Source organism: Trachypithecus francoisi, unplaced genomic scaffold (genome assembly GCF_009764315.1).
Source record: "Trachypithecus francoisi isolate TF-2019V2 unplaced genomic scaffold, Tfra_2.0 Lachesis_group2, whole genome shotgun sequence".
In the NCBI taxonomy this organism is placed as follows: Eukaryota; Metazoa; Chordata; class Mammalia; order Primates; family Cercopithecidae; genus Trachypithecus; species Trachypithecus francoisi.
This window is the reverse complement of record NW_022681465.1, coordinates 70,020,398-70,247,391: the sequence shown is the minus strand read 5'-3', so window position 1 is coordinate 70,247,391 and position 226,994 is coordinate 70,020,398. Positions and strand designations below refer to the sequence as shown.

General features: G+C 41.0%; 3 protein-coding genes and 1 long non-coding RNA gene across 8 annotated transcripts; 3 read left to right on the top strand and 1 right to left on the bottom strand.

Annotated features, from left to right (window-relative positions):
• The first annotated feature begins 36,932 nt into the window (after positions 1–36,932).
• UGT3A2 (UDP glycosyltransferase family 3 member A2) lies at positions 36,933–71,565 on the top strand. Its single transcript, XM_033179358.1, has 7 exons — positions 36,933–37,157; positions 39,512–39,613; positions 48,520–48,634; positions 51,020–51,551; positions 66,922–67,153; positions 68,616–68,835; positions 70,647–71,565. The coding sequence occupies exons 1-7, from the start codon at positions 37,064–37,066 to the stop codon at positions 70,921–70,923; spliced, it is 1,572 nt and encodes a 523-aa protein (XP_033035249.1). The 5' UTR covers positions 36,933–37,063; the 3' UTR covers positions 70,924–71,565.
• UGT3A1 (UDP glycosyltransferase family 3 member A1) lies at positions 37,259–162,087 on the top strand. 4 transcript variants are annotated; one of them, XR_004429795.1, is made up of 8 exons: positions 113,897–114,370; positions 116,707–116,808; positions 148,240–148,354; positions 150,453–150,984; positions 157,769–158,000; positions 159,331–159,550; positions 160,140–160,308; positions 160,701–160,795. XR_004429795.1 is itself a non-coding variant. In XM_033179357.1 (7 exons), the coding sequence occupies exons 2-7, from the start codon at positions 116,775–116,777 to the stop codon at positions 160,975–160,977; spliced, it is 1,410 nt and encodes a 469-aa protein (XP_033035248.1). In that variant the 5' UTR covers positions 37,259–37,339; positions 116,707–116,774; the 3' UTR covers positions 160,978–162,087. The 4 variants fall into 4 exon arrangements, 3 of the variants coding, with proteins under 3 accessions (XP_033035248.1, XP_033035245.1, XP_033035246.1); XM_033179357.1 differs by lacking the exons at positions 113,897–114,370; positions 160,140–160,308 and adding an exon at positions 37,259–37,339 and having other exon boundaries at positions 160,701–162,087; XM_033179354.1 differs by lacking the exon at positions 160,140–160,308 and having other exon boundaries at positions 160,701–162,087.
• Positions 162,088–175,055: 12,968 nt separating this feature from the next.
• LOC117064462 lies at positions 175,056–176,245 on the bottom strand. The gene is made up of 2 exons (XR_004429472.1): positions 176,122–176,245; positions 175,056–175,324 (listed from the first exon to the last, which is right to left on the bottom strand). It is a non-coding gene; the product is annotated as an uncharacterized LOC117064462 (long non-coding RNA).
• A 164-nt stretch (positions 176,246–176,409) lies between these two features.
• On the top strand, positions 176,410–226,490 carry CAPSL (calcyphosine like). 2 transcript variants are annotated; one of them, XM_033179353.1, is made up of 5 exons: positions 176,410–176,505; positions 201,024–201,160; positions 220,232–220,409; positions 220,704–220,913; positions 226,139–226,490. In XM_033179353.1, exons 2-5 carry the CDS (start codon positions 201,024–201,026, stop codon positions 226,238–226,240), a joined length of 627 nt encoding a protein of 208 aa, XP_033035244.1. In that variant the 5' UTR covers positions 176,410–176,505; the 3' UTR covers positions 226,241–226,490. The 2 variants fall into 2 exon arrangements, with proteins under 2 accessions (XP_033035244.1, XP_033035243.1); XM_033179352.1 differs by lacking the exon at positions 176,410–176,505 and adding an exon at positions 197,721–198,003.
• The last annotated feature ends 504 nt before the right edge of the window (positions 226,491–226,994 follow it).

The following is a 226,994-nucleotide window of genomic DNA, read 5'->3' as shown; positions in this document are numbered from 1 at the left end:
TGGAATTACAGGTGTGAGCCACTGCACCTGGCCAAATTTGATGAAATTTTAACCAGGCTAACCAAGAAGACAGAGTAGGCTGCTTTCCTGTATAACAAGAATGAACAATTGGAATTTGAAATTAAAAACACAACACTATTTACATTGGTCTTAGCTAATAGAGTAAGAGAAGAAAGGGAATAAAAAGTGTACAGATTCTTTTTTGTTCACAGATGACATAATTGTCTGTGTAGAAAGTCCAAAAAATGTCAGAATAACTCCTAGACTAATAAGCAATTATAGGCCAGGTGTGGTGGTTCACGCCTGTAATCCCAGCACTTTGGGAGGCCAAGGCAGGCAGATCACGAGATCAGGAGATCGAGACCATCCTGGCTAACAATGAAACCCCATCTCTACTAAAAATACAAAAAATTAGCCAGCTGTAGTGGTAGGCGCCTGTAGTCCCAGCTACTCGGGAGGCTGAGGCTGGAGAATGGCGTGAACCCAGGAGGCGGAGCTTGCAGTGAGCTGCAATCGCACCACCGCACTCCAGCCTGGGTGACAGAGTGAGACTCTGTCTCAAAAAACAAAAAAATAAGCAAGTATAGCAAGGCTACAAGAAACAAGGTTAATATACAAAAGTCAATCACTTTCCTATATAGCAGCAATGGACAAGTAGAGTTTGAAATTTAAAATACAATAGCATCTATATTGGCATCCGCAAAAATGAAATACTTAGGTATAAATCTAATGAAATTTATATGAGATCTGTATGATGGAAACTACAACTGATGAAATAAATCAAAAAACTAAATGGAGAAATAGCCCATGTTCATGGATAGGAAAACTCAATATGTCAGTTCTTCCCAAATTGATCTATAGGTTCAATGTAATTCCATTTAAAATCTCAGCAAGTTATTTTGTGGATATTGACAAGCTGATTCCAAAATTTATATAGACAGGCAAAAGACCAGAAGAGCCAACACAACACTGAAGAACAAAGTCAGGACTAACACGACTCAATTTTAGGTCTTACTATAAAGCTCCACTCTAGTAGTTAAGGCATTGTGGTGTTGGTGAAAGAATAAACAGATCAGTGGACCAGAATAGAGAGCCCAGAAATAGACCCATATAAATGTAGTCCATTGATCTTCAACAAAGGAACAAAAACAATTCAATGGAGATAGACTTTTTAACAAATGGTCCTGGGACATTCACATTCAAAGAGATAAGTGTAACCTTTCACAAAAATTAATTCAAAGCTGATCGTAGACATAAAAGTAAAACACAAAACTATAAAACTTCTGGAAAATAAGAGAAAATCTAAGTGATCTTGGGTTTGGCAATGAGTTTTTAGATAGAGCACCAAAATCACAATTCGTGAAAGAAAAACTGGAAGTTGGACGTCATTAAAATTAAAACTTCTGCTCCACAAAAGATACTGTTAAAAGAATAAAAAGCCAAGCCACAGACTGAGAACAATATTTGCAAAATATAGTTATCTTATACAATATTTATATCCAAAATATACAAAAGAACCCTTTAAACTCAAAGCATATGTAAAGATGCTTAGTGGACTGCATCATAAGGGCATTGTAAATTAAAACAACAATAAAATACCACTTACTACAATGGCTAAAATCCAAAACACTAAATAACACCAAATGCTGGCAAGGGTGTGGAGCAACAGATACTGTCATTCATTGCCAGCCACTTTGGAAGACAGTTTAACAGTTTCTTACAAAGCCAACATGCTCTTTCCACATGATTCAGCAATCAAGTTCATAGGTATTTACCCAAATGAATGGAAAACTTACGTCCACACAGAAAACTGCACACAAATGTTTATAACAGTTATATTCATAATTGCCCCAAACTGGAAACAACCAAGATGTTCTTCAGCAGGGGAATAAATAAGCAAACTGTTGTACATCCATAAAATGGTATATTATTCAGCCTCATAAAACTATCAAACCATAAGAAGACAAGGAGGAATATTGAATGCTTATTACTAAGTGAAAAAAGCCAGTCTATACACTGTGTGATTCCAACTATATGACATTCTGAAAAAGGCAAAGCAATGGAAGCAATAAAAAGATTAGAGTTCCAGTGGTGGTGGGGTGGGAGAGAAGGGATACATAGGTGGAGCTTGAGATATTTAGGGCAGTGAAATTATTCTCTATTGATACTGTAATGGTAGATGTGTGATGTCACACATTTGTTAAAACCCACAAAATTTTACAAAGCATGAACCCTAATGTAAATTGTGTGCTTTAGTTAGTGTATCAATATCAGCTTATTATCAGCTTATCAATAGTAACAAATATACTAGTGCAAGATGTTAATAGGGAAACAGGTGGGGGTTCTCTGAACTTTCTGCTCAATTTTTTTGTAAACCTAAAACTGGTCTAAAAAATAGCCTGGGCCAGGTGTAGCGGCTCATGCTTGTAATCTCAGCACTTTAGGAAGATGGAGTGGGTGGATTGCTTGAGTTCAGGAGTTCGAGACCAGCCTGGGCCACATAGTGAGCCCCTATCTCTACAAAAAAAAAAAAAAATACAAAGTTACCCAGGCGTGGTGGTGCCCGCCTGTAGTCCCAGCTACTTGGGAGGCTGAGGTGGGAGGATGGCTTGAGTCCGGAAGGCAGAGGTTACAGTGAGCAAAGATTGCACTCTGCACTTCTGCTTAGGTGACAGAGTGGGACCCTGTCTTGAAATTAAAAAGAATAATAATTTAAAAATCTCTTAACTTTTTAAAAAAGTAATTTTAGTAATACCAAAATCCAATATAGGCAAACCAGATATTAACTTCCATATACATCCTTTTACATCTCTTTGAGAATAGTATAAGAAATATATAAAGTTAGTCAAAATTGTTAGATTTTGAAGCCACAAAATTCTTAGGAATTTTTTTTTTGCTCTTGTTGCCCAGAGGCCGGAGTGCAATGGTGTCGTCTAGGCTCACTGCAACCTCTGCCTCCCAGGTTCAAGAGATAATCCTGCCTCAGCCTACCAAGTAGCTGGGGTTACAGGTGCCTGCCACCATGCCTGGCTAATTTTTCTATTTTTAGTAGAGACAAGGTTTCACCATGTTGGCCAGGTTTGTCTCAAACTCCTGATCTCAGGTGATCCACCCACTGCGGCCTCCCAAAGTTCTGGGATCACAGTTGTGAGCCACTGCACCCAGCCTAGAAAACAATTTTTAAGGGGAGGTTACTGTAATTGTTCAGAAAGTCCTGTGGCTGAAGTGGCAAAAATCAGGAGAAAATATGACTACTATTTGACCTTTACCCAACTTTCAAAATGACATTGCTTTTCTGTCTAAAAGAAGTAAGAATAAAGTTATTTTCACAATGAAGATAGCCTACAAAAATTCCTGAAAATGGATGCATCTTTAACACACACTTAAATAGCTGAAGATATTATGTGACCTAATTAACCAAAAATAATTCTAAGAAATTTGAAAAACTATATTCTTCATTCACACTTGTGATTTTCTGACCAGAACAAAAGAAATGTTTGGTCCCTGTCAACCGGTTTCACATATCTTCTCTTGCTAAAGAAAAACACAACTCTGGCTGGTGATAGCTCAGCCAATGCCCAATAGATGTTTGTCAACATCTAATAAATTAAAATAACTTAGTACTTTGAAGTCTAAGGGTTATGAGACAATAAATGTGAATAGGCTAGGTTTGCTAAAGCACAAGCAAGGGCTCAGTCATCTATACATCCCTAGAAACTAACAGTGCCTTTCATGAAGTATATGCTGACCAAAGGATGGTTAAAAGGTTAAAAGTGAACACAGAAGTTACAATAGTGAATATTATGGGAAAAGTCATGTTCAGTCGTATACGTATATCTTGCCACATCATTTTATAAAAGCCATATATTTTGTGTCTTGAAAGGACACAGTGTTTTATCATATGTTGAATTTACAGGGGAACATGATATTTAACATTAATTTTGATCAAGGTGTTTATTGAAACATTTAATATTCAGAATGAATTTGAAGACTGTAGACAAATGTCACAAGTGTGTAACCTAAGACACACATGAACCATAGACACAGTTTTAACCTATTTGAAATGGTCCATAATTGATTATGGAAGTGTTTTTGTTTATTTTAATTCAGTGTATTTTCAGCTACCAAATAATTTTGGTGTTTCATTATGGGTGAGAGTTTTATAAGAATTGTGGTTTATGTCAGTGAAATATGAAATCTATCAAAACAGGCATTTTCAGAGATCTTAACTCTGGCCAATTTCACTCTGGTACCTTATTAATAAAAATAACTGAATAAATCACAAGTCTGTAGATACATCTTAAAGCTCCACTGTTCTACCTCACCTACACCCAGGTGGAGAGGACTATAGTCCTCTTAAATCAACTTGGTAGAAGTCCAAGGGGTTCTTGGACTTCAACAAGGCCTCTCCTAAACTACATCTGAACAGTCAATCAATTTTGTAGAATAATAAGCTACAAAGAAGCATAGATATTACCCATGCTTTGTGTGTGTATGTGTGTACGTATATGTATACATAATACATATACATGCACATTCATAGTCCTTTACATGTGAACTGTTAACATTGAGATAGAACTATACTTCCACATCTTCTGGCTGGCTAGTCTACTGACTGAGCCTAGACAGAGTTTTACTTCTGAGAAACAAAGCAAGAGTTGTCTCTAATGCTGGGATGAGACAAAACCGTTCTTTCTCCCTCAGTCTTGTTATTTTAGGGATAATGAACCTAAGGACTTTTGCCTTTGTACACTTTCTCACCAGATTTAGAAGGTGTAACTCAAGTGATAACACCTTGTTCCCTGGAAGCAGGAGGGAGAAAGGATTAATGTCCTAATAATCAGCCTAATTAGGGAATTGTCTCCCTACCACAGCTGAAAGGTCCTGCAGGTAACTGACTCTGGCTTCTGGCCAGCCTGTTTCATTCTTACAGCGTAAAGACTTGTGGACACCAAGCACCTAGCCTAAAAGACTTTCACAAAGTCCTTGGTTGGTTGGTTATTTCTTGACGATATGGAAATCATCACAACTGATGCTTGGCTTTCCCTTGATGATGCCTTAGCTGGCTTTCTTTTCTCTCCATGAGGTATTGAAACTGACTTGGTACTTTCTTGGCTTTTTCTATTTTCTTCCTCTGCCCACCCATCTCTCCATCCCTGAGATGTGGAAATTCACGTTTCAATTAATTACTTATTTATCTTTTGAACTTCAAAAATGGTTCACAGCCACCAAAAGATTAAACAGTTATGGCTTGCTTCTGTGGTCTCTGGACACCTAGGTTATAGAATACATAAAGTGAAAAGGGAGCAGCCTTTATTATTTACTTCTGATTTGGACACTCAATTCTCTCTCTAAATAAAACATCTCCCCATGGCGCTGGAATACAGAGATATTTCAGTCAAATTTTTTACTTATATATTGAGGATGTGTTCACATCAATACCTTAAGCTTAGAATTTTTCAAGGGTAATGCATCTGGATATGATCAAGAAAACAGAAATGATGCCAGGTTTAACAGAAGTGATTGGTTACATACATGTTAGAATGCTGTAAGAGCAGCAATGGAGCTGTGTATAAACCTAGAAAGAAAATCTGCAGAAAGCAGTCACCCCTATGGTTGGGAAAATAAAAGTGAAGAGGTTGGAGTTAACAGATTGTAGAGCTTGAGGAAGAAACATTATGGAATTGGTGGTCCAACCTCTGAGGAATGAGCACTGCCAGGCTGCTGCTGGTACCTAAGCAATGCTGTACAACCACACAAGCATCTATTTGTTCTGCTTTCTGTTGTTTAGGGCTCAGGAAATACCTACTTTTTATTCTGCAGAGGAAAGTGAACATTCAGTGTGGACTGGGGATTGTATTAGGCCTTTCTTGGATTGCTATAAAGAAATACCTGAGACTGGGTAATTTATACAGAAAAGAGGTTTAATTGGCTCACAGTTCTGCAGGCTTTATAGGAAGCATAATGCTGGCATCTGCTTGGCTTCTGGGAAGACCTCAGGAAGCTTACAGTCATGACAGAAATCACATCATGCAGTGAGAACTGGAGCAAGAAGGGGGAGGACCTCCACACACTTTTAACCCTTTGCCCGTTTGCACTGAGAATACTCAACCTGCAGCACTTGCAGCTGCAGCATGTATGCCAAGATAACTTTGCCACGAAATGTCTCACTTTTATTATTATTTTCTTATCACTCTAGTATATCGATTTTGGAAATAAAAGACATAATTCTATTTAAGGAATTATGTCTGTTTTTAGTAGTGGTATTTCCATTTATAACATATAGTAATTCTTCATCTCTGAAATGTCTAATTTGAGAAAATGTAATGTTTCTATGCATGATGTTAACATCATTCTCAGACAATTGTTGGGCAAAGATTAATTTGATGAATCCAATTTTTCTGAAGTAGACAATTCTGATGATTCTGACAATTCTGATGTTAGTTCTGTTTAGAAATAACTCCAAGAACAGTTTTTATATTTTGTTTTTACATTGAAAGTCAATCATATTTGCTTTAGCCTCAAAGAACATGTTTATGGAAAAGTAAATGAGTGCTGGCAGCAAGCTGCACTTTTTTTTCCTAAACGGTTAAAGGCTTCAACAACCACATCTCTCAAGATCTCACTCACTACTGAAAGGGCAGCACCAAGAAGATAGTGCTAAACCATTCATGATAAAGCCACCCCTAGGATACAATCATCTCCCACCTCCAGCATTGGGGATTATATTTCAATATAAGATTTGAGGGGGGACAAGTATCTAAGCTACGTCAAGGATGATCCTATGCAGGTCAGGAGGCCAAAGCCAATAAGCAGTGATTATCATGGTAGCAAGGTTTCATTATATATGACCAGAAAGAGAATTATATGACAATCTCAGTAAATAAAATCATTGAAATATTTTAATGAAATTCTTTGTGAAATAAAAACTTACAAACTTGGAATATAGGGAAATATTTTTTATTTGTTAGATTATATTATTGTAGTGACTAATAAGTGCTCAAAAATCTCATTTTTTCTTCTTCCTGTGCACCACAGCTAGCTTACATTCCCAGGATCCTTTGTATCTGGTGAAATCATGTGACTAGTTGTTACCAATGTAAAGAAAAAGTGATATGTGTCTCACATCCTACAATATATGAAGAACTCTTAAGAGTCAATATGATAAAAACAAACCAATAGAAAAACAGGCAAGACACTTGAATAGGCCTTACATGAAAGGGGATTCCTAAATATATATGTGCTTGCTTTTCTTAGAATTTTTTTTAATTCTATTTTTTAGAGACAGGGTCCCACTATGTTGCCCGAGCTGGAGTGCAGTGATGCAATCATAGCTGACTGCAACCTCAAACTCCTGGGTGCAAGGGATCCTCTCACCTCAGCCTCCCAAGTAGCTAGGACTACAGGTACACACCACCACACCCAGCTAATTTTTATTTTATTTTTTTATAGAAACACTCTCACTATGTTGCCCAGGACTGGTCTTGAACTCCTGGCCTCAAGTGATCTCATCTTGTCCCTCCAGCACTCTGGGATTGCAGATGTGAGCCACCGCACCTTGGTTAGAATTATTGAAAAGCAAATTAAAGAACAAAATACCTCAGCCACACCTATCAGAATAACTAATTTAAAAATAATAATAATAATGAGTTGACCGAAAAGGAAGAGGCTAAAATATAATTTAAAGAGTTTACTTGAGCCAAAATGAGGACAGCTGCCTGAAAGACTGAGACCCAAGTAAGCTTGAAAATGAGCTCCTTTGGGGGCCAAAAAAGAGGGGACAGAGAGTGAACTGATACAAAGTTGTTCAACAGGAATTCTCAGTGACTTACAGAAATAATATTGATTAGTGATTGGCTATATATTATAAAACTATAGGTGAGGTAGGAGACTGGCAGAACTTGTTTTCTGGTCACAACACTGCTGCTGACCAAAACAGGATCTGGTTCAGACAGGATCAAGTGGAGAAACCAGAAAGAACCAGCAGATGGCAATGAAAGTGATCCCCCAACTGTCCTTTTTGCTCATTAGCAGAAGACACTCCCACCAACACCATGACAGTTTACAAATGCCATGACAATGACTCAGAAGTTACCACTCCTTTCCATGGCAATGACCTGGAAGTTACTGCCTCATTCCAAGAAAGTTCTAAATATACCTGTCCCTTAATTTGCATTGGCCCACTCCTTAATTTGCATGTAATTGAAAGTGGGTATAAGCGAATACAAATACAGTTGCCAAGAACCCATACATTGCTGACTGTGGGTGCATTGCCTATGAGTTTGTCCTTCTCTTGAAGGAGCAGTGCCATTCAATAAAAGATTGCTGTCTAACCAACACTGGCTTGCCCTTGAATTCATTCCTAGGTAAAGCCAAGAACTATCCTGGGCTAAGCAATAAGTTTGGGGCCTACCTGTCCTGCATCATAGGATTTGGTTTATAGTGTCTAGTGGGGCATTATTAGGTTAACTTGTGGCTATTTGTGGCAATAGCAAGCAGTTTCTATGAGATGAGTACATAGCTCAAGGGGAGGATACTGTCCCATTTTAATGTTTCTCTGGGCCTAATAATTTAGAAAGACTCATATTCCTCAGATAAGCACTCTTTTATTTTCTCATAAGTATTGGCAAGAATGTGAAGTAACTGAACACTGGGAGTATAAATTGGTACAACCACATTAAAACTATTTTGGTAATATCTACTAAAGTTGAAGTACTCATAATCAGGAATTTTATTGTGTGTGTGTGTGTGTGTGTATATATCTCCACATGTGTATATATGCACCAAGAGACATGTAAAATAATCTTCATAGTAGCATTATTTATAATAGCCCAATCACAAACAACTCATTCAACAGAATGAATTTACCTAAAAGGATGGATAAATGCATTGAATAAATGGAAATGTATTTGTTACAGCCACACAACAACATGGATAAAACTCACCAACATAATATGGATCAAAAGAGGCAAAACAGGAAAAAACAATAGAATATAATTTACATACAATTCAAAAACAGGCAAAATAAAATTGTAGAGTTAAAACAGGAATGTCTAGTGGTAAAAACATTTAAAAAGTCAAGGAAGAGATTGCCATACATGTCAGGCTATTGCGTACCTTTGAGGGGGACCAAGGAATTAGTGATTGCAATGATGCACAAGAGAAGCTTCTGGATTGCTGGCTATGTTCTATTTGTTGACTTGGGTGGTGGTTTTACAGGTGTTCACTTTGTAGTAAATTATTAAGTAGTACATTCCTTTGTATGTGCTTTGCTGTATGTACATTTTATTTCATCATAAAAGGCAAAACCTATATATAGAGATAATTAAATTACACAACTCACCATATAGATTGAGAGTGGAGGAAAAGGTATTATAGTGTTTTTAGGTTGTAGTAATATCCAGAAAGAGGGTAAAGATATTGCTCAACTTAGACTTTGAGAAGTTAAGGACACTTGTTAGAACCTCTGCAATCATTAAAATAATAGAAATGGGATATAGCTTTAAATTGAAGAAATAATGCTTTAAAAAATATATCCAATATATACAAAACAGAAAAACGGCCAAAACCTAAACTTTATGTTTAGAAATACATACATTACATAGTTGGGCAAATTATAAAGAAAGTCAAGTGAGGGGACTGACTATAAAAGTCATGGTAGTGCTTTTGATTTAGGGATATCACTCAAGAGGCAATGTTTTGTTTCTTCACTTGAATATTTTTTACAAGTGTGTTGCCATTCATGCTTATTCACTATACTGTACATTTATATTTATGCATTTTTTTGAATTTGTGTCATATTTCAAAATTTGAAAGATATTTTTTGTTTGTTTGTTTGTTTGTTTTGAGACAGAGCCTTGCTCTGTTGCCCAGGCTGGAATGCAGTGGTGTAAACTCGGCTCACTGCAATTTCCGCCTCCTTGGTTCAAGCGATTCTCCCACCTCAACCTCCTGAGTAGCTGGGACTACATGCGTGCACCACCACGTTGGCTAATTTTTGTCATTTTAGTAGAGATGAGTTCTGCCACGTTTCCCAGGCTGGTCTCGAACTCCTGAGCTCAAGTGATCCGACCACCTTGGCTTCCAAAGTACTGGGATTACAGGCATGAGCCACCGTGACTGGCCGCAAAATTTAAAAGGTTTTTAAAAAGGAAAATAAATTATTATAAATCACATTAATGGTTAAAAAGAGTAAAGTCACATGACCATTACAAATGGATGCAGGAAACATTTAAATAAAATTCAATATTTATTTATGTGTTTTAAAAGTCCTAGGAAACAAGGAATAAAAGCAAACATTCATTTTTTAATAAATGTTTATCTATTTATCTATCTACCTATAAGTAAATTTGTACTTGTAAACAAGAACACAAAACTACTGCAAATATCCTTAATGCTACACTCTTTCCCTCTGAGATCCAGAGCAAGCCAAGGATCCCTGCCTTCACTACTTCTTCTGTTTTTTTTTTTTTTTTTTTTTTATTATACTTTAAGTTCTAAGGTATATGTGCACAACGTGCAGGTTTGTTACATATGTATACATGTGCCATGTTGGTGTGTTGTGCTCGTTAACTTGTCATTTACATTAGGTATATCTCCTAATGCTACCCCTCCTCCATCCCCCTACCCAACGACACACCCCAGTGTGTGATGTCCCCACCCTATGTCCAAGTGTTCTCATTGTTCAATTCCCACCTATGAGTGAGAACATGAAGTGTTTGGTTTTCTATCCTTGCGATAGTTTGCTCAGAATGATGGTTTCCAGCTTCATCCATGTCCCTACAAAGGACATGAACTCATCCTTTTTTACGGCTGCATAGTATTCCATGGCATATACGTGCCAAATTTTCTTAATCCAGTCTATCATTGATGGACATTTGGGTTGGTTCCAAGTCTTTGCTACTGTGAATAGTGCCGCAATAAACATACGTGTGCATGTGTCTTTATAGCAGCATGATTTATAATCCTTTGGGTATATGCCCAGTAATGGGATGGCTGGGTCAAATGGTATTTCTAGTTCTAGATCCTTGAGGAATCGCTATGCTGTCTTCCACAATGGTTGAACTAGTTTACATTCCCACCAACCGTGTAAAAGTGTTCCTATTTCTCCACATCTTCTCCAGCACCTGTTGTTTCCTGACATTTTAATGACTGACATTCTAACTGGTGTGAGATGGTATCTCATTGTTGTTTTGACTTGCATTTCACTGATGGCCAGTGATGATGAGCATTTTTTCATGTGTCTGTTGGCTGCATAAATGTCTTCTTTTCAGAAGTGTCTGTTCATATCCTTTGCCCACTTTTTGATGGGGTTGTTTGATTGTTTCTTGTAAATTTGTTTAAGTTCTTTGTAAATTCTGGATATTAGCCCTTTGTCAGATGGGTAGATTGCAAAATTTTTCTCCCATTCTGTAAGTTGCCTGTTCACTCTGATGGTAGTTTCTTTTGCTATGCAGAAGCTCTTTAGTTGAATTAGATCCCATTTGTCAATTTTGGCTTTTCTTGCCATTGCTTTGGTGTTTTAGTCATGAAGTCCTTGCCCATGCCTATGGCCTGAATGGTATTGCCTAGGTTTTCTTCTAGGGTTATTGTGGTTTTAGGTCTAACATTTAAGTCTTTAATCCATCTTGAATTAATTTTTGTATAAGATGTAAGGAAGGGATCCAGTTTCAGATTTCTACATATGGCTAGCAAGTTTTGCCAGCACCATTTATTAAACAGGGAATCCTTTTCCCATTTCTTGTTTCTGTCAGGTTTGTCAAAGATCAGATGGCTGTAGATGTGTGGTATTATTTCCAGGGGCTCTATTCTGTTTCATTAGTCTATATCTCTGTTTTGGTACCAGTACCATGCTGTTTTGGTTACTGTAGCCTTGTAGTATAGTTTGAAGTCAGGTAGCGTGACGCCTCCAGCTTTGTCCTTTTGACTTAGGATTGTCTTGGCAATGTGGGCTCTTTTTTGGTTCCATATGAACTTTAAAGTGGTTTTTTCCAATTCTGTGAAGAAGGTCATTGATAACTTGAAGGGTATGGCATTGAATCTATAAATTACCTTGGGCAGTATGGCCATTTTCATGATATTGATTCTTCCTATCCATGAGCATGGAATGTTCTTCCATTTGTTTATGTCCTCCTTTATTTTGTTGAGCAGTGGTTTGTAGTTCTCCTTGAAGAAGTCCTTCACATTCCTTGTAAGTTGGATTCCTAGGTGTTTTATTCTCTTTGAAGCAATTTATTCTCTCTGTTTGTCTGTTATTGATGTATAGGAATGCTTGTGATTTTTGCACGTTGATTTTGTATCCTGAGACTTTGCTGAAGTTGTTTATCAGCTTAAGGAGATTTTGGGCTGAGACGATGGGGTTTTATAAATATACAATCATGTCATCGGCAAACAGGAACAATTTGATTTCCTCTTTTCCTAATTGAATACATTTATTTCTTTTTCTTGCCTGATTGCCCTGGCCAGAACTTCCAATACTATGTTGAATAGGAGTGGTGAGAGAGGGCATCCCTGTCTTGTGCCAGTTTTCAAAGGGAATGCTTCCAGTTTTTGCCCATTCAGTATGATATTGGTTGTGGGTTTGTCATAAATAGCTCTTATTATTTTGAGATACTTCCCATCAATACCTAGTTTTTTGAGAGTTTTTAGCATGAAGCGCTGTTGAATTTTGTCAAAGGACTTTTCTGCATCTATGGAGATAATCATGTAGTTTTTGTCTTTAGTTCTGTTTATATAATTGATTCTGTTAATTCATTTGTGTATGTTGAACCAGCCTTGCATCTCAGGGATGAAGCCAACTTAATCGTGGTGGATAAGCTTTTTGATGTGCTGCTGGATTGTTTGCCAGTATTTTACTGAGGATTTTTGCATTGATGTTCATCAGGGATATTGGTCTAAAATTCTCTTTTTTTGTTGTGTTTCTTCCAGGCTTTGGTATCAGGATGATGTTGGCCTCATAAAATGAATTAGGGAGGATTCTCTCTTTTTCTATTGATTTTAATAGTTACAGAAGGAATCGTACCAGCTCGTCTTTGTACTTCTGGTGGAATTTGGCTGTGAATCCATCTGGTCCTGGACTTTTTTTGGTTGATAGGCTATTAATTATTGCCTCAATTTCAGAACCTATTATTGGTCTATTCAGGGATTCAGCTTCTTCCTGGTTTAGTCTTGGAAGGGTGTATGTGTCCAGGAATTTATCCATTTCTTCTAGGTTTTCTAGTTTATTTGCGTAGAGGTGTTTATAGTATTCTCTGCTGGTAATTTGTATTTCTGTGGGATCAGTGATAATATCCCCTTTATCATTTTTTATTGCGTCTATTTGATTCTTCTCTCTTTTCTTCTATTAGTCTTGCTAGCAGTCTATCAATTATGTTGATCTTTTCAAAAAACCAGCTCCTGGATTCATTGATTTTTTGAAGGGCTTTTTGTGTCTCTATCTCCTTCAGTTCTGCTCTGATCTTAGTTATTTCTTGCCTTCTGCTTGCTTTTGAATGTATTTGCTCTTGCTTCTCTAGTTTTTTTAATTGTGATGTTAAGGTATCAATTTTAGATTTTTCCTGCTTTCTCTTGTGGGCATTTAGTGCTATAAATTTCCCTCTACACACTGTTTTAAATGTTCCCCAGAGATTCTGGTAAGTTGTATCTTTGTTCTCATTGGTTTCAAAGAACATCTTTATTTCTGTCTTCATTTCGTTATGTACCCAGTAATCACTCAGGAGCAGAATGTTCAATTTCCATGTAGTTGAACGATTTTGAGTGAGTTTCTTAATCCTGAGTTCTAGTTTGATTGCACTGTGGTCTGAGAGAGAGTTTGTTATAATTTTTGTTCTTTTACATTTGCTGAGGAGTGCTTTACTTCCAACTAGGTGGTCAATTTTGGAATAGTGTGACGTGGTGCTGAGAAGAATGTATATTCTGTTGATTTGGGGTGGAGAGTTCTGTATATGTCTATTAAGTCCACTTGGTGCAGAGCTTAGTTCAGTTCCTGGATATCCTTGTTAACTTTCTGTCTCGTTGATCTGTCTAATGTTGACGGTGAGGTGTGAAAGTCTCCCATTATTATTGTGTGGGAGTCTAAGTCTCTTTGTGGGTCTCTAGGGACTTGCTTTATGAGTCTGGGTGCTCCTGTATTGGGTGCATATATATTTAGGATAGTTAGCTCTTCTTGTTGAATTGATCCCTTTCCCATTATGTAATGGCCTTCTTTGTCTCTTTTGATCTTTGTTGGTTTAAAATCTGTTTTATCAGAGACTAGGATTGCAACCTCTGCTTTTTTTTTTTTTTTTTTTTTTTTCCCATTTGCTTGGTAGATCTTCCTCCATCCCTTTACTTTGAGCCTATGTGTGTCTGTGCACGTGAGATGGGTCTCCTGAATACAGCACACTGATGTCTTGATTCTTGATCCAGTTTGTCAGTCTGCATCTTTTTTTTTTTTTTTTTTTTTTTGAGACAGAGTCTTGCTCTGTCACCCAGGCTGGAGTGCAGTGGCCGGATCTCAGCTCACTGCAAGCTCCGCCTCCCGGGTTTACGCTATTCTCCTGCCTCAGCCTCCCGAGTAGCTGGGACTACAAGCACCCGCCACCTCGCCCGGCTAGTTTTTTATATTTTTTAGTAGAGACGGGGTTTCACCGGGTTAGCCAGGATGGTCTCGATCTCCTGACCTTGTGATCTGCCCATCTCAGCCTCCCAAAGTGCTGGGATTACAGGCTTGAGCCACCACGCCCGGCCAGTCTGCATCTTTTAATTGGAGCATTTAGCCCATTTACATTTAAGGTTAATATTGTTATGTGTGAATTTGATCCTGTCATTATGATGTCAGCTGGTTATTTTGCTCATTAGTTGATGCAGTTTCTTCCTAACATTGATGGTCTTTACTATTTGGCATGTTTTTGCAGTGGTTGGTACCAGTTTTTCCTTTCCATATTTAGTGCTTCCTTCAGAAGCTCTTGTAAGGCAGGCCTCGTGGTGACAAAAATCTCTCAGCATTTGTTTGTCTGTAAAGGATTTTATTTCTCCTTCACTTATGAAACTTAGTTTGGCTGGCTTTGAAATTCTGGGTTGAAAATTCTTTTCTTTAAGAATGTTGAAATTGGCCCCCACTCTCTTCTGGCTTGTAGAGTTTCTGCCGAGAGATCCGCTGTTAGTCTGATGGGCTTCTCTTTGTGGGTAACCCGACCTTTCTCTGGCTGCCCTTAACATTTTTTCCTTTATTTCAACTTTGTTGAATCTGACAATTATGTGTCTTGGAGTTGCTCTTCTTGAGGAGTATCTTTGTGGCGTTCTCTGTACTTCCTGAATTTGAATTCATGCCTGCCTCGCTATGTTGGGGAAGTTCTCCTGGAAAAATATCCTGAAGAGTGTTTTCCAACCTGGTTCTGTTCCATATTAAGAGACACCACTTTCTTATCAAGTTGATCTTCAATGAACTTGATACCCTTCCTTCTACTTGATCAAATTGGCTACTGAAGCTTGTGCATGCGTCATGTAGTTCTTGTGCTATGGTTTTCAGCTCCATCGGGTGATTTAAAGACTTCTCCACACTGTTTATTCTAGTTAGCAATTCATCTCATCTTTATTCAAGGTTTTTAGCTTCTTTGCGATGGGTTTGAACATCCTCCTTTAGCTCAGAGAAGTTTGTTATTACTGATCATCTGAAGCCTTCTTCTCTCAACTCGTCAAAGTCATTCTCCATCTAGCTTTGTTCCATTGCTGGTGAGGAGCTGCATTCCTTTGGAGGAGAAGAGGTACTCTGATTTTTAGAATTTTCAGCTTTTCTGCTCTGGTTTCTCCCCATCTTTGTGGTTTTATCTACCTTTGGTCTTGGTGATGGTGATGTACAGATGGGGTTTTGGTATGGATGTCATTTCTGTTTGTTAGTTTTCCTTCTAACAGTCAGGACCCTCAGCTGCAGGTCTGTTGGAGTTCACTCGAGGTCCACTCCAGACCCTGTTTGCCTGGGTATCACCAGTGGAAGCTGCAGAACAGCAAATATTGCAGAACAGCAAATGTTGCTGTCTGATCCTTCTTCTGGAAACTTTGTCTCAGAGGGGCATCCACTTGTATGAGGTGTCAGTCGGCCCCTACTGGGAGGTGTCTCCCAGTTAGGCTACTTGGGGGTCAGGGACCCACTTGAGGAGGCAGGCTGTCTGTTCTCAGATCTCAAACTCCTTGCTGAGAGAAGCACTAGTCTCTTCAAAGCTGTCAGACAGGGACATTTAAGTCTGCAGAAGTTTCTGCTGCCTTTTGTTCAGCTATGCCCTGCCCCAAGAGGTGGAGTCTATAGAGGCAGGCAGGCCTCCTTGAGCTGTGGTGGGCTCCACCCAGTTCGAGCTTCCCAGACGCTTTGTTTACCTACTCAAATCTCAGCAATGGTGGACGCCCCTACCCTAGCTTCACTGCCACCTTGCAGTTCGATCTCAGACTCCTGTGCTAGCAGTGAGTGAGGCTCCACGGGTGTGGGACCCTTGGAGCCAAGTGCGGGATATAATCTCTTGGTGTGCTGTTTGCTAAGGCCGTTGGAAAAGCACAGTATTAGCATGGGAGTGTCCCGATTTTCCAGGTACCATCTGTCATGGCTTCCCTTTGCTAGGAAAGGGAATTCCCCGACCCCTTGCACTTCCCAGGTGAGGTGATGCCCCACCCTGCTCCATGGGCTGCACCCACTGTCTGACAAGACCCAGTGAGATGAACCCAGTACCTCAGTTGGAAATACAGAAATCACCTATCTTCTGTGTCGCTAACGCTGGGAGCTGCAGACTGGAGCTGTTCCTATTTGGCCATCTTGGAACTTCTCTCTTTCTTTTCCTTTCTTTCCTTTCTTTTCTTTCCTTCCTTCCTCCCTCCCTCCTTCCCTCCCTCCCTCCCTTCCTTCCTTCTTCCTTCCTTCCTTTCTTTCCTTTCTTTCATTTTGTTCTTTCTTTTCTCTTTTTTTCTTTTCTTTTTTCTTTCCCTTCTTCCCTTCCCTTCCCTTCCTTCTGTCCTTCCTCTGCCTTCACTACTTCTGTTCAACATTGTATGCCCCAAAATAATAATACAAGAAAAGAGAACTAAAAGACCTAAGGATGAGGAAAAAAAAGAAACAAGCATTTATTTCTTATGACATGGTTATGTATGTGAAAAATTTAAAAACTACTAATTATTAAAATTGATAAGAAAGTGGTATCTCTTAATATGGTTTTTGGGAACTTTGGTTAAGTCAGTAAACCTGAACCCCAAACTCATTATTTGTTTAAAAAAAGAGAAAGGGGTGGCTTATAATATAATACTTCTCAGGGTTGCTGTGAAGATTATAATCAGATAATGCCCTTGCAAATGCAAAGCATAATGCTGCCCCATAGCAGGGACTCATTTGTTAAGAAACACCAAACATCTACATGGTTAGCTCACCCTCTTTCTTCATGTCTTTACTGGCTAGTCATTTCTCTGAGGGGCTTTTCCTGCTTTTTTTCTCCCTAACACTGCCTAATATACTATACACTAATGCCCACCTCTCTACTCAAATACAAGCTCCACAAGGGATGATTTTTGTTTGTCTTATTTGCGGAATCACCCCTGCCTGGTTCATAGTAGATGCTCAACAAATTTGTGTTGACTCAACAGATAAATGGGTGCATTTTTTTTTTAACTGGCAGGATCAACCAGGTATAAATGAGGTAATTTAGTCAGTCACCACCCTGCCCTGATCTGGGCTACTGCATTATAATAGGTACAGGTGTATTCATTAGTATACTAGACAGGGAGAACCTTGTGCTGCTTTTTAAACCTCACCACCTCTCTATCTCTTCCCTGTGAGTTGGGGTAAGGTTGGGAGTACAGAATTAGTTAGAATTAGTAAGAAGGGTTATGGGGCACCCAAAAATCGAGAGAAGGTCCAGAAAGGGAGACACGTGAACATTGAAGGTGGACTCTGTGTACCTCACATTGGTGTACTGTGTCAGTGCTGGTCAGGGCATCGCTTGCCCACTTCAACAAAAGGCCTGTCACCTATGTGATTTCCATAGAGACCTGCCAATCCAGGGCTTCTAGGCCAGGTCAAGATGAGAGGTCAGCAGAGCAGAGCAGGAATCAAAAGGTAGAGAAAGGGCATAGAATGATTTATATTCCTCTGCGTATAGACCCAGTAATGGGATTGCTGGGTTGAATGGTAGTTCTGCTTTTAGCTCTTTGAGGGACCATTATACTGCTTTCCACAACGGTTGAACTAATTCATACTCCCATCGACAGTGTATAAGTGTTCCCTTTTCTCTGCAACCTCACCAGCATCAGTTATTTTTTTTTCTTTTTAATGGTAGCCATTCTGACTGGTGTGAGATGGTATCTCATTGTCGCTTTGATTTTCACCTCTCTAACTATCAGTGATATTGAGCTTTTATTTCATATGCTTGTTGGCCGCATGTATGTCTTCTTTTGAAATATCTGTTCATGTCATTTGTCCACTTTTTAATGGAGTTGTTTTTCTCTTGTAAATTTGTTTACTTTCCTTCTAGAAGCTTGATATTAGACCTTTGTCAGATGCATAATTTGCAAATATTTTCTCCCATTATGCAGTTTTTCTGTTTACTCTGTTGATAGTTTCTTTTGCTGTACAGTAGCTCTTTAGTTTAATTATATCCCACTTGCCAATTTTTGCTTTTTTCATGATTGCTTTTGGTGTCTCTGTCATGAAATCTTTGCCCATTCCTATGTCCATGAGGGTATTGCCTAGGTTGTCTTACAGGGTTTTTATAGTTTGGGGTTTTACATTTAAACCTTTAATCCATGAGTTGATATGATTTTGGTTCTTTTGCATTTGCTGAGGATTATTTTATATGCAATTATGTGATTAATTTTAGAGTATGTGCCAGTGGCAATGAGAAGAATGTATATTCTGTTGCTTTTGGGTAGATAGTTCTGTAGAGGTCTATTAGATCCATTTGGTGCAATGTTGGGTTTAGTTCCTGAATATCTTTGTTAATTTTCTGCTTCAATGATCTAATACCGTCAGTGGAATGTTAAAGTTTCCCACTATTATTGTGCGTGAGTCTGTCTCTTTGTAGGTCTCTAAGAACTTGCTTTAAGAATCTGGGTGCTCCTATGTTGTGTGCATATATCGTTAGGATAGGTAGGTCTTCTTGTTGAATTGAACTCTTGACTATTATTATAAAAGGCTCTTTGTCTTTTTTGATCTTTGTTGACTTGAAGCCTGTTTTGTCTGAAATTAGGGTTGCAGCCCATTTTTTTGTTTTCCATTTGCTTGTTTGATTTTCCTCCATCCCTTTATTTTGAGTGTGTGACTGTCATTTCATGTAAGATGGGTCTCTTGAAGACAGCATACCATAGGATTGTGCTTTTTTTTAAATCCAGCTTGCCACTCTGTGCGTTTTAAGTGGGGGCACTTAGCCTGTTTACATTCAATTTTAGTATTGATATGTGTGTATTTGATCTTGTCATTGTGGTGTTAGCTGGCTATTATGTTGGCTTGGATATGTGGTTGTTTTATAGTGTCACTGGTCTGTGTACTTCATGTGTGTTTTTTTGTGGTTGGTAACAGTATTTTCTTCTCATATTTAGTGCTTTCTTCAAGATCTCTTGTAAGGCTTCCTCAACATTTACTTATCTGAAAAGGATGTAATTTCTCCTTCATTTAGGAAGCTTAGTTTGGCTGGCTATGAAATTCTTGGTCAAAGATTTTCTTTGTTTAAGAAGGTTAACTATAGGCCCCCAATCTCTTATGGCTTCAGCTGAGGGATCTGCTGTTAGCTTGATGGCATTCCCATTGTAGGTGAACTGCCCTTTCTCTGTAGCTGCTTTTAACATTCTTTCTTTCATTTTGACCTTGGAAAATCTGACATTTATGTCTTGGGAATGATCTACTTGTAGAATCTTGTAGGAGTTCTCTGTATTTCCTGAATTTGGCTGTTGACTTCTCTAGCAAGGGTGGGGAAGTTTTCATGGATGATATCCTGAAATGTGTTTTCCAAGTTGTTTGCTTCCTGCCCCCCTGCCATTCAGGGATGCCAATGATTCATAGATTTGGCCTCTTTACATAATCCCACACTTCTTGGAAGTTTTGTTCATTCCTTTTCATTCTTTTTTCTTTGTTTTTGTCTGACTGTCTTATTTCAAAGAACCAGAGAACCAGTCTTTAAGTTCTGAGATTCTTTCCTCAGCTTGGTTTATTCTGCTAATACTTGTGATTGCACCGTGAAATTCTTGTACTGTGTTCTTCAGCTCTGTCAGACTCATTAAGTTCTTTTTTATACTGGCTATTTTGTCCTTCAGTTCCTGTATCACTTTATTGTGATTTTTATTTTTTATTTTTGAGATTGGGTTTTTCCATCTTCCTGAATCTCGATTATCTTAATTCCTATCCATAATCTGAATTCTATTTCTGTAATTCCAGCCAGTTCATCCCGGTTAAGAACCGTTGGTGGTGAACTGGTGCAGTTGTCTGGAGGACAAGGTTGACTCCTCAATCTTGTTTCAATCACAATGTCTAGAATTACTAAATTCATACAACACTCTGGCCATTTGGGTAACTGGAGTTCTTGCATTGGTTCTTTCTCATCTCTGCATGTGGGTGTTCCTTTAACTGCAGTGTACGTTGAGTTCTTTTCTGGATGTTTTCACTGGGCCATGGCTTTGTGCATGGTCTTTATTTGTAGTGTCTCTGGTTTCAGGGGGTATGTTAGTGAAATGTTTTTGGTGTTGAAGCTTTAGGGTGTGATCCAATAGGTGGCACTTAGGCTTATTGGTCAGTTGGTACACTCTTACTTGGTTATGTGTCTCCGCTATGTTTCCTCACAGTTGCAACTGTGTACCTTCTCAATGCTCTGAGGGTGTGGGTTTCTCTCTCCCTTGAGTAATTCTGGCTGTAGATCATGGCTTGGCATTCTTGGGCTTTCCACTACAGCTCTGGGGTGATCTCAGTTTTTATGTTCCTTTCCCAACTTGAAAGGAGCAGAAGAAGGGATCTTAGTAGTGGTTGTGGCCAAGGGTCTTCTGCTTGTCTCCTAGGGGTTCCACCCCAGAGAGATGCAGGTGAGCAATTGCTGAGTGCAATCAGCTCAGGATGAAGGTTCTATACTGTGGAGCCAAGCCAGGAGTTCCCTCTCTTAAGATGAGCAGTGAGGGGTGTGTGGGACTCGTGGGAGATGCACTGGCCTCCTCTCCTTAGGTCAACTGCAGCTTATTGGAGGTGTGACTAAAGCACTTAGGATCTTTGCTTGTTTGTTAGTCCAAGGGTAGCAAAGGCAGTTCTACTGCAGAGGCAGTGGCAGAGAGGCTTTCAATTGCCCCTGGAGACTCTGTCCAGAGAGTTGCCAAGTTACTACTGGTTTGATAGCTCTGGGGTTGGGAGCGGTTGCTGGAGGCCGAGGGCTGGAGGACATGTCTGATGAGGAGATATGGGAATGGGCACCCATGTTACAGTCTGGCCACTTTTCCATAGGACTGTTGAAGTATGCTGGGGGCACACTCCAGTCTGTCGTCACCTCAGATTTTCTAGTACCTGGAGGTATCACCACTGAAGGCTGCAAAACAGCAAAGATGGCAGCCTGCCCATCCCTCTGGGAGCTCTGTCCCAGAGAAGTATGGACCTGTTGCTGGCCCACACACACTTGTAGGAGGTGGCTGGAGATCCTGATTGGGAGGCCCTGTCTAGTGAGGAGGAACAGGATCAGGGTCCTGGTTAAAAAACAGTCTGGCCACATTTTCATAGGGCAGCTGTGCTGTGCTGGGGGTCCACTTCAGCCCCTGATCGCCTTGGACTCTCCAAAATCTGAAGGCCAGAACAGCTAAGTCACCCAAACAACAAAGATGGCAGCCACACTGTCCTTCTGGGAGCTCCATCCTAGAGAGGTTTCAAATCTCTGTTGGCCAGAAAGCACTGGCAGGGTGGCTGGAGACCCTGGTTGGGAGGTCCTGCCCATTGAGGAGGAACGGGATTGGGGACCCATTTTGAAAAGCAGTCTACAGGTTTTCACAGGTCAGCTGTCAAATTCTTTTTTTTTTTTCCACTGGATAGAGTCAGCTGTTGAGGATTTCTGTTGAGTTTTTCAGCCAGATATTGTATAGAATTTCTGTTGGCTTATGTTTATGGTTTCTGTCCCTTTGTTGAACTTTCCATTTTGTTCGTGTAGTGTTTTTCTGATATCACTTTGTTGTCTATCTGTTCTCTTGTAACTCACTAAGCTTCTTTAAAATGATTTTTTCTGTTTTTTTTTCCTTTTTGTCAGGCAGTGTGTAGATTTCTCTTTCTTTTGGGTCAGCTACCAGAGCTTTCTATTGTTCCTTTTGTAATACCATAATTCATTGATTCTTTGTGTTCTTTGAAGGGTTCTGTTTCTTTGCATTTGCAAAAGTAGTCACCTATGACAGTCTACTTTCTAGCATTGCAAGAGACAGACCTTCCTCAGTAAGTTCCACTAGAGATTCTGGGGTCTCTCAGACCTTTTCTATGGATGCATCTGCTACACTCCTCTTGTTCCCTCTAAGGGAGAAAGTTTTAGGATTATGTTCTGTCTCTCAATCCTGTAAAACCAGACCTGGTACTGAGAGCTTATCTATTTTACCCAACAATGTCCCAAAGCTTTCAAGGTTGTGTGCTTCTTCTCACATTCCAATGGAGTTGAACCTGCTGCTAAAATCTGCATCTGCTATTCAGATACATGTGCCATTTGCAGGAGTACATAGGCCTTGTGCACAGGGATGCACAGGGCAACATCCATGGATGGACACACAGGATGTTTAAGGCATGCACTAGCTTGTTAAAGGGGGAGTCTGCCAGCAAGTTGTCCTTGTGTGGAGTTTATGGGTGGGCCTTTTGCTAGAATCCTCAAGCCACTTAGCAGAATCCATGTCCAGCTATTAAGAATCACACACCAGTTGCTGTGTACTTCCTCCCCTTCTCACTGCTTCTAGCTGTCCCAGACATTTCAGTTTTCCTGATCCCCTTAATGTTCTGGGTGGGCGGTGTACCACAGGCTGAGAAAACTTGTAATTCACTTTTCATTTTCTCCTTTGGGAGAAACTGTGGGCTAAGAAGGACTCCCTGGGCACTGAGCTGTGCCACCTGCTACTTAATTTCTATTCTCGTTTTTTCTTTGGATGAATTGCAGGTATATTGTTATTACACCACTTTATTTCCTCTATTGACTTTTTAGTTTGTGTGTGGGGGGTGCCGGGGGAGGGTGTATGTGTATGTGTATCTAGTGGTTCCCTTAGGGATTATAACATGCATTTTTAATTTATTGATCTGTAATCAAAAATTGTCTATTTTATAATATAACTAGATATAAAGAAATATTCCTCATCTAATAAAAAGTATTTACAAATCCTAAACTGATGCAGCATTCAATGGTGAAAAGATAACTTTTCTTTTCCCTAAAGTCAGGAACATGACGGGCAAGTCCACTCTCATCATTTCCTTTCAACATTATATGGAAGTCCACGGAGTGCAATTAGGCCAAAAAATAAAATAAAAAAGAAAGAATAAAACTATTTGCAGATTATGCATTTAGGTACATCGAAAAACCAAAGGTATCAGAAATGGTTCAGTAAGCTCTCAGTACCAGCTCTGGTTTTACAGCCCTTACTAAATGAACTCAACCTTGTCATAGGATAAAAGGACAGCTTACAAATATCAATTGTATTTCTATATACCAGAAATACACAATTGAAAATTGACATAAAATGTCATAGTACATTTTATAATAATCATAAAACAAAATCTTTGGAATAAATTAAATGATCTGTACACTGAAAGCTATAAAGTATTGGAAAAAATTGAAGAGGATGCAATTAATTGGAGATGGACTGGAAGAATTAATATTGTGAAGAAATCAATTCACCCAAATTGATCTCTAGATTCAATTAAATATTAAGGAAACTAAAACATTACTATATAATTTTACTATAAACATCTTTGTTAAAATTAACAAGTTGTTTGCAATGTGAAATAGGAGACCTTCAGAAAATTTAGAATTCCAGATTTTAAGATTTACTTTAAAGCTACTGTGATTAAGACAGTATGATATTAGAGTAAGGCTATCAGGTCAATCAATGAAACAGAATAGTAGTATTCAGAAATAATCCCACAAAAAAAAAGATCTTTCATTTTATGACCAAAACCCCAATAAAATGTGGAAATAAAAGTTAAAAAATTTTTCCCAATAAATGTTGCTAAAGCAATTACATATCCATGTGGAAAAAATACCCAGCACTATACATAGAGAATTTGAAATGAATCATAGACCAAAGTATAATAGACAAATCAATAAAGAGTCTTGAAAAGAACAAGTGATATACTTTTGAACTCAGAATGCGCAACGTACTTTTTAATGGACAGTATAAAAAGAACTAATCTAAAAATAAAAAATAACTACCTTAGAATTATGATTAGGAAATTCTATTAATCAGAAGACATCATTAAGCAAATAAAGGGCCAGCCATATATTGGGAGAAGACAGTGCCCAATGTATATTTGACAAAGGACTCTGATCCAGAATATATATAAATTCCTACAAAAAAATTAGACAAAACAAAAAAATTCCACATAATTTTTAAAATGGCAAAATACTTGATTAGGCATTTCATAAGCAAGGCTACCCAAATTGCCAATAATATATTTCAAAAGTATGCAAAATCATTAGTAATCAGGAAAATGCAAATTAAAACAAAGATATTAATAACTAACACTAAAAAGATTGACAATTCCAGAGTTGGGAAGATTGTAGGGCAATCTGAACTCTCATACATTGCTGGTGGTAGTGGCAACTGGTACAATCCTTAGAAGAACTCTTCAGTAATATCTAAGAAAGATTAACCTGCCCTATCTTGTGATTAAGGAATTCCACTCCTAGATTTATACCAAGATAAATGAATACAGATTTCCAGCAAAGGGTATGCATGAGAATGTTCATTGTAGCTTTGTTTATGATGGTAAGAGCTGGTAACAACCAGATTCCCATTAACAATACAATGGGATGAAGAGTGGGGTCCAACTTTCCCTTCCTACATAGAGCAGCGGTGCCCTGGCAACTGAGGACAGACCATGAAGTTTCCTGCCCTGGCTGGGGGAAGAAGTTCTTCCCTGACCCCCTTACTAGTGGTAGCCATCAGAGAGGTCAATCTGTGATGTATAGCCACACAGTGGCCTGAAACCAAAGAACAAAGCCTTTGTAAACAGGTCATGAGCCCTGTGACAGGGGCATGATATGGAAGCAGATCACATTCCTGCCAGCTCAGGACAAGGATCTGGTGCACTTCCTGCTTCACCTTCCCCTGAGACTTCAGCATACTCCAACAGGAACTCTTTCTGCCACCCCCATCAGGGAGGGCATGTACACTGGGCATCAGCCTACCTGGTAGCTCTTACTCTTTATCACCATCTACAGGGTTGCATCTGAACTCCACCACTAAACAATACCTGCTACAACAAAAACATGTGTAAGCAAAGCCCATAGACTCTATATAAAGCAACTACATAATTGAAACTACAAAACAACTAACAACTAGCAACTGGCTAACAATACCACAATAGAAACAAAACCTTACATATCAATATTAACTTTGAATGTAAATGGCCTAAATGTGCCCCTTAAAAGACACAGAATGGCAAAATGGATAAAAAACAGATTTAACCCTCTGCTGCCTTCAACACATGCATCTCACGTGTTCAAAGTAAAAGGATAGGGAAAGACCTATCACTGAAATGGGTAAAAAGGAGCAGGGGTAGCAATTCTTGTATCAGATAAAACGGACTTTAAACCAACAATATTAAAAGAGAACAAAGAAGGGTATTATGTAATGATAAATGGTTCCATTCAACAACATGACTTAACTATCCTAAATATATAGGCATTCAATATTGGAGCACCCAGATTTATAAGACAATTACTTCCAGAAATAAGAAAGGAGATAAACAGCCATATAATAACATAATAACAGCATTAGGCAGATCACAGAGACAGAAAATTAACAAAGAAATTCTGGACTTAAATTTGATACTTGACCAAACAGACCTAATAGACATCTAGTGAATACTCCACCTAACAACCACAGAACATATATTATTCTCATCTGTGCACAGAACTTTCTCAAAGATTGACCACATGCTCAGTCATAAAGCGAATCTCAATACATTTTTAAAAACCTGAAATTATACCAAGCATCATCATGGACCACAGTGGAATAAAATTAGAAATTAATACCAAGAGGAACTCTGAAAACCATACAATTACATGGAAACTAAACAACTTGTTCCGGAAAGACTTTGGGGTACATAATACAATTAAGGGAGAAATAAAAAATTATTTGAAATGAATGAAAATAGAGGTATAATATGCCAAAATATCTGGAATACAGCAAAAGCAGTGGTAAGAGGAAAGTTTGTAGTGCTAAATACCTACATCAAAAAGATAGAAAAATCTTAAAATAACAATTTAATGTTACACCGGAAAGAACAAGAACAAAAGAACAAGAACAAATATACAAAAACAAACTAAACTCAAGCTAGCAGAAGAAAAGAAATAACTAAAATCAGTGCAGAAATAAATGAAATTGAGACCCCCAAAGCCACACAAAGGATCAATGAAATAAAAAGTTAGTTGTTTGAAAGGATAAACAAGATTGATAGACCACTAGCTAGATATAGGGAAAAAGGAGAGAAGATCCAAATAACTACAATCAGAAATAGCAAAGGTGACATTACAACTGATTCCACAGAAATACAGAAGATCCTGAGAGACTGCTATGAACATCTCTATGTGTACAAACTAGAAAATTTAGAGGAAATGCATAAATTCCTGGAAATACCCAACCTCCCAAAGTTGAACCACAAAGAAATTGAAACCATGAACAGACCAATAATGAGTTTTGGAGTTGTATAAGTAATAAACATTTACCCACTATAAAAAATTGGGCCAGGTGCAGTGGCTCATGTCTGTAATCCCAGCAACACTTTGGGAGGCTGAACTGGGTGGAATACTTGAACCCTGGAGTTTGAGACCAGCCTGGGCACCATGGTGAAACCTCATCTCTACAAACACTACAAAAATTAGCCAGGCATGGTGGTGTTTGCCAGTAGTCCCAGCTACTTGGGAGGCTGAGGTGGGAAGATTTCTTGAGCCCAGGGAGTCAAGGCTGCAATGAGCTGTGACCACTCCACTTCACTGCAGCCTGGGTGACAGAGTGAGACCATTTTGTTTTTTTTTAAATTTTGTTTTGTTTTTCAACAAAAACAAAAAGAACAAAAAAACTCCTGGAGCAGATGGATTTATAGCTGAATTCTAGCAGACATACAAAGAAGAGCTGGTGACAATCTTACTGAAATTATTCCAAAAAGTAGAGGAGGAGGGATTCCTTCATAACTCATTCTAAGAAACCAGTGTCATCCTGAAACAAAATCTTGCAAGGACATAACAAAAAAAGGAAACTATAGACCAATATTGCTGGCAAACATAGAGGCAAAAATCCTGAACAAAATACCAGCAAACCAAATCCAGCAGCACATCAAAAAGACAACTCACCGTGATCAACTGGCATTTATTCCTGAAAAGCAATGATGCTTCAAGATGGGCAAATTAATAAATGAGATTCACCACATAAACAGAATTAAAAAGAAATATCATTTGGTTATTTCAATATATATAAGAAAGCTTTTGATAAATCCAACATCCCTTCATGATAAAAACACTCAACAAACTAGGCATTAAAGAAGCATACATAAGAATCATCTATGATAAACCCACACCCAACATCATACTGAATGAACAAAAGTTGGAAGCATTCCTCCTAAGAACTGGAAAAAGGAAAGGATATCCACTCTTACCATTTCTATTCAACATAGCCCTGGAAGTCCTAGCCTGAGCCATCAGGGAAGGGAAAAAAAATAAAAGACATCCAAATTTAGAAAAAGCAAGTAAAATTGTCTCTCTTCAATGATGATATGATTCTATACCTAGAAAACCCTAAAGCTTATTCCAATAGGCTCCTAGACTAGATAAATGCCCAGTAAAGTTTCAGGATACAAAATCAATGTACAAAAATCATTAACATTTTTACACATCAACAGTGTTTAAGTTGAGAGCTAAATCAAAATGCAATCCTGATTATTATGCACTGAATGCCTGTCCAAAATACCTCATGTATCCCATAAATATATACACCTATTATGTACCCACAAAAGTTAAAATTTAAAAATTATAAAAATGCAGTCCTAGGCCGGGCACAGTGGTTCACACCTGTAATCCCAGCACTTTGCGAGGCTGAGTGGGGCAGATCACTTGAGGTCAGGAGTTTAAGACCAGCCTGGCCAACATGGTGAAACCCTGTCTCTACTAAAATACAAAAATTAGTTGGGCATGGTGGTGAGCACCTGTAATCCCAGCTACTCAGGAGGCTGACACAGGAGAATCCCTTGAACCTGGGAGGCGGAGGTTGCAGTGAGCTGAGATCATGCCACTGCACTCCAGCATAAGTCTCAAAAAAAAAAAAAGGCAATTCTATTCACAATCACCAATAGAACCCCACAAAATACCTACGAATACATCTAAACAAGGAGATGAGAGATCTCTACAAGAAGAACTACAAAACACTTCTGAAAAAAAATCATAGACAACACAAAACAAATGGAAAAACATTCCATGCTCATGAATTAGAAGAATCAATATTGTTAAAATGTCCACAGTGCCCAAAGCAGTTTACAGATTCAACATTATGCTTATCAAATTACCAACATCATTTCTCACAGCATTAGAAAAAAACTGTTCTAAAATTCATATGGAACCAAAAAAAAAAAGGAACCCAAACAGCCAAAGCAATCATAAGCAAAACAGCAGCAAAGCCAGGCATCACATTACCTAATTTCAAACTATCCTGCAAGTCTATAGAAACCAAAACAGCATGGGACTAGTACAAAAATAGACACATAGACAAATGAAACAGAACAGAGAATCTAGAAATAATGTCACATACTTACAGCCAACTGATCTTTGACAAGTGGACAAAAACAAGGGAGAAGAACACCCTATTCAATAAATGGTGCTGGAAAATTGGCTAGTTGCTTGCAGAAGAATGAAACTGGGCACCTACTTCTCACTTTGTATAAAAATTAACTAAAGATGGATAAGATGCTCAATATGAGATCTATGACTATAAAAATCCTAGATAAAAACCTAGATAAAACTTCTGGACATTGGCCTAGGCAAAGAATTTACGGCCATGTCCTCAAAATCAAATGCAATATAAACAGAAATGGACACATGTGACCTAATTAAACTAAAGCACTTCTGCACAGCAAAAAACCCAAAACAAAACAACAACAACAAAAACTATCAACAGAGTAAACAAACAACCTCAGAATGGAAGAAAATATTTGTAAATGATTCATCTGACCAAGGGCTAATGTTCACAGTCTACAAAGAATTTAAACAAATCAACAAGAAAAAAAAAAACCTCATTAAAAATTGGGCAAATGACATGAACAGACCTTCTCAAAAGAAAACAAACAAACAGCCAACAAGCATATGAAAAAATTCTCATCATTGATTATCAGAGAAATGCAAATGAAAACTACAATGAGATACTATCTTACACCAGTCAGAATGGCTATTACTAAAAAGTCTAAAAATAACAGATGTTGGTCAGGCTATGGAGAAATGGAAAGCTGTTGTTGAGGATGTAAATTACTTCAGTCCCTGTGGAAAGCAGTTTGTCCTGCCTAGGCACCTAGACTCCACCCTTGACCCATTGCATCACCAGCCAGACACATTCCACAGCCCACTCTGACTCTTACAGGGGACTGGTATATCACCGGGGTGTTGTGAGTCTCCTGGTGACTTAACCCTTAGCTGGGACTAGCCCTAAGGTATAAGGTATGAGGAAATTCCAAAGGCCCCCTTGACGCAAAGGAAATGTGGGCGCAGTGCCGGTAGTTGAAGGATATGTCACCAAAGCTTGGGAGCAGACTCAGAAAATATATCAATTCTTGCCCCTGCCTCTCTTCTGCAGGGCACTGTTGCACATGTACTGCAAAACCAAAGGGGCACCTGGCTGAGGAAGAGCCTATCTGTGGGCCTTACATTAAGTGCCATCTACTGGATTGCGGCTTGAATTACACCACCAAACAATGCAATGCCTCTGAAACCCAGGGCAGGAACCTACAACCTAGGAACTCATTCAGAGCCTCCGCCCTCTGAAAGCACCCAGCAAAGAAGCCAACCAGCTAAACACAACATTAACCGCAGTCAAACCCTTAAGGGAAAAAATAGTATGAAAACAAAAAGGCCCATCCAAATTCAAAAAGAAAATGAAATCCCAGGTCCCTCAGATAATAAGAAACCAGTGCAAGAACTCTGGCAATTCAAAAAGTCTGAGTGTTTCGTTATCTCCCAAGAATTGCACTAGGTCCCTAGCAATGAATCCTAACCAGATTGAAATGTCTGAAAAGATAGGCACAGAATTCAGAATCTGGTTGATAAAAAAGTTCAAAGAGATCCAAAAGAAGGTTGAAATTCAATCCATGGAAGCCAGAAAACCGACCCAATATATGAAAGACATCATAGCTAGAAGAAAGAACCAAACTGAACTTCTGGAATACAGAAAACCACTACAGGAATTTCAAAACATATTTGGAAGCCTTAACAACAGACTAGTTGGAACAGAGGAACTAATTGAAGAGCTCAAAGATGGATCCCTTGAATCAACCGAGTCAGACAAAAATAAAGAAAAAACATTTTCTAATGAACAAAGCAAAAGAATTTATGACTAAGTCTTCAAAATCAACTGTAACAATAACAAAAATTGATAACTGGGACCTAATTAAACCAAAGAGTTTCTGCACGGCAAAAGAAACTATCAACAGAGTAAACAGACAACCTATGGATTGAGAGAAAATATTTGCTAACTATGCTTTTGACAAAGGACTAATATTCAGAAGCTATAAGGAACCCAACAAGATCAAAACAACCCAATTAAAAAGTGGGAAAGGACATGAACAGACCCTTCTCATAAGAAGACATACAAGCAGCCAGCAAACATGACAAAATGCTCAACATCACTAATCATCAGGGAAATCTGAATCAAAACTACAATGAAACACCATCTCACACCAGTCAGAATGGCTATTACTAAAAGCTCTAAACATAATAGATGTCGGCAAGGCTGTAGAGAAATGGGAACACTTATATACTGTTGGTGGTAATGAGAATTACTACAGGTTCTGCGGGAAGCAGTTTGGAGATTTCTCGAAGAACTAAAAATAGAACTACTGTTCAACCCAGTCATCCCATTACTGGGTACATACCCAAAATAAAATGAATCATTCTACCAAAAAGACACAAGTTCTTGCACGTTCATTTTAGCATTATTCACAATAGTAAAGACATGGAGATAGAGACATAGAGATTTATGTATGGAATATCTATATGCACATCTGCTTGTATATATGTCCTAGCTCTATCCACTGAGAGAACTACAAACAGCAGTGCTTCCTTAGCAAGAGCACACATAACAACCATGTAGGTGTCTCTTCGACTAGTAGATCATAAGTTCCATGAAGGCGGGGACTGACTCATGCACATCCTTACCTTTCAGCATTAAGTTCAATTTCATGAACATAGGAATCTTTAGAAAATTGAATGGTTTGTAGGCACCTAGCTAGTAAATTTCAGGGCCAGGCTACAACTGTCTGAAAACCAGCCTTCTGTGTCAAGTCTAAGCTGCTGAGAGCTGTCATTGAATGCTGCTTCCACCCTTCTGTTTCTGCAAACAGGTACAAGTCTGCAGCCCTGGCCACCAGCGTCATCGGGTGCTCCCAAACCCTGAGCCCACCAGCAGCTGGTGGGCTGAATCAACTACATCCTCCAGATGGGGTGGGGACAGGGGGCAGCACACCTCAAACTTTATGCCTTCCTGCAGCCCTGAAATGAGCAGAACCTGCCCAATGTCTTTGTGTTCCTCCTGGGGCTCACTCTAGGCACTATGTAGCTTTGTGGGACGCTGCTGTGCGTGGCATGGCAGTTGGGTGGCTGCCTGGGGCCAGAAAGGTGAAGGAGATGTCAGACCATGTACAGCCTTGGAGGAGTGTGTTTGTTGGGCAGTGTTACATTTTCTTGGGGGCTTCCCACCAGTTCTGGCAAATCTGTTCTCCACATCCTCTCCACTTGCTAATTCTGCTACAAATTCATCCTTACTAGCTCCTGCCTGTTAGCAGAATTCCTTCCAGTCCTCTTGTCCTCCTTTGTTTGCCATCAGCGAGGGCTGTGCTGTGATTCTGTCTCTAAGTGACTTGGACCACTGACCCTCAGATTTCCAGCCTTAAAATCCACCTTCCTTGTCATGCGCCTCTCTGAATCACAGCCTGACCATTCCAGACTTCCTGTCCAGATCTTCTCAGCTTCTTTCAGTCACCATCTGTCACAGAATAACACCTGAGAAAGACATCTTGCATGTTCTTTCCATTTCTGTTCTGTTCTCCTGCATATTCTCTTCAATGCTCAGGAACTCTGTCCTATGCTTGAGAGTTCAGGGCCAGACACACGCTTGCAGGCCTCCACATTGGGTCCCTGTCTCTAGTGCCCACAGAGAGCTCCTTCTTTGCTGATCAGGTATGCAGACTGTAGGTTTCCGGATTTCCTGAAAACTAAAAGTTTACAACATCATCTATCCACAACCTCACTAAACGATTGGCCAAGAGATTTCTGTCCTAGTTGCCCAGAATTCTGTCATCTGGCTACTCACGGCTATCGGGGAATGGGGCAAGTCTGCACTGGCACTGGTCAGGATGAAGGCAGCAGGAAGTGGGTGGAGGGTTAGTCAACCTGTAGGGTCTGAAGAATGGGAAAAGTGGCCCCAAATCCTCCAGAATGCTTGACCTGTTGAACCAGAATGTTTTGTTATTTAGTCTTGACCTATATTCATGCACTTAAGCAGCAAGCAATCATGGGCGGGCTGATAAAGAAACACTTCTGTTTCCTGGTTACAGTCTCTGGCTGGATCTGAGGAACCACTGAGTTTGCCTCAATGACTTTCCTTTTTCTTTCTTTCTTTCTTTCTTTTTTTTTTAAATTGAGATGGAGTCTCACTCTGTTGCCCAGGCTGGAGTGCAAGTGGCATGATGTCGGCTCACTGTAACCTCCACCTCCCAGGTTCAAGCGATTCTCCTGCCTCAGCCTCCTGAGTAGCTGGGATTACAAGTACCCACCACCACGTCTGGCTAATTTTTTTGTATTTTTAGTAGAGACGGGGTTTCATCATGTTGGCCAGGCTGGTCTCCAACTCCTGACCTCAGGTGATCTGCCCACCTCGGCCTCCCAAAGTGTTGGGATTACAGGTATGAGCCACTGCGCCCAGCCTTCAGTGACATTCTAAGTGTGATGGGGACCACAAGACAATCAGCCAGAGCAGATAATTTCAATCATAGATCCCCAGATCCATGTAGATGAGAAGGTGGAATGCAATTGTAGCTGTGGTTCCAAGGACAGCACAGACAGGACTGTGTGTTGCTACAAACCAGTTGGCACTAAACCTTAAGTCGTATAAAAAGGGTGAAACCCACTTTATTTGGGTTCTGTAGAAAATGTAATTTGCAAATGGACTCTCTTTTCAGTCTATATGGTTCTGAAGTTCTCTGGGCAAAGGATTTTGTACTAATGAGTAGGAGGTATGTATCCACATCAAAATGTCTCCACATGTACAGGAGAATGGAGACTTTAGGCTTTACTAATAGGTGCTAGAATTAATCTGGGTATTCCTGTGTACTGTTCCTTTGTGGCACCTGTACCACTCTTTGCTTTTGGCTGGCATTAAAGTTTAGAAAATGCATAGGTTGGTATTGGGATGGAGTAAAGAGAGTACACCATAGGAAGTTTCCCCTTCTGGGGCCTCCACAATCTGCATGTAATTAAATGGTGCATGTAAGAAAAACATAAACAAGAAGATCACATAACACCCACAGAACCCATAGCTTCCCATAAGTAGAAAAGAAGACACCAGATTGTAGCAAAGCTATCTCCTCAACTTCTGCTGCAAGCCTTTATGGAGACCTAATGAGTCTGGAAATATTGTACATAGGAAGCAGGTTCACTGTGAATGGGTTATCAGTTTGTCTGAGTCCAGTGAGATGGAGCAGCACCCCCCGCTCCAAGTTAATTGAAGTGAATTATTGGCCTAAAATAATCAAGTCTTCAAAGAAAGCCAAAAAGTAGAGAAAATGTAACATAATAAATGGGAGAAATAGCAACCTGGTAGATTTAAACACATGCATTCGGACTGAAATACAAGATTGACAGACTTGAATAAAAATTTCAAGCTGATTGCTGTTTCAAGAGACACACCTAAAATATGAGGATACAGGGGTGGTGAACATGAAAGGATAGGAAAAGATAGATCTTTTCACACAGTGGAAAATGAAATCTGAATGGTTAGTAGTAATGGCAAACAAAATAGACTTTAGGTGAAAAGTATTACTAGAGACAAAATAGGTCCTCATTATAAAATGAGGACCGACTGTTTTCCCTGGAAGATATAATACCTGAAACTACAATTGTTCATATATATGCATTTAATGAGTAGCCTTAGGGGTATAGAGGAAAAATTGCTAAAACACCAAGGAAAAATAGAATTATAGTGGAAGAACTATGAAAACATCTTAATGAAAAATTTCAAACATTCACAAAAGTAGAGCTTCTTTATGCCCAGGATTCAGCGTCATTGATTACTAACTCCTGGCAAAAGTCTCTTTTCTTATGCTGCCACCCACATTTAACCTTGTTTACCCCCACAACCTATTATTTTGAAGCAAATCTAAGAAATCATAAGACTGAATCTGTAAATGTTTCAGAATGTACCTTAAGAGCCAATTTCCTTCCTTCCTTCCTTCCTTCCTTCCTTCCTTCCTTCCTTCCTTCCTTCCTTCCTTCCTTTCTTCTCTTCTTTCCCTTCCCTCCCTTCTTTCCCTTCCCTGCCTTCCTTTCCTTCCCTCCCTTCCTTCTTTTTTGACAAAGTCTCACTGTTTCCTGAGCTGGAGTGCAATGGTGCGATCTTGGCTCACTGCAACCTCCAACTCCCAGGTTCAAGCAATTATCCCACCTCAGCCTCCCGGGTAGCTGGGGCCACAGGCATGCACCACCATGCCGGGCTAATTTTTGCAGTTTTAGTAGAGACGGGGTTTCACTATGTTGGCCAGGCTGGCCTTGAACTCCTGACCTCATGTTCTGCCCACCTCACCTACCAAAGTGCTGGGGTTACAGGCGTGAACCACTGCACCTGGCCAGAATTTCTTTATAAGATGTTTATAACCACAATTACATAGAACTCTTCTCCAAAGCAACAATAACTACTTAATACAATCAAAATTTGGGTTCAAATATCTCTGATACTCCTATAATGTTTTAGAGTCCATTGGAATCATGCTATTTAAAACGTTAACAAATCTGATACCTGACTCTTCATATCTCTTTCCATTTGATTTTTCTTAGTAACATTTGCCATTAATGTACTATATATTTTATTTCTTAGTGTGCTTAGTATCAGTTTGCCTGGCAGAACAATGGCTGGCATAATAAATAGCTATCAGCCAGGCGTGGTGGCTCATGCCTGTAACCCCAGCACTTTGGGAGGCCAAGGGGGGGGTGGATCTTGTGAGGTCAGGAGTTCAAGATCAGCCTGGCCAACATGGTGAAACCCCATCGCTACTAAAAAATACAAAAACCAGCTGAGTGTGGTGGTAGGCGCCTGTAATCCCAGCTACCCAGGAGGCTGAGACAGGAGAATTGCTTGAACTTGAGAGGCAGAGATTGCAGTAAGCTGAGATTGCACCACTGGACTCTAGCCTGGGTTACAAGTAAGATTTTGTCTCAAAATAAAATAAGATAAAATTTAAAAAATGCTATCAATATAATTGTTGAATAAATGAAAATCTTGGAGTTTGATAACAAATCCTTTATTTTGCTAATGCATTATGAAAAGTACAAGATTAAGACGAACTGGAGCCTTGTGATGTCTGGTAAACCTGGCCTTCCCACACTTCTCTCTCTCTCTCCTCTCTTCTCTCTTCCTCCACAGTAGGTATGGCTAGGTGAGGGATGCACAAATGCATAGGAATGTAATGCTTTAAATTCCAATGAGAAAAAATAACACCTATAGACTGAAGAAGGCAGGAACAGTACAAGCAGAATTCAAGGACTCACTGCAACCAAGGATTCCTCTGCTTGTTTAGAGTTACACTGAAAGCCTTTCCTAAAGGAAGTCTTAGTTTGAGGATAGAGAGTGTAAAGGGGACTACCGGACCTAGTGATCCCTGCCCTCACTGGGGCTGACGTTGCACGGAGGTAGAATTACAACCTGTCTTCAGCATGTGCTCTTGGAAATTATGGAAAGATTCACCAGTCCTATTTCAGGATACTCATTCGGAATGATAGCCTCAGATTTTGAATTTCAGTCCTCCAGGGACAGACCTGGACTTCCAGAGGTAGGACTCTAGCCTCTCTTCAGGAATGTTACCTTCTAAAGAGACACTAAGAGGTAGATTCCAGGGATGGTAGATTGATTTCCCTTGAGGATCCCCTTCCAGGGAGGTCTTGGGCTTGGAACATCAGCTCAAGATTTTAAGCAAGTCTCTCAGGAAACAGATCACGGGGCTGGCAGTATGAGGTAGTGGAGGCAGTCAGAAGGGAACTAGAGTAGGTAAATTCACACAGCATTGGCAAAAGAGAGATGAGTCCCATGGAGATCGAGCCTTCATCAGAGCGATTTACTGAGGTCCCTGCCATTCCTGGCTTACAGTAAGGATTTTCCAGGCAGGAGGGCTGTGATCACACGGACAGAGCAGGGTTAAGGATGGACTCGCCAGCCCCTCCTACTGACTGCTGGTAGTTCGGTAGAGCAAGGATAGATTATCCAATGGAGCACGAGGGAGGAGGTGCAGAGGGCAAGAGGGGATGGACAGGAGAGAAGACTGGCAGGATCCTCACTTCTACCTCTTCCCACAGCCGGTGCCTTTGGAGCACTGAGGTGCACAGGGTCCCTTAGCCGGGCGCAGGGCGCGCAGCCCAGGCTGAGGTCTGCGGCTTCTGTGAAAGTGAGCATGGCTGGGCAGCGGGTGCTGCTTCTAGTGAGCTTCCTTCTCTCTGGGGTCCTGCTCTCAGAGGCTGCCAAAATCCTGACAATATCTACAGTAGGTGAGTGCTTGGCCGGAGAATTCCCAGACAGGCGCGTCCCGGATACCCGCACTGCAAGGGCTCCAGAGAACGGCGCTTGATCAGAGTCATCCAGGCGATTTTCCAGGCTGGGCTTGCGGACCCGGCTGGAGGAGGGAGAAACCCATCCAGCTGTGGGGCAGAGAGGGGCCTCTATTGCTGAGGTGGGGAAGATAGTTTTGGAGAAAAGAGACTCTCTGTTTCTCTCTCTTCTTCAGGATGCGCTCCCCATCCCGCTGGGCTGGGGCCAGAAATTTGAGACTCATCCCGAAGTTTGAGACCCTGGGCTGCCTTCTCCAGAGCGCAGTGGGACTTTCAGAGGCTCACCCTAAGCTCCATGGGGTGGGGGTGCACAGTAGCTTCCAGTAGAAACGGTGGTGAGCGTTTTCAGCCCTTGGAGACCAGGGAAAGGCGCTCCTGAGGGCAGCACTGCAAATGTTGTGAAGCTGCCTCCGGAGCCAGGGTGGCGCAGGCAGGTATTTCATGGCTGCAAGGCCAGTGGAGTGTTTTCCTCCACGGGAAACCTGGAGAACTGCCCAGGGCTGAGGAGAGGACCCAGGTCATTCGGATCTTTTGGAGCCTCATTCCTTTTACCTGTGCCGCTGACCGTTTCTGAGGGATTCATGGAACTGTTAATTCAGCATTTTGGGTCGCAGTTTTACTTCTTTTACTTTTACCCCAAAGGGAATAGGAGACAAAAGAGAAGCATATATGAACATAAAGGGATCATCCCAGGATCGAGCTTCCCCAAGACTTTATTTCAACCCATAGTGGGTTCTAATGGATTCCTTTTATCGCGGAGAATCAGGGCTCCTAGAACTGGGAGGAACCACAGATCATCTAATTTAGTGCCCATTTTGATTTCCTGAGAGGGCAACTGAGGGATGGGGAGCGAGATGCCTTCCTTAAGAGCACATGTGGCCTCCCTGATGTCCCATGAGGAATTAACTCAGGGTTTTCTTACTGCAGGACCATGCTCACCACAACTTCCATTCTGAAGCCCTTTTCACTGGGGATTTTCAAAAATCACTGTTTAAGAAACAGTCAAGTCCATTCGAAGACTCCCCCCACCCCGTTTCTGAGTGTTAGTCTCAGTGAAGCAACAGAGCTTCTTAGCTTCTTGAAAGTACACCGTCCTCCTTCCTCAGGCTCCAAGAAGGAGTTGGTGTCGTTTCTGAGGTGCTGGAATCCTGATTTTTGCCCCAGAAAGTCACTTGACTCCCCAAGATCCACCACTAACAGCTGTTTCTATGGGGACCCCTTCTTCCTGGCTCCCTGTTCTTATATGGATTAAAATGTGAGCAAGATCTGTTGCAGATTTGTACTTTATACATCACTTGTTGCTCTAGACTATTCAAGTCTGGGTATAAGTAAACTGAGTCATGCAGAGAGCTGCACACTACTTCTCTACTCCCTTCCACCTCCACCCCCAAACTTTTGGTATTTACCATTACATTACCTTCTCTTCTGATCTTCCTTTCTCTGCTGCTGAGAACCTTAGATTCAAGCAAAGGCTGTGTATTAGAACATATACTGAGAAGACATTGATTTCATAGAACTTGTACCTCTTTTGAGGATCAAGCTTCTCTTTCCTTAGGATGGTAGGATTTTTCTGGAATCAGTGATTCTCTAGTCTGTTGGGCAACCAGGATCCAGCAGGCCCACCCCAAGGGCCCCACATTTGTCCTCAAATGTCTTAATTAGAACTTGATCATTGTTTGGCCTAAATTAAGTACATCCTTTCTAAATACATTAGAATCTTAAAGATTTGGATTCTAAGTAGTGGTCCCTCATTCCTTCCCTTCCAGTGATGATTTCTTGGACAGATCTCTTAAGGTTTCTATCTCCTATAGTAAATGGTAAATACCAAAAGTTAATAAATGTCCAAAGAGCAGGATCCCAGAAACAGTTCTCATTGTTTTTTAGGAACTATTCACACTCATATGTACAACACCATACCTGTATTTCCACCAATGCTGTGATTTCTTTTGGACTCTGTGTCTCCATAAGGCCTTAGTTAAAATGTACATGTACCTCAGGATGAGGAACTCCCATGGCCTAAGCACATAGTAACTCATTACACTGACATGGATACTGTGATTCACAAGAGGCAATCTCTCACGGACCAGAGCCACAGGTAAAAATTTGGGTGGTCATGCTCTGGGTGAGTGGGCTGGGTTTTACCCAGAGGGACATGAGGAGACTGGCAAAACTCATCTTCCTCCACTCACTAGCCACTTCCTGTTCCCCTACCTTTCCTCTCCTGGATTGATCACTATCGACTTTAGACATGGTATTCTCATCATTCCAGAACTGAAATTGTGCATTGTTCCTAGGTGGAAGCCATTATCTACTGATGGACCGGGTTTCTCAGATTCTTCAAGATCATGGTCATAATATCACCATGCTTAACCACAAAAGTGGTCCTTTTATGCCAGGTATCTTTTCTCACTTTTCTTGATTTCTTCTACTCCAAGCAAAGAGCAAAAATATTGTTTGCATAGAAAGGCTTAGTAAAAAAAATTTTTTTAATTCTAATTCAATTGGAAAGATGAAAAGCTTGCGTGTGTGTGTGTGTATGTAAAGTGCCAAAAAGCTTCTTAGGCTCTAATTACCAGGACTTGACACTCCATACTCCCATATTTCTTTTCCCCTTACTTGATCCCTACTCCATCCCAAGCAACCATCCACTCATTATTATGGATTATTTTAACAAACACTACTTAATAAGATGGCTTAAAAATATATTAAACAGGGTTGGGCAAGGTGGCTCACACCTGTAATCCCAGCACTTTAGGAGGCTGAGACAGGTGGATCACTCGAGCCCAGTAGTTTGAGACCAGCTTGAGCAACACAGTATTTTTGTCTCTACAAAAAATACAAAAATTAACTTGACATAGTGGCACGCACCTGTAATTCCAGCTACTTGGGAGGCTGAGGGTGGAGGATTGCTTGAGCCAGAAGGCAGAGGTTGCAGTGAGCTGGGAATGCACCACTGCACTAGAGCCTGGGCAACAGAGTGAGGCTCCATCTCAAAGACTCTCTGTATATAGATAGAACAGAAATATTCAGCCTTATTTAACACTTCTTACATGTAAGAATCACTTTTCTTTTTATAGATTACTTTTCCTCTTTTTATGATATTGGAATGTAAGTAAGCTCTCGCAGGGAGCCCCTTATTTATACAGCTAAGTTAGGAGTCTATGGCTGAGATGGTTTTGCATTCTTGAAAAATAAGTGGCTGCCCACAAGTTTGTGCATAGTGATTTCAGATGTTCTTAATGGAGTCATTGAATCCAAAGAATTTTAGCCAAAATGAAGCTCATAAATCTTATGAACTCCTCTGAAACAGAAACCCTGAGAACTTAACAGACTTGCTTGATAACAGAGTTGGGTGGATTAGGAATTTATGCTCTAAATTGCTCAATATGAAAGTGTTGCTCTGGGAAAAGCCCAAACTCCAGCATCATGTAATACACCCAGGTAACACACCTGGACATGTACCTCCTGAAGCTATAATTTAAAAAAAGAAAAAAAAAAATCAAAAGCAAGCATCTTTGAGGAAGAAAATTCTGAGATATTTTCAGCCTTTGAAGGTAACATCAGGCCTTGTTATTGTTCAGATTTCTAAAACCATTTTTTTTTTTTTTGAGACAGAGTCTTGCTCTGTTGGCCAGGCTGCAGTACAGTGGCATGACCTTGGCTCACTGCAACTTCCATCTCTCGGGCTCAAGCAATTCTCCTGCCTCAGCCTCCTAAGTAGCTGAGATTACAGGTGTGTGCCACCATGCCCGGCTAAGTTTTGTATTTCTAGTAGATACGGGGTTTCATCATCTTGACCAGGCTGGTCTCAAACTCCTGACCTTAAGTAATCCTGCTGCTTTGGCCTCCCAAAGTGCTGGGATTACAGGTGTGAACCACTGCGCCCAGCCAAAACCATTTTTTAATCTACATTTTTTCATTTAAATTTTAAAATTTCATTGTGGTGAAATATATATAACATATAATCTACCATTTTAGCCATTTTTTTTTAATTGAGTCAGAGTCTCGCTCTGTCTCCCAGGTTGGAGGGCAGTGACACGATCTTGGCTCACTGCAGCCTCCATCACCTAGGTTCAAGTGATTCTTGTACCTTAGCCTCCTAAGTAACTAGGACTACAGGCAGGCGCCATTAGGTGTGCGGCACCATGCCTGGCTAATTTTTTTGTATTTTTAGTAGAGACAGGGTTTCGCCATGTTCGCCAGGCTGGTCTTGAATACTCCTGACCTCAGGTGATCTGCCTGCCTTGGCCTTCAAAGTGCTAGGATTACAGGAGTGAGCCACCGCACCTGGCCCCATTTTCAAATGTACCGTTTAGAGGCTTTAAGGACATTCACATTGTTGTAGAACCATTATTACCATCCCTTTTCAGAAGTTTGTCATCATCACGAAGTGGAACTCTACTTATTAAACAGTGACTCCCTGTGACTGACAGCCACTCTTACTTCTTGAGACCATCACTATGACAGTTATTACTGTTACTGCTTGAGACCATCATTACGAGACTGAACGAAGGAGGACGAACGTAGAAATGAACACTTAAAAGAAACTGTTATAAAGAAAGTGGCCAGGGGAAGAAGAAAAGAGCTCCCTGCTTCTAGTGAGCAAAGGCAACTGCTGAATTTCCATAACCCTTCTTATTTATCGGGTACAATGAACAGGGAGGAGGAGGTAACGATTGGTCAGCTGCTTGATTGATCACAGGTTCATATTATTACTAACAGGCTTCAGATTTGCCTAATCACAAGAAACACTGTACTTGGGGCGTGACTGCCCTCAGCATTCCTTCTGTGTGGCAGACGCAGTTTGTCAGTTTGACAACATTCTGCGATTATGAGAAACAGTTTGCTGTTTACTCATATAGTCTCCAGTGGTATACTGAGTTGATCTTGACCCTCACTCTTTCAGCCTCCAACAGCTCCCCATTACCCTCTACCTTCAGCCCCTGATAACCATATTCTATTTTATTTCTCTATTAATTTGACTATTCTGGGTACAGCGTATAAGTGAAATAATACAATATTTGTCCTTTTGTGTCTGTCTTGCTTTACTTAGCATAATATCTTCAAGGTTCATTCACATTTAACGTGTGTTAGACCTTTTATATGGCTGGATATTCAATTTTATGGATACATCACATTTTGTTTATCCATTAATCCATTGATGGGCATTTAGGTTTTTTTCCACTTTTTGACTATTGTGAACAATGCTGCTATGAACACTGGTATACAAATATCTTTCAGAGTCCCCACTTAAAACCATTTTAGTATCTTTTACATTTGTTTTCATATTCTTCGCTGCCTTTGTATCTGCCTAAACTGGATATCTGATTAAATAGTTGTAGTAGTTTCATTTTAAGACAATTATTTCTTAATTTCAAAAACTGTAACTAAATTCAATTGATTTAAATTAAAATTTAGATGAAAAATTAATGATGGCATTTCCAATAAACTTTGAGAAACTACTGGCCGGGTGGCTCACATTTGTAATCCCAGCACTTTGGGAGGCTGAGGCAGGAGGATCACTTGAGCCCAGGAGTTAAAACCAGCCTGGGCAACACAGTGAGACTTCATCTCTACTAAAAATAAAAATAAAACATTAGCTGGGCATGGTGGCATGCTCCTGTGGTCCCAGCTACGTGGAAAGCTGAGGCAGGAGGATTGTGTGAGCCCTGGAGGCCAAAGCTGCAATGAGCTATTATCACACCACTGCGTTTCAGCCTGGCCAATAAAGTGAGACCCAGTCTGAGAAAAAAAAAAAGAGAGAGAGAGAGAGAAACTACTGAAAGCTACAGAGCTTTTACTCTTTAACAAATATAAGCACAGCAAAATCTATAAACAATTCAAGGAATGTGTGGATCCTTTCTGTTTTTTCATAAGATTAGGAGTCTAGAGTTTCTTTTAATAATTCCCTCATCATGGATGTCTCTGAAGCTTTGAAATAGAATTCCCATTTTTCATTTCATCCGTAGAGCTTGGCTGAAGGTCTGCAAACAAGGAAACACATGATTGGGTTATTATTTCTGATCAGATGCCCAATTTAATGAATTGAAACATTTGAGCCAATTATTAACTCGTTATTTGGAAACATTTTCCCATACTGTTTATTTATTTGCAACTTTAATAAATGACATCAGAGGCACTGAAGAAGCAAAGGTTTCTAATACTCACATGTACTACTGCTCCAACCCATCAATATCTGGAATCACAATTGGATTATACACAGTGACTAGAAGACTATTCAAGAGCATAAGAGAGAAAGCCTAGATTGCTTTGAACAGACTGTGAGTAGACTGGGAATTCTAAGAACTCTGCTAGTGATGACTCAGAAGGAAGAAAGGAACATGATAGAGAAAATCTGTATTGTCTTAGAGACTATAAATCATCATACACAGACTTTTTGTAGAAATATAGATGTTCAAGTGTTCTTACTGTCTATAGTAAAATGCGAGAGGAAAGATAAATTGAGAAAATAACTATGAGACAGAAAACGAGCACTTTATGGTTTTGGAAATTCTTAGCCTATTAGGATGGAAAATATTTAAAAATTAGGGAATTCAAATGTCAGGAAAGCAGTGTATCCTGTTGTCTTGTAGAGAAAGCCAATTGTATGGCTGGACAGCCTTTTGCTATTGCCTCTGAAGGATTAAATGGTCAGAGTATTCAGTCACACAGAAAGCTCATTGAAGAGATTAGCATGAAGCAGGTTTGATGGCACTGGTTACCAACTTGCCTGAGTCTGCTAAGAAAGAACACCCACATAACGCAACAAATTCCATGAAGTGGATTTACTACTTACATGTGGACAACAACTGAAACCTAAAATTCACTGTGAGCTGGTCCTCCAAGGCTCAGAAAGGTGCCTGGGATGAATGGAGTCTCAACTGTACATGCCCCACTTGCAATGCAGATAAAGGACCATGAAGTGCAGACCACCTTGGGTTTTAGGTGTAAAACCTGGAGAAACATGATGTGCTAAGCTAAGTGTTGAAGGGCATCGTGTTTCTAGTGGAGACTGTAACAAAGCCTGGGCTATTCCACTCAGTGCCTCTCTATCTCAGAGTGTTACATTCCCAGCTCATTCTACAGTTATTCTTGATAACTACAAGTGACAAGCAGAGAGGAAAACAGAGTTAGCCCAAGGCCACCCTGAGAACTGTCCTGCAATTAGGTGTCTGTCTCATGGATTCCTTCACCCATAATGGCAGAAGCCACCAATCAAGATGAAACTATCTCATAATGATATGTGGATGAAACTCTTATAAAGATATGTGGAGACTGGGCATGGTGGCTCATGCCTGTAATCCTAAGATATGAAAGGAAATGAAACAAAGGAAAAGGAAATGAATCAAACAAAGTAAAAGATGGGTAGGACAAGATAATGACTAGTCTACAAATAAAATATCAATTTCTGTAAATAAACATAAATAGAGGCTCATGACTATCTCACAGACCTGGTGAAAAGGAATGAGAAAATGACCCTGGAAGGATATTTATTCTTGTTCAAAAGAAACAGGTTGAAATCAAAAGGAAAAGGAATAGAAGTAAAATATTATTGCTACTTAGATCAGCAAGGTACAGAGGAAGCACACTGAGTTGAGGATAAAGGAAAAGAAGTAAATGAGTAAAATAATTGATGGGGTATTCCTACAAGCCAGCCAGCCAGATAAAAGATTTTAATGGTCCACATTACAGAGGCAACATATTAAAAGGATGATGAGGTGAACATCTAGACACTAGCTGGTGGTCTTGCTGTTCTAAAAGGCAGTGGATCCTAGGCCGGGCATGGTGACTCACACCTATAATCCCAGCACATTGGGAGATCAGGCGGATCACCAGAGGTCAGGAGTTCCAGACCAACCTGGCCAACATGGTGCAACCCTGTCTCTACTAAAATACAAAAATCAACCAGGCATGGTGGCTCGTGCCTGTATTTCCAGCTACAAAGAGAGCCAAGGCACGTGGATTGTTTGAACCTGGGAGGCAGAGGTTGCAGTGAGCCGAGATTGTGCCACTGCACTCCAGCCTGGGTGACAGAACGAGACTCTTGTCTAAAAAACAAAAACAAAAACAAAACAAAACAAATCTGTGGAGCAACTTCTTGTCTAGTGGAATGAATTCCTATGACATACCCAGGATGGTCACAAAGTACCCAAGAATTTTTTTTTTGAGACTAAGTCTCGCTGTTGTCACCCAGGCTGGAGTATCATGGCATGATCTTAGCTCACTGCAACCTCCGCTTCCCGGGTTTAAGCAATTCTCCTGCCTCAGCCTCCCGGTACCCAAGAATTTTACACCTTCAGAATTACTGCCAATTTGGATTAAAAGGTATGAGGAGAATATGACAGGAAGGAGGGCTGTTGAGCTCCCCAATCTGCAAGTAGGAATTAAACTGACAAACCACTCAGCTGTAACCACATGCAATGCTTCATGAAAAACAAAGGATAACTCTGAAGGTGAAGCAATGAGCCCAGATGGCAGAGCTTCTAGCCCAGAAGGCTGAGCCAAACCACAGGATTATTCCCAGTCCTTAAAACCTAATTTTGTTTGCCCAGTTGTAGTCAAATGTCTTGGGACTGGCACCTCATTTTTTTTTTTTTTTACTTCCTTTTTGCCCCCATTAGAATAATGTCTATAACTGGTATCCTATGCCTGTCCCACTCTTGGTTTTGGGGAGCAGGTCATTTTTTCCTAGTTTCATAGATCCACAGAAGGAGAGCAATTTTTCACTGAATGGATTACACCAGACTCTCACCCATACTTGAAGTAGATTATTTGGATGATGTGATTTGGGAATTCTGAGCTGATGAGCTTTAGATGAGGTTTTTCACTTTGAATTGATGATATAATTGTTTGAGACTTTGGGGGATGTTGGGACAGGATGAATACATTTTCATTCCATGGGGGATGTATATGAATGTCTGGGATCTAGAGAACACACTGCGGTGGGCAAATAATGCCACTCCCCCCGCCCCGCAAAGATATATATCTTCAAATTCCTGTAATTAGGAGTGTGCTATTTTACATGGCAAAAGGATCTTTGCAGATATGATTAATATAAGGATTTTGAGACAGGGAGATTATCATGGATTACCCAGGTGAGTCCAATGTAATTACAAGAGTTCTTATAAGGCAAGCTTGTCCAACTGGTGGCCCACCAGCTGCATGTGGCCTAGGACAGCTTTGAATGTGGCCCAACACAAATTCATAAACTTTCTTAAAACATTATGAGATTATTTTTGCAATTTTTTTTTTAAGCTCATTAGCTATCGTTGGTATTAGTGTGTTTTATATGTGGCCCAAGACAATTCTTCTTCTTCCAATGTGTCCCAGGGAAGTCAAAAGATTGGACACCCTTGTTATAAAGGAGAGAAGATCATAGGAGAGTTAAAGAATTAATGATGGAAGAAGAAATTAGAGCGATGTGATTGCCTGTTGGCAGGGGGCCATGAGCCAGGGATGTGGGTAGCCTTCAGAAGCTGGAAAGGGCAAGAAAAAGATTGTTCCCTAGAGCCTTCAGAAGAAATGCAGCTCACCCACACCTTGATTTTATTTTAATAAGATCCATTTTGGACTTCTGATCTCCAGAACTATAGGATAATACCTTGTGTCATTTTAAGCAACTAAGTTTGTTGTAGTTTGTTAAAGCAGCAATAGGAAACTGAAACGGCCATGATAGGTGCTCAGAAGAACTCCAGGAGGCATGAAAGGAGGATGCTAACGCCTTTACATTGCAGGTGTTCCTGGGGGGCACTAATGAGAGAGCCTGCTGTACTGCAACTTAGATTCTGGAGCCTTCTGTTACAGGGGATGCTACGCAATGTGGACTGATTTTCAAGTAATAAACATGAGTGGACCTAAGTAAAATTTATAAATAAAGAATATGTTGTCTTTAAAATGCAAAAAGGCCTAAAAGATGTTTGGCTTCTAACATTATGGGCACAGGGAGGCTCAATAGTTGTTTTTTTAGTAGTATTGGGGATAGAGAGGCCTTCAGCTAACCAATTGATCCTTTGGAATTTAAGTGAGGGACTGGGTCTGCTACTTTGCATGGGACAATGGCTTATCCCCTTTATGAGCTCCTTTTTGAATGTTTCTGTGTCCTAAATAAGTGTGGCGAATGAATTTCCTTAGAGGAGGACACACTCAATGTAATGTTATACCTGTACTCCTGGAGAAAGCTGGAAGCAGTGGCTCTTGCTGGCAAAGATTGTGGGCAATAGTAGGGCTGTTGAAGTACACTGTGGGTAGCCATGCACTGTGTTTCTTCCAAGGTAAAGACACACTGTGGCTGAGAGCCTGTAAAAATCAGCAGGGAAGAGAACATTCTAGCCAAGTCTATGACTGCAAAGTATTTGCCAGTAGATACTTGGATAGAGTCTTTCATTTCAATTAAGTTGAGTATGAGGAGCCTTAATATGTGGGACTATGTGTTAATATACCCCCAATCCTCACACAAAATTTGATTTGGATGTGATGAAGGCACACATGTATTAAGAAGAGATGAGAGGTTTATGACTCATAGGGTGAGGTTTTTTTTTTTCTTTTTTTCAGAATAGCAGGACAGGCTCCCAGGCAAATCTGAAAAATGGCTTTAGAGAGCAGGGAGGGATGACTGGCTTGAGTTTTTACTGTGAGGAGAGGTAGGATGAGCTGAGGATTTCCCTTCATTGTCCTGACTTGCATGGATTGAAACTCCTACCAGGTATAAGAGAGAAGGTATGTGTGGGTTTTCTTACCAATTTGCTCAGATGAAGCATGGGGTTGGGAAGGGGAATTGGGGCTTGACATTTGTCAAGAGACAAACAGTGAAAATAGAGTCAGACTTCTTATTACACATGGGTAATGAAGAAGGGGCCAAGCTGGCAAGTCAGGATGTAGGAGACTACTCTTTTAATGAAATCTTTTAGTACTTTTTAACTGAATTTAAAAATTATTTGTATGTATCACTTTAAATAATAAAAATGATTGTTTTTGTAAAACGGAAAGAACAGCGACTCTGGAATCGAACAAATGTGTACTGTATTTAAATACAAATTATACCAATGGCTCACCCCTGTAATCCCAGTGGTTTGTAAGGGAGCTGAGACTGCAATGAGCTAGGATTGTGCTATTGCACTCCAGCCTGGATGACAGAGCAAGACTTTGTCTCAAAAATAAATAAATGCATACATTAAAAATACTTAAAGAAGCAATCATTCAAATACATACATAATCTTTGAAATAAGTTTCGATATTGTTATGCTAATGTTACTCTTTTGCGTAGCATATTTAACTTTTTTTAAATCTGTTGCTGTTTTCTTAGATTTTAAAAAGGAGGAAAAATCATATCAAGTTATCAGTTGGCTTGCACCTGAAGATCATCAAAGAGAATTTAAGAAGAGTTTTGATTTCTTTCTGGAAGAAACTTTAGGTGGCAGGTAATTTTTTTTTTTTATTCTTTGAACCAAAGGGTCACTATTTTCATCATACAAATGAATGGATGGATGCATGGATACTTGGATTTTATTTTAATGAGATTTTATTTTAATAAGAGAAAGTGACAAATGGATGGATTGATAGATGGAGAGACAGATGATAGGGGGAGTAGATGAGTACTACATACTATATCATCCAGTAAAGTCCCTGGACATTCTTCTTTATACCATCTTTCTTACACTATAAGCATGAGTGCTTTCCTGCAGAAAGTGGGAAATGGTTTCTTCTGGGACTTCCTTGCAACACTTCACCTACAATCATTGCCCGTAATATCCCCAACACAGAAATTGGGATAGGCTCCTCCAGTTTTCATTGTTGGTGGGAAAATTAGAGTCACCTTTTCCCACTTATTGTCTTCCCTTCTTCTCACATATATTCATGAATAAAAGGAAGGCTTATGAACATTGGGTTTGTAGAAGTTGAACATACAGCCATGCAAAGTTCTTTTAAAAAGCAATCAACCTGGTACAAATGAAACATGAAACTGACTCCTTTTGCTTAATCTGGATGGGAAGGAACACATAACTTTTTGATCTCAGACATAAAGAGGAAACACAGAAATCCGTGCCTATCTTGGTTAATCGCAGTGGCCTTACCTACTCTTCTTTCCTTGAAAATTCCACTCAATAGTCAACGTAGTGCTTAAATCTGACTTCTTCCATAAAGCCTTCCTCCTCACCCAAGCTGGAACACCCCTCTATATGTCTGATCTAATCCACCTATTTGACACTTAACCTATATCATCTTGCAGAGTTAGTTATATATTTTAAGCATATGCCTTGTCTCTTCTTTCCCAGTTTAATATTTTTAAGGACAGGTATATTTTAATTTATTAGCTTAATTTTAAATATGATTAATGAACTACAGTCTAAAAATTTTTACTACATTACTGGCTTTCTTTTTTTTTTGAGATGGAGTTTTGCTTTTGTTGCCCCGGCTGGAGTGCAATGGCGCGATCTCGGCTCACTGCAACCTCTGCCTCCAGGGTTCAAGCGATTCTCCTGCCTCAGCCTCCCAAGTAGCTGGGATTACAGGAGTGTGCCACCATGCCCAGCTAAGTTTTGTGTTATTAGTAGTGACGGGGTTTCACCATGTTTGCCAGGCTGGTCCCAAACTCCTAACCTCGGGTGATCCACCCTCCTCAACCTCCCAGAGTGCTGGGATACAGGCGTGAGCCACTGCACCCAGTTCATTACTGAAATTTTCAAAAATGTTTGGCAACTTTTCCTTTGTTATGTGAATCTTTAAAAATATACAACAGAGGATGACTTCAGTCAGTCTGCATATCATTAGTGAGGGACCTTCTCTAACTGGAGGGCAATGGTACAGGTTACAGGTGTGTCAGGAAATTGATTCCCTCAGTCTTCCATACAGCCAATAGGTTTCTGCTATCTAGAGCTCTTGCACTTATTGCAACTGGCCTAGGCATCCTCATCTATTTCCCCCAAATTCTGTAAAATAGGATCATATTCTATGCAGGCATTATTGGGAATACGTTGCAAAAGAATCGTCCCTTTGCATATGTCAGTAAAGCTTTGACATTATCTTACCTGAATACCCCAGCTTGCATTGAGGTGGAAAGAAATAATAATAATAAATAATTAAATAAAGATAATAATATAAATAAGTAAATGAATATGTAAATAAATATATAAAAATATGTAAAATGAAAATAAATAAAAGTAAATAATAAAGAAAGAATAATAAAGAAAAAAGCAATGCGTTTCAAAAACCAGCTTCCTTTTGTTTTTATTTTTTCCATTGCTTAACTCCTAGGGATAGAAAGGTGGAATTCTCATTTTCAGCTGAGATATTCGGTTGTAATAGAATCAAAGAGTAACTTGACTGAGGCAATCTCTCGTATGCAAGCACACAGTGCTAAAACATAGCACATATAATCAATATGGATAAACTCTTTCGTCAAGTTACTTACACAATTTGGTTGGATAAATAAGAAAATCACTCATAAACACTCCGTATGTAAATGAGGGCTAGAGTGTCACCTAATTTATCAAGGAGACGGAACTCTGAGATCTGCTGCTCTGAGAGATGGCTCCCAGAGTAGAAGGACCTTGTGTTGGCATTGATGGTGGTTGGGATTTGGATAAGGGGAGAAAAGGGGAAGGGAGAAGGGTACACTCTAGGGAGTAGAAACATTTAAGCCAGGATAATTACGGCAGAGGGCATTTGTGGGAAACGGGTTGAATTTGTGGGTGACTGCTAGAAAGGTTGTTGCTTCCCTGGGATATTTTCTTTGTATCTCAAGATACTTTTATGTACTGTAAATTTAACACTTCCCATGAATATTTATTATTTTTTTCTTACAGAGGAAATTTTGAAAACTTATTAAAAGTTCTAGAATACTTGGCGTTGCAGTGCAGTCATTTTTTAAGGAGAAAGGATATCATGGATTCCTTAAAGAATGAGAACTTCGACATGGTGATACTTGAAACTTTTGACTACTGTCCTTTCTTGATTGCTGAGAAGCTCAGTAAGCCATTTGTGGCCATTCTTTCCACCTCATTTGGCTCTTTGGAATTTGGGCTACCAATCCCCTTGTCTTATGTTCCGGTATTCCATTCCTTGCTGACTGATCACATGGACTTCTGGGACCGAGTGAAGAATTTTCTGATGTTCTTTAGTTTCTGCAGGAGGCAATGGCACATGCAGTCTGCATTTGACAACACCATCAAGGAGCATTTCACAGAAGGCTCTAGGCCAGTTTTGTCTCTTCTTCTACTGAAAGCAGAGTTGTGGTTCATTAACTCTGACTTCGCCTTTGATTTTGCTCGACCTCTGCTTCCCAACACTGTTTATGTTGGAGGCTTGATGGAAAAACCTATTAAACCAGTACCACAAGTAAGTGACCCTCAGCATTCAGTTTGGGATTCACACAGAGGTCTTCAGTGCATAGTTGATGGCTGCCACCTGCCAGGAGGATTCTGAGGCTGAAGTAGGGATAGGCAAGGGAGGCACCTAGGGCATGCTTTTAAAGGAAGTGATGAGTTTCAGGGTTGTGCAAGTATAATGTTAGGCCTTGCACCATCCTGAGATCAAGGACATCTTTGTGTGGGTTCCTCTGGCTCCTATCTTGCCACACCCTAGTCCTAGCCTTGATAAAATAAGCCCTGTATTAAAGTTTCAATTTTTTGTTTGCATTTTTATTTTGCATGATCATGTGTACAATAAACATGTAGTTAGTGCCCATTACATGCAATAATTGTTAAGGAGATAAGATGCTCACAGTGAAATGACAACACTATGGATTCGGAGTAAGCAGGGTGGGTCTGTACAGGACCAACAGCAAGAACTGCCGGTGGTATCTCCAGTGTTCCCTGCCTGTAGAGCCCTGGCTCCTGGCTCCACCCAGATCTTCTGACTTGATTTCTCTGGGGTGGACCCCTGCTACTGTAATTTGCAAATGCTGCCCAGGTGATTTGAATGCACAGCACAGTTTCACAACTCAGAACCTCTGCTACAGAAATTTTTCAAAGGGAGGAGAGCTAGGATGAGTTGGCTGCCTGTTGCCTCTGAGCACTGGGTTCCCATTTTACAGAAGTCATCATATTTAATATCCTTCTATCTGTATGGAGGTGTGATCATCTTCATTTTTATAAACAGAAGAGGACAGAAGCTCAGGTGATGTAGGTGACCTTCCCACCACCATGTATTTCAGAGGCCCTGAGGGCCTGGGCTTTCCAGCCACCCAAGTGTCCACTCTTCTAACTTGCATTGAGTGAGCAGGAAGAGGTGGGGAATGATCTATAGGTGATATGGGCTTTGCATTGGTGGCAGGAAGTTTTAGGAATGGAGCTGAGAGGGAAAGCACCCCAGGTTGGGGAGCAGGGGTCCCAATATGTGGAGATGTAATTGAGATGGCAATAAGGCTGGGTTCCCTGGGTGGCGCTGGCTACACTAGTGGAGTAGAAGATTCAATTGCATGAGTAAAACTGTGGGGATTTACCAGAAACCTTAGCTAGCAGGTGGGTGGATCAGGTCTCCACCATGGAGTAGGGAGAGGAGGTTGTTAAGAGGATAACAATGGGAATAAGAGTTGTAATGACTGTGAAACAACATACACTAAAAAAAATAATGTTTCTTCTCTGCATTTTCCAATTTTTATATAATGGTCTTATGTTGCCTTGTAATTATAAAAATGATGACAAGGCTGTTTTAAAGAAGTCCTTAGGAATGGTAAGTGGTATGCTGGCTGGAATCCAGTAGAGTCTGAACCACGTAGTAGAATGATGGGTTGGGAGGTGGAGTGAGCCCTTGTAGGGCAGAGAGAATCAGACAGAGTTCAAAGAAATATTTGGAAGTAAGAATTGGCAAAATTGTGCTAAACACAAAATTAAGACATTGGATACTGTGAGCCCAAAATACAGGACGCTGGTCTCACCAATTTAGAAAATTTATTTGCCAAGGTTAACGATGCATCCATGACAGCTTCAGGAGGTCCTGACGACATGTGCCCAAGGTGTCTGGGGCACAGGCTGGTTTTATACATTTTAGGGAGACATGAGACACCAGTCAATATGTGTAAGATAAACATCGGTTTGGTCCAGAAAGGCAGGAGAGGGGGATTCTAGGTCATAGGTAGACAAGAGACAAACAATTGCATTTTTTTGAGTCTCTGATTAGCTTTTCAGAGTGCACAATTTACAGAAACAGTCACTTATACCTTAGTCTGGGTTAGTGAAACAATAGGGCAGAGGAATCAAGCCGACATTTGTCTCAGGCGAGCAGACGGATGCTTTTGAGTTCTGTCTGCTCTTTGTCCACAAGGAATTTTCTTGTGGGCAAATGGTGAGGGGGTATGCAGCTTTTTTTTTTTTTTTAATCTTTGTGGCTGTGGCTATCCTATTTAGGAAAGGAATGGGAGGCAGTTTTGCTCGATGCAGTTCCCAGCTTGACTTTTCTCTTTGGCTTAGATTTGGGGATCCTGAGATTTATTTTCCTTTCACAACACTAACTTTGTTAAGAACTACCTGGGGGACTTTAAGATACAAGCTGCCCAGGCCTGCTTTCGGGACAGAGCATTACTGCTTTTTTTTTTTTTTTTAAATCCACCACATCAAGGCATTGATCACTTCTTTATGTTACAAACATCCCAATTATATTCTTTTAGTTACTTGAAAATGTACTATAAGTTACTGTTGACTGTAGTCACCTTGTTGTGCTATCAAAACTAGACCTTATACATTCTAACTACATTTTTGTACCATTAACTATACCCACTTCCCCATCCCAGCCTCTGGTAACAGTCATTCTACTCTCTGTCTCCATGAGTTTAATTGTTTTAATTTTTAGCTCCCACAAACGAGTGAGAACATGCAGTTTGTCTTTCCGTGTCTGGCTTAGTTCACTTAACATAACGTACTCTAGTTTCATCCATATTGTTGCAAATGACAGGATCCCTTTCTTTTTATGGCTGATGAGTTCTCCATTATGTACACATACTATATTTTCTTTATCCATTCATCTGATGTTGGACATTTATATTGATTCCGTATCTTGGCTGCAGCGAATAGTGCAACAATAAACACAGAAGTGCAGGTATCTCTTCAGTATAGTGACTTCTTTTCTTTGGGGTATATACCTAGCAGTGAGATTGCTGAATCATATGGCAGTTCTAGTTTTAGTTTTCTGATGAACCTCTAAACTGCTTTCCATAGTGGTTGTACTGATTTAAATTCCCACAAACAGTGTGCAAGTTTTCTTTCTCCACATCCTTGTTATTGCCTGTCTTTTGGATGAAAGCCATTTTAACTGGGGTGAGATAATATCTCATTGTAGTTTGGTTTGCATTTCTGTGGTAATCCATGATGTTGAGCAAACCTTTTATATGCCTGTTTGTCATTTGTATGTCTTTTGAAAAATGTCCATTCAGATCTTTTATTTTTTAATCAGGTTATTAGATTTTTTTTTTCTCATAGAGTTGTTTGAGCTTTTATGTATTCTGGTTATTAATCCTTTGTCAGAAGAAGAATTTGCACATATTTTTTCCCATTCCATGGGTTATCTCTTTGCTTTATTGATAGTTTTCCATTGTTGTATAGAAGCCTTCTAACTTGATGTGATCTCATTTGTCCATTTTTCCCTTGGTTGCCTGTATTACGCAAGAAAAACAAGTGCGCCCAGATCAACATCCTGGAGCATTTCCCCAATGTTTTCTTTTAGTAGTTTAATAGCTTGAGGTCTTAGATTTCAGTCTTTTTCTTTTCTTTTCTTTTCCTTTTTTGAGACTGAGTTTTGCTCTTGTTGCCCAGGCTGGAGTGCAATGGTGTGATCTTGGCTCACTGCAACCTCTGCCGCCTGGATTCAAGCAAATATCCTGCCTCAGCCTCCCAAGCAGCCGGGATTACAGGCGCCCACCTAAGTTTTTGTATTTTCAGTAGAGACGGGGTTTCACCAAGTTGGCTGGGCTGGTCTCGAACTCCTGACCTCAGGTGATCCACCTGCCTCAGCCTCCCAAAGTGTTACATTTAAGTCTTTTATTCCATTTTGATTTGATTTTTGTATATGATGAGATATAGGGGTCTAGTTTTATTCTTCTGCATATTCATATCTAGTTTTTTTTTTTAGCACCATTCATTGAAGAGACTGTCCTTATGTTCTTGGCACCCTTGTCAAAAATAAGTTCACCACAGATGTATGGATTCAATGCTGGGTTGTCTATTCTGTTCTGTTGGTCTATGTTTCTTTTTTTATGCCAGTACCATACAGTTTTGGTTACTATAGTCTTGTAGTATAGCTTGAAGTCAGGTAATGTGGTTCTTCCAGTTTTGTTCTTTTTGCTTGGGATGGCATTGGCTGCTATTCTGGGTCTTTTGTGGTTCCATATAAATTTTAGGATTATTTTTCCTCCTTCTGTGAAGAATGTGACTGGTATTTTTATAGAGACTGAATTGAATCTGTAGATTGCTTTGGGTAGTATGGACATTTTAACAATATTGATTCTTCCAGTGCATTAATGTGGAATAGCTTTCCAGTTTTTAAAACGTTTTCTTCAAATAATTGCATCGATGCTTTATAGTTTTCACTGGAGAGATCTTTTACTTCTTTGTTTAACTTTATTGCTAGGTATTTTATTTTGTTTGTGGACATTGTAAATGAAATTACTTTCTTGATTTCTTTTTCAGACTATTCACTGTTGGCATATAGAAATGCCACTGATTTACATATATTGATTTTGTGTCCTGCAACTTTACTAAATTTGTTGATCAGTTCTAATAGTTATTTTGGTAGAGTCTTTAGGTTTTTCCAAATATAAGATTACATAATTTGCAAACTAGCATAATTTAACTTCTCCCTTTCCAATTTAACTGCCCTTTATTTCTTTCTGTTTTCTGATTGCTCTAGCTAGAACTTCCAATACTATGTTGAATAACAGTGGTAAAAGTGGGCATCCTTGTCATGTTAGAGGAATGGTGTTCAGTTTTTCCCCATTCAGTGTGATACTAACTTTGTGTGTGTCATATATGGCTTTTATTGTGTTGAGGTATGTTTCTTCTATACTCAGTTTTTTTAGGGTTTTTATCATGAAGGGCCTTTGAATTTTATTGAATGCTTTTTCAGCATCAATTGATATGATCATATGGTTTTTTTCCTTCGTTCTGTTGATATGATGAATCACATTGATTGATTTGCATATGCTGAACAATCCTTGAATCCCTCAGATAAATCCCCCTTGGTCATGATAAATGATCTTTTTAATGTGTTGTTGATTTTGGTTTGCTATATTTTGTCAAGGATTTTTGCCTTAATGTTCATCAGAGATATTAACCTGTAGTTTACTTTTTCTGATGTGTATTTGTCTGGTTTTGGTATAAAGGTAATATAGGCCTTTTATTCCCTTCTCTTCTATGGTTTTTAGAATAGTTTGAGTAGGATTGGTATTAGTTTTTTAAATGTTTGGTAAAATTCAGCATTGATGCCATTGGGTCCTAGGCTTTTCTTTGCTAGGAGACTTTTTATTATAGCTTCAGTCTCGTTACTTGTTATTGGTCTGTTCAGGTTCAGGATTTCTTCATGGAATAATCTTGGTAAGTTTAATGTGTTTAGGAATGTATTCATTTCTTCTAGGTTTTCCAATTTATTGGCATACAGTTGCTCATAGATGTTTCTAATGATCCTTTGAATTTCTGTAGCATCAGTTGTAATGTCTTTTTTCTTTAGCTCTGATTTTATTTGGGTTTTCTCTCTTTTCTTAGTTTGGCTAAAGGGTTGTCTATTTTCTTATCTTTTCAAAACCAAACTTTTCATTTCATTGATCTTTTATTTTTTAATTTTAAATTTCATTTATTTCTGCTATGATCTTTCTTTCTTCTACTAATTTTGGGTTTGGTTTGCTCTTGATTTTTCAATTCTTTAAGATGCATCCTTAGATGGTTTATTTGAAGTCTCACTCTTTTGATGTAGGCACTTATAGCTATAAAATTTCCTCAGTATTATTTTCACTGTATCTCATAGGTTTTGGTATGTTTTGTTTTCATTATCATTTGTTTCAACAAATTTTTAAATTTCCTTCTTAATTACTTCATTGACCTACTGGTCATTCAGGGGCCTATTGTTTTATTCCATGCATTTGTATAATATCCAGAGTTCCTCTTGTTATTGACTTATAGTTTTATTCCATTGTGGTCTAAGAAGGCAGTTGATATAATTTCAATTTTTTTGAATTTCATAAAAGTTGTTTTATGGCCTAATGTATGGTCTACACTTAAACATGGTCCATGTACCAAGGAGAAGAATGTCTTTTTTGCAGTCATTGGATGAAAATTTCTTTTTTTTTTTTTTTTTTTTATTATACTTTAAGTTCTAGGGTACATGTGCATGACGTTTATATCATGTATAACTCCCCAATGCAATCCCTCCCTCCTCCCCCCTCCCCATGATAGGCCCCAGTGTGTGATGTTCCCCTTCCCGAGTCCAAGTGATCTCATTGTTCAGTTCCCACTATGAGTGAGAACATGCGGTGTTTGGTTTCTCTTCTTGTGATAGTTTGCTAAGAATGATGGTTTCCAGCTGCATCCATGTCCCTACAAAGGATGCAAACTCATCCTTTTTTATGGCTGCATAGTATTCCATGGTGTATATGTGCCACATTTTCTTAATCCAGTCTGTCACAGATGGACATTTGGGTTGATTCCAAGTCTTTGCTATTGTGAATAGTGCCGCAATAAACATACGTGTGCATGTGTCTTTGTAGTAGAGTAATTTATAATCCTTTGGGTATATACCCAGTAGTGGGATGGCTGGGTCATATGGTACATCTAGTTCTAGATCCTTGAGGAATCGCCATACTGTTTTCCATAATGGTTGAACTAGTTTACAATCCCACCAACAGTGTAAAAGTGTTCCTATTTCTCCACATCCTCTCCAACACCTGTTGTTTCCTGACTTCTTAATGATTGCCATTCTAACTGGTGTGAGATGGTATCTCATTGTAGTTTTGATTTGCATTTCTCTGATGGCGAGTGATGATGAGCATTTTTTCATGTGTCTGTTGGCTGTATGGATGTCTTCTTTTGAGAAATGTCTGTTCATATCCTTTCCCCACTTTTTGATGGGGTTGTTTGTTTTTTTCTTGTATATTTGTTTGAGTTCTTTGTAGATTCTGGATATTAGCCCTTTGTCAGATGAGTAGGTTGCAAAAATTTTTTCCCATTCTGTAGGTTGCCTGTTCACTCTGATGGTAGTTTCTTTAGCTGTGCAAAAGCTCTTTAGTTTAATTAGATCCCATGTGTCAATTTTTGCTTTTGCTGCCGTTGCTTTTGGTGTTTTAGACATGAAGTCCTTGCCCATGCCTATGTCCTGAATGGTACTACCTAGATTTTCTTCTAGGGTTTTTATGGTATTAGGTCTAACATTTAAGTCTCTAATCCATCTTGAATTAATTTTCGTATAAGGGGTAAGGAAAGGATCCAGTTTCAGCTTTCTACTTATGGCTAGCCAATTTTCCCAGCACCATTTATTAAATAGGGAATCCTTTCCCCATTTCTTGTTTCTCTCAGGTTTGTCAAAGATCAGATGGCTGTAGATGTGTGGTATTATTTCTGAGGACTCTGTTCTGTTCCATTGGTCTATATCTCTGTTGTGGTACCAGTACCATGCTGTTTTGGTTACTGTAGCCTTGTAGTATAGTTTGAAGTCAGGTAGCGTGACGCCTCCAGCTTTGTCCTTTTGACTTAGGATTGTCTTGGCAATGCGGGCTCTTTTTTGGTTCCATATGAACTTTAAAGCAGTTTTTTCCAATTCTGTGAAGAAACTCATTGGTAGCTTGATGGGGATGGCATTGAATCTATAAATCACCTTGGGCAGTATGGCCATTTTCACGATATTGATTCTTCCTATCCATGAGCATGGTATGTTCTTCCATTTGTTTGTGTCCTCTTTGATTTCACTGAGCAGTGGTTTGTAGTTCTCCTTGAAGAGGTCCTTTACATCCCTTGTAAGCTGGATTCCTAGGTATTTTATTCTCTTTGAAGCAATTGTGAATGGAAGTTCATTCCTGATTTGGCTCTCTGCTTGTCTGTTACTGGTGTATAAGAATGCTTGTGATTTTTGCACATTAATTTTGTATCCTGAGACTTTGCTGAAGTTGCTTATCAGCTTAAGGAGATTTTGGGCTGAGACGATGGGGTTTTCTAAATATACAATCATGTCATCTGCAAACAGGGACAATTTGACTTCTTCTTTTCCTAACTGGATACCCTTGATTTCTTTCTCTTGCCTGATTGCCCTAGCCAGAACTTCCAACACTATGTTGAATAGGAGTGGTGAGAGAGGGCATCCCTGTCTTGTGCCAGTTTTCAAAGGGAATTTTTCCAGTTTTTGCCCATTCAGTATGATATTAGCTGTGGGTTTGTCATAAATAGCTCTTATTATTTTGAGGTACGTTCCATCAATACCAAATTTATTGAGCGTTTTTAGCATAAAGGGCTGTTGAATTTTGTCAAAAGCCTTTTCTGCATCTATTGAGATAATATGTGGTTCTTGTCTTTGGTTCTGTTTATATGCTGGATTACGTTTATTGATTTGCGAATGTTGAACCAGCCTTGCATCCCAGGGATGAAGCCCACTTGATCATGGTGGATAAGCTTTTTGATGTGCTGCTGAATCCGGTTTGCCAGTATTTTATTGAGGATTTTTGCATCGATGTTCATCAGGGATATTGGTCTAAAATTCTCTTTTTTTGTTGTGTCTCTGCCAGGCTTTGGTATCAGGATGATGTTGGCCTCATAAAATGAGTTAGGGAGGATTCCCTCTTTTTCTATTGATTGAAATAGTTTCAGAAGGAATGGTACCAGCTCCTCCTTGTACCTCTGGTAGAATTCAGCTGTGAATCCATCTGGTCCTGGACTTTTTTTGGTGGGTAGGCTATTAATTGTTGCCTCAATTTCAGAGCCTGCTATTGGTCTATTCAGGGATTCAACTTCTTCCTGGTTTAGTCTTGGGAGAGTGTAAGTGTCCAGGAAATTATCCATTTCTTCTAGATTTTCTAGTTGATTTGCGTAGAGGCATTTATAGTATTCTCTGATGGTTGTTTGTATTTCTGTGGGGTCGGTGGTGATATCCCCTTTATCATTTTTTATTGCGTCTATTTGATTCTTCTCTCTTTTCTTCTTTATTAGTCTAGCTAGCGGTCTGTCAATTTTGTTGATCTTTTCAAAAAACCAACTCCTGGATTCATTGATTTTTTGGAGGGTTTTTTGTGTCTCTATCTCCTTCAGTTCTGCTCTGATCTTAGTTATTTCTTGCCTTCTGCTAGCTTTTGAATGTGTTTGCTCTTGCCTCTCTAGTTCTTTTAATTGTGATGTTAGAGTGTCAATTTTAGATCTCTCCTGCTTTCTCTTGTGGGCATTTAGTGCTATAAATTTCCCTCTACACACTGCTTTAAATGTGTCCCAGAGATTCTGGTATGTTGTATCTTTGTTCTCATTGGTTTCAAAGAACATCTTTATTTCTGCTTTCATTTCGTTATGTACCCAGTAGTCATTCAGGAGCAGGTTGTTCAGTTTCCATGTAGTTGAGCGGTTTTGATTGAGTTTCTTAGTCCTGAGTTCTAGTTTGATTGCACTGTGGTCTGAGAGACAGTTTGTTATAATTTCTGTTCTTGTACATTTGCTGAGGAGTGCTTTACTTCCAATTATGTGGTCAATTTTGGAATAAGTGCGATGTGGTGCTGAGAAGAATGTATATTCTGTTGATTTGGGGTGGAGAGTTCTATAGATGTCTATTAGGTCCGCTTGGTGCAGAGATGAGTTCAATTCCTGGATATCCTTGTTAACTTTCTGTCTCGTTGATCTGTCTAATGTTGACAGTGGAGTGTTGAAGTCTCCCATTATTATTGTATGGGAGTCTAAGTCTCTTTGTAGGTCTCTAAGGACTTGCTTTATGAATCTGGGTGCTCCTGTATTGGGTGCATATATATTTAGGAGAGTTAGCTCTTCCTGTTGAATTGATCCCTTTACCATTATGTAATGGCCTTCTTTGTCTCTTTTGATCTTTGATGGTTTAAAGTCTGTTTTATCAGAGACTAGGATTGCAACCCCTGCTTTTTTTTGTTCTCCATTTGCTTGGTAGATCTTCCTCCATCCCTTTATTTTGAGCCTATGTATGTCTCTGCATGTGAGATGGGTCTCCTGAATACAGCAGACTGATGGGTCTTGACTCTTTATCCAGTTTGCCAGTCTGTGTCTTTTAATTGGAGCATTTAGTCCATTGACATTTAAGGTTAATATTGTTATGTGTGAACTTGATCCTGTCATTATGATATTAACTGGTTATTTTGCTCGTTAGTTGATGCAGTTTCTTCCTAGCCTCGATGGTCTTTACATTTTGGCATGTTTTTGCAATGGCTGGTACCGGTTGTTCCTTTCCATGTTTAGGGCTTCCTTCAGGGTCTCTTGTAAGGCAGGCCTGGTGGTGACAAAATCTCTAAGCATTTGCTTATCTGTAAAGGATTTTATTTCTCCTTCACTGATGAAGCTTAGTTTGGCTGGATATGAAATTCTGGGTTGAAAATTCTTTTCTTTAAGAACGTTGAATATTGGCCCCCACTCTCTTCTGGCTTGTAGAGTTTCTGCCGAGAGATCTGCTGTTATTCTGATGGGCTTCCCTTTGTGGGTAACCCGACCTTTCTCTCTGGCTGCCCTTAAGATTTTTTCCTTCATTTCAACTTTGGTGAATCTGGCAATTATGTGTCTTGGAGTTGCTCTTCTGGAGGAGTATCTTTGTGGCGTTCTCTGTATTTCCTGAATTTGAATGTTGGCCTGCCCTACTAGGTTGGGGAAGTTCTCCTGGATGATATCCTGAAGAGTGTTTTCCAACTTGGTTCCATTTTCCCCCTCACTTTCAGGCACCCCAATCAGACGTAGATTTGGTCTTTTTACATAATCCCATACTTCTTGCAGGCTTTGTTCATTTCTTTTTCTTCTTTTTTCTTTTGGTTTCTCTTCTCGCTTCATTTCATTCATTTGATCCTCAATCGCTGATACTCTTTCTTCCAGTTGATCGAGTCGGTTACTGAAGCTTGTGCATTTGTCACGTATTTCTCGTGTCATGGTTTTCATCTCTGTCATTTCGTTTATGATCTTCTCTGCATTAATTAGTCTAGCTGTCAATTCTTCCACTTTTTTTTCAAGATTTTTAGTTTCTTTGCGCTGGGTACGTAATTCCTCCTTTAGCTCTGAGAGGTTTGATGGACTGAAGCCTTCTTCTCTCATCTCGTCAAAGTCATTCTCTGACCAGCTTTGATCCGTTGCTGGCGATGGGCTGCGCTCCTTTGCAGGGGGAGATGCGCTCTTATTTTTTGAATTTCCAGCTTTTCTGCCCTGCTTCTTCCCCATCTTTGTGGTTTTATCTGTCTCTGGTCTTTGATGATGGTGACGTACTGATGGGGTTTTGGTATAGGTGTCCTTCCTGTTTGATAGTTTTCCGTCTGACAGTCAGAAGGACTGTCTGTTGGTCTGTTGGAGATTGCTTGAGGTCCACTCCAGACCCTGTTTGCCTGGGTATCAGCAGCAGAGGTTGCCGAAGATAGAATATTGCTGAACAGCGAGTGTACCTGTCTGATTCTTTCTTTGGAAGTTTCCTCTCAGGGGTGACTCCACCCTGTGAGGTGTGGGGTGTCAGACTGCCCTAGTGGGGGATGTCTCCCAGCTAGGCTACTCAGGGGTCAGGGACCCACCTGAGCAGGCAGTCTGTCCGTTCTCAGATCTCAACCTCCGCGTTAGGAGATCCACGGCTCTCCCCAAAGCTGTCAGACAGAGTCGTTCGGGTCTGCAGCGGCCCCGCTCTTTCCCCTAATGGACTGCAGCTGTGCGCTGTCCGCAGAGGTAGAGTCTACAGAGACAGGCAGGCTTCCTTGAGCTGCTGTGAGCTCCACCCAGTTCGAGCTTCCCAGCGGCTTTGTTTACCTACTTAAGCCTCAGCAATGGCGGGCGCCCCTCCCCCAGCCTCGCTGCTGCCTTGCGGATAGATCGCGGCAGACGCTGTGTTAGCAGTGAGGGAGGCTCCGTGGGCGTGGGACCCTCCCGGCCAGGTGTGGGATATATTCTCCTGGTGTGCCTGTTTCCTTAAAGCGCAGTATTGGGGTGGGAGTTACCCGATTTTCCAGGTGGTGTGTGTCTCAGTTCCCCTGGCTAGGAAAAGGGATTTCCTTCCCCCTTGCGCTTCCAGGTGAGGCGATGCCTCGCCCTGCTTCAGCTCACGCTGGTCAGGCTGCAGCAGCTGACCCACACCGATTGTCCGGCACTCCCTAGAGAGATGACCCCAGTACCTCAGTTGAAAATGCAGAAATCACCGGTCTTCTGTGTCGCTCGCGCTGGGAGTTGGAGACTGGAGCTGTTCCTATTCGGCCATCTTGCTCCGCCCTCCCTGGATGAAAATTTCTACAAATATTATTAGGTTCACTTAATCTGTAGTGCAGATTAAGTTCAATGCTTCTTTGTTGATTTTCTGTCTGGATGCTGTGTCCAATGCTGAAAGTGTTACATTTTCTATCTATTATTGTATTGGGGTCTATCTCTCTCTTTATCTCTAATAATGTTTGCTTTATATGTCTGGGGGCTCCAGTGCCTATATATATAATTGTTATATATGCTTGCTGAATCAACCTTTATTAAATTATATAGTAACCTTCTTTGTCTCTTTTCATGATTTTGTCTTGATATCTCTTTTATCTGATGTGAGTATAGTTACTCCTTCTTTTTTCTTGCTTTCCACTTTCATGGAATATCTTTTCTATCCCTTTATTTTCAGTCTGTGTTTTCATAGGCAGTGTGTTTCTTGGAGGCAACATGTTAAGTCTCTTTTTTTATTTATTCAGTCACTCTTTCTGTTTTGATTGGAGAGTTTAGTTCGTTTACATTCAGTGTTATTATTTGTAAGTAAGGACTTACTCCTGCCATTTTGTTATTTGTTTTCTGGTTGTTTTGTGATCTTCTCTTTCTTCTTTCCTTTCTTCTTGTCTTCCTTTTAGTGAAAATTATTTTCTCTGGTGGTGTGTTTTAATTTCTTGAATTTTATTTTTTGTGTATCTGTTTTAAGTTTTGTGATTTGAGGTTACTACAAGGCTTGCAAGTAACATCTTATAACCCATTATTTTAAACTGATGACAACTTAACTTTGATTGCAAAAGGAAACAAACAATTAAGCAAAAAAGAACAGTAAAGAAATTCTACACTTTATCTCCCAGTCCACTAAGTTTTTGTTGTTTCTATTTATATCTTATTATATTGTCTAAGTTCACTTATTCTTTCTTCTGCATGATCAGTTCTTCTGTTAAGAGACTCTGAGGCATTCTTCAATACGTCAATTGCGTTTTCAACTCCAGAATTTCTACTTTTTTATTTTTAATTCTTTCAATCTCTTTGCTAAATTTAGTTGATAGGATTCTGAATTTCTTCTCTGTGTTATCTTGAATGTCACTGAGCTTCCTCAAAACGGTTATTTTGATTTCCCTGTCTGAAAGGTCACATTTTTCTGTGTCTCCAGGATTAGTTGCTGGTGCCTTATTTGGTTCATTGGGTGAAGACATGTTTTCCTGGATGGTCTTGATGCTTGTAACTTGTTCATCAATGTCTGGGCATTGAAAAGTTAAGTATTTATTCTAATGTTTGCAGTCTGAGCTTGTTTGTACCTATCCTTCTTGAGAAAGCTTTCCATGTGTTCAAAGGGAATTGAACTGCACCTGTGTCTTTGGTCACTGCACCTGTGTCTGTATTAGGGGGCACTCCAAGCCCAGTCATGCTGACTCTTGCAGCCTTGTAGAAATACCCCCTTGGTGGTCTTAGGTAAGAGCCAGGAGAATTTCTTGGATTACCAGGCCGAGTCTCTGATTCTCTTCTCTTACTTTCCTATATACCAACAGAGGTTCTCTCTCTCCCTGTGCTAAGCTGGCTGGAGTTGGGGGAGGGGTGACACAAACACTCTCATGACCACCTCCACTGAAATTGTGCTGGATTATGCTTGAAACCAAACAGAGCACTGGACCTCGTCCAAGACCTATGATAACTATTGCCTGGTTACTGCTGATGTTTATTCAAGGCTCTAGAGCTCTTTAGTCAACAGGTGGTGAATTCTTCCAAGCCTATACCTTTCCCTTTAAGGCAGCAGGTTCCCTTCTGTCCCAGGTTGGGTCTAAGAATTCTGTCTGGGAACTGGGTCCTGGAATTGGGAATTGTAGGGATCTACTTACTCTCTTCCCTCCCTTCCTAAAGCAGAAGTCTCACCTGTGGCCACCCCACCCCAGGCCTGTGAGAAGTACTGCCTGGCTACTGCTGATGTTTATTTTAGGCCCAAGGGCTTTTGAATTAGCAGGTGGTGAATCCTGCCAGGCTTAGGTCTCTCCCTTCAGGGCAGTAGGTTCTCTTCTGACCCAGGGCATGTCTAGCAATGTTGTCCAGGAGCTAAGGCCTAGATGTGGAGATGTTAGGATTCTCCTTGGTGCTTAATTTTACTGTAGCTAAACTAGTACCCAAATTGCAAGATAAAGACTTTTTAACTCTTCTCTCTCCTCTCCTCAAGGAAGGAGTCTCTCCTGGAGCTGTGGGCTGCCCTGCCTGGAGTTGGCGGAGGGGTGACACAAGCACTCCTTTGGTTGCCCTGGCTGGTGTCTCACCAGGTCATGTGCACCAAGGAATTTTAGTTCCTGTGGCCTAGATTGCCTTTCAAGTTTATTTAGAACCCCAGAGCACTTTAGCCTGCAGTGGTTGGTCTAACCAGCACTGAGGTCCCTACTGCTGAGGTGGATGATTCCCTTCTAGCAAGGGCTCATCTGAATGCTCCATGCATGGGTGCCAGCTAAATTCTTCCCTGTGTTGCTTTGCTCTGTGACTGCAGAGCACTGACTTCCAGTGCAAAGTCTATAGCCTCTGTGTTCTGCCTCCCCTAAGCACACAGATTCTCTCTCTGCACCACATGGTAATTGAAGACTGTCGTTCCTACCTTCTCAGTGCCACTTTCCTTGGTATGATGTTAAAACCAGGAATGGTGATTGCTCACCTGATTTTTTTTTTGTTGTTGTTCTTTTGAAGGTGTTTTCTTGTGGATAGTTGTTAATTTGGTATTCCTTTGGGGGGCACAATCACTTCAGGGTTCTCTTCTGCCATCTGGCTCCACCTCCCTATGGCATTGCTGCTTTTAAAGAATCTTTCTCTGTGGTTATAATCTGCAGTCCTGTGGGTGAACTACTGAGGTAGAGGATGAAGTATGTACAAAAAGATCAGTGACCTAGACTATCATAAAACATTAGAGGAAAACACACTAAAATGGTACATTTTGTGTAGATGGAGAGGAGCCTTACCCTATTCTGCCACCGTTTCTGCCTGCAACGGAGGTGTTCTCCCAGCTTCTCTATTCCAGCCTCCAGAAATCCCACTCCTCATGTTGGACCCTGGCCACCTACTAGTACTCTTCCAGATACTATTACCTCGAGTCTGACCTTGGAAAACTCCTGTGAGTCCCTGAGCCTATAATGGGTGGAAGGTCAAGAAAGGCCCTGATAGTAGGGTCAGAATTTCAAGAAGAAAGATGTTCTCACCAACACAAAGGACATGACCACAGTGTAGCTAGTATTGCGCTATCTTAGGAGCTATAATAATAGCTTTGGGACAGTGAGGACAGGGCACTGTGTTAGTAAATAGTCTGGCTTTCATTTTCTGGTCAACTAGGCTTTCACCAATAATTTTGTCACCTCTTTACCTTGGTAATCTTTCTCCAGGACTTAGAGAACTTCATTGCCAAGTTTGGGGACTCTGGTTTTGTCCTTGTGACCTTGGGCTCCATGGTGAACACCTGTCAGAATCCGGAAATCTTCAAGGAGATGAACAATGCCTTTGCCTACCTACCCCAAGGGGTGATATGGAAGTGCCAGTGTTCTCACTGGCCCAAAGATGTCCACCTGGCCGCAAATGTGAAAATTGTGGACTGGCTTCCTCAGAGTGATCTCCTGGGTAAGGGCTGCCCAGGACTGCTCCTCTCCTTCCACTGACTTGTCTTTGGGGCTCATCTGGGCTCTGACCTTTAGCTGGACATTTGTACCCACTGTTGAATGGCACAGGTAAGGCTCAGTGGACAGAAAAGTAGCAGCCAGTTGGAGTTCTTGGGAAACAAGGCTATACTTCCAATGGGATCAGATGTCAAAGCAGCCATCTTTCCTTCATTCTTTTCTATCCCAGACCTGATGTCTGCAGTCCTATGTGATATTCCTGTCAAGTCTCTTTGACCCTACTGCATTTGGTCTTGGACAAGGTCACCCAAATAAGATTAAAGACAACCTATCAACTCTGAATGTATATACCAGGGATTGGGAGAGTTGCCACTCGCTTTAGTGACTTTGTGAGCACCAGTTTGGCCACATGGACTTACACAAACACACATCCACACATAAATATGGACGCATTCTCTTAATTTACTAAGGGTCTGAGCAATTTCTACCATCACAAGATTAATGCCAATGATGTTTTTAGGATGTGCCAACATACCTGTGTGCCAGGCTTAGCAACTTCACAGTTGGTGATTTGGTCTACCGAATTGTCTGGGACTAGAGAGCTGCCTCACCCCCAACAGGTATTCTCCATGCCAAGTGCTGCCATAGACACTGACTAGAGCAGAGATTCATAACCAAGATTATGGCTCAAAAGAATCTGGGCAATTTAAGAAGTAGATTCCTGGTCCTACTTCTGTAAATATATATTTTAAAATTCTGGGGTAGGGCATATGCCTCCCATTTCAAAGAAGAGACAAGGAGTCTGATGCACATTGCAGTTGAGTGACCCAGGTTGAGATGTGCTTGTCATTATCAACAATCACTTTAGTTAGTTCTAAGTAATGCTGGCATGGAAAGACAGGAACTGGAAATACAGAGGTGAAAGATCTAGTCTACTTTCAAGGGGCTTCTCTTATAATTGAGGACACCATACAGTCAATACAAGTTTTATGAGTGACACATGAGTTGTGCTGTCAACAAATATGTCAGGAATACAAGAAAAGGGAAATTAGCTGTCAGTGGATAAAAGAGGGCTCAATATAGACAGACAGAGGAGGTAGAAACAGAGAGACACACAGAATACAGATGAGAGAAGCAAAGAGAGGCACAGGGAAGACAGAGAGAAGGAAGAATGGATGGAAAGATAGAGATGGATGCCTTGCTTAGCACTCTTCTCTACAGAAGTCACTCAATTCTAAGCCTTAGCTGAGTTTCTGCCTGAGGGAAGATGTTTCCATTTAATAACAATGCTTGGAATCTTGTATCTTGGAACTGTAACCTTGGATGTGTCCCAAGCACAGTCATTAGATACAATGTCTCCAACGCACTGCTAGATCCGCTTGGCACCTTCTTATCCCCTTCATCTCTGCCTGATATCTTGAATTTTTCATCCTGAAGTGTCCCACTCTCTTTCTTATTTACAACAGCTCACCCCAGCATCCGTCTGTTTGTCACCCATGGTGGGCAGAATAGCATAATGGAGGCCATTCAGCATGGTGTGCCCATGGTGGGGATCCCTCTCTTTGGAGACCAGCCTGAAAACATGGTCCGAGTAGAAGCCAAAAACTTTGGTGTCTCTATTCAGTTAAAGAAGCTCAAGGCAGAGACATTGGCTCTTAAGATGAAACAAATCATGGAAGACAAGAGGTATGCAGCTCTCTGGGGTTGTGGTCATAATGATGAATGAAGGCAAAAACACTAAGGGTACTGTGGGAGTCTGTTTCTTTGGTTTTGCTTTGTTTTGCTTTAGATTAAAACTGTATTTTCTGGGACATGGGATAATATGTGTGTGATGCCAACAGCTGACCTGTGTCCTCTGAGAGCAAGACTAGAGCATTTAAGTTAGATGCTAAGAATCATTTCCTACTTTTTCATTTTGGAGAACCTGGACTATGTACACAGGGTCTCTGTGAGCTGTATTTCAGGTCAATTGGAATTCAGGTCAGCGGGATTCCAACTGAGGCAGGTGATTGCCTTTCTGTTCCCCAAATACTCCACACTCTTCTCCCCCTTGGCCTTTTGTTTGTGGTGCTGCCTCTTCACATACTGGCTCCTTCGTCACATTCCGGTCTCATCTCCAACCCATTTCTTCTTGGAGTTCACCTCCGACAGTCCTAAGTAACCTCTTCTCTCACCCACCCCCATTATATCATTTCCTTCTTAACACTTCTTAAGGTCTGTAATTACCTCAGTTATTTATGTGTTTGTTTACAGAGTCTCTTTATGTTGCCCAGGCTGGTCTCAAACTCCTGGGCTCAAATGATCCTCCCGCTTCAGCCTCCTGAGTAGCTGGGATCACATAAGCCACCATGCCTGGCTTATGTTTTCATTTATTATTTGTCCCCCTCACCTTCCAACCAGAGAGTGGAGAGTTAGCTTAATGAGGACAGCAGCATGTGTCTCTTGTTTTCTGCTGTCTTCTTAGTGCCTAGCACATGGTGTGCCACAAAGGAAATGGTTAATGAGTTTTAGTTAAGTGAGGCAATAGAAGGGGCCCAGTGACCTCCAAGGTAACTAACTACATATCCAGCACAGTGATCTCATGTGAAGAGAAAAATACACCTCATGTAATAAGTGAATAATTTATTGGAGTTTCAAAGGCACAAACCAAAATCAGACCTCAAAGCTTAACATGTATTAGGACACACTCAGCAATTCTCACTAGGTGACTTAAAACAACCACATAGCTCGTGGGTCTTAGCCCTAGAAGAGTCATTAAATTCCATGGGTTGGTTAACTTCAGATCAGTTGTATATATTTGCAATTTTATGTATTGCTCATGGTCATTTTCTGAAAAATGTGTTTGTAACTTTCATTGGATTTTTCAATGACCTAGACCCAAAATGACCATTCTGAGCTGGGATAGTCCTTAGACATTGTACGTAACTAGGGCCAGCTTCACAATTTGTGGGACATGGTGTAAAATAAAAATGTGGAGCCTCCTATTATAAAGTTTGAGAACTTCGACATGGTGAAACCAAGTACAGGGTGCTACTAAGTATGTGGTACAAATATGCAGCCTGCAGCCCAGGAAGTCAGCCCTGGTCAACATGACGTTCTGATGCTGCAGGAATGTGTAGGCTTTAGCCTGTGCCTGACATTCCCTACAGTGAGATTTGTTACCCCATCTAGAGACTGGCACAATGGAGGTGCTACATGTATATATATAATAATTACATCATATATAATTTTCCTAGGGTACATCATAAACCTCCTTGGAGTAGGGACTAGTCTTTGTGGACTTAGTCACTTTTTTGAAGTTTAAGACTTTCAGCACTATGCATGGATCTTTGCATGTAGGTGTCATGATTAAACTTCAAGGGGACCCAGATAAATGACGTCAAAGCCAACAAAATTTCCTTGAAACTTAGTCTTTCGTGCATCATATAGAATGGATCACACAGTCTAACTCTTGTGAGGTCACATTAGTAATGCCCGCTCTCTGTCTCTCTCAACAGGTACAAGTCTGCAGCAGTGGCTGCCAGTGTCATCCTGCGCTCCCACCCGCTCAGCCCCACACAGCGGCTGGTGGGTTGGATTGACCACGTCCTCCAGACAGGGGGGGCGACTCACCTCAAGCCCTATGTCTTCCAGCAGCCGTGGCATGAGCAGTACCTGCTTGATGTTTTTGTGTTTCTGTTGGGGCTCACTCTGGGCACTCTATGGCTTTGTGGGAAGCTGCTGGGTATAGCTGTCTGGTGGCTGTGTGGGGCCAGAAAGGTGAAGGAGACATAAGGCCAGGTGTGGCCTTGGTGGAGTCTGTTTGGTGGGTGATGTCACCATTTCTAGGGGGCTTCCCACTAGTTCTGGCAACCCTGTTCTCCAGTCCTTCTAGTTATCTCCTGTTTTCTTGAAGAACAGGAAAAATGGCCAAAAATCATCCTCTCCACTTGCTAATTCTGCTACAAATTCATCCTTACCAGCTCCTGCCTGTTAGCAGAATTCTTTCCAGTCCTCTTGTCCTCCTTTGTTTGCCATCAGCGAGGGCTGTGCTGTGATTCTGTCTCTAAGTGACTTGGACCACTGACCCTCAGATTTCCAGCCTTAAAATCCACCTTCCTTGTCATGCGCCTCTCTGAATCACAGCCTGACCATTCCAGACTTCCTGTCCAGATCTTCTCAGCCTCTTTCAGTCACCATGTGTCATGGAATAACACCGAGAAAGACAACTCGCATATTCTTTCCGTTTCTGTTCTGTTCTCCTGCATATTCTCTTCAATGCTCAGGAACCCTGCCCTGTGCTTGCAGGTCTCCACATTGGGTCCCTGTCTCTGGTGCCCACAGAGAGCTCCTTCTTTGCTGATCAGGCATGCAGACTGTAGGTTTCCAGATTTCCTGAAAAGTAAAAGTTCACAGAATTATCTCCTTGCAGCCTCACTAAACATTTGACCAAGATATTACTGTTCTAGTTGCCCATAATTCTGTCATCTGGCTACTCAAGCTATTGGGGAATGAGGCACGTCTGTACACTGGCACTGGCCAGGATGAAGGCAGCAGGAAGTGGGTGGAGGGTTAGCCAATCTGTAGGGGCTGAAGAATGGGAAAAGTGGCCTACAATCCTCCAGAATGCTTGACCTGTTGAACCAGATTGTTTTGCTGTTTAGTCTTGGCCTATATTCATGCACATAAGCAGCAAGCAATCATGGGCGGGCTGATAAAGAAACACTTCTGTTTCCTGGTTACAGTCTCTGGCTGGACTTGAGGAATCACTGAATTGGCTTTAATGACTTTCTAAGTGTGATAGGGATGCCGAGGCAGGCAGCCAGAGCAGATGATTTCAATCATGGAGCCCCAGGTCCATGTAGATAAGAAGGGGGAATGCAATTGTAGCTGTGGTTCCAAGGACAGGACTGTGTGTTGTTCCTTGAGGGACCATTACCACAAACCAATGGGCACTAAACCTTAAGTAATATAAGAAGAGTAACAGATACCCTATTTAGTGTTCTGTAGAAAATGTGATTTGCAAATTGACTCTTTTCAGCCAGTGTGGCTCTGAAGTCCTCAGTGCAAAGGATTTTTTTTTTTTTTTTTTTTTTAGATGGAGTTTTGCTCTTGTCCAGGCTGGAGTAGAGTGCAATGGCATGATCTCGGCTCACCACAACTTCTGCCTCTGGGGTTCAAGCTATTCTCCTGCCTCAGCCTCCCGAGTAGCTGGGATTATAAGCATGCACCACGACCCCCAGCTAATGTTGTAGTTTTAGTAGAGACGGGGTTTCTCCATGTTGGTCAGGCTGGTCTCAAACTTCCTACCTCTGGTGATCCGCTTGCCTCGGCCTCCCAAAGTACTGGGATTACAGACGTGAGCCACTGTAACTGGCTGGTGCAAAGGATTTTGTACTAATGAGTAGGAGGTATGTATCCACATCAAAATGTCCCCACATGTATGGGAGAATGGAGGCTTTAGGCTTACTAATAGGTGCTAGAATTAATCTTAGCATTCATGTTTACTGTTTCCATGTGAAGCCTTCCCACTCTTCGCTAACCTCCTCCCTTTTGACTGACATTAAGGTTTAGAAAATGTGTAGGTTGGTATCAGGATGGAGGAAGGAGCACACCATGGGGACTTTTCCCTTCTGGGGCCTCCACAATCTGCATGTAATGAAATGCTGTATGTGTGATAAACAAGAAGAGCACATAACACCCACAGAACCCTAACTTCCCAAGAGATGAAACACCAGATTGCAGCGGAGCTCTCTCCCGAAATCCTGCTGCCAGCTTTTATGAGCACTAATGAGTCTGTAAATATTGTGCCTGTGAAGCAGGCTCACTATGTACTGGTTCCCAGTTTTTCTAAGTATAGTGAAACAGATCATTTCTCCACACGCGAGTTAGATGAAGTGCACCTGTTATTATAGATCGCCAGCAAGGGACAACAGAAGTCCAGGATTCATTGCCAGCTGATCCCCCAAGGCTCAGGGACTTCCCCAGGGTGGATGGCATCTCATCTGCCTGTGCCCCACTTGCACCACAACTGAGGCACACAGGGAAGCAGCCCGCCCTGGTTTTATACCTCAGGGACAGCATGACATACTGGGCTACAGTGTGGAAAGACCTCCTGTTTTGGGGGGACTGGAACAGAGCCCTGGCTGTTTCAGCCAGACCCTCCCTATATCCAGATGTAGCTGATCCAGCACATTCTGCATTATTCTTGTGACCTGCAAACCATAGCTACAATACTTTTCACCACGCCCGAGGGGACTATACCACAAGGAGGACGAGCAGGCCTGCCCGGGCAGTAACAGCCTGGGATCCCAGCGTCGAGGTTAGAAGTTGCTAAAGGGCTCAGAGAAACTTCTTTCAGTGGCCCCACTGTCTGCAATCAGATCTTCTCTATCTGCATTTCAGCAGTACCTGAGTTGTTTATCCAGGTACAGCAGGAGGTGTTGGCAGTTGCATACACTCTTCCCAGTTGGGCTAAAAAGTGGTCTAGAGCAATTCTGTTGTCTAAAATAATCTTCCCAAGAGAGTTGAAGGATGTCTGCTGAGCTACCAAAACAGTGGCAGGAAAGGAAGCAATATCTGCCATGGTCAGGGACAGGCTTATGATCATTTATTTAGGAGTGCTGACTCCTATGCATGCTATTAAAGATCTCATAATGTAAACCCAGAGTCACTTATACCTTCTGATATATCTCTAGTTGGCCAGGTGTACAGCTTGAGTCTGCCGGCCCAGTGATGAATCTCATTCCCAGGAGTGGTATATAGGGGCACCCCCAGCATGCAGGACCTCACCATCCACTAGATTTCCAGGCACAGACATTGCTCATCCCATTCTTGGGTCACCTTCAGACTGCCCATATAGAAATATGTAGCTCTCAGGTGTACATAGCACCCTTTATCCCATTTTATTGTTCAGTGGCCTACTCAAGGGTATGGAGGCACAGCCATTTGCAGTTAAGTCATAGTTGCATGAGCTCAGTTTCACCCCTACACTATTGTTTATAAGGTCCCTTCAGAAAGGGCTAGCATTATTGCAGTCCTTGTTTTCATCAATGCCACTGGGACACTTATCTTTCGTGTAATCAAATAAAAGTAGTGTGTCAGGCCGGGCACGGTGGCTCATGCCTGTAATCTCAGCGCTTTGGGAGGCTGAGGTGTGTGGACCACCAGAGGTCAGGGGTTCAAAACCAGCCTGGCCAACATGGCGAAACCCTATCTCTACTAAAAATACAGGTGGGCGCCTGTAATCTCAGCTACTTGGGAGGCCTAGGCAGGAGAATTGCCTGAACCCAGGAGGCAGAGGTTGCAGTGAGTGGAGATCATGCCACTGCACTCCAGCCTGGGTGACAGAGCAAGATCCGTCTAAAAAAAAAAAAAGAAAAAGAAAAAAAGAAAGTAGTGTATTAAATTATTAGCCCACCAAGGTTTTACTAATTGTGGTCATGACATTTTGCCACTTTAGGCCAATTAAGTTAAAACAGGGCACCTCTGGTTCCTTTTCATGGCAGGATGAGAGGGCCTCTGTGGTCTGTGAGAGAATAAGTTACAGTGTGGCTGATCCAACAGTTCATCAGTTGACCCATTGTATTAGGCCATTCCTGCATCACTATGAAGGAATACCTGAGACTGGGTAACTTACAAGAAAAAATTGTAATTGGCTCATGATTCTGCAGGTTTCACAGGAAACATGGCATCAACATCTGCTTCTGGGGAGGCCTCAGGAAATTTTCACTCAGGGCAGAAGTTGAAGCGGGAGCAGACACTTTACATGGCAAAAGCAGGAGTGAGAGGGTGGAGGGAGGTGCCACACTCGACAACAACCAGATCTTATGAGAACTCACTCACTATCGTGAGGCCAGCACCAAGCCTTGAGGGATCATCCCCTAACACCCAAACACCTCCCACTGGGTGGCACCTTGAACACTGGGGATTGCATTTCAACATAAGATTTGATGGGGACACAGATCCAACCCATATCACCCATGGTGACCACAGCTTGGGAGGACCTAAAGAAGGCATTGTGCTTCCAGGCCTCTGCTGCCATGTCCTTGTGGAGAAAATAGAATGACAGGTTGGTGCTCCACCCCCACCCCTTCTGGAGTATCTCATGTTCTCTACCTATTGGATAGGAGTTGGTCTCAGTTGGTGCAGCACCCAGTCCAGAGGCTACTATCTCTTTGGCACCCACTGCCCTTGTTGCTTAATCCAGACCTGTCAGCCTCTGTTTTCCAGTCCAGAAAGGGAGGAAACACTCTGTAAAAACTTGACATGTCTGAGAACACCACTCACCTGACTAGAAAGATCAGATGTCCCTGGAGCCAATAGAGGGACCTGTGAACGGTGGTATTCCTTGGTCCTATCCATTACTCTATGAGACTCCATATAGGGGAGTTAACAGGGGGAGCATCAGCTCCAGGTGAGATTTTGTGAGCCCTGTCTGGGGTACTATGGAGGCCCAAACCACAATCCACCCCTGGGAGGTGCATTCTAAAGGGAGTAAAGGGAGAAAGGAAAAAGAATGGTTGAGAATATTGTGACTGGAATTTCACAGGTGCAGCCTAATCAAGCAGCTGCCTGATCCACCTCTACCCTCACCAAGCCCAGTGTCTCCCAACATGCGCCCAGGTCTGTGGTTCCCTGGCACTGGAAAGCAGTGTTTGGTGTCCTTACTGCCCTACTCGGATGGGGTGCTATCCCACTATCAGACTGTTCCCTGGTCAGAGTGAAGTCCTGCAGTGTATTCAAAAAGATGATATAAATTCTTTTCATGGGTGGCCATGATAGTCCCAGCATCCACACAAGTGACAGATATTTCTCCCTTTTAGGCAGCGAACTGGTTGTACTCTTTGTTCCCACGCAGAGGTCCTTTAATAGTTCAGTCACTCAGTTGCCGTTTTCCTGACCTGGTAGTGAACAGCCCATCGGTCAAAAAGTATGTATTAAGATATGGTAGCAGGGGTGACTGGCATGGCCATCACCATTGTGTGAGGTTGGCCTGGGCAGAACATCTATGTCCTATATAAGTCAAGAGATGGCCATTCACTGGCTGGCCATCTGTAAATTACATCTGGGAAACCACAAGAGACCCCGTCTGCTTGTAGTTTTCCAGAGCCATCTGTAAACCAAGAAATGCCAAGTAGCCTTGGCATTCAGCCTGCGACAGTCCACTGTTAGTCTTCATGTCCTGAGGCCTTTTTGACCAGTCAAATTGGGCTGTTACACTGCAATAGAATGTTTTGTATCGAATCCAGAATTAACAAAGCAATGTGCAATTCTGCACTCACTATGCAGTACGGCTTTTGTTGAATAACACACTGGGACTTGGGTAGCTTAGGTGACAGGCAGGAGTGGATATGTCCCATTGTTATGGCTTAAATTCTTGGCTGTGAGGGGCAGAGCCTCTCAGGCAGCAGTGATGTTCTGTACCAGAGCAGCCAACATGTCAATGCCTATAATAATGCACTCAGGGGTAGGAACCGCAGTTGTTGCCACACAAAATGGCACAAAAAGCCTCATCCAAAGCAGATAAGCACCTTCAGTCACTGTGTTCATCCTAAAACTCCCTCATGTCATCAGTTTAATTTTTTCTTTCTTTCCTCCTTTTATGCTTGGCAGCAGTATAGGACCACTGGTGTCTGGTGGGTACCCGGAGACCTTAACCTTACCCCTAATTGCACCATCCAGCCAGACATTTGGGTCTGCATTATCCCTTTATCAAACAACCACACTAACCACGCTGCGTGAGACTTCCCTGGACTTTCTCCGTATCTGCCTTTTGAAAAGAAAGTCTCCCTCTTGGTCAGGTCCCACATCTCATGTGCGTTCTCACTCAGAGACCTCAGGGATCATTTGAGATTCTTTCCTGTTCCCTCTCAAGTGCCTCAGGCTGCTGCTGAGTTCCCACTCCTGGAAGTTGCTGGCCCCAGTAATGAGTGATTACATAAGTGTCCCCAAACCAGAGGATTATGAGCTGCAGTCATGTTTCCACATCTCTTTCTGCTGCCTGTGTTCATGCAGCCAGCTCATTCACATCTTTGTGGGTGACTTTTGTTCCGCTTCTCACTGTTCCGTCCTCAGAAAACTTCCAGATGCATGTTCAGACCCTGCAACCCGGATTGGCCTTTCCACCATGTGTTAGAAACTGTGGGGTATCACCCCTCCTGTTTCACTAATAAGCCATGCTTCTGTCAGACTGAACCATGCTTGCTGTGCCAACTTTGTTAAATAGGTTCACTGTGCACGGGTTAGTAACTTATCTGAGTCCAGCGAGACAGAATCCAGCCTTCACCTCTAGCAAGTGACATGAAGTGGGTTTATTACTTACAGATAGGCAGCAAGGAGGCCTAGATTCACTGGGAGCTGATTCCCCATAGCTCAGGAAAGCTGCCCATTGTTGACGGAATCTCCATTTAGTGTGCCACACTTGCACAGCAGATGAGAGACCCCAGAAAGCAGCCCAGCCTGGGTTTCATACCTGAAAGCAACGTGACATACTGGGCTAAAGACTGAAGGACATCCTGTTCTAGAGGTGGGGGCATGGGAACAGAGCCTGGGCTGTCCCAACCAGCTCCTCCCTGTCTCAAGATGTTGCATTCCCAGTATACTATGCTACAATTATTCTTGAGATCTACAGGAGAGACATGATAGAAGAACTGAATCAGCCCAAGGCCATCTAGAGAACTGTTCTGCAGTGTAGGGAAAGAGAAAAGGACTATGGATGGCCTACAGATGAGTTAAATGTATGCCCAGGAAGAGACGGTCTACATTGCATATGAAAATTCTGAGAAAAAGTCCTTGAAGATTAAAACTTTGATGACAGGAAAAGGACACGAAAGCATTAGGGACCCTTGGTGACAGTCTTGAGAAGTCTTCATTTCCAAGGGAGGAGAGGGTGAAAGAAAAAAGGGGGCCATTCTTTGGATACGGGATGATGAAGAAAAAATATGCAATAGGAGGCAATGTGTGGTTCTGCAGAGGACAGACAAGTAGGAAGTTGGACAATGCAACCTCCTAATCCCTATCACCCCACAACAAAATCCATGCATTTAGGAGATCGCAACTCACCATACTCCACCCTACCATGTAGAAGTCTTAAAATTGAGGGAAAAGCTTCAGCGAAAATCCCAAATGAAAAATGGGCAAGGAGTCAGGCTCCTTGCCACCATGTCTCAGCTGGAGCAGTCACCAGAGCTTTGTGAGTCCCCGAGGCCACAGGAATGCCCACCTCTGCACCCGCCATGTCCCAGAGCCTGCTGGAGCCACTAGGTGCTCCCAGGGCCTCAGGCCTGGCTTAGTGCAGGCCTCCTCCTTTCTTTGCCACCCCAGGCTGGAATGGATGCCTTCCCTCCTTCAGGATGGTAGGCAAGGGTGACTGGTGGTCGCCTCATTCCTCTGAGGGGGATGGGGAGTCAGGAATGTGAGGGTCACAGGGAGCTCCCCGGGCTTCCTGCTAACTTCTCCATAAAAGTTGTTGGTGTTGAGCAAGACAAAATAACTAAACACTGGTGGGTCTGCTCTATTCCATTCTCTTCTGTTCTGTTTTAGGGGTGTGTAAGGGTGGGAGAGGTGTGATCTTGCTGTGGTGTGACTCTGACAAGGAAGCAGCCTACCAGACCTCGTTTCAGAATCTTACTGGATTTTTGCTTCCTCAGGTTGGACACTGAACTCTGCTGTGCTTTATGATTGAGCTGAAGTAGGTGTTTGGATGGTCCAATCAAGTCTGCTTTCCACAGCTTCCAAGCTCACTGAGCACAGAGACCATCTGTTTTCTGGACACTCTGTTTATCTAACTGCAATTGTACTCTCCTTTGAGGATTCTTGACACTAGTGTTATTCAAATATCCCAATAGACTAACAAATGAGAAGAAACTTGAAAAAAATGGGCAAATTCTAAGAGCATAAAATTTACACACACACATGTCTGTGTACACACATGCATCATGTAAGTGACCCTTAAACACATGAAAAGATGCTTGCCTTTGCTCGCTTTCAGAAGAAGGCAAGTTAAAACTATGTTATGATACTGTTTCTCATTAGATTGGCAAACATTACAAAGATTTAGTAACACTCTGTGGTAAGGCTGTGAGGATACAGGCTCTGTCAGCAATGCTGGTGGGGAAACAAAATGGTAGAACCTTATGGAGGAGAATTTGGCAATATTTAACAAAACTACACAACACATGCATTTATCTTTTGACCCAGGATTCTCACATCTAGGAATTTTCCTTGAAGATTATCTCCAACAAGATCCAAATACGTCTGCTTATTGCAGCATTATTTACCATACATTGAAAAATATTAGGAACATCCTAAATGCCCATATGTAGGAGATTAGTTGAAGAAACCATGGTACAGTCATACAATGGAATACTATACAACCATGTAAATGAATTAGAAAGCTTTCTATAGAGTGAAATGTTGTGGGTTCTAGGAGACGATTTCTTCTTTGAAAGAATTTATAATACCTTTTGTGTATCTGCTTAGTTTTGCAAAAAGAAATAAAGAAGGATAAATTAGAAAAGAATGAGACTGGCTATCTCCAGGGGCTGGGTGGAAACAAGGAAGGGATTGGGGAGGAGGTGACTTTTCCTTTCTAGATAGGTTTGACATCTAGAATTATGCTATTATTTTACACAGTTTTAAACCTAAATTAAAGGATGGAGACTAAATGGAATCAACATAAAAATAAATTGGCTATATTTCAATAAATAAGATAACCATACTTAAAAAGAAGGTAAGTAATATATATAGATTTTGAATCTATTTATTATCTATCTATCTATCTATCTATCTATCTATCTATCTATATCTCCCCAGTCTAAAGACAAAAACAAGTACAAATAAGTCTTGAAGTCTAACCAGTATTGTAGTGTTGTTTAAATCATGATGAGATACAGATTACATAGAATTTACTACTTCAACCATTGAAAAGTGCACAATTCGGTGGCATTTCATAGAGTCTTATTGTTGTGCAGCCATCACCACTATCTATCTTCAGAACTGTTTCATCATCCCAAACTGAAATGCCTTACCTATTAAAGAATAACTCCCTTATTTCTTCCCCCTAGCCCCTGGTAGTCTGCATTCTACTTTCTGCCTCCATGAGTTGACTATTCTCCATACCTCATTAAGTGGAAGTAGGTTTGATTTTACCAGTGGTATGAGTTAGAAAATTTGGCATTGTGTTCTGATTGTAGGATTGAGCAAATGTGTAAATATATTGAAGATGTCAGGAGTCAGGTTGCTCACTGTCAGAAAGAAGACCCAATATAGAAAGGAAGAAAACTGGCAGAAACCCTGTGGTATTGAACTGAAATAATGGAACTTGAGTTATTAGTATGAACTCATGGTTTTTAATAAATATGTATAAATAGATGTAAATATATTTGTATATCTGTACACTTCAGGGCATAGACCTTCTTTTCTGGCTAAAAAGTAAGAACGTGCTTAAAAACAGAAGGAGGATGTAAACAAACCTAACAAAAAAACACACAGGCCCATTTTGTGAGGCTACAACAACTCAAACCTGGGACAATTTTAGCATTAAAATAAATATGATAGTTCTTGCAGTGCTGGCTTAGTAGTGGCGAATTCTCTCAGCATGTATTTGTCTAAAAAAGACTTTATCTTTTCTTCATTTATTAAGTGTAGTTACTCTGGATACAGAATTCTTGGTTGAAAATTGTTTTGTTTCAGGAGGCTAAACATAGGACTCCAATTCCTTCAATTATCTTGCAGGGTTTCTGCTGAGAAATCTGCTATTAATCTGACAGGCTTTCCTTTATAGGTTACCTGATGCTTTATCCTCAAAGCTCTTAAGATTCTTTCCATCATCTTGACTTTAGATAACATGATGACTATGTGCCTAGGTGATGATCTTTTTGTGGTATATTTCCCAGGTGTTTTTTAAGGTTCTGGTGTTTGGATGTCTAGATCTCTGGCAAGGCTGGGGATGTTTTCCTCAATTATTCCCTCAAATATATTTTTCAAACCTTTAGATTTCGCTTCTTCCTGGGGAACAGTAATTATTCTTAGGTTCAGTCGTTTAACATAATCCAAAAGTTCTTGTAGGCTTTGTTCATCTTTTTAGGTTCTTTTTCTTTTATCTTTGTTGAATTGGGTTAATTTGAAAGTCTTGTCTTCGAGGTCTGAAGTTCTTTCTTCTACTTGTTTGATTCTATTGCTGAGACTTTCCAGTGCATTTTGCAATTATCTGTGCCCTTCATTTCCAGAAGTTGTGATTGCTTTTATTTATGCTCTCTATTTCACTGGAGATTTTTCCATTCATATCCTGAATCATTTTTTGATTGCCTTGAGTTCAGTTTCACTTTTCTCCGGTGTCTCCTTGATTGGCTTAATAGTCAACCTTCTGAGTTCTTTTTCTGGTAATTCAGAGATTTCATCTTGGTTTGGATACATTGCCCGTGAGCTAGTGTGATCTTTTGAGGGTGTAAAAGAACCTTGTTTTGTCATAATACCAGAATTGTTTTTCTGATTCTTCCTCATTTGGGTAAACTATGTCAGAGGGAAGATCTAGGACTCAAGGGCTGCTGTTCAGGTTCTTTTGTCCCAGAGGGTGCTCCCTTGATATGGTACTCTCCCCTTTCCCCTAGGGATGGGGCTTCCTGAGAGCCAAACTGCAGTGATTGTTATCTCTCTTCTGGATCTAGCCACTGAAGAAAGCTACCAGCCTCCAGACTGGTACTGGGGAGTGTCTTCAGAGTCTTGTAATGTGATCTGTCTTCAGGTGTCTCAGTCGTGGATACCAGCACTTGCTCCAGTGAAAACAGCAGGGTAGTGAAGTGGACTCTGTGAGGGTCCTTGGTTGTATTTTTGTTAAATGCATTGGTTTTGTGTTGGTTGCCCTCCAATCAGGAGGTGGCACTTTCAAGAGAATATCAGCTGTGGTAAAATAGGAGGAATCCGGTGGTGGGCAGGGCCATAGAAGTCTCAAGAGATTATGTCCCTTGTATTCTAAAAGAAGCTCTAAATACTGAAACAAATCTTTGAAACATACCAAAATAGAATCTTCTTAAACAACACAATGAAAAAAAGAAGCCAAGGCATACAGGCAACAAATAATGTGATGAATAGAATAGTATCTCACATCTCAATACTAATGTTGAATGCAAGTGGCCTAAATGCTTCACTCAAAAGAAAAAGAATGGCAGAATGGATAATAATTCACCAACCAAGTATCTGCTGGATTCAAGAAACTCACCTGACACATAAGGATTCACAGAAACTTAAGGCAAAGGAGTAGAAAAAGATATTCTATGCAAATGGACACCAAAAGTGAGCAGGAGTAGCTATACTTATATATATAGACAAAACAGACTTTAAAACAACAGCAGTTAAAAAAAAAGACAAATAGGCACATTACATAATCATAAAAGGACTAGTCCAACAGGAAAATATCACAATCCTAAATATATATGCACCTAACACTGGAGCTCCCAAATTTATAAAACAACTACTATTAGATCTAAGAAATAAGATATATGGCAACACAATAATAGTGGAGGACTTCAATACTCCACTGAATCAGCATTAGACAGGTCATCAAGACAGAAAGTCAACAAAGAAACAATGGACTTAAAGTATACCCTAGAACAAATAAACTTAACAGATATTTACAGAATGTTTTACCCAACAACTGCAGAATATACGTTCTATTCATCAGCACATGGAATGTTCTCCAAGACAGACCATTTGATAGGCCACAAAACAAGTCTCAACACATTTTAAAAAATTGAAATTACAGCATGTACTCTCTCAGACCACAGTGAAGAAAACTGGAAGTCCACTCCAAAAGGAACCCTCAAAATCATGCAAAAACATAGAAATTAAATAACCTGCTTCTGAGTGATCATTGGGTCAACAATGAAATCAAGATCTAAGTTAAAATATTATTTGAACTGAATGATAATAGTGACACAACCTATCAACATCTCTGGGATACAGCAAAGGCAGGTGCTAAGAGGAAAGTTCATAGCATTAAATGCCTACCTCAAAAAGTCCGAAAGAGCACAAATAGATAACCTAAGGTCACACCTCATGGAGCTAGAGAAACAAAAACAAACCAAACCCAAACCCAGCAGAAGAAAAATAACAAGATCAGAGCAGAACTAAATGAAATTGAAACAAAAAAAAAAATACAAAAGATAAAGCAAAAAGCTGGTTCTTTGAAAAGATAAATACAATTTATAGACCATTAGCAAGATTAAGCAAGAAAAGATGAGCGAAGAACCAAATAAGCTCAATCAGAAACAAAACTGTTGGGCAAAAGCTGAGTGTTGGAAAGAAAACTGAGGCAGGGCATGCATGTCTGACATAATGTTCTCTGGAATGTGTCTAGACTTGCTGGCTCCTTGCTTCTAGCCCTCCTAGGCTTCTAGATAGATTGTATTCACATTATCTCAAGTAGCAGAACATGTTCCTTATAAATGCTAAACCATCACAGCTGTAGCTCATGCTCCTGCCCTTTTGGCCCCCACATTCTCACCACCTGTTTCTTTGTTGGATTACCAATAAATAGCATGGGCTCCCAGAGCTCAGGGCCTTCTCAGCCTCCATGATTGTGATGGCCCCCCTAGTGCCCACATTTCTGTCTCAAACTGTCTTTTCTCAATCCTTTGACTCCGCTGGACTTTGTCACCCCCAGGACCTTGTGTTGGATCTGATCACCCAAACACTAAACAGCAGATATTACAATAGATACCACAGAAATACAAAAGATCATTCAAGGCTACTATGAACAGCTTTACACACATAAAGTACAAAACCTAGAGGAGGTGGGTAAGTTCCTAAAAATATACAACCCTCCTAGAGTGAACCAGAAAAACATAGCAATTCTGAACATACCAGTAACACTCAGTAAAATTGAAATGATGATTAAGAAATTACAAAAAAAAAAAAAAAAAAAAAAGCCAGGACCGGACAGATTCACAGCTGAATTTTATCAGACATTTGAAGGATTGGTACCAATCTTATAGACACTATTTCAAAAGATAGAGAAAGAGGGAATCCTTCCTAAATCATTCTGTGAAGCTGGTATTACCCTAATACCAAAGGACAGAACATAGCAAAGAAAAGAAAACTACACATCAGTATCTCTGATGAACATAGAGATGCAAAAATCCTCAACAAAACACTAGCTAACTGAATACAACAGCACTCAAAAAGATAATCCACCATCATCAAGTAGGATTCATACCAGGGATGCAGGGATGTTTTAACACCTGCAAGTCAATAAATGTGATACATTACATAAACAGAGCAAAAATCACATGATCATCTCAGTAGATGCAGAAAAAGCATTTGACAAAATCCAGCCTTCTTTATGATTAAACCCTCAGCAAAATTGGCGTAGAAGGGACATACTTTAAGCTAATAAAAACCATCTATGACAAACCCACATTCGACATTATAATAAACAGAGAAAAATTGAAAGCATTCCCCCTGAGTACTAGACTAAGACAAGGATGTCCACTTTCACCACTTCTATGCAACATATTACTGGAAGTCCTAGCCAGAGCAATGAGACAAGAGAAAGAAATAAAGGGCATCCAAATCAGTAAAAAGGAAGTCAAATTGTCTCTATTTACTGATGACATAATTGTTTATCTAGAAAACCCTAAAGACTCATCCAAAAAGCTCCTAGAACTGGTAAATGAATTCAGCAAAGTTTCAGGATACAAAATTCAAGTACACAAATCAGTAGCCCTGCTATACATCAATAGCAAACAAGCCGAGAATAAAATCAATAACCCAATCCATTTTATAACAGTTGCAAAAAAAAAAAAAAGTACTTAGGAATATATTCAACCAAGCAGGTGAAAGTCCTCTACAAGGAAAACCAGGCAACACTGCTGAAAGAAATCATGGATGACACAAAAAAATGGAAACACATTTCATGCTCATGGATGAGTCGAATCATTGTGAAAATGACCGTTCTGCCAAAAACAATCTGCAAATTCAATGCAATTTCCATCAAAATACCACCAGCATTTTTCATAAACTAGAAAAAAAAATTCTAAAATGTATATGGAATCAAAAAAGAACCCACATAGCCAAAGCAGGACTAAGCAAAAAGAAGAAATCTGGAGACATTAAATTACCTGACTTTAAACTATACTATAAGGCCATAGTCCCCAAAACAACATGACACTGGTGTAAAAATAGACATATAGACCAATGGAACACAATAGAGAACTCAGAAATGAATCCAAATACTTACAGTCAACTGGTAGTCAACAAAACAATCAAAAACAAAATGTGGGGAAAGGATGCCCTATTCAACAACTGGTGCTGGCATAATTGGCAAGCCACAGGAAGAAGAATGAAACTGGATCCTTATCTCTTACCTTATACAAAAATCAACTCAAGATGGATCAAGGACTTAAATCAAGACATGAAACCATAAACATTCTAGAAGATAATGTTGGAAAAACCCTTCTGGACATTGGCTTAGGTGAAGACTTCATGACCAAGAACCCAAAAGCAGATGCAACAAAAGCAAAGATTAATAGATGGGACCCAATTAAACAAAAAACCTTTTGCACAGCAAAAGAAACAATCAGCAGATTAAACAGACAACCCACAGAGTGGGAGAAAATCTTTGCAATCTATACATCTGACAAAGGGCTAATATCCAGAATCTACAAGGAACTCAAATTAATTAACAAGAAAAAAACCAAACAATACCATCAAAGTGGGCTAAGGACACAAATAGAAAATTCTCAAAAGAAGAAATACAAATGACCAACAAACATGGAAAAATGCTCAATATCATTAATGATCAGGGAAATGTAAATCAAAACCATAGTGTGATACCACCTCACTTCTGCAAGAATGGCCATAATCAAAAAAAAAAAAAAAAGGATAGGCCAGGCATGGTGGCTCACTCCTGTAACCCCAGCACTTTGGAGGCCAAGGCAGGCAGATTGCCTGAGGTCAGGAGTTTGAGACCAGCCTGGCCAACATTGCAAAACCCTGTTTCTACTAAAAATACAAAAATTAGCTGGGCGTGGTAGTATATGCCTATAATCCCAGCTCCTTTGGAGGCTGAGGCAGGAGACTCGCTTGAACCTGGGAGGCAGAGGTTGCAGTGAGCTGAGATTGCACCACTGCACTCCAGCCTGGGAGACAGAGCAAGACACCATCTCAAAGTAAGTAAGTAAATAGATAAATGAATGAATGAATGAATAAATAAATAAATAAAATATGTTGGCATGAATGTGATAGATGTGGTGAAAGGGAACACTTTTTTTTTCTTTTTCTTTTTCTGTTTTGAGACGGAGTCTCACTCTGTCACGAGGTTGGAGTGCAGTGGCGTGATCTTGGCTCACTGCCACCTCCACCTCCTGGGTTCAAGCGATTCTCCTGTCTCAGCCTTGTGAGTAGCTGGGACTACAGGCACATGCTCAGCTAATTTTTGTATTTGTAGTAGAGACGGGGTTTCACCATGTTGTCCAGGATGGTCTCGATCTCCTGACCTCATGATCTGCCCTCCTCAGCCTCCCAAAGTGCTGGGATTACAGGTGTGAGCCACCACACCCAGTCAAAAAGGGAACACTTTTACACTGTTGGTGGGAATATAAACTAGTACAACCACCATGGAAAACAGTGTGGAGATTCCTTAAAGAACTAAAAGTAGATCTAACACTTGACCCAGCAATCAATCCCTCTCCTGGGTATGTACCCCAAGGAAAAAAGTCATTATACAAAAAAGATACTTGCACATACATGTTTACAGCAGCACAATTCACAATTGCAAAAATATGGAACCAGTCCAAATGTCCATCAATTGACAAGTGTATAAAGAAAATGTGATATATATATACACACCACAGAATACTACTCAGCCATAACAAGGAACAAAATAATGGCATTTGCAGCAATCTGGATGGAATTAGAGACCATTATTCAAAGTGAAGTAACTCAAGAATGGAAAACGAAATATTGTACGTTCTCACTCATAAGTGGGAACTCAGCTATAAGGACACAAAGGCATAAGAATGATACAATGAAATTTGGGGACTCAGGGGAAAGGTTGGGAAGGGTGTGAGGAATAAAAGCTCACACATTGGGTACAGTGTACATCGCTTGGGTGATGGGTGCACCAAAATCTCAGAAATCACCACTAAAGAATCTGTTGATATAACCAAACAACACCTGTTCCCCCATAAACCTATTGAAAGAAAAAAAAATGATAGTAATATATTATACCTCATTCAGTGAATTTAATATCCATGATTTGCTACTGATATGAAATAGATAGGTAAATAGATGAATTGATAGACAGATAGATAAGAGATAAGGGAAAGTTCTTCCTTACAGCTGAATGCTAATCTAATAAATACTGAAGGAATAATGGGTTTAGAAAAATCACCATTTTGCAACCATCATCCTAACAGCTAACTTTGCAAGAATTATTCATGGATGCTAACAGTAGTGGATACAAATTTGATGATATTTCACAATTTCAAAATATCGCTTCACTCAGTAATTATAAGAGGGAAAATAATAACTACCAATAAATGGACTTAATGAATGTAACCAGTTCAACAGTATCGCCAGCCTCAGAACAGACAGACATTACGTGACTGGGCTGTTGAGTGAGGTCTCTTCACTGTGACTCATTGGAACTTCCCTGTTTTTAGCACTGAGGTTCATAGAATTTCAAATCTTCCAGGGCAGTTATTGTAGAAATATTCATACACACAGGTTTCAGATTATTTGCTATAGAGTTTATAGATATAGATAGATATCTCTATTTTATAGATATAGACAGATATCTATATCTGTCTCTTACTGGATAGCGATATTATTCACTATGACAGGGAACATGAATGAAATTGTGACTCTTTTCCCACAATTTGAAAACTTCAATTAGCAATACATGTACAGACTCGTATGTCTTCTAAGCTTCATAACTGTCAAAAATTAACAACTATAGAATATTTTGACTATGCTTATAATTTGTTTTTGATAAAAATCCCACCCTGCACTTTTGCAATCCATGATTTGGTTTAAACTTTAAGGAGACCTGCATACGTGTTTATGCATGCATGGCAGTTTTCTCACTGGTATACTGCCCAGCAGTCCTGGACTTTGATATCTGATTTCCCAGTTCTTCAAGTTTACCGCACCCTGCCTGGGTTCCTCCTCTCTGCACAGCAGTTCAAAAAGAACCTCCGGGGAGAAAATAAGAGCCATTGGGAGGCTATCCTCAAGTATTTCCTTCCTTTCAGGCATCACAGTTCTGCACCACTTGCTGTCTGACATTTGAAAACAATTGTCTCCTAGGTACCTGACTGGTTTTGTAGGCAGCGATGGTAGGAAGAACAATCTGGTTATAATAAGTACTCTGTTGTGAATGAAAGGAGGAATCTACTTGTTTGAGTTTTAACTAAAACTTTAATACTTTCTTAAGGTTCTAAGTGAGGCTTCATGGGTAAAACAAAAGAAGACTGTACTAGTTTTCTCCTTCTGTGTGATAAATTATCACTAACTTAGGAACTTAAAGCAATGCAAATTTATTATCTCATGTTTATAAACTTAGATTTCAGTTTGCGTGGGTCTAGAGTCTGGAAATGGTTCAGTTAGGTCATCTGTTCAGGGTCTCACCAGGTGAAATCAAGATTTTGGTTAGCTGTATCCTTATTTAAAGGTTTAATTAGGGAAATGTTCAGTTCCACGCTCCCTTAGATTGTTGGCAGAACTTAGTTATTTACTGTTGTAGGACCGAGGCCTTCAGCTCTCTAGAGGATGATAGCTGTTTCCGTCCACATGGTCCACTCTACAACATGGTAGGGTGCTGCCTCAAAGCCAGCAGGAGAGTGTCTGCTGCTGCTTTCAATCTATATTAAGGACTCACCTGATTAGTTCAGGCATACCCAAGATAATCTCCCTTGTTATTAAATTAAACTCAACTGATTAATGACCTTAATTTCATATGAAAAATTCTTTTGACATATAAAGTGACATAATAACAGGAGTAATGTCCCATTATATTCACAGATTCTACTTACATTTAGGTGAAGGCTGTATAAGCCCACTCCTACATTACTACACAGAAGTATTTGAGACTAAATAATTTATAAAGAAAAGAGGTTCAATTGATACTGGTTCACAGTTCTTCAGGACATATGGGAACCAAGATTCTGGCATCCGCGTAAATTATGAGGAAGTCTGAGGAAACTTACAATAATGGTGGAAGCCAAGGGGGAAGCAAGGCATCTTCATGTAGTGGAAGCAGGAGCAGGAGAGAGACTGGGGAAGTGTTACACACTTTTAAACAACCAGATCTCATGAGAACTCACTGTCACAATGATAGCACCAAGAGAGATGGGGTTAAACCATGACAAACCACCCCCATGATCCAATAATCTTCCACTAGGCCTCCAACATTAGAAAATACAATTCAATATGAGATTTAGGAGAGATCACAGATCCAAACCATATCATTCCATCCCTGGTGCCTTCAAATATTGTGTCCTTCTCACATTGCAAAATACAATCCTGACTTCCTCATGGTCCCCCAAAGTCTTAACTCATTCTAGCATTAACTGAAGTCCAAAGTCTCAACTGAGACAAGGCTAGTCCCTTCTGCCTATGACCCTGCAAAATAAAAAACCTTAGTTACTTTCAAGATACAATGGGGGTATAGGTATTAGGTAAATACTCCTATCCCCCATGGAAGAAATCTGCCAAAAAAAAGGGGGCTACAGGCCCCATAAAAATCTGAAACCCAGCAGGGCAGTTATTACATCTTAATGTTCCAAAATAATATCCTTTAACCCCACATCATACATCCAGGGGATCCCAAAGCCTTGGGCAACTCCAGGGATGTGACTTTGCAGCATTCAGCCCACAAGACTACTCTCACAGGCTGGTGTTGAGGGCCTGTGGCATTTCCAAGTACAGGGTGCTAGATGCTGGTGGATCTAGCATTCTGGGGCCTGGAGGACAGTGGTCCTCTTCTCACAGTCCCACAATGCAGTACCCCATTGGGGACTCTGTGTGGGGAATACAATCCCACATTTATCCTCTGCTTTACCCTAGTAGTGGTTTACACTACTCCCTCCCATGAGAGCTCCACCCTTTCAGCAGGCTTCTGCCTGGACATCTGGGCTTTTCCATACATTCTCTGAAATTTACACAGAAGCTCCTAAGTATCACCTGTTGCACTCTGTACACCTGCAAGCTTAATACCACATAGAAGCTGCCAAAGATTATGCTTGCATGCTCTGAAGCAGTGGCTTGAGGCCCACAGTACCTGGGCCTGTTTTAGCCATAGCTGGAGCTGGAGCAGCTGGGATGCAGGTACCAGCATCCCATTCGTCCCAAGGCTTCACAGGGCAGTGGGGCCCTGGGCCTGGCCCACAAAATCATTTAGTCCTCTTAGGAGTCTGGGTCTGTGATGTGAGGGGCTGCTGCAAATGTCTCTGAAATGCCTTAGAGGCCTTTCCTTGTTGTCTTGGCTATGAGCACTTGCCTTCATTTTAGTTACGTAAACTTGTGTAGTCTGCTTGAATTTCTCCCGAGAAAATGGGCTTTTCTTCTTTCCCACATGGCCAGGCTGCAAATTTTTCAAACTTTTATACTCTGCTTCTCTTTTAAATACAAGTTCCAGTTTTAGGTAATTTATTTGCTCATGCATATGAACATAGGTTGCTAGAAGCAGCCAGATCACATCTTGAGTTCTTTGTTCCTTAGAAATTTCTTCTGCCAGTAACCCCAAATCATCACTCTCAAGTTCAAAGTTCCACAGATCCCTAAAGCAGGGGCACAATGTAGCCAGACTCTTTGCTAAAGCATAGTAAAAGTAAACTTTACTCCATTTTTCAGTAAGTTCCTCATTTTGATCTGAGAGCTCCTCAGCCTGGACTTCATTGTTCATATCACTACCTGAATTTTGGTCACAATAATTTAACAAGTCTCTAGGAAGTCCTGTATCAGCCCATTTCTCACTGCTGTAAAGAAATACCTGGGCTGGGAATAGTGGCTCATGCCTGTAATTCCAGCACTTTGGGAGGCCAAGGTGGGTGGATAACCTGAGGTTAGGAGTTCAAGGCCAGCTTGGCCAACATGGTGAAACCCTATCTCTACTAAAAAAAATCAAAAATTAACTGTGAATGGTGGTGGATGCCTGCAATCCCAGCTACTTGAGAGGCTGAGGCAAGGGAATCACTTGAACTGGGGAGTGGAGGTTGCAGTGATCCGACATCACACCACTACACTCCAGCCTGGGTGACAGAGGGAGACTCTGTCTCAAAGAAAAAAAAAAAAAAGAAAAGAAAAAAAAAGAAAGAAAGAAATACCTGAGACTGGCTAGTTTATAAAGGAAAGAGATCTAATCAACTCACAGTTCTACATGGCTGGGTAGGCCTCAGGAAACTTACAATGATGGCGGAAGGTTAACAAGAAGCAAGGACCTTCTTTACTTGATGGCAGAAGAGAGCAATGCAAGCAGGGGAAATACTGGATGCTTATAAAACCATTAGATCTCATGAGAACTCATTCACTACCACGAGAACAGGATGGGGGAACTGCCCCCATGATCCAATTACTTCCCTCCCTTGACACATGGGGATTACAAGTTCCTCCTTGACACATGGGGATTACAATTTGAGATAAGATTTGACTGAGGCCAAAGAGCAAAACCATATTATTCTGCCCTGGCCTCTCCCAAATCTCATGTTCTTTATACATTTCAAAACCAAGCCTGTCTTCCCAACAGTTCCCCAAAGTCTTAACTCATTCCAGCATTAACTCAGAAGTCAAACTCCAAAGTCTCATCTGAGACAAGGCAAGTTCCTTCCACCTATGAACCTGTAAAATCAAAAGCAAGTTAGTTACTTCCAAGATACAATGGGAGTATAGGCATTGGATAAATACTTTTATACCAAATGGGAGAAATTGGCCAAAACATAGGAGCTACAGGCCCCATGCAAGTTCAAAACCCAGAAAGGCAATCATTAAATCTCAAAACTTCTAAATAATCTTTGACTCCCTGTCTCACATCCTGGTCATGCTGACAAAAGAAGAGGGCTCTCACAGTCCTGGGCAGCTATGCCCCTGTGACTTTGCAGGGTAAAGCCTCTCTCCCGGCTGCTTTCATGGGCTGGTGATGAGTGTCTAGAGTTTTTCCACATGCACAATGCAAGATGTTGGTAGATCTATAGTACTGGGATCTGGAGGATGCTGGCCCTCTTCTTACAGCTCCGCTAGGCAGTGCCCCTGTGGGGCTGCTGTTTGAGGGCTCCAGCCCACATTTCCCTTCTGCACTGCCCTAGCAGAGGTTGTCCATGAGGGAACCACCCCTACAGCAGGCTTCTACCTGGACATTCAGCTGTTTTCATACATCCTCTGAAATCTAGGTGGAGGTTCCCTAAGCTTAATTTTTGTCTTCTGTGTACCTGCAGGTCCAACATCATGTGGATGCCTCCCTCCCTTGACATGTGGGGATTACAGGTCCCTCTCTTGAAATGTGGGGATTAGAAATCAAAATGAGATTTAAGTGGGGACACAGAGACAAACCATATCAAGTCCCAAATGTTCCCTCATCTTCCTATCTATTTCTGAGCCCTCCACACTTTTTCAACCTCTGACTGTTACCCAGGCTCAAAGTTACTTCCACATTTCAGTTGTAATGCCCTACTCCTTGGGACCAATTTTCTGTATTAGTCTGTTTTTGCATTGCTATAAAGAAATTCCTGAGACTGGGTAATTTATAAAGAAAAGAGGTTTAATTTGCTCATGGTTCTGCAGACTATACAGAAAGCATGATTCTGTCATCTTCTTAGCTTCTGGGGATGCCTCAGGAAACTTACAATCACTTTGTACGAGGCAAAGGGGAGCAAGGCATTTCACATGGTGAGATCAGGAGCAAGAGAGAGTGGGGAGGAGCTACACACTTTTGAATAACCAGATCTCATGAGAACTCACTATCATTATACAGCACCAAGGAGGAATGTGGTAAATCACAAGAAACTGCCCCCATGACCCAGTCACCTCCCACCAGGCCCCACCTCCAACATTGGAATTACCATTTGAGTGAGATTTGTGCAGGGATGCAGATTCAAACCATAACAGAGGGCGTAATACAGGATGTGGGCACCAGGGAATGGTAATCTCCAGAGCCATTTTTATACTTCTTCCTACTAGAAATATGAAAAAAAAATCACAACTATAAAAACTGTTACCGTAAAAACACACACACAAGTTTCAGATTATTTGCTATAGAATTCTGTATATCATTAGATACCTATATCTGCCTATCACTTATTTTGTTCTCATTCTGCTATGAAGAAATAACTGAGGATAGGTAATTTATAAATGAAAGAGTTTTAATTTATTTCCGGGGAGGCTGGGGAGGCCTCAGGAAACTTACAATCATGGCAGAAGCCAGAAGCCAGAAGCCAGCTCTTCACAGAGCATCAGTGAGAGAATGAGTGCCAATAGGGAAAATGCCAGATGCTTATAAAACCATCAGATATCATGAGAACTCACTCACTGTCAGGAGAACAGCATGGGAGAAATTGCCCACATGATTTAATTACCTCCCACCAGGTGTGGATTATGGGGATTACAATTGAAGATGAGATTTAGGTACGGACACAGCCAAACCTTATAATACATTATTCACTCCTATGGCAGGGAACATGAATGAAACAGTGACTCTTTTTCCACAATTAAAAAAATTCAATCAACCGTGTATGTAGTCTCATGTCACCTATTCTTCACATCTATCAAAAATTTACAAATTTAGAATATACTGCTTATGCTGATAATTTGTTTTTTATCAATTGTATAATGGAATATTAAACTTGTGGAAAATGACTCCATTAACAGATCCCAAGATGTACTGGAAATGTGAAAACTAAGAAATTACAAAAATTATGAAAATTGGTTCTTTAAGAAAGGAATTGACTAAATATCTTTTTTCCTCACAATAACCTTATTCAATATTTTTGAAGGTTTAAAACTGTAAGTAAAATTTTATCATGTTCAAATGCAAATACAGTAATGAAACTATATATTCTATATACTTCAATGGCAATTATAGAGAATTATTATCTAATACAACTAATTTGGTTTGGATCTGTGTCCCTGCCCATATCTCATGTCAAATTGTAATTTCCAGTGTTGGAGGTGGGACCTAGTGGGAGATGATTGGATCATGGGGACAGATTTTCCCTTGGATAGATACTGTTTCACAATAGTGAGTGAGTTCTCATGAGATCTGGTTGTTTAAAAGTGTGTGGTACATTCCTCACCCTTTCTCCTACTCTGACCATGTAAGACTTACCTATTTCCCCTTCAAATTCCACCATAATTGTTAAGTTTCCTGTGGCCTCTCCAGAAGCAGAAGTCACTATGCATCCTGTACAACCTGCAGAAACATGACTCAATTGAATATCTTTTTTCTTTATAAATTATCCAGCCTCAGGTATTTCTTTTTGTTTCTTTCTTTTTTTTTTTTTTTTAGACGGAGTCTCTCTCTGTCATCCAGGCTGCAGTGCAGTGGTGTGATCTCAGCTTACTGCAATCTCTGCCTCCTGGATTCAAGCAATTCTCCTGCGTCAGCCTCCCCAGTAGCTGGGATTACAGGCATGCACCATCACGCCTGGGTAATTTTTGTATTTTTAGTAGAGACAGGGTTTCACCATGTTGCCCAGGCTGGTTACAAACTCCTGACCTCAAGTGATCCACCTGCCTTGGCCTCTTGAAGTGCTGGGATTACAGAAGTTAGCCAGCACTCCTGGCCTCAGGTATTTCTTTACAGCATTGCAAGAATGAACTTATATAGAAAATTAGTACTGAGAAGTACGGCATTGCTATAAAAGTACCTGAAAAGGTAAAGATGACTTTGGAACTGGGTAATGGGCAGTGATTGAAAGAGTGTGGAAGACTCAGAAAAAGAAAGAAAAATGAGAGAATGCTTAGAAATTCCTAGAGACTTGTTAAATGGTTGTGACCAAAATGTTAATAGTGATAGGGAAAGTGAAGGACTGCCTGAGGAGGTCTCAGATAGAAATGAGTAACTTACTGGGGACTGGACCAAAGACAACTTTTGTTACGCATTAGCAAATAACTTGGAGGTGTTGAGCCCTTTGTCTAGGAAACTGAAACTTTGAGGTTGAGAGTGATGACTTCAGGTATGTGGTGGAAGAAATCTAAGCAGCAAAGTGTTCCAGAGATAGCCTGGCTGCTTATAACAACCTATGTTCACGTGTGAGCAAAGAAGTTACCTTATAAGGTAATTTAATGTATAAACCTTATAAGGTAATTATAAAGAACTTATGTTTAGAAGGGAAGCTGTGTGAAAATTTGGAAAATATGCAGCTTAGCTGTGTTGCAGAGAAGAAAAGATTTTCAGGGAAGGAATTCAAGGAGGCTGCTGAAATATGTGTAATTAAAAGGAAGGAAAATGCCGGTAGTCAAAACAGTGGGGAAAAGGACTTGAAGACATTTCTCAGACCTTCATGGAAGCCCTTGCCATCACAGGCAAGGAGGCCTAGAAGGGAAGAATGGTTTCATGGGTGAGGTCCAGGGCCTTACCACCCTGTACAGCATCAAACACTGCCTCCTCTGTCCCAGCTGCTCCAGCTTCAGCCATGACTAAAAGGTGTCCAGGTATAGCTCAAACCACTGCTTCTGAGAGTGCAAGTAATAAGCTTTGGCACCTTCCACAAAATGTTAAGACTGGGTGCACAGAGTGTAAGAGTTGAGATTTGGGAGCCTCTGCTTAAATTTCAGAGGACGTATGGAAAAGTCTGGATATCCAGGCAGAAGCTTGTTGTTAAGATGAAGCCCTCTCAAGGAACCTCTACTAAGGCAGTGCTAAGGGGAATTGTAAAATGGAAGCACTGCCTAGTGGAGCTGTGGGAGGAAGGCCACCATCCTCCAGATCCTAGAATGGTAGGTCCACTGGCATCTTGCACCCTGCCCCTGTAAAAGCTGTAGGGACTCAATGACAGCCCAGGAGAGCAGTCTTGGGGGATGAACCCCACAAAACCACAGCGTTGGAGCTGTTGAAAGCATTGGGAGCCCACCCCTTGCACAAGTATGCCATAGACATGTGATATAAAGTGAAGGGAGATTATTTTGGAGCTTTAAGATTTAACTACTGCAGTGTTGGGTTTCAGACTTTCTTGGCACAATTAATGCTTTTGGTTTGGCTGATTTCTCCATTTTGGAAGATGAGTATTTACCCAATCCTTGTAATCCCATTGTCTTGAGAGTAACAAACTTGATTTTGATTTTACCGGCTTATAGGTGAAAGAGATTGTCTTGTTTCAAATGAGACTTTGGACATTGAAATTTGGTGTTAATGCTGAAATGAGTTATGACTTTGGAGGACTGTTGGGAAGACACAATTGTATTTTGCCATGTGAGAAGGACATGAGATTTAGAGGAGTCAAAGGGTGGAATGATATAATTTGGACCTTGTCCCCATGCATATCTCATGTCAAATTGTAAATCCAACGTTGGAGATGGGGTCTGGTGTGAGGTGACTGAATCATGAGAGGAGATTTTCACCTGGGTACTGTGTTGCAATAGTCAGTGACTTCTCAATAAATCTGGTAGTTTAAAAGTGTGTGGCACCTCCCTCTGCCTTCCTTTTTTCTGCCCATGTAATTATTGGCTGATTCCCTTTCACCTTCCATAGTGATTATAAGTTTCCTAAAGCTTTCTCAGAAGCAGAAACAACTATGCTTCCTGTACAGCCTGCAGAACTGTGAGTCAATTAAACCTCTTTTAAAAATTACCCAGTCTCAGATATTTCTTAATAGCAGTATGAGAATTTTCTAATATAAAAAATGTTTGATGGGGCCTGGTGGCCCATGCCTGTAATCCTAACACTTTAGGAGGCCTAGGTAGGTGTATCACTTGAGGTTGAACGTTCAAGACCAGCCTGGCCAACATAGTGAAACCTTGTCTCTACTAAAAATATAAAAATTAGCTGTGCATAGTAGTGCACACCTGCAATCCCAGATACTTAGATGGCTGAGGCATGAGAATCATTTGAGCCTGGGAGGCGGAGGTTGCAGTGAGTCAAGATATGCTACTGCACTCCAGCCTGGATGACAGAGCGTGACTCTGTGTTAAAAAAAATTGGTACTGAGGAGTGGGGCATTGCTCTAAAGATATCTAAAAATGTGGAAGCTATTTTGGAGCTGGGTAATAAGCAGAGGTTGGGAAGATTGTGGAGGACTCAATAGAATATAGGAAGACAAGGGAAAGTTTGGAACTTCCTAGAGACTTGTTGAATGGTTGTGACCAAATGCTAATTGTGATATAAACAGTGAAGGCCAGGCTGAGGAGGTCTTGATAGAAATGAGAAACTTATTGGGAGCTGGACAAAGGTAGCTTTTATTATGCATTAGCAAAGAACTTGGAGGCATTGAGTTCCTTTCCAAGAAAACTGGAACTTTGAACTTGACAGCGATGATTTAAGGTATCTGGTGAAAAGTGTTTCTAAGCAGTAAAGTATTCCAGAGGTAGCCTGGTGGTTTGTAACATTCTATGCTTATGTGTGTGAGCAAATAAATTACCTGAAATTGGAGCTTATATTTAAAAGGGAAGCAGAGCCTAAACGTATGGAAAATTCTCAGACTGGTCATGTTGTAGAGATGAAAAGCCCATTTTCAGGGGAGAAATTCAAGCAGGCTGCACAAATTTGCAAAATTAAAAAAGTAAATACTCATAACCAAAACAATGAGAAAAAGGCTTTAAAGGCATGTCAGAGACCTTTGTGGCATTTCCTCCCATCAGATGATGAAGGCCTAGGAGAGAAGAATGGTTCATGGACCAGGTCCAGGTCCTCACCACCCTGCACAGCCTTGGGACACTGCTTCCTACATTCTAGCTGCTCCAACTCCAGTTGTGGCTAAAAGGTGCCCAGGTACAGCTCAAGCCATTGCTTCAGAGGGTGCAAGTCATAAGCTTTGGCAGCTTCCACCTGATGTTAAGACTGTGGGTGTGCATAGTGCAAGAGCTGAGAATTAGGAGGTTCTGTATAAATTTCAGAGAATGTATAGAAAAACCTGCAGAGTCAGGCAGAAGCTGCTGGAGGGATGGAACCCTCATTGAGAACCACTATAAGGGTAGTGTAGAGGAGAAACGTTCAATTGGAGCCTCCACACAGAGTCCCCACTGGGGTACTGCCTGGTGGAGCTGTGAGAAGAGGGCCACCATCCTCCAGACCCGAGAATGGTAGATCCAGTGGCAACTTGCACTCTGCCTTGGAAAAGCTGTAGGCACTCAATGCCAGCCCATGAGAGCAACCTTTGGTGTTGAATTCTATAAAGTCACAGGAGTGGATCTGCCCAAGACTTCGTCAGCCCACCTCCTTGCCCCAGTTTGCCCTGGATATGTGATGTGAAGTCAAAGAAGATTATTTTGGGGATTTGAGATTTAATGACTGCTCTGCTGGGTTTTGGACTTGTATAGGGCTAACAACACTTCAATTTTGGCTGATTTCTTTCTTTTGGGATGCGAGTATTTAGTCACTGACTGCCTGTACTTCCATTGTATCTTGGAAGTAACTACTTGCTTTTGATTTTACAGGCTCACGGGTGGAAGGACTTTCCTTTTCTCAGATGAGCCTTTGGACTTGGAACATCGATGTTAACTTTGGCATGAGTTACTGTGGCAGGCCAGGCCTCACTAACAACTGTTTCAGTCCTGACTAAGGGGTAAAAGCCAGTGCCCTTATACAAAGGCTGGGATGTAATGAAAGCCCATCAAGGGTTTTGTCTAGACCTTTTCTGGGCCTTAAAGCATGACAAAATAATGACGGAATTCTTAACAGGACCCAGTTAGGGTTAAGCAAGTTTCATTGTGGGTCTGAAGAATCCTGCCAGGCCTCCACAGTCAAGTTTATTGGGTGTCTGAAAGAATTCCTGAAAGCTCTGTGATTTAGCAGGAGATAAGATAAGGATAATCACCCCAGCACCTAGACCCATTTAGATTAAGTATTTATTGAGGTTCTCAGAGGAAGGTCTTCAGGACTTAGACCTTAGTTATTCATTAAAAGAAGTTAATCTCTTATGTCTTTAGATGAATGCACAGTTACATGTAGACATATAGCTTAGAATGTATATAAGCTCTGGAAAACTTTGAATTTTGAGTTGGTCTGGTGATAATTTCCAGGCCTTCTCTCTGTAACCAGTTACAGAAATAAAAACTCTCTTCCTCCCCAGTTCATCTGCATCTCATTATTGGGTCAGGAGAAATAGCAGCCTGACATTCAGTTTGGTCCGGGAATATTATGACTTTGGAGGACTATTGGGAAGGCATGATTGCATTTTGCAATGTGTGAAGAACATGATTGTTTTAGGGGCCAGCGGTGGAATGATATTGTTTGAATTTGTATCCCTGCCCAAAACTCAATTTTAATTGTAGTCCCCAGTTTTTGAGGTGGAGCATGGTGGTAGGTGATTGAATCATTAGGGTGCATTTTTTTCTGGGTACTGTGTCACAATAGTGAGTGAATTCTAGGGAAATATGATAGTTTAAAAGTGTGTGGCACCCCCCCTGCCCTTTCTTCTTTCTGTTCTGCTCATGTAAGATGTGGCTGCTTCCCCTTCACCTTCCACAATGATTGTAAGTTTCCTGAGGCCTCCTAAGAAGTGTAAGCTGCTATGCTCCTTGTATAGCCTGCAGAACCATGAGCCAATTAGCCTCTTTTTTTAAAATAAATTACCCAGTCTCAGATAATTCTTTTTTTTTTTTTTTTTTTTTTTTTTTGAGACGGAGTCTTGCTCTGTCACCCAGGCTGGAGTGCAGTGAGTGGCGGGATCTCAGCTCACTGCAAGCTCCGCCTCCCGGGTTCACGCCATTCTCCTGCCTCAGCCTCCCGAGTAGCTGGGACTACAGGCGCCCGCGACCTCACCCCGCTAGTTTTTTGTATTTTTTTTTTTAGTAGAGACGGGGTTTCACCGTGTTAGCCAGGATGGTCTCGAGCTCCTGACCTCGTGATCCGCCCGTCTCGGCCTCCCAAAGTGCTGGGATTACAGGCTTGAGCCATCGCGCCCGGCCAGTCTCAGGTAATTCTTCATAGCAGTGCGAGAGTGGACTAATACAACTATATTGCCCAAAGTGACTTAGCTGGATTTCTGGTTCCAGAAACATCAGGCCAGTTACCTCAGTAATTAGGCTGTTGCCTCTCAGCTTTGATCCCACCTTTCCATGTCCCGCTCTGCATCTTCACCCCATGAAGATTGCATCCCAGCTCACTCCCTATTGGGCTCCACTAATACATATAGGGATACTGGAAGTCTTCAGGGGCAAAAAAGGACTTGTTCCTTCTTGCTTGCTCCCTGTTCTTCTTGTAAACACAACAGCTATGTTTTTTTTTTTTTTTTTTTTTTTAATTGTGGCAGTGATGGTTTTAAGCCCAGGAATTGTTTTCTGCTTGCAGCTTTTCTAAATAACTAGAGTTAGCCTCACTGGGCCCCTTCACAGATATTTGAACTGGCAGGCTGGTGATCCCTCCTCAAAGGTCTAATTTCAGCTCTGTGGATTCCCTCTCTGTGTTCCTAAGGCATTAGTACCAGCTAAGCAGGATTCTTCTCCTTCCCCACAAGCCTTGCAGAACCTCCACTTGCAAGGCTCTAGCTTTTATCAACTCTTTCTTCTTCTTTCTGTTTCCTTAGCCTTAGGAGTGATAGTTGCTTGCCTTAGGAGTAGTAGTTTCTTTCCTTAGCTACTAACTCTAATATCTCAGTGTCTTTTATTTGCTTTCTCAGTTCTCCAGTATCTGGTTAACAAGTCTTTATTTTCAATTTCCTTGGTTAGAATAATTGAATAGTTAAATAATTGAATGTGGCTTCTGTCAATGAAATAAGTCAAACTCTGTAAAATATTTAAAGAGATTCATTCTGAGCCAAATATGAATGACCGTGGCCCATGACACAGCCCTCAGGAGGTCCTGAGAACATGTGCCCAAGGTGGTTGGGGTGCAGCTTGGTTTTATACCTTTTAGGAAAGCATTAGACATCATTAAGAAATACATTGATTTGGTCCAGAAAGGCAGGACAACTCGAAGCGGGAGTTGGGGGGTAGGGTTGCGCCGGGATGGTGCTTCCCGGATGTAGATACATGTAAACATTTTCTGGTTTACAAATGGTTGAGTTTGTCTAAAGACCTGGGATCAAAGAAAGGAATGTCTGGGTTGAGGTTGTGGAGACCAAAGCTTTATCACGCAGATAAAGCCTCTAGGTAGCAGGCTTCAGAGAGAACAGGTTTTAACATGTTTCTTCTCAGACTTCAAGTCGGTGTTGATATTAATGCTGGAGAGGTATAATGAGGTATGTTGGACCCCCACTTCCTGCCATGGCCTGAACCAGTTTTTGATGGTTGTGGAGGGAGGGGGCTTAGAATTTTATTTTTGGTTTATACTTCTCTCTCCATACTGAAGTTCAACTGACATATCAAGTTATTCAGACCATTCTCCCACAGGAAACAAGTTTTAAAAGTTGGATAAAAAAGAAAAAAAAAATCTTAAAAGCACCAAAGAGCTAATAGCTTAATAAGAAATTATCAAGCCAAATTCAAAAGAAAAGCTGGAACTCTTGGAGGCAAAAGGAGGAAAGAACTTTTTGCCCCAAGGGTTTGTTGATCCCTGGTAGATTTGGACTTAGGTTTTGGTTGTGAGAGGGGTAAATGTCAAGCCCAGAGATGAAGAGGCTGCATCTTCAAATTAATGGTGAACTAGAGACAATTCCATCCGTCCTCCCTTACCCCCATGGGTCTGCACGGCATGCTGTCTTGGTGCTGAGCAGAGTAGAAGTTAAAAAAAAAAGATAAATAGATAAATAAATAAAAAGAAAAGAGAAGAAAAAAAGAAAAGGAGTCTTATCCCTGAGAAGCTGTCATTATGGGTGTGAAAGGAAAGATAAAATGGGACAGAGAAATATGTAGAGGAATGATGAAAATGTTTGGATACTTTTCTAGAACTAATAAAATGATACCAATGCATAGATTCAAGAGGTCAAAGTAAGAGATACATTATACAGAAATTTTAGAATCCCAGCAACAACAGAAACATCTTTAAAGCTGCCATGGGTGGGGGCGGAGGGAGATAGATTAAATTTATGGAGCCTCAGTTAGACTCCCAGCAATTTTTCATGATACACAAAAATGAAAACAGAAAAGATGGTGAAAGGATATCTTCAATGTGCTAAAAAGAAGTAGTAAATTTATCTTTTAATTATGAGGATGAAAAAAGTCACTATCAGGGAAAAGAAAAGGAGAAAATTCTCACTGTCTGATTCTCAATAAAGGAAATACTATAGGATGTACTTTAGGAAGAGGTGATTCCAGGAAGAAGGTCAGGGTGGAAAGAAAATACAAAGAATAACAGGATTATGGTAGCTCACACCTGTAATCCCAGCATTTTGGGAGGCCAAGGTAGGTGGATCACTTGAGTTCAGGAGTTCAAGACCAGTCAGGCTAACATGGTGAAACCCCATCTCTACTGAACATATAGACAAAAATTAGCTAGTCATGGTGGCAGGCACCTGATATTCTAGCTACTTGAGAGGTGGAGACAAGAGAATCTCAAACCCAGGAGGCAGAGGTTGCAGTGAGCCACTGCACTCCAGCCTGGGCAACAGAGTGAGACCTCATCTTAAAAAAAGTAAATGGAATGGAAGATACATGGATAGATCTAAGCAAGCATTGGGAATACAAAATTTAAATAATAATATATGATGAATAAAATTATTAAGTTATATATAATTTGTTTGGGTGCAGTAGATCATGCCTATAATCCCAGCACTTTGGGAGGCTGAGGCAGGTGGATTGCATAAGCTCAGGAGTTTGAGACCAGTTTGGGAAACATGGTGAAACCCTGTCTCTACAAAAAATGCAAATATTAGCCAGGCATGGTGGCATGCACCTGTAGTACCAGCTACTCGGGAGGCTGAGGTGGAAGGATGACTTGAGTCTGGGAGAGGGACGTTGCAGTGACATGAGATCACGTCATTGCACTCCAGTCTGGGTGACAAAGCCAGACCCTGTCTCAAAATACACACACACACACACACACACACACACACACACAACACACACACCCCTTTCACAATATAGTTCATAATAAAGTTTACACATTAGGTATTCCAATGGTACAATCACTTAACTTCAATCTTTGTACCACAGACAAGCATTAAAGATGTTAGATGGCATATAGAGGCATTAACAAATTACACCTAAAAAGCCCTAAATGATAGCTGCATGATATCTCTTTGCTAAATAATGAAGTCATGCTTATGAGGAAAGCTGTGCTGCCAAACCTTATGGCTTTAAGTATACTCAAGACAGCCCAAGGGGGAACCTGCACCATCATAAAAATTGAATGTTGTGTTTATATTCCAGATGAATCTAAGAACATAACCTGACTTATGACTAATATGAAAACCCAGATAACCAACCTGTCAGATCCAAAACCCTCACTAATCAATTGGTTAAATGGTTGGTTTAAATTCTTGGGAACTTGGTGGCAGAAGCTAAGTGATCATACCATCGGAATACCGAATGTGTCCAAAAAGATTGTAAATAAAGAAGGTTTGCTGATTTTTGCAGGGTTTGAATTACTCATCCTGGTGCCGAAGCATAACCTGAAAAACATTGTCCTAACCACCCTGGAAGTAACCACAGCCATAAGTTAGTGCCATATAGCCAATATGTCCCATCTGGAGCAGTCAATAAATACCTAGTCACTGCATACCATCAGTGGCATGCCAGTCAGTGTCTTGTAATACAATAATGTGGTCCAAGCATTCTCCAGGTATCCACCCCATATCTCTTGTACTTTTTGGCCATAGGTTCTTGGTGTGGTTTCTTTGCTCCCAGTACAAAGAAGCATTTTGACTGAGTTGGCCAAATGAAGGGGTGAGCCAGATAAATCCATACCAAATTTGCATTATCCCATTTTGAAAATGGGCTGTTGTTTGGGGTGTGGTTACCACTTCCTGTTTTTGTTGGGGGGACGCTAAAGTGAGAGCTAATGAGCTAATCCTTTCCCTTGAAATACTTTTCCTATGACCTTTGTTCTTAAACATGTTTTTAGTGGGCCAATTCTATATATTGTCTTTTGTTATGCCATTGCTAAGGATACCAGGCCATTTCTGTGATGTAATAAATTTTTGGTATTCTATCCAGTCCTGACTTTGGAAGGGGGATACCCACCATGGCAGACCAGAGCCACTGGAAAGAGGCATGAGTCCACATATCCAGTAGGTATCCTTTTATAATCTGTCTGCATAATCCTGAGCCCATTGTAGAAACAGGTTCATTTCATTGGCATCTGTGATTGGAAGTGGCAATAAGGTGTATGGACCTAGGATCAATGAATCAATGATAGCAAGGTTGGGAAATTCACTTTAGTTACTAAAGGATGTTAAATCAGACAGTTTAAGTGCCCTGTTCTTTATAAGACAGGAGTTGCTGTTATATCTAGGACAATAATTGTAATAGTTATTGTACAATAAACATAGGCATTCCTTTGTGTACATGCCTGGTCCTGTGTCTTGGGGTTAAACAGTCCACAACAGCTGTCATCTGCTTTTAATCCTGGGTCGAAGATTGATGTTTAGTAAACTGGAGGTAAAGGTCTTTGTTTGGAGTTACAGTCCACTCAGGAGGTTGTGCCTTTCTAAGATGAGAGATGTGAATCCATGAGTCTATACCCTCTAATTTTGCGGCGCATGGATTTGTCAATGGTATCTGGTATGGGACCTTCCATCGTGGTTGAAGGGAATCCTTTATTAGATGTCTTTTCCAATAGACAAAATCTCTGGGTTGCAGATCATGACCAGCCATCTTATCTTCAGGGAGCACACTGTAAAAGGAATTCTTTAATGAATCTTGGCTTTTTGAAGAGATGATAAAGGAGTCCCTCACAATATTGCAATATATCTCCCTTGGGAAAAGTTGGATTGGTTATCTTCATTTCCATACACATGGCCTTCCTGTTGTAATTTCATAAAGGGACAGTTAATGTTTACCAAAAGGGGTGGATTGGGGTGTAAGCAGCACTAGAAGGAGTGCTTTGGCCCAGGGGAGGTGAAATGCCTTTGTGAACTTAGATAGATATATTTTAATTATTCCACTGAGCCTCTCCACCAGGCCTGAGGACCGGGGATGGTAGACACATGGAAATGTTAAAATATGGGCCAAATTTTACAAACATTTTGAATAACCTGGCCAGTAAAGGGAGTTCCCCCGTCATTGTGAAGTACACAGGGGACTCTCCACAGTGGCATAATTTTTTTCTAGTAGATTTTTTTCCAGCTGCCGTAGCTGTTACTTGCCTGCAGGGAAAAGCTTCAACCCAAAGGGAAAATATGCAGACCATTACTAAAACATACTTGTAATTTTGAGATGATGACAGCTGGATAAAATCAATCAATACCTCAAAAGGTCCAGCTGGAACAGGAAAATGACCCTTGGCCCCATGGACTTTCCTGGTTTATATTTGGACAAATATCACATGAAGAGTAAACCATTTGCCACCATGAAGGATGGTTTCCAGTAATATTTTTTTACACCAGGGTTTCATTTTATCTGGAATCCAATGGGTCAGATTATGAATATATTCCATAAGGGCATCTGATATCCCATTGGAATAATGGATTTATTATTAGGTCCACATCATATTTTAGTTTCGAGAGTCAAGGATCCCCCTGCTTGTTTCCAAGTGGATTTCTCTTTTGTTGGAGCTATGCTCTCAGTTTCTTTCAACATGTTTTTTAAGTGTTTCAGGTTTTATGGCCATTTCCTGGATTGGGGCTGGTGGCTCGAATGCTACTCTTTCAGCTGTGGCATCAGCCAATTGGTTACCCTGACTTTCTGTGGAGTCTAGTTTTGAATGACCTGGAATTTTTATAATTGTCAAACATTTTGGTTTTAGTATAACTCCTAACAGCTCTGATACTTATTGTACATTTTATTATTATTATTATTTTGAGATGCAGTCTTGCTCTGTCACCCAGCCTGGAGTGCAGTGGTGTGATCTTGGCTCACTGCAAGCTCTGTCTCCTGGGTTCGTGCCATTCTCCTGCCTCAGCCTCCCGAGTAGCTGGGACTACAGGCTCCCACCACCACACCTGGCTAAATTTTTTGTATTTTTAGTAGAGACAGGGTTTCACAGTGTTAGCCAGGGTGGTCTTGATCTCCTGACCTAGTGATCTGCCTGCCTTGGCCTCCCAGAGTGCCGGGATTGCAGGTGTGAGCTACCGCGCCCGGCCTATTGTACATTTTTTTGTGGGTTGCTTTGAGGAGGTTAAATATTCTCTCTCTATCCATAGCATCCCAAAGTCATGAGCAACCCCAAAAGCTGTCAGTGTAAATGTTTGCAGCCTTCTCTTTTGCCAATTGACAAGCTCAGGTCAGTTAGGGCAATCAATTTGGCAATTCCACTTGAGCTGATCTGGCTTAGGGAAGAGGACCGGCTTCAATTACCTCTCATAAGGAAACCACAGCATATCCTGCTCTAAAATTTCCATCCTCTCCTCTTAAATAAGATCCATCTGTATACTATTCTATCTTAGCATTATTCAGTGGCATCTATTGTAGGTCTGCCCTGGGGGTAACAAGTTGGTCAGTCATTACAACACAGTCATGAGGGGTTTTGTGGGAAGGGCCCAGCAAGACAGTGGCAGGATTAAGATCACTATAGTGGAAAATAGTTATATTGGGAGATAATAAAAGCAAAAATTTATAAGAGGCTAACCAGTTGACAGATAGATCTTGAGTATGATGACAGTTTAGAAGGGTCTCCAGAGAATGTAGCAGAAAAATGGTAAGGGGGTAACCCATAATAATTTCTTCAGTAGACTTGTACAGAAGGGCCATAGCTGTGATTGCTCTCATACAAGGAGGCAGCCCTTGAGCAACAGGGTCCAGCTGTTGGCTACAATAGCCAATAGGTCTCTGATGATCACCATGTTTATGGGTCAGTACTCCAAATGCAGTATGTACAATTTCGTGTGCAAAAAGGGAGAAAGGAAATTTGTAGTTCGGGTTTTCTTTTTTTTTTTTTTTTTTTTTTTTTTGTTGAGACGGAGTCTCGCTCTGTCGCCCAGGCTGGAGTGCAGTGGCCGGATCTCAGCTCACTGCAAGCTCCGCCTCCCGGGTTTACGCCATTCTCTCGCCTCAGCCTCCCGAGTAGCTGGGACTACAGGCGCCCGCCATCTCGCCCGGCTAATTTTTTGTATTTTTTTAGTAGAGACGGGGTTTCACCGTGTTAGCCAGGATGGTCTCGATCTCCTGACCTCGTGATCCGCCCGTCTCGGCCTCCCAAAGTGCTGGGATTACAGGCTTGAGCCACCGCGCCCGGCCAGTTCGGGTTTTCTAAGGCAGAGGCATTATTCATAATTTCCTTTATTTGTTGTACTGCTGATTGTCCCTCTGGAGTCCACATGATGGGATCAGGTTGTTCATTTTTTTAGGTATGCATACAGAGGTTAAGCCATAAGGAAGAAAGTTGGTATCCAGTTTCTATAATAGCCTGCCAGGCCCCAAAATCCTGTAAGTTGTTTCTTAGTGACAGGTATGGGGAAAGCTGAAATTCCTCTTACACTGTCAGGGTTAATACTCAGTCCTTTGACAGAGATAATATGCCCCTAATACTTAAGTCTCAGTAAACATAGCTGAAGTTTGTCTTTGGACACTTTGAGTTCCTTGGTGGCTAACTGTTTGAGTAAATATAGTCTATCTTCTTAAGAGTAAGAGAGTGTGTCTGAACAAAGGAGAAGGTCATCCACATACTGGATGAGTGTTGAGCCCTGGGTAAAAATTAAATCCTCTGGTTTGGTGCTGTGGCTCGTGCCTGTAATCCAGCACTTTGGGAGGAGGCCAAGGTCAGGAGTTTGAGACCAGTCTGGTCAACATGGTGAAACCGTGCCTCTACTAAAAATACAAAAGTTAGCCAGTCATGATGGTGGGCACCTGTAATCCCAGCTACTCTGGAGGCTTAGGCAGGATAATCACTTGAACCTGGGAGGCAGAGGTTGCAGTGAGCTGAGATCTGCCATTGCACTTCAGCCTGGGTGACAGAGTGAGATTCCATCTCAAAAAAAAAAAAAAAAAAAGTCAAATCCTCTAAATCAGCTTTTAATATTTGGGAAAAGTAAGTGAGACTTTCTGTATACTCTTGGGGTATTATTGTCCACGTGTATTGTTATTCTTTCTAAGTAAAGGCAAATATCCAAATATTGGCAGTCCAGACCTACAGGAATACTAAAGAAGTCCCTACAGAGACCCACAGCTGAGAAATACTGGCTGTAGTGAGTATAGTTGATAGAAGGGTATGTGGGTTGGGGACTACTGGGTGTCTGGGTATTATGACATTGTTTATTGCCCTCAAGTCCTGCACACGTCTCCATCTTCTCTTGCTTGGTTTCTTTACAGGGAATATAGGGCCATTGCAGGGGATTGTGCAGGAAATAATGAGCCCCCTTTTCAGATAATCTTGTGTGATAGTGACAATTTCATCTATGGCTCCCTGTCATCCAGGATATTAAGATTGAGTAGGGGTTTCTTTGGGTTTTTCTCTACCTTTATTGGAGTAGTTGAGAATATATTCCCTATATCTGTATTTGACTGAGACCATAAGTGGGATGGGACATCCTTTAGCAAGTGCTCTGCTTCTGTTGTTAACAGGAAGATTGGGGAAGCTAAAAGGAGTTTTGGTGCTTTCTGCTCTTTATTCCAATGTTCTTTCTTCTCCCCTAATATTTCCTTCTCTGTCTCCACTTCACTTTCCTGGTCACAAGATGATGTTTTAACATTACTGGTACTAAATTGTGGTACATTGTCTGGACCTTTTTTAATTTGGTATTTTTGGTCCCCTGACTCTAATTCTTAAAAAAGTTCAACTTTTGATGAAAAAGAGATATGGGCATGATGAATGTTGAGGAGATCACAGACCAAAAGATTGACAGGGGCCCCAGGGCATATTAGAAACACATGGGACCTACTAAGCGTGTCACACTTAGAGCCTGCGTCAAGGGGGCTGATTCCGATGAAATGGTAAGGTATAAGTTTTGACTTAAAACATGAGATTGTTTTATTAGACACACCCAACATGTTAATTACTTTATTACGCTGAAGAATGAGGTTTCTAAATAAGGTGGGATTTATCAGAGATATAGTCATGCCTGTGTCAGTTAAGGCAGTTGTAAGCTCATGGTTTATTATTATATGAATCTCTCCCAATTTGTTTGTCAGGGTAGAATACTTGGAGAAGTGAAACCCCTGCACTTTCTCAGAGCATCCCTAGTCTTCCTGAGTTGCATTCTCCTGCCTTTTCTTTTGTTTCAGCCTAAGGCAGTCTCTTAAGGTGTCCTGGTCTTTTATAGTAGTAACAGACTGGGAGGCAAGAGTCTTCAGATGGAAGGAGCTTAAAATCTTTGTGGGGCTGAGAGATTTGAGAGGTTAATTTCTTTAGTTGTAAATGCATAACCCGGGGAATCTTCTGTTTCTCCTTTTTTTCATCATAGTGCAGGATATTTGATCAGCTAAGTTAACTAGTTCATTAGTCCAATCATGGCCCAATTTGTCATGTGGCATTTTATAAGGGTGGCTAAATCATCATCCAGTCTGTTTAAGAAATTTGCATTTTATAATGTATCATTTTTTATTGTTTTCAAAGCAATTAGCTGACATCCTGCAATACTGTCTTAACGTTTTATTGAGATATGTTAAATAATTTAAAACTGATTCATTTGGGTTCTGGCAGCACTGTCGAATTTTATTCCAATTCACAACCCTTTGGAACACTAGGAAAAATATTTAACAGAGCAGTCACTCATTCCCATGCCTCTTTATGCCTGTCTTTTGGATTTTGGGGGGTTGGTTGTTTGTGGCTCTATTGGGCCTTCAGGGGTTAAATCTGCTATAGGGTCTGACCATTGTGCTTTTTCCAGCCATTCCTTAGCTTTAACTTCTGAGACCAACATGTGGACTAGCTGATAAAGGTCTGAATGACTTGGGTCATAGCTTCTGATAATGATCTCATATTTTTGGGCAAACCCAATTGGATCTTCATGGAGATCTACTATGCTTCGTAATTCAGCCTTTGACCAGGGTTGGTAAACAATTGGCAGGGATCCCCTACCTGTTACAGGTTGTTCCTGAAATGGGGCAATCATGAGAGATGTCCCTGCTGGCTCTCTCTTTTTCACATCATCCAGATGAGATGCTGCCATTGGGGCTGTCAAGGAATCGTCAGGGAGTGGGTCTTTGAAGTCAGACTACTGTTGAGTGGTAGACATGGAGGACAAGGGGGGAACAGATCTGATCAGGGAAGTTCAGAGAGGTCAGGGTAGAGTGAAGGTGGAGGTGGAGGTAGAGGAGGTGCCAATAGCTCTTTAAGAGAGAGAAAAGATTAGATAGTTCTTGATGAGCATTTCTACGTTTTTCGTTGGCCTCCTGTAGGGAGATGAAGCAGTCTTCCTCCCTTTTGTGACTCTCCAGATACCATTGAAAGTAGCTCCCCCATTCTGGTTGCTTAGTTTTGTGCCTGCGTTTTCCACCCTGGTTCACAGGTACACTAATTTGGGCATATCAAAAGATCCCCATTTAGGTCATTGTAACTTAGAATCTGCTTTAGTTATTGTGGTCCACTTGGTTATATATTTGCATGACTATTTGCCACAATACCCACCCAGAGTTTCTGACGGGAGAACTTTATGTTCTTCTAGGGTCTTAGAGACCTCATTCTCCATAATTTGGAGTTCCTTTTTGGATTTCACCAAGTTGGGATGTATGTTGGACCCCAAATGTGCTGCTTGCAGACCTAGCTTTTCAGGGCCATCACACCCTGAACTGGTTCAGTCCACCCATGTCATGGCTACCTGGCATATGCGTCAGGGGCCCAAGGTGTGGGAGGGGTCAGCTCCTTATATGCACCTGTCAGTTGAGATTAGACCCTAAGTATGTTCTCCTGAGGGGGAAACCTATTCAGAGGCACTGAACATCTTAGGGGGTGTTTCTCTCCATCACCCTCACATGATTCTCAGTCACCCGAGAATGCCCCAAAAGGCTGAGAGGAGCAAGGTGCTCTTATTTCTTTTTCAGAGTGGAAAATTCCACCCTCATGAGCTAGAGGGTTTGGAGTTGGTCAAATCTGATAGGGGAAAGAACCAAAACACACACACACACACACACACCACACACACACACAACAAACAAAACTGGCAACAAACAACACAATCGTTAACCAAACTAACAATAATGACACAAATTATATGATTTCTGAGTGCTCTGTTAGCGGGAAATTAACACCAGCTGATTGTTGATGCCAATTTTAGTCATTTAAAAGAATTTGCAAGACAGAATCCCAAACCCGTTCTTTACCTAGTGATGGAGATCCAAGCTGAAGTCTGCTTTCTGCTGATACAAAAGCAGATAGGCTCACCTTCCTTGATGGAAATGAGTGGAAACTCCCACAAAAAAGGAGTTGTTTTTTTTTTAACAGCAAATAATAAACCTCAGACCTCTAGATCCCTGGAAAACTTTGGAAGATCAGGGATCCCTGGAGGAAAGAGCTCCTGGACTTCAGAAAATTGTCCTATTGGTTTGGGCTATGAGGTGCCCAAGCTGGTACCAAACACCGAGAGATGAGAGACTGCAGGCTGGGTCACTTTCACTCAGGATCCCTCCATGGTTACTAGATGTCAATAGAGAAGAATGATGAGACAAGCCTCAATCATTTTAGGAGATTTATTTGCCAAAGTTAAGGACGCATACCAGGAGATAGGTCTTTGCCTTTCTCCAAAGATGATTTTGAGGGTTCTAAATTTAAAGGGGAGAGGGTGGGATATTGAGAAGTACACAATTTTCATGTAAGGGGTGGGTAGGGAAAAATAGTCATTCACACCTTTGTCTGGCTCAGTGAATCGGAGTCTCGCTCTATCACCAGGCTTGAGTGCAGTGGCGCGATCTTGGCTCACTGCAGCCTTTGCCTCCTGGGTTCCAGCAATTCTCCTGCCTCAGCCTCCGGAGTATCTGGGGTTATAGGCACGTGCCACCATGCCCAGCTAATTTTTGTATTTTTAGTAGAGACAGGGTTTCACCATGTTGGCCAGGATGTTCTCAATCTCCTGATCTCGTGATCCACCCACCTCGGCCTCCCAAAGTGCTGGGATTACAGGCATGAGCCACTGTGCCAGCCAATCTGCATTTTTTATATAAGATGACATAAAACAAATGGAGCAGAGAAAAAAATGCAGAGAATCTACATTTTTACATAAGATAACATAGACAAAATGGGACAGATATGCATCTATGTCTGGTGGACTAGGGGTGACTGCACCTGTAAAAATAAGCTATCAGTTTGCATTGCCACCATGAAATTTTAAGAGCTCATTAGGAATTTCCTTGTGGGCAACATATGGGGGCGGTGTGTAGCTTTCCATCTTATAGCCATCTCATTTAGGAACCAAAAGGGAGAGGTAGGTTTGTGCGACCCAGTTCCAAGCTTGACTTTTCCCTTTGGTCGAATGAGTTTGGGGTCCCCAAATTTAATTTCCTTTCATAATAACATAAAATTCTTCTCCAAGGCAACAGTAACTACTTAATATCATCAAGTATTGTGCTCATTTTTCTCTCATACTCCAATAATTTTTTAGAGTTGGTTTAAATCATACTATTTAATATGTTAACACTTCTAATACTTGACCTTTCATATCTCTTTCCTTGTTTGTTTTCTCTTGGTAGCATTTCCCAAGAATATATTATGTATTTCATTTCTTATTGTGTTTAGCATCTGTCTGACAAGCAAACAATAACTGGTGTAATAATTAGCTGTCAAAATAATTGCTGAATAAATGAAGAGCTTGGAGCTTGATAGCAAGTCCTTTATTTTGCTAATGCATTATAAAAGGTATAAGAATAGATGGACTGGAGTCTTGTGATGACCGGTAAACCTTCCCCCCTCCACGCTTCTCTTTCCCCTTCTCCCTTTCCCTTCCCCCAGCCCGTGTGTGTGTGTGTAAGTGTGTGTGGGTGTGTATGTTTGTGCATGTGTCTGTCTGACTCTCTCTCTTTCTCATTTCCTCCCTCTCCACAATGGACGTGTCTAGGTGAGGGATGCACAAATGTAATGCTTTAAATAAAATGTAATGCTTTAAATTCAAATTAAAAATATAATACTTGTAGACTGAAGGCAGGAATAGGACAAGCAGAATTCAAGGGCCCATTGCATCCGGTAGACATAATCCATGGAAGGATTTCTCTGCCTATCTAGAATTGCTCTGAAAGCCTTTCCTAAAGTAAGTCTTGGTTTGAGAATAGAGAGTACAAAGGTGACCATATCTGGTATAGTGATCCCTGTCCTTCCCAGGGTTGACCTTTCAAGGGGGCGGAATTACAAGCTATTCTCAGTTTGTGCTTTGGGGAGATTATCAAAATATCACCAGGTCTATTTTATGATACACAGTCAGAATCACAGTCTCTGTGTTTGAATTTCAGTCTCCAGGTACAGACCCAGAGTGACTTCCAGAATTAGAACACTAGTAGCTCCTCTTCATGAACGTTACCTTCTAAAGAGGCCCTCCGAGAGGGTAGATCAGTTTCCCTTAAGGATTCGCTCTCAGGGACATCTTGAGCTTGGGACATCAGCTAGGGATTTTCAGCAGGTTTCTGGGGAAAATAGGGGCATGGAGATGGCACTATGAGGTAATAGAGGCAGCTGGAAGGGAAGTAGAGTACCATAAGTTCAGACAGCTCCACAAAAGACAGGCGGTTTCCTTGGGGATGGAGCCTTCATTAACCTGGTTTACTGAGGCTCCTGTCATTCCTGGCTCTTAGTAAGGATTTTCCAGATAGGACAGCTGTGATTACACAGGCAGAGAAAGATTACAGATCAGGTTACCAACCCCCTCCTACTGACTTCAGGTAGTTTGATAGGGTGAGGGCAGATTAACGCATGGAGCATGCACCCAGGGAGGAGGGGCAGAGGGAAAGAGAACGAACAGAAGGGCAAGAGAATTGGCAGAATCCTGTCTCCTACATCTTCCTAGGCCCACAGCCGGTGCCTTTGGCGCACTGAGGTGCACAGAGTCCCTTAGCCAGGCGCAGGGCGCGCAGCCCAGGCTGAGGTCTGCGGCTTCCGTAGAAGTGAGCATGGCTGGGCAGCGGGTGCTGCTTCTAGTGGGCTTCCTTCTCTCTGGGGTCCTGCTCTCAGAGGCTGCCAAAATCCTGACAATATCTACAATGGGTGAGTGCTTGGCCGGAGAATTCCTAGACAGGCGCGTCCCGGATACCCGCACTGCAAGGGCTCCAGCGAAAGGCGCTTGATCAGAGTCATCCAGGCGATTTTCCAGGCTGGGCTTGCGGACCCGGCTGGAGGAGGGAGAAACCCATCCAGCTGTGGGGCAGAGAGGGGCCTCTACTGCTGAGGTGGGGAAGATAGTTTTGGAGAAAAGAGACTCTCCTTTCCTCTCTCTTCTTGTTCAGGACGCGCTCCCCATCCCGCAGGGTTGGGGCCAGAAATTTGAGACCAGGATCAGAGCTTGAGTTCCCGGGCTGCCTTCTCCAGAGCGCAGTGGGACTTTCAGAGGCTCACCCTAAGCTCCATGGGGCGGGAGTGCACAGTAGCTTCCAGTAGAAACGGTGGTGAGCGTTTTCAGCTCTTGGAGATCAGGGAAAGGCGCTCCTGAGGGCAGCACTGCAAATGTTGTGAAGCTGCCTCCGGAGCCAGGGTGGCGCAGGCAGGTATTTCATGGCTGCAAGGCCAGTGGAGTGTTTTCCTCCACGGGAAACCTGGAGAACTGCCCAGGGCTGAGGAGAGGACCCAGGTCGTTCGGATCTTTTGGAGCCTCCTTCCTTTTACCTCTGCCGCTGACCGTTTTTGAGGGATTCATGGAACTGTTAATTCAGCATTTTGGGCCTCAGTTTTATTTTACTTTTATTTCAAAGAAGTAGAAGATGAAAGAGAATTATATATGAGCTCGATCCCAGGATCGAGCCTCCCCAAGACTTTATTTCAATCCGTAGTGGGCTCTAATGGAGTCCTTTTAGATCACGGAGAATCAGGGCTTGTAGAGCTGGAAGGAACCACGGATCATCTAATTTAGTGCCCACTTTGGTTTTCTGAGAGGGCAACTGAGGGACAGGAAGTGAGATGCCTTTCTTAAGAGCCCACGTGGCCTCCCTAATGTCCCATGAAGAATTGTTTAGGGTTTCTTACCCCAAGACCACGCTCACCACAACTTCCGCTCTGAAGCCCTTTTCACTAAGGATTTTCAAAAATCACTAAGAAACTGTGTTAGTTCATTTGAACCCTTTTCCCCCCTGTCTGAGCGTTAGTAGCAGTGAAGCAACAGAGCTTCTTGACTTCTTGAAAGTACACCGTCCTCCTTCCTCAGACTCCAAAAGGAAGCTGGTGTCGTTTCTGAATCCAGGTGCTGGAATCCTGGTCTTTGTCCCAGAAAGCCATTTGACCTCTTAAGACTCACTATGAATGGCTGTTTCTGTGAGGACCCCTTCTTCCCGATTCCTTTTTCTTACATGGATTAAAATTTGAGCAAGACCTGTTGCAGATTTGTACTTTATACATCCCTTGTTGCTTTAGACTATTCACGTCTGGGTATAAGTAAACCGAGTCATTCAGAGAGCTGCACACTACTTCTCTACTCCCCTTCCACCTCCATCCTCAAACTCTTGGCATATTTCCATTAATTTCTCTTCTGATCTTCCTTTTTTTTTTTTTTTTTTTTTTTTGCTGCTGAGACCCTTAGATTCCAGTGAAGGATCTTCTAAGAGAAGATATTAACGTGATAAAATTTTTACCTCTTTTGAGGACCAAGCTTCTCTTTCCTTAGCATGGTAGGGTTTTCCTAGAATCAGTGATTCCTTAGTTTTTGGTGCAACCAGGATCTTGTAGGCCCACCCCAAGGGCTCCACAGTTGTCCTCAGATATCTTAATTATAAGTTGAATACTGGCCAAATTGAGTAATTTCCTGCCAAATACATTTGAATCACAAAGATTTGGGCTCTAAGTAGTAGCTTCTGTCCAATGGCAGTTTCTTAGACTCACCTTGTAACTTCTATATTTCTGTCTGCTACAGTAGCGTACTTTTCCAGAATAGAATGACAGATAGCTCTGATTGATTGCTCATTAGGAACTCTTCATACTAATGTTGACACTACTGTGCTGTATTTTCTATCACTGCAGTTATATTTTGGAGACAGTGCCTCTCTAAGGCCCCAGTTAACATGCAGTATGTACCTTAAGATGAGCAACTTTTACAGGCGTAATCACAGAGAAGCTCATTACACTGACACAGAGACTTTGAGCCACAAATGGAAATCTTTGATGGAGGATTGCCACAGGTCCTGCACATAGGACAGGAAGGCTTTGGGTGCATGTGCCGGGCATTACCCAAAGTGAGATTGAGGAACAGGAAGCGCTTGTGTCCATCTGCTCACTGTTCACCTTTCCTCTTCCCTAAACTTTTTCTGCTGAATTTCCATTCCCTCCTGCCAACTCCCATATTGTCATCAGAAACTCTATTTTCTTCTGTACAAAATGACATTGTGCATTGTTTCTAGGTGGAAGTCATTACCTGCTGTTGAACCGGGTGTCTCAGATTCTTCAAGAGCATGGTCATAATGTGACTATGCTTCCTCAGAGTGAAAACCTTTTAATGCCAGGTATCTTTTTAAAAACTAATTTTTATATTCTTTTACTCTAAGAAAAAAGTGATAATATCTTTTTTATAGAGCTGCATAGTAAAAACTTTTTTGAATGTAGTCTTATTTCGGGATGAATAAATGTGTGTGTGGGTGTGTGTTCACGTTAAGTATTGGAATTCTTATTGGGGTCTGTAGACTAAGACTTCACATGCCATACTTCTGTGTTTTACTACTTACCTGAGTGTCATCCTATTTTAGACAACTTTCCACACATTATTATTAATAATTTTGAGGAACACTACACAATAGTATGGCTTAAATTTTTTTTGAACAGAAATATTTAGCCATATTTCAAGCTTTTATTATGTAAGTATAGAAGTTCTTCCTATCCCACAGGTTACTTTCTGTTCTTGAGAGACTTGAAATTTATGAAAGATTTCCCAGGGAACCTCTTAATTATGAACTGAGATGGGAATATATGATTAACGACCTCATACGCTTAAAAAATTTGTAGCTATGCTTAAGTTGCACATAATGATGTCAAAAGTTCTTAATTGCTTCATTGCCTCCAAAGAATTGTAACTAAAATGAAACTCATCAAATTCTGTTGACAGACAAGGAGAAGGAGGACCAGAGAACTTAAATTATTTGTTTAATGTCAAATGAGAAATTAATAACAGAGTTGGGTGAATCTGGGTCTTCAGGTTCTGGGTTTCTCAATCTGAGGGTTTCTGAAACTTTGAACAACATCAAAAATTAACCATCTTGGGAGAAAAAGTCTGAGTCATTATAAAATTCTGAAGGTAAACTTCAGGCCTTGTTAATGTTCAGATAGTTTTAAGGCACTCTTGATCACCCTCTAGATCGAGTTTCGGAATGTTCGCTGAATATCGTTTGTATACATTTCCCTTTGTATCTGCCATATAGTCAATCTGATTTCTCAGCAGTAATATATGGTCATTTTATTTTGGTGGTTCCAATAGCCTTTGAGAAACTGCTGAATGCTATAGACCCACTACTTTAACAGACCATGCACACCAAAATCTACAAATGATTCTGTGGATCCATGGATCTGTTCAGTTTTATCTTTGGGTTCAAGTGTTGGGGTTCAGTTGTTCTGGAGTTTCTTTCAGTATTCCTCAATCTTTGGACAGTTCTGAGGTTGAGATGAAATATTCTTTCTTCTATTTTGCAGTAGTATTTGGGTAGAGTTCTGAAAATAGGAAAAACACCTGATTGGGTTGTTTTTGATAGTCTGATAGCCAAATCAGTGTATTGAAATATTTCAACATTTGTTAACTACATGTTTCCATCACTTCCTTATTTAAAACTTTAATAACTAAATGACTTCAGGGATACTGAAGAAGTGTAGGTTTCTTGTGCTCACATGTAATATTTTTCCAATTCATAACTGAAATATCAAGTATAGGATAACAGCCTAAAGGAGAACATAATTATTTGAGGTTCTGGCTCTTTTTCCTTTTAAAAAAATTTTATACTTTTTTATTGCTGCATAATAGATGTACATATTTTCAGGGTACATGTGATAACTTAATACATTTATATAATTTGTAAGGATCAAATCAGTGTAATTGGGATATTCATGACCTTGAAAATTTGTTCTTTCTTTATTCTAGAAACATTCAAATTATTCTCTTTTAGCTACTTTGAAATATACAATAAATTATTGTAAACTATAGTCACCCTACTTATCTTTCAAACACAAGATCTTATTTCTTCTGTAAAGCTATAGATGTGTACTCATTAATCAACCTCTATCCATCTCCCCTCTGCACTACCATTTCTGGTCTCTAGTAATCACCAGTCTACTTTTTACTTTCATAAGATCCACTTTTGTGAGCTGCTACATATGGATGAGAACATGGGATATTTCTCTTTCTATGCTTGGCTTATTTCACTTAATATAATGGCCTCTAATTCAATCCATGTTGCTATAAATTATAGGATTTCATTATTTTCTATAGCTGAATAATATTTCATTGTGGATTTAAATCACATTTTCTTTTTTTTTTGACCAATGAGATGCCTTTATTTTATTTTATTTTATTTTATTATTATTATTATACTTTAAGTTCTAGGATACATGTGCATAATGTGCAGGTTTGTTACATATGTATACTTGTGCCATGTTGGTGTGCTGCACCCATCAACTTGTCAGCACCCATCAACTCATCATTTACATCAGGTATAACTCCCATTGCAATCCCCCCCCTCCAGCCCCCGTGATAGGCCCTGGTGTGTGATGTTCCCCTTCCCGAGTCCAAGTGATCTCATTGTGCAGTTCCCACCTATGAGTGAGAACATGCAGTGTTTGGTTTTCTGTTCTTGTGATAGTTTGCTAAGAATGATGGTTTCCAGCTGCATCCATGTCCCTACAAAGGACGCAAACTCATCCTTTTTTATGGCTGCATAGTATTCCATGGTGTATATGTGCCACATTTTCTTAATCCAGTCTGTCACAGATGGACATTTGGGTTGATTCCAAGTCTTTGCTATTGTGAATAGTGCCACAATAAACATACGTGTGCGTGTGTCTTTATAGCAGCATGATTTATAATCATAGTAATGGGATGGCTGGGTCATATGGTACATCTAGTTCTAGATCCTTGAGGAATCGCCATACTGTTTTCCATAATGGTTGAACTAGTTTAAAATCCCACCAACAGTGTAAAAGTGTTCCTATTTCTCCACATCCTCTCCAGCACCTGTTGTTTCCTGACTTTTTAATGATTGCCATTCTAACTGGTGTGAGATGGTATCTCATTGTGGTTTTGATTTGCATTTCTCTGATGGCCAGTGATGAGGAGCATCTTTTCGTGTGTCTGTTGCCTGTATGAATGTCTTCTTTTCAGAAATGTCTGTTCATATCCTTTGCCCACTTTTTGATGGGGTTGTTTGTTTTTTTCTTGTAAATTTGTTTGAGTTCTTTGTAGGTTCTGGATATTAGCCCTTTGTCAGATGAGTAGATTGCAAAAATTTTCTCCCATTCTGTAGGTTGCCTGTTCACTCTGATGGCAGTTTCTTTTGTTGTGCAGAAGCTCTTTAGTTTAATTAGATCCCATTTGTCAGTTTTGGCTTTTGCTGCCGTTGCTTTTGGTGTTTTAGACCTGAAGTCCTTCCCCATGCCTATGTCCTGAGTGGTACTACCTAGGTTTTCTTCTAGGGTTTTTATGGTATTAGGTCTAACATTTAAGTCTCTAATCCATCTTGAATTAATTTTCATATAAGGAGTAAGGAAAGGATCCAGTTTCAGCTTTCTTATGGCTAGCCAATTTTCCCAGCACCATTTATTAAATAGGGAATCCTTTCCCCATTTCTTGTTTTTCTCAGGTTTGTCAAAGATCAGATGGCTGTAGATGTGTGGTATTATTTCTGAGGACTCTGTTCTGTTCCATTGGTCTATGTGTCTGTTTTGGTACCAGTACCATGCTGTTTTGGTTACTGTAGCCTTGTAGTATAGTTTGAAGTCAGGTAGCGTGATGCCTCAAGCTTTGTTCTTTTGACTTAGGATTTTCTTGGCAATGTGGGCTCTTTTTTGGTTCCATATGAACTTTAAAGCAGTTTTTTCCAATTCTGTGAAGAAACTCATTGGTAGCTGGATGGGGATGGCATTGAATCTATAAATAACCTTGGGCAGTATGGCCATTTTCACGATATTGATTCTTCCTATCCATGAGCATGGTATGTTCTTCCATTTGTTTGTGTCCTCTTTTATTTCACTGAGCAGTGGTTTGTAGTTCTCCTTGAAGAGGTCCTTTACATCCCTTGTAAGGTGGATTCCTAGGTATTTGATTCTCTTTGAAGCAATTGTGAATGGAAGTTCATTCCTGATTTGGCTCTCTGTTTGTCTGTTACTGGTGTATAAGAATGATTGTGATTTTTGCACATTGATTTTGTATCCTGAGACTTTGCTGAAGTTGCTTATCATCTTAAGGAGATTTTTGGCTGAGACAATGGAGTTTTCTAAATATACAATCTTGTCATCTGCAAACAGGGACAATTTGACTTCTTCTTTTCCTAACTGAATACCCTTGATGTCTTTCTCTTGCCTGATTGCCTTAGCCAGAACTTCCAATACTATGTTGAATAGGAGTGGTGAGAGAGGGCATCCCTGTCTTGTGCCAGTCTTCAAAGGGAATTTTTCCAGTTTTTGCCCATTTAGTATGATATTAGCTGTGGGTTTGTCATAAATAGCTCTTATTTTTTTGAGGTACATTCCATCAATACCGAATTTATTGAGCGTTTTTAGCATGAAGGGCTGTTGAATTTTGTCAAAGGCCTTTTCTGCCTCTATTGAGATAATCATGTGGTTCTTGTCTTTGGTTCTGTTTATATGCTGGATTACATTTATTGATTTGTGAATGTTGAACCAGCCTTGCATCCCAGGGATGAAGCCCACTTGATCACAGTGGATAAGCTTTTTGATGTGCTGCTGAATCCGGTTTGCCAGTATTTTATTGAGGATTTTTGCATCGATGTTCATCAGGGATATTGGTCTAAAATTCTCTTTTTTGTTGTGTCTCTGCCAGGCTTTGGTATCAGGATGATGTTGGCCTCATAAAATGAGTTAGGGAGGATTCTCTCTTTTTCTATTGATTGGAATAGTTTCAGAAGGAATGGTACCAGCTCCTCCTTGTACCTCTGGTAGAATTCAGCTGTGAATCCATCTGGTCCTGGACTTTTTTTGGTGGGTAGGCTATTAATTGTTGCCTCAATTTCAGAGCCTGCTATTGGTCTATTCAGGGATTCAACTTCTTCCTGGTTTAGTCTTGGAAGAGTGTAAGTGTCCAGGAAATTATCCATTTCTTCTAGATTTTCTAGTTGATTTGCGTAGAGGTGTTTATAGTATTCTCTGATGGTAGTTTGTATTTCTGTGGGGTCGGTGGTGATATGCCCTTTATCATTTTTTATTTCATCTATTTGATTCTTCTCTCTTTTCTTCTTTATTAGTCTTGCTAGCAGTCTGTCAATTTTGTTGATCTTTTCAAAAAACCAACTCCTGGATTCATTGATTTTTTGGAGGGTTTTTTTGTGTCTCTATCTCCTTCAGTTCTGCTCTGATCTTAGTTATTTCTTGCCTTCTGCTAGCTTTTGAATGTATTTGCTCTTGCTTCTCTAGTTTTTTTAATTTTGATGTTAGAGTGTCTATTTTAGATCTTTCCAGCTTTCTCTTGTGGGCATTTCATGCTATAAATTTCCCTCTACACACTGCTTTAAATGTGTCCCAGAGATTCTGGTATGTTGTATCTTTGTTCTCATTGGTTTCCAAGAACATCTTTATTTCTGCCTTCATTTCGTTATGTACCCAGTAGTCATTCAGGAGCAGGTTGTTCAGTTTCCATGTAGTTGAGCGGTTTTGATTGAGTTTCTTAGTCCTGAGTTCTAGTTTGATTGCACTGTGGTCTGAGAGACAGTTTGTTATAATTTCTGTTCTTGTACATTTGCTGAGGAGTGCTTTACTTCCAATTATGTGGTCAATTTTGGAATAAGTGTGATGTGGTGCTGAGAAGAATATATATTCTGTTGATTTGGAGTGGAGAGTTCTATAGATGTCTATTAGGTCTGCTTGGTGCAGAGATGAGTTCAATTCCTGGATATCCTTGTTAACTTTCTGTCTCGTTGATCTGTCTAATGTTGACAGTGGGGTGTTGAAGTCTCCCATTATTATTGTAAGGGAGTCTAAGTCTCTTTATAAGTCCCTAAGGACTTGCTTTATGAATCTGGGTGCTCCTGTATTGGGTGCATATATATATAGGATAGTTAGCTCTTCCTGTTGAATTGATCCCTTTACCATTATGTAATGGCCTTCTTTGTCTCTTTTGATCTTTGAGGGTTTAAAGTCTGTTTTATCAGAGACTAGGATTGCAACCCCTGCTTTTTTTTTGTTCTCCATTTGCTTGGTAGATCTTTCTCCATCCCTTTATTTTGAGCCTATGTATGTCCCTGCATGTGAGATGGGTCTCCTGAATACAGCAGACTGATGGGTCTTGACTCTTTATCCAGTGTGCCAGTCTGTGTCTTTTAATTGGAGCATTTAGTCCATTTACATTTAAGGTTAATATTGTTATGTGTGAACTTGATCCTGCCATTATGATATTAACTGGTTATTTTGCTCGTTAGTTGATGCAGTTTCTTCCTAGCCTCGATGGTCTTTACATTTTGGCATGTTTTTACAGTGGCTGGTACCAGTTGTTCCTTTCCATGTTTAGGGCTTCCTTCAGGGTCTCTTGTAAGGCAGGCCTGGTGGTGACAAAATCTCTAAGCATTTGCTTATCTGTAAAGGATTTTATTTCTCCTTCACTGATGAAACTTAGTTTGGCTGGATATGAAATTCTGGGTTGAAAATTCTTTTCTTTAAGAATGTTGAATATTGGCCCCCACTCTCTTCTGGCTTGTAGAGTTTCTGCCGAGAGGTCTGCTGTTAGTCTGATGGGCTTCCCTTTGTGTGACGCGACCTTTCTCTCTGGCTGCCCTTAAGATTTTTTCCTTCATTTCAACTTTGGTGAATCTGGCAATTATATGTCTTGGAGTTGCTCTTCTGGAGGAGTATCTTCGTGGTAATCTCTGTATTTCCTGAATTTGAATGTTGGCCTGCCCTACTAGGTTGGGGAAGTTCTCCTGGATGATATCCCGAAGAGTGTTTTCCAACTTGGTTCCATTTTCCCCCTCACTTTCAGGCACCCCAATCAGACGTAGATTTGGTCTTTTTACAGAATCCCATACTTCTTGCAGGCTTTGTTCATTTCTTTTTCTTCTTTTTTCTTTTGGTTTCTCTTCTCGCTTCATTTCATTCATTTGATCCTCAATCGCTGGTACTCTTTCTTCCAGTTGATCGAGTCGGTTACTGAAGCTTGTGGATTTTTCACGTATTTCTCGTGTCATGGTTTTCATCTCTGTCATTTCGTTTATGACCTTCTCTGCATTAACTATTCTAGCTATCAATTCTTCCACTCTTTTTTCAAGATTTTTAGTTTCTTTGCGCTGGGTACGTAATTCCTCCTTTAGCTCTGAGAAGTTTGATGGACTGAAGCCTTCTTCTCTCCTCTCGTCCAAGTCATTCTCCGTCCAGCTTTGATCCGTTGCTGGCGATGAGCTGCGCTCCTTTGCAGGGGGAGATGCACTCTTATTTTTTGAATTTCCAGCTTTTCTGCCCTGCTTTTTCCCCATCTTTGTGGTTTTATCTGCCTCTGGTCTTTGATGATGGTGACGTACTGATAGGGTTTTGGTGTAGGTGTCCTTCCTGTTTGATAGTTTTCCTTCTAACAATCAGGACCCTCAGCTGTAGGTCTGTTGGAGATTGCTTGAGGTCCACTCCAGACCCTGTTTGCCTGGGTATCAGCAGCAGAGGCTGCAGAAGATAGAATATTGCTGAACAGTGAGTGTACCTGTCTGATTCTTCCTTTGGAAGCTTCCTCTCAGGGGTGTACTCCACAGTGTGAGGTGTGGGGTGTCAGTCTGCCCCTAGTGGGGGATGTCTCCCAGTTAGGCTACTCAGGGGTCACGGACCCACTTGAGCAGGCAGTCTGTCCCTTCTCAGATCTCAACCTCCATGTTGGGAGATCCACTGCTCTCTTCTAAGCTGTCAGAGTCGTTTGCGTCTGCGGAGATTTCTGCTGCTTTTGTTGTTGCTGTTGTTGTTTAGCTGTGCCCTGTCCCCAGAGATGGAGTCTACAGAGACAGGCAGGCTTCCTTGAGCTGCTGTGAGCTCCACCCAGTTTGAGCTTCCCAGCGGCTTTGTTTACCTACTTAAGCCTCAGCAATGGCGAGCGCCCCTCCCCCAGCCTCGCTGCTGCCTTGTGGTTAGATCACAGACTGCTGTGCTAGCAATTAGGGAGGCTCCGTGGGCGTGGGACCCTCCCGGCCAGGTGTGGGATATAATCACCTGCTGTGCCCATTTGCTTAAAGCGCAGTATTTGGGTGGGAGTTACCTGATTTTCCAGGTGTTGTGTGTCTCAGTTCCCCTGGCTAGGAAAAGGGACTCCCTTCCCCCTTGTGCTTCCCAGGTGAGGCGATGCCTCACCCTGCTTCAGCTCTGGCTGGTCGAGCTGCAGTGGCTGACCGGCACCAATTGTCTGGCACTCCCTAGTGAGATGACCCCAGTACCTCAGTTGAAAATGCAGAAATCACCAGTCTTCTGTGTCGCTCGCGCTGGGAGTTGGAGACTGGAGCCGTTCCTATTCGGCCATCTTGCTCCGCCCCTCTTAAATCACACTTTCTTTATTGATTAGTTCACTGATGTGCACTTAGGTTGATTGCCTTATTTTGGTTGTTGTAAACAGTGCTGCAATATACCTGGGAATGCAGCTATCTCTTAGATATACTGACTTTTTTCTTTTGGATTGTCTATCCAGTAGTGGAATTGCTGCATCATATGGTAGTTCTGTCTTTAGTTTTTTGAAGATTCTTAGTGGAGTTTTCCATAGCAGATGTACTAATTTAAAGTGTATGAGGGTTCCCCTTTCTTGACTTTCTTGTCAGCATTCATTATTCCCTGTCTTTCAGATAAAAGGCATTTAACTGTGATGAGATGATATCACATTGTGATTTTGATTTGCATTTTTCTGATGATAAATAATGCTGAACATTTTCTTATATACCTGTTGGTTATTTTGAGAAATGTCTATTCCTATCTTTTCCCTATGTTTAACTAAATTATTTGCTATTAAGTTGTTTGAGCTGCTTATATATTCTGGTTATTAATCCATTGTGAAATGAATAGTTTGCAAATATTTTCTCCATTCTTTGATTTGTCTTTTCATTTTGTTGACTGTTTCCTTTGCTGTGCAGAAGCTTTTTGGCTCAATGTAATCCCATTTGTCTATTTTTGCTTTGGTTGCCTGTACTTTTGACATCTATCTAAAAAAGTCTTTGCTGAGACCAATATCTTGGAATAGTTCCTCAATGTCTTCTTCTAGTAGTTTCATAGTTTTAAATCTTAGAATTAAGTTTTAAATCCACTTTTGTATGGTGAGAGATAGTGGTTTGGTTTTATTGTTTGTATCTGTCCAGTTTTACAGTTTCTCCAGCATCATTTATTGTAAAGACTGTCCTTTCCTCATTGTATGTTCTTGGTATCTTGTTGAAGATAAGGTCGCTATACATGTGTGGGTTTTTATCTGGGCTCTTCTGTTCCATTGGTCTATGTGTTTGTTTTCATGCCAGGATCATGCTGATTTTGTTACTATATGTTTGCAGTATATTTTGAAGTCATGTAGTTTGATGCCTTTGGCTTTAATCTTTTTGCTGAGGATTGCTTTGGTTACTTAGGATCTTTTGTGGTTCCATATACATTTTATAATTTTTTTCTATTTCTGTGAATAATGTCATTGATATTTTGATAATATTTGCATTGAATTTGTAAGTTTGCTTTGGATAGTTTTGGCATTTTAACAACATTTATTCATCTAGTCCATGAACAAGGAATAGCTTTCAATTTCTTGTGTCCTCTTCAATTTCTTTTGGTGGAGTTTTACAGTTTTCCATATACATCTTTTACATCTTTTGTTAAATTGATTTCTAGGTATTTTATATTTTTTTGTAGCTATTATAAATGGAATTTCTTTATTGCTGTCTTTTTCAGGTTGTTTGCTGTTGACACATGGAAATGCTACTGATTTTTGTATGTTGATTTTTTTATCCTGCAACTTTACTGAATTTGCTTATGAATTCTAATAGTTTTTTGCTGGGGTCTCTAGGTTTTTTAAGTATAAAATCATGTTTTCTGTGAACAAGGCTAATTTGACTACTTCCTTTCCAATTTGGATGTCTTTATTTATTTCTCTTGCCTAACTTCTCTGTCCAGAACTTCCACTATGATGTTGAATAAAAGTAATGGAAGTGGGCATCCTTGTCTTATTTCAGATCTTAGCTATTTTCAATTTTTTGCTATTTGATATGATGTTAGTTGTGGTATCTCATATATAGCCTTTATGATTTTGAGGTATGTTCCTTCTATACCTAGTTTGTTGAGGGCTTTTTTTTTTTTTAAATCATAAAAAGGTGTTGGATTTTGCTGAATGCTTTTATGTATCTATTGAAATGATCATACGGTTTTTGTTCTTGGTTCTGTTAATGTGATGTATCATGTTTGTTGATTTGCATATGTTGAACTACCCTTGCATCCCTGGGATGAATCTCACTTGATCATGGTGAATGATCTTTTTAATGTGTTGTCAAATTTGATTTGCTAGTATTTTATTGAGGATTTTGCATCTATCTTCATCTGTTATATTGGCCTATAGTGTTTTCTTTTTCTTATTATGTCCCAGTCTGAGTTTGGTATCAGAGTATGGCTCGTCCTATAGAATGAGTTTGAAAATAGTCCCTGATCTTTAATTGTTTTGAAGTCTTTGAGTAGAATTGGAATTAGTTATTTGGATGTTTGATAGAATTCATCAGTGAATTCATCAGGTCCTGGACTTTTCTTTAATGAGAGACTCTTTATTATGGCTTTGATCTCATTCTTCATCATAAGTTTGTTGAGGTTTTCTATTTCTTCATAGCTCAGTCTTGGTAGGTTTTATGTGCCTTGGAATTTATCCTTTTCTTCTAGGTTTTCCAATTTGTTGGCATATTGTTGTTTGTAATAATATAGAGACTTTTAATGATTCTTTGTATTTCTGTGGTCTCCGTTGTTATATCTTTTTTTCTGTTTCTGATTTTATTTTTTTGATCTTCTTTTTATTTTTTAGTCTGGTGTATTAGCCTGTTTTCACACTGCTGTAAAGAATTACTTGAGACTGGGTAATTTATGAAGAAAAGAGGTGCAATTGACTCACAGTTCCACAGGATGTATAGGAAGTGTGGCTGGGAGGCCTCAGGAAACTTACAATTGTGGCAGAAGGTGAAAGGAAAGCAAGCACATCTTACCATGGTGGAGCAGGAGAGAGAGAAAGCAAGGGAGGAAGTTCCACACACTTTCAAACATCCAAATCTCATGAGAACTCAGTCACTGTCACGAGAACAGCAAGGAGAAATCTGTACACATGATCCAATCACCTCCCACCAGGCCTCTTCTCCTACACCTAGGATCACAATTTGAGGTGGGGTTGGGTGGGGACACAAAGCGAAGCTGTATCATTCCACCCCTGGCCTATTCCAAATCTCATGTCCTTCTTATAATTCAAAACAAAACCATGCCTTTTCAACAGTCCCTCAAAATCTTATCCCATTCCAGCCTTAATTCAAAAGTCCAAGTCCAAAGTTTCATCTGAAGCAAGACAAGTCCCTTCTGCCTGTGAGCCTTTTAAATCTAAAACAAGTCAGTTACTTCCAAGATACCATGAGAGTGTAGTCATTGGGTAAATACTCCCATTCCAAATGGGAGAAATTGTCCTCAACAAAGGGAGTATAGGCCCCATGCAAGTCTGAAACCCAGCAAGGAAGCCATTAAATCTTAAAGTGCCAAAATAATTTCCTTTGATTCCATATCTCATATCCAGGGCATGCTGATGCAAAGGATGGCCTTCCAAGACCTTGGGCAGCTCTGCCCCTGTGGCTCTGCAAGGTATAGCCCATATGACTGCTTTAGTGATCTGGTGTTGAGTGCCTGAAGCTTTTCCAGGAGGATGGTGCAAGCTGTTGGTGGTTCTACCATTCTGGGGTCTGGAGGACAGCTCCACTAGGTAATGCCTCAGTGGGGACTTTGTTTGAGGGCTTCAACCCCACATTTCTCCTCTGCACTGCCCTGGTAGATATTCTCCATGAGTGCTCCACCCCTGCAGCAGACATGAAGGCATTTTCATATGTCCTCTGAAAACTAAATGGAGGCTTCCAAATCCCAGCTCTTGCCTTCTGCACACCTGCAGGCCTAAATCCACATGGAAACCACCAAATCTTGGTGCTTGCACCCTCTGAAGCAATGACCTTAGCTGTACCTGGGCCTCTTTTAGCCATGACTGGAGCTGGAGCAGCTGGGGGTGCCATGTCCCAAGGCTGAACAGAGCAGTGGGGTCCTGGGCCTAGCCCACAAAACCATTTTCCCCTCCTAGCCCTCTGGGCCTGTGATTGTAGGGGCTGCCATGAAGGTCTCTGACATGCCTTAGAGATATTTTCCCCATTGTCTTGGTTATTAACATTTGGCTCCTCTTTACTTATACAAGCTTCTGCAGGTAGCTGCTTGAATTTCTCCCCAGAAAATGGGTTTTTCTTTTCTACCACATGGTCAGACTGCAAATTTTTCAAAAGTTTATACTCTATTTCCCTTTGAAATATAAGTTCTCTTTGCTTATGCAAATGAACATGGGCTTTTAGAAGCAGCCAGACCATGTCTTGAATGCTTTGCTGCTTAGAAATTTCTTCAGCCAGATACCCTAATTATCTCTCTCAAGTTCAAAGTTTCACAAATCTCTAGAGCAAGGTCACAATGCCACCAGTTTCTTTGCTAAAGCATAGCAAGAGTGACCTTTGCTTCATTTCCCAGTAAGTTCCTCATTTCCATCTGAGATCACCTCAGCCTGGACTTCATTGTCCATATCACTGTCAGCATTTTGGTCAAAATCATTCAACAAATCTCCAGAAAGTTCCAAACTTTTCCACATCTTCCTATCTCCTTCTGAGCCCTCCAAACTGTTCCAACCTCTGCCTGTTACCCAGTTCCAAAGTCGCTTCCACTTTTTTAGGTATCTTTATAGCAATGCCTCACTTCTCTGGTACCAATTATCTGTATTAGTCTATTTCCACACTGCTATGAAGAACTACCTGAGACTGGGTAATTTATGAAGAAAAGAGGTATAATTGACTCACAATTCCACAGGCTGTACAGGCAGCATGGCTGGGAGGCCTCAGGGAACTTACTATTACATACAGCAGAAGGCAAACGGGAAGCAAGAATGTCTTACCATGGTAGAGCAGGAGAGGAAAACGAGCAAAGGAGGAAGTGCTGTACACACTTTCAAACAACAATATATTGTGAGAACTCACTCACTATCATGAGAACAACCAGAGGGAAATCTGCCCCCATGATCCAATCATCTCTCACCAGGTCCCTCTTCCAATACTAAGGATCACAACTGGAGATAAGATTTGGATGGGAACACAGCCACACCATATCATCTGGCTAAAGATTTGTTGATTTTGTTTATTCTTTTAAAAAGTCAACTTTTTGTTTCATCGATTTTCTGTCTTTGTTTTAGTCTCAACTTCATTTATTTTTGCTCTTGTTTTTACTTTTTTCTTTCTACTAATTTTGTTTTTTTTTTGTTCTTGTTTTTAGAGTTCCTTGAAGTGTATCATTAGATTGTTTATATGAAGCCTTTTGAACTTTTTAGTATAGGCATTTATTACTATCAAATTAACTCCAGTGTTTCTTTGTTGACTTTCTGTCTAGATAATCTGTCCGTTACTGAAAGTGGGATGTTGAAGTTCCCTACTATTATAGTATTGCACTCTATCTCTCTCTTTAGATCTATTTATGTTTGCTTTGTATACTTGGGAGCTCTGGTATGAAGTGCACAGATATGTAAAATTGTTATATCTTTTTGCTGAACTGACCCTTTAATCATTCTATAGAGACCTTCTTTGTCTCTTTTTACAGTCTTTTATTTGTATTCTTTTTTTTTTTTTTTGACAGAGTCTTGCTCTGTCAGCCAGGCTGGAGTGCAATGGCACAATCTTAGCTCACTGCAACCTCTGTCTCCCGGCCTCAAGCTATTCTTCTGCCTCAGCCTCTCAAGTAGCTGAGATTACAGACATGTGCCACCATACCCAGCTAATTTTTGTATTTTTGGTAGAAACGAGGTTTCTCCATGTTGGCCAGGCTGGTCTCGTACTCCTGACCTCAGGTAATCTGCCTGCCTCTGCCTCCCAAAGTGCTGGGATTACTGGCGTGAGCCACTACGCCTGGCTGTATTCTATCTAATCTGATATGTTGATATGTTGATATGTTGATAGTATTCCTGCTCGTTTTTGGTTTCCAGTTGCATGGCATATCTTTTCCCACCCCTTCACTTTTACTCTGCTGTGTCTTTATGGGTATAGTGGTTTTTTAAAATGTAGCATATAGTTGAGTCTTGTTTCTTTCTCCATTCAACTATATGCCTTTTAATTGGATAATTGAGTCCATTTACATTCAGTGCTTTTTTTTCTGATATGTAATTACTTTTTGTTGCTTGTTTTCTGGTTGTTTTGTAACTCCTTTCTTTCTTTCTTCCTTTCTGTCTTCATTTGTGGGTAAGTTGTTTCCTCTGGCAGCATGTTTAATTCATTGCTTTTTAGTTTTAATGAATCCTATTATAAATTTTTGTATTGTGGTTGCCATGAGGCTTCTAATATATCTTATAGACATAACAAATTATTTTAAATAAATGACAACTTAGGTCACAAAGAACAGAATACAAACAACAATCAAAAGGAGAAAAATGACCTCTGCACTTTAACTTCATCCCTCCCTCATTTTGACTTTATGCTATCTCAGTGTGTATACTTTTGTATTGCCTATCTATTAATAGGTTGCTGTGGCTATTATTTTGTTTTCAATAGATTTGTCTTTTGGGCTTCATACTAGAGTAATGAGTGAGTTTCACACCACAATTACATTATAGAGTATTCTGGGTGCGTCCATGCACTTAATTTTACCAGTGGATTTTATACCTTCAAATATTTTATTTTTGCATGTTAGTGTTTTTTTTCCCCAGATTAGAGAGCTCTCTTTAGCCTTTCTTATAAGACAGATCTGGTAATCTAGTAGTTATGAATTCTCGTAGCTTTTATTTGGGAGATACTCTGTCTCTCGTATTGGAAGGATAGCTTTACTGGATACAATATTCTTAGGTAACAGGTGTTCTTCTTTCAGCACTTTGAAAATGTCATTTTACTCTCTCTGGCATGTATGGTTTCCATTGGGAAGTCTATTTTCAGATGAATTATACCTCTTTTTTATGTTACTTGGCACTTTTCTCTTGGTGCTTTTAGGATCCACTCTTTGTCCTTGATCTTTGAGAATTTTACCTTGGGGTAGTTGTATGTGGGTCTGTTTGGTGTTCCCTGACCTTCCTTTTCCTGGATATTTATCACCTTTTCGAGTTTTGGAAAGTTTTCTGTTACTATTTATTTGAAGATTTCTATCCCTTGCTCTTGTCCAACTCCCTCTTGAACACCAATACTTTTTAGATTTGGTCTTTTGAGGTAATTTTATATACCTTGTAAGTAATCTTTGTTCCATTTCATCCTTTTTTTTCTGTCTTTTCTCCTCTGACTTTATATTTTCAAATAGGCTGTTTTTGCACTTACTGATTCTTTCCTCTACTTGATCCATCTTGCTGTTGAACATCTCTAATGAATTATTCAGTTCAGCAAGTGTGTTTCTCAGTGCCAATATTTGTTTGATTTTTTCCTATTATTTCATTTAAAACATTTTTTAGAGATAGGTCTTGCTCTGTCACCCAGGCTGGAGTACAGTGGTGCTGCAATCATAGCTCATTGCAGCCCTGAACTGAGTTCAAGAGATCCTCTGCCTTAGCTTCCTGAGTAGCTGGGATTATAGGCCTGTGCCAACTAATTTATTTTTTGATTTTTTTTTTTTTTTTTGAGATGGAGTCTCACTCTGTTGCCCAAGCTAGAGTGCAGTGGTGCAATCTCGGCTCACTGCAACCTCCACCTCCCAGGTTCAAGCAATTCCCCTGCCTCAGCCTCCCGAGTAGCTGGGACTACAGGCACACGCCACCACGTCCGGCTAAATTTTTTTGTATTTTTAGTAGAGACGGGGTTTCACCATGTTGGCCAGACTCGTCTTGAACTCCTGACCTCAGGATATCCACCCACCTTGGCCTCCCACAGTGCTGGGATTACAGGCATGAGCCTCCGTGCCCAGCTGATTTCTTTTTTTTTTTAAAGATGGGGTCTCTCTATGTTGCCCAGGCTGGTCTTGAACTCCTGGCCTCAAGCAATCCTCCCACCTCAGCTTCTGAGTAGCTGATGTTATATGCGTGAGCCACTGTGACTGGACTAATTCAGTTTTTTAAATTAAATTTCTCTGATAAGTTTCTGAATTACTTTTCTGTGTTATCTTGGAGATTGACGAATTTCTTTAAAACTACTCTTTTGAATTCTTGGTCAGAGAGTTTACATATTGCCATCTTATTAGGGTCAGTCACTGATTTCTTGTGTCTGTCTGGGGAGGTCATGATTCTCCATTTCATGTTGTTTCTTGTGGATATAGGTCTATGTCTTTACATTGAAGGATTAGTTATTTTTTCCAGTTGTCTTTGTCTGCCTCGTCTTGGTTTCAATTGGATATGTTTGGTTAGAGATTCTTTGCACTTTGCCTGTTGATTTTTTTTTTTCTTGCTTTTTATTTTCCACTAGGCTGCTGCCTCCTTTTCAGCTCTAGATGGCACCTTAATCCCAGGTTTGCCTTGGTTCTAGCACAGTCAGAGTGCCACTCATCCTGAATCAAGAAAGTCCCAAAAAGGATATATTGGTAGTGTAGGAAGGCTGGTTAGGGATTTGTGTCGAGACCTGTGGAACGGACTTTTTACAGCATGGTGTTACTGAACATCCACTCTGATTTGGCATCTCCTTTGACTGAGTTACAGAGCAGAGTATCCAGAGTTGGGAATGGTAGTCCTGCCTCCTCCCTTTGTTTCTGGGCTCCCTTTGTCTCTGTCCTCAAGGCTATTTCTCCTTTCAGACACTCTCATGCTTCTTATGGGTTGAGGCAGGGACAGGTCTTCTATCAGAGGACCCAAGATGGTGGGAAAGTTGGTTGTCCACCTCGACTTCACTTTTTTCAGTGTAAAAGTGAGAGACAGGGGAAAATTTTTGACATGCTTGGTGATGGGCAGATATGGGGGAGCGGCATCGTAGATATGGAATTTCAGTTATCTTAATGCCTACTTGGAGTTTTTTCACTCCTCTGTGGCCCTTGGAACTATCTCCTTCTCATATTTGAATTCTGGGATATTGCAGGTGATAATCTCAGCACTGTATATTTATTTTTGGTTTTCTGTAATTGGGGAGAGAAGCTAGCTTGATTCTATGACACTATTTTGGAACCAGAAGGCCTCTTTTTCTTTCTTTCTTTAAGACAGTTTTCTGTGCCTCACCATCTACCTGGTATATTTTTCTCCAAGTGACAGATCCTCATTGTTTTTGGGTGACTGCCCAAGTTACATCAGTGATCTTCATGGGCTGACTCCAAACACTCAGGGCAGTGATTTTCTTCTCCTCACCAGAAAATTCTCATCCTGACCAGCAGGTCAGTTTTGACTTTTTTAGTAACTAGGTAGGAGAGCAGATCAATAGCTAATATGAGGAAATCCATAATTGCAATTCAGGTTTCTAATTTGGCCACTGGGCTTTTCTCTTTCTCTATAAGTGGTGTTTACTGATGCCTTGAGGTGTGAAATGTACAGCATCTTTATCATAAAAGGTAAAGTAAATTTCATATTGTTAAGATTTATGGAACTTAATAAAGTAAAATTGCCTTCCTTCTGAATATCAGAACCCATGGATAGATAATGACAGGAGTTAGATAATGATCAAAATGCCATACTTTTTCCAACTGCTTGGAAAACTTATCTTTAGATCTTTACTAAATATTAAACGTTGAATCCAAGATGAGTAGGGGTTTGGAGAGAGGCCTTGTATGATGTCTGGGTATTATTCTACCTGATTATTTCTGGTAGTCATTCCTGTCCTTGGTAGTGTTCTGACATATATGTACTGAACTGTTCTCTGGAAGATCCCAACTTGACTTTTCTCTCTGCAGCTCTCTCCCCTCTGGTATTGTTTTGTGAATTCTGTCTGTCTTGTTTTCTCTGAAATCTGAATCCAGTGTCCTCCATTCAGGGAGAAGCCCTGGAGCTCTATTATGAAAATGTTCTCCAGCTGGTAATAAATGTTCTGCACTGACTGGTGTCCAGTGTTTAGAAACAATTTTTTTTTTTTAATAAATTGTATCTTCTTTATTTTTAGTTGTTTAAAGTAGGAAGGTAAATCTGCTCTATTACTTCCTCATGGCCACAGATTGAAATTCCTTTTCTTCATTTTTAAAACATTTTACAGAACCAATATTGACCTATAAATAATAAACTGCATATATATAAAGTATACACTTAGAAGCTGGGTGCAGTGTGATATGTTTTGACTGTGTCCCCACCAGAATCTCATCTTAAATTCCCATGTGTTGTGGAAGAAACCTGGTGGGAAGTAATTAAATCATGAGGGCAGGTCTTTCCTGTGCTATTCTTGTGATAGTGAATAAGTCACATGAGATCTGATGGTCTTAAGAAAGGGGAGTTTCCCTGCACAAGCTCTCTCTCTCTCTCTTGCCTTTTGTGATGTAAGACATGCCTTCTGCCTTCTGCCATCATTCCCCAGCTATATGGAACTGTGAGTCCATTAAATATATTTTTCTTTATAAATTACCCAGTCTCAGGTATGTCTTTATCAGCAGCATGAAAACAAAATAATACAGTAAATTGGTACTGGTAGAGTGGGGTGCTGCTGTAAAGACACCCAAAAAAGTGGAAGCGACTTTGGAACTGGGTAACAGGCAGAGATTGGAACAGTTTGGAGGGCTCAGAAGGAGACAGGAAGATGTGGAAAAGTTTGGAACTTCCTAGAGACTTGTTGAATTTTTTTGACAAAAATAATGATAGTGATATGGACAATGAAGTCCAGGCTGAGGTAGTTTCAAATAGAGATGGGGAACTTATGAGGATCTTGCTATGTTTTGGCAAAGTGGTGGGGGCATTTTGGGAGATTTGTGGAACTTTGAACTTCAGGGAGATGATTTAGGGTATCTGGTGGAAGAAATTTCTAAGCAGCAAAGCATTCAAGATGTGACTTGGGTGATTTTTAAAAGCATTCAGTTTTGTAAGGGAAGTGGAGTATAAAAGTTCAAAAAATTTGTGGCCTGACAATGTGATAGAAAATAAAATCCCATTTTCTGAGGAGAAATTCAAGCTGCTGCAGAAATTGCATAAGTAAGGAGAAGCCGAGTGTTAATCCCAAGACAGTGGGGAAAATGTCTCTAGGGCATGTCAGAGGTCTTCACAGCAGCCCCTCCCATCGCAGGCCCAGAGGCCTAGGGGGAAAAAATGGTTTTGTGGACCAGGCCTAGAGTCCCAGTGCCATCTGGACTCTTGGTGCCCTGCATCCCAGTTGCACCAGCCATGACTAAAAGGGGCCAAGGTATAGCTCAAGCCATGGCTTCAGAGGCTGGAAGATCCAAGCCTTGGCAGCCTCCATGTAGCATTGAGCCTGCAGGTCACAGAAGTCAAAAATTGAGGTTTGGGAACCTCTGCCTAGATTTCAGAGGATGTATGGAAATGCCTGTATTTCCAGGCAGAAGTTTGCTGTAGGGGCAGGGATCTCATGGAGAACCTCTGCTAAGTCAGTGTGGAAGGAAATGTGGGTTGGAACCCTCACTCAGAGTCCCTACTAGGGGCACCACCTAGTGAAGCTATGAGAAGAGGGCCACTGTCCCCCAGACCCCAGAATGATAGATTCACCAATAGCTTGCACTGTGTGCCTGGAAAAACCACAGACACTCAACAGCTGCCCATGAAACCAACTGGGATAGAGTCTATACCTTGCAAAGCCACAGGGATGCAGCTGCCCAAGACCATGAGAATCTACCTCTTGCATCAGCATGACCTGGATGTGAGGCATGGATTCAAAGGAGATCATTTTGGAGCTTTAAGATTTGATTGCCCTGCTGGATTTTGGATCTGCATGAGACCTGTAGCCCCTTTGTTTTGGCCAATTTCTTCCATTTGGAAAGGCTGTATTTACCCAATGCCTCTACCCCCATTGTATCTAGGAAGTAACTAACTTGCTTTTGATTTTACAAGCTTGTAGGCAGAAGGGACTTGCCTTGTCTCAGATGAGACATTGGACTGTGGACTTCTGAGTTAATGCTGAAATGAGTTAAGACTTTGCGGGCCTATTGGGAAGGCATGATTGGTTTTGAAATGTGAGGACATGAGATTTGGGAGGGGCCAGTGGCAGAATGATATGGGCTGGCTGTGTCCCCACCTAAATCTCATCTTGAACTTTCACATGTTGTGGGAGGGACCTGGTGGGAAGTAATTGAATCATGGGGCAGTTCTTTCCCATGCTGTTCTTGTGATAGTGAATAAGTCTCATGAGATCTGATGGTTTTATAAAAACTTGTGTGTTTCCCTACACAAACTCTCTCTCTCTCTTGCCTGTTGTGATATAAGATGTGCCTTTCACCTTCTGCCATGATTCTGAGGCCTCTCCAGCCATGTGGAACTGTGAGTCCATTAAATCTATTTTTCTTTTCTTTTTTGCAAATTGCCCAGTCTTGGGTATGTCTTTATCAGCACCATGAAAATGGACTAATAAAGAGTGGTTCATACTTGTAATCCCAGCACTTTGAGAGGCCAAGGTGGGTGGATCACTTGAGGTCAGGAGTTCAAGTCCAGCCTGGCCAATATAGTGAAACCCCATCTGTACTAAAAATACAAAAATTAGCCAGGCCTGGAGGTGTGCACCTGTAATCCCAGCTACTCAAGAGGCAGAGGCAGGAGAACTTCTTGGATCCAGGAGGTGGAGGTTGCAGTGAGCCAAATCACACCACTGCACTACAGCCTGGGTAACAAAGTGAGACTCTGTCCAAAATAGAAAAAAAGTAAAAATGAAAACATATATACAATTTGATGTTTGAATGTGTATATGCTTGTGAATCCATCAACATAATTAGGATATGAATATTTCCATCATTCCAAGAAAATTTCTCTTGTCCCTTTATAATCCCCACTATGTGTCATCCCACCTTCCAGCTCCCATTGCTAGTTAGTCACTAACATATCACTATGTGTTAGTTTGTATCTTTTAAATTTTATGTAAATGGGATTATAAGGTATGTATTCTTTTATTTTTCCTTGTTTTAATTAATATTATTGTATTAGTCCATTTCACATTGCTATAACATGTCTATCGCCTGAGGCAGCATAATTTATGAAGAAAAGAGGTTTATTTGACTCACAGTTCTGCAGGCTGTACAAGCATGGCACCAGTATCTGCTCAGCTTATGGTGAGGCCTCAGAAAGTTTACAATCATAGCAGAAGACAAAGGGGGAGCCGGCTAGTCACATGATGAGAGAGGGAGCTAGAAAGAGTGGGTGGAGGTACTAAGCTCTTTTGAATAACCAGCTCTTGTGTGAATTCACTACCATGGTGACAGCACCAAGCCATCCATGAGGTATCTGATCCCAAGACTCAAACACCTCTCACTAGGCCCACCTCCATCTTTTCAATGAGATTTGGAGGGGGCAAACATCCCAAGAATATAAATTATTATTTATAGATTCATTCATATTGTGTTTATGAGTTATTTATTCATTTTTATTGCTTACTAGTGTTCTATTGTATCCATTACTAAAATGTGTTTATTTAGTTTTCTGTTGATAGACACTTGGGTTATTTTCAGTTTGGGAATATTACAAATAAACCTGCTATGACCATTTTGTGTACAAGTATGTTATAACTTACTTTCTCTTTCTTTCTTCCTTTCTTTCTTTCTTTTTTCTTTCTTTCTTTCTTTCTTTCTTTCTTTCTTTCTTTTTCTTTCTTTCTTTCTCTTTCTTTCTTCCTTTCTTTCTTTCTTTCTTTCTCTTTCTTTTTCCTTCCTTCCTCCCTCCCTCCCTCCCTTCCTTCCTTCCTTCCTTCCTCCTTCTCTCTCCTTCCTTCCTTCCTTCCTGCCCTCCTGCCTTCCTGCCTTCCCTCTCTCCCTCCCTCCCTCCTTCCTTCCTTCCTTCTTCCTTCCTTCCTTCTTCCTCCTTCCTTCCTTCCTTCCTGCCCTCCTGCCTTCCTGCCTTCCCTCTCTCCCTCCCTCCCTCTCTTCCTTCCTTCTTTTTTCTTTCATTATTTTTTTGAGGCAAGCTCTTGTTCTGTTGCCCAGGCTAGAGTGCACTGGCACAATCATGGCTCACTGCAGCCTCAAACTTGGGCTAAAGCAATCCTCATACCTCAGCCTCTTGAGTAGCTGGAACTACAGATGTGCACCTCCAATCCCAGCTAATTTATTTTTTGTAGAGTCGGTATCTCACTATGTTGCCCAGGCTAATCTCAAACTTCTGGCCTCAGGTGATCCTCCCACCTTGGCCTTTCAAAGTGTTGGGATTACAGACATAAGCTACTATGCCTGACCTACATTCCTTTCTCTGGGTTAGCAACTAAAAGCACAGTGGCTGAATCGTACTGTTTAACTTTTTAAAAAATGGATATACTTTTCCCAAAGTGGCTGTACCATTTTAAATTCTTACCAGAAGAGAAAGTAGGGAATGAACCATTAGTTATCCTTCTTAAATCGGGTTGTTGCAGTTTTTCACTAATTTTAATCACAGGGCATATTAATACTTAGAGATGCCCTAAGAGATCTTTTGTAATGCAAACTTACCCTTTTTCTACCTCCAATGTGTAGGAGCAACACAATTTCAACTTGATAATCAGGATAACCAATTTCAATCAGTATAGTAACTTCTTTCTTTGCCATTTGATTCAGAAGCATGGGGAACCAAAAATGGCTGGATTGCATTCTTACTTTTCTGTTTAATAGAATTATTTTTGTGTCTCTTGGCGGAAACATTCCTTCATTTGGAACTAAAATCCCTAGTCTGAAAGAGCGTAAGGCTGCAGGAACAGGAAGCAAAAACATTGATAGTGGATCACTAGGGGAAATAGTGAGTGGTGATGCTGCCATTTCTACCCCTTGATACCTGAACCCATGAATCCTGGCTATAGGAGAAGCAACATCATATATTACATGTGATTAAGCACATATATAGTCTCCTGGAGAACACTACCCCAGGCTTGTAATGTATTTCCACCACCTGTAGCTGTAACTTTGTCTTTTAAAAATCCTTCACTGCTTCATTAAGTCAGCCACTTTAGGATGGTGGGGAACATGGTAAGACGATAAATTCCATAATTATGCACTCATGCTGCAGTTCATTTGCAGTGAAGTGAGTTTCTTTGTCAGAGTCAATGCTGTGTAGAATTCCACATCAGTAGATAAAGCATTTTGTAAGTGCATGGATGGTAGCTTTGGCGGAAGCACTGCATGAAGGGAAAGCAAGTCAAATCCAGAGTAAGTGGCTTTTTGAGTAAGAATAAAGTTCTGTCTCTTTCATAATGGAATTGGTCCAGTGTAATCAATCTGCTACTCAGATAGCTGATGGGGTTACCCTGAAAAATGATGACAATCAGGCAATCAATGCTGTTCTCTGTCGCTGGCTGACTGGGTACTCTGCAGTGGCAGTATCCAGGTCAACTTGGTGAGTGGAAGTCCAGTTTGATATGCCCATACATAAACTCCATCCCTGCTACCATGGCCACTATGTTTATGAAACCATTAGGCAAATGACAGGGTTGGCTGAGGAAGGAACCTAGATGTTACCCACAGAACAGGCCAACTTCTCCACTTGATTCTTAAAGTTCTTGTCTGCTGAGGTCACCCTTAAGTGAGCATTTACGTAGGACACAAATATATTTATGTTTTGCCCATTCAGTTAGGTCTTACAACATACCTCTTCCCCAGAACTTTTTGCCACCAATTTTTAAGTTATGTTCCTTGCAGGTCCATGATAATCTAGCCGAACCATTGGCCACAGACAATGCAATGGACAAGTGTGATTTGTTGTGGGAGAGAAATGTTAATAAGTTTCATGCAGACTAAATGATATCACAGGGCTGGAACATTGATTTACCTTTGAGGTTAGAGAGTGAGGGTGTATTACTGGCCTTGTTAGATAAAAGCAAACTGCCTTTGATGGCCTTGACAAACGGGTGTCAAGACAAATTTGCCAGATCAATAGTTGCATATCAGGTATCAGGGATTGTGCTAATTTGCTCAAGCAATGAAACTATTATCTGGAAGAGCAGCTGCAATTAGAGTTTCCTATGTGGTTATGTTTATGACATCTATCATTCTCCAAGATCCATTTGTTTTCTGCACAAGTCAAAAATGCAAGTTGAATAGGGATGTAATGGGAATCACCACCCTTGTAATCTTTAAGTCCATAATGGTGCCATTAGTCTTTGAAATCTCTGTAGAGTGCAATATTGCTTTGGTTTTCTGTTTTTCCAGATACAGGTCATTTTAGTGACTTCCACCTGGACTTTCCAACCATGATAGTTTACACTCCACACTTCAGGGGAGCAGCATGATTATTCTGCCACTGCTGAGTATATCTATTCCAATTACACATTTCAAATCTGGGGAAATAATCACAATCAGTTTGGGAAATCAAACCCTTGGAATTAGGGTCTGATTTCAAGATCTAATGTTCAGTAGTCTCTTGAAAAATATAATTATTTTATTTCCCCAATGCATAGCCACACTGGTAAAAAGCTGTACGTTCCTTTGGAGAAGGCTGGAGAGAGAGTAACGGTATATATTTCTGGTAGTGTAGTGGGGTCTTTTCCCAAGGGACCTTGCCTCCTCTTTGTTCCAGGGCTTTTGTGTCTATAAATTGTCTGAGATCTGTGTTTTTGAACTGAAGTTATACTTTTGTTTAATCTATTTAGGACTCCTTTGCTTGTACCAGTCAAGTAACAATTTTGTCCACTTCTCATTTTCTTATCTTTTAGGGACGCCATGATGAAGTAGCTAATGCTCTAGGTCTCCATGAATCAGATTATTCTAATTATTGCTTTGACTCTACTATTCCTCATGCTAACCATGCGTACCTTGATTTTGGTGCTTAAGTGCTACCACTTGACCCCAGCCACCCCAAGATGCAATTAACTTCATTATATTTAGGGATCCCACTTCAATGGCATCATAATTTCTGACCATGAAGAAGAACAAACATAGAGCTCTCTAGTGGTGCTGGGGCGCCCCTTGCAAACTCACACTCATGGTGAAAAAAAATGTGTCCTCTTGTTCTGTTTCCTTCCTGCACTGGGTTAGCAGGCCTTACATCTTCATTTCCCTAAGCTGTTTGATACTTTTCAGGGTACCAAGGCAGATCTGGCATTTTATTTTTATTTAGTGTAGGCCACCCTTTCATCCATGTTTAATTTAATTAACCAAACAGATCCCCTTTTAACCTATTGAGCTACAATGATGAATCAAGAATCTCTGTCTAGTGCCTCATATCAATAAATTCAATCTACTCAAACTTTACATGCCTTTCACCATTACCTCACATACTCTCCTACACATGTACCCTAGATTTTTGTCATGCGTATTGTTCTTTTGGTGTATAGTGAAACTTCTTATGGGTAACCTTTGACACTTCTTTGAGCTTGAGTCTATTTTTGAATCTAAAAGTAAAGAGGGATGCTAAAACAGTATGTTTCAGCAAAATAACTGAAAGAGACTGTACAGTTTCTCATGCAAATGAGATTAACTTCTCCAGATGGGTGTAGGAAAGTTGCTTCTACTGATAAAGAAGATTCAACAGAAGTAAGGGGTTCAATAGCCCCAGATTCATAGGATCTGCCCATATGTCCCCATCTCAGTTTTTAGGATCTCATTTCCCAATCATTGCCTGAACTTCAACAGAAAATACCTTGCAAGGTGGGGAATTAAATTTCATTGTAATTCAGTCTCAGGAGGAGACTGGGTTTGATTTTCAGAAACATTCAACCCAGTAGCTGTAGGAGATTTTTTTTTTTAGGGCAGACAAAGAAGCTTTCAGGTCATTAATGTGGAGATGGAGCTTGGAATTTAAAGCCTTGACCTCATTCTTTTCTTTCTGTGCTTTCTCTATCAAATTAGGAGAAACCAGCTATCCTCATTATACTCATGAGTTTGATTTAAATATCCCAGAACATTGCCTTTTAGAAACATTTGCTTAGGAGTATCCAATGATGATATTTTGCCACATATCTATTGCCACCTAATGCCACAGGATGAGTGCCCTCTTTAACACTTAAAAGAGTTATTGACTTCAAACATAATCAATGTTTGAATCACTTGGTTCTTATAATAGAGAACCAATCCTAGGAAACCAGAATCTTAGGAAATCAGAAAAACAGTATCAATTGGACACACACACACACACACACACACACACACACACACACGGACACGTATTTCAAGAACTTGGTTTACATAATTTGAGGTGTTAGCAAGTCCAAAATCTATAGGTCAGGTAGGCAGGCTGGAAAGTCTCAAGCAAGATCTGATGTTGCAGTCTTGAAGCAGAATTTATTTTTCCTCTGGGAAACCTCAGGGTTTTTTGTTTGTTTGTTTTTAAAACCTCTCAACTGATTGGTTAAGACCCACTACATTATTGAGGATAATCTATCTTACTTAAAGTCAACTGATTGTAGATAATAAGCATGCTATATAATATTTTCATATCAACACCTAGATTAGTGTTTGATTAAATAACCATGTACTCTATCCTAGCCAAGCTTACAAATAAAACTAACCATCAGAGAAGAAAATTTGGAGTGCTCTGTTTTATGGCTTCCTTCTCTACTTGTGAAAAAATCTTTGAACTACAGCTCTGGACTTGAGTGTGGTGCTCTTCTTTCTGAGTCACATCTCTACTTTGGTATCTGAGTGCTATGTGAAGGAGTGGGCAGTAGGCATAGGTCTCCTTGCTTTCCTCCCCCAGCAGGAAACCTCACACTTACAAGGTGGGTCATGGTTAAGTGGCACCCCAGTATTCGCAACACTGCTGTGCCCAAGGTAGAGCTCATGCTTCACAAGTGGGGGCTGGTTGGTAGAAGGGAGCCCCCACCTCCTGGACACATTTGGCCAGAACTTAGCTGCAGCAACAGGTAGAAGAGGGCAGGATGAGAAATGTTTACATCCTGCCCCTCCCAGAAAAATAACTCTCTGGCTGAGAGCTGGGGTAGGGGCAAGAGGGAGGGAGCCTGCATTCTTGGCTGCAGTTTGGGAGTTGGTGGGAGCAGTCGAGGAAGTCAGCATCTCAGAGTTAGTTGAGTAAAGGGAGACAGTGGGTGTTCATTCAAATACCACAGACCCTAGGCTCAATTTTCAGTGAATTTTTGTAGATTTTCTTGAATAAATATTTCTTCTTTTTCTGTATGCCCTAGAACAATGTCCAGCATTTGTGTGTGTGTGTGTGTGTGTGTGTGGTTTTCACCAGTTTTGGTATGAACAGTGTCTGAAGAGTTACTCATGCTATTATGCTGGGAATGGAATGCTGGTAATGATGGAGCATTGTTAAACTTACCAAGCAGTTCTTCTCAGGAATGTAACGGAAGCACCACGCCTTCTACTTTGTGTGTGGCAATGGCACATCCCTTTTTGTGAGTTCCTTTGTATATATAATATGTCTTGAATAAGTACACCCTGTGTATGTCTTGAATGATTGTGCTTGATGAATCTCCTCCAAGGAGGACATCCTCATTGTAATGTCATAACTGCTCCTGGATATGGTTGGATATGGTGATGGTCTTCCTGGCAGTGATTGTGGGCCAGGATATTAAGGTTCCCCACCGTGAGCCAGTTACAGGTGATTTATGGCCTTTTAAAGATAAAGATAAAGGGAAACTGACTGAGATCCTATTGAAATAGGCCTTGAATGGAGCATATTGCAAATCTATGGTTGCGAAGTATTAGTTAGTATTCAAATGTAGTAAGCAATTTTTAATAACCATGGGTATGAGGTTCTAAATGTGATGGATCCTGGCATTAAGGCAATAGTAAAATGTTGTGAGGCATCATTAATTCTTGCTAGATTTAAAAATAGTCCAACGTGGGCTTTTAAAGGGAGAAAGAATGGAGACAATCAACCCTTTTCTAAATAGATCTTTCATAATGGAATTTAATCCTTAAAGGCCCTGTTTTAATCTATTTTGGGCAGTGTTAATAATTTTAATATGTTGAAGCAGATCCACAGCATCCCTTTTTGTTAAGCCAATTCTAAGTTCCAAAGAAATAATTTTATGTTAGTTTTTTAATTGTTAGATAGGAGTAGCCATGCCCAGAATGGAATGGAATATTTTAGGAAATGAGTCTTAAGACTATGGAGTACTGATATGATTTGGCTGTGTCCCCACTCAAATCTTATCTTGAATTCCCATGTGTTGTGGGATGGACCTGGTGGGAGGTAACTGAATCATGGAGACAGTTCCTGTACTGTTCTTATGATGGGGAGTAAGTCTCATGAGATTTGATGGCTTTTTTCTTTTTCTTTCTTTTTTTTTTTTGAGATGGAGTCTCACTCTGTCACCAGGTTGGAGTGCAGTGGCGCTATCTCAGATCACTGCAACCTCTGCCTCTCAGGTTCAAGTGATTCTCCTGCCTCAGCCTCCCAAGTAGCTGGGACTACAGGTGTGTGCCACCATGCCTGGCTAATTTTTTTGTATTTTTAGTAGAGGCAGGGTTTCACCATATTAGCCAGGATGGTCTTGATCTCCTGACCTCATGATCCACCTGCCTCAGCCTCCCAAAGTGCTGGGATTACAGGCATGAGCCACCACACCCAGCTGAGATATGATGGTTTTATAAGGGAGAGTTTCCCTGCACAAGTTCTCTCTCTTTGCCTGCTGCTACCCATGTAAGACATGACTTGCTCCTCCTTGCCTTCTGCCATGATTGTGAGGTCTCCTTAGTGTGTGGAACTGTAAGTCTATTAAATCCTTTTTCCTGTATAAATTACCTGGTTTCAAGTAGGTCTATTGGGAGAACCCACTCCCGATGTTTAACATGGGTTATTTTCTATTTCTCAAGTGTCTCGGCTGGGTTGAGAAATAAAGGGAAAGAGCACAAGAGAGAGAAATTTAAAGCTGGGTGTCCGGGGGAGACATCACATGTTGGCAGGATCCGTGATGTTCCCCGAGCCGTAAAACCAGCAAGATTTTATTAGCGATTTTCAAAAGGGGAGGGAGTGCATGAATAGGGTGTGGGTCACAGAGATCACATACTTCACAGGCAAATGGAGGCAGGGCGAGATAACAGGACCACTGGATGAGGTAAAATTAAAATTGCTAATGAAGTTTTGGGCACACATTGTCTTTGATAACCTCTTATCAGGAAACAGGGTTTGAGAGCAGATAACCTGTCTGACTAAAATTTATTAGATGCGAATTTTTGTCCACCTGATAAGCCTGGGAGCACTATAGGAGACCGGGGCTTACTTCATCCCATCGGCTTCGACCATAAAAGACGGGATGCCTTAAAAAGGGGCCTTCTATAGGCCTACCTTCAGGGCGTATTCTCTTTCTCAGGGGTGTTCCTTGCTGAGAAAAAGAATTAAGTGATATTTCTCCTATTTGCTTATGAAAGAGGAGGAATATAGCTCTGTTTCCGTCCAGCTCACTGGCGGCCAGTTCAAAGTTACCTCTCTTGTTCCCTAAACATCGCTGTTATCCTGTTCTTTTTTAAACATGCCCAGATTTCATATTCAAACACACACGCTCTACAAACAATTTGTGCAGTTGACACAATCACAGGGTCCTGAGGCGACATTCATCCTCCTCAGTTTACAAAGAAGATGACGGGATTAAGAGATTAAAGTAAAGACAGGCATAAGAAATCAGAAGGATATTCACTTGGGAAGTGATAAGTGTCGATGAAATCTTCAAAATTTATGTTCAGAGATTACAGTAAAGCCAGGTGTAAGAAATTATAAAAGTATTAATTTGGGGAACTAATAAATGTCCATGAAATCTTCACAATTTATGTTCTTCTGCCGTGGCTTCAGCCGGTCCCTCCGTTCGGGGTCCCTGACTTCCCGCAACATAGGTCTTTATCAGTAGCATGAAAACAGACTAATACAGGTATTTGGTACCAATGCTTAAGATGGGGCGTATATATTTGCCCTCTATATTATATTGGATAACTCCTTAAAAGTACAGAAGTGATATTACTTAAATTTATGAAATATTCTGATATACCCGTAACTTTTGCCCCATTGTTGATTAAGGTTATTATGGTTTGCATGGGTGTATTTGATCTGGTGTTAATCTAGAACTTATAATGTAGAGAGAAAACAGCTAATCAGTGTCCTTTATTTTTTCTGTAAAAATAAATGTTAGATTTCCAAAAGGTTAAGTTGTAGACCTTTGTTTTAGTTTTTGTTCTTGCATCCCACCTGTTCCCCTCCTCACCCCTTCTGGCTAACCTAATTCTCTCTTTCTCTCTCTTTTTGGTTGTTCTCAGGTGTACTTTTGTGGTGGTGGGTGGGTGTCCTTTCTAACATGCTCATCTTTGTAAGTTTCTTTCTGAGAGAGTTCCAGTGAGTATCAGCAAGGTTAGAGACCTTCTTTCTGGTAATTTTGAGAGACCCAAGGCTTAAATCGGGTTTGAAAGAACTCTTTGGCTGTACAGTGTTGTCATGGGTGCTTTTCCTGATAACTCTGTTCATCTGGAGCATTTTTAGCTACAGAGATATAATCAGCAATAGAAGCAAATACATTTTCTGAGGTCCCAGTGGACCATCTATTTTTAGGATTGTGGATGTGACCATGCCATGCAATGACTGCCATTCTTCACACCATTTGGTGGGATCATATATTGCACTGATGTCAGTCTTAACCCTGAGTGCTCTTTACAATGATGTGTGTGTGGGAGGTAATATCTGATTGGGACACATAACCAGTGCTCATAGGGTAAGAGTTATTCAACTGATCTAGTGTCAGCCACAGCTCATGCTGTAATTGAGAAACGCAATTCCATCTGAGTCATAGAGATAGCTTTGGTTTGAGACACATGACCCAGGGCTACTAAAAAGAGGGTCCCAATTTGTCATTCCTGTCTCACAATGCAAATTATTGAAACTTCTGATTGAAACTTGAATTGAGATGAGGATTTTCCCACTTTGGCCTGGCTTGCTTGGTTTGAAGTTCTCATTAGTAACAAGGGAGAATGAGTTGAAGTTTTCTTCTTAGTTTGCCCAGATGAGGCACAGAAAGTGAAGTAGGAGCTGGGGCTGGAAAGGAGTCAGCAGTCAAACTCCAAGAATGGAGTCAGACTTCTTATTACACAAGGGTGATGGGGGAGGGGTGGGACTGGTAAGTATAGTGAAGGGAACTACCATTTTTTAATTTTGCCCTTTAGAACTTTTTGACTTAATGAAAACCTATTTGTAGGTACCATTTTAAATAATGAAAATGAATTTTTCTGAAAGAGAAAAGAGTATGGGCTCTGAAATCAATCTGACCTATATTTAAAAACAAGCCCTATAGCTCATTATGTGTGCAAAGGAGACAAATTTCCTCACACTGTGTTACTCTCTATTGTTTCATCTATAAGTGTAATAGCTGTTCCTTTAAATGAAAACTTTAAGTGGAAACTTTTATAACTTTAAATTGAATAAAAGTGCCTGGATAATGATAAAGTCTCAACATTATCAGGTTGTGCAATAGAATGAATGAAAAAGAAAAACAAAACCAAATCAACATAAAACTTTACAAGTAAGCATTTCCATAAATGTAAAATTAATAGAATAAAACTTTAATATCATCATGCTAATGTTAATCTATGTTGTATGATATATTTGCCTTTTTAACCAATTTGTGTTTTCTTAGATATTAAAGAGGAAGAAAAATCATACCAAGTTATCAGGTGGTTTTTACCTGAAGATTATCAAAAAAGAATGACAAAGCATTTCAATAGCTACATAGAAACAGCATTGGATGGCAGGTAACTTCTTTTTATTCTATGAAGCAAAGAGTCACTATTTTAATAATACAAATGAATAGAGAGATGCATGATATTTGGAGTGAGTTTTAGAGAAATGGATGGGTGGGTGATGGATAGATGGAGGAATAGATGATATGTGAGTGGATGAATGGATAGATGGATGAATGGTTGGATAAATGAGGGGATGGAGAAATAGAGGACAGGTGGGTGGTTGGGTGGATAGAGTAGACAAGGTTTGCATTCCCAATAATTGAGTCTATATTGTTCTTCTTCTACCATAAAGGTTCTATAGAAAGCAGGAGATTGCTCCTCTAAGCCTTCCTTACAACACTTCACGTATAATCTTTGTATGCATTCTCCCCAATAAAGAAGCTAGGATCTTCAACTCTTTTGTTTGTCAAGAAAAAAGAAACACCTATTCTCACTTATTTTCCCTCCTTTGTCCTCTCATAAATTCACCAGTGGAGAAAACTCTTATGAACATTGATTTTTCACACCTTGAACCTTCACCTTTTAAACTCCTTAAAGATAATCAAATACCTGGATCGTACACAATGAGAGATGAGCCTGAGACTTTTTGCCCTCACCTGGAACACAAGGAATCTCCTTCATCTGCCATATAAAAGAGGAGAAACACAAATCCATGCCATTCTTAGTTAATTATAGTGGCTTCATCCTCTTTGCTTTCCTTGAAAATTCTACTCAGTAGTCAATGTGGTGCTCAAATCTAATTATTCCATAAAGCTTGCTTCCTCACTCAGACTGGAAGACCACATGCTCTCCTCCATAGATCTGGTATATAGCACTCATTTGATACTTAGTCTATGACATCTTATGTTGTTATATATTTTTAAAGTATATGTCTTGTCTCTTTTCTTCCAGCTCGATTTCTTTGAAGACAGGTTCCAGATACATATTAAATATTGTCTAAGTTACTGGGATCAGTGCCTTCTTGTGATTTTTTTCAGTTTATTTACTTGAAATATGATTAATGTAATACTTTTGAGAAGTTTATTTATACTGTATACATTGAATTTATCCACAATATTTAAAAATCATTCTTTATGTAAAATCTTTTAAAAAATGAAATAGTGGATAATTTCAGAGAATCATCATTGTTGTAATTTAAAGTTGATTCTTAAGAACAGGCAGAGATCTGCATATCACTCATGAGTTCTAAACCTGCAGGCCTTCTTTATGTGAAGTGACAGGCTTGCTGGGCTATTGCTTCTTCCTTTCTTTATGTGATTAGGAGGTCTGTGGTCTCCAGAGCACCTGTACCTATTACCACTGCTCGGGAACTTCTTCATCTGTTCTTCTGGATTCTATACAAACAGGATCGTTTTCTATGCAATCAATGATGGGAAGACATTGAAGGGCAGTAGCTTCTGGAATAGTGACATAGGCAAGAGTCTTAACTAGGTGTCAGTAAAACTTTAGCATTATTTTATATGAATGTTCCAGCCAGCATGAAGTGAAAAGACTGATAATAAACTTCAAACCAGGCTTTCATTTTTATTTGTTTTTTACTACTTAACTCCTAGGCTAGGAAGACGAATCTCATTTCAGCTGAGATTTTGGATTCTAATATTGTGATCAAAAAGTTCACTGCACAAGACAATGTGTCAAATGCAAGATACACAGTATTTTTTTAAAAGACTACATCATCAATAGTTAAGGAGCCTGTCAAATTACTTACATAGATTTCTGGAGAAAAGATAGTCACTCACAAAAAGTCAGTATATAAATGAGGGTTAACAGAGCATCACAGGATTTATAAAGGAGACACAGAACTCTGAGACCTGCTATAGTCAGAGTTGGCGCCCAGAGTAGAAGGACGTTGAATTGGCATTGATGGTGGATGGGAATTGGGTCAGGGGAGGAAATAGGATGGGAGCAAGTGGGGACATTTTAGAGAGCAGAAGTATCTGGACCAGAGTGACCAGAGCTGACAGTATTTGTTGAAACATTGTAGAATGGGTGGATGGATACTGGTTATATTCTTACATACCTGAAATTTTTTTTGAGTCCAACATTCTCCCAAATACTGTAAAATTATACTTTCCCAAATATTTATTATTTATTTTCTTTATTACAGAGATGAATTTGAAGGCATTCTAAAGGTAATGGAAATATTTGGGATTCAATGTCATTATTTGCTAAGCAGAAAGGATATAATGGATTCCTTAAAGAATGAGAACTTTGATCTGGTATTTGTTGAAGCATTTGATTTCTGTTCTTTCCTGATTGCTGAGAAGCTTGTGAAACCATTTGTGGCCATTCTTCCCACCAGACTCGGCTCTTTGGAATTTGGGCTACCAAGCCCCTTGTCTTATGTTCCAGTATTCCATTCCTTGTTGACTGATCACATGGACTTCTGGGGCCGAGTGAAGAATCTTCTGATGTTCTTTAGTTTCTCCAGAAACCAATGGGACTTGCTGTCTACATTTGACAACACCATCAAGGAGCATTTCCCAGAAGGCTCTAGGCCAGTTTTGTCTCATCTTCTACTGAAAGCAGAGTTGTGGTTTGTTAACTCTGATTTTGCCTTTGATTTTGCCCGGCCCCTGCTTCCCAACACTGTTTATGTTGGAGGCTTGATGGAAAAACCTATTAAACCAGTACCACAAGTAAGTAAACCCTCAGCATTCAGTTTGGGATTCACATAGAATCCTTGGGTGCATAGTTGATGGCTGCCACCTGCCAGTGGATTCCTGAAGTTGAAGTAGGGATTGGCAAGGGAGGCACCTAGTGCATGTTCTTAAAGGAAGTGCTGACTTTCAGAGTTTGGCAAGTACAGTGTCAGGCCTTGCAGGATCCTGAGATAGAAGATTTCCTTAAATTGGCTCTTCTCTTACCATGCCCTGGATTTAGAATCAGTGAGATGAACCCTTCAATTAAAGTTGCCATTTTAATTTTTATTTTGTGTGATTATGTGTAAAATAAATACGTAGTTAGTGCCCATTACATGAAATAATTGTTAAGGAGATGAGCTACTCACAGTGAAATAGACAACACTGTGGATTCAGAGTAAGCAGGGTGGGACTGCATGGGACTGACAGCAAGAACTGACAGTGGTATCTCCAGTGTTCCCTGCCTGTAGAGCCCTGGTTCCTGGCTCCACCTAGACTTTCTGACTTGATTTGTCTGGAGTGGGCCCCTGCTATTGTAATTTGTAAATGCTGCCGGGTGATTCAAATGCACAGCGCAGACTCAGAATCACTGCTATAGAAGGTTTTCAAAAGGAGAACTCAAATGAGTTGGCTGCCTGTTGCCTCTGAGCACTGGGTTCCCAGTTTACGGAAGTCATCATATTTAGTATCTTGCCCTCTATAGGAAGGTGTGGTCATCTTCATTTTTATTAATGGAGGAGGACAGAAGCACAGGTGATGTAGGTGACCTCCCACCACTGTGTAGTGCAGAGGCCCCAAGACCCTGGATTTGGCCTGGACTTTCCAGGTACCAAAGTGACTATTCTTCCTCCCCTGATCTTATATTGAGTAAGCAGGAAGAGTTGGGGAATGATCTATGGATGAGATGGGCTTTGCATTGGTGGTAGGTGTATTTAGGAATGGAGCTGAGAGGGAAAGCACCCCAAGTCAGGGAGCAGGGGACCTAACGTGTGGAGGTGCAAGTGAGATGGCCATAACACTGGGTTCTCTGGGTGACGCTGGCTAGATTAGTGTAGTAAAAGATTCATTTGCATGAATAAAACCATGGGGATTTAGCTTAGGTCTTAGCTACCGGGAGGGTGGGTCAGGTCTTGGCATTGGGGCCGTTGTGGAAATTGTTAAGAAGAGAATAATGGGAGTTGAGATTATGAGATAACAGATGCTTATTTTCAAATATTTTTTCTCTTTTTGATTATTTTAATTGCGGTCAAATCTATATAATATAAAATATACCACTTTAACCATTTTTAAGGGTATGCTTCAGTGGCATTGAGTACACTTATATTGTTGTGTAGCTATCATTACCATCTGTCTCCAGAACTTTTTTTTATCTTCTCAAATTGAAACTTCCTGTGGATTAAACAATATGTTAAATAGAATGAGCATTTGGCTCAGCCATCAAAGATGCGATTCAGAATAAAGTGGTTTCCATTTTTTCTTAGAGGTGCCATCCCCACCCCACATTCCGACAACTACAGGCATGAGCGGTGCACAGCACCTCCCCTCCTTATCCCCTACCTTCCCACCTCGGTACCTGGCTGTGTCTACAGCATGAACAAGCCATTCCCAACAGCTACAAGGGGTGGGAAAAAAGTGGGACTGCCATTGTGGCCCCATGAACCAGCTGGCCAGCGTCTCCCAGTGGGACTTTTTCCTCCCCTGGCCAAAGAGTTCAGCCTGGCCTGAACTGGGGGAAGACTATAGTGATTAAAGGAACCTATTTGCACAGAGCAAGAGGTTCGTTCCCCAGGACCTCCCCCTTTTGCCCCTTAAACTGTGTTTTTCTTTCTTTTCTTTTTTTGATTTTCTAAGCGAGAGGGTTCCTTTTCCCAGCACGCTGCTTCTGATAGAGAAAATAATGGAGGAGCGACCCCTGCTGGCTGATAACTGCAAATTCGGCAGGGCCCCATTTGAGACAATCTGAGCAGACACATGCAGCCCCTGAAATCTGTTTTTGTCCCAAACTCAATTCCAGGTTTCAGACTGAGGCCCTAGAAAGGAAAACCCGATTTGAGGGATCAAAAGTCAGGCAACAGGCACAATGTAAATGGGCAGGACCAATTCCTGGTGACTAAACCCCCACTTCATGGAGGGAGGCTATGCTCCATGGCATAAATGAGGCCCAGGGAATTCAAAGGTTTTCAACAGGGGAAATAGAGGCATAGGTGAGGGGAGATAATTCCTATTCTCTAGTCCCACCTGGCTTCATGGGTGCAGACCACAATGGCACCTGTGGGTGGCATCCATGAGGTTGCCAGGACTCAGGGACAACAGATGGAAGAGAAAGTCCCTTGCTTTCTCTCTCCCTCACACCCTGAGTTTTCGTTGAAAGAAGGGAGGGAAATGAGGGACACCTCTATTTCCCTGTCTTTCAGAATGGGCAACCAGCTCTCTTCACCACCCCCAGCTTATTCTCCTCTGGAGTGTATCTTGAACCACTGAGACTGCTTTGACCCTCAGAATCTGGAGGAAAAGCACCTCATAGCCCTCAAAACAAAGGTTTGGCCAAATTATGAAGGACTGACTTGGTCTCAGGAAGGAACCATTCATTTTGATACCATCTGGCAGCTGGACCTTTTCTGTAGACGTGAGGACAAATGGTCTGAGGCCTCATATGTGCAGGTTTTCTATACCATACAGGGAAATCTAGACCCTTGCTGACAGTGTAGGATTGATCCAGCCCTCCTGCTTGTCATTTCAGGAGAGGCTGCAAAGGGCAATTCCAGGGAACTAAAGAAACAAATCCCAGAGGCACTCCCAACAGAGGCAGCCAGCTCCCTCCAGCTCTGCTCCTCTGGGTCCACCTCAACCTCCCTATCCAGCTTCAACCTCTCGCTTGCCTAATCCTAGAAATCCTCACCCTAGATAAGCCGCAGTCTCACTCCTGCCCTTCCAACGGATGCCTGGTGAATTTGGCCCCAGTAAGGTCCAGATCCCCTTCCCCCTACAGGACTTAAAGTAAATTAAGGGGGATTTTGGCAAGTTTTTGCATGACCCTGACAGATATATAGAGGCTTTCCAGAATTTAACCCAAGTATTTGAACTCTCTTGGAGAGATATTGTGTTACTTTTGAATCAGATCCTGATGGAACACTGAGAAGCAGTCTGCTCTGCAAGTAGCTGAGAGATTTGGTGATGAACTTTGTTTCACATATAGTATCAGGAAAGGGGGCAAACTTATCCAACTGGAAGAGAAGCAGTACCAGTAAATGACCCTGGATGGGATCCCAGTGATGAGATGGGAGACTGGAAGAGAAGACACTTTCAGCTAGGGGCGATTGGAGAGGAAATTGGCCACTGGACGGCTGAACTCCAGGAAGACCATCTTCCCATTCCATCTCCTTTCCAGCTCCCCATCCATCCCACCTTCACCACTCAATAAAACCCCCACATTCACTATCCTCAAGTCCATGTGTGACCTGGTTCTTCCTGGATGCCTGAGAAGAACCTGGGTACCAAGAGGGCATTGAGCTGGTTAACACTTAAGCCGTCTGAGGATAACAAAGCTAAAAGAGTGCACTGTAACACACACCATGCTCACTTGGGCTTTAGGAGTTGCAGGCACCCACCCTTATACACTGCTGTGGGACTGGAGCCCCAGAGCACTCACCCAGGTTCCTGCACCTGCCCATCTGCATGCTCCCCCTACCATAAGGAGTTTGAGCAGCAGCGGAGGCTGCGGCCAAACTGACAAGCTACACCCTTGTCACATATTCTGCGAGGGAACTTTCCCATTTCGCTGTCATCAAAATTTTTTTGACCATAATGCAAAAGTCTATTTCTGGGCTCTCTCTTCTATTCCACTGGTCCATGTGTCTATCTTTATGGCAGTACTACACTATTCGGATTACTGTAACTTTGTAATATGTTTTGAAATCAGCAAGTGTGAGAACTCCTTCTCTGCTCTTTTTCAATATTGTTTTGACTATTTAGGGTTCTTGATAGTTCTTATACATTTTAGAATGCTTTTTCTGTTGCAAAAGAAGTTATTGGGATTTTGATAGGATTTGTATAGAATACGTACATCCCTTTGGATTGTACATGTTTGACATCTTAATAGGCATCCCAATTCATGAAGCCAGGATGCCTTTCCATTTTTTGTGTATGTCTTTAATTTCTTTAAGCAAAATTTTGATGTTTTCAGTGTACAATCTTTCACCTCCTTGGTTAAGTTTATTTCGTTCTCTCTGATGTTATTGTTGATGAAATTGCTTTCCTAATTTCTTTTTGGAATTGTTCATTGTTAATGTATAGAAATGCAGCTGACTTTAGAGACTTGATTTTTCCCTTAGATTTTGCTGAATTTGTTTATTAGTTCTAACAGATTTTTAATTTTTAGTATGTGTGTATGTTATCTTTAAGGTTTTCAATATATAGAATCATGTTATCTGCCATTATTTCTTCAAATAGCCTTTCTTTCCCTTTCATTTTCTCTCATAGTGCATATATTGATCCACATGATGATGTCCTATTGTCCCTTACATTTTGTTCATTCTTTTTTCTTTTTCTTTCTCAGAGTTGACAATTTCAAATAATTTGTTTTCAAGTTCACTGATTATTTCTTTTGCCCGTTTGAGTTACCTATTGAAACTCTCCAGAAAAAAATTCAATTTGATTATTTCATATTTCAGCTCCAAAAATTTCTCCTTTTTTAAATTAAAAGCTTTCTCTTTGTTGATATTCTAAATGTGTTTAAATATTGATTTTCTTCTTTACTTTAGTTTTTTCCTTGTTTTCCATGAGCTCCTTGGGCATATTTAAGACAGTTTCTTTAAAAATATTTGTGTAGTAAGTCCAATGCCTGTGTTTCTTCAGGGAAGGTTTCTGGAGATTTATTTTGTTTTTTAAAATTATGCGTTTTGACTATTTCTTTGCATGCCTTGTGATCTTTTGTTGAAAATTAGACATTTGAACAATAGTTACTTCTGTCAGTCTTTGCAGTCTGGCATGGAAGAGCATGTTTTGAGTGTTTTTATCAAGATTAAGGTCTTCTCAGGTGTTTTTTTGGTTATGTGTCTCATCTGGACCTTTGTATGTGCTTTTCTTCCCCCAGTTCTCAACTGTTTTTGTATGCTCAACTGTTTTTGAATGCCTTAATTTCCCAATGAACCTCGCCCAGACTCTTCTTGGACTTTAGATGTTCTATTATATTCTTCTGCCCATAACCTCTTGACCCAAGCCTTCATAGGTCTGCAGTATCCCTGAAGCTTTCATACGTCATGCTACCTACCACTGCTTTCTATGGCTTCTGTCAGCTTGAAATCTGAGCTATCTCACCATTCCCAATGTGAGCTCTGAATCAGGTGAGACAAACCAGTCACTAAATAGCCAACAGACAGGCTAGAATGTTGTAAATAGTTTCTATTCTGCTCCTTCCAGCTGAGGGAGGGAATGCACAATTGAGCTTTTGCCTCTGGACTGTGGTCTGCCACTCCAGGGCAAAGGTAAATAAAATGGATTAGAAATTTATACTGTTTGAAAGTGGCTTTTTCTTGATTGGGCATTCGGTTTCTTGCTATGTATGTTTGACTGGTTTTCAAAACTCTATGAAGTTATTTGTGTCAGTCTCCAGTTGATTTTCAAATGTTTCCCTGAAAGAACAAGGGCATGCGGCTTCTGATTAACATTATTGCTCTGCTTCTTTTGATTTTATATTATGATTTTATAATTACAAGAACAAAAAAGCTATTTTCAGTTTGTTAATTGAAATGGCAGTTCAGGCAGTGTTATGCTGGATGGAATCAAGTTATCCCACAGAATGACCCAGTAGAATGAGGGGCTCAGAACTAGAGACAGTCACAAAAATGCTGAGAGAGGAAGAGTCTGAAGAAATGTTTCGAAGTAACAATTGATGAAACAGTGCTAAAGCTAAGTTTTAGGGCATTAGATCATAATCTTTCTTAAGAATTACCTGAGGACCAAAATAGGCTGAGTAGCTATGCAAATATCAGACAAAATAGAGTGTATGTCAAAAATATTTACAAGAGACAAAGACATTACATAATATAAAATTTTATGTTTGCAATAACATAATTATAAGTATCATTTAAAAAATATATGAAATATCATCAACAATATATAAGAGCTGTAAATATATATGCACCAAACAACAGAGCACCAAAATATGTGAAACAATAATTGATGGAATTGAGGAAGAAATAGACATTACTACAGCAATAGCTTGGGACTTCAATACCCCATTTTTAGTAATGGAAAGATTATCTACACAAATGATCAATAAATGAATAGTTATCTTGAACACCATCATAAACCAACTGGACCTAATAAAAATTTAGAGAATACTCCACCCAACAACAGCAGACTACACTGTCTTCTCAAATGCACACAGAATATTCCCAAGATAGTCCATATGTTAGGCTACAATATAAATCTCAATACATTTCAGAAGATTGAACTCATCAAAGCATTTTCTGTGATCACAATAGGATGAGCTAGACATCAATAACAGGAAAAAAACTTAAAAAATCACAAATTTATAATTTATATGCAAAAAAGTGTCCTCAGGTATCAGAAAAATGACTTCTAGGTCATGCAGACAGAATATGAGCGCAGTGCAGCGGACACTGAGCTCTGCCAGGAGCCATAATAATAGCTTCAGGAGAGTGAAGACAAGGCACTGATGGGAGGGTGTGTTTAGTAAATAGATTGGGTTTCATTTCATGGCCACTTAGGCTTTCTCAAACAATTTTGTCACCTCCTTTCTTTTGTCATCTCTCTCTAGGACTTGGAGAACTTCATTGCCAACTTTGGGGATGCTGGGTTTGTCCTTGTGGCCTTTGGCTCCACATTGAACACTCATCAGTCCCAGGAAGTCCTCAAGAAGATGCACAGTGCCTTTTCCCACCTCCCTCAAGGGGTAATATGGAAATGTCAGAGTTCTCATTGGCCCAAAGATGTTCGTTTGGCCACAAATGTGAAAATCGTGGACTGGCTTCCTCAGAGTGACCTCCTGGGTAAGGACTGCTGAGGTCTGCTCTTCTCTTTCAATTGACCTGTCTTTGGGGTTCATTGGTGTTCTGACCTCTAGCTGGGCATTTGTACCAGCCTAGGAAGTAGCTACTCATAGGTAGAGGTAATGCTCAGAGGGCAGGAAAAGAACAGTTAGCTGGAATTATTTGGGAATCAGGCTGTACTTCAAAAGTGGTGAAAACAGTCATTTCCTCTTTTCCTTTCTAACCCAAGAGAGGCCTGAAGTTTCCAACCAGAGGTGATATGTGGTCATGTTCCCTTGACCCTACTACATTTGACACTGAACAGCGTCACCCCAACACAATCTAAGACAATGTGTAAACTCCAAGAGCATATATCTAGGGGTATGTTGCCCCTGTTCTGTGGCCTCCTGACCACCTGTTTAGCAATGAATGTGCCATTACACAAACGCACATGTATCTATATAAATACATCTTCTTTATCTACTAAGGAAGTGAAGGATTCATGCATTCACAACATTGATTCTAACATTGTTTGAAGGATGTGCCACGATATTAGTGCCAAGGTGAGTAATCACATAGTCAGGTATTGAGTCATTTGGTAACAGAGTTCCTTACACTTCAATAGGTTTTATTGTCCTTGTGATACTTTTCGGAGATCTCTCACTGACATCCTCAGTGACTGGATCAGAGGTTCATAACCAAGTTTATGGCTCAAAGTCAGCTTGGTAATTTAAGGTACAGGTTTCTGTATATTTAATTTATAAGACATGGGGCAAGGAAAAATCTTTTCATTTTCAAAGGAACACAAGTAGAATAGAATCCACGTTTCTGTTGAGAAACACAGATTTAACTCTACATTATCAAAAGTCACTAGCTTGCTCTAAATAAGGGTGGGGCAGGCAGACAGGAACTAGAAATACGGAAGTAGAAGTGTATGGTTTATTATTCCTTGCTTTCACAGCACTCTTCAAATGGAGAAAATAGCACATACAGTGTAGGTACTATGAAGGAACAGAAAACAGGAAGTAAAGGGAGAGATGAGGTGAAGAGAGAAGGATGGCCACATGGATGGAGAAATATGCCTTGCTTATCATTCTTCTCTACAGCTTTCCCTGTATTCAGAGCCTTAGATGGGTTGGGACTGAGGTGAGGAATCTCTACAGAAAGGGAGGCTGGAATCTTGTTTCCTGGAATGTGCACGCTTAAGTGCACATTTCCCAAGCAAAATGAGTGAATTCATTTTCTCAGCAGACCTTGATTTCATTGGTGTTTCCTCTGACTTTTCTGCTTTACCTGGTATTCCAAAATTTTTCATCCTGAAGTGTTCCACTCTCTTTCTTATTTGCCACAGCTCACCCCAGCATCCGTCTTTTTGTCACTCATGGCGGGCAGAACAGCGTAATGGAGGCCATCCGGCATGGTGTGCCCATGGTAGGATTGCCAGTCAATGGAGACCAGCATGGAAACATGGTCCGAGTAGTAGCCAAAAATTATGGTGTCTCTATCCAGTTGAATCAGGTCACAGCTGATACACTGACACTTACGTTGAAACAAGTCATAGAAGACAAGAGGTATGTGGCTCTCTGAGCATGTGGTCACTAAGGCTGAATGAAGATAGAAAACACAAGGGATACTCTGTATTTTTCACAATAATAGCTGAAACTTCTGTGACATGGAATAATATATGTGTGATGCTAACAGTCCACCTGTTTTCTCTAGTAAGTCTCCAGGAAGATTAATTTAGGTTAGATACTGAGAATTTATCTGGGAGTCCCTCTAGTGGAATTCTAGCTGAAGCAGGGTATTTCTTTTTGTGTTTCCCCAGTGTGCCTGCTCTTTTCACCTCTGGCTTCTTTGTCTGTGTTGCTCCCTAGAACACCCTTCCCTTCTCTTTACAGGACTGGCTCCTTCATGACATTCGGGTCTCTTCTCCAATGTTTCCTCCACAGAGAGGGTTGTGTCTTTGACAATCCTAACTAGCCTCCTCTCTCACTCAGCCCAATCATAATATATTATTTCCTTCATAACACTTTTCAAGATTTGTAATGACTCCATTTATTTATGTTTTTAGTAATTGTCTGGCCCCCAACACAAGAGAGTAGAGAGTCAGCTTCATAAGTACAGCAGTGTGTCTCTCTTTTTTTTCAACTATGTTCCCAGTGCTTACTGCAGAGCCTGCCACAAAATAAGTTTCCATGGATTTCAGTTAAGTGAGGAAATAAAAGTGGCATAGTGACCTTCTTGATTACTGCCCATCCAGCCAATGATCTTATAATCAAGAAGGACTGAATATCTTATTATGGCTTCAGGAACACAAACCCTGAATCAGGTATATATTCTCTCATATATGGTCATATATATGGTATTTTTTCCTTTAGTATACCATAAGCATCCTAGGGATATGGACATCCTGGGGATATGGACTAGAACTGGGGATATGGACTAGTTCCTTTAGTATACCATAAGCATCCTGGGGATATGGACAGCTTAACACTTTTAGAATTAATCATTGATCTTTGTATGTGGGTGTTTCTATTGAACTTTTCAAGAGGATTCAGCAAGACAGTGGCAAGGCCATGACAACAAATTTTCTTTGCAGCCCAGCCTTGGTGCATGTGTTAGAAAAGTGTTTGTATGCTTGTGTGTGTGCTCACACAACACAAAGTCTCTAAGACTTGTGAGGCTATGTCAGTAACACACCCTCTCTGTCTCTGCCAACAGGTACAAGTCAGCAGTGGCGGCAGCTAGTGTCATCCTGCGCTCTCAGCCCTTGAGCCCCACACAGCGGCTGGTGGGCTGGATTGACCACATCCTCCAGACTCGGGGGGCGGCGCACCTCAAGCCCTATGCCTTCCAGCAGCCTTGGCATGAGCAGTACCTCATCGACGTCTTTGTGTTTCTGCTGGGGCTCACTCTGGGCACTGTGTGGCTTTGTGGGAAGCTGCTGGGTGTCATGGTCAGGTGGCTGCGTGGGGCCAGGAAAGTGAAGAAGACATGAGGCTAGGTGTAGCCTTGGGTGAGGGGAGGGCATCCCTGGTTCTTTGAAGGTTCTCCCCACCCCAGCACAGGCCACCCTGTGTTCTCTCTTCAGCTCCACCTGCCAATGATCCTGCAACTTGCTTCTTTCAATTATCTGCCTCTGTTTAGAAATCTTCGTGCACTACTCAGGTTTCTTGACTTGCCCCTTGTGACCTGGAGCCCCCAGCTCAGATACAAACTTTCACCTGCCAGCCCTGCCTCCTCCTTTCTCCCTTTTCCTAGACACAGGACTCTGACAACTTCACCCTCCTTGTTTAGATGACTTCCCAGTCTCCAGTCCCCATTTCTCCTTCTATCACTTTTCATTAAAAAACACAGGAAATATTTGACATATCTTCCATTTCAAATTCTTCCATTTTATGCATATGTCTTGCCCTTCCTATAAGCTCTCCTCAAAGTTCAGGAAACCTGGTTTGCTCTCCTGCATTTAGGAAAGGAGAACCTCGGCCAAGACCTTTGCTTACTGCCTGAGACCCCTTCCTTAGAGAGCCCTTCCTTTGCTGGTCAGACATGGAGCCTGCAGTTGGTCCCAGATGATACTACTTGATTTCAGTTTTTACAGTTTCCTTCTTAAGATTTCCATCTTATAAATGGCATACAGGGAACCTCAAGTAGCGAAGTGGAAGCCCATGTGTAAGGCTTTGTGGCTTCAGGTACCAGTGGCTAAGGCAGTTTTAAAGACTTCGTTGATTTTAGAAAAATTCCACCTTCCATCCCCTGCATGGCAGTTAATATCGTTATATATGGTAAAACCTTAGAGATGACATTAATCTGCTAGGAACAGAAGTAAGAAAAGCCATGGCATAAACAACCCCAGAGTTTTTGTTCATTCGTTTCGTCTTTCTTGATAAAGCCCGAAGGTAGCCCATTCAGGGCTTGTGTGGTTGGTTGCTCCATCACGTCGTCAATAACCCATATGTTTTCTTTTTGATCTTCCTTAGTGTAACACCAGACTACCTTTCTGATAGCTGGTGTTCATGAAATATTTTACGTTCAAATGGTTGTACCTTTTTTTGGCTTTAGAGTTCTGAAATAAAATGAAATTCCACTGTAATAAAACTGTCAAATGTGTGGTATCTGATGAGTTAAAAACATAGAGTAGAAAACAGGCATATGGAGTGGCCCTGGATGAACCATAGTTTTAGATTGTTTAATTCTAGAATTGTGAAACAGATCTTGAAACAATTCAGATCAAAAGATGAAACTGTTACAAATGCTCCTGCAGAAATAGAGAATGCCCCCCCATCAAAATCTTTGTCAACTCCATGAAAGGATTTGCTTGGAAGTCTTCAGAGCTGAGTGCCAGATGTCTATGCATTTTGTGAGGTCTCATGACGCAAGAGCCAGAAGCATGAAGCATGCAGAAGTACATTAGAGTGTGTGTATCTGTGTATGTATAATATAAGGTTTTATTGCTGTAATTCTTATGAAACCACATGAATTGATCAATGACAATACTCCCATGAAGGGCAGACATGGAGCCTTCTCTGTGTTTTCTTTTGAATCAACAGCCACAATTTCATTTCCCTCATGAACAACACAAGATCCTAGGGATAAGCCTCCCTGGCCAGTAACTCCTCTCCCACCTCAGCACATAGCCTTTTTCTAACACTTGGTAATTCATCGAGGTCAACTTTGTGCCAGTTGTACAAACTTGCATCCCTAAAATCTGATCATAAGCAGCCAATCAACCAGACTGATGCTTCTAATCTTGTTATTTCCAAGCACCCTCCACAGGGCTGTGAGCATGGCCCTGACAACCTAGAAATCTGGTGTTATCCTTCACTGTTTAAAATCTTTGTTCCCATTGTGTGGAATATAAGGACTCTATGATTTGGTCCTGGCTACCAATCTAGGCACACCTGCAGCAGTTCTCCACCTACTCTTTTCCAAATGTTCACTACACCCCCTCAGAACACATTTTGCTGTTTTTAACCTCTGGGCTTTGTCTATGCCCTTCTCTCTCTCAGAAATATCATCCTACTCTTGCTGTACTAAGAAACTTCTGCTTATCCAGTGTGATCATATTCACATTGGTAAGCCTGTGCCTGACCACTACACCCGAAATGGAGATCACTGCATTCTCTTTTGAAGCATTTTTCTTACTATATCACAATTATTTATTACAATATCTGTTTCCTGTTTAGAAACCATAAGGTTTTGTCATAAAGACAGGGACTGGTTCCTGTTTATCTTGTTATTACAGAACCTGGCATAGTACCTGGAACAAATACTGCTGGGACAACTGGATAATATTTAGAAAAATGGCAATATTTGATCCAGATTTCACACTATATCAAAAATTGAAATCCAATGCACCAGATATCTATGTACAAAAAATGATACCATGCTGAGTCTAAGAGAAAAGTGAATTTTTCCATAGCCTGTGTATAGGGAAAGACTTTCTAAATAGGAATCAAAACTCCTGATACAACAAGAGAAATGTAAATTAATTTGACATAAAAACTTTGGTATGACAAAAATCATGGTAAGAAGATTAACAGTCCAAATTAAAAAGTCAGAGAAACATAGCTGCAATGTATATCTCACATATAGACCTAATATTTATGATAAACTAAAAACTATTAACATTGAGGAAAGAATCTATGATACATATACATACTGAAATAATATTCAGCTTTAAACTACAATAAACAAAAGCAGAATAAGCTAATATGGAGTAAATTCCAATATGGTTAAGTAAAAAGAGCAAAGAGTAAGAGTAACTATAGGATGTATCCTTTTTTTTTCATAAGAAAAGGGAAAGCATGTATATGGCAGATAATGAAAAATATATATCTATGTGCATTGCTTTGCAAAAACAGTGCAGAGGGAACAAACTAGAGTGTGATAGATTATCTATGAGAGTGGTGTTTGAATAGGGTGGAAGGATCCATGGGTTTATGTTTTTACATAGTTTGGATTTTGGAAACATTGATACTTTGCATACCAAATAGATGTTTAAATTAACAAGGAGAGAAAAACCAAGTACTGAGATACAAATGGAAACAAATGAAATCAATTTTTTTCCAAAGGAAAATGTAACTATACTATAGCAAAAAAATTAACATCATTACCTTTTAAACACAGTACTTTGACTATATACTGTATACAATCAATCAAAAGACAAAAAAGAACTCCAAGTGAATCTTGTAGTCTATTGAGTAATTGTATTCTTAGTTGGCAAATTAGTATATCTGAACCTAATTTCTGTGCATATTAGGACTGAACAAATGCATCAATGACAGTGAGAGTCAGGTTTCTTATTTTGGAAAAAGGAATTAGAAATGTGGGAATGGGGAAGATTAGAATAACCTGCAGGGTTGTATTGGAATTAGAGTTATCAGTATAAATGTATAATTATCTGTAATATAAATATAAATATAGGTATAGGGAGAGATATAGGTATGTATTCTTTATACCCACATTTATATATGTATATTTCTTAGCTCTGTCCATGGAAGAGGAATTACAAACAATGGTGCTTCATTAACAATGAACACACCTAGCAACATACCTTGTTTCTGAATATCACCCCTCACTAAAAGGTTTCCTTGAGAAATTGTAGGTTCTAAATTTGGGACAGGGAAAGTGCAAGATAACCCTAGAGCATCATGTGCAAAAAAGAAATAAAAAGCTAAAAAATAATGGAGCAGGCCGGGCGCAGTGGCTCAAGCCTGTAATCCCAGCACTTTGGGAGGCCGAGACGGGCGGATCACGAGGTCAGGAGATCGAGACCATCCTGGCTAACACGGTGAAACCCCGTCTCTACTAAAAACTACAAAAAACTAGCCGGGCGACGTGGCGGCGCCTGTAGTCCCAGCTACCCGGGAGGCTGAGGCAGGAGAATGGCGTGAACCCGGGAGGCGGAGCTTGCAGTGAGCTGAGATCCGGCCACTGCAGTCCAGCCTGGGTGACAGAGCGAGACTCCGTCTCAAAAAAAAAAAAAAAAAAAAAACAAAAACTAATGGAGCTTCCACAGGAGCAACACAATGAACAATGATAGTAATAGGTTATATCTTACTGAATAAGAATTTAAGAGTCAATACTGATAATAAATAAATAGATTACATAGATAGGTAGATAGGATCGAAGATAAATGTTAAACAAAATGTGATATAAAACATAGAAGGGATGTTAGAGATTAAAAAGCATTAATTTGCCACCATCCTTATGATAATTAATTCAGACAAGAATCCTAAAAGATGATAAAATGTGAGTGGAAGTTTGATAAGGAATAGGATGCTTATACAGTTTCAAAATAGCTCCACACAAATTAATTACTAATTATATAGGGAAATAGTAACTTGACAGTTGAGAATGTTGGTGGACATGACCTTAGCCAAATGATCAAAGTCAGTATCACGAATAATGGGACCATCTCAGGTCATGTGTCTCCTCCTGTGATTCACTGAGATAGAGATGATGTACCTTTGTAGTATTTTAAGCAAAACTCCACAACACAAAGTGTAATGAAAAATCGTCAGACAAATCCAAACTGACAACCATTCTATAAAATAAATGGCCTGTATACTTCAAAATGTCAGTGACATGAAAGACGAAGAAAGGCTCAGAAATCAGTCTTTATTGAAGGGGGTGAAATCTTCAGGATAATCAAATGCCATGCATAATCCTGGATTAAGTTTTGCACTATAAAAATAATATTACCACATGCCACATTTGATGTTAGTGGGACAATTGGGCAAATTTGACTAAGGTCTAAAGATAATGTTATTATATCCATGTTAAATGGTACCTTCATAATGAAGATTGTTTACTGGGAGGCTACAATATCTGAAATATAGTAATTGTCAACATGTATGCATGTAATGCCATGATTTCAAAGAGTATAGCACAAGAATGCATAGAACTACAAGAAAAAATCGAATAATGTGAAGAGACTTTTAAAAGCTTTCCAATGAAAATTTCTAACATTTATAAATGCAGTACTTAGTGTCTCCCATCCAGCCTCAATGATTACTAACTCCTGGCTGATACAGTTAGTCTCTGTGTCCCCACTCAAATCTCACATTGCATTGTAATCCCCAATTTTGGAGAAGGGACCTGGTAGGAGGGTGATTGAATCATGAGGGCTGATATCCCCCTTGCTATTCTCATGACAGTGAATGTTCTCACAAGATCTAGTTGTTTGAAAGTGTGTAGCACTTCCCCCTTCTCTCTCTCTCTCTCTCTCTCTCTCTCTCTCTCTCTCTCTCGATGCTCTAGCCCTGTAAGACATGCTAGCTTCCCCTTCACCTTCCGCCAAGATTGTAAGTTTCCTGAGCACCCCCAGCCATGCTTCCTGTAATAGCCGTGGAACCTTGAGCCAATTAAACCTCTTTTCTTTCTAAATTACCCAGTTGCAAGTAGTTCTTTATAGCAGTGTGAGAATGGACTACTACATTGGCCAACTTTCTTTATACTTTCGGTGCCCCCACTCATTTTCCGTTCTTGTCACCCAAATAATTTTGAAGCAAATTCCAGATATCATAGCATTTCATCTGTAAATATTTCAGAATGTATCTCTGAGAGTCTCCCTTTTTCCATACCACGATAACATTATAACACATCCCCAAATCAACAGTAACCTCTTAATATCAAATACTCATTGTTCAGAACTCTCTGATAGGGATATGAGATTTGTAAGAGTTCAGTTGGATCACCCTGATACCTTACCCTTCATGTGTCCTTCCCTATTATTTATTACTAATGCACCACATATTTGATTTATTTATTTTGTTATCATTTGACTCCCCAACAAGGATGTAAGTTCTGGGAGGCAGGTGTTTTTGTCTCTGTTGTTCAATGCACTCTGTGCAGCAGCAGAACAGTGCCTCACAGATACTTACCTATTAGTATGATTGTTGAGTTAATGAATAAGTTTAGGATGAAAAAAAAAATTCTCTGATTACTAATGCATTATTGGAGGTCCAAAGATAATAAATGGGCTGGAGCCTTTTGATGCCTGGTAAAGACCTGCCCTGCCCTTTGCACCAGCTCCTCAGTGACCAATGGACATGGCTATGTTGTAGAAATGTCTAAGGATGCAATACTTTAAATTCAGATTTTTTTTTTTAAAAAGGCTTATGGACAGAAAACATGTAATAGTGCAAAGCAGAATTCAAGGATCCACTTCATCTTGTAGGCATTGAAGGACTTTATCTGCCAGTTTGTTGTTTGTTTGTTTTTTAGATAGAGGATCTCAATACATTGCTTAGGCTGGCCTCAAACTCCTGGGCTACAGCCATCCTTGTGCCTAAGCTTCCTGAATAGCTGGGATGACAGGTGCATGCCACTGTGCCTGGCTCTGCCTGTTTGAGAATTGCACTGAAATCCTTTATTAAAGGCAGCATTATATTGAGGATAGGGAATACAAAGATGATATTTGGGAGTAGTGTGCCTGCCCCTTGCCAGGGCTGACATTTCAAGGGGGTAAAATTATAAACTGTCTTCAAATTGTCCCTGAGAAGACTGTGTAAAAAGCCCCAGTTTTATTTTATGATACTTATTCAGGATTATAATCTAAACTTTAGAGATTCATGCTTTCAATGAAGAAGTGAAATTACAGGGGGGCTTAACTTGTTTGGACACTATAATCATTTTATGGATATGAAAGCTTTTAAGGAGACTGCCTGAATAATAATCACAGGCCATTCCCCCTTTGTAGATCATTGTCTCTTGGGGGATTGGCTTCCAGAGTTCTAGAGCTTGGGACACTAGCTACAAATTTTATGCAGGTATCTGGGGAAATGAAGCACAGGGATGTCAGTATAAGATTATGAAAGTTGTCGGAATCAAAAGGTAGTCACCTGTGTTAAAACCGTGACCAATGGAGCCAGGGAAGGCAGTGAAGGGAGGTTCTCACACAGTATCCCTGATAACAAGAACTATCACATAAGATTGCAAAAACCACAACTTTGGTTAGGCCACTGCACCCTTACACAAAAAAAATACTTCTGTGAGGGTATCTGTCCAGCAACTGCCTATCCTAACTTGGACTGATGTCACTCTTGTTATTGACCCTTCTAGCCAAGAATAACTGTCTAAAAATGACCTGTGTAACTCTCCTCATTTTTCATTTAAAAAGCCTCATTGTCTTCCTTTATCTCCCTGAATATGCCCATGTGTATTCCCACTGGAATGCCCATTTCTTTTTCTTTTCTTTTTTTTTTTTTTTTTTTTTTGAGACGGAGTCTCGCTCTGTTGCCCAGGCTGGAGTGCAGTGGCCGGATCTTAGCTCACTGCAAGCTCCGCCTCCTGGGTTTACGCCATTCTCCTGCCTCAGCCTCCCAAGTAGCTGGGACTACAGGTGCCCGCCACCTCACCCGGTTAGTTTTTTGTACTTTTTAGTAGAGACGGAGTTTCACCGTGTTAGCCAGGATGGTCTCGATCTCCTGACCTCGTGATCCGCCCGTCTCGGCCTCCCAAAGTGCTGGGATTACAGGCTTGAGCCACCGCGCCCGGCCGCCCATTTCTTTTAAAGAGGGTCTCCAAAAGGTTTTTTTTAGAGAGCCTCTCTCAATGTAAGTTATTTGGGTTTGACAAGGTTATCAGAGTAAGAAAGGAAGTGTGGCACCATAAGATCAGGGAAGGATCCATAAAAGGGGGGTTCCTTTGGTGCACAGGGTCCCTTAGGCAGGTGCAGGGCACACAGCCTAAGGGCTGGGTTCTGAGGCTTCTGCAAGAGTGTGCATGGATGGGCAGCTGGGTTCTGCTTCTAGTGGGCTTCCTTCTCTTTGGGATCCTGCTTTCAGAGGCCTCCAAAATCCTGACGACTTCCACACTGGGTGAGTGCTTGGCGGGAAAATCCAGAGACAAGCCTGTTCCAGGTAATACGCATGGGCACTGGCGGTTCTGTCACAGGGTCATCCAGGTAGGTTTCCACGCTGGGCTGGTGTCTCGGGCTGGAAAAGGAAGAGGCTGGTAGGGGCTGTGGAGCCAAGAAGGGCCTCTAACCTGGGGTGAAAAAGACAGTTCTGGAGAAAGTGGAAGTTTCCTTTTCCCTCTCCAGCTCTGGACGTGCGCTGCATCGCACAAGGCTGGAGCCAGCATTTAATTTCCCAGTCCAATACGTTCGCCCTGGGCCGCCTTCCTCAGAGCCGGAGAGACGTTCCGTTGCTCATTCAGTTGTTCTAAAGGGGTGCTCGGTAGTTGCCAATAGAAATTGTAGCGAGCATTTTCAGGCTCTTAAAGACGGAGGAAAGGTGCCCCTGGACGTGCCACAGCAAATTGGGGTTGTTTTCGTCCATAGGAATCCCGGAGAACTGACTGGGGCTGGTGAGAGGACCCCTGGACAATCGGGTATTTGGAAGCCCTTTTATCTTTCATTCAAACTACTGGAAAGGTTTTGAAGGATAAGTGGGGCAGTTAGTTTTGCATTTTGTGCCTCTATTTTTATTTCTTTTACTTTTATCCCCAAAGGAATAGAAGATAAAAGAGAAAATGTATCATGGGAAAGGAGGGCGCTCCCCAAGACCCTTCTTAAGCCCACCCTGAAAGGGTGGTGGGCTCTCTCTTAGATCAATTTAAGATGGTGGAGAATCTGGGATTCCTGGAGCTGGATGAAACCAAGGAGTTCATTTAATTCGGCCTTTCCCTTTTATTTTCCTAAGGGGAATACCAAGGATTAAGGAAATCGGGGCACCGTTTTCAACAGTGCACCCAGCCTTCCTAATGGCCCTTGAGGTGTTGACTCCTGATTCCTTACTCTGAGTCGGGCGCGGTGGCTCACGCCTGTAATTCCAGCACTTTGGGAGGCCGAGGTGACTGCATCGCCTGTCAGAAGTTGGAGACCAGACTGACCAATATGGTGAAGCCCTGTCTCTACTAAAAATACAAAAATTAACCGAACGTGGTGGTGCATGCCTGTAGTCCCAGCCATTCGGGAGGCTGAGGCAGGAGAACCGATTGAACTCGGGAGGTGGAGGATGCAGTGAGCTGAGATGGTGCCACTGCACTCCAGCCTAGGTGACAAAGCCACACTCCATCTCAAAACAACAACAACAAAAACAGTTATAGAAAGCTGTGACTCCGTGTTAATCCTTTTTTGAGTGTTTGTTTTTCCTGATCTTTAGGAGAAATTAAAAGCGGATCTCTTCAATTACACTGTTTTCCTGCCTCAGACTTCAAGAGGGAGTTGATGTGGTTTGTGAGCTGCTAAAATCCCGGGCTCTGTTCTAGAATACATTCTGGCTCATCAAGACCCACCATGAATGGATGCATATGTGGTCACCCCTTGTCTCTGCTTCTTACATGCATAAAACGTGAGTAAGAGCAGGCAGTCTGAGAGGTAGGAGATTTTCACTTTATGTATTCCTTGTTACCTCAGACCACACAAGTGTGGATGTTAAAAATAGTCACTCCCACAGATACATACTATTTCTCTAGCACCACAGCCTCCACTTCGAATCCAGTCGGTATGGGACTTCAGCTCCCAAATAATACTTGCTTCTAATTTTTGGCCATTGCCATACCTTCTTTCCTGATCTGGCTTTCTCTGCTGCCAAGACTCTTAGATTCAAGAAAACGCCCATATTGAAGCATGGTTTAGGAGAAGACATATGTAGAATTAAATGATTCAGACTTAGAGCTGTTGGAATTTTAACTTACTCTGAGGCTTGAGAGGAATGTGAGTTACATAACATGCAGTCAAGTAACACGCAGCTGCAATTTATGCTTCTCTGATTATAGATTAACCTCCTTCCTTATTCTTCTCTGGTAGATAATTAGGAAGACCAAGAGGTGCCAGAGACAAGACTCCCTCAGGTCCTAGCCCTTTTTAAGGAGTAACAAAGTAATCTTCCTGGGGATGCAGCAATCTGTAACCAATCAAGTCGCTGTAATGTGTGCACTGATTTTGTATGGCAAATATTGTAATACTGCTAAAACTTCTCTGTTCTTATCTTTTAAGTGAAATCTTAACTTCTCCATTTCAGAACACTGACCCCATTTGTTTGGAGTCAGTGTTTTCTGGTTGGTCATCCTCAAGCTTTGCACTTGAATAAACTCTATACCTAATCATGTTTTCTAAATGTCATTATGTAAGGTCGACACATTAGTATGATGGAACTTGTACCTCTCCTGAGAATCAAACTTTTCTTTCCTTAGTATCCCAAGATTATTCTAGAATGGGCGACATCCTAGTCTCTCTTGCAACTGGAATCCCATGGATCCAGTTGCAAGAGAGACTAGGATGTCGCCCATTCTAGAACAATCCCACAGTTTTCCTGAATGTCTTAATTTGACTTTGCACAAAATTCAGGCCCCAAATAAGAAATATCCTGCCAAATATTGAAAGCAATGGCAAAACTGCAATTACTTTTCCACCAAACTAATACATTTCAATCTCAAGAATTTTGGCTGTAAGTGTTGACTACATATTTCTCCCTCCAATGGAAGTTTCTTGGACTCACCCTTTAGCTCCTATATTTCTATCTCCTACAGTAACATAAAATTCCGAAGTGAAGGATCGCAGAAATAGCTCTAATTGGTTGTCCATCAATAATTCTTCAACTCACATTCACAGCTCTGTGCCATATTTTCCACCAATGCAGTTATTTCTTTTGGACACAGTACTTCCATAAAATCTCTGGTTAGAATGCAACATGTATCTTGGAATAAGAAATGCCTAAGGTCTGAGCACAGAGAAGAAGCTCATCACACTGACATGGAGACCACGAGTCACAGAAGAAATCTTTGGTGGAAGATTGCCACAGATCAGGGATTTGGGCAGTTGGAATATAGGTGTCTGGGCTGGGGCTTACCCAAAGTGAAGTGGAAGAACTAGTGAAGCTTGTCTTCATGTGTTCACTATTCCACTTCTTGTTTCCTAGACTTTTTTCTCCTGGCTTTCCCCCATACCTCCACAAACCCCTATCATGTGAGCTGCACCCGGCAAAATCATAGAGGTGGAATTGCCTGAGGCCTTGAGGGCCCAATCCTAGCCCAGTGTGTCCAGGAGGTGGCACATGGAGTCAAAAGAGATTATTCTTTAGCTCTAAAATGTAATGTCTACCTGCCTTGCTGAGTTTTTATCTTACTTGGAGCCTGTTACTTTTGTTGGGAGAGGGAGCGTGGAAGGGTGCTCTTTCACACTTTTGGAATGGGACTGTCTGTCTTACGCCTGTATCACCATTGTATCTTATAAGGTGTCACTTTATTTTGATTTTACAGGTTCACAGATGAGACTCTGGATTTTGGACCACTGAGTTGATACTGAAACCAGTTAAGACTTTGGAATTAGAGGGTTGGAATGGATGTATTTGTATGTGATAAGGACATGAGCTTTTGGAGGGCAGTGACAGAATGTTCCTGATATTCCAGTCTTGAGGCACAATATCTTCAAATAAACTGATTGCAGATATTAATCACATCTAAAAAATAACATCAGAGCAACACACAGATTAGAGTTTGATTTAATAACTAGGTACAATGGCATATGTCAAGTTGACATTCAAAAAACACAGTTTAATACAACTCTTCTATAGCATACTGGGAATATACTAACTCCTCCCCAGAGTGGAGGTCCTTGGGTGATGTTCACTCTTATCCCTGATATTCTGTAACATAAATACTGTGAAGTAATATATTAGATTTTAAGGTGATAGAGTGAGAAGAATACAATAGTATTATACACACTCACAAATTCATAACAAAATAAAAGGTAAATACTCATAACTTTTACAATCCTTTTGCAACTGATCACACGGTGATAGCTAGCATTTGTATATCATATGCCCTTTGCCCTCAGCAAGTACTGCAATTGATTGTTTTCCTGACTGGGAAGGGGTTCCAAATATTCATTTTTGAAGAGTTGGAGTTATTAGTTTTCCTTCCTGAATTGGGTTATTGTAGATTTTTTTGTTGACTTTAATAAAAAGGCATGGCATAAAAAAGGATGAGTTTGCGTCCTTTGTAGGGACATGGATGCAGCTGGAATCCATCATTCTTAGCAAACTATCACAAGAAGAGAAAACCAAACACCACATGTTCTCACTCATAGGTGGGAACTGAACAATGAGATCACTTGGACTCGGGAAGGGGAACATCACACACTGGGGCCTATCATGGGGAGGGGGGAGGAGGGAGGGATTGCATTGGGGAGTTATACATGATATAAACGTCATGCACATGTACCCTAGAACTTAAAGTATAATAATAAAAAAAAATAAAATAAAATAAAATAAAAATGAATGTAGCAAGAAATAAAAAAAAAAATTAAAAAAAAAAATAAAAAGGCATGGGCATACTTAGTGATGTGCTAACAGAGTTCCTATATCCCAGGCTTACTCTTCTTTTTAATGACCTATAACAGCAAACCAAAGAAATGATTGCAGTTGTGACAAGTGCTACAAAGAAAATGAAAACATAGTATTTGCTTCTTTTTTTTTTTTTCAACTTTTATTTTACGTTCGGGGGTATATGTGCAGGTTTGTTACACAGGTAAATGTGTGCCATGGTGGTTTGCTGCACAGATCCTCCCATCACCTAGATATTGAGCCCAGCATCTATTAGTTATTCTTCCTGATCCCCTCCCTCCTCTCCCCACATCCTCTGACAGGCCCCAGTGTGTGTTGCTCCCCTCCGTGTGTTCGTGTGGTCTCATTATTTAGCTCCTACTTATAAGAGAACATGCAGTATTTGGTTTTCTGTTCCTGCATTAGTTTGTTGAGGATGGCTCCCAGCTCCATCCATGTCCCTGCAAAGGACATGATTTTGTTCCTTTTCAGACTTACTCTTTACATCAGTGTGTAGTAGCAACCCAATTTCCCTTGGTAATCAGGTCTTGCATGATAAATCCAGTTCAACATTTCAATCTCCCCACACCTTTACATACCTTCCTCTTCAGTGTCCCAAGGCAATTCTGGTATTTCAGCTTCATTTAGTACAGGCCACCCTTTGTTTCATTTTTAACTCAACCAGACAAACAGAGCTGTATATAACCCATCGAGCTGCAACTCTATATTGAGAATTTGTGCTTCGTGGGCCTGTATCAATAAATTCATCTCGAGTGAACTTTATGTTCCTTCAACCATTATTTCACACTATTAACTTACATTCTCACATGTATTCACCAGATTTCTGTCTGTATAAATTGAAAAAATACACACTACTTTTGGTATGTAATATGTCTCTCATTGGTTCACAATTTTAATTTCTCTTTCAAGCCTGTTGGGACTAGAGTCTAGATAGAGTTCTACAAGTCAAGAGGTTTGGTGGAAGTAGATTCTGAGGATAATCAGCAGTGTCTTCCAATTAAAATACCTCAGAGGTGCTAGTACACTTTCCTTTGAAAAATCAGGATGAACCTTCTCAGACATGAATAGCAGGGTTGCTCCTACTGGCAAAGAAGATGCAGGAGAATTTAGAGGTTAAGTATCCTCAGCTTCATCAGGATCTACCCTACATGTTTCATTCCAATTTTCAGAATCTCATTCCTTCCCAATCAATTCCTTCAGTTTAGCAGAAGATACTTTGCCTGGTTGGGAATTCAATTTGCACTGTAATTCTGCCACTCTCAGGATGAGACTCTAGATCTGATTTTCTGAAACCTCAGGCTGATGACAATGGGAGATATATACATTCCTCTGGGAAGACATAGAAGGTTTCAGATCATTTATGTGGAACTTGAACTTGGAATTTCAAGCCCTGAGTTCATCCTTTTTCTTTACTTCGTCTACCACAGTTAGGAGCAGTCATCCTCATTACATTTATTAGTTTGACTAAAATATTTTAAGATATCACAATTACCCAGAGATTTGCCTTTTATGAATATTTGATTAGGAATCCAGTAGTAATATTTTACAAATCTTTTTACCACATTGCACCATAGACTATCGTTGTCTTCTTTACCACTGGAAAGAATACTTATGCCTTAAAATATAATCAATCATGTCAGAAACCCAATACCACAAACCCGGATCTAGTTTTTTGAGCTGGATCTGGTAGATACTATCTCTACACATGGTAAAACCCTTGGAATTACACCAGTTGCTAGGAGTAGAAACAAGCAAAAGCGTTGCTTAAGTACTCCAGAGATTTTGTTCTTTTTACTTTATTTGATAGCCTGGAGGCAGAGTATTGAGGGCTTGCACGGTGGCTCCATCATACTGTCCGTCGTCCCCATTTTCCTGTTCCTTTTTTATCTTTTCTTAAACTATTGCACCAAACTTGCTCTCTGGTAGGTGGCTTTCAAGAAAAACTTCATATTTAAATGTTTGTACCCTCATATTTGCTTTTGCATTCGCAGATGGAATTAAGTTTTTTCTTAAAAGTTTAAAATGCATGATATCTTGTGGGTTAAACCACTGAAAAGAAAACATTAGATATCTGAGGTTGCCCTGGAAGAACCATAGTTCTAATTGCTTTATTCTGGGACAATTCTTCAGACAATTCAGATAAAAGGATGAAATAGCTACTATGCATACTCCCTGCAGATACAGGAAAGGACCCAGACCCTTGTCAAATCCGTGAAAGAACTTGCCTGGTAGTCTGTAGAGCTGGGTGCCTGGCATCTACTCAGTTCTGTGAGTTCTCATACTGCAAGGATGCTGCACACAGCCAGGATTATGTTATATACAGAGATGTGTGTGTGTGTGTGTGTGTGTGTGTGTGTGTGTGTGACAGACAGAGAGAGAGAGAGAGAAAGAGAGAGAGAAAGAGAGAGGTATAAGGTCTGAATCACCAGTAATTATACCTGCCTGCTCCTGAGAGCAGGATATGCAGGAGTGGGAATGGCAAGGGTAGGGTGGATGTCATAGACACACAATGAAAGAGAGCATAATGTAGATATTTTCCTCTAAGCCACAAGATTTCTTCTTATCTGGCATAGTAACTGCTAGGGAACATGTTAAAAACAGAAGTAAAAAGAGACAAAAAGAGAAAAGAAGAAACTAAGGATGAAAACAGCATAAATGTCATCCTCTGCAAATGCAGAGAAGGAGGGAGAACCTTGAATCACCTATAATTACTCCTGCCTGCTCCCAAGAGTTGTGGTTTTAAGTTTCACCTAGTAATGAGGCGTCCTAGCAGTAAGGTTTCTGGGGACAACAGAAGGACAGGAAGGTGCTACCTAAAAGAAAGAAGACCATGTGCTGAATACTACCTTACAAAAGATGGGAGACAAGTTTTGATGCTGTTCTAGAAACCAAACCATTGCCAGCAAAACTTCCTGCTTGCTTCTCTCCCAGTGCAAATGGCTTGAGCTTTCACAGTCACTGAGATTTCCTAGGCAACAGGAGTGTAAACTTGAGAAAAGGCAGAACCAGAATAGAGATTGACAGTGAGCTGAGCCAATCAGGCTGTGAGTCTGCAGCAGTGATCCCAGGCCATCCACTTAATACTAAGAGAGTAGACCTGGGCCTCTGAGGAAGACAGGTAAGAGGGAGGAGGCTAAGGTGGCTTGGGAGGAACCAGTTTTCCTAGATGCAGGAGAGAGCGTCCATAGTTTCAGTTCGAAGCAACTGTTGGCAAAAGGTTAGCATTTAAGGTAAATCAATTTTTTTTTTTTATCTATTCTATGATTTGATGTTTGTTGGTTTGTTTTCTTGGTGTGTCTTAGCCAAGAAAAGAAGACAGTAGATGTTACTCTCTAAAAAGAAAACCTAAAAGTCTTTGAGAGTTCTTGGACTAGAGAAGCCATCACTAAGCTATCAGTGAAAAGAGGAAAGAGCTTGGTACTGGGAAAGATTTTTGTAATCTTTGCAAAAAAATGCTTAGATAAACATGTACAAAAATCAATTGCATTCAGTAAAGGGGAAGGAAGTAAACATTATTGAGCAGTCATTAAGTACTAGGTATCTGAGCGTGAAGGGTTTGGGTGAATTGCTCTAACGATCCTGATGACCACTGATAAAACTGAGTTTCAGGGAGGTTCAGCATTTCCAAGACACAGAACAATAAAACATTTCAACTTTCATTCAGGCCTTGCTTTGTCTGATACTTAAACTTATGCTATTTTTGCTATACACTGATAACTGAGAATCAGAATAAAAATTAGAATGCTTATTAAAGTGTACTTACATGGCTTGTTCAAAATTATTTCAAATATTTGATTTGATTCATCAGAGACTTGAGTGGGTCCTTCTTTATGTTCTCAGTAAAGGACACCACCAATGACCCAGGCAGCCATCTCTATTGCCTTCAGTCTGAGGAGTATTTAAGCCATATTAAGTAGATGAAATTCTTTCCTTTTTTTTTTTTGACTTATTTTTTCCTCAAACCCTACAACCACAAAAATCTATTTTGTTATTGAAAGTTTTAAATATTGAGAATTGAATTTCAGGCATACATTTGTATTTATATTCTGATAGCAATTACCCAATAGTAATGGCAATGATAAATTCTGATAGCAATATAATAGCATCCTGCTAAGCCCTGATGATATGATGATAGGAAACACAAAGGATACAGCCCTTGCTCGTAAGGACCTTATAGTCTGTCTAGCAAGGCAAGTAATTCTGAAAACAAATTACATTGTCATGCAGTGTGAATGCTATTTGGACTTCACCACATGATTATGGAAGGATGGGTGGGACTTCTCTGGGCCAACAGGAAAAAGAAGGTTTACCTGAAAGTGTGACAACATGTACAAAGACACAGAGATATGGAATGCTATGGTGTGTTTGGGGAAAGTGAGTGAGTAGAGATGCAGGACAGATTTTGAATGGATGGAGAATTACTAGAAATGGCTAGAGACATAGGAAGGGCCAATGCATGAATTCAATGCTAAGAACTTTCATTTTACCTGTATACAATGGGGAACCATCAAAAGGTCTTAAACTAGATCGTGAAGTTCATGCTGTCATTTTCTAAAGATTGCTCAGTCTTCTGAAAGACAAAGCAGAGAGGGCAAAGCTAGGGGCAGGAAACCAGCTAGGAGACATTTGCAATGGTGGAAATAAAAGGTTACCATGTCCTGGGCTGAGTCAGTATCCATGGCAATGGAGATGAGGGAATGGAAATGCAGGATGTGTCAAGGTAGTGAAACTCTATAGGACTTAGCTGCCAATTGGATGTACAGGGAGAGGAAGAGTCTAGGATGATAGTCAGTTAGTGATCTGGGTAAATGGTATTGCTGTTTCCTAAAGCAAGGAGTAAGGAAGATAGGTAATGAATTTGACTCTAGAACATTAAACTGAAAGTGTCTGTAGGTCATCCAAGTGCACATGTTTTGTGAGAAATCTGGCTCCACAGAGTGTCTACATTGGAATAAAGGTTTGATAGTCATCATTGTATCAGGGGATGTGACTGAGATTGCCATAGGATAGTGGAATAGTGAGAAGAGAATAGATAACTGAAGCCTGAGAAACAGCACTTAAGAAGCAGGTGAAGACAAGGAAGAAACAAAAATAGGACAGATCCAAGAGGAAGGAGGAGAGACAGGAAATTAGATTTATAGCCATTGAGAGAAACGATGTTAAAAAGGAAGAATGACCAATAGTCAACTCTTGGGAGACGTGAACTAAGGGCTAATGACTGTTGAAGTTGGCAAACAGTTTAGCAATGACTTATTGGAGAGTATATTTGTTGGAATGACAGAGTGAAGACCATACTGAAATGGACCGAAGTATGAATGGGGCATGAGAAAGTGGAAAATTTGGACATTCTTTCAAATAGTTTGACTTTGAGAGGTGACAGCTAGAGGGAGTCCAGGACTGAGGGACCACAGTGGATTCATGAACTAAAGGAAGGAGCTGGTGGAGAGGAGGAAAAGGGCATAACTGATGGCTGAGAGTCTTAGAGGGTTAGGCCTCTGTGTTGCAGGTAGAGAAGGCATCCTTAGATGGGAGGAAGTTCAGAACTCTCTTGAGGGAGGGAGGATGAAGTCAGGATGCCCTAATAGCTCTATATTTTTATAGATTTGGAGGAGGGTGATGTGAATTTGTTCATAACTTGTGGCTCCATTTTTTTCTGGGTCTTTCAAGGCAAGGTCTGGAGTGGCAAAGATTTGGATTAGCCTCTGAGGAGACTGGAATAAGAACCTGACCAACATCATATAAAAGTAGAGTTGTGTGTTGCAGAAGGCCTAGCTGTGGTTAAGGAATAAATGCAGTGACACCTGTGCCTGCTGGCATGTGGGTTTATTCAGCTGCACTTCAGTCTGACTTTAAGTACATGGAGCATGGGCAAATTGAACCAAGTTAGCTATTATTTTGAGAGGGTGGGAGATTGACAAATGAGAGTCAAAAAGGAAGGCACTGGTATCGGATGGTCAGAAAGATGTGCAGAGTGTGTAAAATGGATAAGAAAGGAAGTGAATCCAGAAGGGAGAATGAGGTAGGTAATGTCTGGGGTGAAAATGTAGGGCCAAAAGACTGGAGGTCCCATAGCAAGTTGGAATAATGGAACTGAACAGTGCAGAGAAAGTCAATCTTGAATTTTGAACTTTCAGTCTGGGCATAGTGGCTCACATCTGTAATCTCAGCATTTTGGAAGGCCAAGTTGGGAGGATTGCTTGAGCTTAGGAATTCAAGACCAGCCTGGGCAACATAGCAAGATCCTGTCTCTACTAAAAAGAAGAAAAACTTAGTTGGGTATTGTGGTGCGCACCTGTAGTCCTAGCTACTTGGGAGGCTTTGGTGGGAGGATCACTTGTGCCCAGGAGATTGAGGCTGCAGTGAGCTACAATGGCACCACTGTGCTCCAGCCTGGGCTACAGAGTGAGATCCTGTCTAAAAAAAAAAAAAAAAAAAAAAAAAAAAAAAAAAAAAAGAATTTTGGACTTTCAGAGGAGACCAGATTTGGTTGGGAGAGAATGCTGAGACAACAAACAGATAGAGTTGAGTTGGTAGAAAACAAGGAGCTCCAGGAACTTCATAGTTGCCTGTTGGATGGATTGCCTAGATGAGCTCTGGGTTTTCCCAGATTGATGACACCATTTGAAATGGAGAGGACATCTCTGAGGCAACATTCAGAGTCTCAGTGATTTATAAACTGACAGAACAGAAGAGGAATATGGGAAGTCTGTCCAGCTAGGCTGTGCTTCAAAGAAGGATGTGGATATAGGTCATGACGTGGAGGTGACAGGCTGCATCTTAAAATCTGTGAGGTTCCTTAATACTTAGAATTTGGGGTAAGAAGTGCTTTCATCTGAGAAGACTGCAAGAGGGATAGGGTTCCTTAGGCAAAATCAGATACCATCCAGGATAAAGACATTGTACCAATCAGCGTCTTGGCAGGAAATTGATGGCACATTCAAAAGTAGTAACAGAAAAGAGTTTAATGAAGGAAAATTCACAGAAGCGTGGGTAGGGCTAAGCAATATAGAGAAAGCATAATGAGACACCCAGCAATGTCACAGTCAGAAGGGGCAAGAAAGGTGTTATCCATAGCCCTAAAGGGGCAAAAGGAGAAGTGGTTTTCATATCTCAATCAAAGCATTTCTGTAGGGAGGGCTGCCTTTGGTGAAGGATATGGTCACTGAAAAACTGTGGCTTGGCAGAGTGGAAGCTGGGGAAATAAATACTCCAAACTCTATCTCCTCCTCTCCTCTGATCTTCTGCTGATGCCTCCAAATGGTGGAACATGGTTGGAAGCCAGTGAGCAGGGAAGTGTGGTTAACACAGTTTATGGAGGTCAACCTCTTGTAGCACAGATGTGGGTGGGGAATGCATCAGGAGAAGCACACGGGCAAACAATATTCATCTCATCAGTGATGACTGCTGTTCAGAGGTTGATCAAGATGAGGAGGCTTATAATTGAATAAGGAATAGCGGAAAATCTGGGTGTCTCTGGATGGAAGGTGCACTTGGTGCCAAGAGGGCCAACCTCTGCTCGTAACTTGTGGAGGTGGTGGTGAGGTGCTCAAGAGCAAGGAGTGGGAGTGGAATAACACTTTTGGCTTCAACTGTTGCTTTAATCTCTTGGAGAATGAAATAAGAATTTTCCTCATAAAATGTTGCTCTTTATTCTGATATCAGACAGCTTTGTATAAAGAAAACATATCAAGGTTCAAAAGAGCAGTTTTCTGTATTTCAGAAGTCAACAGATTGATATTTGGGAGAAGATGGCATTACAAGACACTGAAATGTAGAAATGGCCACATATTGGCTTCTCACAGGGTTCCTGATGCCTATGAACATTTGTTCAATGCATGATATTCTTTGGAGCAGATTGTCTCCCACATTTTTAGCCATAATTTCATTGCCACTCAACATCTTGCTTTTCCTGCAGTTTGAGGATAATGTTAAAATTCTTGTATATTTTCTTGTAAACTGAAGTCAAATAGAATTAAAATTTTCCAAACTAAAAAGTATAGTTTGAGACAGCAGGACAGTCTTTGGTTGAGAGGTGGATGACAGATCTTCTTACTTTCTTTGGAAGCTCTGCTTAGTGTGTGTCCCCTCTGCAGTTACCCCTGTAGCCTAGACAGGAGTTCTTCACGCCTAGGGAGGAGCAGGCAAACACTCTTCAGTAACAAACAGCATCAGTCCTTCTAACTTAGTGTACTTTGGACTCAATATTGCTAATAAGCCTGACTCAGTTTATAAATGAGTGCCCTGTGAGAAATGCAAATCAAAACCACAATGAAATACCATCTCACACCAGTTAGAATGGCGATCATTAAAAAGTTAGGAAACAACAGGTGCTGGAGAGGATGTGGAGAAATAGGAACACTTTTACACTGTTGGTGAGACTGTAAACTAGTTCAGCCATTGTGGAGGATGGTGTGGCAATTCCTCAAGGATCTAAAACTAGAAATACCATTTGACCCAGCCATCCCATTACTGGGTATATACACAAAGGATTATAAATCATGCTGCTATAAAGACACATGCACACGTATGTTTACTGCGGCACTATTCACAATAGCAAAGACTTGGAACCAACCCAAATGTCCATCAATGATGGACTGGATTAAGAAAATGTGGCACATATACACCATGGAATACTATGCAGCCATAAAAAGGATGAGCTCATGTCCTTTGTAGGGACATGGATGCAGCTGGAAACCATTGTTCTCAGCAAACTATCGCAAGGACAGAAAACCAAACACTGCATGTTCTCACTCATAGGTGGGAATTAAACAATGAGAACACTTGGACACAGGGTGCGGAACATCACACACCAGGGCCTGTTATGGGGTGGGGGTAGGGGGTAGGGATAGCATTAAGATATACCTAATGTAAATGACAAGGTAACCGGTGCAGCACACCAATATGGCACATGCATACATATGTAACAAACCTGCACATTGTGCATATGTACCTTAGAACTTAAAGTATCATTTAAAAAAATGAGTGTTCTGTGGTGACTATAGGGGTTTCCTGTTTAAAAAAATGAACATTTTCTGAGATAAACCAGGTCAGGGGCCAAATTTGGCCCATGGGGTGTGGTCTGATGTCCCGAGCCTATATTATTTTAGATTATGTTTGCCTGCACTGGCAGCATCCTTCCTAACTGCCCTTGGAAAAGTGAGTCTTATTTGCTTTGGGTGAATGGAGGTGAAAAGGGAGAAGTCATCAATGTGTTGACATCTGCCCTTAGGGCTTTCCTTAGTTTTCTGCACCAGAGTGACCCGGTTGCGCCATGTTTAGAAAGCTTCATGCTCCACATGGTTTTGTGAAATAAATTATCCACAGATAATTTACAAAAGGCTGCTGGGGGACTGGCAGATGTAAAAGGTCCTGCTCAGAATCTTGGTTTTGCTACCGATGTATGAACTGAGACAACCTCCAAATCTCTCTGTAGCTCAATTTCCTTATTTTGTGAAAAGTGGATATAGCTATGTCTGTAACCTATACGAATTGTTATCAAGACTTACTTTATACCAGACAAATTTTCTGTTCTAAACAAACTGTAAAAAACTTGCAAGACACAGGCCACCCTTTTAGCAGAGAACATGGGACAGAGTAAGTATGCAGAAAATGTTTGCTATTACTATTGTTTTTATCTTTTGCATAGTCCTGGAGGTCAGCCAAGTATTTCTATATAAGACCAGAGAGTAGGAAATTTAGGCTCCATGGGCCAGAAGGTCTATGATGCAGCTATTCAACTTTTGAGTTGTAATGTGAAAGTGGCCACAAACCATGTATAAATACAAGCATGTGGCTATTTTCCAAAAAAATGTTATTTACAAAACCAGGTGGAGGGCCAAATTTGGCCCATGGGGTGTGGTCTGATGTAACAGGCCTGGATTATTTTAGGTTATGTTTGCCTGCATTGAGGGCATCCTTCCTAACTGTCCATGGAAAAGTGAGCCTTATTTGCTTTGGGTGAACGGTGGTGAAAGGGGAGAAATCATCAATGTGTTGACGTCTGCCCTTAGGGCTTTCCTTAGCCTTCTGCATCAGAGTGACCTGGTTGCTCCATATGTTTAGAAAGCTTCATGCTCCACACGGTTTTGTGAAATAAGCTGATCTAGACATGCTCGCACTCTTACTTTTTGGAATAACAATATTTCTTCTGGCAACTGAGGCAGAAACTGTAAGTTGCCTACTCGATAGCCACTGTCTTCTTTTTTATAAACAGAACCTTGGGGATGGCAAAGTATCTAATCAAAAATCAGGTTTCCCAGACTCCTTTGGAGTGACTGATGAGATTTACATAAAAGGAACTGGGTGAATCTTCTGGGAACCAGTTCAGAAAGGGCTGATTTCACTGGGAAGAGCATCCTTCTTGCCTTTTGCCCTTTTTCTTTTCTTTTGCTTGGAGTGTGGAGGTAATACCTGGAGCTGCTATGGCTATTATGTATGAATATTATATACCTTTAGGCAACTTTGAGTATAAAAACAATGCTAGGGTAGAAAGATAGGAGAGTCTGGAAACATTGATGACGGCTTGAAGCACTTCCAGACTTCTTTTACATGAAAGTAAAGTAAATCTCTATCATTTTCAGAGACAGGACCTGCTTCTATTATGAGTCGCTGGACACAATTCATAACTGATATACTCATCTACACTGATGTTGGCACTATGACATTGGATTTCTTTTTTTTTTTTTTTTTTGAAACAGAGTTTCGCTTTTGTTTCCCAGGCTGGAGTGCAATGTTGCGATCTCAGCTCACAGCAATCTCTGCCTCCCGAGTTCAAGCCATTCTCCTGCCTCAGCCTCCGGAGTAGATGGGATTACCGGCATGCGCCCCCATGCCCTGCTAATTTTGTATTTTTAGTAGAGATGGGTTTCTCCATGTTGGTCAGGCTGGTCTCAAACTCCGGACCTCAGGTGATCCACCCACCTCAGCCTCCCAAAGGGCTGGGATTATAGGTGTGAGCCACCGCGCCTGACCTGACATTGGATTTTTATCCCTTAACACTTTTTGGTTTTCTAGAAGTATCAGTTAAGAACAACTAGGATACAAATAATTGACTAGATTTCTAAGTGGTCATAAAATAAACATTAAATAGACAAATGACTCCAAAAGAAGCATTCATTCTAAGGGACTGCAAGATAGTTACTAAGTGATTTTGGTGACTAATGGCTGCAAAAGGGCAAATGTCCACCAAAGCTGTGGCTTTACCTGCATCTAAAAGGGTGATAGAAGATGTACCAGTTGGGCTTTGTCCTTGCAGTGGGTTTGAAATAACTTTTTGAGGTCACAACTTAATAGCAAAAATGGAATATTTGAAAGTTACCTGGTTGATCTTAAGCGCATAACCATTGAAACCAACAGAAGTTTTATTTTTCTTTTGTCTTGGTTTTATTTATTTGTTTATTTATTTCTCTATTTTGCAATTCAGCTAAATCTTTGCTTACCTTCACATAGTTTAGGTAGCTTCTTACTCTGTTTCTTTAAGATGTTGCATCGAGCAGGTTTACCTAACTCAGAATAGACTGTAAGCTATTTCTTGGTAAAAACCCCAGAGACAAGGCACAGCAAAGGGAAAAGCAACATGGAGAAGACAGCAAGGAGAGAGCTATTAGGAGAGTGCATGCCCCTGACATTCCCAGTGGGTGCTTATTATGACAAGGACCCTGTAACCTTGGGGCCTCTGTATTTTATTAAACCTGTTTTTTTTTTTTTTTTTTAACCACATTGTGTCAGTTACATGGGTTCTTGAATATTATGCCAAGCTGTTTATTTTGTTCTCTTTCATAGTCAAAAGTGCTGGAGAGGCTGCTACTTGACAACATTCTGCTGAGAGAAGTGGTTATAATGGAGTGACTTTCTCTCTCCTCATGATTCTCAGGGGTGAATCTCTTCTCACACTGGATTGCTAGTTATTTTACCAAGCTAAAGGTCACTATTTACGGTTAGTCCAAACATAGCAGGAATAAGCTTTTTGCCCTCTGTATCAGTTAGGAATAATTTGACTGCAAGTGACTGAAGACCTGACCGACAGCTGATTAAACAGATAATGCAAAGAGATTATGCTTCTCACAAGATAGGAGTGTGAAGTCAAGAAGTTGTCAACATTGGTTCAGCAGCTCGATGATGTCAGGGCTCTAAATTGGTATGGATATGATTCCCTTGGCCCTTCCCTCATGATTGTGTAGAGGCTGCCACAGTTCCAGACATTACATCCTCACTCAAGGCATGAGGAAGGCAAAAGAGATGAGCGAGATATTCCAGAGCTCTCAGCACTTTCCTTTGGGTCCCTTTGGCCAGAACTGGTTCCTATGCCTATCCAGTAGAAAGTGGAATACAGCAGAGAAAAAGGGGAATAGAATGACTTTGTCTCAGCCAGGTGGCAGTGTCTAAAAAACTAGTTGTAATTCAAATTTAATCAAGTTAAAACTACTTCTAGGAATGTAAACTTCCAAGGGTTGGAACCTTGGCTGTCTCATCCATTCCTCTTGTATGGCACATAATAGGTGTTTGATAAACATGTGTTAATGCAGAACCAAGACTAGAGTGAGGCAAGTTAGGTGTTTAGGGTGCACTATTTAAGGAGACACTCATTCTCAGGCTTGGGCAAATGTATGGTTGACATTTGCATGATTCTGAGACTGTGTGCCTCTTTAAACATTATGCCTTTTTCTTACTTAGCCCTACCCCCAACCCTGGTTCAGTGAATAAAATGAAATATGAATATGTATGAAGTAAACACTTTATCACAATGATATTTATAAAATATTATTTTTAAAATGTACCATATCACAAACATTAAAATAAGGACTGAATTCACATCTCAAAGATCAATAGAAAGAAGTAAAGACTGTGGTTTAGCATAAATGGGCGCTACACAAACCTGTCTATTGAGAGTGGCTGCAACATGCATTTTAAGCATTTTGAGAAAATGTATTTTGATGCACAGAAAAACTGGTAAGATGCCAGACTTCAGTGACATCTTATTTCCACAGTATGCTATGTCACTTAAGTATAGATGAAATGCCGTCATACTTTATGTGGTATGTGGAAGTTGGCAATCCAAACAAAAACCAGATGTTTCATATATTCATACATTTTAGAAAAAATTTTAAAAATAAATTGTGGGAAAATAGTAAATGATGTGAAAGGTAATCAGTGCAGAAGTTTTGAGTTTGATTTAAAAATCCTCACGCATCATTTTTTTTTTCCTTTTTTATTGTATTTTAAGTTCTAGGGTACATGTGCACAACATGCAGGTTTGTTACATATGTATACATGTGCCATGTTGGTGTGCTGCACCCATTAACTCATCATTTACATTAGGTATATCTCCTAGTGCTATCCCTCCCCCCCTCCCTACCCCACAACAGGCCCCGGTGTGTGATGTTCCCCACCCTGTGTCCAGGTGTTCTCATTGTTCAGTTCCCACCTATGAGTGAGAACATGTGGTGTTTGGTTTTCTATCCTTGTGATAGTTTGCTGAGAATGATGGTTTTCAGCTGCATCCATGTCCCTACAAAGGATATGAACTTATCCTTTTTTATGGCTGCATAGTATTCCATGGTGTATATATGCCACATTTTCTTAATCCAGTCTGTCATTGATGAACATTTGGATTGGTTCCAAGTCTTTGCTATTGTGAATAGTGCCGCAATAAACATACGTGTGCATGTGTCTTTATAGCAGCATGATTTATAATCCTTTGCGTATACACCCAGTAATGGGATGGCTGGGTCAAATGGTATTTCTAGTTCTAGATCCTTGAGGAATTGCCACACTGTCTTCCACAATGGTTGAACTAGTTTACAGTTCCACCAATAGTGTAAAAGTGTTTCTATTTCTCCACATCCTCTCCAGCACTTGTTGTTTCCTGACTTTTTAATGATCGCCATTCTAACTGGTGTGAGATGGTATTTCATTGTGGTTTTGATTTGCATTTCTCTGATGGCCAGTGATGACAAGCATTTTTTCATGTGTCTGTTGGCTGCATAAATGTCTTCTTTTGAGAAGTGTCTGTTCATATCCTTTGCTCACTTTTTGATGGGGTTGTTTGTTTTTTCTTGTAAATTTTTTGAGTCCTTTGTAGGTTCTAGATATTAGCCCTTTGTCAGAAGAGTAGATTGCAAAAATTTTCTCCCATTCTGTAGGTTGCCTGTTCACTCTGATGGCAGTTTCTTTTGCTGTGCAGAAGCTCTTTAGTTTAATTAGATCCCATTTGTCAATTTTGGCTTTTGTTGCCGTTGCTTTTGGTGTTTTAGACATGAAGTCCTTGCCCATGCCTATGTCCTGAATGGTATTCCCTAGGTTTTCTTCTAGGGTTTTTATGGTTTTAGGTCTAACATTTAAGTCTCTAATCCATCTTGAATTAATTTTCGTATAAGGAATAAGGAAAGGATCCAGGTTCAGCTTTCTACTTATGGCTAGCCAGTTTTCCCAGCATCATTTATTAAATAGGGAATCCTTTCCCCATTTCTTGTTTTTGTCAGGTTTGTCAAAGATCAGATGGCTGTAGATGTGTGGTATTATTTCTGAGGGCTCTGTTCTGTTGCATTGGTCTGTATTTCTGTTTTGGTACTAGAACCATGCTGTTTTGGTTACTGTAGCCTTGTAGTACAGTTTGAAGTCAGGTAGTGTGATGCCTCAAGCTTTGTTTGGTTTAGGACTGTCTTGGCAATGCTGGCTCTTTTTTGGTTCCATATGAACTTTAAATCAGTTTTTTCCAATTCTGTGAAGAAAGTCATTGGTAGCTTAATGGGGATGACATTGAATCTATAAATTACCTTGGGCAGTATGGCCATTTTCACGATATTGATTCTTCCTATCCATAAGCATGGAATGTTCTTCCATTTATTTGTGTCCTCTTTTATTTCACTGATCAGTGGTTTGTAGTTCTCCTTGAAGAGGTCCTTCACATCCCTTGTAAGCTGGATTCCTAGGTATTTTATTCTCTTTGAAGCAATTGTGAATGGGAGTTCATTCATGATTTGGCTCTCTGTTTGTCTATTATTGATGTATAGGAATGCTTGTGATTTTTGCACATTGATTTTGTATCCTGAGGCTTTGCTGAAGTTGCTTATCAGCTTAAGGAGATTTTGGGCTGAGACGAGGGAGTTTTCTAAATATACAATCATGTCATCTACAAACAGGGACAATTTGACTTCCTCTTTTCCTAATTGAATATCCTTTATTTCTTTCTCTTGCCTGATTGCCCTAGCCAGAACTTCCAACACTATGTTGAATAGGAGTGATGAGAGAGGGCATCCCTGTCTTGTGCCAGTTTTTAAGGGGAATGCTTTCAGTTTTTGCCCATTCAGTATGATATTGGCTGTGGGTTTGTCATAAATAGCTCTTATTATTTCGAGATACATTCCATCAATACCAAATTTATTGAGAGTTTTTATCATGAAGCACTGTTGAATTTTGTTAAAGGCCTTTTCTGTGTCTATTGACATAATCATATGGTTTTTGTCTTTGGTTCTGTTTATATGCTGGATTACATTTATTGATTTGCATATGTTGTACCAGCCTTGCATCCCAGGGATGAAGTCCACTTGATCATGGTGGATAAGCTTTTTGATGTGCTGCTGGATTCGGTTTGCCAGTATTTTATTGAGGATTTTTACATCGATGTTTATCAGGGATATTGGTCTAAAATTCTCTTTTTTTGTTGTTGTTGTGTCTCTGCCAGGTTTTGGTATCAGAATGATGTTGGCCTCATAAAATGAGTTAGGGAGGAGTCCCTCTTTTTCTATTGATTGGAATAATTTCAGAAGGAATGGTACCAGCTCCTCCTTGTACCTCTGGTAGAATTCGGCTGTGAATCCACCTGGTCCTGGACTTTTTTTGGTTGGTAGGCTATTAATTATTGCCTCAATTTCAGAGTCTGTTATTGGTCTATTCAGGGATTCAACTTCCTCCTCGTTTAGTCTTGGGAGAGTATATGCGCCCAGGAATTTATCCATGTCTTCTAAGTTTTCTAGTTTATTTGCATAGAGGTTTTACAGTATTCTGTGATGGTAGTCTGTGTTTCTATGGAGTCGGTGGTGATATCCCCTTTACCATTTTTTATTGCATCTATTTGATTCTTCTCTCTTTTCTTCTTTATTAGTCTTGCTAGTGGTCTATCAATTTTGTTGATCTTTTCAAAAAACCAGCTCCTGGATTCAATGATTTTTTGGAGGGTTTTTTGTGTCTCTATCTCCTTCAGTTCTGCTCTGATCTTAGTTATTTCTTGCCTTCTGCTAGCTTTTGAATGTGTTTGCTCTTGCTTCTCTAGTTCTTTTAATTGTGATGTTAGAGTGTCAATTTTAGATCTTTCCTGCTTTCTTTTGTGGGCATTTAGTGCTATAAATTTCCCTCTACACACTGCTTTAAATGTGTCGCAGAAATTCTGGTATGCTGTATCGTTGTTCTCATTGGTTTCAAAGAACATCTTTATTTCTGCCTTCATTTCGTTATGTACCCAGAGGTCAGGTTGTTCAGTTTCCATGTAGTTGAGCAGTTTTGATTGAGTTTCTTAATCCTGAGTTCTAGTTTGATTGCACTGTGGTCTGAGAGACAGTTTGTTATAATTTCTGTTCTTTGACATTTGCTGAGGAGTGCTTTACTTCCGACTATGTGGTCAATTTTGGAATAAGTGTGATGTGGTGCTGAGAAGAATGTATTTTCTGTTGATTTGGGGTGGAGAGTTCTGTAGATGTCTATTAGGTCTGCTTTGTGCAGAGTTGAGTTCAATTCTCGGATATCCTTGTTAACTTTCTGTCTCCTTAATCTGTCTAATGTTGACAGTGGGGTGTTAAAGTCTCCCATTATTATTGTGTGGGAGTCTAAGTCTCTTTGTCAGTCTCTAAGTACTTGCTTTATGAATCTAGGTGCTCCTGTATTGGGTGCATATATATTTAGGATAGTTAGCTCTTCTTGTTGAATTGATCCCTTTACCATTATGTAATGACCTTCTTTGTCTCTTTTGATCTTTGTTCGTTTAAAGTCTGTTTTATCAGAGACTAGGATTGCAACACCTGCCTTTTTTTGTTTTCCATTTGTTTGGTAGATCTTCCTCCATCCCTTTGTTTTGAGCCTATGTGTGTCTCTGCATGTGAGATGGGTCTCCTAGATACAGCAAATTGATGGGTCTTGACTCTTTATTCAATTTTGCCAGCCTGTGTCTTTTAATTGGAGCATTTAGTCCATTTACATTTAAGGTTAATATTGTTATGTGTGAACTTGATCCTGTCATTATGATGTTAGCTGGTTATTTTGCTCATTAGTTGATGCAGTTTCTTCCTAGCATTGACGGTCTTTACAATTTGGCATGTTTTTGCAGTGGCTGGTTCCTGTTATTCCTTTCCATGTTTAGTGCTTCCTTCAGGAGCTCTTGTAGCGCAGGACTGGTGGTGAAAAAATCTCACAGCATTTGCTCGTCTGTAAAGGATTTTATTTCTCCTTCACTTATGAAACTTAGTTTGGCTGGATATGAAATTCTGGGTTGAAAATTCTTTTCTTTAAGAATGTTGAATATTGGCCCCCACTCTCTTCTGGCTTGTAGAGTTTCTTCTGAGAGATCCGCTGTTAGTCTGATGGGCTTCCCTTTGTGGGTAACCCGACTTTCTCTCTGGCTGCCCTTAACATTTTTTCCTTCATTTCAACTTTGGTGAATCTGACAATTTTGTGTCTTAGAGTTGCTCTTCTCAAGGAATGTCTTTGTGGCGTTCTCTGTGTTTCCTGAATTTGAATGTTGGCCTGCCTTGCTAGGTTGGGGAAGTTCTCCTGGATCATATCCTGCATAGTGTTTTCCAACTTGGTTCCATTTTCCCCATCACTTTCAGGTACACCAATCAGACATAGATTTGTTCTTTTCACATAATCCCATATTTCTTGGAGGCTTTGTTCATTTCTTTTTACTCTTTTTTCTCTAAACTTCTCTTCTCATTTCATTTCATTCATTTGATCTTCAATCACTGATACCCTTTCTTCCAGTTGATCGAGTCAGTTACTGAAGCTTGTGCATTTGTCATGTAGCTCTTGTGTCATGGTTTTCATCTCTATCAGTTCGTTTAAGGACTTCTCTACATTGGTTTTTCTAGTTAGCCATTCATCAAATCTTTTTCCAAGGTTTTTAGTTTCTTTGCGCTGGGTTCGTAATTCCTCCTTTAGCTTGGAGAAGTTTGATTATCTGAAGTCTTCTCTCAACTCGTCAAAGTCATTCTCCATCCAGTTTTGTTCTGTTGCTGGCAAGGACCTGCGTTCTGTTGGAGGGTGAGAGTCTCTCTGATTTTTAGAATTTCTGGCTTTTCCATACTGCTTTTTCCCCATCTTTGTGGTTTTATCTACCTTTGGTTTTTGATGATGCTGACGTACAGATGGGGTTTTGATGTGGATGTCCTTTCTCTTTGTTATTTTTCCTTCTAACAGTCAGGACCTTCAGCTGCAGGTCTGTTGGAGTTTGCTCGAGGTCCACTCCAGACCCTGTTTGCCTGGGTATCAGCAGCGGAGGCTGCAGAAGAGTAAATATTGCTGAACAGCAAATGTTGCTGTCTGATCGTTCCTCTGGAAGCTTTGTCTCAGAGGTGTACCCGGCTGTGTGAGGTGTGAGGTGTCAGTCTGCCCCTAGTGGGGGATGTCTCCCAGTTAGGCTACTCAGGGGTCAGGGACCCACTTGAGCAGACAATCTGTCCATTCTCAGATCTCAAACTGCGTGCTGGGAAAACGACTACTCTCTTCAAAGTTACATCTGCAGAGGTTTCTGCTGTCTTTTGTTTGACTATGCCCTGTCCCCAGAGGTCGAGTCTACAGAGGCAGGCAGGTCTCCTTGAGTTGTGGTGGGTTGCACCCAGTTTGAGCTCCACCTGGTTCGGCCACTTTGTTTACCTACTTAAACCTCAGCAATGGCAGGCACCCCTCCCTGAGCCTCGCTGCCGCCTTGCAGTTAGATCTCAGACTGCTGTGCTAGCAATGAGGGAGGCTCCATGGGTGTGGGACCCTCCGAGCCAGGCACGGGATATAATCTCCTGGTGTTCCATTTTCTAAGACCCTTGGTAAAGCACAGTATTAGGGTGGGAGTGACCCAATTTTCCAGGTGTTGTGTGTCATGGTTTCTGCTGGCTAGGAAAGGGAATTCCTTTCCCCCTTGTGCTTCCCGGGTGAGGTGATGCTTCGCCCTGCTTTGGCTCTTGCTCGTTGGGCTGCACCCACTGTCCTGCACCCACTCTCTGACACGCCCCAGTGAGATGAACTCGGTACCTCAGTTGGAAACGCAGAAATCACCCGTCTTCCGTGTCGCTCACGCTGGTAGCTGGAGGCTGGAGCTGTTCCTATTCGTCTATGTTGGAGCCTAATCCCATACATCATTTTAATTAAAACAAACAGAGAAAAAAATAGCTGCTGCAAGAGGAAGAGGCTAAGTAAAACTTTTTATCTTAACCAGAAGGTATTTACACTGAGCCTTAATGACTTGAAAACCCAAGCAAGGACTTGAGATGGGAGAAGGGGTCATGTTTAGGGACTGTGAGTAGCCCGGCTTTGCTCTGCACTGCCATCCTCACTCTCTGCTGGTATGAAATCCAGCAGCACTCCAAAGCATTCTTTTCCCTGAAGTTTTTCTTTTCCTGCATCTCTTATTTCAGGGACCTTCTCTGAGTCCCCAAAGCAATTAATCAGTTTTAAGCAACATCATGGTGTAGCTGTTGCATGAAGTGACTTAGAACTGTTTTCAAGGCTGGGCATGGTGGCTCACGCCCATAATCCCAGCACTGGGGGGGCCAAGGTGGGCGGATCACAAGGTCAGGAGTTCGAGACCAGCCTGGCCAACATGGTGAAACCCTGTCTCTACTAAAAATACAAAAATTAGCTGGGCGTGGTGGCAGGCGCCTGTAATCCCAGTCACTCAGGGGGCTGAGGCAGGAGAATCACTTGAACCCAGGAGGCGGAGGTTGCAGTGAGCTGAGAACACACCACTGCACTCCAGCCTAGGGGACAGAGCAAGACTCTGTCTCAGGAGGAAAAAAAAAAAAAAAATTGCCAAAACAATTGTTTTCAGCCCTGGCTCTGCTACTCCCTAGTGACACATTCTCAGACAAGTGACCTGGGTTCTTCAGGTCTCTGCTGACTTCCTGTAATAGGGCAGCAGTATTTGATAGAATCCACCACATGAGGCAATGTGTGGATGTATGTAAAGTCTTTAGCCGAGGGCTTGGCCCCCAGCATAGTTACAACTGTATTACTACATGTTCTCTTCATGCCTTTATCTTGCCCTGTGTTGTGTTATAATAAGGCCCTACTCCTCTTACTAGAGGGTGACCGTGTAATTCCTATAACTTATGTTCTCAAATTTAGGGATACATGAAAACCAACTAAAAACAATAAAATGCCCAGCCACAGCATCTACACCAAGAGAGTCTAATTTACTGCGCTTGGTGAGCGCTGTGGGCATCTTTGTTTTTCAACAGCACCCACAGTGGTCCCAAGTCTTTCTCTATTGCAGGGCTTCTCGACATCATTACTGCGGACATCTCTGACTGGTAATTCTTTGTTGCCAGGGGCCATCTTGTGTATCTTGTGTAGGATGTATAGCAGCATCCCTGGCCTCCACCCATTAGATGCCAATACACTCTACCCTACTTCCATTGCAACAACCAAAAATGTCTTGCAGGAGGCATTATCAAATGTCTCCTGGGGGTTGGGGGGATTGTATCCAGTTGAGAAGCACTTCTCTATAATTATCGCCTGAAGAGTTAGCACAGTGCCTTGCATAGCTAGTGGTGCTAAGGGCATGTTCAGTTGATTCAAACTCAAATGGGCTCCGTGAAGTAACTCTCACGAAGTCAACCACACTGACACACATTCTTGTCTGAGGCTTCTGTGTACTGCAAAAGCCACATACTCAAACTGTCAGAGTCTTCAGTTTCAGTCTCTTTGGGAGGACATCATTATTTATTCATTTCCTAGCCACCTGCTAGGCTATACTCAACACCTAGTGCTATGGTTTGAATGTTTGAAATTCATGTTGAAACTGAATCTCCAATACAATAGTATTAAGTGGTGTGGTCTTTAGGAGTTGGTTAGGTCACAATGACTCCTCCCTCATGAATGAGATTAAGGTGTTTATAAAAGTGACTTTGCAAATTGTTCAGCCCTTTTTTGCCTTTCCGTCTCTTCTGCCATGTGAAGACACAGCATTTGTCCCCTCTGGAGGATCCTGAATTCAAGGCACCATCTTAAAGGCAGAGAGAATAGTTCTTGCCAAGCACCAAATCTGCTGATACCTTGATCTTGAACTTTCCAGCCTCCAAAACTATGAGAAAGAAATTTCTCTTGTTTATAAATTACCCAGTCTATGGTATTTTGTTCCAGCAGCACAACTGTACTAAGACATCTGAAATGCAATATATATTTCAGAAGGGCATTTTCTAAGGGGAAACTTATTGAGGAACTACAGGTTTTTGCCATCTACCACGTAGTAATAGCTAGTTTATTGAATGGACTAAAATCAGTGCAGATGGTTTAATTTTTTTCCATTAATTGCCTTCAGACATGGTCTGTTGTATCTCTCTTCTCATATTGGGATGATGTTTCAAGTATTGAAAGGTCCACTGAGTCCTAATCAAAATTTCAACCTTATACTCAGTTTCCAAGTACAGAGAGAAAGAGCAAAAACCATATCAGGTTCCCCATCCCTATGGGGGACTAGTCTCAGTGCTCAGGATCAAGCCTGAGCTAGCAGAAATAGGAAATGTTTTGTCTTGGATGAGAATTTAAAAGAAGGTAAATGTTTTCCACCTTCTCGGAACTAGCTTGATGCCCTACAAGCCTCATCAGTAGCTGCCTACTGTATACATTTCTCCTTTCTTCTCTTCTCATGGTAGAACGTTTTAAAAAAACCTGGGGTTGCTACATGGAACCATTGTAGCAACCCCAGGTTTCTTGCTATTGAAAATAGCTAATGTACTTGCACAGGTATCTAACCATTACAGAAATGCCTGCAAATGTTCACAAGGCAAAAATAAAGACATGGCTTGGTGTGGGGAAAACGGGCTCAATAGCATCAAGAGGTGGGACAGGCGCTCGGAACAACTGGACTGCAGAGGGCTGCTGTTGTCACAGGGTTGGACCTGCAGGACTTCCTCAACAGGACAGCTTCCTCGCAGTACCTGCTGCTCCAAGCAGTGGGGTGCAAAAGAAGACTGTCCAGGAAACATATGGTCCAGCCATCACAACTGCACGTCCCTGTCAGCGGGGAAGCCTCCTTTTCCTCCTCAAACACATCTCGCCTCTGTCCCCTACACCACATTTGCTGTCCCTTTCTATTTATCTAATTCTGTCCCTCCCTCTCCACTTTAACACAGGTTAACCCTGCTCTTCTCTAAAGTTCATCTGAACTGACTAAACCTGCTTCAGTTCCCTTTCAAGGAACTATCCTTTCCCTGAAAAAGGAAAACCAGGAATGTACTGTCAGAGAAGTCAAAGGAGGGAGGGTTTCTTGAGGGTGAAGTGAGAAGTTTCCATTGGATTTTGCAACGAAGAGGATGTAAAAGCCTTGGTGCTTTATGATGTCTGGATCAATGATCTCTAGGGTTGCCTCTTTAGCAATAAGATCCCCTTCTGTGTTTGCAGGTAGTTGGCTGCAGATAGAGAGGAACAGAGAAAGAGGAAGAGAGAGAGATGTAATTCAGCTTACTGCCACCAGGGAGCACCAAAGACAAGTCAATAGATGCGGGCTCGGGCTAGAGCGGTTCCCTCTTCTAAGGGTCCACTTAAATCTGTCTCCGAACCTTATAGAGGGAACCGTGAGGATATAGACCCCACGCATTTTCCGCTTTCCACATCCTTCCTACAATAATTCGCAAAATCCAGGCCCACAGAGAGTTTGGCGTGGCAGTCGGTTGTGCACCGGGACAGTGAAATGAGACAGCCTTAATCGGACCACTGCTACTGTGGCTCCACTGTGCCTCTGTCCCAAATCTCCAGGCTTCTGTGAATATCCTCCCTTGCCGCCAGCCATTGGAGGGTGGGGGTGGAGAGTGTAAGCAACAGCTCTGGATGCCAGCCCCGAGTCCACCCTCTCCCTCAAACTGCAAGTTCTGCCACTGGCCATCTTGTATCTCTTCCTCTCTCTCCGTCCACACCGTCCAGGCAGCATAGCTGGGAACAACAGTCTCCCACTGGCTAGCCTGTCCCACCTTCCTATCCATTCTTTTCACTGTACAATGCAAACGGCCTTTCCCTTTTTAAGAAGACTTTGTGGTCTCCTGTTGCTCTCAGGACAAAATCCAAACCTCACCCTGACACCCCAGGCTCTTTCGGATCTGATGGCTGCCCGCCTGGTCAGTGTCATCTTTACCCCAAATTCTCCTTTCCCTACTTCCTCCGAATCTCCACGACTGTTCATCTCCCCCTGCCACCCATACATCTATTCTCCAACCATACTGAAATACTTATACTTTCCTAATTATATTGGTTTCTCTCTTACCTTGGTCTAACAGTTGGTACACCTGCTATCTAAAATATCCTTCTATCCCCACGTCCCCAGCCTCGATAACTACCACCTTCCATTAGGATGAAAGCTCAGACATCACCTCCTCTGAGAGGTCCTCAAAAAGCCCCACTCCCAGGCCAGGTAAGCAGCCCTCCCTCTTGTGATTGTATCCTCCACTCAACCTCCAGGCTGTAAGCGTTGTCTTGGTCCCGCTTTCATACTACCCCTGGCACATTGCGTGGCGCTTCCTGAGCTCTTAGTAGACCTGCGTGGAAGGCAGACTGAACCGCACGCCTGGCCGGGGGACTGCGCAGACGCCTGAGAACACGTGGTGGCGCTGCGGCCAAGTGGGTCGGGAGTGCAACCTCTTCTCCGCCTTGCACAGGGATGCGCTCCGTTGTCACCACGCCGGATCTTTAAGGTTCAGACAGAGTCTTCTGCAGGCAGGAACATTTTGTGCACTGCTGTGAAGTCAGTGACATATGTTTGGGTACTGACTGTTGCCCTGGTGCCTGGCGCCTTTATTGAAACTTCAACGCTGAGGAGCTCCCTTCTTCACTTGAGATCCTGTGCAATCCTGCCTTTCTTAAAAGCCCCGGTGCTTAATAAACTTTATGTTTTCTGTTCTGCTTAAATATAGGAGATCAGGATTCAAACTAATGAAGACTCTAGGCTATTCAAGGGCTTGCTTCTCTGAATAATTCCTCACACTCCCACACTCTGTTCCTGCATAGTGCCTTGAAAAGAGTACACAATACAATTAGCTAGTGGTTGGTGAACTGGGTGATTCAATGATTAAAAAGGATGGTTACTATGGTCATTTCAAGTTTCATGGTAGGGTAGCAGGAGAGAATGGACTTTTTTTTCCCCTTGAATTTATTAAAGACTCCAGATAAAAATTGCCCACATCATCGCTGGGTAGGATCAGCCACAAGAGGTGGGACAGCCTGGAGTACTGGGCTGGCTATTTCTTGCCTTCCTGGACTTGATCCCACTTTCCTATGAGAAAGCACCATCAAACTGTGCTTTGAGATTCTTAGATTTTATTTCATAAACCACAAACATGATGAAGCAGAAAGAGCCTTGCTTGGGAATCAGAAGCCCTCTGTTTTGGTCTTGGCCAGGGACTTTTGAGCAAGTCACTTTGCCAACCCAAGCCTTCGTTTCCAAGTTTGCAAAATGAGGTTGCACCAGAGGATCTTCAAGGGTCATACAATCCTAACAGCGTGTGGATTACTGTGAGCCACGTTTCCGTGTGACTTGGGCAAGTTACCTGATTTCTCTACATCCTAATTTATTTATCTGTGAAATACCAATAATAGTAGTAACTAGCTCATGGGCTTGTTTTACTTTTTTAACTTTTGCTAATTTACCAAGATGAGTACATGCCCAGCACACTTTAAAATTTATTTTTTGAATTGACAGATAAAGTTGTATTTACCTTGTATAACATGATGTTTTGAAGTATGTATAATTGTGAAATGACTAAATCAAACTAGTAACATCTTGCATGGGTTTTATTTTATTTAGATGAATACACATAACATAAACTAGCAATTTTAAAGTGTATATTACATTCACAATGTTGACAAACCACCATCTATATCAAGTTCCAAAACATTTTTATTACCCCTGAAGGAAACTTTACACTCATTAAGCAGTCACTCCCCACTGGCCCTCTCACCCCAGCCCCTTGCGACCACTAATTTGCTTTCTGTCTCTATAAATTTGCCTCTTCTGAATATTTCACATAAATTAAATCGTGCAGTGTGTGACATTTTGGGTCTGGCTTCTTGTACTTAGCATAGTGTGGCCAAGGTTTATCCACATTGTGGCATCTGTCGGTACTGTGTTCCTTTTTATGGCTGAAGAGTATTTCATTGTATGGCTACACGACAATTTGTTTATCCATTTATCCATAGATGGATGTTTGGTTTGTTTCTACCTTTTGGCTGTTGTGAATAATGCTGCTATAAACATGGGTATATGTGCATTGGTTTGAGTTCCTGTTTTCAGTACAGCTCACGGGGTTGTTGTGGGAACTGGACACATGCTTACTACCTAGTCGGGGCATGGGGGCAGCACTAATGCCTTTAATATTATTCTGAAGGTGTGCAAAGAGTGTCCTACTAGGGATCTGTCCCAGATCCAGGAGCCAGATCTCACTTTCTCTCCATGACTGGTTTTTAGTCTCTGTTTCTCTTCATTCTCACTTACTGTCATGTATGGCAGGGAAAAACCAGAACAAAATGAATAAGGTGGATAAGGTAGGGGAGATGTCATGGGAAATGAGAATGGGAGGTGTATGGCTGGGGACAACCATTGGGCAAGTATCATGAAGCAACATCGAGGGTCAGGAAATATGGTGGTGGTCCTGGGAAGGATCAAGACGCTGAGGTGGGTTTGGAGAATGAGAAGTGCATGTTGTCGACACCTCTTCCTGCTTCTATAGGGGTTGGGGTGGGGATGGGGCACATGCCACTAGCAGTGTATGGTCAGGGCAAGGGAATGGCTCAGGCAAGGATGAGTAAGGCAGCCGGAGATGGCTAGATGAGTGAATTGGTGGTTTTGTCCGTGACTCAGGATTCTGGCTGTTAATGAGGGGAGAGTTAGTGCTGAAGCTGGGAATGAGCTCTGGGAATTGTCAGCTTGAGGTCGGGTGACAAAATAGTAATAAGCAAACACCAGGTATTAGAAAGCTAAAGCTGCCAGGAAGGGCATGGTCTTGGCTGCAGGTGTCCCTGTTGGATGAGAATTGGAACATGCTCCTTGTTTGTGCCTAGCAGGAACGGAGATGGAAGTCTCTAAGAGCAGGGTGTGCCACCATCTTGAGTTCCAGGGAACCTCTGCTTAGGTGCCAGAGGAAGCAGAGGAAGACTGTGTAGCTTTAGACAAAGCAAGTTTTCCTAACGTGGAGTAAAGCAGCTGAGACCTAGACAGGTTTCATTCTTGACCCGAGGTTCAAGAGAACTGAAAGGAATTGCTCCCATCTTCACCCACATACTGGGAATCTGGATACAGGGCAAGAAGGTGGAATCCTGTATGTTGGCTCGGTTGAGACTGCAAGAAAGTGGCCATGTCAAGTGTGTGCATCCCTGAATTGTCTATTCTAGCCTCAGTTATTGACTTGATGAGATTCCCTTTCCCAAAAGTCAAATAAGGAGTACCCTGTGTAGGAGACCTTTCAGGGTGTATAGGAGAACAACAGTCTTAGCATAGATGAGGTTGTGAATCTGCAGGTTGCTCTCTTTGATGAAAATAATTCTGTCCTAATGTAGCACTTAGGGGAAGTGCCAGAATTTGACTAGGGAGGGAGCCTTGAAGCCAGGGTGGAACCACATTCTAATACTATTTTTTTTTCTGCACATTGCATGCTGTCCTTTGCACATCCGTCAAGCCTCTTGCCTCTCATTCTTTTTATTTCACAACTCACAAGTAACTTCTAGAGCCTCCTGAGAGCCCCCATGAGAATTAGTGTCTTTTGAAGCTGGAATGGAATTTAAAGACCATCTTATCCAATCCTCCCATTTAACAGAGGAGGAAACACAGGCTGTGAGATTCACTCACAGGGAGGTTACCAGGCAGATGGGGGTGAGGAGTAGGGGGAGTTGTGGGATGGGGATTGAAGAGTCAGGACTATAACTCAGGTCTCCAGGCTTCCAGCCCAGTGCTCTTCCCACTGTTGTGCAAGCTTTGAGAGCTCATGTGTGGTTACAGGAGTTTGTACGTCCCTTGGGGACCACTCAGGAGACAGCACTTCACTGCACCCATCCTAAGAACCTTGTTAGGTGTTAGTGGACACTAACCTGTGAATCAAGGAGACCATACCCATTACTAGTAAGAATAATTAAGGATCAAGTGCTGAAAATCTCATTCCAGACAGAAGCAACAAAATCAGAGGAGAACATTAAATGTGAGGGTCAAGGGAATATGGAAAATTCCACATAAAATAATATGGCATATGAGGGTGGTTCAAAAAAGAGAGTATAGAGAAACTGGACTTCTTTTATGGATGGAGGAGGGCCTCAGAAAGATCACAGCATCTTGGGAAATGGTGATATATTTAAGATTATTGTCTGGGCTGGAGAAACCAGATGTCCTCAGGACTAGATAAGTAAGTTATAAATATGCCAGGCACACAGTTGGCATAGAGAAAAATGGGAAATTCTGAGAGGTTTCCTGACAGAGAAGGCTGCAGATTTCCTTCTCAGTGAGGCTGCTGTCACCCTGCCCAACCAGAGGCAGTGGCAAGGACTCTGCTAACATGCTATGGCTTCCCCTCAGATGGCAGGGACAGCACGCCATGACCGAGAGATGGCAATCCAGGCCAAGAAAAAGCTCACCACGGCCACCGACCCCATTGAAAGACTCCGACTGCAGTGCCTGGCCAGGGGCTCTGCTGGGATCAAAGGACTTGGCAGGTAGGACTCAGCTACACGTAGCAGGGAATGGAGTGGGAAGGAACGACTCGGCCAGGTGAGGCTAATGTTGGCCACGTGGTCTTGAGCAAGTCATTTCCTCCTAGGGCTCAGTTCCTTATTTGTAAAATGTGGAGTGTATAAGAGTTGATCTATGAAGTCCCTCATAGTTTTTGAATCTTAGTCCCAGATTCAGCAAGACTCATATCTGCTACAAGACAGTGCAGCTCTGGGAGAATATGAGGTAAAGGGAGAAGCAGCATGTGCCCTGGCATGGAGATTCTTACCAGGACAATGAGAGGAACTCTCTCTGCAGCTGTGATAATAAAGTCCAGGGTGGAAGAGGGAGGAAGGAACAGCCATTTATCCCTAATTGCAGAATTTGGAGTCTTGCTCTCAGGCAATCATTTCTCCGTCACTTCGAGGGACACTGGTATTGCTTGTCAGATAACTGACCGCTCACTGCCAATGAGGTTCTATCAGCTGGGTAGCTCCTGTTCTCCCACCCTCTGTCCTCTGAGTGTGAATAGTTTTAAGGACTGAGAAACCCAAGGGGAAAGAAGATTGTGAGCCTCCTGAGGGCAGGTCCTGTGCATCATAACAAACTCCATCAAGAGCCTGCCCTGGGCCAGGCATTGGACACATCTCAGGGACCCTTGGGTGAACAAGGCTTCTTAAGCCCCCATGGAGGACTAAGACTATGGAGTATATGAGTGATCTAAATGTATCTCAGTGGTGTGAGAAGTTGTATATTAGAGAGTACAGGATGCCAATGGCAGGGAAATCCAGCCTTGCACCCAGATGATGCGGAAGGCTTCACTTCCAGCAAGGTACTGTGTGCCTGGGAGACAACTCTGAACAGTCCAAGTCTCAGACTAAGCCCAGCTCTGTCAGAAGGCCAGGCAGTGGGGATATGGACCCTGGTGGCCAGGCTGCCCCAGTCCAATGGGAAGACCAGTCCTCATGCCCTCAGTATTGTGTCACTTCAACCTCTACCCCGTTCATCATGGGTCCACATCATTGTCCTTAGTGCAAACCCTTGAGGAAGCCTCTCTTCCACTCTCTGGTTCACTCAGTGGAATCTCTCCTGCTGCCTGTCCTGTCTTCATCCCATACCCACGCTGCACACTGTGTCTCTATCAGCCTTTCCACTGGGAACCAGTCTACGGTGAACAGACACCATTCCATCCTAGGCCTTTTGCAGAATGTGCCGTCTGTCTGCCTTACTGACTTTGGCCTTCTCTAAGTACCTCCCAACTTGAGTGGAAGCTGCCCCTTCTCCTCCACTCCTACCTTAGGGTCAGTTGAAGACTAAATACTCTCCTTCAGTCTAACTCCAAATCCCAGGTCATATTCACCCCTTTGTTCATTTATTTCTTTCCCATAAATCCTGCCTTAGAAGGGCATCTCTTCAGGTTAGACTCTGCCATCTTCCCACCCGCACAACATTTAGCATTCTGTGAAGTGTTGTCTCCTGGCACCATCTTTCCACCCTGTCTGAGTCTTTATCCTGACCAAGATCAAGGTGACTCTATCATTTATAACCTTGACACCTTCATTTTTTGACATGAAATTCTCGTGGTTTTCAACAGTATATGTTCTTTCTTAGTAATTTCCAATTGCCTTGTAAATGTAGATACTTCTCTAGTATCTAAATTTTCAAGATTCTTTTGCCAGTATCCTTAATTTATCAGACACCTTGGCTACTCCTGAGTTAGCACATCTCTACCCTGGCCCCTTGCCACATTCTTGGAATGATATCCGTTCCTGAGATACAAACTAATTTCACCATATATATATATATGTGTGTGTGTGTGTGTGTGTGTGTGTGTGTGTATATATATATATATATAATCAGGAAAGATATAGCTAATTAGCCAACTAACCAGTGAATATCTCTGTGTGGTTGTCTTAGTATCTAGTCCAAACAAAATAAAAGTCTTTTTTTTTTTTTTTTGCAAATACAGCTTCTTCTGCAGCCCCTGCTGTCTTCGTGGTATTACTACTCTTCCAGGTCCTTGGGTTGAAAACTTTAGAATTACCTTCATTAGCCCACCGTATTGACTCCTTTATTTTTATAATATCTTGAAATCTTTCTTTTTTTAATTTTCTTTTTTTTCTTTTTCTTTTTTTCTTTTTTATTATACTTTAAGTTCTAGGGTACATGTGCATAACGTTTATATCATGTATAACTCCCCAATGCAATCCCTCCCTCCTCCCCCCTCCCCATGATAGGCCCCAGTGTGTGATGTTCCTCTTCCCGAGTCCAAGTGATCTCATTGTTCAGTTCCCACCTATGAGTGAGAACATGCGGTGTTTGGTTTCTCTTCTTGTGATAGTTTGCTAAGAATGATGGTTTCCAGCTGCATCCATGTCCCTACAAAGGACGCAAACTCATCCTTTTTGATGGCTGCATAGTATTCCATGGTGTATATGTGCCACATTTTCTTAATCCAGTCTGTCACAGATGGACATTTGGGTTGATTCCAAGTCTTTGCTATTGTGAATAGTGCCGCAATAAACATACGTGTGCATGTGTCTTTGTAGTAGAGTAATTTATAATCCTTTGGGTATATACCCAGTAGTGGGATGGCTGGGTCATATGGTACATCTAGTTCTAGATCCTTGAGGAATCGCCATACTGTTTTCCATAATGGTTGAACTAGTTTACAATCCCACCAACAGTGTAAAAGTGTTCCTATTTCTCCACATCCTCTCCAACACCTGTTGTTTCCTGACTTCTTAATGATTGCCATTCTAACTGGTGTGAGATGGTATCTCATTGTGGTTTTGATTTGCATTTCTCTGATGGCGAGTGATGACGAGCATTTTTTCATGTGTCTGTTGGCTGTATGGATGTCTTCTTTTGAGAAATGTCTGTTCATATCCTTTCCCCACTTTTTGATGGGGTTGTTTGTTTTTTTCTTGTATATTGGTTTGAGTTCTTTGTAGATTCTGGATATTAGCCCTTTGTCAGATGAGTAGGTTGCAAAAATTTTCTCCCATTCTGTAGGTTGCCTGTTCACTCTGATGGTAGTTTCTTTTGCTGTGCAAAAGCTCTTTAGTTTAATGAGATCCCATTTGTCAATTTTGGCTTTTGCTGCCGTTGCTTTTGGTGTTTTAGACATGAAGTCCTTGCCCATGCCTATGTCCTGAATGGGACTACCTAGATTTTCTTCTAGGGTTTTTATGGTATTAGGTCTAACATTTAAGTCTCTAATCCATCTTGAATTAATTTTCGTATAAGGGGTAAGGAAAGGATCCAGTTTCAGCTTTCTACTTGTGGCTAGCCAATTTTCCCAGCACCATTTATTAAATAGGGAATCCTTTCCCCATTTCTTGTTTTTGTCAGGTTTGTCAAAGATCAGATAGCTGTAGATGTGTGGTATTATTTCTGAGGACTCTGTTCTGTTCCACTGGTCTATTTCTCTGTTGTGGTACCAGTACCATGCTGTTTTGGTTACTGTAGCCTTGTAGTATAGTTTGAAGTCAGGTAGCGTGACGCCTCCAGCTTTGTCCTTTTGACCTAGGATTGTCTTGGCAATGCGGGCTCTTTTTTGGTTCCATATGAACTTTAAAGCAGTTTTTTCCAATTCTGTGAAGAAACTCATTGGTAGCTTGATGGGGATGGCATTGAATCTATAAATAACCTTGGGCAGTATGGCCATTTTCACGATATTGATTCTTCCTATCCATGAGCATGGTATGTTCTTCCATTTGTTTGTGTCCTCTTTGATTTCACTGAGCAGTGGTTTGTAGTTCTCCTTGAAGAGGTCCATTACATCCCTTGTAAGCTGGATTCCTAGGTATTTTATTCTCTTTGAAGCAATTGTGAATGGAAGTTCATTCCTGACTTGGCTCTCTGCTTGTCTGTTACTGGTGTATAAGAATGCTTGTGATTTTTGCACATTAATTTTGTATCCTGAGACTTTGCTGAAGTTGCTTATCAGCTTAAGGAGATTTTGGGCTGAGACGATGGGTTTTTCTAAATATACAATCATGTCATCTGCAAACAGGGACAATTTGACTTCTTCTTTTCCTAACTGGATACCCTTGATTTCTTTCTCTTGCCTGATTGCCCTAGCCAGAACTTCCAACACTATGTTGAATAGGAGTGGTGAGAGAGGGCATCCCTGTCTTGTGCCAGTTTTCAAAGGGAATTTTTCCAGTTTTTGCCCATTCAGTATGATATTAGCTGTGGGTTTGTCGTAAATAGCTCTTATTATTTTGAGGTACGTTCCATCAATACCGAATTTATTGAGCGTTTTTAGCATAAAGGCTGTTGAATTTTGTCAAAAGCCTTTTCTGCATCTATTGAGATAATCATGTGGTTCTTGTCTTTGGTTCTGTTTATATGCTGGATTACGTTTATTGATTTGCGAATGTTGAACCAGCCTTGCATCCCAGGGATGAAGCCCACTTGATCATGGTGGATAAGCTTTTTGATGTGCTGCTGAATCCGGTTTGCCAGTATTTTATTGAGAATTTTTGCATCGATGTTCATCAGGGATATTGGTCTAAAATTCTCTCTTTTTGTTGTGTCTCTGCCAGGCTTTGGTATCAGGATGATGTTGGCCTCATAAAATGAGTTAGGGAGGATTCCCTCTTTTTCTATTGATTGGAATAGTTTCAGAAGGAATGGTACCAGCTCCTCCTTGTACCTCTGGTAGAATTCAGCTGTGAATCCATCTGGTCCTGGACTTTTTTTCGTGGGTAGGCTATTAATTGTTGCCTCAATTTCAGAGCCTGTTATTGGTCTATTCAGGGATTCAACTTCTTCCTGGTTCAGTCTTGGGAGAGTGTAAGTGTCCAGGAAATTATCCATTTCTTCTAGATTTTCTAGTCGATTTGCGTAGAGGCATTTATAGTATTCTCTGATGGTTGTTTGTATTTCTGTGGGGTCGGTGGTGATATCCCCTTTATCATTTTTTATTGCGTCTATTTGATTCCTCTCTCTTTTCTTCTTTATTAGTCTTGCTAGCGGTCTGTCAATTTTGTTGATCTTTTCAAAAAACCAACTCCTGGATTCATTGATTTTTTGGAGGGTTTTTTGTGACTCTATCTCCTTCAGTTCTGCTCTGATCTTAGTTATTTCTTGCCTTCTGCTAGCTTTTGAATGTGTTTGCTCTTGCCTCTCTAGTTCTTTTAATTGTGATGTTAAAGTGTCAATTTTAGATCTTTCCTGCTTTCTCTTGTGGGCATTTAGTGCTATAAATTTCCCTCTACACACTGCTTTAAATGTGTCCCAGAGATTCTGGTATGTTGTATCTTTGTTCTCATTGGTTTCAAAGAACATCTTTATTTCTGCTTTCATTTCGTTATGTACCCAGTAGTCATTCAGGAGCAGGTATTCAGTTTCCATGTAGTTGAGCGGTTTTGATTGAGTTTCTTAGTCCTGAGTTCTAGTTTGATTGCACTGTGGTCTGAGAGACAGTTTGTTATAATTTCTGTTCTTGTACATTTGCTGAGGAGTGCTTTACTTCCAATTATGTGGTCAATTTTGGAATAAGTGCGATGTGGTGCTGAGAAGAATGTATATTCTGTTGATTTGGGGTGGAGAGTTCTATAGATGTCTATTAGGTCCGCTTGGTGCAGAGATGAGTTCAATTCCTGGATATCCTTGTTAACTTTCTGTCTCGTTGATCTGTCTAATGTTGACAGTGGAGTGTTGAAATCTCCCATTATTATTGTATGGGAGTCTAAGTCTCTTTGTAGGTCTCTAAGGACTTGCTTTATGAATCTGGGTGCTCCTGTATTGGGTGCATAGATATTTAGGAGAGTTAGCTCTTCCTGTTGAATTGATCCCTTTACCATTATGTAATGGCCTTCTTTGTCTCTTTTGATCTTTGATGGTTGAAAGTCTGTTTTATCAGAGACTAGGATTGCAACCCCTGCTTTTTTTTGTTCTCCATTTGCTTGGTAGATCTTTCTCCATCCCTTTATTTTGAGCCTATGTATGTCTCTGCATGTGAGATGGGTCTCCTGAATACAGCAGACTGATGGGTCTTGACTCTTTATCCAGTTTGCCAGTCTGTGTCTTTTAATTGGAGCATTTAGTCCATTTACATTTAAGGTTAATATTGTTATGTGTGAACTTGATCCTGTCATTATGATATTAACTGGTTATTTTGCTGTTAGTTGATGCAGTTTCTTCCTAGCCTCGATGGTCTTTACATTTTGGCATGTTTTTGCAATGGCTGGTACCGGTTGTTCCTTTCCATGTTTAGGGCTTCCTTCAGGGTCTCTTGTAAGGCAGGCCTGGTGGTGACAAAATCTCTAAGCATTTGCTTATCTGTAAAGGATTTTATTTCTCCTTCACTGATGAAACTTAGTTTGGCTGGATATGAAATTCTGGGTTGAAAATTCTTTTCTTTAAGAACGTTGAATATTGGCCCCCACTCTCTTCTGGCTTGTAGAGTTTCTGCCGAGAGATCTGCTGTTAGTCTGATGGGCTTCCCTTTGTGGGTAACCCGACCTTTCTCTCTGGCTGCCCTTAAGATTTTTTCCTTCATTTCAACTTTGGTGAATCTGGCAATTATGTGTCTTGGAGTTGCTCTTCTGGAGGAGTATCTTTGTGGCGTTCTCTGTATTTCCTGAATTTGAATGTTGGCCTGCCCTACTAGGTTGGGGAAGTTCTCCTGGATGATATCCTGAAGAGTGTTTTCCAACTTGGTTCCATTTTCCCCCTCACTTTCAGGCACCCCAATCAGACGTAGATTTGGTCTTTTTACATAATCCCATACTTCTTGCAGGCTTTGTTCATTTCTTTTTCTTCTTTTTTCTTTTGGTTTCTCTTCTCGCTTCATTTCATTCATTTGATCCTCAATCGCTGATACTCTTTCTTCCAGTTGATCGAGTCGGTTACTGAAGCTTGTGCATTTGTCACGTATTTCTCGTGTCATGGTTTTCATCTCTGTCATTTCGTTTATGATCTTCTCTGCATTAATTAGTCTAGCTGTCAATTCTTCCACTTTTTTTTCAAGATTTTTAGTTTCTTTGCGCTGGGTACGTAATTCCTCCTTTAGCTCTGAGAAGTTTGATGGACTGAAGCCTTCTTCTCTCATCTCGTCAAAGTCATTCTCTGACCAGCTTTGATCCGTTGCTGGCGATGGGCTGCGCTCCTTTGCAGGGGGAGATGCGCTCTTATTTTTTGAATTTCCAGCTTTTCTGCCCTGCTTTTTCCCCATCTTTGTGGTTTTATCTGTCTCTGGTCTTTGATGATGGTGACGTACTGATGGGGTTTTGGTATAGGTGTCCTTCCTGTTTGATAGTTTTCCGTCTGACAGTCAGAAGGACTGTCTGTTGGTCTGTTGGAGATTGCTTGAGGTCCACTCCAGACCCTGTTTGCCTGGGTATCAGCAGCAGAGGTTGCCAAAGATAGAATATTGCTGAGCAGCGAGTGTACCTGTCTGATTCTTCCTTTGGAAGTTTCCTCTCAGGGATGACTCCACCCTGTGAGGTGTGGGGTGTCAGACTGCCCCTAGTGGGGGATGTCTCCCAGCTAGGCTACTCAGGGGTCAGGGACCCACCTGAGCAGGCAGTCTGTCCGTTCTCGGATCTCAACCTCCGCGTTGGGAGATCCACGGCTCTCCCCAAAGCTGTCAGACAGAGTCGTTCGCCTCTGCACCGCCCCCGCTGCTTTCCCTATTGGACCTCAGCTGTGGGCTGTCCCCAGAGGTGGAGTCTACAGAGACAGGCAGGTTTCCTTGAGCTGCTGTGAGCTCCACCCAGTTCGAGCTTCCCAGCGGCTTTGTTTACCTACTTAAGCCTCAGCAATGGCGGGCGCCCCTCCCCCAGCCTCGCTGCTGCCTTGCGGATAGATCGCCGCAGACGGCTGTGTTAGCAGTGAGGGAGGCTCCGTGGGCGTGGGACCCTCCCGGCCAGGTGTGGGATATATTCTCCTGGTGTGCCTGTTTCCTTAAAGCGCAGTATTGGGGTGGGAGTTACGCGATTTTCCAGGTGTTATGTGTCTCAGTTCCCCTGGCTAGGAAAACGGATTTCCTTCCCCCTTGCGCTTCCAGGTGAGGCGATGCCTCGCCCTGCTTCAGCTCACGCTGGTCAGGCTGCAGCAGCTGACCAGCACCGATTGTCCGGCACTCCCTAGAGAGATGACCCCAGTACCTCAGTTGAAAATGCAGAAATCACCGGTCTTCTGTGTTACTCGCGCTGGGAGTTGGAGACTGGAGCTGTTCCTATTCGGCCATCTTGCTCCGCCCCTCCTCTTTTTTTAATTTTCTTTTTTTTTTTTTCTTTTTTTCTTTTTTATTATACTTTAAGTTCTAGGGTACATGTGCATAACGTTTATATCATGTATAACTCCCCAATGCAATCCCTCCCTCCTCCCCCCTCCCCATGATAGGCCCCAGTGTGTGATGTTCCCCTTCCCGAGTCCAAGTGATCTCATTGTTCAGTTCCCACCTATGAGTGAGAACATGCGGTGTTTGGTTTCTCTTCTTGTGATAGTTTGCTAAGAATGATGGTTTCCAGCTGCATCCATGTCCCTACAAAGGACGCAAACTCATCCTTTTTGATGGCTGCATAGTATTCCATGGTGTATATGTGCCACATTTTCTTAATCCAGTCTGTCACAGATGGACATTTGGGTTGATTCCAAGTCTTTGCTATTGTGAATAGTGCCGCAATAAACATACGTGTGCATGTGTCTTTGTAGTAGAGTAATTTATAATCCTTTGGGTATATACCCAGTAGTGGGATGGCTGGGTCATATGGTACATCTAGTTCTAGATCCTTGAGGAATCGCCATACTGTTTTCCATAATGGTTGAACTAGTTTACAATCCCACCAACAGTGTAAAAGTGTTCCTATTTCTCCACATCCTCTCCAACACCTGTTGTTTCCTGACTTCTTAATGATTGCCATTCTAACTGGTGTGAGATGGTATCTCATTGTGGTTTTGATTTGCATTTCTCTGATGGCGAGTGATGACGAGCATTTTTTCATGTGTCTGTTGGCTGTATGGATGTCTTCTTTTGAGAAATGTCTGTTCATATCCTTTCCCCACTTTTTGATGGGGTTGTTTGTTTTTTTCTTGTATATTTGTTTGAGTTCTTTGTAGATTCTGGATATTAGCCCTTTGTCAGATGAGTAGGTTGCAAAAATTTTCTCCCATTCTGTAGGTTGCCTGTTCACTCTGATGGTAGTTTCTTTTGCTGTGCAAAAGCTCTTTAGTTTAATGAGATCCCATTTGTCAATTTTGGCTTTTGCTGCCGTTGCTTTTGGTGTTTTAGACATGAAGTCCTTGCCCATGCCTATGTCCTGAATGGTACTACCTAGATTTTCTTCTAGGGTTTTTATGGTATTAGGTCTAACATTTAAGTCTCTAATCCATCTTGAATTAATTTTCGTATAAGGGGTAAGGAAAGGATCCAGTTTCAGCTTTCTACTTATGGCTAGCCAATTTTCCCAGCACCATTTATTAAATAGGGAATCCTTTCCCCATTTCTTGTTTTTGTCAGGTTTGTCAAAGATCAGATGGCTGTAGATGTGTGGTATTATTTCTGAGGACTCTGTTCTGTTCCATTGGTCTATTTCTCTGTTGTGGTACCAGTACCATGCTGTTTTGGTTACTGTAGCCTTGTAGTATAGTTTGAAGTCAGGTAGCGTGACGCCTCCAGCTTTGTCCTTTTGACCTAGGATTGTCTTGGCAATGCGGGCTCTTTTTTGGTTCCATATGAACTTTAAAGCAGTTTTTTCCAATTCTGTGAAGAAACTCATTGGTAGCTTGATGGGGATGGCATTGAATCTATAAATAACCTTGGGCAGTATGGCCATTTTCACGATATTGATTCTTCCTATCCATGAGCATGGTATGTTCTTCCATTTGTTTGTGTCCTCTTTGATTTCACTGAGCAGTGGTTTGTAGTTCTCCTTGAAGAGGTCCTTTACATCCCTTGTAAGCTGGATTCCTAGGTATTTTATTCTCTTTGAAGCAATTGTGAATGGAAGTTCATTCCTGATTTGGCTCTCTGCTTGTCTGTTACTGGTGTATAAGAATGCTTGTGATTTTTGCACATTAATTTTGTATCCTGAGACTTTGCTGAAGTTGCTTATCAGCTTAAGGAGATTTTGGGCTGAGACGATGGGTTTTTCTAAATATACAATCATGTCATCTGCAAACAGGGACAATTTGACTTCTTCTTTTCCTAACTGGATACCCTTGATTTCTTTCTCTTGCCTGATTGCCCTAGCCAGAACTTCCAACACTATGTTGAATAGGAGTGGTGAGAGAGGGCATCCCTGTCTTGTGCCAGTTTTCAAAGGGAATTTTTCCAGTTTTTGCCCATTCAGTATGATATTAGCTGTGGGTTTGTCGTAAATAGCTCTTATTATTTTGAGGTACGTTCCATCAATACCGAATTTATTGAGCGTTTTTAGCATAAAGGGCTGTTGAATTTTGTCAAAAGCCTTTTCTGCATCTATTGAGATAATCATGTGGTTCTTGTCTTTGGTTCTGTTTATATGCTGGATTACGTTTATTGATTTGCGAATGTTGAACCAGCCTTGCATCCCAGGGATGAAGCCCACTTGATCATGGTGGATAAGCTTTTTGATGTGCTGCTGAATCGGTTTGCCAGTATTTTATTGAGAATTTTTGCATCGATGTTCATCAGGGATATTGGTCTAAAATTCTCTCTTTTTGTTGTGTCTCTGCCAGGCTTTGGTATCAGGATGATGTTGGCCTCATAAAATGAGTTAGGGAGGATTCCCTCTTTTTCTATTGATTGGAATAGTTTCAGAAGGAATGGTACCAGCTCCTCCTTGTACCTCTGGTAGAATTCAGCTGTGAATCCATCTGGTCCTGGACTTTTTTTGGTGGGTAGGCTATTAATTGTTGCCTCAATTTCAGAGCCTGCTATTGGTCTATTCAGGGATTCAACTTCTTCCTGGTTCAGTCTTGGGAGAGTGTAAGTGTCCAGGAAATTATCCATTTCTTCTAGATTTTCTAGTTGATTTGCGTAGAGGCATTTATAGTATTCTCTGATGGTTGTTTGTATTTCTGTGGGGTCGGTGGTGATATCCCCTTTATCATTTTTTATTGCGTCTATTTGATTCCTCTCTCTTTTCTTCTTTATTAGTCTTGCTAGCGGTCTGTCAATTTTGTTGATCTTTTCAAAAAACCAACTCCTGGATTCATTGATTTTTTGGAGGGTTTTTTGTGTCTCTATCTCCTTCAGTTCTGCTCTGATCTTAGTTATTTCTTGCCTTCTGCTAGCTTTTGAATGTGTTTGCTCTTGCCTCTCTAGTTCTTTTAATTGTGATGTTAGAGTGTCAATTTTAGATCTTTCCTGCTTTCTCTTGTGGGCATTTAGTGCTATAAATTTCCCTCTACACACTGCTTTAAATGTGTCCCAGAGATTCTGGTATGTTGTATCTTTGTTCTCATTGGTTTCAAAGAACATCTTTATTTCTGCTTTCATTTCGTTATGTACCCAGTAGTCATTCAGGAGCAGGTTGTTCAGTTTCCATGTAGTTGAGCGGTTTTGATTGAGTTTCTTAGTCCTGAGTTCTAGTTTGATTGCACTGTGGTCTGAGAGACAGTTTGTTATAATTTCTGTTCTTGTACATTTGCTGAGGAGTGCTTTACTTCCAATTATGTGGTCAATTTTGGAATAAGTGCGATGTGGTGCTGAGAAGAATGTATATTCTGTTGATTTGGGGTGGAGAGTTCTATAGATGTCTATTAGGTCCGCTTGGTGCAGAGATGAGTTCAATTCCTGGATATCCTTGTTAACTTTCTGTCTCGTTGATCTGTCTAATGTTGACAGTGGAGTGTTGAAGTCTCCCATTATTATTGTATGGGAGTCTAAGTCTCTTTGTAGGTCTCTAAGGACTTGCTTTATGAATCTGGGTGCTCCTGTATTGGGTGCATATATATTTAGGAGAGTTAGCTCTTCCTGTTGAATTGATCCCTTTACCATTATGTAATGGCCTTCTTTGTCTCTTTTGATCTTTGATGGTTTAAAGTCTGTTTTATCAGAGACTAGGATTGCAACCCCTGCTTTTTTTTGTTCTCCATTTGCTTGGTAGATCTTTCTCCATCCCTTTATTTTGAGCCTATGTATGTCTCTGCATGTGAGATGGGTCTCCTGAATACAGCAGACTGATGGGTCTTGACTCTTTATCCAGTTTGCCAGTCTGTGTCTTTTAATTGGAGCATTTAGTCCATTTACATTTAAGGTTAATATTGTTATGTGTGAACTTGATCCTGTCATTATGATATTAACTGGTTATTTTGCTCGTTAGTTGATGCAGTTTCTTCCTAGCCTCGATGGTCTTTACATTTTGGCATGTTTTTGCAATGGCTGGTACCGGTTGTTCCTTTCCATGTTTAGGGCTTCCTTCAGGGTCTCTTGTAAGGCAGGCCTGGTGGTGACAAAATCTCTAAGCATTTGCTTATCTGTAAAGGATTTTATTTCTCCTTCACTGATGAAACTTAGTTTGGCTGGATATGAAATTCTGGGTTGAAAATTCTTTTCTTTAAGAACGTTGAATATTGGCCCCCACTCTCTTCTGGCTTGTAGAGTTTCTGCCGAGAGATCTGCTGTTAGTCTGATGGGCTTCCCTTTGTGGGTAACCCGACCTTTCTCTCTGGCTGCCCTTAAGATTTTTTCCTTCATTTCAACTTTGGTGAATCTGGCAATTATGTGTCTTGGAGTTGCTCTTCTGGAGGAGTATCTTTGTGGCGTTCTCTGTATTTCCTGAATTTGAATGTTGGCCTGCCCTACTAGGTTGGGGAAGTTCTCCTGGATGATATCCTGAAGAGTGTTTTCCAACTTGGTTCCATTTTCCCCCTCACTTTCAGGCACCCCAATCAGACGTAGATTTGGTCTTTTTACATAATCCCATACTTCTTGCAGGCTTTGTTCATTTCTTTTTCTTCTTTTTTCTTTTGGTTTCTCTTCTCGCTTCATTTCATTCATTTGATCCTCAATCGCTGATACTCTTTCTTCCAGTTGATCGAGTCGGTTACTGAAGCTTGTGCATTTGTCACGTATTTCTCGTGTCATGGTTTTCATCTCTGTCATTTCGTTTATGATCTTCTCTGCATTAATTAGTCTAGCTGTCAATTCTTCCACTTTTTTTTCAAGATTTTTAGTTTCTTTGCGCTGGGTACGTAATTCCTCCTTTAGCTCTGAGAAGTTTGATGGACTGAAGCCTTCTTCTCTCATCTCGTCAAAGTCATTCTCTGACCAGCTTTGATCCGTTGCTGGCGATGGGCTGCGCTCCTTTGCAGGGGGAGATGCGCTCTTATTTTTTGAATTTCCAGCTTTTCTGCCCTGCTTTTTCCCCATCTTTGTGGTTTTATCTGTCTCTGGTCTTTGATGATGGTGACGTACTGATGGGGTTTTGGTATAGGTGTCCTTCCTGTTTGATAGTTTTCCGTCTGACAGTCAGAAGGACTGTCTGTTGGTCTGTTGGAGATTGCTTGAGGTCCACTCCAGACCCTGTTTGCCTGGGTATCAGCAGCAGAGGTTGCCAAAGATAGAATATGCTGAGCAGCGAGTGTACCTGTCTGATTCTTCCTTGGAAGTTTCCTCTCAGGGATGACTCCACCCTGTGAGGTGTGGGGTGTCAGACTGCCCCTAGTGGGGGATGTCTCCCAGCTAGGCTACTCAGGGGTCAGGGACCCACCTGAGCAGGCAGTCTGTCCGTTCTCGGATCTCAACCTCCGCGTTGGGAGATCCACGGCTCTCCCCAAAGCTGTCAGACAGAGTCGTTCGCCTCTGCACCGCCCCCGCTGCTTTCCCTATTGGACCTCAGCTGTGGGCTGTCCCCAGAGGTGGAGTCTACAGAGACAGGCAGGTTTCCTTGAGCTGCTGTGAGCTCCACCCAGTTCGAGCTTCCCAGCGGCTTTGTTTACCTACTTAAGCCTCAGCAATGGCGGGCGCCCCTCCCCCAGCCTCGCTGCTGCCTTGCGGATAGATCGCCGCAGACGGCTGTGTTAGCAGTGAGGGAGGCTCCGTGGGCGTGGGACCCTCCCGGCCAGGTGTGGGATATATTCTCCTGGTGTGCCTGTTTCCTTAAAGCGCAGTATTGGGGTGGGAGTTACGCGATTTTCCAGGTGTTGTGTGTCTCAGTTCCCCTGGCTAGGAAAACGGATTTCCTTCCCCCTTGCGCTTCCAGGTGAGGCGATGCCTCGCCCTGCTTCAGCTCACGCTGGTCAGGCTGCAGCAGCTGACCAGCACCGATTGTCCGGCACTCCCTAGAGAGATGACCCCAGTACCTCAGTTGAAAATGCAGAAATCACCGGTCTTCTGTGTTACTCGCGCTGGGAGTTGGAGACTGGAGCTGTTCCTATTCGGCCATCTTGCTCCGCCCCTCCTCTTTTTTTAATTTTCATTCCAATTGCTCAAGTATAGATACTCAACATTTTTTCGCTGGACTCTTACAATAGTATTCTTACTGGTTCCTTTGCTTCTAAGTTTTCAGTCCTCCAATTCATTCAACCCACTGTTGCTAGAGTTCTCTTAGTTCTCCTATTGCTAAAGTTCTCATTATTTTGATAATGTCACTTCAAGTCAACCATTTAATGACTTTAAAAATGACTTGCTAATATAGTTGAAACTTTTTAGCACGTAAGGACATTTAAAAGTCTTTAGATTCTGATTACTTTAACTTTCCATCTTTTAAAAAAATTATTCTTTAAGTGCTGGGATACGTGGGCAGAATGTGCAGGTTTGTTACATAGGTATACACGTGCCATGGTGGTTTGCTACACCCATCAACCTGTCATCTACATTAGGTATTTCTCCTAATGCTATCCCTCCCCTAGTCCCCCACCCCTGACGTTCGTGTTCCCATGTGTAATGTTCCCCTCCCTGTGTCCATGTGATCTCATTGTTCAACTTCCACTTACAAGTGAGATCATGTAATGTTTGGTTTTCTGTTCCTGCATTACTTTGTTGAGAATGATGGTCTTTTAATTGGGGCATTTAGCCCATTTACATTTAAGGTTAATATGATTATGTGTGAATTTGATCCTGTCATTATGCTGCTAGCTGGTTATTTTGGCCGTTAATTGATGCAGTTTCTTCATAGTGTCGATGGTCTTTACAATTTGGTATGTTTTTGCAGTAACTGGTACCAGTTTTTCCTTTCCATGTTTAGTGCGTCCTTCAGAAGTTCTTGTAAGGCAGGCCTGGTGGTGACAAAATCTCTCAGCGTTTGCTTGTCTGTAAAGGATTTTATTTCTCCTTAGCTTATGAAGCTTAGTTTGGCTGGCTTTGAAATTCTGGGTTGAAAATTCTTTTCTTTAAGAATATTGAATATTGGCCCTCATTCCCTTCTGGCTTGTAGGGTTTCTGCAGAGAGATCCACTGTTAGTCTCATGGGCTTCCCATGGTGGGTAACCCAACCTTTCTCTCTGGCTGCCCTTAACATTTTTTCCTTCATTTCAACCTTGGTGAATGTGATGATTATGTGTCTGGGGGTTGCTTTTCTTGAGGAGTTTCATTGTGGCGTTCTCTGTATTTCCTGATTTTGAATGTTGGCCTGTCTTGCTACATTGGGGAAGTTCTCCTGGATAATATCCTGAAGAGTGTTTTTGAGCTTGGTTCCATTCTCCCTGTCATTTTCAGGTACACCCATCAAATGTAGGTTTGGTCTTTTCACATAGTTCTATATTTTTTGGAGGCTTTGTTCATGATTTTTTATTCTTTTTTCTCTAATCTTTTCTTCATGCTTTATTTCATTAAGTTGATCTTCAATCTCTTATATCCTTTCTTCCACTTGATCAAATCGGCTATTGATAGTTGTGTATGTGTCACAAAGTTCTCGTGCTGTGTTTCTCAGCTCCATCAGGTCATTTATGTTCTTCTCTAAACTGGTTATTCTAGTTAGCAATTCCTCTAACCTGTTTTCAAGGTTCTTAGCTTCCTTGCATTAGGTTAGTACATACTCCATTAGATCAGAGGAGTTTGTTGTTATCCACCTTCTGAAGCCTACTTCTGTCAATTTGTCAAACTCATTCTCCATCCAGTTTTGTTCCCTTGCTGGCAAGGATTTTTGATCCTTTGGAGGAGAAGAGACATTCTGGTTTTTGGAATTTTCAGCCTTTTTGTGCTGGTTTTTCCTTATCTTTGTGGATTTATCTACCTTTGGTCTTTGATGTTAGTGACCTTTGGATGGGGTTTTTGTGTAGACATCATTTTTGTTGATGTTGGTGCTATTCCTTTCTGTTTGTTAGTTTTCCTTCTAACTCTCTGCTGCAGGTCTGCTGGAGTTTGTTGGAGGTCCACTCCAGACCCTGTTTTCCTGGGTATCCCCAGCGGAGGGTGCAGAACAGCAAATATTGCTCCCTGTTCCTTCCTCTGGAAGCTTCATCCCAGAAGGACACCCACCAGATGCCAGCTAGAGCTCTCCTGTATGAGGTGTCTATTTACTCCTGTTGGGAGGTGTCTCTCAGTCAGTATGCATGGGAGTCAGGGACCCACTTGAGGAGACAGTCTTTCCCTTAGCAGAGCTTGAGCACTGTGCTGGGAGATCCACTGCTCTCTTCAGAGCCAGCAAACAGGAACATTTAAGTCTACTGAAGCTGTGCCCACAGCCGCCCCTTCCCCCAGGTGCTCTATCCCAGGGAGATGGGAGTTTTATCTATAAGCCCCTGACTGGGGCTGCTGCCTTTCTTTCAGAGATGGCCTGCCCAGAGAGGAGGAATCTAGAGGGGCAGTCTGACTACAGTGGCTTTGCTGAGCTGCACTGGGCTCCACCCAGTTCAAACTTCCTGGTGGCTTTATTTACACTATGAGGGGAAAACTGTCTACTCAAGCCTCAGTAATGGTGTCCCCCCTCCCCTCACCAAGCTCGAGCATCCCAGATCAACTTCAGATTGCTGTGCTGGCAGCAAGAATTTCAAGCCACTGGATCTTAGATTGCTGGGCTCTATGGGAGTGGGATCCACTGAGTTAGACCACTTGGCTCCCTGGCTTTAGCCCCCTTTCCAGGGGAGTGAATTGTTCTGTCTCACTGGCCTTCCAGGTGCCACTGGGGTATGAAAAAAAACTCCTGTAGTAGCTTGGTGTCTCCCCAAGTGGCTGCCCAGTTTTGTGCTTGAAACCCACGTCCCTGGGCATGTAGGCACCTGAGGGAATCTCCCAGTCTGTGGGTTGCAAAGACCATGGGAAAAGCATAGTATCTGGGCCAGAATGCACCATTCCTCATGGCACAGTCCCTCACAGCTTCCCTTGGCTAGGGCAGGGAGTTCCCCAACCCTCTGTGCTTCCTGGGTGAGGTGATGCCCCATCCTGCTTCTGGTCACCCTCCATGGGCTGCATCCACTGTCTAACGAGTTTCAGCGAGATGAGCCTTGTACCTCAGTTGCAGATGAAGAAATCACCCGCCTTCTGCATTGATCTTGCTGGGAACTGCAGGCCGGAGCTGTTCCTAATGGCCATCTTGCTCAGATCACCCAACTTCCTATCTTAATTTCGTTATTTCTTCCTTCAAAGCTGTCCTCTAGCTTTCTGAGATGCCCCAAGAATACGCTAGAAACTGCCGTTGCTCTGAAATGCATCCTTTCTCCCTTTACTTAAAACCACTAATTATCCTTTTTAGTGTTTCTCTTTCAATAACTTCTTAAGACCAGAGACTGCATCTCGTTCATCTTTTTATTCCTCTTTACAGGGCTTAGTGCAAAGTTTCATGCATTATAAATTCCTAAGCAGTGAATTTTATTGAATAACACATGGTGGCTTAATAATACATAATTAATTTCAGATTTATTTATGTTTTACAAAGAAACTGATAAGTTCACTTTCTGTAGCAGTGCTGTCTGTTCATTAATTAGTTATATGTGCTTATTGTTACTGGAACATTATTATTTCTAGGTCTTCTTGGCTGACAAAACAAGAAAATATATGTGTGTATAGTAATCTGTGTATAAACATTTTTTATTTATTTGTTTATTTTTAAAAGACAGAGTCTTGCTCTGTCACCCAGGCTGGAGTGCAGTGGTGCGATCTTGGCTCACTGCAACCTCTGCCTCCCAGGTTCTAGCGATTCTCCTGCCTCAGCCTCCTGAGTAGCTGGGATTACAGGAGCATGCTCATGCCTGGCTGATTTATTGTATTTTAGTAGAGATGAAGTTTCACCGTGTTGCCCAGGCTGGCCTCGAACTCCTCAGCTCAGGCAATCTATCCGCCTCGGCCTCCCAAAGTGCTAGGATTACAGGCATGAGCCACCACGCTTGGCCTAAATATTTTCATATGTAATGATTTATGTCTATATTAAGCTAAACATGCGTTCACACTGCTGTCTCCAACTCTAATCCATGCCTGTTTTCCTATCTTATCTCTAAATTCTCACTCCCACTTTGAGAAACCTGGCTTCCATCTTTGTTATCCATTTACTTGATGGTTCAACTTCAGTGTACATGTACATCAGTGTCAGATTTGTTAACCTGTATCCCTGTGGGAAACAACTTTATCAACTAGAGTACAGTAAATTGTGGGCAGTTCCTGTGTTCTTACAGACTCTACTCATTTTCAAAGTACTTAAATCAGCACCTTTCTCTCTTATCCTTTTACCCCTTTTGGTGATGTTTCGTTCTTTCATAATACAGTGAGATTCTCTTGTCACAGTTTGCATTCCTTCCTGTGATTTTCTGACTTCCTAAATCATTTTTTTAAAAAATTCATATGCATTAAGGTTTACGCCTTGTTCTGTAAAGTTCTATGGGTTTTAACAAATGCATAATGTCATGTATCCACCATCATAGTATTATAAAGGATAGTTTCATTGACCTAAAAATCCCATGTTTCACCAATTCAATTATTTCCTCTCCCTTTCATCTTTTTACTGTCTCCACAGTTTTGTCTTTTTCAGAATGTCATGTAATTAGAATTATACTTTGTGTGTGTGCACATGTGTGTATGTGTGTGTGTGTGTGGTGGGAAGAGGCTCTTTAGTTTTGGAAGGGAGGGTGCAGAGAAGAATTTAAGACTTTTGTATTTTTATTTGACGAAATCTTGAGTGTGGATTTTTTTAAAAAAAATCTTTACACTTACACCTGTTCTTTGTAAAATTCTTCTTAATTTTTGTGTGTATTTTCTTCAGAATGTTTAGAATTATGGATGATGATAATAATCGAACCCTTGATTTTAAAGAATTTATGAAAGGGTTAAATGATTATGCTGTGGTAATGGAAAGGGAAGAGGTGGAAGAACTTTTCCGGAGGTTTGATAAAGATGGAAATGGAACAATAGACTTCAATGAATTTCTTCTCACATTAAGAGTAAGTGGCCCCATTAATCAGTATATCTGATAAGTTTGGCTTTCACGTGGTTTGGGTTGGCTACCTTGAGGTTTTGTTTTCACAAGTTGTTAGTACACTGTGGGGAGGGGGATGAGCAGAAGACTGTGAACAGACTTAAGAACTTTTTGGAGCAATAATAGTGCTGCTTATTATATAATAGCACATAAATACTACTTCACATCATTGAGGGGAATAAGATATTTTGTCACATAGGATACCAAAAAATCTCATTTGCTTATGTATGTCTCTGCATGTATTCTTCTATTTTTGTAGCCTCCAATGTCCAGAGCCAGAAAAGAGGTAATCATGCAAGCTTTTAGAAAGTTAGACAAGACTGGAGATGGTGTTATAACAATCGAAGACCTTCGTGAGGTGTATAATGCAAAACACCACCCAAAGTACCAGAATGGGGAATGGAGTGAGGAACAAGTATTTAGGAAATTTCTGGATAACTTTGATTCACCCTATGACAAAGATGGATTGGTAAGTAAAACAGTCTAATCTAGGGGAAATTTCTTCAACTTGAAATTGTAAATGGGAAATAGGTTCAAACCCTTAAAAATTTTAACACATCGATATATATTTGTAGTAAATAGAAGTAAACTATTTCCCTAGGAACCACCTAGAAACTTCCCCATTGCCAGGGGAAACTTTCATGTTACTTCAGTTGAAAACTAATGTATGTATGTGCACGCACACACTCATAGACATATATTGACATATATTGGTAAGGGATCCACATAAGTGATGACCTGTCATCTGGGGAATGTGATGTTTTGATTAAACATGCCATTTTATTGTTATTATATTTACCATACTCAGCTAGTTGCATTCCAATGAACTATAATAAAACATTTAACTTTGAAATGAGATTGTAATTTAATTTTGGGAAACAGATTTACAAGGTCTTTCAGGATGTTTTAGTGCCTTCACACTCAACCTTATGAGCCTCATTTATCATCACACTTTGCTATGTGGAAATGCCATTTGAAGGTAGTTTTTGGTAAAGGGGATGCCAAATAACAGAATTTACTCTGATTTATTATTTAGTGTGCTTTGAGATTAACTTACATTTCTAAACTGCACTGAATTTGAAAACAAAATCAACCACCCCATCTCCATTAACTTTTATCTTCAAGTTACAAATGCATAGCTTGGTAGGGTAAGGAATTATATAGCTCCATGACTGTGTCTAGGCTGAAATGAAAATGTCATCTGTCCTTTATCAACAGCCATAAATGGACTTTTTAGGAAAAACAAAAAACAAAAAAACAACCAGAGCCAGTTCTGTTCTTAGGTGACCTAAGGATTCTGGTGGTAAGGAAAGGGGGTTGTCCCCTGGGTAACAGCAGCAGCAGCACAACCCCAGGGTTCATTGTCTCTTAAGCCCTTTACAGCACAGGAAAAGATTAGTGGCCCAGTGGACAAGAAGAGGGTGGTTAAGGGAAGAAGAAATAAACCTTCCTCTTCTGAACGGAATGTCCTCCAACTTTTTAAATGAAACTTTGTGATGAGTCTTATTAGCAAGGGGTGGGGGATAGGAAGGTGACCTTTCTGTCCTTCCTGTTGACATTTCCCAGTCAGGGGTGGAGATATACCCTCTATTTCAGGCTGAGGATTGTGGAGGCAGGTTTACAAAAGGGCCGAAATTCAATAGGGCAGCCAAAATCTTAGGGACAGAAATAAAAACTATATGTTTTCTTCCAGTATTGCTGGCCTTGATCAGTGAGATGTCAGTGGAAAAATAGCCAACTGCCATTTCCCCAAATTAGCCCACCCCTTTGTGGATCCCAGAGTGTGTCTGCTTCCTCTCTGCAGGTGGTTCCTTCTCATTGCCAGGGGAAACCTCAGCTACCCTTTTCTCAACAAAAGTCAAAATAGGCAGTTGTGATTCGGCTGATTCAAGTCTACACACAACCCTTTTTGATATTTATCTTAAGAAGCCACATTAAGCTCTCAAAATCTCATAAAGGTTATTGAGGTTTTTAGCAGTTATAGCACTTGATGTCATCTGAATGTTACAGACCCTGTATTGAAACGCAACTCTGGCTGTTCATAATCATCACCAAGAGGATTTATTAATGATGTAGATTGCTAGCTGTACTGCAGAACCACAGAATCTGATTTTCTGGAGGGTGGAGTCCAGGGCTTCACATTTCAATGTGTATCAGATGACTCTTACACTCATGCATATTTGTGATCCTTAGCTCTAAAAGGTTCAGAAATGACTGTTTTAAAATTACTAAATATAATATGCACATGATACCACTTAGCATAATAATGAATCTGGGCAACATTTTTGAGCACATATCAACTGGGCATTTGCTAAGGGCTTACCAGGGATATCTCATTTAATAGACATAATAAAAGTTTTCTGAGAAGTGATGTGTAATTCAAACTTTTGCACACTGAATTGTATTTTAAATGCGCAAGAAATTGTTGATGTAGAGGAACTCTATGGTAAAGTCTTTTATGAGGAGAATAATTAACTTCTAATTTACCTCTTGCAAATAGAATTATTTTGCATATTAGGATTTTTTTGTGTTGAAGCACAGCTCTACTTGAAGCCAGTGTGCTCATTTATGGTTAAAAAATCCCATATAAGGCAAAATTTAAAATAATGCAAAAAATTCAGCATAGCTCCTAGCTAAGGATATTGTTTAAACTTGATAATCTAGGCTAAACTCTCAAATACCCCTAAAGGTTGCTGGAGTTTGCAGCAGTCATGGAATTTGATGTCATAAATCTTGCACTAATACCCTACTGGACTCCCATAGCAGCCGGAAGCTATTTGGACAGAGGTGTGAAGCAATCAGATAAAACAAACTTTCCTTACCCCTTTTCTATCACTAAACCCCACCCCAATTTGGTGAGACATTTACTTCTTATTTTTTAATATCTAAGTTTTGAATTCTTCATGTGTATATATGACTTTATAATCACCATATTTTTAAAAAGCCTCTTAGGACTTTAGTCCTTCAGGGAACATCAGTCTATTGCCTCATCTATCTCATAAAAAATTTTTAAATAATTAAAAAGATGTTAGGTCTATTACTGAGTGTATGTATTAATAGTAAACTAGATTTGTTTCAGGATTTTTCTGATGAATTTAGAGCTGAGGAAAAGGGATTGTATTGTGACTTCCATTACCCCCATCTGGGACCTTCCCCTGTATATATGATATATACCTTGTCACATAAATGTAGCCTAGTCAAGAGGCCTGCTAAAAGTAGGAGTGCCCAGTCTTTCATTTTTTCTAATGTCAAACAAAATGAATAAAGATAGTAATTATTGCTAACCAACAATTTACTATGATGAGGGCAAATTTATGGGAGATTAGAGAATTTGCGATTCAGGCCATTCCCAATGTAAGTTGAGTCTCAGAAAACAAGCAAACACCTAGCTAAGAGTAACTGATGGCTTTTTCTGAAATGATCAAATACATTAGCTCTGACTTCTGGCTTGACGTCATCTGACTTCCAAGTGAGATTTAATGCTTCCTTTATCTTTTGCCTATCTTGGATTCTTTCTCCATTGTCCATCAGAGCCAACTCAACCCAGGTCACCCCATCCCATTGGGGGAGTTTGGGATGGAAGCATGGAAGCATGGGGGTGTCGATACCAGTCTCAATCATGTATTGGTGTTTCAGTTAGGGTTTGCTTTCAATCCAAGAAATAGGAAATCTTATTAAACATTGGAATACACAAAGTAAGTTTTATTTTTTATTCTACTTGATGTTCTCGCTTAAGTGGCTTAAAGAGAACACAGCTGAGGTCTTTGTGATTTTTCTGGCCTTTCCTTCATGATCTCAAGATGGTTGCCTAACTTCAGCCAGCACATCTGAGTTTCAGGCAGCAGGACAAAGGAGGGAGAGGAGGGAATGAGAAAGGGCTAGAGTCTGCATGAGGAAAGCTAAAGCTTCCCTAGAAATTCATGTCAGATTTCTGTTGTATCTTATTGGTGAGAACCCTATCACTTGGCCATCCCAAACTGCAGCTGCAGGGAAGTCTGGGAAAGTGAGTTTTGAGTCTTTCAACTTTCATGGGAGAGAAAAGCTAGGGACAGGAGTATTACAGTGGATGTGGAGGGAGTCTCACTCAATGGCTGTCACCCTTGGTCAACCAACAGACAATAGAAACAACAAAGTAAAAATATTAGAAGTTTGGTAATTTTAATTAAAAAATAATTAGCTGTAAAAATGTTCCTCAAACTGTCACAGTAAAGTGCACAGTCAAAATGGCTCAGGGTCTCGTGTATAATGCTTTTACTTTACTTGCTATTTGCTGTTAAAATGATCCACTTACTTTGTTGGAGTATTTCACCAGCCTGAGGCCTTTTTGAGGACTAAGACTTTGTCTTAATTATCTTTGATATTCCCTGTTAAATTATTGTAGTGTGCACAACAATTAACTGGGATGTTTAGATTTTTAAGGAGTAAATTCCGCAACCACTTGCTTCCGAGATTCTGATTTAGCAGGTCCACGTAGGGTAGAGGCTGGGGACCTAGGTTTATGACAGACACCCCAGGTGGTCCTGATGTAGGTGGTGTGGATCCACACTGATAAACATTTCTCTGGAACCTCACACAACATGAGAAAGATAGAGAGAGGGCAATAATGATGTGTGAAACTAAATGTAATCCCTTAATGAGGGAGTTGAAAACAGAGGCTGAGGAATCCAAAGGAGGAGAGGAATAAAGAAGTTCAAGAAAGGAGGACGCAAATGGTATCCTAATTTTGACAGAGGCTGTATGCATGTATTGTAGATGTGTATTTACAGTTCAACTATGAGCTGAGTTCAAATGCCTTTCTTTCTACTGCCCTTCCTTATGTTTTTAGTGGGAAGGGGTGGTATGAGAGAGAATTATGGATCCTGTGACTTTTTTTCCTGTTCACTTATAATTTCAGCAAACAGGAGAAGTGGGTCAGTCATCCCTTATGATTCCTGGAAGGCATAAGTATGTCCCCAACTCATCATGTCAACCAACATGGTTAAATTAGAGTGTACATATTATCTAGGCCTGTTAAAAATAAGACTAATAACTGTTTTTTTCTTCTTCTCCAAAGGAAAGTAATATAAAATCCCAGCATAGATAAACACATTAGTCGATATTTCAAAGAGATGGTCTTGGGTGTAGAGTGGAGAGAAGCCAGGATGGGTGGGAGGCATGAAGCAGGAGTAAGCTTTTTAGTCACCCTGGGCCTTGAATGAGTTATTTATGTGTTAGAAAAGCATGCAACCCAGGAGTGTTTAACTAGAAATCTGTTTCTTCACCCATAAGAGAGAACTCCATTTCTGGAAAGGAAAACATCACTTATCCTGACACAAGGACATGAGATGTTATTTCTGATGTGTCACAGAAAGACAGAAATAACTACAGTTGCAGAGCACTTCCTTCTTACTCTGAATTTCAGTCTCCCTTATCTGAATCGAAGGCTCCCACCCTTAGAGAAAAGATGACAACCTGTGTCACTTTCCATTTGGGTTGGCTTAGAAACTTTCAAGACTTTCTTTCTCTCTTCCTAGGTGCTGTTCTCACACCATCCTCAACTTCACTTGTTCTTTTGTTTTAGATCAGTTCCTCAGCCATGATCACACACACAAAGAAATCCTCTATTTCCCTTCTATTTACAGGTGCACAAGGTGGGCCCCTATTGACAGAGTGAGAAGCAAAGTTTTGTTTTTGTTTCTAACTTTTCCACTGCAGGTGACCCCCGAGGAGTTCATGAACTACTATGCAGGTGTGAGCGCATCCATTGACACTGATGTGTACTTCATCGTCATGATGAGAACCGCCTGGAAGCTTTAAGCATGTGACCTGGGGACCAGGCCTTGGGACAGCCATGTGGCTCCAAATGACTAAACCTCAGTTCAAAAACCAGAATCATATTTGATTTCACACTCATCCTAATGTTTTTTTCTGTGTCAAAGTACTGCTTTTTCTGGGGCCAAAAAACAGGCAGAAATAAAAGACATCGAGTAGCCAACTGTGAGCTTGCCTTCCCTGAGACTGTTTCCTTTGCTCTAAAATAGGACTTAAATAAAATGAGCTCTGTAAAGCTCCTAGTGCTGTGCTGATACATGCAGGTGCCTAATCAACTTCAGGTTTTATCCCTTGGCTATTAATGAAAGCTTGAGTATTTTAATTAAAACCCTCACCCATGCACCCATAGTTTTTCTTTACCTCTTTTTAGATGATCCGTTTCTAGGTGAGATGACAATTTATCTCTTTTTATGACTGATTGAAAGTCTTTAAGTGTTTCAGTGTCATTTGGGGACCAGAAGAAGACCACGTGTTAGCCTCAATTTCTACAAGAAAATCTTGAGTTTCACTGCCTAGGGTTTAGGGAAGCCACAGTTTGACAAATACATTTAAAATGATTTATTTAAATAGTCATTTTAAAGACTGGTGTGAGAGAGGAGGCCATTTCTTTGAGCAGTAGATCCACGACTGTTCACAGTACTCCTGTGGCTAAAGCTTTGAAACTGGGCTGGGCGCCCAAATTTTATGTGGGACATCTTGCCCTGTGTGTGGGCAGGCTATCCCAGAAAGTCTTCACCTG

What these genes read in the sequence shown, in the direction of transcription:
- UGT3A2 (XM_033179358.1), top strand. Translation starts at nt 37,064, where the DNA reads ATGGCTGGGCAGCGGGTGCTGCTTCTAGTGAGCTTCCTTCTCTCTGGG. An exon ending in GAAGAAACTTTAGGTGGCAG is followed by an intron (nt 48,635 to 51,019) that starts GTAATTTTTTTT and finishes TTTTTCTTACAG; the next exon opens with AGGAAATTTTGAAAACTTAT. An exon ending in CAAATCATGGAAGACAAGAG is followed by an intron (nt 68,836 to 70,646) that starts GTATGCAGCTCT and finishes CTCTCTCAACAG; the next exon opens with GTACAAGTCTGCAGCAGTGG.
- UGT3A1 (XM_033179354.1), top strand. Translation starts at nt 114,277, where the DNA reads ATGGCTGGGCAGCGGGTGCTGCTTCTAGTGGGCTTCCTTCTCTCTGGG. An exon ending in CCTGACAATATCTACAATGG is followed by an intron (nt 114,371 to 116,706) that starts GTGAGTGCTTGG and finishes CATTGTTTCTAG; the next exon opens with GTGGAAGTCATTACCTGCTG. An exon ending in CAAGTCATAGAAGACAAGAG is followed by an intron (nt 159,551 to 160,700) that starts GTATGTGGCTCT and finishes CTCTGCCAACAG; the next exon opens with GTACAAGTCAGCAGTGGCGG.
- CAPSL (XM_033179353.1), top strand. Translation starts at nt 201,024, where the DNA reads ATGGCAGGGACAGCACGCCATGACCGAGAGATGGCAATCCAGGCCAAG. An exon ending in GGGATCAAAGGACTTGGCAG is followed by an intron (nt 201,161 to 220,231) that starts GTAGGACTCAGC and finishes TATTTTCTTCAG; the next exon opens with AATGTTTAGAATTATGGATG. An exon ending in CCTATGACAAAGATGGATTG is followed by an intron (nt 220,914 to 226,138) that starts GTAAGTAAAACA and finishes TTTCCACTGCAG; the next exon opens with GTGACCCCCGAGGAGTTCAT.